Source organism: Dermacentor variabilis, chromosome 1 (genome assembly GCF_050947875.1).
Source record: "Dermacentor variabilis isolate Ectoservices chromosome 1, ASM5094787v1, whole genome shotgun sequence".
NCBI classification, from domain to species: Eukaryota; Metazoa; Arthropoda; class Arachnida; order Ixodida; family Ixodidae; genus Dermacentor; species Dermacentor variabilis.
The window spans coordinates 182,664,375-182,952,732 of record NC_134568.1 but is presented as its reverse complement, the minus strand read 5'-3'; the positions used below and the strand labels follow the sequence as shown (position 1 = coordinate 182,952,732).

Genomic DNA, 288,358 nt, shown 5'->3' with positions numbered 1-288,358 from the left:
GGAAAAAAAGGAACATAACATGTGATTTGAACTCGTGATCCTTCAATGTTGCCCGGAAAGGTAGCTCAGTCGGTTGGTTCGTCAAGCCAACGGTTACTTTCAAGCGCCAAAGCTCCTGCTCCGAGCTTCATACTTATGTGGAAAGGGCCTGATGTTGTCCGCGGCAGTCGATTTTTGCTGTTGAAGTGGTTGGAAGGCATAATTTCTTTGAAAAATGGCCGCCAGAGGAGCAGCGTGAACTCGAGCGGCTTTATACACTAGGAAAACTGCCTTAAAATATTTAGACTTGAGGGGAAGCTTCGTTAACAAACTATAACACGGCAATCAGCACTCGTATACGACGAGATAAATTATTGAGACGTGGGAAATTCCCTTGAAATAAATCTGGTTTGCGAGACAAATGCTTGTATGTATTGAATCTCTTAAAAGATGAGGGGGGAAATATGCGCTCACCGAGAGGGCATCTTCAGCACGAGACCACCGCGAGGCACCTTACTGAGATGTAGAGAGCTTCGCGGCCGGAACGAAATCTTCCCTCTCCGTCGGCCCAGGGTGGAAAACGCGCTTTCCGATCGCTCAAGGTTGCGCGGATATTGTATAGCTCTAGCGTCTAGGAAAAAGCTTAAACAGGTGCGGGGGCGCCACGCATAGCGTGGGAAGCTAGCCGCCGGAATAGCTATCTCAAGTACTGCTGCTGGCGAATAGCATCACCAGCTAATCATAAGATGACAATTGCTGTCGCCTTCTGTCGCGTTCCTTGACCGTCTAGTATTTCCGTGGCCTATTGTCTCTTACTGGCTTTGCGCATGCAAATGATAAACGTAGTGTCGTCCTTATAAGTGTTATTTTGCGCGCTTATTTTACCAAAAACGATGGTTCTCCAGTGATACCGGTCATTGTGGTTGTATATATATATATATATATATATATATATATATATATATATATATATATATATATATATATATATATATATATATATATATATATATATATATATATATATATATATATATACCCGCCGTGGTTGCTCAGTGGCTATGGTGTACGGCTGCTGAGCACGAGGTCGCGGGATCGAATCCTGGCCGCGGCGGCGCATTTCGATGGGGCGAAATGCGAAAACACCCGTGGCACTTAGATTTAGGTGCACGGTAAAGAACCCCCGGTGGTCCAAATATCCGGAGTCCTCCATTACGGCGTGGTTCATAATCAGAAAGTGGTTTTGGCACGTAAAACCCCATATATATATATATATATATATATATATATATATATATATATATATATATATATATATATATATATATATATATATATATATATATATATATATATATATATATATATATGCATGCGTGTGTGTGGACTCGCGACAATTCTTCGCTTCGTATGTGAGGTGTATTTCATTTCGAGCAGTCCACATGATTTTCGTATCAATGTTAGCACGTGATTTCATTGGCCATTTCTTTTTTAATATGTGATCGTATTGACGTCCCGCTTCATATCATAGACAGGATTGTCATACGTCGTAGGCATACGTTCGTTCACACCGTAGGCCACAGAATGAGAAAAACTGTGGGCACAGACACTACGTCGCTTCGACTTAGTGCTAAATTGAAGCGATGAGCAATATAATAGAAGGCTGAGGCTAACAACACGGAAGACGACAGCGAATTGTACAACAGCAACAAGCTTTGACAATTACAAATGCGAAAGTATTTTTTCCCTGTTTCATCTCGCATGAAGAATTATAGCCTCAGAAGTGTCAGGAACAATAATCCCCCGCAGCCGTATGAGCGACAGACAGCCACAATTAGAAAAAAAAGAAGAGAGAAAAAAAAGAAGCGTTCAAAACAAATAAATGACAAACTTGACGGCTGTCAGGGACGGACACTACACTCTAAAAGAAGTTTATACCATTTGGGGTGTATATCTGCCGTACAACGATAACCGTCATCTGCCTTGCTTGCGTTACCTTTCTTGAAAACGCCGCGCCCCCTTCTTTCCTGTCGGCAATGTTATGTCGTACCGATAACACGCATGCCGTTCGTTACTGCGAAGTACCGGGCTCGCAGCGTTAAAGAAAGGTAATGCGGACAAGACAGATGACGTTTATTGTTGTGCGGCAAGATACAACCCAAAAGGTATAATTTTGTTTTAGAGTGTAGAATGTCATGACCAGTATAATAAGTCAGGCTATCGCGCACATAAAGAAACACCGCCCATCAGACATTCAGCAGAAGTTCGCGGCACCGCATTAATGTTAGTGTCTTCTACAGGAGCGCATCCTCAATACAATTATACACTAAGACTGCTAAATGCAGTTTGAGATGAGAAATTAGAGCACGTAGTAAAAAAATATAAGCATGTGCCATCCTCGGCTATCCGAGAATGGCGCCTATCGTAGAAGTTTCTTCTTACATCGGTAGCTGCGACGACAGTTTAGGTTTTATGAATCGACATACGCTTACTATTCGCGCAAGTACTGAAGTTCGCACCTGCGTTAGAATCACATACGCGCCCTTTTTCGACTACAGCGCTTGTCTTTGCAGCGGCGGGCATCACAAGCTTGCTGATCTGAGGAACATGGTGTTTCTAGCTTAGTGAATACGCTAATTCTTCGTAATATTTTTATTACGCTAATATTTGTTCGTAGGTTCGCTTAGTGAATTCCGCCCCAGGGGCCGAATCGAGACAGCTTTTCGTTCTCCGGATCATTTCGTGATTGGCCAGCAACCATCGATAATAATGCCTTGACCGATGCAATTGGCCGGCGCCACTTTCTGCAAACTTCTCTAGCATGTGAAGCCGCTTGGTGAATTCAATAGGAACCAAACTCACAAAGCATAAGAGCGGTCACGTAGAACAATATACCATAGGTGAGCCATGTTTCTTAATAACATTCTTTGCACTCATGACTCGTCAGCGCCCGCCGTTCTTGCGCACTGCTCGAGCGCGAGAGCTGTGCTGGAAACACGGGTTGTGACACCACTTTCGCGAAGCTTTTTCCTGAATAAGGAATTGTTTGTTAGACGACCGGCTGCTTTTTCTAGCAATGTGTTAGCTATTGTGATTAGCCGACGTCTCTTCCTACGAAACGCCGTAGTTACCAACAGCTTTGTGAGTATGGTCCTCCATCTTCTTATGCGACATTTTGAAAACGCACTGCGACCTAGATTATGCAACTGCCGTCTGACCTATCATTCGTGTTGTCAGCAACAAAAGTGTACAACTTCGAGAGCAACCCAAGGAACCTGTGTGGTGGGCGCACGACACGAGGCTAAATCAGCGCGAGTGTCACGTTTGAAGTTTTTATTCTTTGCGCCGGGCGGAGCGTGCGGGGAACGATTAATCCCATCACCGAGCAAGGGTATATATTATCGGCACTTGCCCCAGGTTTCTTCCTGCGCCTGGGCCTCCCGATCCTGTGAGTGCCGGCGCAGCGCAGTCGGTGGTTGTGGTGGGCGTTTTTCGTCGATTATTTGCCGACAGCGTAGGCGGGCTCCTCAGACGTGCGCCCAGCCTCCTTCGTCGTTCGACGCGCGAGCGATGCACTTTACGGCGTCCGCCTGCGGAAGCAAGGCGCGGGCTGCCTCCAAAGAGCCTTCTGAAATTGTGCTGTTAGATGGGAAGGCTGCGACGGACATGGGAAGCGTGCGGGAATAAGGCACGTCTAACGCAAAGTGAAACCGTTAATTGATCGTAAGTAATTTTTTGTTAATATCCCCAAGCAGCATCTGGTTTATCGGAGACGTTGCTGGTAAGGCTTTGGATTGCTGTTTTTTTCAACTCTATATAGGGATCCTTACTGTTCACCTACATTACTGTTTTTGAGCCCCACTATTTTTGCGGAATGCGGCTGCCGCGGCCAGAAATCGAAACCATGCCGTCATGCTCACCTGCGTGATCACTGGGCAGCCGGAATGATGGGCTGCCGGAGCCGGTGATACACGGGAGCTACGCAAAGCGGGGCCCTCTGAGAGGTGCGAGTAAAGGCGGCGGTTCTTTTCATGCGGCAACGAAAACCCAGCGGCACGCTGTCCCGGCCAAGCCACCAGAGACACTTTCGAAAGCGTGCAACCTCTGTAGCGGTGATGATGGCGGGCGCTGTACGTATACCACCCGTTCATTTTACATGGAGGAAGGCTTCAAGCAAACAGCTAATGACCTCCACAACAAGAGAAACAGTGCTCGATCTCCTTACTCACTACTATATTCATTTAGCCATTCGTTTCCTTACTTTTATTTCATTGCCGCCAGAGTGTGCGCATTATATAAAATAGGGCGTATATTACAAATACGGCATTTAAAACACGTGTCAAATATTCAGAAAAGAAGTCATTACGGAGCAACTTTTCTAAATAGCAGACGATTGCGATTTGTCATCATGCTCAAATTATTACGAAAAGTAGCCAGCCCATGGCAAACAGTACTTGCGAACACATGAGACAAAGTGAGCGAGGAGACAGGCAACAGGTGGTACGGTATTAAAGAAAGAAAACTGTCATAAGGCCTAATTTAAGGCTCGCATGAGTTTGTACAGGTTAACAGACTAATATTTCAGGTATAGGTACATCCGCCCTGATTTTTAATAATATAGCGCGAGCGTCGACTGAACTGCTGGTGAGCGCCTTATAACGGCGATAAGCGTGCAACAAGAGCGTGCAACAAGGCGAGTGCAACAAGGCAACAAGGCTCGTGCGCGAACTCTCGCCTTGTTGCACGCTTATCGCCGTTATAAGGCGCTCACCAGCAGTTCAGTCGACGCTCGCGCTATATTATTAAAAATCAGGGCGGCTGTACGTGGGTGACACGTATAGTAGGTTGTCTGAGTCACTTGCACTGGAGAATTATCGCCCAGAAAAAATGTATGTGAATGAGGATAAGTTTTTTCCAGTTCCGTCACGTTTCTAAAGGCTGGGCGACGTGAATCACGACGATCTTACACTTAACATATTCTAAGACTCTTCAACGAAGCACAATAAACAAACTGGTTTATTGTGGGCAAACTTCTGCCCGCAAACTCAAGACTAAAACATTTTCACGCAATTGACACTTTGCAAAAAAGCTACTGCGCATGCCCGAGCGCGCCGCTTGCGATCGCCCCCTATGCGGTTAGAACGATAGCAGACGGCTCCAGGCCTTACTGATCACTCCGGCACATTCAGGCAAGCCTCGTGCCTTCGTTTCTGAACGCCATGCCAGCGCACAGCGTCGCGTACGGTTGTACTAATTATTACGGGAAAAATAACGTCTGTTTTTTTTTAGATTTCCGTCCGAGAAGCGATACCTACTGAAAAGAGCGTCGTGGGTGAACGCCGTAAAGCGGTTGAATACGGACGGCTCAGGGTGGAAGCCAAACGTGCATTCAAGGATTTGCAACGCGCACTTCATAACCCGTTTGACATGAATTTTGGCCTGTAGCGAGTCTTTTGTATTAATATTTATCCTTCTTCAATAGGCCGGCCGTCCTACTCTTCTAATGGCCCTGACCATACGCCAACTGTGTTCTCGTACACCCGAACTTCCGCACAGGCTGCTGCAGTGCAGCGGCATGGTCGCTGGATAAAGAGGCATGGAACAGCACGTAAGTGACAGCGAGGTATGATTCTGGTGTGGCATGCGCTCGACGGCATCAACTAGTGGTTTCAGAGTGCCGCTCTCGTGCTCGGATAGCTCTCTGAACGCGGGCTTGCGCTGAGGGCTTCTCGCCGGCTTCAACCATGCGCGCGGCGGCGTCGGCTAGTGGTTTCAGAGCGTGCTCTTTTGCTCGGTGTACGCTCATGCTCTCTGCACCTAGGCAAGCGCCGCCGTCGTCTGATTAGCTTGTAGTTTAAGAGGGCTCTCTTGTGTTCGGTGGACGCTCGTAGCTCCCAGCGCGCGGGCTCGCTCCGCCGGCGTCTCGCTGGCTTCAACCTTGCGCGCGTGCCAGCTAACATACGCGTTTTTATCTCTAGAGGAAATATAAATGAGGGGCCGCATTTGCTAACGATTATTTTTGAAATCATTTCATAGTCTCGCACGCCACTGCACATCCGGTTGCACATAGATTGGCTACATGATGCGACGAGTTATGACATAAATGCATTCTGTTGGAAAATATGGCGCCAAGTCCGCTATCATTCTATGTTGCCACTCGAAGTGCGAGATAAGTGAGTGATATCAAAGGATAGCAGACCGAATGCAGCCTGCTCGTACAGCTAGCAATCCGACAGGTTGTATGTGTAAGCGTCTATCCAACTCAACTTATTTCATCACTGGGCTTAATTTTAGCTTTGTTTTAATACATACACGCAACAGTTTGCCCAGCACTGAATGTACATTGTAATGCAGGTGGTTAACCTTGTAATGCACTGCAGGAAAACAGGTGCAACAGTGCCTCTGCAGACGTTAAATCCAACGGGACTGCTACATCTGATAAGGAAAAAATGGTGAGCATTTTTCACTATTACCTGCTTCAAAAATGTCAAGTTACAATGCTGCCAGTCAGGATAACAAGAAAAGTGCATACTGAGCACCACTGCTCCCCTAATACTTACTGATTCACTAGGAACTCACTCAGCTGTTGTGATTAACATAACTGGAAACGCATTATGCCACTGCAGCTGAGCGAAGTGAAGATCGCAATGGTGTATATTCAGAAACGTGTATGCCTACGTTCAAGTTTAAGTGCAATATCAGGTATTTACATAGTTTTGTGTGATAAACTTGTAATTTCAATTTCAGAAACATGCACTCTTTCTGAGGAGGCTCCCAATGACCAAGCTGTAGGTCAGAGTCTGCCACGGTTAAGGGAACCACCCAATGAATTTATTTGGCCTGAACGGAACTAAAGTTTCCCAACCGTTGCTTTCAAAACTTATTAATGCTCGGCACTTAAGCTGCTAGTAAACATACTGTATGAAACCGTTATGCTGCCGGTCAGGCTAACAAGCAGCCACAGTTACACGCATGCTGACCACCACTGCTCACCTAATAGTTGCTTGTTCGCAAGGATCTTGATCAGCTGTTGTGATTAACGTAACTGAAAACGCATTATGCCATTGCAGCTGAGCGAAGGGACGATGAAAATGGTGTATGTTCATGAACGTGTATGCCTACATTCATGTTTAAGTGCAATATCAGGTAATACATGGTTTTCTGTGATAAACATTTCTATTTCAGAAAGATTCACTGTTCCTGAGGAGGCTCCCAGTGGCCAAGCTGTAGGTTAGAGTCTGCCTCGGTTAAAGGAGCCAGCCAATGACTGCCGGGGTAAGCAATTTTCCGTGAACAGAACTAGAGTTTCCCAGTCTTTGTTTACGCTACATATTCAAATTCAGGATCCCGGCACTTAAACTTGATTCATTGAAAGTAGTTCCTTGTCCAAACTAGTTGTCTGTACCTTTCGTTACACCTGAGGTTAGTCAATTCTTTATGTTTGCAGGCTACGAGCAACACGCTAGAAGAGATTGTGCTTCCTGCGATGAGTTGAAGGAGAACCTAAAACACATGGAGGAAAAACTTGGAGTGCTGCATTATACTGTGTCACAACTGCAGAAAAGGAATGACCGTCTTGAAAGTCAGCTTGATGCATTTAAGCTGCACTTGATTACACTAGAAATGGTTCAGAAGTTGCCCACGAGCTGTACGTTTTACACTGGGCTACCGTGCAATGAAGTTTTACACCTGGGGCTGGTGAGATGTCTTACTGGAACTGGGGAAAAAAGTCAAAATGAAACTTGTGGTGGGCCAAAAGAAACTGAATTAGCCATGGAATTTTTCATGGTTCTTGTGCGGCTTAGGACTGGAATGCGTGGAAATGATCTATCGCGCAGGTTTGGGTATATCCGAAAGCCAAGTCAGCCGTATTTGCACAACATGGATAAACTTCCTAGAGAGGGAACTTCAGCACCTTAACCGTATACCCTGAAGAAAATAAATTCTGCCAGATCTTCCAAAATCTTTTCGAGATTAGAAAAACATGAGGTTTATTTTGGATGCCACGGAGGTCAGAATCCAGCGACCATCATCTCAAAGCGCACAGCGCCAGACATTTTCTTCCTACAAACACTACAATACATATAAAGTCCTTATTTGCTGCCCACCTGACGGATATATCGCGTTTATATCCCGTTTGTGGGGAGGCTCTGTATAGGATAAGAATATTTTGCAGTGCAGTGGGCTCCTGGATGACTTGGAACCTGGTGACGCTATTATGATTGACAAAGCGTTCACATTCCCCTACTTGCTTCCTGGACTGTCTGTACACAGGCCTCCATTTCGAGAACGACATGAAATACAAATGAATGCCGAAGATGCATTGGAGACAAGACCCATTGCGTCAGCAAGGGTTCATGTAGAAAGGGTGATCGCACGCGTCAAAAGCTTCCATATCCTAGACCGGCCATTTCCAATTTGTATGATAGATATTGCCAAGCACATCTTCAAAGTGTGCTGCTTTTTAAGCAATTATTGAAATGTGCTCATTAAGGACACCGACTAACGATGATGAAAATGCCTTGAGCAAAGTCACCTGCAACCTGCAGGTAGCTGTGATCCTCATTCTCAGTGCTTCCGCGTGTTACAGCTTGATTACTTGTAAGCATGTTGTGAATATTTTTGCAGTGATTCTCATTGCTTGATCCCTTCCTTGATCCAAACTTTTGCGCTGGTCAAGAATTAAGGTAGTGATATAATAGATAAGTTACATATATGCTTTCCATACTCCTTGATGGCACACTTCATATCTGCTGGTATTGTTACTGTTTAACTGAATGCCTTTTCATAGCCTACAGAAGCCGTACAGAGACAGGGGATATGTGCAGATTTCATGATTGCCTGATTGATATGAAAGTGATGTAATATTGATCTTCCTCATGCAGTCAAGTATTGTCCTGAGTCCATTAGAAATTACCTTGACTGCTTTATAAGATGCCAAAAGCAAGGTGATAGGCCTGTAATTCCATAGTTCATTGAATAACTACATTTTTGCGGTTGCCATGTTGGTATTATTATCTCGGTACACTTGAAATCAAATCAAACTTTATTTCATCTCTCAACAAAAAGAGAAAGGGAGTGGCGGGATAAATCTGCATTACTGCAACTTGACAAAGCCCGGCTTCCTGTGGTACAGTTCGATAGTGCGCAGCAGTTACATAGGTACATGACAGCTTAACATTAGTCTCCGCACTTTACAGAAAATATGAAGGAAAAGAAATGTCTAGTACAATAACATGGATGTACAGGCAATATACAGTTTCTTTTATGTAGCAGAAAGAAATGAAAAAATGGCATCAGAGAGGTACATACAAAATTATTTCAGAAGATAAGCTGTGACAATGCAGCTAAAAAAATGAAAAAATGGGTACATCAAACGCATCAAACTCAATATAAATAGACGACATACGTATATCTGCATATGTATATACATCTGTATGAAAACACACGCTCATGCGTACAGGTATGTATACAGTAATCAAGTACAAGAATCGCAAAGCGGGATTTTACGAAAGGAATTTCGTATAATTATTTGATATCATCATCAGCAGCAGCAGCCTACTTTATGTCCACTGCAGGACGAAGGCCTCTCCCTGCGATCTCCAATTACCCCTGTCCTGCGCCAGCCGATTGCAACTAGCACCCGCGAATTTTTTCATTTTACCGCACCACCAAGTATTCTGCCGTCCTCGACTGTAATACCCTTCTCTTGGTGCCCATTCTGTAAACCTAATGGTCAAACGATTATCTAACCTGCGCATTACACGACCTGCCCAGCGCCATTCTTTTCTCTTCATGTCAATTAGAAAATGCCTTGAGCAATGTCACCTGCAACCTGCAGGTAGCTGTGCTCCTTGTTCTCAGTGCTTCCGCGTGTTATAGCTTGATTGCTTCTAAGCATGCCGAAAATATTTTGTGTGAAGGGTCACAACTTTTTCAAGTACAATATCCTCGCAATATTTCATCAAACCAAATGTTGTTCCATCTGCTTGTCGTTTTTCCCCAGGAAATATCTTGCAAAGCCCTCGTAACTCTTCACTGCTAGTCACACGAAACCTTCCAGTAAAGGTTGTGCGGCTACTCTAGAAACTGTGTAGTATAGAATTTCTGTGCCGCCTTTACTATATCGTCAAAACTGCTGAAGACGTTGCCATGCCCATCTTTCACTGCATGTATAGTCTTCTTTCCTATGTCAAGTTTTCTTCTTACAGATCTAATTTTCAAAAATAAGATGATGTGCTGTCATGAAGGCAACAGTGAAATGTTTCCTTCATAAATTTAAATAGTGCTTTGTATTTTTTATATGTATGTAGCAGCTCTCGACAGCTGGCCCACAGTTCCCAGCCCCATAGTCTATAAGCCGATGAGCCATCCAAAGTAAACAAATTTTTATGTTCTATAAGTTCGTGTTTATCAGTGGCGTTGCGTGGCGTGTATGGCACACGTATTTTTCCATATATAGCACTTTTCCGGTTGCCGCCATTGGTGGCTTTGGGCACCCTGGCCTTCAGCAAACTGTATGCTTACAACACGAGTTTGTATGTGGCTTGAATAAAATTTTACTTCTATCTATTATACATATTTTAAGACTGATTTCACTCTGGCATATTTAATACCATCATAGCACTAGTGGTAATTTACCTTGTAATTGCAGCGGTATACTATGCAGTGATACCTATTTTCTTGATTTCATTGTGCTACAAGCACCAGCATTCTGGCATGCACTCGGTAACTAGTAAGATGCTTTCAAATTGTCCATAATAATAGACCTTCCATAGTGCTCTTCATTCGCTCGGGCGAAACCAAAGAGGGCTGTAAACAATTGCTACAAAGAAGAAAGTGTACAAGTGGTGTCGAGAAAGTAAACATGCAATGGCCAGTGTAGTTGTACAAAGTTCATACAGTTAATTTCAGTCTATAGTGAACATTCGACTCAAAATTCTAGGGCGAAACAAACCTTATTTGCACACATTGAAAAATTCTGTAATCTTCTTAGCTGTAATTTGCGGCTAAGCAGCTGCTGATTGGACACGCGGTTTGAACTATACTGGTCACTTTTCCAAGTTGACTTTCGCATTGTAATATGTTTCCTTCTAGCAGGATTATTGGTTACTGTCTGCATTAAGCCAAAGATGCTCGTCCAGCTAAATGGTCGCTGCCGGGCATTTCTAGAGGCTAGGGCTCCAATATGTAGCCATGGTGGCTGTGGTGTGAATGAACCAGCAAATAGGGTTTGGTCGCTTGATCTGGCTTTGACTACATCCCCAATGGCAATGCTGAGTTAACAAGCCTGTCATTTGTGTCTGTGGACACACCACATTGCAATCGTTTAGCGACATTCTTAAAATATACCTAGGGTCGTTTCCCAATAAACGGTGTTCATAGCACAGCCTTATGCAAAGTTTCCTACTTTTAATGTTCAAAGGAAACTCCAACTGCCCTTTTCAAGGAGCGCATTTATTTTCAAGGAGATGTAAGGGCTCTTTCATCTATCTTTCGAAATTCAAGGGTTTCAAGGAGGCGTACGAACCTTGTTATTTGGCACAATATTAAGAAAAGAGTTACGTGACGTATGGCAATCTCATCCCAAGTCTTGCACTGGGCACCTATGTGCACAGAAATTGTCATCTTTATATAGGGACAATGTGTTCCTCACCCTTTCCAACCATTTGTAACAGCGTACGCCAGTGATTCCTGACCAAACTATAGTACGAGTAGCAGACCTTGCTTAGCCACTTTACATGAATTAGTTACATAACTTAGTTTAGGCAGGTACATTTCGTGCGAATGAACAAAAATATTGTACAATATTGTTATGCATATGAAACTATTTGTGGTGGGATCATACACAGTAATTTGCCAATGCCCGAATCACATGTCGATGGATGAAAAGTCCTGGGCACCATAGAGACTAGCAAGGGCGTCATCAATAGAGGGCAGGGGGAAGACGTCCTTTGTGATGCGATCGAGGTGGCAGTAGTCAAAGCAGAATGTGCACATGCCATCTTTTTTTTCACTAACACGACAGGTGATGCCCAAGGACTTGACGATGACTCAGTGATGTCTTTTGTTAGCATCTTGTCCAGTTCTGCATTGATGACTTGGCGTTCTGATGCTGAAACTCTGAAGGGCGGCCGATGAATTGGCTGAGCATCTCCAGTATGAATACAGTGTTTGACAAGGGATATCTGGCCCAAGTGACGGTCATTGAGGTCCAAAATATCTATATAAACAACAGTATGTTCCAGAGAGCTTCAGCTTCGCCAGGCAAGAGGTCCGGGGCAATTATCTTTGTGATATCATCGTCGGAAAAAACTGCCAGACTTGCAAGGCTCACAGGAGTCGTCAACCGCAAAAGTCTCAACGCAGTGATCTGTTAAAGCAATTAACGTCGCCGGGATATTCCCTGTGGTAGCACTTGCTTTGTGATGCCGAAATTCACCACGTGAAGGCTTCGAGTTGGCGACACGCAATACGACCCACATTGGCGTATGAGGGCACACTTGTAACTCCATCGTAGATACCTTTACAGTTATTTCAGCTTCTTTATACGAAGCACCAAGCTGTCTTTTAGAGAAGAGACATAAAAACCGTTCTTAATTTTCTTATAGGAGACGTACACTCCAGTTGTGTACGGTTTTACCAGTCGTTTTACACGCCTTGTTAGCCCCTCTGGTACTAAAGCTCTTTGCATGAAGTTCAACAATGGGGGGGAGCATTTTATTTTCCCAGAATGATTGATCGAAAGAAATTCTTTCGACTTGAATGTGATTCATTTCATTTTCGTTTTGTGCCTCTGTCCATACCACAAAATCGCATCACTCGTGTCCGCTTGCAGACATTTGCCCTTGCACTTGGTAATAGTATGCATGATGTTTTTTTAGTTGAACCTGCCCATCTTTAAGCATGCAGCAAAATTTCCTCTCTTTGCATGCATCTTCAAACCTCGTGCCTTTTTTCGAAAAAGGGCATTTCACCTCAAGCAACCCTTGCTCTCCATCCAAGACAACAACGCGATCTGGAGATGCTGCCGAAGATGGGTACTGCTTTTGAACGTGCAATCCGGTTTCAGTTACCTCCAATTCTACATCTATACTGCGTAGAAGGGGGCAATATGCGTCAACGGCATCTTTTTCATGCATTCTTCCGTAGGCTATAGCTTCGCTCATGAATCTATTGCGTGCATAGAGCAACGTTTTTAGCAAGCCTTCGGGCTTCACGCAACGACACATTCTCTTAAACACTGAGGCATTTATCGCCCTGTCCTTGCGAGTGCCAGTTTGTGTCTTGCTTCGCATATAGTGTCTCTGCATATTTTTTCGCGTTGCACTTCATCGAGGGGCTTCATTGCTTGTAGGTGGGCAATTATGAGGCTTCGTGCTTGCTCGGACCACAAATCCTCGTCATCATTTAAAATCTGATGAACAGAATTAACTTTACTAACTGCTAGTTTGTCCTCAGGACACAAGTAGTGCAGCACTTGCAGTGAAGGGCAGCTAGAAGAAAGTCTTGCTTCGAGTTTAGAACTTTCCTCTTGAGATGGTCGTACATAGGGGCAGGGGTCATACTTGCGCTGCTTCTTAATGTAGGCAGGCTTGTTCACAACATGCCTTTGACAGGGAATGTCCTGAAGTGGCAACCTTGGGGCCTGTTTTTTCACTGCAACACAAAGAAAATAAAAACTCAGTGATGCAATACATATCTATAATTGTAATCAATGCAGTACTCCTGTTAACTTATCATGTAGTGGAGGCTGTTGCCACCTACTAATAATAGCAATATTTACCAGCCTATTCTGTTGCACACTTCTTTTCGTAAACCGTGCTTTCGAATAGTGATTCAATATAATCTGTAAAAAATAGAGCTCATTTAGTGTACTATGGTTTCTGTCTGAATTACTCGACAAGCCGTGACTGGCACAGCATTCACTACTACAAATAATTAAAAAGACATTGCAAATGCAGATATGGTACTTTACCTTCCGCCTGAACAATCCGCTTGCATGGAACATCAGTACAGGACTTCTGATCCGTGGCCATCTTGTCTGCTGTGCTCAGCAGCACTCCAGCAACATGCTGGCAGGATTGACTGAGCCTACAATCCAAAAAGTGTGTGTATACACTGTGATCTAAACAACCAAAAATTAAGATTGTATGGATTCCTATAGATAGCATGCTGTTCTAAAGCTGCAACGCCGGAACGTAGCGTAAACGTAAACCTGACGTCAAACTATGTTCATGCGACAAGACTACACACTGGAGACACAATATGTGCCTTAGGATTCCTTGAAACCTTGGCGCGGCAGTAGACAGTTGGTGTGTCCACAAGCCACCGCTTAAATGCTTTATATCACTGTGGTCAGGTGGAATCCAAATGCCTCTTGCAGGAAAAAACAAGCGGCGAACTTGCTCCTATATTTTATATGCAGTGCAAAGGTAATAGTGGCCGGGGCCTCGGTTATCCGCACCACTTGAGTTTCGTTTTCTTATAAGGCTGCCACCCCTGTCAAACGGGCAGCTTCTATGCTCACTGAAGTCCATTTGCGTTCCAAAATCAAAGTCAAGCGAGCACCGATGTGACACGTACTAATGTTTTGCCCCACAATGGCGCAGGCACGCACGAAGTCCGTTTGACAGGTAAGAAATGGTCACATAACAGCGCAGTTTGCACATAGTGTATGTACTGCATTCCACATTTTCTTTGCTGTTCGCCGGACCAAGGCACTATAGAACGACACAACCGTACTCCGTACTGTTTCCTATCGTCGTAGCATGGGAATATTAAGTACATTCGTTTTGTGCATGCTGCGTCTACTTGTTACAAAGCGAAGATGCGCGTGGTTTATAGCAACCCGACTCGCTAGCAAACGCTGCGCTCTTCTCTGATAACTGCATATTCGTTAGCCAGAAAAACATTTGTAATTTCTTACCCGGCAACACATGTGCAGGGCGCTCCAGCGATATCCCCACTCGATTTCTTATACCACGCCATCACGATGTAGGCGCCGGTCTTGATCGATGGCAAGCAAGTTGCCCGAGCAAGACCTACTTGTGAGTCACCCGTGCTCCAGATTGAGCATAACGTTCTTCACATAACCTTCTTCTTTAAACGCCCAACCACGATGGCCTTGACGAACGGTCGCGGTTGTTGAGGGCAGATAGCTGCATACCTGGACGCTGTAGATCGAGCAGCTTGAAATGTCACCAATCCATCCCGTGTCCAAAAAGGAAAACGGAATACAGTATTCCTCTATCATTTTGACACGAAGTAAGACGACTAAATAAACAACGTAAGCTGAATTTCACGCGATCAAACTCGATGGCACAGGTAGCAACAAGGAGACAACGGGTATTGTTTTCCACGCAAATTATCTCGCACCCAGCGCCCCGAACGCTTCATCAGGCCTACTGCAGGGGGAGCTCACTATTTTGCAAAGTGTCAATTTTCAAGCAGAGTTCACTGGAGCCTATTCAACACTGAAGCTCGTCTCACACTTTCACGCACCTGGATGACCAGCAGCCACGCCGTAACTCCACATTAGGCGGGCGGCGCTGGTGCGTGCGCGTGAGACACGCGCTGCCTCGCCATGTGCGAGGCGTTGCTGGCGCTCTCCTAATGGCGATGCGATGAGGCGCTTGGAAGGGTACCTCGCGAGACTGCTCGTAACCGGCATTCGGAGAGCTCTCTGCGGCTATATAGAGTGCACAGATTGGCAGCCTTTTTAAGACAAAGGGTAAGTTGGGCAGCTAAGCATGTAATAACAAAGTTACCTTAAAAGAAGACGAAAATAAACTTTATTAAAAAAAATGGTCCGGAAGTCGTGTTTCTGGTGGCCCCAGTTCCCTTAAACATGTTATTTGTTGATCTTGAAACTCTACAATAGTTGCCAGTAGTTGAGGGCTCTTCGTCGACGTTGTGAGTCCGTCAGCAAAAGTTTAATACAGCAATTTTGTGGAAGCTACTCAAACAAGCTTCCTTTCTCTCTTTCTTTTTTCTCTTTCTCTCCTTCTTTCTCTCTTTCTTTGACGGCAGGCAGTTCAGGCGTCTAGATGCTTGTGGCTACCAACTTTGAGAGCACCTTGGAGCGAAAGACGCACGCACACACGCACGCACGTGCGTATTATTGCGCTTAGTATGAGCTACAACACGAAAGCACGTGTCGAAGCTGTGGCACGTTGTAGCTCATAGTGAGCGCCATAGTGCGCATACAAACAGAGAGAGAAAGAGAGAGAGAGAGATGCGCCCGCACGCGCACACAAAATAGTGAAATGTAGAAGTTCGGTGGCGGACATGCTGGTGTGGGGTTATTCTAATTATGATAGAAGGCGAGTTTGTATTCAGTTTACTAAACAGAAGCATTTCAGCCTATATCAGCCATAATGTAATGTAATGGCACAGGGACCGAAATGACCAAGTTTCTTTTTCATAAAGGCCATTTGTTGAGTGGCCATCCCTTTGCTAATAGTATATGTACACAGATGCACAATAATATAAACGTACATGCATACTCAGAAGTGGTCTTTAGCACCGTCAGTTTTGAACTGTGAATTTGAATAATAAAAGGTGAATTGAGCTCTCGCAATCCTGTTGGCATTGCCAACTTTATGTTCATGAAGACAACCACGCGGTTGATTATGTGCGTGTGTGTGCCTTTAAGTGAATTCCCTCATTATGATATAGTTGAGAATGCAGCACTTCTAGGTTGTTTCGTGGAGTTTCATCAAGCATTCTAAGCCGAGGTCACTTCCCGCATCTTTAATAACAAAAATGACTCCGATTTTACTCTTATGTCACTCACTATACCCCATGTCTTCCCAGCCAGCACGGCACTTTGCAGAACAATGGTGCGGTATCTTGAGCACAATATCGTGCATTGCGAGTTTTCTGTGGGTAGGAGCGGGGAAGACCTTTATTCGTTTCCTCTGCCCTAGCCGAGAAAGTGCGCGTATCGAGTTCATTGTTCCTTAAAGTAGGCCATCATGCAGGCTTTCGACTGTCAAGCTTGCCTTTCACGTCCCCCCGAACTCAAGAACATGTACACGATGAACCAACAGATGTACAGAATGTTTTCACACAGCAGCTGTTATGATTAAAATGCACGAGATAGAGTGGACACGTAGAAAAGAAAGTTACTCCATGTCTGTTGGAAAACCCAGAACGCACATTTATAAGGTTTCGCAAACAAGGCACTCCTGGTAGCGTCTAAAGTAGTAGGCAGGTGGGCGCATAGACGATCGTCGTATTTCGTCAAATGTAAGCATTTAGTGTAAACAGCAAATTGAAAATTAGCCTGCCAAACTTCAAGTGTGCCCTAACTCTCTTTCGTATATGGTATTTGTTTTACATCCTCATTTTGCATGTATACTATGAACTATAACTTATTGCATTTAAGTTTACTGAGTGCCTTTTTCATGAAAAGAGAATCTGGAGGCAATGTAGTTAGCTAATTCTATTGAAGCAACCATACAAAAGCGGTAAAATATTAGATTTCAAGAAAGTGTGAGTTACGGAAACGATTGAGGCTAACTACAAGAGTATCAGAACGGCAATGTTGATGCCACATTGCAGTTATTTAACGTGAACAAAGATAATACAGAAGGTTTCGTACAAATTGAGTCAGAAACGTGGAGCCTCACAATGTGCACGTGAGGCCTTTTTCATTGTCAGTTCCAGTTGTCAACGTTCCTTGCTTTGGACGATCCAGACGCACCGCACTGTTATCCCAATCAGTAACCTTACGCAAGTCAAAATCTGACACGTGATGCATTCGGTATGGCCTTACGCACTAAGACCGCGGCAGTGCCATCGGTGCCCCTAACTAGGCCATGTCAGCAGAGTCTGCAAGCATGAGGCGGCGATCAAATGATGCGGTGAAGTTCATTAACACAGAACTGCAAAGTGTGCGCAAATTGCTACCGCAACCACGAAGCAACATCACTGCACTGCTCGAAAATAACGATGAAATGAGTATTTTTCGGAACATAATACGAAATAACCCTACGCCCAAAGAAGCTGCGACAACTCTCCGCCACCGTATGCGCCGTTCTCGTTCCACGCGCCGACGGGACGGTAGCTTGTCCCATCCGAATGAAGTCTCTTCCAGACCAGCCTTCACCCTTACCACATTTACTTCTGTCCATCCGGGAAAAAAGAAAGAAAATGAAACCCTTCACAGGTGCATGCCAATCTGACAGCTGATATTTGAAAGACATCGAAGCTGAATCGTGTTCTCCGCATTTATTATTTATTTATTTATTTATTTATTTGAAGACCCTAAAATCCCTAGTGGGAATTATATAGGGGGGACGGACGATGAAGTACACATTAGGATACACTTGAAAATACCTACGCATAATACATTCATTACACAGTGGTTTATGCAACATTAAACCAATAGGCGCTTCTTCTCAAGTATTTCGCAACTACACAAAAACAGAAAAGAGAAGGCCGTGACAACCTAAGAATAACAGACGTTTACATACAATGACACACTAAGTTATAAGGGAAAAACAAAACAAAACAAAGCCTCATTGGATGCATTATGAAAGCTGTGAAAGGCTACTTTCTTCTAAGTAGTTTTGAAGTGATTTGAGCAAAGATACTGCGTCTTTTACGAAGGCAATTCTGGATGGCAATAAGTTCAAATCCGTTACTGACAAATTTAACGGCGAGTTGTGAAATTTATTCGTGGGAGAGAATATTGGGCAAACATTGTAGCAATAATCAAGGCGTGATGAAGTGTGAAGGGCTGTTAGAATATGAGCAAGCGCGAGTGGAGATGTACTATGTAATTATGACCGAAAGAAAATATAGTCGTGAGAGCATTCTGCGTGTCGCAAAGGGGTTGATATTAAGGTATTATTTTAAAGTAGTTACGCTTTGATACGGTGACTATGATGGTAGAATGACACGGGTTGCTTTGTTATGCACTGATTCAAGCAAGGTTGCAGGATGAGCTAGATGGGGATGCCAAATAACGGAAGCAAATTTCATAGAAGACCGGATTAATTACGTATATGTATGCGTCGAGTCTCTTATCTTTATTTAGCAAGATGTAACCGAAGTGTCAGCGGTCCCAGATTCTTGGAGATATAAGAAGTGATGTGCTCTGTATGGTCTGTCCAGTTAAGATTAGAAGTAAAAATGACACCTAAGTATTTGTGAAATGTGACTAATTCTACAGTGACGTCAATAATCCTGTACATAAAAGGAGTAGTATTAGAAGCGGTGAAAAATTTTACATGTTTATTCTTTTGTTCGTTTATATCCATTTGCCATCTTCACACCATTCTGAAAGCAAAAATAGATCCATCCTTAGGGACTTTGCGTTCGAGGGGTTACTTATTGTTTTATAAACTACACATGCGTCAACAAAAAAAAATGGATTAAGTAAGTAATGTTAGCAACGATGTCATTTATGTATATTAGAAACAACAGCGGGCCCAACCCGGACCCCTGTGGTCCGCCTGATTTTACCCATGCTGAAGTGGAAATATGATTGTCTAGTTCATCTTGCTCCGTTCTAATAGATAAAAATTCTCCTATCCATCGCGCTGTGTTTAGCTCGAGATGCATGTTGCTAATTTTCAGCATTAAACGTTTGCGAGGTACCTTATCGAACGCTTTCTTGAAATCTATAAAGATGGCATCGAGCGAGAAAAGATTGGGCATGCATAGTTGAATGAAGGTATGTTACGAGCTCGTAGTTTTACCTTCGACACGATAAGTTCTTACGGAATTCTTGTTGATTATTGACTAAGAAGTTATCTTGATTTGCAAAGTTATTTTGATCATTCAGGGGTACTAGGGGTCTGTTTGCTAGCTCACAGTCTCACTCGAACGCACCAGCACCTTTGCTGCTGCGATTGTGACTCATCTGTCGTGGCTGGTTGTTCTTAGTGACGACTTTCACGCGGGCTGCGTTGCAGCACCACGGGGTCTGCTTTCAGCGCCGCAGCCGCACAACCTTCAGCCGGTATGACATTACGTGAGAAAGGAAAATTACGGATTACTGGTTAAAGAAACCGCGCATATAAGTTGCTGTCTACTCCAATGAGATATAAACAAGGTAACCTTTATTTTGCAATAATTCATCATTATGTTTCAATGCAAATTCGGGAACCCCACACACGTTGGGTTACCTTTACATTTGATGTCGATCACGCCATCGCCTAGCGCCGTACAAAAACCGTTGCGAAAATCCCCTTAAACAGCTTCGCTGGAAAATGTATACTTAAACAGGATAACTCCACATACTACGACAGCGCTAGGCGATCATTTTTCGCAACCGACGGCTTTGGACGCGAAATGGACTTCGCTGCCGTCAGACGCACGCTCACCACTCTACTCCGCACCATTTCTCTGCACATAGGGAAGTTGAGAAACCCAGGGGTGCTCTAGGTCAGAAATAGACTGAAAGTAGCGACAAAGAGAAGATTCAGAGCATGCTGAAACTTCTACTCAATTACATGCGCGTGCTTCTTTCCGATTTGAAACGCCAGCAGCTAAGACCGCTGCACAGGTGCTTTCCGCACCGGAACCACTCATTGCAGATTTTCACTAACAGAATACGAAGGTCGGATTTTATGCGCCTCTCCTACGTTCTCGAATGAGTGCCAGTCGCCGCCATTATTTCCTGAACATCGACATCCTGAAGCTCTCTATAAAGATGTTGTCTTGCGTCAGTGTTCTTAGCCAAGATTTGAAACACTCGCATTGAGCAAAATTCTGGAACATTTGAATAACATCAACTGGCTCGCGCTATTAGCAGTTCTGCACGATTGTATACAGGTGGAACCTCTATAATCTTTCCTCATAATCACTTAACACTTCTTTTCTTCCCCTTTCCCTTTTCCCCCGAGCAGAGTAGCAGGCTAGAACACACTAGCTGAAGCGGACTTCAATGTCCTTTTTGGATAGGATCTCTACAATCTACTCCACACTATATAGCTGCGAAATTGTCCACAGCAGTTTTTGACAGACCCTTTCGGTAACATTTCGGTAACAATAAAAATCCAAGGTTAAATATGTTAAAAAATAATCAATTCAAACTAATCATGCAAATTAATTTCCAAGTCAGTCCGTACTCCTCTTCAGTACAAAAAACAACACCGCAAGAATGTGACAGTTTAACAGTAAAAACGCGATATCAAGTGATTACGAAATGAGCTACTGCAATTATTATTCTTTAATTAGGAAAGTTTACAATTCATTTGTAAACATATGACCATATCAGTACAAAGCACCAGTTCCGTACATGAGGTCTAATGCTGTACGTACGGGCAAAAGTGCAACATGTAATCGAGCTTTAAGAATAACCAACACGGTGACTCATACAGATAAAAAAAAATTTGTTTATGAAGCGAGCGAGTAGTGCGCTTCAATAAAACTCAGTAGTGTATGCATGAGCATGAATTGACGGTGAAATATACGACACATACACACACAGCAGCAAATAAATAATTGAACAAGAAGCATTGCTTACCTGGGTCGCACTTATTGCTGTCTTCAGTATTCGCTACAGCAGTCACAACATAAGCGATGCTCACCACTCTCGCGTAAGCGAAGAACTTTTGCCATATTCCACGGCAATGCGGCTCCTTGCAGCGGCCGGTGCCACGCAGCGCACCGATATGTACCTGCTCCACTGCGGCAATGCTTCTTTTCAGCGACTCACAAACCTTTAGGAGCCTTTGGTAACTGTACCACGCGTCACGAGCGACGTAGACACACAACACGCTTGGTAAGCGCACACCACGAAATCGGAGAGCGTTTAAACGTGGTTAAAGCGATCAAACAAAGTGCAAAACGACCGTTACAAGAAGACTGCACCGGCGATACTCTTCCCGGCATGCTTCTTGAGAGCTACACAACGCAGAAGAGATATGACTGCGCTCGCGTTTGGCGGAAGCTGAAGCGCGTTAGATTATGGGTTCCATCTACAGAGCGCAAATAAGAACAATAATCAAGCTACAGTTCCGCCAAAGTGTCACATAACTGTATATCAAGATTCTAATATTCTATAGGGTAAAGGCGTTGCTGTTCGTTTGTATTTGTATATTTTCTCTCTTCTCATTAGGCCGGCCGCCATTGTGGCCTCATGCCGGGAGTGCCAGTTCATCTCTCTACGAGACCTTACTGGAGCGGTGTTAGGGTTGGCGTCTGGCACCATGTACAGAAAGAATATTCATCCGACCATCTTCGTCGAAATGAGGCGTGACTTCTGCGATGGTTGGCGTCCCGCACCACGTGCAGAAAGAACTTTCTCTCACGCGACCTTATTCATCGAAATGAGGCGTGACTTATCCAGCGATGGTTGGCCTCCCGCACCACGTGCAGAAAGACCTTTCTCTCACCCGACCTTCTTCCACCTGGCCTCGTCGAAAGGAAGCGTGACTTCCTAATTCGCCATGACCATTTCCAGTGTCTGCCGGTCTGGCGGAGGCCCCGCAGTGTACAGGCCTCTTTTGTGTGTGTGTGTGTGTGTGTGTGTGTCTGTGTGTGTGTGTGTGTGTGTGTATGTGTTGCGTGCGTGCGTGCGTGCGTGCGCGCGTGCGCGTGTGTGTGTGTGTGTGTGTGTGTGTGTGTGTGTGCGAGTTTAGAGAGACCCTTTCCTCGAACAAACCACAGGAGAACTTCCACAAACCCGCAACGCGTAGAAGAGACGGAGAGGCGTCTACAAATCCAGGAGGCGTGACGACCTCCTCCTTGCAGCAAGCTCGGTATAACCAGAGGAGGAGGGGCCCTCTTTCTGTGCCGGTCATGTACGTCGACGGAAGCAAGATCCCGCCCACAATTATAGAGAGCCTATTTAAGGGGCTCCGAAATGTACTTTTGATCACTTCATTCTCTTCTCTTCATATTTCATCAACCTTTGAATAAACCGTGCAAGTTTCGCACTAGAATTCGTCTCGCCCTTGCTTGGTCGCCATGGTTTACCGGATGCCTGCAGCCCGCCGACCACGCCACGCTACCCAATAGTAACGTCGGTCGAGTTTCGATACGCAGGCGCTGCTACAACTCGGCAGCAGTAAGATACGCTTCCCTGGAGTATTCAACATCGGCTGTCGTCCGCTGTCATGTGAATGTAGCGGTGTTATTATCGCGTGTTGGGGAGCGAGCAAAAGCGGTGCGTGTCTGGCGTTCTCTATAAGGGACCCGAAATTTGCTGCAGTTTAGGAACCACCTCCTATTATGCGTTAGAAAGGAAAAAAAAAAAGAAACACAGCAGAAACACAGCGGCATATTACATTCTGTTGCAGTGTACAAAACATTTTTCTCCCCTACAGAATAGTTATTGGGCCTGCTCGACGCTTTCATTCTGTCGGTGGTCAACACATGTCTTCACTGCAATGCATTAGGCACCCTTCGGCACGTCATAGGAGAGTGCAATTTTTCCATAGACCACCCCCCACCTATACCCATAACTAACCCCCCTGCTATCCCCACCCTTTACGAGCGATGGGAGATCATGCTGTCCAGCCCCGCCCTGGAAGACCAGCTCCGACTGATCCACAGGGGCCAGGCGGCCCTGGAAGCATATGGAGCCCGCGAAGAGGGAGCCACCCCATCAGACGCTTAACGCGTTTCATTTCATAACGGACCAGTAACGTTGTTTCTCTCTCTCTCTCTCGAGCTTTTATAGTGTTCCAGCGTGCGGCCGCGTGCACCCTTCTATGTGCGTCCTGCTGTCAAAGGGTGTCGTGTTTCAGGAGAAGATTACAAACGCGACTAAAGGAAGCGTCGATGCTCAAAAAAATTATTGGGTACAAATGTATATTCAGTCACCATAATGTATCTGCGTTTAGTTTAGTACCACCACAGCATAAGATGCCTACAGTGGTAGCGGTAGGCTTTCCACCACACTGAACCGTAGTTAGAATTTATGCCACAGTATCGTTCGCCGCAATATTCTCCGTTGTATGTTTATTGTTTCTGTGGCTTGCTTTTACTATATAATGGCACGTATGCACTATATAAAATTGGTGACTGAATTGCTGTTGCTTGATTTGAGCATGCGCTCATGCAAGGTTTAAGCTTTTTTTATATTTCGAAAACAAACATTCCGATTGGCGCCAATAAAATCTTAATTTAGCCCAATCTGCCTCCGTCCCACGGCCGCAAACCATATTTTACACTTTAGTCCTGGCTGAAAATATCATATCACGATCGCCAATGCGACACAATAATCAGCAAACTTCCAATTCATACAATAGGTCCCCTGAGCCACAATTTACAACTTTCTTTATATAAGTTACAATCTAAAGGTTACGAGACATTTGGCGTTGAAGTACACATTTAAAATAGCATACTTCGAAACATGTAACTTCTAGCCACGACTGAAATTGACAAAAACACAAATATCAAGTTGGTTTAGTAACCTCGTAACATTTATGTTATAGGTTACTCGCAAATAAAGGTAAACTTAAACGTTGCCGTGCTAAGAGTGCAGGGTCCAAGTGTGATAAGTGTCCAAGTGTGCGATCGTTAGCCGAGAAGGATGGTGTCTTGTTGGGCACAAGACCGCGCGCCCGATGTGAAAAAGTGTTTAAGGTAGAATATTAAGGCCAGTTCTCCGTAAATACAAAGCTGAGAAATGCAGACTAATAAATGAAGCGCTCTGTATATAAAATGAGTCTCACAAGTGCATGAGCACTCCTACTATTGCTCTGGCGAAAGAATAACTCTATTATCTCGCCAAACGCTTTCCTATTTAGCGTAATAGCGGTGTTAGTGAAATGTGCCAATTTATTGGCCTTCTCTGTACGCAGACGCTAAGATATGCCCTGTGTCACGCCATGACTTGCTGTTATTAGTTTCCAAAGGTTAATCCAGTTGGACCGGCGATCTACCTTGTTGCATTTTTTACCTCTGTGCTCTCTTTCCTTTTTTTTTTTATTGCTAGATCGTGCCTTTGCCTATACTTGAGGTCACGCAATCAAGTGCGCGCTAGGGGTGTGGGAAATGAGGGCGTGTCTTCTAACCCTGCCGTAGCTACACATGGCCTTCCGCGCGGCTAAGCGCATACGCAGTCTTCGGGCCGTATCTTGCCGCCAACCATATCTCGGAGGTTGTCTGCGGCTGGTGCAAAGATTTTTCGAACCGATATGGCTAATGGCTTCACGCGCGGTTTCTTACCGCGTCCCTAGTGTTGGAGGTCACATAGCTTTAGTTTCGGAGACGCAGTAAAGCGAGTGGCAGTACAAAGCGTTCGTTGCCGCTTCGGGCCCTCTTCACCACTCCAGCGTTATGACAACGAGGGATCGCGGTCAGCTAGTGAGATCTGTTCATGCTTGTCCGTGCACGTGTGAGACCATGTTTGTTAACTTAATAAGTAAGCAAATGTTGACTGCAATTCATGCCGCCATTAAAGTGAGAATATTCCTGTAATAATGTAATACTTTGCTATCATTATTAATGCTTCACCTTTCTGGCGAAACTGCAACTTTTTTTTAGAACACAGCTCTTAGGCGCCCGTTCCTACGGTGGGCGTCAGCGTCGGCGGCGGAGTAACCGAGCGAACGAGCACAGCGAAAAATGAAAAGGTGAACCAGGAGCGTGAGATGACAGATGGGAGCCGCGAACGGCGGAAATCAATGAGAGTGGCTCCTTCATTGGCGTTCGCGCGGAAAAGTGGTTCATGCGGACCCGCTCGACTGCTCGATGCGTACTCGTATCTGGTCTCAGCCGGACCGCTCGTTTCGTACTATCGTGTGCTCGTGTAAGCTCTCACTCGATCGCGCTTGTTTGGCTTGCTTGGTTTAGTCTCGCTCGCGGGCTTTGGCGCTATTCTCGACACGCATGGCGGCTGCACGGCCGCCATTATCCGCCATGTTGACTCTCTGACTGGCTGTGGACAGCTCACGTGCCTTGAAATTTGTGCCGGGAAACGGAACTTTTGCAAAATCCAATTTCCATTTTCATCAAGATGACGAAACGTGACGGGGAGCTGCAAATTTTATAGAATAATACATCCTTTGGGGGCTTGGCCGCTATATTGCGACGTTAGCGCTTCAAAAAGAAAGTGAGCGGTAGCGTACAAAAGCCAGTGAAATGCATCTTTAATTTCGCGAATATGCAATGGCGATCCAAGATAGGCGCCATGTCAGCTTGCTGATTGGTTGAATGAATATGCTGTGGAAAGCGTCACAGGAAGGGCCGTTTCGTAAACGTCAATTTGTCATTGCGTGACGTTGCGCTGGGCCGCCATTGCAGAGATTTTCCGCCAGAATTTGTGGTGCGACGAGCCGCGCGAATTATGCTAATGAGCAGCCATATGCAATGGCGGCTGAGAGGAATGCGTATCGCCACATTTTCCCCGTCGTTTGGCGCCATCAAAATATTTTGTTCATAACGCCTGCTCATAGTATTTGCATCGCTCTCGGGTGGTGTTGGCATTTGTGTTCTGGGCCATCATTTTTTAAAATAATGCGTTTATACGAAATAATATTGATTGAACATAGCAAACCTTCTGCAACGTTGTCCACTTTTCACTGCTGCGTTTGTATTGTAATCAAGACTAATGCCTTTTCGCACAATCAAAAGTTATGACAACGGCGTCTTTTTAACTTATAAAAAGGAATGTACGCAAGGCAGTTTGAAGTTTCCTCCTGCGGTGCGAGTAACCAGCGAACTGAACAATAGATGACAGCGCCGGCGCTTGCGTCGCCGAAGCCGATACCTCTGGCGCGCGCAACGCTATCGGTGATATTCGGTCGTTTCTCAGCCAGCCGAGTCGAGCTGAGTCACTTGCCTTTCGCGAAATAGCGATAACGTGGCCTAGAACGTGCGCTCATCACCCCTGGTAGGTCCGGTATGTTGTTTCAAGGTAGAAAACAAGCGCGTTGGCGCCAACGTACGATGACTCATTCCGTTTGCCGTGTGCACGCATCCTAGCTAATGAAGCAGACGACAGCTTGTACGCAGGCGACGACGGAAGCCAGAAGCGTTTTCGACGGAATAATCATGCGCCTTGAGCTAGCTGCTTTATTTTTACTGCGGAGGAAAACTGTTTTGCTTTACCGAGAACTTTACTTTCAGTACCTCCCTTTCGGTTTCTTAGGTAAAACGTGAAGTTGACGTCATTTTACGAAAGCAAAATGGGCCATCAGCGTCATTTTATTGGCGTCGCGTCTACGTCACGCATCGAATAAAATGGCGGAATGTCCAGAATAGCGCCCCTTGTTTCGATTGTGAAGGTTTTCGACTGTTTTGTAATCTGATTGTATGCGCGACGCGAATTGTCTAGTACTTTCTGGAAGCCACGCGGCACTATCGATTACACTGAAACCTCCGACGAGTCATGTACAAAAGCCAGCGCGCTTGACCCGCAGATCATATTTTCGACTATTATCGAATATGCTACATGCCTCTCTCAAATTATTTGCCTCTATATATTGCAAAATGAAAACACGTATAGAGCTGCACTCAAATTTCGCATTAGGAAGTATCGTAATCGTCGGTGAATATTTTATGATATAAGAAAAGCTCACTGTATGTGACACCTGTCGTAAGAAAAGCGAGCAAATAACTTCGCGCTATCAGCATGACAGAGCATTCATGACAGGAAAGTAGCGGGCGCAGTGTTTTCAAGAAAGGAAACGCAAGCAAGACAGATGGCGATTATTGTGTGGCAAGATACGACCCAAAGGGTGTACACCGGTGAGCAAAAGTATACGGACAAGGGATTTTCCGATAAAGCCAATTTTTTTCCTCTGCCTGTGAATGCACCTGGAAATTGAGGACTGCAGTCCAAACTTAGCACTGTGAACTTTCCATAGTACTCGTCAATTTTAGGTTACGCACGTTAATTACAAAGACATTTAGTTCTTCCGGCGACCCTGTGGTCCGTATACTTTTGCTCACGGGTGTACATTAGTTTAAGAATGTAGTGCAGCGTCTTATATATGTGTTTATTTATTTAAAATACCTTACAGGCCCAAAAGGCATTGAGTAAGGGGGTTTAGTCATTACAATGAAAGTACAAGCAAAGTAGTAAGGAACAGGGGTACTAAGCAAGTGAACGTCGTAGCGTAACGCAATAAAGTAAATTGTAAAGTACAAAACAAGGTTCCGACGCAAGTGAAAAAAAAAACGCAACGCAACAAAATACGTTTAAGAAAGAAGCACTGAAAGAGCGTTTGAGTTCAAGTGAAGAAGAAAATGCAACACATCACAAAATAAACAAATTATGAACTTAACGACTAATCCATGATACAGCGCTATTGCAGAAAATTCACCTCAAGCTTGTGGCGAAATGTATTCAGGTTATTATCAGAGGCGATATGATCGGGAAGATCATTCCACATGCGGATGACTTGCGGAAGTGCGGGTGTGGTAAAAGCGTTCGTGTTACCAAAGGTGCGCGGGAAGCTGACGTGATTATGTTGCCTGCGTGACGGGAAAAGTTCAAGGTTCAACGAGGCTATTTTATTGCTGTAGACGTACTTGCGAAACAGGCATAGGAAAGAAATTTGACGTGGAAAGGCCAATGGCTGAAGGGAATAATCGAGTTTAAGCTGAGTCACACTGGAATGATGGTCATAGTTCCTTGAAATGTAACGGGCGGCTTTGTTCTGAACTGCTTCAAACCTCTTAATTTGATAATGAGCGGAAGGGGAGGAAATAGATGAGGCATATTCAAGTTGTGGGCGGGCGAAAGTTAGACAGGATAATCTGCGAACATTAGAGGGACAATGACGGAGGTTGCGGCATTAATACTCTAACATTTTTTAGGCTTTCGCGCCGGCAGTGATGTGATCATACCAGGAGAGGCCTGGCGTAAGGTAAACGCCGAGATATTTATAATATGATGTCCGGGACAGCTTGTCTCCTTGTATGTGGTAGAAAAACTTATAAACGTCTCGCTTACGTCCAAAAGAAATAATTTTGCATTTATTTGTATTTAGGGCCATGGGCCAGGTGTTACACCAGTTGGAGATAATGTTAAGATCATCTTGAACGATCAGGTGGTCGTCGGGACAGTTTATTGGTCTGTATAACATGGAGTCATCGGCAAAGATTCTAATACGCGATGATATGTTATTTGGCAGGTAATTTATATAGATGAAGAAATGAAGTGGGCCTAGAACGCTGCCCTGTGGAAAGCCAGAAGAGACGTAAGGAAAGTGAGATCAGTCATATCATACAGGCCGTTTTTTCATGGGCGCCATCATATTGCTGCGCAGTGGTGCCATCTGTGGGCAGTCGGCTTGCTCGTTTGGCCGAGCGCTCCGTTTTGCATGCCAAGTATACGCTCGGCGGTAGTTTCTGGCGTTTTTTTTTTCGTGCTCGTGCGGTCTACTTAGTATGACGTGTTGTCTTCTACGTGGAACACGGTTCTGTGAGACGTACTGAAGTGGTTTAAGTCGGTATCGCCGGATTTTCTGCTGGTGTTGAAGCGGACAGAACGCGCAGCGCAATGTGTGTGCGCGTGTTTGAGCCTACAATCTGCCTCGGAAATCAATTGTGTATTTTTGAAAGTTCTATTCACTAATGTGACCTTATTGCAGCATTATCCTCTAGTTCTAAGCTGCGGTTTAGGAGCAATGAAACATACGTGATGATCGTAACAACATGGGTACCGTTCTCCTACGATAGGAGCTGTGCTGTCATACTTTGACAAGCTTTGAAACTGTTAGCTGCAGATTAGACTGCGTGAATGCTTGGTTCGGTGGGTGAGGCTTCTACCCATGAATAAAATAGTTTTAGTTAGTAATAACAGTATACCTTACAGTGGGAACTATATTTGTCCAGCAAAGCGACCGTTTACGATCTGCACGAGCATCCTAAGCAGTGGTAGGTACTGGATTACAGATATCTTTGTTCTATATAGCGCATAGTCCAAGCATGCGGCATCAACTTTTATAGATGTGTAAACGTTGTGCGGCGTGACAATGCGAGGTCGTACTGCGGCGTTAGCCCGTTTTCTCTTTCTTTTTCGAGGAAGAGGATGATAACCGAATTTTTTTTTTTTGTGTTCGTTCAGTTCTCTATGACGCACTCACACGTATTAAGGAAATTTTGTCCTCAAAAATAGCCATCGCATTCTTTTCATGCGATCCATGTCGGATATTATGTCTTTACAGGCCAAAAAGTCAATGCCGAAGCACATAGCTTATATATGTATCATGCTGGTTCACCAACCGCAGTGATCGCTGTGTTGAGCAGCGGCATCGGCTTCATGCAGGAAGGCTAGCGTAGACATATGATGATTTCAAGCCTACTAGACTTGAAATGCGTGAGTACGATGCCACCGTATCACAAAGATTTGATAGCGCCTGCCGCTTAGACGCTTCGTGGTTGCATTAGGTTGGCCGTTTACGAGCGTGCGCTCTTATGTGTTATGTTTTAGTCCCTATGCCAAGCGATCAGATAGTGAGCAGATTTACCATTTCATGCAGGTAATACAGATGCGCTGGTTCTCTTCGTTTAATTAAAACCGATATACGCAAAATAGTTCACAACACATACGCACACCGCGGCTGATAATGCGCGTCGCGTGTTTGCACTCCGAAGAAATATTTCAGCGTACTGGAGTCACCGATGCACCGAAAGGCTTCCCTGACGACATTATATGAAGGGACATTGCGTAAATTTGACAAAGTACGATCTAAAACGTTTCAAAATCCTTCCGCAGCACGCGACAACAATACTTTCAAGCAGCGCCGCGCCGGATCGCACAAGCTAGAAAGGAGGAAAGGCTCGCCGCGCGCCCTTTCCTCCTCGTCCGATGAAAAGGTCTATAAAGGGCAGAAGCCACGGTGATCCGAACGATGGGAGAACCAATTTAAAGAAACCGGGACTCCGTGGACGGAGACGTTGTTCACTTGAAATGGTATTTCGCTCTTATGCCGCTCAAGCCAATAGCTTGCAATATCTTGCTGCTGCTGTCTTGCCCACAGAGCTTTCTGTCTCATTTTATGCATGCACTGTAGATGCGTAAATCAGCTTGTCCTTAGCGGTGATGTAGAATTAAATCGTGGTCATAACATCAGTAATTCAGATGAAGGTTCGTGCTCATCTAAACCTGATAAAACCGATAATGACTCGAACAATATTTCCGGAATGCTGGCCGAACAATTGGCTGGGCAGGAACGGATGGCTCGTGACATCGCTGACATCAAGCTTTTCCAGCAAACTGTCAGCAAGCGTTTCGACGCTCTGAAATTCCATGTGGCCGCCCTCAAAAAAAAAAAAACGAAAAAGCTCTCGCTGATTCTACAGTCTCGTTTGATCATTCTGGTTCTCACGATTTTATCTAGTGTACGTCAGTTTTTCACAGAGAAATTTCAAATTGAATGCCTGCCCAACGAACGTTGATACCAAACGCGAAGGTAGATCCCGCCCAGTCATATTACGAGTATTAGACTTCAGGAATAAGAACGAAATAATGAAAATTGCCTCAAAGCTTAAAGGAACACAATTTTACATCGCTCAGTATTTCTCAGCTAATGTACGAGTCATTCGCAAAAAGCTATAGGCAGCAACCGCTTCTTTTCGTGACCATGGTTCTGTGGGGAGGTTGTGTTATGCCCAGGTTTTTATAAATAGTGTGCGCTACAAGTTGGAATGATACAGCTAACGCCCTAGTTGATGACTCAAGTCTCGCTGCAAACACCCTAATGAATTATTCCAGTCTTTCTGAAGGCTTGCCAAACACTCCCCCGGCTACGTCGTCTTCACATTTATATATCCGCGACTCTTACATGCTTACTTTCTTGAATTTGAATGCAAGAAGTGTAGTCGATAAGTTCCCACTGATTCTTTCCCTGGTAACCTCCTATTCTATCTATGAAATCCCTTCACACGGCTATGTAGCTGTCCGATCGGCCCGCAAAACTGGCAACGGAGGTGGAGTCGTCGTTTCTTTTTTTAAATCTGACTTCAAGTTTTCAGTTCTCCATCTTCCAGCCGATCTTGAGTCTGTTTAGTGTGATTTGTACCTAGGCGAAAAAACAATCATAGGGCGCTATAACGTAAAACTATTCCAAACTTTTCTATTCCAGTTCTGTAATCAGCCCTCCGCGATTGGTCAAAAACTTTTTTGGGTCACCCCCACTTCACCTGTCTGTCACGCGACGTCACGAAATCCGCGATACCTCCCCATATGATATGACGTGTACACACTGATTATGCATGATTTGACCCAAGAAAGAAAAATCATCATCATCATCAGCAGCAGCAGCAGCAGCAGCAGCCTGGTTACGCCCACTGCAGGGCAAAGGCCTCTCCCATACTTCTCCAACTACCGCGCTCATGTACTAATTGTGGCCATGTTGTCCCTGCAAACTTCTTAATCTCATCCGCCCACCTAATTTTCTGCCGCCCTCTGCTACACTTCCCTTCACTTGGAATCCATTCCATAACACTTAATGACCATCGGTTATCATCCCTCCTCATTACGTGTCCTGCCCATGCCCCCCATTTCTTTTTCTTGATTTCAACTAAGATAACATTAACTCGCGTTTGTTCCCTCACCCAATCTGATCTTTTCATATCCCTTAACGTTACACCTATCATTTTTCTTTCCATAGCTCGTTGCGTCGTCCTCAATTTAAGTAGAACCCTTTTCGTAAGCCTCCAGGTTTCTGCCCCGTACGTGAGTACTGGTAAGACACAGCTGGTTATAAGCTTTTCTCTTGAGGGATAATGGCAATTAACCTGCTGTTCATGATCTGACAATGCCTGCCAAGCGTACCCCAGCCCACAGCCCATTCTTATTCGTTTGATTATTTCGGTCTCATGATCCGGATCCGCAGTCACTATCTGTCCTAAGTAGATGTATTCCCTTACCACTTGCAGTGTCTCACTACCTATCGTAAACTGCTGTTCTCTTCCGAGACTGTTAAACATTACTTTAGTTTTCTGCAGATTAAGCTTTACAGCATGATGACCAGGAAGCCGAAAGCTTCTATCAAGACGTGGAATTAGCGATGGGTAAAGTCAAAACAAAATACACTATACTGATGGGCAACTTCAATGCCAAGGTAGGCAAGAAGCAGGCTGGAGACAAGGCAGTGAGGGAATATGGCATAGGCACTAGGAATAGCAGGGGAGAGTTATTAGTAGAGTTTGCGGAACAGAATAATATGCTGATAACGAATACCTTCTTCCGCAAGCGGGATAGCCGAAAGTGGACGTGAAGGAGCCCCAACGGCGAGACTAGAAATGAAATAGACATCATACTATGCGCTAACCCTGGCATCATACAAGATGTGGACGTGCTAAGCAAGGTGCGCTGCAGTGACCATAGGATGATCAGAACTCGAATTAGCCTACACCTGAGGAGGGAACGGAAGAAACTGGTACATAGAAAGCCGATCAATGAGTTAGCGGTAAGAGGGAAAATAGAGGAATTCCAGATCAAGCTACAGAATAGGTATTCGGCTTTAACTCAGCATGAGGACCTTAGTGTTGAAGCAATGAACGACAATCTTGAGGGCAGCATTAAAGAGTGTGCAGTAGAAGTCGGTGGTAACTCCGTTAGACAGGATACCAGTAAGCTATCGCAGGAGACGAAAGATCTGATCAAGAAACGCCAATGTATGAAAGCCTCTAACCCTACAGCTAGAATAGAACTGGCAGAACTTTCGAAGTTAATCAACAAGCGTAAGACAGCTGACATAAGGAATTATAATATGGATAGAATTGAACATGCTCTCAGGAACGGAGGAAGCATGAAAGCAGTGAAGAAGAAACTAGGAATTGGCAAGAATCAGATGTATGCGTTAAGAGACAAAGCTGTCAATATCATTACTAATATGGATGAGATAGTTCAAGTGGCTGAGGAGTTCTATAGAGATTTATACAGTACCAGTGGCACCCACGATGATAATGGAAGAGAGAGTAGTCTAGAGGAATTCGAAATCCCACAGGTAACGCCGGAAGAAGTAAAGAAAGCCTTGGGAGCTATGCAAAGGGGGAAGGCAGCTGGGGAGGATCAGGTAAGAGCAGATTTGTTGAAGGATGATGGGCAGATTGTTCTAGAGAAACTGGGCACCCTGTATACTCAATGCCTCATGACTTCGGGCGTACCGGAATCTTGGAAAAACGCTAACATTATCCTAATCCATAAGAAAGGGTACTCCAAAGACTTGAAAAATTATAGACCGATCAGCTTACTGTGCGTTGCCTACAAAGTATTTACTAAGGTAATTGCAAATAGAATCAAGAACACCTTAGACTTCCGTCAACCAAAGGACCAGGCAGGATTCCGTAAAGGCTACTCAACAATAGACCATATTCACACTATCAATCAGGTGATAGAAAAGTGTGCGGAATATAACCAACCTTTATATGTAGCTTTCATTGATTACCAGAAAGCGTTTGATTCAGTCGAAACCTCCACAGCCACCGTAGTCCTCCATAAAGAAAGCAACAAATTCCCAATAAAGAAAGGCGTCAAGCAGGGAGATACGATCTCTCCAATGCTATTCACAGCGTGTGTACAGGAGGTATTCAGAGACCTGGATTGGGAAGAATTGGGGATAAAAGTTAATGGAGAATACCTTAGTAACTTGCGATTCGCTGATGATATTGCCTTGCTTAGTAACTCAGACCAACTGCAATGCATGCTCACTGACCTGGAGAGGCAAAGCCGAAAGGTGAGTCTAAAAATTAATCTGCAGAAAGAAAATATTTATTTCTGATTCGATGCCTTTTCGCCATTAGCCCCCGACTATTGGTCAAAAGTTTTCGGGCTGCACCCACATCACCTTCCTGTTACGCGACGTCACAAAACCGCAAAAACTTAGCTCGTCAAAGTGACGTTTACGCATTAAAGATGCATTAATATGCTGAACAAAACTGAATTTTCTTCTTAATAGCCTCAGCTGCCCCGTTCCCAAAGGAATAAAAGATGGCTGCCAATGATCACTCAGGCGCTGGCTACTCGCACATGCCGGAGAGCATGGGTAGACGTGTAACGTTTTCTAGCACTTTCGGCACGTTTACGACCTCCTTGTGCCAACTCTTCTTTGCTGAGGATCCGTTTTAGCGTCATTCTTAAGCTTCCGTTGCATGCCGCCGCGATTTTCAACCAGCCACCGCAAGCTAAGTAAGGGAAAGCGGGCCAATAGCATACGGCGACATTACCTTCTCCATCCTGTAATCGACTTTCAGTGCAGTGGCTCAGCCCTATCGAATCCCTCTCCACTTGAACGTGCTCCGCGCCTCTTGTCAGTCAATTAGATAAGACAACCCGCTCAGTGCAGGCAATGTTATGCGTCTTTCAAGCAAACAAAAATGACCTCCTATGAACGAGGAGAGCGTTTGATTGGTGTGTCCAGACAACCCTGCAGGTGACCGCCCGGTGCTTACGTCGGTGGTTACACAAATTTGACGTCAGGAGATTGGAATAAAAACATATTGAAATAGTTTTACGTTATAGGGCCCATAGTCTCAGTTTTCTACCGTCCACCTGCCTCCTCACCCGATAACATTTCTGTTCTCGCTGATTATATACACGTGTACATTTTCCATGCATCTAGTTTAATTCTAATGGAAGACTTTAATACATCAGATATTTACTGGCCCTCACTATCGCATCGCAGTTCTTTAGGTGGCGAAGAAATTAGCGTTTCTTTATCTTTTGGGCTTATAGAAGTAGTTGATGGCGCAACAAGAGAGGACGCACTTCTTGACCTCGTGTTTATTAGTTCAGACCTTGTTGATAAGCTGCCCGATTGCGAAATTAGTGACGGAATTTTAGAACACTAGGCATTGTTTATATCGCTAAACTGCACAATCTGTAAACCGCATGCCGAAAGCTTTTTTCAACTTTAATTGCTCTTACGACACTTCTATTCATGAAGTTTTATCAAAAGTATTCGAATCATTTTGCACACTCAGTAAAGATTCTGACGTGAATACACTAGTGCACCAAATTTGAAAACATCACAAAGCCGTGTATCCAACGTTTTGCTCCGTAAAAAGTAAGAAAAAACTTGTGCTATCCCTTGAATGAAAAGAGAAATTTGGCAATTATCTCAGCGGGTTAGAAGACTGAGACGTTGAAAACGCCGTTTCCCCCTGATGCCATTGCTAGATTCACATCTGCCAAAGAGGAACTAAATTTGAAAATAATTATGGTCCAAGATTTCTTCTTTGATGTCGAGCTGCCAGGATTTCTAAGAAATAATCCTCGGAAGTTCTGGCGTTTTGTCATGCCTTCTACTGATTCTTCATTTTCATTTACTATCAATGATTAAAATGTAAATGATCCTGCACGCATCTCCAATGCATTCAATGAATATTTCCATTATGTGTACGCAAACGATTCTCATCTCTGCTTTTGAAAAGGATTCACATTTTTTTATTTCCAACATTACAGTTAATGGCGTCCTTAATTCGATTTTAAATTCAGAACAAATAAAATCTAGTGGCTCTTATGGTATTCCCAACTCGTTTTTACTTCTGTATTCACAATGTACCTCACGCTATCTTGAAATGATATTCAATAAGTCTTTACAAAAAGGAATCATACCTTCATCGTGGAAACTTGCAAGAGTAATACCCTTGTATAAAACAGGTTAGGTGCAAGAGTGTTGCAGCAATGCACGACAATCTCATGGGCATCATTAAGGAGTGCGCAATAGAAGTCGGTGGTAACGCCGTTATACAGGAAACCAGTAAGCTATCGCAGGAGACGAAAGATATGATCAAGAAACGCCAATGTATGAAAGCCTCTAACCCTACAGCTAAAATAGAACTGGCAGAACTTTCTAAGTTAATCAACAAGCGTAAGACAGCGGACATCAGAAACTATAATATGGATAGAATTGAACAGGCTCTCAGGAACGGAGGAAGCCTAAAAACAGTGAAGAAGAAACTAGGAATAGGCAAGAATCAGACGTATGCGTTAAAAGACAAAGCCGGCAATATCGTTACCAATATGGATGAGATAGTTCAAGTGGCTGAGGAGTTCTATAGAGATTTATACAGTACCAGTGGTACCCACGACGATAATGGAAGAGAAAATAGTCTAGAGGAATTCGAAATCCCGAAGGTAACGCCGGAAGAAGTAAAGAAAGCCTTAGGAGATATGCAAAGGGGGAAGGCAGCTGGGGAGGATCAGGTGACAGCAGATTTGTTGAAGGATGGTGGTCAGATTGTTCTAGAGAAACTGGCCACCCTGTATACGCAATGCCTCATAACCTCGAGCGTACCGGAATCTTGGAAGAACGCTAACATAATCCTAATCCATAAGAAAGGGGACGCCAAAGACTTGAAAAATTATAGACCGATCAGCTTACTGTCCGTTGCCTACAAAGTATTTACTAAGGTAATCGCAAATAGAATCAGGAACACCTTAGACTTCTGTCAACCAAAGGACCAGGCAGGATTCCGTAAAGGCTACTCAACAATAGACCATATTCACACTGTCAATCAAGTGATAGAGAAATGTGCAGAATATAACCAACCCTTATATATAGCTTTCATTGATTACGAGAAAGCGTTTGATTCAGTCGAAACCTCAGCAGTCATGGACGCATTACGGAATCAGGGTGTAGATGAGCCATATGTAAAAATACTGGAAGATATCTATAGCGGCTCCACAGCCACCGTAGTCCTCCACAAAGAAAGTAACAAAATCCCTATAAAGAAAGACGTCAGACAGGGAGATACAATATCTCCAATGCTATTCACAGCATGTTTACAGGAGGTATTCAGAGGCCTGGAGTGGGAAGAATTGGGGATAAAAGTTGATGGAGAATACCTTAGCAACTTGCGATTCGCTGATGATATTGCCTTGCTTAGTAACTCAGGAGACCAATTGCAATGCATGCTCACTGACCTGGAGAGGCAAAGCAGAAGGGTGGGTCTGAAAATTAATTTGCAGAAAACTAAAGTATTGTTTAACAGTCTCGGAAGAGAACAGCAGTTTACGATAGGTAGCGAAGCACTGGAAGTGGTAAGTGAATACATCTACTTAGGGCAGGTAGTGACCACGGATCCGGATCATGAGACTGAAATAACCAGAAGAATAAGAATGGGCTGGGGTGCGTTTGGCAGGCATTCTCAAATCATGAACAGCAGGTTGCCACTATCCCTCAAAAGGAAAGTGTATAACAGCTGTGTGTTACCAGTACTCACATATGGGGCAGAAACCTGGAGGCTTACGAAAAGGGTTCTGCTGAAATTGAGGACGACGCAACGAGCTATGGAAAGAAGAATGATGGGTGTAACGTTAAGGGATAAGAAAAGAGCAGACTGGGTGAGGCAACAAACGCGGGTAAACGACATCTTAGTTGAAATCAAGAAAAAGAAATGGGCATGGGCAGGACATGTAATGAGGAGGGAAGATAACCGATGGTCATTAAGGGTTACGGACTGGATTCCAAGGGAAGGGAAGCGTAGCAGGGGGCGGCAGAAAGTTAGGTGGGTGGATGAAATTAAGATGTTTGCAGGGACAACATGGCCACAATTAGTACATGACCGGGGTAGTTGGAGAAGTATGGGAGAGGCCTTTGCCCTGCAGTGGGCGTAACTAGGCTGATGATGATGATGATAAAACAGCTAACACGACAGACGTAACAAATTACAGACCAATTTCTTTAACTTCCCACTCGTCCAAAATACTGGAACATATTATTTACAAACACATAATAGATTTCGTTCAGTCTAACAACATTCTAACTAATGTTCAGCATGGCTTTAGACGTGGTTTCAGTACCATCACACAGTTAACCGACTTTACCCATGACATTGCTTATAAATTAAACCTCGGTAAAGAGATTAATACTATCTTCATTGATTCTTGAAGAGCTTTGGATTCATTACTTCATTCTCACCTCTTGTAAAAATTTAATGCAGTACTAAAGAAATCCTGTCTGGTCGATTGGATTGCTAGTTGCCTTTCTAACCGGTCCCAATACGTCGACTTCAGTTCTGCAAGATCATCAATTCTAGAAGTAGGCTCTGAGGTTCCTTAAGGACCAGTACTGGGTCCTTTATTGTTTTTAATTTATGTCAATGATTTCTGAAAAAAATGTTTTTTTTTCCAGCATTCGTTTTTACGCTAACGAGTGCTTCTTATACGAGGTGATTGACTCTGCGACTAGTTGTAAGCGATTGAACGATTTCTTTGTCTCTTTCGGTGCTTGGTGCGAAAATGGAAAATTAACAATAATTTCAAAAAGAACGGTTGTTGTGTCCTTCACGAAAAGAGCGGCACGTGTAATTGCGACATATTCCTTGAATGGATCATCTTTAACCAGAGTTCGCCAATATAAATACATTTACTCACAATCTCTCATGGACTATACACATTGACCAAACATGTTCAAGGGGCCTAAAAGAACTTGGATACCTACGTCGTACTATGCAGAAGGCTCCGAAAGCCACTAAACTCTTAATGTATAGAACTCTTATTCACTCCGTTATCGATTATGCCACCCCAGTGTGGTCACCCCAAAACCAAAATAACATAATCAAACTAGAAACAGTTCAGAAAAAAGCCGTTCGCTTCATTTTTCACCGGTATGATCGCTATTTTTCACCCTCGTCTGGCATCCCTACGCTGAAACTAACATTACTTTCAGTACGTCGTGATGCGGGATGATAAAAATTTTTTCACAACGTAATTAACATGTCATATCATACTTCAAACACTGCTTGTATATCTTCCAGCAAGCCTTGCACGCATAACTTCCACGAGCTTAATCTTAACCCTTTCGATTCTCGTATAAATAATTTGAAGTAGCAGCTTCTTTTCCCGCACTATAAAAATATGCAATTCCTTGCCTGGCTGTCTTCGTTTACTCCAGATGAGCGAATTCGAAAGTGCTCTCTATGAATACGAGTATATGTAACTGCTAAAATTAGGTTTGATTTAGGCTTTATGTGTATGCATTTCACTGTTTCGCTGCTTTTAGAATCGAAGAAACCAATTTTCCAGTTCTTTGACTGTCGTAGAAATATAGTTGCAAATGTTGCAAGAGTCATTGTTGATTTCTCTTTATTTTTCTTCACCGCTGTATTAACCCACTCCTGCAATAGCTCTCCTACGGGGCTGCACTATGTACAAATAAAATAAATAAAGTGAGAGAGGGTATACATAGCATAACCACTTCCGTGTTGCACTAACCTTGTATTGCAGCTCTGGAACATGAGGTATATATCCGGTGTTGAAACGGGCCGAAATTGAAAAGCATTAACTGGAAAAATCATAACGAAGAAGGTAATTTCTCCAGCCATTCAAAACAGGGCCAACAGTTTTATTCGGCTATTATATTTCTCTAAATCCAGTAACTTTCTTCTAGTCTTCTGCACCACTTATCTCGTCATTACACGCCGAATTTCTATCAATTCAGGACACGCCATGTGACGCAACATGAGTGTTGCTTCAAATAATTGGCCTTCTGATTTGGGTGAGCCTTACTGCATCACGGAAGTCGGCAAAAAAATTGCGACAGAACCTATCTCACGATGACTGTCGACGGTAATGCGTTAGCATTGAATCAATATTGCGACACAGCGTATTGCCACTGTCGAAATGAGCTATGTATGAGGCGGCGTCTGCAGCAGCTGGACTCTTCTGTCACGCTTACCTCAGGAGACTCGGCGCCATTTGGTACCGCCGCCGCGAAGCCTGCGCGTGGCCTCCGAAATGCATGGCGCGCCGGTGCGTGCGAACGTTGAGAAACGCGTCGTGCGGGAACAGGGCTCTTCTATCGCGCTTCTTTCAGGACATACTGCACCACGTAGTGACACTGTCGCGAAGCGCGGCTCGCACTTCCTGAAACTCTGACATTTGTTCCTTCGCTTGCCGCACACTCTGTGGCACATACTCAGTGACTCGAGTTGGTGGAAGGTTCATTGAAGAGCGGCTCATACCCAGTGCATTCCTGGCGCAGCTCGCGAAAGAGCTGGTGTGAAAGGTCTTTGAAAAGGGGCGCATACCTAGTGCGTTGTCGGTGGAGCCTGTTACTGTGTCGGGCTGCTGTCCTTGAGGAACCCTGGTGTTCGATTCCGCTCGGATAAACTTAAGGGGTCTTTTTAGCAATTGTAGAGCGGCACATTGCCAGTGGAACATACCTAGTACCCAAGTTGGTTGGCGTCAAAGTCTTCAGCACAGGCCGAGTGGCACATACCTATTGCTCCAAGTCGGCATCAAAGAGTTTCTGCGAGCAGCGGTACCTACACAGTTTCCACATCTTACAGGACACTACGTCGGCGTGAAAGAGGTTCGTTGAAGAGCGGCACGCGTGTACCAAGTCGGTCAGATAGTTGGTTCAGAATCCTCTTACTTCAGTACAGTAGCCCGATGCGCAACCCATTCGACCACGGACTATCCAGTGACCCAGGTAGGCGATAGATAGATAGATAGATAGATAGATAGATAGATAGATAGATAGATAGATAGATAGATAGATAGATAGATAGATAGATAGATAGATAGATAGATAGATAGATAGATAGATAGCCCCCGGAATGTGCGCGAATCACGCTAAGGCGTGATTGGAATAAGCCGTGATAAGTTCTCCATTATGCTGATTGAATTGTTGTTGTAGCAAGTGACATATGTAGTTCATATATTCTGTTTTCCATGGGCATGACTGCATGGGCTGAATGCATGTATACGTTCATTTTAGAGTTATGACCTGTATGCTTCTACCTAGGAATTCACGTATTGCTGTGTTTCTATGGATATGAGAGTGTCAGAGATTGGTAATGAGCTATTTACACTCTCCGAACCGGAGGGGATGGGGCGACAAGAAACCCACCCCGCGTGCGCTTGCTGATGGTTCGACTGCTGACCGGCGGTAAGGTCCACGCCTGATCGACCGTGAACCAGAGGCATGAGACGGAGGGCGACGTACAACATACCACACTCAATTTAATAAAATAAAATCATGTCCGAGACATAATGAAAAAAACATACAAACTACCAGTAGTGGGTCCTAGCTCGCGGAAGGCGTGCGGGTCACACAACACACGCCCTGACGCCACTCGCGTGACACTAAGCCCACCACGTGGGAACTCCTACACTCGCGAAATAAGAAAAAAAAAATACGCGACGCAAATACAAAATACACGCGACAATGAACGCGGCAGACACTACCCTAACACGACATACAAGATTCAACACGCGATGGACAATTAAATGAAATATTAAACGTGAATAAAGAAATACAGTCCGGCGGAAAGTTCTGAGAGATGCTGAACACGTGGCGTAGGCTTATCTGCGGAATGTCGAGTAGGACGTCCGAGCTGGGGAGGCGCCGGGCTGCTGGGTCCGTCGTCACCGCACGTCGCTGCCGAAGATCGGAACGGACTCGGGGTCGCGTCTACAGAGGCTCCGGCTACGGGAACTCAGGCCGCCGTCCTCACGCCTGCCTGACGTCCAATTCACATGCCGCATGCCTCGCCGGTCCAACAACTCTTCCCGCTTGTCGCAGTTCACTCCACGCTCGTTCTCTCTCTCCTCTCTCTCCCTCTCTCGCCGCGCGCCGGCTGTCACGTGAGGACCTCGTCTGGGTGCCGGCGGGATCTAGGGAGAGCGCTCCCCGCGCCGGGCACGCCGCGGCGGGAACTCTTGGCGGCGGTGGGGCGACGCCGAGGAGTACACACTCTTTGTGACAGAGAGGTTTCTATGATCATTTTCTGTATGCTTGTAATAACCCGCTCCTATCTTGGTCCTGAACAGGACTGATAGTATGTTCAATAAAAAAAGTGCTCGCGCATTAAAAATGCCTTATTCCGACAGAACACTTTGGGAATCTTTACCGGAAATACTCCGTTTAACCTGCGGCGTCGTTTTCTACCGCACGAAAAACGACTGCTACCTATATTGCTCTGTCATTTTTAGCTTACAAAGGGGACAGCTGTGCGTCGCTTATGCGAGTAAAAAGGACTACGCTCCTACGAGAAAAGAAAAGAAGAAAGAAAAGTGTTTTTACAGATGTGCTGCTCTCCCGTCGGCATGAATTTTTGTGGTTGCTTGCAGCGCATCTGCGAGCCTTGCCGGAACCCCTGCGTAAGTGCTCTTTTCCGGCGATAGTTATGCCGTAGCTCGGCCATACGCAAGAGCAATATATGACAATCAAGCATTCGGTTCGGTTCGAACAATTTTTTAGAGCGCAGCTCTTAGCCGCTCGTTCCTGTGGTGAGCGGCGGCGTCCTCGTCACCGAGCAAACGAGCACCGTGAAGGATCAAACAGCGAACGTGGAGCGCAGCGAGTCCTGAAAGACGGCGATAACGAAGAGAGTGCGAGGAGCAAAGCGGAGGAGGATGGTGAAGCGGAACCATGAGGCGGAAAGCGGATGAAGAGGGTATAGAGAAAGCGTGAGAATAAAAGCATAGTGCCACGCACGACCGGCTCTGCGGCGACGATGGCTAGAGATGGCACCAGAGTAGTGCGTGTCATCCGTTCACCGATGACGCCACCTATACCATACAGCAAAACAAAGCGCTGCATGAGCGGAGGTCTGTCTGCGGCGGCTGCTGTGAATCACCCCCACGCGTCACCCACGCGCTGCCTCTTGCAATCTCCAGATTAGCAAGGCAGTAGCGCCACAGTTCGCTCTGTTTGCAACCTTCCGCATGAGACAAATTGTCCGCGCCAGTCAATATATCGCGAAATGAAAACACGTATAAAGCTGCGCACAAATTTCGCAAATTAGGAAGTATCGTAATCGTCGGTGAGTGTTCTTTTATTCTTACAAAATCTGACTAAGAAGCTGTGTGTTGTCTTCTGTGCTCTCGTGAGAAATGACTTCGATAGTGCATGCGTTGATTTTCTAGATATTGATGTCGTGGCGCTTTAATTCTTTTCTCCCTAGACCATGGCCGTGTTGCACGTCCTTCGCGCTCATCTATATCCGCCCACACGGGTGTCGTATATACAGTTATACATGAAAATACTTGTGTGCGCTCCACTTCTCCATTGTGATGGATGACTGCCCCATATACTGGACTACGCTGCCGATGCTAATACCTGTAGTACTGACACTGTTTGCGTGCTTGTGTCTTGTGAATGATTGCCTAGTGCGTGTGGAAGTTTCTTTCTTCATTCTTTATTTTTCTATTCAGCGTTCTTGCCTAAGTAGTCTATTTGGTATTTCCGGTTAGGCGGCCCCATGAAGCCTATCTTACAATTTTTCTATGTTTAAAATAAAGCAGAGGTCCCCCTCGTCAGTGGCTGTTGCAAGAAGGTTGTAATGCACGAGAATGACTTATAAATGCCACTCATGTGTCGTATAACTGACCACTCGGCATCTTCACGGTGGCCGCCTGCAAAACATCGGAAAAAGTCTACTTGCCTCTGGAATTGGCTAAGTGCACTGTCTGCGCCAGTGGTCCTTACAAGAGATACTATGCGTCGTTCATTGAGTACACTTAGTTGCACGCATATTTTCACAAATATATAATCGAATTAGTCTTCCATATTGTTATGGGACTCAATATTTTCTACGTGACAGGTATACTAAGTGCAATAGTTTCATAAGCAATAGGTAAATAAACATTAACCAGAAGACCGCTAGATAGAGAATATTGGAGATATTTGTCCGGCCATATGGCTACTACGGAGGATACGGGTACATTCGTTGAATGAGCTGTTAATTTCACCTAAAATTTGAATAATGTAGTGACGTCGACTCTTTTACAGAGGAGTGCGTTATCGTGCACTCAGACCTCTCGTACGCGTGTCCGTTGAGGTAGACAAGAAACCGAATATCTATTGAACACTGGCACATTGTCCCCAAATGCCGTTACACTTCGCAGACGTCACTACTCTTAATTCTCGTCAAGAGGGACAGGAACTGCGCTTTTTCGTAACGGCACCATACAATTATATATTGCGACGTATTGTTTCGATGTAGTTCCAAATGCTCTCATATACGGCAATTTCTTGTCTTCTGACATGAGGCGCACGCTTTCATTGGCGAGTAGACGGCAGCACTACTGCTATCGGCAGCTATCGTGGCCACGGCGGCCGAATTTCGATGGGGGCGAAATGCGAAAACACCCGTACATTTCTTAGATTTAGGTTCACGTTAAAGAACTCCAGATGATTCAAATTATGTCTGAGTCCCCCACTACGGCGTGCCTTATATTCAGATCGTGGTTTTGGCACGTAAAACCCAAAAATTTAATTTTAACGCATCACACTCGATGACCGCGGAAACTCGCTGTCAAAACGCTGGAGTGAGGAAGCGCGGCAGCAGCAGCGAGCGAATTGAGCTTCCTGCTGCCCCTCGTTTCAAGGAGAACTAAGCGGCTAAACAACAAGGCTCATGAAGCTATGAGCCATCGGCGCGCCTTGACTCTGTTTATCGCAGATTGCTTTCCAGATAGGACCCACGCCGATGCGCCATATGCAGAAGCCGCCGCAGTAGAACGCCCCCCTCCCTCTCCTCCCCCGGTGCCTTGCGCGCGACCAGAACAGGCGCACTTCCTCCCCGCTTTTTTCCCTTGCGCGCAGAAGGTTGAACCGCCATCGTTAGCTCACCATCGCACGCTTTCACTCGCCCATGCAGCACGGCGCGCGACGCCGTTATTATTCCCCCTTGGACTTCATACGGAACATCATGACCACGGCGAGAACGATGGCAGAAATTCGCCTGAAGCGTCCACATAATTGCTATCGCAGTAAAGAAATGATTTGCAACCCAGCGATTGCTGTGCACATAAAGAAATGCGCAGTTTCGCCTGAAAGGCAAAGCATCGATTGCGATTGCAAATTCTTTGACAGCCATACGAAGTAAGGATATCAATTTTATCGGGCGTATCAGCCTGTAAACATTCGCTGGCTAACTAAATTAACAAGAATGGTGTCAGCGTGCACAGCAAACGTGATCACATCACACTCGATGACCGCGAACACTGGCTGCCGAAATGGCGGGGGCAAGCGCGGCAGCAGCAGCGAGCGAAGTGACGTTCGTGCGGTGTATCGATTCAACGCAAACTCTGCTACGAGAACACACAACACACACAAGTTACGAGCCTTCGACGCAGCTAGAATCTGCCACCAGCGCAGATTACTCTTAAGATACGGCTTCGCCACCGCGCGCAGCCGCCGCATACGCAGTATGCAGCCGGAGTAGAACGCCACCCCCCTCTATCCCCTCCTCCCGGTGTTTCGAAACGTTAGTTGATGGTTGGGTGCCTCGCACGCGACGGACGACGGCGCACTTCCTCCCCGCTCTCCTTTCTTTCGAGCGGGCGAGATTAAGCCGCGATCGTTGGCTCCCCTCGCACGCTTTCACTCGCACATAATCGTAGGGCGCGGTGATGGACAAGCACATCATAATTGGATTTCTCCGCTCTTTCTGCTCATGCGCGAGGAGCAGTGGTTGCAAGAGAGAAATGTGAGGACTTTCGGTCCTTGAGATTTCTCGTCGCCTAGGTACTACGGGGAAAAAAGTTGCTAGCTCCGTTTGTCCCATCGAGCTGGCAGACATAATGCGTGGCCGGCAAGACGAAGAAGCCGTGTACGAGGTGAGTTCGTTGCTATTTTGTGGCGACGGTAGTATATTAAATTTTTGTAGTCGCAGGGGGATACGTTTGGAAGTGAGGTGTCTTCTCGTATGACTTTAGTGGCAAAGCATTACATCGTGACGATGCATTGTTCATTAGTGTCGTTGACCAAGTTCAGCATACCGCACACTTCAGGATGAATGAATGAATGAACTTTATTTTGAGATTCGTGGAAACGGAAACAGTTTATGAATTCGACTGCGTGCCGATGCGACGTTGTCGCTACATCTTTCTTTTATTTTTTTTTTATTTTTTGCGGCGGTAGTTTAAATTCTTATGGTCGCAGGGGAATGCGTAAACTTGGACGTGAGGCGTTTTCTCGGATGACTTTAATGGCAAAGCATTACGTCGTGTCGATACATTGTTCATTAGTGTCGTGATACATTGTTCATTAGTGTCGCTGCGCATACCACACAATTCAGGGGAATCGCGGGAACGTAAACAGTTTATGAATTCAACTGCCGTGCCGATGCATTAGTTCTTAATGCTATTGAGCATACAACACACTTGGAGAAACGTGAACAGATTCGTGAACTTCTTCGGTGTCTCCGTGCTTGTACTGCGACAGGAGACGTGACGGCAAGTGCGCACCTATATCACACTATATCCTTTGACAGTGGCCGCTTTCCACTCTTAATATACTTCGCCGCAATACACTGCGCATGTTTGATTGCGCGACACCGGTGTCTTGCGGCGAAGTATACCAAGAGTGCAAAATGTGATGTACGTGCGCACCTGCCGTCACGTCTCCTGTCGCAGTACAAGCACGAAGACGCCGAACAAGTGTTCTGGCAGGCCTTCAGAGCTATTTCGCACGCGGTTGTAGCGATCTGAGCCCTTGTTTCGCCCACATAGAGCGTCCCGTATATATGAGCTAGACATCGTAAAAGCCGGGATTAGTAATACGCGCTCCTTCATTAATTACTCTTGCGCACAAGCACCTCACAATCGCTACGAATACGCACCACGTAGCCAATATCAGTGTTACTGTACAGCTTTCACAAAGGTCTACTGCTATGAAATTGCATGACGACCATTTTTCTTTAGCATACATTTGTTCCGTATTCATCAGCAGGGCGTAGTGTTTTGCCAGTGTGGCTGTACAGCTCTCAAAATGGATCTATGGCTCAGATTGCATGGCGAAGTTTTAATAATTTCACATACAGAGTACAAAATGTTCCATTCCCACTACTCTCTAAGTGTGTTGTATGCTCAGTTACATTAAGAACTAATGCATCGGCACGGCAGTTGAATTCATAAAATGCTTCCGTTCCCGCGATTCACCTGAAGTGTGGGGTACGCTCAACGACACTACAGACCAATGCCTTGGCACAACGTAATGCTTTGCCATTAAAGTCATCCGAGAAAACGCCGCACGTCTAAACGTATTCCCCTGCGACTATCAAAATTTTAAGTGCTACCGCGGCAAAAAAAAAAAAAAAAGAAGAAGAGAAGCAACAGCCTCGCATCGGCACGGCAGTCAAATTCATAAACTGTTCCCGTTCTCGCGAATCTCCTGAAGTGTGCGGTATGCTGACCTTGCTCAACGACGCTAATGAACAGTGCATCGGCACGATGTAATGCTTTGCCATAAAAGTAATCCGAGTAAACGCCTCACGTCCAAATTTACGTATTCCCCAGCGCCCATCAGAACTTAAGCTACCGCCGCAAAAAAAAAAAAAAAAAAAATGAAAAAGCAACAACGTCGCATCGGCACGCAGTCGAATTCATAAACTGTTTTGGTTCCCACGAATCTCAAAATAAAGTTCATTCATTCATTCATCCTGAAGTGCGCGGTATGCTGACCTTGCTCAAAGACACTGATGAACAATGCATCGGCACGATGTAATGCTTTGCCACTAAAGTCATCCGAGAAGACACCTCACTTCCAAACGTATCCCCCTGCGACTGCAAAAATTTAACATGCTACCGTCGCAACAAAATAGCAACAAACTCACCTCGTACACGGCTTCTTCGTCTTGCCGGCCACGCATTCTGTCGGCCAGCTCGATAGGGACAAACGGAGCTAACAACTTTTTTCCCCGTAGTACCTAGGCGAAGAGAAATCTTAAGGACAGAAAGTCCTCACATTTCTCTCTCGCAACCACTGCTCCTCGTGCATGCGCAGAAAGAGCGGAGAAATCCAATTACGATGTGCTCGTCGGTGATGGTGCTTGATGGTGCAACTATAACTACCGATCTCAGAGGCCCTGTGCGGCACCATTATGCCTACGCTTGTCAGCAATGACTTGAGGCGGCGGGGACAGGTGACGCAGCATTAGACCGGAGTTCTCCAGCACCCTAGGCCCTCAGGGCAGAAAGAGGCACGTTTTCTCCAGCGGGTGACACACTGCACTATTTCAGTACACAATAGCTCCAGCATAGGCACCCGCGGAATGCGCGCCGCGATCGAGAGCGTTTGTGGTTCCGGGATGAAAAATCAAGAAGGAACCCTCCTGGGAAGTATATCAATTCACAATTATGTGTTGCTGTTGTCGTAAAAAGTATTCGTGCGTAAATTTGTTGCCGCGGAATTCGAGAAACGTTATTGGCGGTACGCTTCGCCAATCGTACTTTTTCCCTTGGTAAAATTTTGGCAGTCTCTCCGTACAAACTAGATTCGTGTGAAGTGACCGCGTAATGAATCTTCACCACTGTTTACCCACTGGATGATGTGAGAGAACTTCAGCCATCTTATATAAAGACCGAATACACTTACCGCCCACCAACGTCTGCGCCATCACCACTTTATACTTCACGAGCGGTATCACATGGCTGTGGACATGCGTAGAAACTGTATTGAACGTTTTGTACCTGCTGCAGATATTTCTAAGAAAGCCGTTCACGCCCCTGGCAGCCTTATTTCAACCGCAAAACTTTATGAACTGTTCTTTATTCTAGTAAACAACATTTTTTACACAAGAAAGACACCGCAAACCATCTCTTTAACTGCATCTTGAAAGGCGATATTTATATCGGACACCTATAGGTTGCGTTACACGGAACTTCACTATGAACGTTCTCTTATATTTTTACATGCGCCTAAAGGAATTGTTATCGTAAAGCAAGCGATAATTGAAACATATAATGGAGCATGTTGCACACACACAGGAACCGCTGTTACTGTGTGTTAGGTTTTTATCTGTTTTTAAGCATATTCATTCAATGTAGAAGCCCAGTTTACAGAGCCCAGATTCGGCGCTCATTAAAACTGAAGTATTAGAAGTGTTAACAACGTGCTCACGCTTTTTTTTTTTTTACAGCAATGTGGTGTACCCAAACCTAAGCCATTATAATCTTCTTGTAATATAAGGCTCGTGCCCTTACAGTCTTTACACCAAGTTTTCTCGCTATATGTGAGGCGGTAAAATTGATTGAACAGAAAACCTACGAACCGTACAGATGCGTACGCAAAAGAAATGAACAAGGCGAACGCTGAACTGGCAACTCCTCCCTTCTTGAACGTCCCCAGCGCTCGTCCTGTGCACGTCTTCTCTAGATATATGCGCGTCTGTCTCATTGACTTCTCTATTAATTAAAACACAGGTGCTGCACAGTGAATACACGGTACGAACCAAAAAGAGTACGTCTTGTACAAACCAACCTCCCTTGTGTTCAAGCATAACCAGAGACCACTGCTACCGAGCAGCGAATTAAATCCCATCCACTACTTCTAACATGCGTGCGACTATAGTCCCTGCATGCCTTATATGAAAACAATACGGCATGTCGTGACAACGATAATTTTATACATAAATTTAATATTGACGCAGGCGCGCGTGCGAGTACCTTCCCAACCAAAGCGAAGGTACGCACGACGTGCCGACGGTCATGAGCAAGCAACGAGAGCTTATGTTACAATGGAAACATTAAACAATCTTTACACGGCTGGTGCAGATATATGACCTATACTCAGCTGTTGTAATGCCCTCGGAAAGCATGCCACAATCATTTTAACGCTGTTACAAAAGCACACAATAAGCACACGAGCATGGTCTGCCCTCATTAACGGCCCCTACGGCGGTTCGGGTTTCTCGCGTCTACCAAGAAGGCGGCGACTGGGTTCACTTTTGGAGAATCAGCTCCACTCGAGAAGTTTAAGTATATAACCTCCTTGATTTCCACGCAGCTGGTTACGCTGCTAAGACGTGGTACAATCATCACTCAATGAGGCAGATTTTTGTCATGCGAAAATGTCCTTTTCATTTACTTTTTGGGCTGATACAGTGGCTCAAAAAATAAAACAATTGCGTTTATCGATACTTTGCATCTCGAAGCGTTGTCAATACCATGGAGGAAGGAAAAAACTGAAAGGCTCTACTAATTCCGCGAGCTAGAAAAATAGTGTGGAGGAAGTCACGTGGTATTTTTCAGTGTATCGGCCATGTTGTCGGGGCACAATGGCAGTTTTGTTATGATGGTGTGTTCTCATGCGTGCGCTGCGATGTACCTCTGGTACCATGACAAAGGCGTTGTGTGTGCAGAATTGCGTTAGTCTCCGTGTTTGGTTCTGCCGTGTTGTCTAGACCGTTCTCTCCCGGCTGTTGCTGTGCGGGAATGGAAGAAGTATAAAAAGCGTGAAGCGAGCCCGCATGCAACGCCGCACACCACGTACCACGCACGGACGAAGGACGATTTGGAAATATATTTTCCGTTTTCAGTGGATTAATGCTAACGTGTTATCACAGACTGAAACCTCTGTCCTTCAGAATATGTACTATAAACGCCTTGCAGGTCAGTGACACATGTGCGATGTCACTGCTTTTGACAGAGGACGATGCATTTGTGGCACCTAAAATCGTCATGTGGCAGAATGGGAAAGAAGCGGACGCTGCAAATAATTAAGGGACGAACCCCCCTTACCGCAGATATCTATGTGCTCGAAGGGCACAGGCATATTAAGGTTAGTGGAGGCGGTCCAAGAGTGAACAAGGCTCGACAAAAGAACGTAACCCTGCGCGCACGTCAAACGGCTGATGGTCAGGTGTAGGCCTGCTCAACGCACTAGCCGCACGCATACGCGCTTACTGTCCATAACCACGCGGGGGCTACCACAGAACTTTGTATCCCAGAAGATTCACTTACCGTGAGCATAGTATACCTTAGGCAGCAGCCAGAGTATTTAAACGCGTAACGACGTTCTCCTCTGTTGGCCTCTTCATCGGTGCGCTGTGGCTTCTCACATCTCCGAGGTGAGCGCGGTCGCCCAAAACTTGTTCAATAAAGCAAAACGACTCCTATAAAGCCCCGACCAGCATACGTGTTTGTTCTCATAAACTGCAGACAGGCTAGCCATAGTTCTTGATGTGCGTAAAGTGTGTTGCCGATCATCGGCTGTGCATTCTTGCCGTACATGCAGTGTTAATGCACAGATTTATTTTCAGAAAGCTGGCAAAACTAGCGGGGGACCGGCCTCTCAGTATAAGTTGCGCAGTTCATTATGAACTCCTTTCAACGCTAGAGCACATACTTGGACGAAATAGACAATGGTATCGGAATGGCGTATACCGCGATTGGATCCGTTGGTTGGACCGCCACGGTGCGCGCACGTTCGCGAAGACCGGTCTGGTAGCGCGCCGAAGGCGAGAAATGTAAACAAGAGGGCAGATACTGCCCCGACAAAATGGCGGACTAACGTCAGCTTCCGGCGTCCCTGAGCTTCACAATATATCGGAATTGTGTATACCGCGATTGGATCCGTTGGTCGGACCACCACGGGGCACGCACGTTCGCGAAGTCCGGTCTGGTAGCGCGCCGAAGGCGAGAAATGTAAACAAGAGGGCAGATACTGCCCCGACAAAATGGCGGACTAACGTCAGCTTCCGGCGTCACTGAGCTTCACAATATATCGGAATTGTGTATACCGCGATTGGATCCGTTGGTCGGACCACCACGGGGCACGCACGTCCGCGAAGTCCGGTCTGGTAGCGCGCCGAAGGCGAGAAATGTAAACAAGAGGGCAGATACTGCCCCGACAAAATGGCGAGCTAACGTCAGCTTCCGGCGTCACTGAGCTTCACAAAGTATCGGAATGGTGTATACCGCGATTGGATCCGTTGGTCGGACCACCACGGCGCGCGCACTTTCAGGAAGTCCGGTCTGGTAGCGCGCCGAAGGCGAGAAATGTAAACAAAAGGGCAGATACTGCCCCCACAAAATGGCGGACTAACGTCAGCTTCCGGCGTCACTGAGCTTCACAAAGAGCGACGTCAGGGCCTATCCTTAGTTTTTCCTTCCTCCATGCTCAATACCAAAGTACGAAGTGATGCCTGTCAAAACGTCTATCAGTAGGCCAAGTCGCTAGCGCGCGTCCTTGTAGGTGCAAACCGCCATTCCTCCCGAGGCGCGGCAAACGCAGGCGCGAGCTTTTGCGCGCCGGCAAGTTTACGTGTATAGTTTGGCCTTGAGTGTTACTTGCCATTTGGAAGCCGCGTTCGTTAATAATATGTGTGACATCCCGATTGGCTGACGTTTGCTCCCATGAACAGTTTTAGCGTAAGATAATTATCGTGAATATAGGCCCAGAACTAAGGAAGAATCGAAAAAGCTTTTGATTCGTAAGTGCTGTTTGCCATTGGCCGGCTAATTTCGGTAATAGGTAAATGATTATTTGCTTGCATGTGCTCGTACTAAATATTCAATGGTATGGTATGGTATGGTATGGTAAAACTTTATTAAAGTCCTGCAGATCGTGTGTCTTCACGAAGAGGGCCACTCCCACGTGGGAACCGGGAGGCCGAGCATCTCGGCCGCATCGTGGGCCTGCTGGACAGCCCAGAGTTGGTCAGCCAAAAGAGGGCTGCGGAGAACCGCCTCTCATCTGGCCGAGCTGTTATCGATGATAGAGCGTGACCGGGCACACCACCAGAGCATGTGTTCTAACGTGGCCATTTCTCCACAACCGCGGCAAGTACCATTGGTGTAAGTATCCAGAGAGATTTTATGTAACAGCGACGGATTGGAATACGTATTCGTTTGTAGTAGACGGAGTGTTAATGCTTGAGCTTTATTGAGCCGCGGATGAGGAACGAAGTAGGTTCTACGGCTGAGATAGTAGTGTTTGGGAATCTCGTTGCAGGTGGAGGGCATGTCCCTGTTCTCTGGGGAGTCGGCTTTCGATTGGTCGAGGGTAGCGCGGTGGGCAAGTTCACGTGCAGCCCCGTTAGCCTACTCGTTGAGGTTGGGAGGAGCACCCTTTATATGACCCTGATGTGCAGGAAACCAATAAATGAAGTGGTGCGGGATTGCCTTGCCCTCAAGAAGTCTGAGGGCCTGTTTGGAAACAGTGCCTTCTTCAAATGCTCTGATTGCAGACCTTGAATCACTATAGATGACATCCCTTGAGCTATCCAGCAGGGCTAGTGCAATAGCCATTTGTTCAGCAATTTCGGAGGCCCTCGTCCGAACCGAGGCAGCATTGGTGATTCCTTGTCGACCATCGACAGTGACGATGGCGAAAGCCCGACGTCTCTTACAAGAAGCGGTATCCACAAAGCTGACCTGTCGCTGATCCCTGTGTATTTGCCTAAGGAGGTTGGCCGCTCTTGCCCTCCTTCAAGCGCGATTATGATCGTGGTGCAGGTTCCTAGGTATTGGCGCGACCGTAATGTTCTCACGAATCGACGGAAGAACGTCAGAGAACTCCTCAGCTACTATGTCGGGATGATATACGAGTTCCTTCAAGATGGACCTCCCTGCCTTCGTTGTAGTGAGGCGAGTTAGCTGTGCGCGCTCCTGGGGCTTTGCAATCTCTTCCAGAGTATTATGAATGCCAAGCTGCATTAAGCGCTCTGTACAAGTGTATACGGGTAACCCGAGAACCAGTTTAGTAATCCTCCTAAGCTGTGCATTCAATTTCTCCCACTCTGCCCGTTTCCGTCGATGCATGGCTGCCACGTATGTAAAGTGGCACAGAACGAAGGCATGCATTAGTTGAATGAGGTCATCCTCCTTGAGTCCATGATGCCGATTTGATACCCTCCCAACTAAACGAACGGCACTTTCAGTTTTAGCAATTAGCTTGCCCATCGTCTTGCCATTTGTACCCCCTGACTCAACGATCATGCCCAAGACCTTGATTGAATCGACTCTGGGTATGCGGCAACCGTTTCTTGTATATAGGTTAATGTCTCTGTCTTCTAACGCTATCCACCCCTTGGGCCTTGGACCGCGTTTCTTGGAACTATACAGTAAGTGTTCCAACTTCAAGGGGGAGAATGTGAGACCGGTGGGTTCGAGATAGGTTTCGTTAGTGTCTATGGTCTCCTGTAAGGCTCCCTCAACCTGACCATCATTGCCTCCTGTGCACCATATAGTTATATCGTCAGCATACATTGTGTGTTTGATGCCTTTAATCTCGAGAAGCATTCTGCTAAGGTCGACCATGGCTATATTGAACAAAGAGGGGGAAATTACTGACCCCTGTGGGTTTCCATTCTTGCCAAGTTCCAGCAGTAGTGATTCGAGATCGGCCAACCGGGGGGCAGCTTTCCTATCCGGGAGGAACGATCTAACATAGCTGTGAAATCTCTCACCCAGATTGAGCCGAAATATCGAGGCTAGGATATGCGAATGTAGAACGTTGTCGAAGGCCTTCTCAAGATCAAGTCCCAAAACGGCCCGAGTGTCGCTAGAGTCATTGTCTATGATTTGATGCTTAATGAGTTTTATGATATCCTGTGTGGACAGGCCTCATCTGAATCCTATCATACTGTGTGGGTAAATGTCGTTATTCTCCAAGAACCGGGAGAGTCGATTCAGGAACGCGTGCTCCGCTACCTTACTCACACAGGATGTAGACGAGATGGGCCTCAAGTTGTCAACGCTAGGTATATTGCGAGGCTTGGGGATGAGTACTGCGAGAGCAGTCTTCCAAGGCAATGGAACGGTTCCATTCCTCCAAATTTCAATAATTTCCTCTGTGAGGTATACGATCGATTTATCATCCAGATTTTGCAACGTCTTGTATGAGATGCCATCTGGTCCTGGTGCGGATCTACCATTGATTCCATATAGAGCCCTACGAATCTCCTCAACGCCAAACTCCGCATCCAGGTAGAAATTGGCCTGGCCCTGGTAATTGAGATGTACAGGACACCGCCTTGAGCCGACTGGGAGATATTTGTGAGCAAGCGTGCGGATTAACCCATCCTCAGAGGTCATACGTATGGCCTCATGTATGGTTCTACCAATGACATGCCTCTGGTTAGACTTATTATTGGTCTCGTTAAGCAGATGTGTGCTAAAACAAGTTCCAAGTTTTACCATTACGCATTTGGCGGTCTATCGAATTGCAAACCTCGTCCCACTGCTGTTTAGAGAGGGTTATACAATGCTCCTCAATGTGTTTGTTCATCGCAGATAGCTTTTGGCGTAGCCTACTATTAAGTCGTTGACACTTCCATCTGCTGAGAATGGACTATTTGGCCTCTAACAGATGGGCTAACCTGCGGTCCATTTTCTCAACAGGAAGGTCGGTGCAGACCATAGAGGTTGCACGCCGAACATCCTCTTGGACCTGACCCATCCATTGCTCTATGGTAGGTCGGGAATCTGGGGGAGGCCTCTCCTCCCGAAGCTTGCAGAATTTATCCCAGTCCGTGTACGAGAATTCCTGCTGTTTTTTACCTGTAATAGGAAACTGGGCCCCACAAATATAATGATCACTAAGTACCAAGGTTCTCAGCCAAGTTATTCCATTTGGCCTCACTCACGTTATTGACAAAGATGAGATCAGGGGTAGAGTCTCTACACGTGGATGTACCGATTGGGCTGGGAAAGTTAAGGTCAGTGATCATTGTCAGGTCCAGATCCATGGCATTCTGCCAGAGATGCTTACCCTTATCGGTATCATATTTATAACCCCAGACATTTAGCGGGGTATTAGAGTCCCCTGCCAGGGCTCCGGCCTTGTAGAGCAGAGTCTTAAATAGTTGCCTTCTATCGTTGGGACTACTGTAAATGTTAGGAACATATATGCTGCCTCTCTTGACCCGACCAGGTATGATCACTAACATGGCATACTCAAAATTACTACCAGCAATTTTGAGACCATGTGTTACATGAATGATTTTCTTACTAACGGGAGTACCTACCCCCCTCCCGCCCGACTACACCGCGACCGCAAAACCCAGCCATCGAGATGCCAGGCAAGAGGGTTTCCTGTAATAATATAACCTGGGGCTTCCTTTCATAACTGCGTAGATATTGCTGTAGGGGAGCCTTCTTCCTAGAGAAGGCCCTACAGTTCCACTGCCTAATTTGGAATTTCTCAAGGGGCGGAGCCATCTCTTACGAGCTGGACACCGATCCTAGGTGGGGCTAGAATCATGGCTACATTGCTAGCTGTTGGGTCAGAAAGACGTATCGGTGGGTTCGGTGGCGCTAACGGGCCCACAACAAACTCGAGAAAGGATTACATTTTGGCCAACGGCTGGTTTGTGTTTGCTTCTAACGTCGTCATCTTGCTTTGCACCTCAGTGATCCTATCACCTAACTGTTTCATACTTTCGCTAAGAGCGGTTGACATCTCGCGCACCTCTGATTTAGCTTTACCTGACGCATTCTCCCTCGGCCATTGGGACTTCCAGAATTTCTGCGTAGACGATAGCGGTGGGTTTCAAGTTCCTGCCGCCCTTAATCTCTGTTATCTCAGCCATTAGCCTATTAATGTTCTCTCTCATGGCCGCGTTCTCGCGCTCTAATCTCGGACCCGATCTGCCCAAGTGGGGCGGCCCCCCGTGTGGACGGATTGCAGCTGTTGCTGATGATGCCCCGTGGCTCTGCATCTGGACCTGGATCGGCTTCTTGTCTCGAAGCGAACCACGGAAGCAGATCGTCCCCTGGAGCGACTACGGGAACGGCTCCGGGATAAACTCCTGGAACGGTAGCGACCCCTAGACCGCGATCTGGAGCGATGGCGACCTCCCTCGGGGGCTGGTTGCTGGGGGCGATGCTGGTCCAGCTCCGCGAACTGGAGCTCGGCACCGCGGTAATCCGGGGTAGGGATTTTCATACGGCTCCTTTCGGCTCTGGCTCGTTCTCTTCGACGACGTAGAACGACGTATTGTATTTTAAAGCGTTGTCTGCATTCTTTCCCTGCCGTGAGATGGCTCTCGCCGCACAACTTGCATTTAGACATGCACTTATGCGGCTCGTCTGGGTTCGAGGCTCCACATCCTCTTCATACGGCTTCGCTGGGCGTCGAGCATACGTCGGCACGATGGCCCAGCCTTCCGCAAACTTAGCAGATGTCGATCTTCTTACGATATAAAGTACATCTGACCAATGCATTGTCATACCTGACGTAGTTGGGTACCCGAAATTCGTCAAAAGCAATTATGACGGTGCCGTTGTCCTTGATTCTCTTGCCTGCCAGGGCCAGGGGGTTTGTTGAATTAGCAATGTTGCGCTGCAACACCTCGGGCCCGTCAAAGCGGGCAACGCCTCGTATTACACCTTTGCGCGTAGCATGTGGTGGCGTTCGGTATGCCGTTACCTAGTGCAGATGATCCGCCACCAAAATATTCTTGATCCTGACATATTTGGTTGCATTCTCCTCCTCGGGGTTGGTGACCACGACGATATTCTGTTGATAGTTAGGACAGATCGTGGCCGCCTCACGCTTGGAATCTTCGAGCGGTGTTGACTGCATCAGCTACCACAGTCGGGCCTATCCTGTATATATTAAGGCCACCCATCACTCTTATCACAATTTTGATGTCTTCCCTGGAAAGCGGCGGCATTCTTCCACGACGAATAATGCGGCTCTTTACATCAGCTCCAGTCCTGCCACGATCGTTCTGCCCGGGCACCATGCTACGCCTAGCTCCATTGCTGGGCCTGCCTTTCGCCGATTTCGTCAAAAGGTGCCTTCGGCCGGCTAATTGCAAGCCGGAATCCTCCAGAAAATCGTTTGGGGGAATTTCCTCCCCTTGCACAGTGTTTTCCACAGGAAGAGGTCTCACCGAGTGGCCAAAAGGCCGGGAGTGGTTTCCCGCCACGAACTCTTGTGGTCCACCGGTGGTGCGGTCGAAGTGAAAAAGAGCCATAAAACATCCACTCACTGGCAATAGTCTGTTATCCAGGTGTAGCGCACAACCTCGCGGATCTCTCGGCGATGAAATTAGGCACGCACAAAAAAAATATCCGGTCAGAAACTTCCCAAAATATGGGTGCCGATGCGGACAAAGCATTGTGTGTTTTCTTCTTCGTTACCGATCACTATTTATTTATTTATTTATATATACTGCGATCTTAAACAAGATCTTAGCAGCGTGGTACACGAGTAAGCTTACAAAACAACATAAATACAAAAATGGGCAACTCCACTAAAAAAATTCTTCCAAGAAGCGCTTTACACAAGCGCAAAATACAGGCGCAAAAACAAGAGCTTCAACATTACTTCAGCAATTTTTCCAATCATACAATCAAACAGTGCTATCACTAACAACCTCAGCAAGTGCAAAAAGTAATTTTTATTATAGGTATGTCTCGAAAAGTGATAAGGAGTCCTTTGTTACAGTTTAATCGGCCACCTTATTCCAATCTACTATAGTTCTAGGAAAAATGGAATACTTGAAGCAGTTGACACGTGCTGTAAATGGAGTTACAGCTATTGAGTGTCGCTGTCTGGAGCGTAACCTGCTGTATAGGTGATAATGCGAGATGTGTAGATGTTGTAGTGACCATTTATTAGTTGGAGAAAGAATTTTAAACGACATATACGATTTCTATCACTTATAGAAGGCAAGCCGCTCTGAGATAAAAGGTTAGTAATAGAACTATGCCCATATCTATTGTAGATGAATCAAACTGATTTTTTTCAGTAAGCTTTCTAGCTTTCCAATACCGCTTTTAGTGAATGGGTCCCATATAACTGCAGCATATTATAAAACGGGGCCGACGAGTGTTTCGTATGCCAATAGATGCACTGTTGGTGTGGAGGATTTGCGGCGACAGTTCGTTTTTACTGTGTCGAGGTGCTTTCACCAGGTAAGATCTTATGTAAATAATATAACCTATAAAATGTCCTTTCTAGGTCCTGAAATTTATCAACTGCATCTTGGTATACCCGCCGCAGTTGCTTAGTGGCTATGGTGTTGCGCTGCTAAGCACGATGTCGTGGGATCGAATGCCGGCCATGGCGGCCACATTTTGTTGGGGGCGAAATGCGAAAACATCCGTGTACTTAGATTAAGGTGCACGTTAAAGAACCCCAGTAGGTCTAAATTTCCGGAGTCCCCCGCTACGGCGTGCCTCATAATGAGATAGTGATTTTGGCACGTACAACCCCATAATTCAATTTGCATCTCGGTATCTTTTACATCTTTAGCTATGCTTTGTAAACTAGGATCAGCAATATTAAAATAGAATTCCTTGATCTTACGTGCCAGAACCACGACAAATTATGAAGGACATCGTAAGGGGTGAGCACCTTACTAATTTTGACCACCTGCGGTTCTTTAACTTGCACCCAATGCACGGTACACGAGCGCTTTTGCGTTACTCCCCGATAGGGATTGCGGCCACGGCTGCCGGAATGGAACCCGCGACTTCGAGCTGAGCAGCGTCGCGGCATAGCCACTGGGATGCCGCAGCGGGCTCTAGCAAGCTATATCGTGTGTTTTGCACTTGCCTTATTCTGTAGCTGACACGCTCTAATAATTTCTGTTGTATTATCGCCAAAAAAATTACTACCCGTACACAAATTATTGTTGGACATCGCGGCTTGCGGCGAGATTATTTGCCTATATCACATATATATTTAGTGATTGTGATGGGTTATCGAAGTATTAAATCATACCCACAACAAAAACAATGAGAATGGGGAAAAAATCTAATGGCTGATCAATTCGCTGATCTGATGGAAATGCGTTAGCATTGACCCTTCGCTAGCCGGAAATAACCACTGCGCCTGAAGAACGCCACAAGAATATTTAACGACGCCTAACGCATGTGGTTTCAAGAAGCGCGCGCCTTGGCAATAGATCTGCCTGAATCTGTTTAACGCCACAAGCGTTTTCTAAGTCCGCTGTGGCGCGCGCCACACTCTTCCCTGGCGTCGTGCCAGCAGTGAGCGCCGAAGCAGGACGTCACGCTCCACCTGCATTCCTATTGGCTCCCAACGTGTGACGCCACGCCACCCTTTCTCGCCTTTGCACATTCTGTCCCCGTTCAACCTCTCCACTTGTGATGTCTCACATTTCTTTCTTCCTCTCCCAGGCCACGAGGTGGAGACGCGCGCCGCCAAGTTTTCGTTCTCAATAGCCGTTCTATTGATAAATTATGTGGTTTTAAGTGCGAAAACCACAATATGATTATGAAGCATGCCGTAGTGAAGGACTCCTGAATAATTTGGAACACCTGAGGTTCCTTAACGTGTACTGAAATCGAAGTATACGGATATTCTCGCATTTCGCCCTCATCGAAATGCTGCCGCCGTGGCCAGGATTTGATCCCGCGACCTTGTGCTTAGCAGCCCAACATTATAACCACTAAGCAATGACGGTGGATATTCTAATGATGACGCATTCAAAATGCAATAAAGTGTTTGGTCAGGAGATTTAAAAAAAAAACCTAAAAAAGGTGGCAGTTACAACGTGAGTATCCCAGACTTTAGCAATCACAGCTAGCGTCTCCTCTTTTCCGGGCCCTAGAATAAAGTTTATGTATTTATCACCATAACGTGCTCTTACTACACATATACATTTAGCTAATAACGGTATATCTAATACTAAAACACTTCGCATCATAGTAGGAGTTTTCTCAAAATGGTGCGTTATTGTTTGTGTTATCCTTCTAAGTAACCTTGTTTTTTATTCGAACACCGTAGAAAACTGCGTTTGCACAGGATCTGCTCTTTGCAGGGGAGATAATTAAGAGAAACACTCAGAAAGACCGGAATTCCTCGGCTTTTTTTTTTTGGTTAACAAGCCTAAGGGCAAGCATGAAAACGCAATGTATTCCTTCCATGGAAAATGCCGCCTTTCTTTAACGGCTCCCTGATCTCTTTTAGACTGCAGGCAATGAATGCGTGGAGTCTAAACGAGAGTAAGCTTCGAGTTGCGCAGGTTCCTGCAGTTTAAGACCAACTAACTAAAGTTTTATATCGATATAGGGGGGGGGGGGGAGGTGCGCAGAGCAAGCGGACAAAAAGCCCATATTTTCTTATTTGTCTTTCACTTTATAGCAGGCTGGATCCATTTGAAGGGGTTAGCTTGTGTCCTTTTCACGCTTATGGCTTCATCCCAAGATATAACAGTATGGAAACACAAGAAACGAAATAACACACACAATAATATGTGTAAAATGAAAGAACAAGTGTTGCGTGATGCGGTAAGCGATAAACCAACTCGGCAAAGCCTATGTGAAGAGCGTGCCCGTGTTGGCAAAATAACGGGATTTTAGCCGGAGTTTATGCCTTTAATATGTGTTCGAGTCATAAAATAGAAACGAGAACGGGGCTGACAGCGTGATGTGGTAACACGGCCAGCCGGGAAAATTCCAACTACCGGAGCTTCACAAGAATGCGTTGCTGAAAGACCAAGGCGTGCACAGTTGAAGAATGGCAAACATCACCGTGACAGCAATAGCTGAGATTGCTTAGTACGCAATATCATGAAGAATCGTGTGACTTCTGTATACGTAGCAAGTGGATTGCGCAGTTTGAACGCGTGAACCTGACTGCAGCTCTCGTAGCACGTGTGCATATCAAATTGTTTTTCCCAGGCGAAGCACGCCCATAGAGTAACATAGTAAACGACAAGAGTGGACACTCGAGCCGTTTCGCGGCCGAGCTATGGAGCGTCGCCGATTCCGCTAGGTGGCAGAGGACATCAAGAAAAATGCGGCTGCGGCTGCGGCTAGCATCTTGACAGGCGGCACGACACAACGTGTGCGAAGCCTTGTCAGACCGCTCCGCCGGGCTCTTTCTGTAAAATGCACCTGAGCATTGTTATTGGGGTCTTCTGCCAGCGTATGCTTCGTCGCCGTTTCATGGTGAGGCCACAGCAAGTTCTTTTGCGCATTGTTAACGACTTATTCTCTTCGCATTTCGTTATGTCACTGTTAGTCGCATGAACGAATGACGGCGGCCTTGCAGCCATGAACAGCTGCCTCCCATTTGCTACGCTGACTTTCGTTTCGTATTCTTTTTTTATGCGCAGCAATGAGCTGTGATGCTAGCGATAACAGCGATGCGGCAGCACCCAAGCTGCGATGCACGTTTGATACAATGAGGAAGTTATAAAATAATATGGTTCGTTAAGAAATGTGGCCTATGAACACATGCCGTTCGGGGCAGAGAGCTTTATGATACGCGCGGCGACTGCTGAAAAACTATGGCGCTCGACTTCTGCAAAAGAAATACAGTTAATTCTAAAGCGGTACACGTGCAATATTTGCAGTATGGCAATAATGCGCTCTCTCCCAACCTCTGTAGCAGGCTATGTGCGCTCGAGCGTTGTTAGCTGTTCTGCATTGGGCTGAAAATACATGTTTTCATGTTTCAATTGTGTAAGGAGTCGTTACCGTAGAAAATTCCTTGTTTCTTACCCTTTATAACAGTGCTTCCTTAACCAAAAAAAAAATACGCATTGCATGAACGAACGCAGCATCTCCATGATAAAGCTTTGCAGGCTCCAATATTGCTTATACGAAGGAACATAGCGTTTACATTCAATAGCTTTGAAGCCCCCAGTATTGTTTACCTTCTGTCTGTCATTCTACGTATTGCAGGAATTTCCACCATTTCCTCAAAATACACTGCAGAGCCAAAGAATTCACGCATACACCAGGGCGAAATTCGAAGTATCGGAAGAAGATTGCAAGGCTTCGAAGACAGCAGGTGAAGACCCCCAACACAAAGTGCCTAATTGCAGCTCTTTAATGACGGACACACTGGCTTACACATTCGAAATGAAGATGTTGGTGCGTGCTCAATTATTTTTGCAGCCGTATTATTTCGGCACGCTACCATTCACATAATTTTGCTGCCCTAATTCACCCTCCTTCACAGAAGTACAAGAAAAAAACGTCACATTTTTTTCTCTTCTAAAACAATCCAATTTTAAGCAAATTAATTGCTGTCGTGTTTTTGCAGTTTTCTTTTTCATAATCTGGATAGTTGCAAGACGTCTTCTATGTGTTTTGCTTGTGCAAAGAAAGTTATGGCCATCACGCCATTTATTTCCGACTATTCTCCATTATACCGGTGTCACACGACCACCTTCGATCGCGAACAAGTCCGATCCGGATGGAAATTCGCGACTGATATTGGCGCCATCGCGCAGCTTGCGCAGAAGAACCATTCGTGACTGAGAAATTCAAATCGGATTGGGCTTGACCGCGTTTAAAAGTGCGCCGTGTGACACCCGTATTACTTACATTTCGCTGTTTCTTCCCGTTTGCATGTATCTGCCTCTTACAATCTTGCTGCAATAAATTGTCTGCTATTTTCGTGTTCTTGACTGTGCAGCAAGTTCATTTATATTTAAGGAAGACGGCGCATTTATTTACAATACACCTTTTGGCGTGAGTTACTAGACGTACAATATCATAAGCGATAAAGTTCTACTTCCTCAACAGTTGGCATGATTGTTGCGCTAAGTTACAGCTTGAAACAGCAAATATGAATTTAAATGAAACTAACATGAGTGAAACACCTTTTCGGGCTCGTCGTGACAACATATGAGCAGTGGCACAAGCACCTGCACGAAATCACGTGATTTAAGCAAAGGTATGGGTAAAAAAAAAATGCAAGAAACTGAAATCGGAGCCTCCGAGATTCGGCAGCGTGCGCGACTATCTTGGAGGCTGGTGCGTTTCGCCGATTCCGCTAGGTGCGCTGAGAGCCAAATTCGGCCGCAGGCGCCTATGGGAGTGTCCGCTCTTTACGTTTACTATGTTACTCTATGCGTGTTGGGCCGTGCCCACTGGTCGTACCACCTGTCAAGCTGCTAGCAGCAGCCAGAGCCGCATTTTTCTCGATACGCTCTGCCACCTAGCGGAATGAGTGAAGCTCCATAGCTCGGCCGCGTAACGGCTCGAGTGTCCACTTTTGTCGTTGACTATAGAGAGCTTTAGAATAGGGGCCCCAAACGTTTTGGGGCCCCAAAGAAAAAGCGTCGAAGGCACTGCGCATGCGCGAGACTCAAACTGCGTTTGGGTTTTGCGTTGGGAACGCTATTTCACCGATTTAGCGGGAGCCCAAATAGCGGTCCCAAAAGCTTTGCGTCAACAAACATGGCGGCACCCATCGAAGCGTGAAGCACCAAACTGGGTTTGATTCGCGGTAACGCGTGAAGTTCGCAAGCTTGGAGAAGTGACTGCGGTTATCGCTTTCTCTCAACTAGATTATGTTATGAAGATTGATTCAGTAGACGCCGCTGATTCCGAATTCGAGTGCGGATTTTATGGCTCGTAGGCCTAACACGGCTAAGCTTGGCTGGTGAAGGCACGTAAAGTTGGGTTTGTTGCTGAAAACTAAGCGCAACTAATTGTTTGCTGCTTGAAGAATAACCTCTAAATTGTAGTTAAACGCGAATACACGCAAGTCAAAGTTACTATTCCTATCATAAGATGGTATATTTTATTTAATTATTTCTAATAGCTTTTCTTAGACGTCGTAGTGGCGCTGTTAGCGCCAGACGCTATCCGCAAACGCAAAGCCCTATTCTAAAACCCTTCACTCCTGCGTGCCCCAACGCTAACACCCGCAAAGCTCTTTGGGGCCACAAAATATTGGGTCCCCTGTTCTAAAACTCTCTTATGTCTATGCACGTGCCAACTAGCGCCCCAAGCGGCCGGGCACGAAGCTAGCGCGTTTTCAATGGAGCGAGCGCGTTTCTTGCGAATAACAAAAGCTGCAAGTCGATTATTGAAAAAGGCTGGTGACAAACATGTTCCGTAAGACAACCCACACGAGCCAAATGCAGTGATCACGCTTTGGCAAGCAAGAATTTTTTTCCCAGAGTGGTCAAAGATTCAGAAATGGAAGCCCATATAAGGAAACGACGAAAATTTGTACTCGATTTTAGAGACAAAAACGGTAGCTGTTATAAAACTGCGGCGTCTAACGTAATAATCGATGTAGCGTATGTAGTCCTGAGACAACTTTCGGTTGATACCTATCTCGACTCTTTACACATTCCCAAAAGCGATTTTTGAAACAGTCGTGAAAGTTCACGTGGTATATATAAAGCCGGAAGCGTAGCACTTCCGGTGACGTGCGAAGCCGTGGTTGAGTCGTTTAAACGCTCCCGCCTCTTGTTCCGCGTCATGCCGGCCGCGGTTCGATTCCGTGCTGCGTGTGCCTTTTTTTTTAGTGCCACGTAGAACCAAGTTCGACAGTCTCCCACCAGATGGTCAAATTACAAAACTCAAGATTTGGTTTCAGTTTTGGTTCTTTCAGAAGGGCTCTTAAAATATTATATTTTCATATTTTTACTTCTTAAAAGCTAGCAATTGGTTGCTTATTTGTTATGCATTGTAAGATTTTATTCCTTGGACAACATAACAAGCATGCGCATGTCTGTGTTACGTTAAAAAAAAACGTACTGTCGTGCTTTGTAGCGTGGGCATACTCAGGAATTCTGGACATTGCACTTTCACTATTTTGTGGAACTTCACCGCAATATGCACGTGCGTAACTGAAAGGGGAAAATATTAAACGATTTTAATCCTATATAATCGCCGAGTCTCAACAAGTTTCCACAGTCTGCGCCAAGAGGCTAGTCCTAGCTTTGTAACAACATATGTATTTATGGCACCTAGTCGGAACATGCCGAGGCGTTCCACAGAGCGGTGTTCTAAGCCCTATTCTTTTCAACCTCGCGCTTCTTGGGCTGGCCGAAGCCCTACAGGAAACAGTGAGTGTCTCAATCTACGCCGAAGACATCTGCATCTGGACATCAGCGGTCATTCGCCTGCAGGTTCGCGCAAGGCTACAGAAAGCACCAACACAGGTATCTGACTATCTCACACACAAGGCCTTATTATCTCAACAGAAAAATGTGCGTTAGTCGCTTTTACGCGAAAAGCGATGTCTCGTTATCCAGTATGCATCAATGGCCAGCCTACCTCGTACATGAGAAATCATGGGTTTTTGGGTGTCATTGTTGACCGGGACCTCTCTTGGAGCCCTCAGGTTGCCCACTTGAAGAAGCTCACATCTATTGTTCACGTCTTCAAGTTCATCGCCGGCAAAACATCGGCATCGTCAGTGGGCTCAATGCTACAGTTATACCGAGCACTTTTTATCGGATTCCTACGCTATAGCTCTCCCGTGCTTGTTAAAACATGCAAGTCAAATCTTCCAGAACTTCAGAGCATGCAAGCACAGGCACTACGTGTTTGCCTAGGCCTTCCGTGGAGCGCCTCAACAGCAGGAACCATTATAATGGCTCAGGACCATCCCATCGTGACTTACATAAGCACTGATACGCTCGTCATGTTTCACGGATGCAATCAAACTCTCTTGCCTGCCTGCCAGAACGACGATCACAGGCGTCCTTATCCAACGAGGTCAGCATCCATCGTGCCTTCCTACCATCGGGCTTCACACCCTCAGCACGTTCAACCTCAGCGTTGTGGTGTTTAAAACAACATCAAGTGCGTCTTACGGTTCCAGGGATAAGAAAGAAGACTGACCTGCCTATCTTGGCCTTGAAGCAAGCAGCTCTGGATTGTTTGCACACTTTCTACTTTGACCGAGTCCACATATATACGGATGGCTCTTCGACTCAGACCAGCTCCACCGGTACAGTGGTTATACCATCACGATCAATAAGCATCCAATGCAAAATTTCTCACTCGATAACATCGACCGGTTCGGAGCTTATTGCTCTCCGAGGTCACATTGATTATATTAACAACCAACCGGCTAATCAGTGGGCAATATTCTGCGATTCGAAGGCGGCCTTACGATGTCTTCAGTCATCTCATCGTCGCGGGTCCTGTGAACAACTCGTGTCGGAGATACGAGAAATGCACCGTCATATGATTGCGAAAGGACACGACGTCATGTATCAGTGGCTGCCGGGCCGTTGCGGTATCTGCGGCAACGACCTCGCTGACGAAGCTGCTAGGAAAGCACACCAAGGAGCAACCCTTGTTTCTGTACCTTTATCGCGGACTGACGCAGCCCAACACTTAAGCAAGCTATCGCACCGTATGACATTGGAGAATTGGCACGCACCTGAATTCACCCAAGATCGATTGCGTTCCCTCGACCCATCTATGCAACTGCGACTGTTACCAGGGCTTCCGCGAAATAAGGAAACAATGCTGTGCCGCTTGCGCGTGTGCGTTGCATTCACCAATGCATGTGCGTTTTTGATTGGAATGGCTGATAGCGCCGAGTCCAATGCCTGTGGTGTCGAGCGAACTATAGAACATCTACTGTTCTACTGCTCATCTTTTGAAAATGAAAGACATGTCCTCTGCACAGACTCAGTTAGTTAGATAGAAAGCCGTTAACCTTGAACAAGATCTTGGGACCATGGCCTGGCATATCGCAGCTAAAGAAAGCCACAAAAGCGCTGCTGCGATATTTGAAGGCTACCGGATTGAGTCATCGTCTGTGATCCGGACTGAGTGACCGGATGCTATCCCCACTGGACTTTCTCTTCTTCTTTTAATCTTTCCGTCCTTTTTCTCTTTCCCCAGCGTAGGGTAGCCAACCGGTGTCAGTCCTGGTTAACCTCCCTACCTTTCATTTATCATTTGCTCTCTCTCTCTAGTCGGAACATTGGTGGTGCGTTAAAGCATTGTTTTCATTGGGGATTGGTGGTTATGTCACACGACTGGAGAAAACGGTCTTGCACCCTCTCAGCGGAGGGCACATTGACTTGAAGAAGCGTGAAATTTAAAACATAAAATGATTTATTACAGCAGCTGTTTTGAACGGTAATTGCAGAGCGAGTGTCATTCAACCTGCTTGCACGCGCATGCTTTTGTGAGTCGACAGGGAAGGACGGGGAGTGTATATGGGTATGAACACCTTGAGCATGCATGCGTGTTTACTTGTATTTGCGTGTGCGCACGTGTTTGTGTCTCAGGATTTGAATATGCGTGCGCACGAGTGCGTGTTTGTGTGTGCCTGCAGTTCCGTGTGCGTGCGTGTGTACATTTTTGTGCGTGTGGGCATGCATCGGCGCGTGTAAATGTGAATGCGGGCGAGGATGTGTCGTATATCTGTGTGTGCGATTGTGTGAGTGTGCGCGAACGTGCGTGCGTGCGTGCGTGCGTGCGTGCGTGCGTGTGTGTGTGTGTGTGTGTGTGTGTGTGTGTGTGTGTGTGTGTGTGTGTGTGTGTGTGTGTGTGTGTGTGCGTGCGTGCGTGTGTGTGTGTGTGTGTGTGTGTAAGCGAGCGAGGTAGCGAGCATTTCGCCGCTTACACCTACTCTTGGGGATGAATGGGTATCGAGTTTATTTTGAAGCGATGTTTAACTCTACGAGACAAAAACAAATGATATTGCATTTATAATATTATCTCTTTCTAAAAGCGAAATCAATGCAAAAAAAAGAAAACACAGTTTCCTTCCGCTCTGTGAAGAAGTATGACCAGCGAAGCTATGTGGGCCCCTTAATGGCGAACTGCACCTCCGCCGCGGGTCGGCCCGGCGTCGCACTATCTTGGGAATCGGGCCACGTATGGGGAGTATGGGCCCAGTATTTCACTACCTTCGGGATCAACCCATGTACAGGGAGTTCTTAACGCTGCGTCACCTTCGTCGCGGGTCGGCCCGGCATTGCACTATCTTCGGGATTTTGTTCTACAGGTGGACACGATAGTGAGGAAAGTAGCCCTTAACGGCTTCTCTGTAGAAAAAAGAGAAAAAAAACCCGCCTCAGCCATCAATAGCGCCGCCCCACATTTCGTCACGATGGCACCGTCACCATCAACACCGCTCCGTGCGCAGCTACCAAGCTGTTCCCTTTCGTTATATTCCTTCCCTCGGCGGCAGCGGATTGACTAGATGCTAGCGATGCGCTAAATCTACACCATCATTGCGTTATGCATCGTTTCTACGACCAAGCAAGCTTTCGGCGGCACACGTTCACTGCTATAGTGACACTCAAACTTTAAATTGCTTGCCTTAAAAAAACAGCGTGAATAAAATTGGAGGACGCTTAAGCTTCGCCTTCAAGATTGGAACGCGACAGCGTTCCCGTCGACCCGCCAAGGGGTATAAGACAATGCGCTACGGCGCAGCGATCAGTTACGAGGCGTCCTGCATCGGACTTTGCACCTACCAATCATGCGGTGAGCGTCGAGCAACGCAGCGTTCGGCGCGGCAACGAAACGTGCGCCTGAGCAAGCGGAACGACCAAAAGAACTCGGTGTCTCGGAGGAGAAAACGATCTACGCCAGCTAAACGTCGTGATCGGAACGTGCAGAGAGATAGATAGATAGTGATCTAAAGAAAGGAAGGACGCTTGATTCTGCAACCCGTGAGGGAGCACGGCGAAGCGTCGTCAGGGGAGAGGGAGTCGGGGCCGCGACGCGCCTCGCACCGGTCCCCGCGCAGCCCCGATGGGCGCGCGGCGCGCCAGCTGTCGGGGCAGCGCCGTACATTGAGAGGAGGGGGTCTTCTTTGTTAGCCGCAAGATGGCTCTGCGTGTGCGGAAAGCGCAAAAGAAATGTAGCGGAAACGTACTTCGCTACGCGTTTAACTGCGACTTCTGTAATTTACATGCTCATAATTACCGATATACACAGCAGTATGGCTTGCTACGGCACGTTTGTAAGGCGACACCGCATTAACTAGAGGCGTTTTTGTCCGACTATGAACGGTCGAACTCATGGCTGAGTGGTAGCGTCTCCGCCTCACATTCCCGAGACCCTGGTTCGGTTCCCACGCAGCCCATCTTGCAAGTTGTTTTCATTTATGAATTGCCTGTCGGGATTTTTCGCTCACGGCCAACGCCGCCCACGCCGACAACACCGGCTTTTTCTGCGACACGAGCTCCTTAACACTGTCGCGCTAAAAAATCAAAAGCGGGCTGGCCACAAGGACATGCTCTCGGGGAGATACTATTGATGACCGCATCACGAAAGGCTAGGGGCGGTCAGGTTGGCTTTACAGGTTTGCAAGTATTGACTGAGGCGTCAGTTGGTTCACATCACCGAAAGAACCGCGCTTCAAGGTGTTAGAGCAGTGTGCGTGGTTCCTCCTTCTTGTCCGGTCTTGAAGCGCTGTTCTTTCTGTGACTTTACAGATGCTCTTTTTCTGCGTTAGTTACGCTTTCCGATAGCGTCTACCGGAAATTTTTTCCCATAGCTCTCTGACAGAAGCACGTCTAATCAAAATTTCTTCACTCGGCTAGATAATCTCGAGGACGGGCTCCAAACTGCTCATTTTCTTTAGCTACCTACGGTCAATTACTGAAAACTTAATTAATGTAGCTTTGTGAATTACGCAAACAACGCCTCAACTTACTGCGCATTAAGAGATTACCGATCTGAACACTGGTATGATAAAATGATTTCATCAATATTTGTATTGGTGTAACAGTTTTGTTTGGTGCAGTTAAAAAATTACGGACGATTACGTTACTTCCTAATGCGAAATTTGAGCGCAGCAAATAAGCTGTTTCACCTTTTGGATAGATTGAGGCAAAGAAATCGAGCAACACATGTATGCGCTATCACAGAATTTTTTTTTTATTTTTCACACGTATTCCTTTAACAAAGACTCCACTAACAGTTCTTGACAGTCATGAAGGAAGCCTTGTGGTCGGAGAAATAGACTGATATATGTTCGACTTGGTACACCAATGCTTGATTCTCAAAGACGAGATCTATACAAGTGCCTCGCGAGGTTGTCACAGCCGTGGGGGAAGCAGAGGCTAAGCGCCGCCGCCGAGAAGACCCTGCCGTTCGCGCCGCCGAAGCGGAGGCTCATTGCCGCCGTCGAGAGCAACCAGCAGTAAGCGAGGCTGAAGCAGAAGCTCATCGCCGCCGCCGAGAAGACCCTGCAGTTCGCGCCGCCGAAGCGGAGGCTCATCGCCGCCGTCGAGAGCAACCAGCAGTAAGCGGAAGCGGAGGGGGGCGGCGTGTACACCCAGCGGCAAACGATGGGGGCTGAAGCGCGCGCAGCAAGCGGACAACACGATAAAGGGAGGAGGGAAGAGATAGCAGCGACTGACTGATGCCTTTGACTGATACTCTTTCTGCATGGCGGCGACGGTGTTCTATGCAGTCACGTTATCTTGACTCTCTAGCGGCGTCAGCGGCATCCAGCGGTATCAGTCGGTCGCTGCTAGCGCTGGGGGGATGAAAGGGGGGCGGAGCTGGTTACGAGGCCGACGACGACGCCGACGACGACGCCGACGCGAAACCCAGGAACGGACGCCAAAGAGCTGCGCTCTAAAACAGCCGGTATATTGATGGTTCTGTAGGGGTTCTTATAAAGCAAGTACGAAAGCTTGGACAGGTTTCCTTGGCGCAAATCAAGTTCATGTCTATTCCACATTATATAAGAAGCACCTCAGCGCTACGGTACATGACATAAAGTGTGCGAGAACATTGTGCGCGCTCCCGATTATATTTCTGAGCATTGGTTGCACAAGGCTTAGTTTCCGGGCATCACAAGGAACAAAAACAGCTGCCCGAGGGAAAGCATTGGATACATTTTCAGTTTTTTATAACATATGAATCAGCGCGGACATGCATGTTAGACCGAAAAGTACTGAAGTATTAAGATGAGGGTTTTGCGCATTTATTTTGGCTGTCTAATGTTAAGATATAAAGAAAAAAATTCTGATTTTGCGATTAATGCTGACATACGTACAGTCCCGTGAAATATGAGCTCCGACACTAGTGCCCGCGATGGAACTGGTCCGTGGACTAGACGGCTACATTGAACCACGAAATGCTGGTTTGATAAAAACCAGTAGTTGAAACGTGTTCAGCTCTTGCATTTTTGCTATGTCGGCGCTGCTGTGCAGTATTGGGGGCCCTTTTTACGCGAAGCACAGTGTTTCAGTTAATATTAAAAGCAACTGTAGCTGTCTCTTATTTTGGGGGGGGGGGGGGTAAACTTCCTTTAGCGTCTAACCACTGTTCCAAAGTTATCGTTTAGGTAATGACGCGCCCGCATGCGTTTCTAATATCCAGTATGTTGTTGAGTTGAGTTGAGTGGTTGTAGGCTACTGGTGGGATTAGCCTTGCAGTGGCTGCCTTCAATTTCTCCACCGTAGCGACACTTAAATTAAATTAATCACATAAATCAGACACAGACCTCACAACTACAAATAGTCACTCCTAAGGTCACCATGTGGAGGCCAAATCCGTGTCCTCCAGGTAACTTAAAAGAAGGCGAGAAACCTCCTTCCTACACAACTGGTTCCCGCGCGGGAAAACAATGTCCTCAAGAGAACTGTGGGGTATTCCTGTCTTCTTGAGGTTGTCACGGATTCACTAGCGAAAGAGCATTATCTTATCACATTGCGCGCGTGAAGCGAATACTGCCTTACATTCTCCAACACATTTGCGTACCCGAGATTGCGCTGCAATGTAGGAGCATTCCAATATGATGAACCGATGCCTTGATCCGTAGATCAGATTCAGAGGAAGCACTATTTTGAGCGCAGCCATCGTTGTGCTTTGAGTGTTTTCTTTTCCAGCGCAAGCTCGCCTTCATCATCACCATCATCATCACCAGCCTGGTTACGCCCACTGCAGGGCAAAGGCCTCTCCCATACTTCTCCGACAACCCCGGTCATGTACTAATTGTGGCCATGCCGTCCTTGCAAACTTCATAATCTCATCCGCCCACCTAACTTTCTGCCGCCCCCTGCTACGCTTCCCTTCCCTTGGAATCCAGTCCGTAACCCTTAATGACCATCGGTTATCTTCCCTCCTCATTACATGTCCTGCCCATGCCCATTTCTTTTTCTTGAATTCAACTAAGATGTCATTAACTCGCGTTTGTTCCCTCACCCAATCTGCTGTTTTCTTATCCATTAACGTTACACCTATCATTCTTCTTTCCATAGCTCGTTGCGTCGTCCTCAATTTGAGTAGAACCCTTTTCGTAAGCCTCCAGGTTTCTGCCCCGTAGGTGAGTACTGGTAAGACACAGCTATTATACACTTTTCTCTTGAGGGATAATGGCAACCTGCTGTTCATGATCTGAGAATGCCGGCCAAACGCACCCCAGCCCATTCTTATTCTTCTGATTATTTCCGTCTCATGATCCGGATCCGCAGTCACTATCTGTCCTAAGTAGATGTATTCCCTTACCACTTCCAGTGCCTCACTACCTATCGTAAACTGCTGTTTTCTTCCGAGACTGTTAAACATTACTTTAGTTTTCTGTAGATTAATATTTAGACGCACTCTTCTGCTTTGCCTCTCCAGGTCAGTGAGCATGCATTGCAGTTGGTCCCCTGAGTTACTAAGCAAGGCAATATCATAAGCGAATCGCAAGTTACTGAAGTATTCTACATTAACTTTTATCCCCATTTCTTCCCAATCCAGGTCTCTGAATACCTCCTGTAAACACGCTGTGAATAGCATTAGAGAGATCGTATCTCCCTGCCTGACGCCTTTCTCTATTGGGATTTTGTTGCGCTCTTTATGGAGGACGAAGGTGGCTGTGGATCCGCTATAGATATCTTTCAGTATTTTTACATACGGCTCGTCTACACCCTGATTCCGTAATGCCTCCATGACTGCTGAGGTTTCGACAGAATCAAATGCTTTCTCGTAATCAATGAAAGCTATATATAAGGGTTGGTTATATTCCGCGCATTTCTCTATCACCTGATTGATAGTGTGAATATGACCTATTGTTGAGTAGCCTTTACGGAATCCTGCTGGTCCTTTGCTTGACAGAATTCTAAGGTGTTCCTGATTCTATTTGCGATTACCTTAGTAAATAGTTTGTAGGCAACGGACAGTAAGCTGATCGGTCCATAATTTTTCAAGTCTTTGGCGTTCCCTTTCTTATGGATTAGGATTATGTTAACGTTTTTCCAAGATTCCGGTACGCTCGACGTTATGAGGCATTGCGTATACAGGGTGGCCAGTTTCTCTAGAACAATTTGCCCACCATGCTTCAACAAATCTGCTGTTACCTGATCCTCCCCAGCTGCCTTCCCCCTTTGCATATCTCCCAAGGCTTTCTTTACTTCTTGCGGCGTTACCTGTGGGATTTCGAATTCCTCTAGACCATTTCCTCTTCCATTGTCGTCGTGGGTGCCACTGGTACTGTATAAATCTCTATAGAACTCCTCAGCCACTTGAACTATCTCATCCATATTAGTAATGATATTGCCGGCTTTGTCTCTTAACGCATACATCTGATTCTTGCCAATTCCTAGTTTCTTCTTCACTGTTTTTAGGCTTCCTCCGTTCCTGAGAGCATGTTCAATTCTATCCATATTATACTTCCTTATGTCAGCTGTCTTACGCTTGTTGATTAACTTCGAAAGTTCTGCCAGTTCTATTCTAGCTGTAGGGTTAGAGGCTTTCATACATTGGCGTTTCTTCATCAGATCTTTCGACTGCTGCGATAGTTTACTAGTATCCTGCCTAACGGAGTTACCACCGACTTCCATTGCACACTCCTTAATGATGCCCACAAGATTGTCGTTCATTGCTTCAACACTAAGGTCCTCTTCCTGAGTTAAAGCCATATACCTGTTCTGTGGCTTGATCTGGAATTCCTCTATTTTCCCTCTTACTGCTAACCCATTGATCGGTTTCTTATGTACCAGTTTCTTCCGTTCCCTTCTTAGGTCTAGGCTAATTCGAGTTCTTACCATCCTGTGGTCACTGCAGCGCACCTTGCCGAGCACGTCCACATCTTGTATGATGCCAGGGTTAGCGCAGAGTATGAAGTCTATTTCATGTCTAGTCCCGCCGTTCGTTCGGGCTCCTCCACGTCCACTTTCGGCTATGCCGCTTGCGGAAGAAGGTATTCATTATCCGCATATTATTCTGTTCCGCAAACTCTACTAATAACTCTCCCCTGATATTCCTAGTGCCTATGCCATATTCCCCCACTGCCTTGTCTCCAGCCTGCTTCTTGCCTACCTTGGCATTAAAGGCGCCCATTAGTATAGTGTATTTAGTTTTCACTCTACCCATCGGCGATTCCACGTCTTCATAGAAGCTTTCGACTTCCTGGTCATCATGACTGGATGTAAGGGCATACACCTGTACAATCTTCATTTTGTACCTCTTATTAAGTTTCACCACAAGACCTGCCACCCTCTCGTTAATGCTGCAGAATTCCTGTATGTTACCAGCTATATTCTTTTTAATCAGGAATCCGACGCCTAGTTCTCTTCTCTCCGCTAAGCCCCGGTAGCACAGGACGTGCCCGCTTTTTAGCACTGTATATGCTTCTTTTGGCCTCCTAACTTCACTGAGCCCTATTATATCCCATTTACTGCCCTCTAATTCCTCCAATAGCACTGCTAGACTCGCCTCACTAGATAACGTTCTAGCGTTAAACGTTGCCAGGTTCATATTCCAATGGCGGCCTGTCCGGAGCCAGTGATTCTTAGCACCCTCTGCTGCGTCGCAGGTCTGACCGCCGCCGTGGTCAGTTGCTTCACAGCTGCTGGGGACTGAGGGCCGGGGTTTGATTGTGTTGTTCATATCGGAGGTTGTGGCCAAGTACTGCACCAGGGTGGCCAATCCTGCTCTGGTGAGGGAGTGCGTTACCGGTTCTGGTCACCGGGATCAGGCCACACTCCAGGCCTGTTTATGCAATTTTATCACACACGGATTTTTTTTTAATCCGGTGGAAAATTGCCGGCACCGGGATTCGAACCTCTTGCACGCGAGGCGGGTGTTCTACCTCTACGCCACCGCTGCACCTTATAACGAGTTATATTCATGACTCACTATTGAAACTACGTTGTTCTTCACACCACTACATTTTCACATTATACACGTGCTACATCTTCATTGAGTGAATACTGGGAAATGGACTAGGACTTTTGTTGGCCTGTGTTTTTACACATTTAACGCAACAATTAATTTTTGATAGTTTACTTTTTAATTTAGGAGACTGGTAAAAAACAGCAGCCTCATATTAACAGGAGGTCGTAATAATACAGAAAATTTAAATGATTATTAATCGTCTTTCATCTCATGTAAGCAATTTCAACAAAGATATCCTTATGATAATAAAAAGCCTATTCACTTGACAAAGTTTCATCTCAGTTCCCCCTTTGCAAGCTGATACTGACTTGAAGGTGGTTCATATCGTGGGCGCTTGACACATGTCCAACCGTCAAACAAAGGGTTATTCCGAATGTTTCATTTCAGGAAGGCGTGTTACCCTCCTGCCCTTCACTCCGGTTCGCAAACACACATAAGACGAAAGTACTGCGTGAAGAGCGTCGCTAATCAAAACGCAAGAGCTACCGTAACTCATCTCTCCTATATCGCTGCCATTCAGGGTTAGATAAGGCATGTATATTTTAAATCGACGCATCACGAATCCGAAAAGAGCTGCCCGCCACCAGCCCAGCTAGGTTTCTTTCATTTCGTACTTCGTCCTAGCGGCTAATAGTAGCTCACAGAGCAGAGCGCTGAGTGTGGAAGTGGCAGAGATGGTGCTCTATACTGTCTCGTCACCCAACGAAAATTGCACGCCGGGCTGCTGGCCATCCCTAGAAAATTGTATATGCGACGCCCAGCCATTTGCAACACAGCAACATTGTTTTGCGATGGGACAGTCCAAGTGAGAGACAGGGTTATTATGAAGATGAAGAGACGCTATTTTCTGCAGCAATTTAGGAATGAATTAATGAATGCCTTCATTTATATAGAAAAAGGATGAGCAAACGTCGGTGGAAGCACGTCTGAGCACATGAGAAAGGAACGGGGCAAAATAAGAGGAAAATCTGGAGTCTGGGTGGCAGGCGAAGTCGCAGTTTAGGGTCTAGAGAATATAAGCGAGAGTTGGTAAAACCGGTTGAATTCTAGTGTAGATGTGTGATGTGTCGAATAAATGATTGGAGTCAGCGTCCAGCATCCGTCTTTTGCGGTGGTATAAGCACGCACCGTTCTTGGTAATAGACCCTTACTGAAAACCAATCTTGCCAATTGTTCATAGGCCATACTTCGCCGCGTATCCCTTAGTGGCAGATTCTGTGGATAACAACTACGCTGTCGCGACAAGTTGCGACCATACCGTGACGTTTGCGGTTATGGTTGCCATACTCGTGACTCCTGCTAATGCGGGGATACTATAAACATGGGTTTACTGCACAAGTTAGAGAACAGACAGTTTAGGACAGCGTTTTTCGCCTTACATATACTCAGCGCAAGCACCACTGCAGCATGTTACAGTGCGCGTCCCTTCAACACAGAGACGTGAACGCAAACATAAGAACGCATTAAAAGACAGGGTGCCGTCTTGGGCCTCGTGCCAAACATATCCAAGTCAACTATAAATTAGCAACTATGCTGTTGTTTCTATGTAAGGAGGTTATCTACTTAAACTTCTGGGTTGCCAGTCCCAGCCAACGCCTACGGGAGCGCGGGAAGCCGCGATGGTATCGTAATGGTTAACGTGCCCAGCTCCGAAATGCAGCATACTGTGAATACATGGGTTAGAATCCGGGTGGTTATTTTGTGAAGACATCTTTCTGTGCTCTCTGGTGACGGCGAAGCTCAGAATGAGGCGGCAGCCTGACGACAACGGTCGCCGTCAGCGTAACAGAATAAGCGGGCGTGCAAGGCCACACCAAAAGCCGAAGGTATGTTCAGAGGAAATAGAGTATGCTCCTGTCAACAACAAAAAAAAAGTGGTGAATAAGAAGCGGTGTTGTTGAGCGAGGCTGTAGATCGATAACGTCACCAAAGACGGGACCACGCTCCTATCCCCGTTATCAGCGGAAATGTACATCGACAGCATGTCAACTAGCGTGTAATTGATACTTCAATGAGGTTGTTGCGTGTTTGTTTTGTGTCTGGCACGAGCGAGTAGTGGAAGACATGACACTGTAGAGAAAGCGGTGAGCGAAGTCCACGAAAAGTACTTGAGCATAGCCATATTCAACGTCAACGCAATGTTGAAGAAAGTTTGCGGCTTCAGTTCCTGGGCTTCGTGACATTAGCCTGCCAGCTGTAATTATCCGTGATCTCCTGCAAAAAGCATTACAGAAACTGCAGCGCTTGCCCTTATCCTAACATGCAAGTCCTGAAGAGAGGTAGACAAAATGGTAGAGAGGGGGCAAGGAGAAGAGGCGGAGAATGGGTAGAATTAGGGTATTCGCGAACATAGAGAATAACAGCCTTGCCATTCTTTGCTCGCAGTTCCCATACAGTGGGGATGAACGGGACAGGGAAAACGCGACGTGAGAAGATAATGAAACTCTAGTACTACAGGCACGACAGCGGTTGGGGCAAACTGAAGACAGAGTACTGCACGTTTCTGCTATTTCTAAAAAAATAAACGCCATGCAAATTTGTCAAGTGGACAACGGACGCAGGGCGTGCCGACGGAAAGCCGCAATTAATTAGCGTAGGGGATAGGAGACACTACTGAAGTGGTCGCACGTCAAATCAACACTTCTGTGCACGCCGCGGTAGCTTGACGGCTGTGGCATTGCTCGAGGTCGCGGGTTCGATTCCCGCCGCGGGAGCCGGATTTCGACGGGACCGAAATACAAAAAAAAGGTCGTGCACTTTGATTTAGAAGCACGTTAAAGAACACCAGGGTATCAAAGTTAATCCGGAGTAGGCCACTACGGCGTGCCACATGATCCAATATTGGTTTGACACGTAGAGCGTCATAATTATGCGAACACGTCTGCATCAACGCGATGTGCCATGTGAAGCAATGACAATGCTCAACCCTCTTACAGGTTACAAACAATGGCGCACAACAACGCCTCAAGCAAACAAGGCTCGCTGTATCTTGTGTACTATGCAGACAAAGAGCAGTAGTGCGCGCCAGGTAACATTTGCCATCAACTCACTACTCTCGTATTGCACTATGCGCTGAAGAAATCAATACATTCGCAGTCAGCATTACCGCTAATTAACGTCAATCAAAGGAAACAACACAGAAAGCTTCGCTTACATTGATTGGCATAGTGCGTGGGATCGGCGCTATTTTTTAGACTGTGAATTTAGATGCTTATGAATGGCGCTCATTGATGCAATATTTTCATTTGCAGTAAGCAAAACCGACTTGAATTGATTTAAACGGCTTCAATCCCATGGCATCAATTCATTGCCGAATTCCGTGGAATCGTAGTCATCAAAATGGGATACTAGTGACAGGAAAATCAGGAGGTTGATGAACTGCAAGAAGACAGAAGCTTGGACAAAACCTTAGGAAAACTAAATCACTTTTTGAGCAACGTGGTCAGGGGGTCAGCCGTGCTATGGTTTGAACGTCTATTAAATGTCCCCCGAAATATGAACAGAGGCCGACAAAAATGCGGGCATTTATAGAAAGGTGAAGCCGCTGCAGCGTCAGCTTAAATATAAAAGAGGACCTAAAAATAGAAAAAAACCGTAACATTGGCAGGGTGGCCAAGTTCTGGCGCAAGTAAATTGGCTGTTGAAGCAGTTCAGCTGAAGACCGATGGTGCAAAATCAGGCGAGAATGCCGGCAAGTGTTGAAAAGTGGTCAATTACGTAGGTCCTGTGGCCGACGCCCGCGCCTGGCAGCTGTCAGGCAACTGCAAGTATAAGCGAGATGCCTGGTCGTCAGTCGTTACAGGGTGATTCTAGTCTGAAATATTGAACGCGGACTCCATCGCATTAAATACAGTGTACTCTACGGCGTCATTCTTCGACGGTTGGTACCGCTTCTCGGACAATGACGATGGGAACAAACTATCTCATGTGCCGACTGTCACCTTCCTCGAACTGCCAACATTCCTTAAACGCCATAGTTGTTTAGTGGCTATGGTGTTCGCCTTGTAAACACGAGGTGGCGGGATCGAAACCCAGCCACGGTAGCCGTATTTCGATGGGTGTGAAATGCGAAAACACCCGTGTACTTAGGGTTAGGCGCACGTTAAAGAACCCCAAGTGGTCCAAATTTTACCGGAACCCCCACTACGGCGTGCCTCATAATGAGATCGCGTTTTGAAACATAAAACCGCATAATTTATTATGTGACATTCGTTAAGGATGTCTTTGACAGGCACGCAACTCTTGAATACGAGTAAGTGTCAGCAGTTGTGCGCGAGGTCTTTGAGTATGTGGGTAGCGTTTACGGCGTTCGATACTTGCTAGTCTACATTGCGGCTACATTATAATGGCGGAACGACAACGTGGTAGACAATATGGAGAACAGACAAATCCCGCATATATTACTGCACAATAATTTTAAATAGTGCGGTCTTCCTTCACGCACATGGATTGCCTTGACAAAAGAACTAACTGCAAGTAATGCTATGTCATATACAAAAACGTACATGGCCCGGTGGCCAGTAAATGTGACATATTATTGCGGCGAGCAGTTTCGGCCATAGCATGATAACGGACTACGCCGCCGAGACAGTTTGCTCAATTCTTGTGTCGTGCCTTTTGCCTCAAGGTGCAAAACCAACTTATCCACGTATCCATCTAAATAGTATGCACATATCGATTTGCAGCTGCTGCGGTAAGCCATGAGAGCGGATAGCAAAGTTGCTAGGCAAATAATCGAAAGCACCTTAACAAAATCGATAGGTCAAAATCAAAAGCCGTCTATGACGCCATCTCTCTCTCGTAGACGCTGTGCTATGTTCGGACGTTAGGAATGTGTGCCGACTGAAGAAATGGCTGCCACGGAGTGCTTCTGACGGTTTCCCTAGCTTGTTTACTCCGTAGCATTAAAAAGAAAAAAAAAGGATAAGACAAAAAATAAAGAAGAACCGTATCAAAAGCGCAGAATCAATCAGCGCTCGTCACGACTAAACGCTCTTATGCAGATAAGTCATTTTCAGGCGACGAGCGGGTACGGTTTATCGAGGACAGTGATAACGCCGGCGGGACAACATTGTGGCGAAGTTGGATGCCCAGGGATAGCTTTTAATTATTTTATTTTTGTTTTGTTCACGTCATCACTGCGTCACCGCGGGAAGTTTGAAAAATTTAAGGCCAGTACGCCACGTGGTTGCACTCACGCGAACTAAACCCTCTTGTCCAGAAAAGCTGGATACGTTCGCTATATTTAGAAGAGAGTCCCAACGTCAGAATTGCAGTGAGCCAACCGTGATAAACACTCGACAATTTCCTAAATGTATTTGCACGCACACTTGTTACGACGTGTGAATGCCCTTCCACCAGGCGGTTTTTTCACCAGATCACATCGCCCTTTCCTCGAATGCATTCTTTTGTCCTTGGCATACGTATATTCGCAGCGTTCACATCACTTTCTCTGCGGGCGGTGGTGCCCTTTTGCGCAAGTCCGCATCCGTAGTCGCATGCGAGTTTCGTGCACGCCGACTTGATCTCGGAGCCCCGTGACTGAGGAAGCGCGCGTAATAGCCGCTAGCGACAGAGGCCAGGTGTGCCGCTCCCACAAGGCGCGTAACGAAGGGGGCAAGCACTGGAGAGCACGGTGTAGCCTAGCCAGGCCATCAGGCCTCGCTGGCGGCCTTGTTGGACCTCCGCGAGAGGGAGCGCACGAACTTTGGCGTGATGCGCTGCAGCAGCGCGGCATTGCTGTAAGTCGGGCTGATGGGCAGGTACGAGAAAGCGGCGTTCGCCAGGCGAGCCCGCAGGAACGGCAAGTCGTAGCAGTCCTTGGTCGAGTCCGCGGCACCGCCAGCGCTCCCGACGTTGCCGTGGTGGCCTCCGGAGGCCAGGCCCCGCTCTTCGGGTGTGCCTGCAAACGAGTAACCCGACCCTCGCGGTTAAGACCGCGTGTACAGGAACAACCCTGTTAGGTAACGACCCAGCGCGTGTACAGCTGTGAGGGGCTTAGAAAGCGAGAGAGGGATATAAAATTGCATATTTATGATTTGAAGGATACAGTGGACGAGGACGAAGAAGGACTTAACGGACACACGTGCTTGTCCACGTTCCGCGTATGCCTGAGCTCGTGAATATAAACACTAATTCATCTTGCGTTGCAGTCGAATCATTTGAAACAGCTGACATTGCCGCTATAGACGGCGACGGAGAATGTCCTCTACAAAACATATATACGCTACAAACGTCCGCTCAAGACGTCAACGTTAACGTACCGAGCGAATTAGCGAACTGCTAAGATATGACGGGGATGTGTAGGGTGATGGTGATGTGCGGGCAAAGTTGGAGGTGTGTGGAGCAATTATGCGCGCTGTGGCAAATAATTTTTTAATAAACTAAAATAAAATAAAATTCTGGCGATTTACGTGCCAGAACTACGATCAGATGTTGAATCGCACCTTATAGTGGGGGACTCTGGCATAATTTTGGCATCCTGCACCTATATAAATCTAAGTACCACGGGCGTTTTTGCATTTCGCCGCCCATCGAAATGCGGCCGCCGTGGCCGGTTGCAAGCCCGGGACATCAAGTTCACCAGCGCCACGCCTTATACCCACTAAGCTGCCGTGGCACGTGTTAATTTTTTTCTTCTAATAATTGCCGTTTGGAGGTTTATATGGCATTCAGCTGTGAGTGGTTTGGGAACTGTCGAGTGTATCAAGATGAAATTTAGCAGGAACAACGCGTGTTTTAAGAGGAAGAAATTGCTGTTTAGTGTACGTTGCATGGGGCTAACCTTCGGAAGCCATGCTTTCAGGGCGACAAAAATATTGCCGTTTGCGAACTGCTTGCCACATTAAAATGAAACGTCGCAAGAAATAAATGCGCAGTGGCACAAATCACTTACAAAATCTTAAACTTGGAGGCATATTAGAGACGGCGTAGGAAATCGCGAAAATGCCCCTTGGAGTCTTTAAAATGCTCATTTGAGAAGTGAATTAAATTTTAGGATTGTTGCTGTAAACAAACCAGTCAATGTTTCTGCTTTAGACGAATACTGATGAATCGACTGACGAATAAAAAAAAGTAATAACCGGATAGAAAAAAAACTTGAAAAAATAAAGAAAGCAATCGAGGACTCACTAAGCGGTGTTCTCGGGAGCAAACATATAGTGAAAGCAGACACCATCAGTTTATTAATGAACTCGTTAGGCCGTAGCAGAGTCCTCTGGCCGTAGCTAAGCATGCATCCGATGCACTCGCGTCACTGGATAGTTCGGCTTTTACAGCGACTGCTCCCGGTGATGCGATGGTTCCGTGCTCAATCTCTGGACCAGAATAGCAGCGAAAATGTTTGCTGCATCTCGGAGCTATTATTTCGGGAAACCCTTTTGCAGCAGTTTTGTGATGTATTCCGGGGCAGAGGGCGAGGTAAATTTTTTATCCATCTAAAAATACGTCGGACGAATGCCGTCAATTAGTCGAGAAGGACGAGGAACATACCATGTGATTTGCGAAACGATATGCCGCATGCAACCGGTCCAGCACTTGAAACGGAAATAGTGCCATTCACCTGACAGGAGCACCAATTTACAAAGAAACGCCGTACAGTTTTCTTGAAAAGAAAGCTTCATTGCTAAAGAAAAATGAAAGATCGTAGGGGTTCGAGGATCAAACCCGAGCTTCTCCGGGGTGGTCGCTATACCATCTGAGATAACCAGGAGGGCAACAGATGGACATCTGAGTTAATCAACTAATCGAAAGTACTGGTTTTGTTCTGAGAAACCAGAATTGATTTCCGTTCCTTTGTAGCTTCGTGCTACTGGCAAGTGGATCTTTTTTCTTTTCTTGAAACTGCCTATACCTAGCGGATTTCCGCAGAAATGATTTGATGTATTCGGTGTCCAGGACACGAAGCTACGAAACACGGCGTCGAATGTGCGTCCAGGTTGCGGAAGCGCATTTGAGGGGGTCCTGACATCCACATTCCCTTCCTCGAAAGTAACTGAACAACCAAGTGAGACACTCGTGTCACGGACGTCTTTGCAGGCACCCGCCGTGGTTGCTCAGTGGCTATGGTGTTGGGCTGCTGAGCACGAGGTCGCGGGATCGAATCCCGGCCACGGCGGCCGCATTTCGATGGGGGCGAAATGCGAAAACACCCGTGTGCTTAGATTTAGGTGCATGTTAAAGAACCCCAGGTGGTCGAAAATTCCGGAGTCCTCCACTACGGCGTGCCTCATAATCAGAAAGTGGTTTTGGCACGTAAAACCCCAAATATTATTATTATTAGTCTTTGCAGGTATGTTAGCAAGGGCAGCTGACACACCCGCTGTGATTTGCGGATCAGCAACTATAAGGTGGAAGTTTTTGCGCAATAAAATGTTGAATTGATGCGCGTTTAATGCAGAAGTTTAGGAAGGTGCGCCGTTTCGAAGGGGCTAATTTCGCTGCGAAACCACCGCAAATGCACTATTTTACAATTCGTGTGGCCCATTACAGGACTTTCGTGAAACTTCGTTATTCGTTGGAAATGTTGATTCGTTGGAAATGTTGAAGACTGCGTGTTATGTAACGATTGCTTTCATTTGCTATTGCTTCTGCCTATTCTCGATGGCTCGCGCAATGCCTCGACGCCGCCGTCACCGCCGAGATCGGCAACTCGGCGGCACGGATAACACGAAGCGGATACAATCAGTCGTAAAGAACCTTTAGATGACGAGACCCCAGCTTTGGTCTTTCCTGCAGTACGTAAATAATTAAATACTGATTCCTTGAAAGCTTGCTTGAATCGATTTTTCTGATAAAAGGAAAAGACTGTGCTATAGAACGTACGAGCTGCGAGAAAAAGGCTCCCTCTGGAGCACATTGAAAATTGAACCCGTATAGGAATGAATGCGTGCTTCTTCTAACACGTTCTTTGAGGCAAACTGAAGGTCAGGAAGAAAAATGTCCGGTGGTGCCACGTGGGTGTGTACGAATAGCTGTCGTATGGTGTATACGGGCGAGCTTTTCGACAGCCTTGCTCAAAACACCAGCCTTTTCGGGAGCGAGATTTTAGTCCTATCGCCCCCGCGCACATTTTTGTTGACCGAGATTGACGGCGAGGGGACAGAACATTTCCTTACGCATACCTTGGTGCTGGAATATATTTGCGCGCCGCTTAAATCATGAGCTTCTTTTCGAATAGGGGATTGACGTCAAAGCAGGAAACGCCCGTTTGCATTTGCAGTTGAATGCTTTGTTTAGCTTCCTATCCGTTTTTTGAAATAAAGGCCGGGAGTGATGTTTACGGTAAAGCAACCATAGGGCAGCAGAGCAAGAATTTCCTATGGCTTAAGAGCTGTTTATCCTGGGAAAGGCGCTACAACAAGCGTATTATTACGATATCGTCGAGCGATGCTCAAGAAGCGAGCCGCCACGAGAACGACGATGAAGTTGGTCGGTGCGCTTGGCGCGAGCGAGTGTCGGCCTGGCTGCCTGGCTCCAGTGTAAATAGCCTGTAAATGGCGTCTTCTGTCTGTGTCTCCCCACACGCAACATTCTGGTGGAGGTCAGCGATCCCCGTCCTCACCACGGAACTCAAAAGTGGTCGGCACACCGAGCTTGTCACCATGCCTCCCGGTGACGCGCCCACCTCTGCAACGGATTCGGCTTGTCCCACTACTCCAATCGTCACGGTCGCCCCACATCGCGACCCAGGTATGTTCTCTGGCCTGGAGGGACAGGATATTGACGACTGGATCAAACTCTATGAACACGCCAGTGCTAATAACAGGTGGGACCCAACGATTATGCTCGCCAATGTCATCTTTTATCTCGGCGGCACCCCACGCGTGTGGCACCAAACGCATGACGACGAGATAAGCAGTTGGGACAATTTCAAAGAGAAGCTACGGGAACTGTTCGGCGACACCATTGGGCGCAAGGCTGCCGCGAGAAAGGCTCTTGCGTCTCGTGTTCAGTCGTCTACGGAGCCGTACGTTTCCTACATCCTCGACGTCGTGGCTCTTTGCTGCAAAGCTGACGATGCTATGTCCGAAGCCGATAAAGTGTCACATGTTCTAAAAGGCATCGCCGACGACGCTTTCAATTTGCTTGTTTTCGGCAACGTCTCGACTATCGACGCCATCATCAAAGAATGCCGTCGTCTTGAACAAGCTAAGAGCCGCCGTATCACACACCACATCACGAGCCTACCCAACACTGCTGCTACGTCGACATGTGAGGGTCGACCACGTCAGAGCACCACCTGTGACGACGTCACCCGTATTCTTCGCCGCGAACTCGAGGCCACCTGTTCGCCAGCTTTCTTTACGACGCCTCCCTATCCGCCAGCAACCACCATTGCGATGATCCAGGCCGTCGTCCGACAGGAATTTCAGAACATGGGTCTGAACTCCGTGTGTTCCACGTCTCAACCCAGCGTTCCTCAGTTCTCTAGCGGCCCTCCTCGTCCTCGACAGTCCTTTTCCGCCACATCTCGCCGCAACCCGTCCGATTGGCGTACCCCTGATGACCGGCCGATCTGCTTCCACTGCTCTCGCATCGGCCACGTTGCTCGTCACTGTCCCAACCGATGGCCACCACCTCCTCGAACATACACCGCCGCTTATTCCCGCACCTTTGGACCTTCCGTTAACTATACCACCCGCCATGAATCCACTGCCGCTGATGCTCCTACTCCGAACCTTCGGTACAGCCGCTGGCCCTCACCTCAACGCCATCAGTCTCTTCGCCCCAACCCCGTCGCTTCTCTTCGCCGCCTATCGCCTCCCGGATCCAGCCGGAAAACTAGGCACTGCAGCTTCTGGAGGTGAAGCTGCGTTGTCGACCCTGCCATCAAATCCTCTGCTCATGTTACCCACGAACCGAAACCTTCTTGACGTTGACGTTGACGGCTATCCTGTCACGGCACTCATCGATACAGGAGCACATCTTTCAATTATTAGTGCTGCCTTCCGACGACGACTGAACAAGCTCCTCAGCCCAGCGTCGGCACGCGTCGTCCGCGTTGCGGATGGCGGTACTGTGCCTATCATCGGCATGTGTACGGCACGCGTCAGCATCGCCGGCCGCCACACTCTTGTCCTCTCCACCGTAATTGCTCATTGCCCCCACGACCTCATTCTCGGCCTCGATTTTCTCTCCGCACATTCTGCTCTTATCAACTGCTCTTCCAGTACCCTTAGCCTTGAGTTGCCGATGCTCGCAGAATCTTCTGACGCACCCCACTGCCATTTACGTCCCACCGGCTTTCTTCGCCTGCAGCCAAAGTCAATAGCCTACAATGAACACTTGTCTTTCCCACCAGTTCCTGATGGCGAGTACCTCGTCACTTTTCTGCCCGACATTCCAATAAGGTATGACGTTACAGTGCCTCACAATATACTTAATATTACTGGGAACCGCATTCGCATACCTGTCTGTAACTTTGGATTGACAAAGCGAATTCTACCGCAAGGTATTTGCCTTGCCACCGTTGATTGTCTCGGCGACCAATACGTGGCACCATTATCGACCGATGGTTCTCGCGAGCTTAGCAGGCCCCTCGCGCCAGCCTCGGGTGCCGATCCCAATATAAAGAAAATGGTTGTGACGGACCTGTCCTCGGCGCAGGCTGAAGAGCTTCGCCAAGTATTATCGTCCTACCGGGATATTTTCGACATCGACGATCGCCCTTTAGGCCAGAGGCTCGCGGTCAAGCATCGGATTCTTACTGGCGATGCCACGTCTATTCACCGACGACCGTATCGAGTTTCTGCGGCGGAACGCCGAGTAATTCAAAACGAACTGAACAAAATGCTCGATAAAAACATCATTGAGCCTTCTTCGAGTCCCTGGGCATCACCTGTGGTTAAGAAGAAGGACGACACGTGGCGCTTCTGTGTAGACTACCGTCATCTGAACAACATTACTAAGAAGGACGTCTACCCGCTCCCACGTATAGACGACGCCTTTGATTGCCTGCACGGTTCCAACTATTTCTCGTCTATTGATCTTCGTTCGGGAGACTGGCAGATTACTGTTGACGATATGGACAGAAAAACCGCGTTCGTCACACCTAATGGCCGATACCAATATAAAGTAATGCTGTTTGGATTATGCAACGCCCCTGCCACCTTCGAGCGTATGATGGACTCCTTGCTCCAAGGTTTCAAATGGTCCACATGCCTCTGCTACCTCGACGACGTCATCGTCTTCTCGCCAACGTTCGACACTCACCTTGAACATCTCACAACTATACTTGATGTATTTCGAAAGCCGAAGCTGCAACTTAACTCGTCAAAATGTCGTTTTGGCCACCGGCAAATTACTCTTCTGGGCCATCTCGTTGACGCTTCCGGAGTACAGCCTGATCCCGACAAAACTCGCGCTGTCAGAGAGTTTCCGGTTCCGAAGACAGCCGCAGACGCTCGAAGTTTTATAGGGCTATGCTCGTACTTTCGTCGTTTTGTTCCAGATTTGGCGACAATTGCTAGACCTCTAACTAGCCTTTTGAAGAAAGGCGTACAATTCTCGTGGGGCACTGGAGAGGCCGCCGCCTTCTCTCGTCTCGTCACTCTTCTAACCTCACCACCCATTCTCGCCCACTTCGACCTTGATGCCCCTACAGAATTCCGTACAGTTGCCAGCGGTCATGGCGTAGGTGCCGTCTTAGCCCAGCGTCAGCGTGGCCAGGATCGCGTTATTGCTTATGCAAGCCGCCTCGTAGCGCAATCGGAGCGCAACTATTCCATTACGGAAGGAGAATGCCTTGCTGTTGTCTGGGCGGTTGCGAAGTTCCGTCCTCACCTTTACGGTCGCCCTTTCTTTGTAGTCACTTACTATCATGCTCTCTGCTGGCTCTCTTAGCTAAAAGATCCTACAGGACGGCTTGGTCGATGGGCTTTGAGGCTACAAGAATTTTCATATTCCGTGGTGTACAAGTCTGGCCGCCTGCACCAAGACGCTGACAGCTTGTCACGTTACCCTGTTGACGACTCTGACTCCTCTAGTGTTGCCAGTGCTTCTTGCGTATTCTCTGTATCACAGCTGCTTCTGTTTGCCGACGAGCAACGCCGTGACGCCTACATCAGAGCACACATCGACCGTTTTGAGCACTCTCCGGCCGATGCTACTCTACGCCTCTTCGTCCTCCGCGACGGTACTCTGTGCCGTCGTAACCTTCATCTGAGTTCCTACTGCTCTGAGTTCCTACTTGTAATACCTAACCACCTCCGCTCCGCCGTTCTAGAAGAGCTCCACGACGCACCAACGGCAGGACATCTCGGCGTATCTCGAACCTATGACCGTGTACGGCGCCGCTTGTGAAGTTTTCCAACGACGCAAGAAGCCTTCCCAGCTCACCGCTGGTTACCTGCAGCCGCTCGACATCCCTGCCGAGCCCTTTCATCGTGTCGGCTTAGACCTTCTCGGCCCATTTCCGGAATCTACATCAGGGAACAAGTGGGTTGCAGTCGCGGCGGACTATGCGACACGCTACGCCGTAACCCGTGCTCTTCCGACCAGTTGCGCAACTGATGTTGCGGACTTCCTCCTACATGATGTTATTTTGATGCATGGTGCTCCGCGTCAATTGCTAACAGACCATGGCCGTACGTTTTTGGCCAAAGTCATCGACGACATCATGCGTGCCTGCTCAGTACGGCGTAAATTTACCACCTCCTACCATCCCCAAACGAACGGCCTCACTGAGCGCTTGAACCGCACCCTTACAGACATGCTATCCAAATACGTTTCCGACGACCCCCGTGACTGGCATCCGGCTCTACCTTACATTACCTTCGCATACCACTCTTCCCGTCTCGAAACTGCTGGCTTTTCCCCGTTTTACCTCTTGTATGGCCGCGAACTAACGCTACCACTGGACACTGTGATGCCGTCCGCCACAGTTTCAACTAGCGATTATGCCCGTGATGCAATCGCCCATGCTGACCATGCTCGCCAACTTGCGCGCGCTCGTCTACAAGTGTCTCAAGACAAGCAGAAGCAACGCGACGACCTCCGTCACCGTGATGTCCATTTTGTGTCCGGCAGCCTCGTGTTGCTTTGGTCACCGTCGCGTAAAATTGGCCTATGTGAAAAACTCCTTTCTTGTTACACAGGCCCATATCGCGTGCTCCGCAAAGTGGCCGATGTCACCTATGAAATCGTTCTAGCCACGCCCACTACGTCCGCCGCTGTGACAACCAGTGACATTGTCCACGTCGCCTGACTCAAGCCCTACAACTCTCCACGCACCTTGGATATTTAACAGCACCGTGATGGTGCTTTTGCCGCCGGGGGGTAGTATTACGATATGATCGAGCGATGCTCAAGAAACGAGCCGCCACGAGAACGACGATGAAGTTGGTCGGTATTGGGGGCGTTTATTTTTATTTATTTATTTACTTTACAATACCGTACAGAGCACTCATTGGGCATTGTCTTCAGGAGAGATACAGAGAGAAAGCCAGAAAAATAAAGAAAGAAAGGTGTGAGTGTTGGACAGGCTAGAGCAGGCACGAGTCCCGTTGACTATACTGCACATGGATAAATGGTAATGCAATGACAGAGTTCAGAGTAGCGACAGTAGGCGCGCACACAGGGGCGTGCAGAATAGGCTAAGACATATTTAACCGTTCCACCGAAATCATTTCGATTGATTGATTAATTGTAAATATTATTGTTCTACCGAGCTGGGGTGCCCGCCTCTTAACCTACACGTAGGTAGGGGGGAGGACGAAGCAGTCCCCGCGCGTAGAGGACGGTGAGTCTTCACGGCCTCAACGGCCAGGCGGATTGCTCGACGCTGGTCGTCTTCAGCCTCGCTCTGGAGCAAGGCCTCCCAGGCTTCTCTACTGTCAATGTTTTCCTTGGCCCCTGGGGAGCCAGCACACTCCCATATTATATGGTCTAGCGTACCTTTTTGCTTACAAATTTTGCAGAGGGCGTCGTTATAGTCCCTCGTCTGCGTTAAGTAGATCCAATGTGGCGATGTATAATTGTTTCCCTGGAGGCGTCGCCAAATGCGAGCGTCCTCCAGAGAGAGACCGATGCGGAGGCGGAAACATTCTTCTTTCGGCTTTGTAGTGATCGACAATTTCCCTGTACGTGATCATGCTATCTTTTATCGCTGGAACTGGCTGCTCTAGAGCTGCCCGGTGGTAGAGTGCTCGGGCGAGCTCGTGAGCGGCTTCGCTGCCTGGGACTTCTTCATGGGCCGGTACCCAAATAAAAGTTATGTCCCTCCTGGGAGGGTTTTTGAGTAGAATGTGGAGGGCTTCTTCCGAGATTCTCGCTTAGTTAAAACTTCGGATAGCTAATTTGTTATCGCATAATATCACTCCCGCTTTTGTACACACACAAGCGAGCGCTACTGCAACCTCCTCGGCTGTACAGGCGTCCCTCGTGCACGTGGAGCACGCTATCTTAACGCACCCGTCGCCATCAACCACCGTCGATACCGCAGCCCCGTCTCTGCCGCAAGCGGCGTCCACGTACGCTACGTTCTGCGCCGGTGTGTTTTTAAGTATATTTACTAGAGCCTTAGCCCTGTGAGCTCTCCTCTCTTTGTTGTAGATAGGATGCATATTTTTAGGTAGGGGGGTGATTCGGAAGCGTTTACGCACGTCCAACGGAATGTCTTCCTTGTCAGTCGGGGCACCCTTGTCGCATTGAATTCCCACCCATTCCATGATTTTTCTCCCTGTTTTAGACTGGCCTAATCTTTCCAACTGAGACACTCGTACTGCCTCAGTGTGTTCAACTAGCGTGTTGTGAACCCCCATTTTGAGGAGGAGGTCTGTCGAGGTCAAGTCTGGGAGCCCTAGGGCTCTCTTAACGCTCTTCCTAATGATCGCGTCTATTTGATCCCTTTCTTCTCGTTTAAACACAAGATACGGTGTGGCATACGCTATACGGCTGGTAATGAAGGCTTGCATGAGTCTGAGGAGGCTGTTCTCTTTGAGGCCCCTGCCTTTGAGTGAAATTCTCGTAAAGATCCCCGTGACCTGCGCCGCGTATCCTTCTAGCTTTCTGATCGTCGTGAGGTTGCATCCATTTCTCTGGATATACATGCCCAGAATTCTTATTTCCTCCACCTTGGGAACCTCATTTCCGTTTACGAAAACAGTGATGGGTCTGGTGCTTCCAGCGTGTCCCCTTTGATGTTTTGGCTCAATGATTAACAGCTCCGATTTCTGTGGCGAGCACGCCAAGCCTCTGCTGGCCGCATACTCTTCCACCATATTCGCCACTATCTGTAGTTTAAGTTCGATGGCTGCGTCACTCCCACTGTTAACTAAGGTGTTGATATCATCCGCGTACATGCTAAATTTAATCGATTTAATCTTATTGAGTTCCGCCGGGAGACCCCTCATTGCTATATTGAATACGAAGGGTGAGAGCACCGACCCTTGCGGGGTTCCCTTGCTCCCAAGTGTGATGGGAGGGGATTTTACATCCAGAAATTTTATATTCGCCTCCCTCTGTGACAGAAAGTCTTTGACGTATGCATATACCCTGTATCCCACACCCACCTCTTCGAGGCCTACCAAGATAGCCTTATGGCTAACGTTGTCAAATGCCTTGGTGAGGTCGATACCTAGGATCGCCCTGGTGTCAGTTGAGTCGTATCGGTCTAGGATATCATGCTTAAGTCTGAGCATGACAACTTGTGTACTGAGCCCTGGCCGGAATCCAACCATTTCATGCGACCAGAGATCATTCTCCTCCATGTACCTGGTCCGTCTCATTTGAACAACATGCTCCATCAATTTCCCTACACACGAGGTGAGCGAGATTGGTCGCATGTTGTTCAAGCCGGGTACATTGCCTGGCTTGGGAATAAAGACTACGTCCGCCTGTTTCCATGTTTTTGGGAGTTCTCCTTTCTCCCACACCTGGTCCATGAATTTGGTTAATGCAATGATGGACTCATCGTCTAGATTCCTAAGAGCTGTGTTTGTTATCCCGTCCGGACCTGGGGCCGATCTCTTTCTGAGGTTATTAATCTCTGCTCTAACCTCTGTCGTGATGATGGGAGCATCGAGATCTGGATTGGGAGGTCCATCGTAGTCCCTAAACACCTCGCTTTCTGCTTTTCCAGGATATGTCTCTTGGAGCTCGCTAATGAGCTCGTCATCTGTGCCAACAAAGCCATGCCTCGCTCTCACCTGGTTTGTACTAGCTTGCATTTTTGATTTACTAGGGTCGATTAGATGTCTGAGAAGGCTCCATGTTTTGGAGATACTCATATTGGCTTCCATCTCATCGCACTTGCTGTACCAATTCTGCTCGTTGAGCTTAATCGTATATGTTTCTATTTCTTTGTTGAGTCTGGCTAGTTCGCACCGGATATTCCTGTTCCATCTTTGTGCCTTGAGTCTTTTCTCCAGGTTACTCTTTCTGCTCCACATTTCGAATAATTTCGAAACCAAGGCAGGGCTCCAGGTTACTCTTTCTGCTCCACATTTCGAATCATTTCGAAACCGAGGCAGGCCTGTGTGTGACGTACAGGACGACGACATGCTAATGGCATGATGGGATTTCGTACTGCGATGCACCGGAGCAGCAGTTCGACGCTTTTGCTATTGGCCTGGTCCAGGAGAGAGACCATTTTCTCTGGGCACTCCTATTGTTTCGCCCCTGCGGGAAAGCCTACCCTGCTTTCACGGAGGCGCCGAATCGATTCGCCGCTGATATCGCTCGGCGAAGGGAAGCGCCTTGTCCGGCTGGCTCACATTACGTTTTGCCCGACAGCCGCGAAGGAAAAGAAAACGCAATCGGTTTTGCACATTTTCATACGAAAACGCAGCCGTAGTTTTAGCATTTCGCCGCATTACGTTGCTTTCTGGCAGAGCTTAGGTACAATTTAAGACCTGCGAAACTTATGATAATTGCGAGGTTCCCAAAAAGATTCCGAGAAGCTTGTGCTCCGGGCTAAAGTATGTTGGTCGTTCCTGAAAAGGTAACAACTTTAAGCTATGCATTATTATATCTAATTTACGGCATGATGGCTGGGCGGGGTAAATGAGCAGCAAGAAGGCTATTTGCTTGTTGTTTCCTGCCTGTTTAAGGATAAGTAAAGAAAAACCGTACCCTGGTGTTGTGTTTTAACATTTGATTTGTTACAAACCCAGCTCGCAAGGACAACTACCAGCTTGAATACTAGTTTTCCTGGTGTGAATGGCTCACGCTTTCAGGATATAGCAGGCTAATTTACTAAAAATAAGATGAAAAAGAAAAGCACGAACAAAATTATAGGCGGCCCTGATCTTTGGCAGGTGTCTCGTAATGGTGCTCGCTGTTCTTAATGTTAACTTTAGGCGAACGCAACGCACGAACCGAACACGCAGGTAACTGTTTTCCAATAATTAGCCGGTTAAATATGAAGCCACCTTCTAGCGTGTGACGAAATTAGTGACATTACAACTTTCTCTTCCTACTTCCCTGTTTTCAGGAATTTCGCCAAAGTCGTGCTCAAGTGGTAGGTCTCTAAAGTCTACGATTCTGTGCTTTGGTGCGCGCTAATCACTGATTTCTATCTAATTCTAATTATTCCAGAGAATGCAGTAACTCAACTTGTAATTAAACTTATGCTCTTATATCATACCTATAATGAAACCCATGAATTCTGTACTGTACTCTTTTCTTTCTATTTTTCTAATTTATTTTGAATTTCGTCCCCTGTCGCCTCAGTGATCTCTAATTAATCCTAATTTTTCCCGACACTTCAGTAACTCCGCTTGTAACTTAGCTTATGCTCTGATATAATATCTGTAATGAGACCCATGCATTTTGTACCGTACTATATTTTTGCTATTTTTTTCTGGTTTATTTGGAACTTCCTTCCCGGTTGTATCAGGGGGCGAACCGCAAGTGCTGCGCGAGAACCAAGAGTGTCCCTCGATGCTCGTGAGACGAAAATATACGAAGGTGCTACAAAAATTATGTTTGCATGGGTGCACACCACAGAACACTCCTGGCACTTGAAAACAAGCTGAAATGGTTTAGCAGACTTTCCACGATGTTTCTTTAGGGAGTAAAATCTCTAACTTGCTGTTTTCGTGTCGTATTACTTAAGCTATATCGTACGAAGAAGCATAGTGTGTGTTTCAGGTATCACTTTGAAGAAGGGTTACGTTAGGAACGGCGCATATGTGTTCGTTGGTTTGGGCTAATGTTGAATAATGGTAGCAACAAAGGAAAAAATAGTGTCCTCACCCGGTATTGTGTTGTCGAGAAATATTCCCAAGAAGCCACCAACAAACATGCTTGTACTGAGGAGAATCACGATTGTCTGGTCCAGAACGTCATAGCCTGCAACGAGGACCAACAAACATTTGAGTTGACACATGAAGAGCAATTTTTTCAGGCATACAAATAAAATTATTGAGATGGCGACAAGTGAACCATTCATATTTTCTATAGTAATTTTGTAAGGACTTGAAAATAAGCTTCTTAGTTTGTTCTTTCAGAAGGTTTTTCAAACGCAGTTATCAGGGTATGTGATCATAGACCATCTATGTGACTATGCATTATTACCTTCCCATCCCGCCCCCAATATTTTTTTTTCGTTTTCGTTTTTATTGGTTGCATAGCTGTGGCGATTTTCTTAAGGATGCTTTCTCTTCCTTTTGTGACGCCTCTCGCTGGTCACATAACTTTTCTTAAGTAAAGAGTTCAAAAGTCATGCGTATAGTGGATGATTAGAACTCGCAGTAGTACGGGACCCAATTATTTTTTCTTTCTCTATTTGATGTCAAAGTCGAACGTAGTAACAGCAACGGATGCTGAAGGGACACTAAAGATAAACACTTAATATGCTTGGACCGTTAAATCGTCTTGTGAAACTGCATTGTCGCCAACTTTGCGGTAATTGGGTTGTTCACTAGAATAGCAAAGGAAGGCTGAAATGTCGTTTCTCAACATTCGCGCCGAAACCTGAGAGCCAGTACGTGGGTGTGACATAGCGAATGGCAAAGTATTTTCTCGTATTTGGGATGTTGTGGCGCTTTAAGAGCTGTCGAAATCTGCCGTGTTCACTCTTTGGCTCCTTTATGTATACAGCATTGTCCGCATGTGCGATAAAAAATTCGCTATATATATATATTATGATTTCGTGACGTGTTCGTGCCGAAGCTTATATAAGGCTTTCATTGTCACGTCTTTTGTCACGTCAGTGTATTTTTTTAGAACTGTTGAAGAGTAGTTTACTAATACAGGTCAACTCCGTAGTATCACTTTAAGTGGTACCTAACATCTTGCAGAGTGACTTGAAATTTCTGGAGCATTCATGACGACCACGTGTGGTGCATCATCCTGGATGGTAGATTGAAACGCAGCGCACTTGTCTTGAGGAATGTAGCCATGAGATGGCGTGATGGTTAAGCTCCAGATGGCTTGTTTTGTCTCCTCATAGATGGCGTCATCACTACTACAGGGCGATACCTCTTCTAATGCAAAAAGGGGTGAGGCGTGCAGATAGGACACAAGAGTAGAGAAGTGGACGACACGAACGCCGACTATCAACTGAAGGGAGCACTGAGGCGAAAAAAGAAAGAAGACACAAAACTAATTTGCGCAAACTGTGGAATGGTATCACCACATGTCAGTCGGGTACATGTGCCGGTCTACGTGAGAGATAACTGTTAAGGCACTTAATCTCTTTCTTATGTAAAGTAATCGAAGGCTGACTCACGCACGCACTTCCACCATTATAGATATGCCACGCCTCTACCATAAGACGCGTATCTTCATTCTTATGCCTGTACAATATCGCGCATTCATCTAACTCGGGCGTGCAGTTACAATCTTGGCAATGTAAAGAAAGATTAGAAGGCGATCCACCGGTTAACGACCTTTTATGATCCATTAGCCTCTGACTGATACACCGCCCCGTTTGCCCTACGTAGAACTGGCCACAGGTAAGGGGAGTTTTATAAACCACACCCACACGACAGTCAATAAAACTGTTGTTCGTATTGTGCTTTACTGGACAAACATCTGTTCTTTTTCGCCTTTTTCCTCTGCACGTCAGCGCATATCTTACCTAGCTCATTGGGAGCAGTGAGAGCAACATTAACATCATATCTACTTGCAACTTTTTAAGCCTGTGCGACACTGAATGAATCTACGCAATAGCCCCTACTTTTTTTTTGCTATTACTGCTCTCTGTTCTCACGTCCGTTCCCCTCGAAACCGACTTCTTTAGGCGTTCAGCCACAGTGGCCACTGCTACACTAGGATAACCTGCTTCTAATAGGCGCCGGACCTGCGCATTAAAACTGGCGCTCATTTTGTGCATGCAGGATCGGGTGAGAGAAGACTTAAGGCACGGCATGGCAATTCCACTTTTTAATACTTTGAAATGCTTGGAATGAAAGTTTAACAACGGCTTCGAAGATCTTGGGGAGTACTGCCAATAAACGTGTTTTTGTTCGAAGACCAAGGAAATGTCTAGAAAATGAATTACGCGTCGCTGAGGAAATTTCTTGGTAAACTTTAATCCTCCTCCATAAAGGTTAAATTGCTCACTTACTGAGGTAGCAGCGAAATCGAATTCTTCCCTATTGCAGAAAATTAGGTAATCATCAACGTAAAGAAATATCTTGACGAGGCAATCACCTAACACTTTCTCTAAGCTGCTGTCAACCTTACTCAGGTAAATATTGATAAGAATAGGGGCAACCTTTGAGCCAATTCTTCTTTCTTTTTTCGCCTCAGTGCTCCCTTCAGTTGATAGTCGGCGTCCGTGTTGTCCACTTCTCTACTTTTGTGTCCTGATTGCACGCCTCGCCCCTTTTTGCATAATGAATCCTTATCAAGTAGCTCAGCTTTCTGTCGTTCTAGCCTCTCCTAAATTGCGCTGCGGTGTTCAGGAGTAAGGTTGTATATCGAGAAAACAATATAGAAATCGCAATTTGCAGATATCGCTGCGGTCGCCCTGCACACTGCAAATAAATCTGGTGAGTTTTATATATACTGAGCCAGTTTAAACCCACAAAGAGATTAAGATGAAAGGCAGTGAGATAAAGAGAAAAGCCATAAATTAGACGGGTTTCCTGTTCAAATTGCACTCGCTAAAATTCCATCCTGAGCACTTTTGCGTTGAATTAGAGAGCACTCTTGCTCGAATAAAAAATAGCTATTAAATCGAAGCGAGAAGACGCACGTTCCCGCCAGGTATAGCGCTGCTTCGCGCGGCATTTGATGATACTGACACGTTTACTTAACTTTATCGGGCGACCACGTTTCGCCGCCTAACAAATGTTATCGCACAGCGCAGGAAGCGCCTGCATGTAAGAGAAGTTTCTGGAATGTTATCGATGGTTCCGTCCACTCTCTTTCACCGCAACTTGTGTAATCTTATTGCATCTATGCGCGACGCGAATAGTGTAGGACTTTGTGGAAGACACGCGGGTCCCAGCGGTTAATAAAAGCCGACGCGCTTGAGCCGCTGATCAGATTTTCGACGATCGCCTACCGTGTTCGCCGCTATCGTTGTGCTATATGTGTAGCCTGTTTTGTGGGCACAGGTTCGCCCAATAAAAGTTAGTTTTGTCGTTCACAGTATTGCTACTGTTTTCTTCAACGTCACCACCACGTGACAATACTGTTAATACTCTTTTCTGCTGCCTTCCAGAAATTTACCTTAATAGATTGTATCTTTGGGCGAGTCGATATGTCTTCTTGCGTTGCCCTGTTTTTCTCCAGCGCTGATATTTTGTTACCTTTATAAATTATTTTGTTGAAGTTGTTATGTTGGGATGCTCGAATCAAGATGCATAATCAATAGATTCCGCTCTGTGGTAGCAGAGAGTAGCGAATAATCGGCAGTTCTAGACAACGCCAATTCTTTTTTGCAATGCAATCTGCAAATAGTTTATAGGCTCCACTAGGCGCAGAATTCGACTGGCAACAAACGCGGAAAAAAGAAAAAAATTTGCGTGCCATTCAAAGGAACTCGCAGCGAGCTCAACATCTGCAGCTGTAATATTACGTCGCCCTTTGCAGCTGTCAAAAAAAAACTCTCTTATCTTGAGGACGGTTAAAAAAAAGTAAATCCGAATTACTTGCCAATCAAGTAACGCAGGATATTGCGCGCCCGTATTCACAAAACTTATCTTACTCAAATGCGCCTGGGATAGCCATCGCAAATGTAATAGCCACGTTTTCACGCCGGTTCCTATATTGAGTGACGGGCACCCGAACGCTGCCAATGGGAAAAATACTCTCACGTAAGAGTTTTATGTGTACGCGGCCTGATAGGAAGGTACTGCGTTTTCGAATTTATTATGAAATCACAGAAACAGCTGAACTTGATAGATCTTAAGGTTTAGGTTATTACTTCGTTTAATACAAGAACAAGACGCGATAAACTTCACGGGCTTCCGTGTGATGCTGCGTGTGACCTCTAGAGTCGATGGCGACGCGGAGTTTATGATGTCACTCCGGATGGGGTTATCGTCAGTGCTGCGTAAGGTTTCCTTTCGTATAGGAATGTCTGTTGGGTACCAAAGGCTCTGCAAGCATAGGCTCAGATTTTGTGGCTGCAAAATTGGTACAGCAGCTGTGCTTTTTATTAAAAGCTGAATACATTTTGTTCTGATGTGGGGATGATGGCTCTCATTTTTCTCTGCTTTGCAAGAACAGAAAGAGAACACTCGCGAGATACGTGCTCTACCTGTACTTGTCATGGTGCGACTCGGAATATTCGTTACTAAATAGTCCAATTTGTCATCCTAAGGTCCTGCTTACATTATAGCAAAAATAAACGAGAAAGTTGAGAAAAAATAAGAACAACACATAGTGCACGCACATCACACTACTACGTAAAAGTCAGTTGACGTCGTAAATGTATCATATAATATACCTGTTTTAACTGCATCCGGATTTTGACTCGTCCAGTGCGACACCATGAGGCCGAAGAATAGCGATGATCCTAGCACGAACAGGTTCCTGGAGGAGTTGAGGTCTACACACTGTGCACTTGACAGACCGACTGCGGCAATCATGGCGAACATGATGCAGAACACGCCGCCAATTATTGGGTCCGGAATGGTTGCGAACAGGGCGCCCATCTTGCCCACAACACCGAAGCCGATCATGAAGACAGCTGCCCACTGGACTACAGATCGACAGGCCACCTGCAACGTCACAGGCGAAAAAAAGTTTCCTAAAGCAGCCCTCAACTCCAGCAGTGTGCGAACAATATATTTTTTTTTCAGGCTGAATTGAATACAAATCGAAAAGCAGCAGAAGCGAATCGAATCGAATAACGAATACTTTTCAAATAGCTTTTGTGAATACTGTACAGACTTTTCACCATCAATACCAAACTATTTTCACATCCTGCCATTCACAACATTAGAAACTTTCTGCCGTTACACTGCACATTATAAAGCATTCTTCATTAAAGGTCCAAAAGCAGCCTTAGGAACAACTAAGCAATTTGTTCGCACCTCAGGGCTCCTCGGACCATACACGATTTTAATTCAACATTTATAAAGGTAGCCGCTCTGGGCCAATATAAGGTACGTGCATACCTTCGCAAGCAAACCAGAAATGCACGTCGTCTGCGGCGATGGCAGGGCAAAAGAAAGAAAAGAAATCACTTTTTCTCTAATTGGAATGGTCACGGCAGATGGTGCCCCTGTTGTATCGAGTATGTTACAATGAAACGTTTTCAGATTTAACCCACCGAGACGACACAAGCGCTGCATCTACAAGTAGTACCAAATAATACCTACTGCTGAATGACATTTCCAAACAACATTTTATTGTTGGTGATCATGCTTATCCGGAAACGGCTGGCTGTCTGAGCGGCGCAGCTTGCTCTGGCACGTTATGTCCCCCAGTGAATGGCATGAGTGTTATCGCATTTTTTGTTTCAATTCCATATCCGATCGTGCGCAGCCGACAGCGTCAAGTATTCAGAAACAATTCCATAAATACTAATATTTATGAATGGTGAGTACTAGATTCGAGGAAGATATCGAACAGTGACTATTCCATTCGAGGGCGAATACAAATAGGAGAGTATTCGATTCATTATTATATAGGTTCGAATATTCACACATCTACTCCATGCGTTCTACACATGATCACGTGAGCACGGGTAAAGCTCAGTCGTAATTGCTGCACTCGCTTAAATTTGAGGATGACTGTTATTCTGTACTTTGGCGTGAAACGTCCTTAAAATTTAAATTATGGGGTTTTACGTGCCAAAATCACTTTCTGATCATGAGGCACGCCGTAGTGGAGGACTCCGGAAATTTCGACCAGCCGGGGTTCTTTAACGTGCACCTAAATCTAAGTACACGGGTGTTTTCGCATTTCGCCCCCATCGAAATGCGGCCGCCGTGGCCGGGATGTCCTTAAAATCGTTCACAGGGAGTCACTGCATGGAATGAAAAAAATTACCGACGATTACGTTACTTCCTAATGCGAAATTTGAGCGCAGCAAATAAGCTGTTTCACCTTTTGGATAGATTGAGGCAAAGAAATCGAGCAACACATGTATGCGCTATCACATAATTTTTTTTTATTTTTCACACGTATTCCTTTAACAAAGACTCCACTAACAGTTCTTGACAGTCATGAAGGAAGCTTTGTGGTCGGAGAAATAGACTGATATATGTTCGACTTGGTACACCAATGCTTGATTCTCAAAGACGAGATCTATACAAGTGCCTCGCGAGGTTGTCACAGCCGTGGGGGAAGCAGAGGCTAAGCGCCGCCGCCGAGAAGACCCTGCCGTTCGCGCCGCCGAAGCGGAGGCTCATCGCCGCCGTCGAGAGCAACCAGCAGTAAGCGAGGCTGAAGCAGAAGCTCATCGCCGCCGCCGAGAAGACCCTGCAGTTCGCGCCGCCGAAGCGGAGGCTCATCGCCGCCGTCGAGAGCAACCAGCAGTAAGCGGAAGCGGAGGGGGGCGGCGTGTACACCCAGCGGCAAACGATGGGGGCAGAAGCGCGCGCAGCAAGCGGACAACACGATAAAGGGAGGAGGGAAGAGATAGCAGCGACTGACTGATGCCGCTGACGGCGATAGTGAGTCAACCCCAGCTATCCGCCACACAAGAACAGGGCGGGGGGGGACCCTTTCCTCCTCTTTCTGCATGGCGGCGACGGTGTTCTATGCAGTCACGTTATCTTGACTCTCTAGCGGCGTCAGCGGCATCCAGCGGTATCAGTCGGTCGCTGCTAGCGCTGGGGGGATGAAAGGGGGGCGGAGCTGGTTACGAGGCCGACGACGACGCCGACGACGACGACGACGCGAAACCCAGGAACGGACGCCAAAGAGCTGCGCTCTAAAAGAAGGGTATTGTATTATCACTTACATCTTTGCAACCGCACTACCAACGCGTCTTACTTGAGTATCATTGTGTAGAGGAAGGATGCCATTGCTCGATCATTCATGTGTCGCGTACACAGACGGCGCCGTTGTCGCACCACGGATGCAGCTTATCGCTCGGCGTTTAGAGTCGACCCGACCGAAAGTGGTCGCATTTGAGCGAGCTCACTCAGCCATAGTAGGAATAAGGCGCCAAACTGAAACCTGTGCTCATCGGGAATTATAAGGCCTACAAGTGCGCAATATTTTGCAGAAGTTTCACGCTTGCTCGGATATGGCGCCCCCGCGTTCGACACGCAGGATTCAGAAATATCGTCATGGGACTCGGGCAGCAAGACAGAGGGACATTTAATCACTTAGACCACGGCGCAACGTGTTCGTCTCCATATATAGAGCGCAATCGCCGGAAATTGAGGCCAATACAGGAGACCCAACACTCTGCACGAGCGCGGTGGCTCGAGTGGCGCAGGGCAGCCTCGGGCCCTACAAGTCATTTCTGTACGCTAGTGGCCACACCCCGAATGTAACACGTATAAGAGGTTTCGCGCACTGTGGCTGCGTCCCTGATACAGCCTCTGCCCGATATTTCTTTTTCTTGTTAAAGTGCAATGCACGCTCAAGTGGTGAATACAACAGTGACATCGTTTGGTTGTATAAGTTTCTTTCGCATCATGGCAACAACATAAGAACTAGCAGAGGAGAAAAAAAGTTTCACAAATATTGCAGAAGGAGAGGAGTCAGGAATTGTGAGGCTCATGTCATCGATGGCTTCATTAGACATCGAAAAATCATGTCCTGGCTCTCCTTGTAGTATGCTTTAATAACGTTGGGTTGGCTAACCATCGCATGCTTAGGACTTTTTCATGTCCAATGAAAAGGTATGTCGCTGACAGGGCGCGTAAGACCCGCGGAGCCCACCTTCGTAACGGCAATGATGCTGATGTTTGTGGAGTATGATGTGAGTCCGCATCCACCACCCCAGATGCCGGCCGCGATGCAGCCAAGGCCTTCCATCCAGATGCCGCGGTTGATGGCGTGCGTAGGCGGTACAGGCACTTGGGAGAGCCTTGCGCATGCGTAGTAGTCGCCCACGGATTCCACCACCGAGGAGAGGATGGCTGACAGCATGCCGAGAACCACGCCCACCGACACCCGGGGCATGCCGAATTGTCCTGCAGTGTAAAATGTTAATTTCTCAGCTTTCTTTAAGTGCACAAGGCTGAGGTATACCCGTCATTTGCGTACTTTTCTGGCGCCACTTTACGGTTCTCTGACCATCCGAACACGTCAACGCTCACACGCAATCCGGTCAGAGATGCCTAGGCGCTGTCTCTCCCATGTCCAGAGCTTTTGGAAACCCTAACGACTTCTTAAAATTGTGCAACTGTATTACGGTCTTCTGCTGGAACGCATCCCGGCCGTGCGAGATGCCACTTCCAGCGCGAATGGTGATGACAGTTAAAGTGTGGAAGGGAATTCCGGGGTTTTACGTGCTAAAACCACGATTTGACTATGAGGCTGGCCCTAGCGGGGAACTCCGGAATAATTTTGATCCCGAGGGGATCTTTAACCTGCCAGCAATGCACGAAACACGGGCGTTTTTGCATTTCGTCCCCATCTAAATGCGGCCGCCACGGCCGGGATTAGATCTCGCGACCTCGTGTTTAGCAGCACAACACCGCCGCCGCTAAGCCACCCCGGCGGGTAATTAAAGCGTCCATAGAAAGTTTATTGTCTAGCGTATGAAGAGAATTAGTGAAAAAATAAATGCCACACGCAGGAAGGAGGGAGGAACAAAAGCGCTACTTACAACAGTTTAGTAGCAGGAAGGGTTTTACACACTGTTGTGCCCGATGGCCCTACTGGACAAGAATGTTTCACCGCCAAACCGGCAGCTTTGAAATGCTGTTATGACCTCACCCTTACGCTCCGATCAGCGGCGTCCGGCGCCGTACCTCTCTCTCTCTCTCAGCGACCGAGAAAGACCTCTAGAGCGTGTTTTCTAGAGGGTGTTAGAAAGACCCGGTTGCGGATACAATAGCGCACCGCGCACTGGCGCTCTCCACGCTTCGACTCCGATCACGTTCCGAGAACTGGATTTCAACGAACTGCCAAATTCCTAGAAGGGTTGCCAGAGATGTCGCCGGTTGTCAGCACTCAACCTTGACATTTCTGCGACGTCGACTGGACCTCTACCTTTGAGAGGAGAAAATGTTCTCAGTTGAAGTGCGTGCTCGTGATTTATAATGTTCCCGGATTGGTGCGATCCTGGCCTCCGCATGGAGAAAGGAAAAAGGGGGATGGACCAATCGGGTTAGTTAAGCCTGCACACAGAAGAGCGCCAGAGTCTGTTCACTGAGTTCCTTCAAACATGTCAATACGTGTAGTTTTTCTTCCGTCCCTGAACATTTCCTGATGACTGCCCCGGCACAACACCAGCTCGACATCACATCGGCGACGAAACCCCAGTCCCAACAAAAGACACACACACACACACGCATATTTATTCAACTGTAGAATTATTCATCACCAACGATTAAACTAACAACGACATTCGTACACTAATTCATAAAGGAAAATGACTAGCCGCCAATGGTAGCCCAGTTCACAATTTCCACATGACGCTTGCAGTTCTCTACTCATTGAGGATGCGAAAGGCTTTCCTTTCGTAGAATTTATTTCACATTTCATCCTCTCAAAAAATTAGTTTCGGTGACGGAGACTGTGACAGCTGTCACCATAGCATCGCGCATGGGGCAGCATTAAAGCTAAGAAAGTGATTTTGAGCCTCCCACACCATTCACACACAAACCATTAGTGCTAACCAGGCACACAAAAGCATACACACATGCACATATACGGTCAGGGTGTCTACAAAGTTGACATTTCCAAATTCCCTGAGTTTCTTTGCAAAATTCCCTGAGTGATGAAGAACTATGTTTTGTGTCAAGACAGGATGAAACCATATCGCCCGATGCTGTCACTCTCTAGTAAGCATATGAAAAAAATTAAATAAAACGATCTAATCCAATTTGAATACTAAGGAGTAGTGTTTATGTTATTCAAGAAGAGAATAGAAGGGGGGGGGTAGTAAAATGCACAGCAAATAAAATGTCTTCGAAAAAAATTGCAAATGGAGTCGGACATTCTCAAATACGAATAAAAAGGAGATGCATACAGAAGCAAATATTTTCGAATCTGAACTATTTCTATCAACTGATAGCAAGCTCAGTGGTATGAGGCCCGAACTTTGTCACAATTGAGATTCTCTCTCAACAGCTCGTAAGGCATCCTCAACTGTCCTGACATATATGTCAGGACAGTTGATGTATACTCTCAGCCCACGCACACCACCTGAGTATTGTGTTTCACTGCTTTAAAGAACTTATTTTGGTTTGGATGAGGGACACCTGCATCTCGGCATCAGCCAACACTTTGTTTTTTGAGCTCAAGCTCCTTCAAAACGGCAGCAGCACGCTTCCTTTCCCGTTAATTCATGAATGCGTCGGTCCTTTCTGTTCTTGTCCTCCTTCCGCCACTCCTTCGCCCCATTGACCACTTAAATCATCTTCTTGGTTAGTTGCACAGCCCATGGCCAATTTTTCGAACTGCCTAGGGGCCGCGAGAACGTTCGAAAAATCGGCCAGTTGGAAAAAATAAATGCATGTCATTTACTGCCCTTAGGGGCTCAAACCGCTACAGGCACATTCGAAAACGCTTGAAGGCCTGTCGGTACACGTATTAGGCATATCGGTGCTTGTATTGTGACAGCCAATATCGGGTGAATGCGTGTATAATGAAGGAATACATACTGTGACCCGTGGCAATAGCCCCTTCCCATGCGTGTTATGCTTCACTGCAATACTTTTGCGTGTGGTTCACCAAGTTACATTTCTGTAGAAAGGCGAAGCTGACTTTCGGGAACCGCCATTATGCCACGCACCGTGCTTTCCAAGCTTCTCAGTCAATCGCGAGGACCACATAGGCGGAGTCCATGCCATTGCTGAGAGCAGCGAATTCTTTCAATAAAAAAACACAGCACCCAACGGCAAGGAGCTTCATAGCGAACGCCGAAGGAGCCGGGCCTTGCGTTGCCAAAGTGGTGGCTACGGCTGCCAGCGGATCTGCGTGCTAGAGCGCCGGTTCGAGGCGGCGAGGTGATCAAAATGGCAGCGGTGGCGGCTTGATTATTGTCGTTTCGGACCTGCGGTCACGGCAAAACGTCCGGAAAATTGGACAGCGAAGAGTTTTTGCGTCCGAAATTTCAGACGTTCTGATAGATTGACTCTATGGGGTGCGTGGTGGTGCTGCGAAGCCGTCCAAATTATCGGGAATCCGGGAAGTTGGCCATTGACTCTACACTGACAACTCCTCCATCCGACGACAGGGCGTCAAAGACGATTCATTACGATTCCTGTCTGTTACTCGAGCCAGCATTACCGCGACTTTCGACTCTTTCAATAAAATTACGGCTAATTTTCCCTGATAGAGGCACACGTTCCCTGAGTTTTCCCTGAGTTTTTCCAGACTACTGAATATCCCTGAGAATTCCCGGTTTTCCCGGTTTTCTCGGTTGGTAGACACCCTGATACGTATATATAGTCGAATGACTTCTGGTTAAAGCGACACTAAAAGGAAATATTAAATCGAAGTGGGCTGTTTAAATACCGTTCCACAAACGTCGGAACACTTGTTTCGTGCCAAGAAAATACTTAATTTACGGGAAAACTGCGTTTGAAGGGTTTGAAAAAGGTATTCTGAAGGGTCAGAATACCTTTTTCGAAATTTGATCTCTCGCCACCCAACTGGGGGAGTGGTTACGTTGCATACATCATCTCCACTCTTTGCTGCCGCGGGTAAGTAAAACGGCGCGCTAGAGACGGCGGTACCGAGCCAAGACAGAGCAGTGGATTCGCCGCTGTGGCTACTTTTTACCCCCTGGTGTTAACAGCGCAAAACGTAGAGGAGACACGAGACGAGAAGACGACACCACAAGTGCTGTTTTTCAACAACGTTAATCCGAAAGAAACACGGCTTCTTAAACCATTGCCCACACGTGCCTCAGACACGTGATCGCACATCATGATGCTTTTTAGTCAAGTAGTGTAGACCGTTCGGGCATCCCTCAATATCACATGGAAGTTGAATTCTCTGCTGCTTCCACTTTGTGCGAGTTTCATGAGCCAGCAAAATCAGCGCAGCACTACGCGATAACGAATCTACTGAAACGCAAAAGCGTGGGTGGCGCATAGTCGACCGAAAACGAAACCTTTCGACCACCCGCGTCGTTCTCAAGGATAATTTAAATGACTTATTTTTTCTAAAAATGAAATAGAACTGGAAAAGTAGCATTTTACCTCGTCTTGTAATACAATACAGACATGTTTTTTGCAACGAGCGGTTGAGTACTAGTGACAAAGTTTAACTGAGGAGTTCTTTCGCCATCAGGGAAGTACATGAATGTCCCAGGGGAGTCTCTAATTACGTCATGCATTTACCTCAATTTCTCGATTATTAAGGCTCTGTTCGCTATAATATTGACACCTTAGATATTCTCAAGCACTAATATATCACTTTAGCTTGACTTAATATTTGCCTTTAGTTTCCCTTTAGGGCCTCTGCAACAGCCTGCTAAATTTGGTGGATGAAAATGACAACGCAAGTTAAAATAGCCTATAAATATACCGGGTGTTTCTATGAAGACAAACTGATACTTAAATACAGCCCCTTTGAAATAAAAGGACGGTTCCTTCGGCGGTCGCGCTCTCATCCACGAGGCTGACTCTCAACTGAGCCACGATCCTCACCCGAGAGCCCGAGGTGGCAGAGTAAGTAGCCATCGCCCTGGCCGTGCTAGACGGCAAATGGGAAGTGATCTACAGCGACTCCAGAGCATCCATCAGAGCTTTCGAACATGGCGTTACGCAGCCTCCGTAGTGCGTAGCCGAGCACACTCAAGCTCCACACTGTCATCTGGTTCCCCGCCCATCTCGGTCGGGTGCCGGGTTGGGTGCCCAAGCGCAACGAGATCGCCCACGACGTAGCGTGCGCGCTTACCGACCGCGTCATCCCCGGGCAACCCCGCCTCGTCGAGCTAGAGGACAACCGGGACGCGCTCATTACGTACGGCGAAATCACAAAACACTTCTGCCTGGGGCGCCGCATCTTTCGGCCACCACACCCCAAACTTAACAGGCCGCAGGCGCTAACTATATACGCTTACTACAGGCGCACATGTACCCAAATCCTGCCAAATTATACACGTTTCCTATCCCGACGCGTATCCCAGCGACACGTGCCCCTCATGCGACACTCGTACACGTGCTCTGGGAGTGTAGAAATGCTCTTCCCGACTCTACCTCGGACAAGAGGGAAAAGTCCCTCAGAAGCTCACGACTCGCCGACCAGCAGCCCCGCGAAGCGGCCGCCAGGTACTCCCTGTCGGTCCCTACGTGGGAGGTGCCCACTACGCGCTAAGCGTGTCCTGCAGGACCACAATAAAGTTTTGCAGTACTTCGGCGACATGCCGTTAGTGGTGGCGATCATGATGGGACGGGTGATACACGGCGATACAGCGCTTGTGTGTAACCTTTGCATTGTGCCTCTTGTGCGCACTGCGGTTGCATAGTGATACATTGTAATTCGTCACTAATTATTAGAGATGCATTCATTAACTTTTAAGCTTGTAGTTTCAGCAGGCTCATCGTAACTTGGAAATTGATGTGAGCTCTTTTATAAGCCATATCAACTTTCGGATATTGAAAAATGCGATTAATCGTGCAATTTTGGAACGAGGAAATTAGGCTATCAGAGCACGCGAACCCCGAAACTTGGAGGCTGCTGCAAGCGCAGAGCCGCGCCCCTCGAGGCGACGTTCTGCTTCCCAGCAGCGGGCAGCCAGCGCGCTGCCCGATACCCCGTCACCTCATGGACCACTGACGGCCTGTCTCCGAAGGAACTGTCCCTTTATTTCAAAGCAGCAATTTTTAATGATTACTCAATATCTTGGTAGAAACACCTTCTACAGAACTGTCCAGCTGGCACTATCATGACCACAGGGCTAGAATGTCCGAAAAATGAATTTTACTGCTAGTACAATTATAACGCTACATACATGAGCTCGACGCGTGGGGCACGTTCTATATATTTGAACGCATCAACATATGCCTGTAGTAAATTACGGGACAAAATACTTACTTTTCTTTGGATAACTTGGCTGTTAAAAATGCATAATCAGAAGTTTCGTGAGGTCGTGAACGGACTGCTGCCACAGCTGGGATAAAAGTGTCTATACAGCAATATCACATAATGACACATGCATGCATCAAAGGCGGGTGCTCAGTAGTTCATATTCTGAGGTGTGCAGTACAATTGATGGCTTACTTATACAGCAGTCCTTGTTCTTTTGTATAATACAGGCTTCCAGTGCTGGTCTTGAAGGGGTGCTATCGCTCCTGCTCAGAATGGTTGTCCCCGAGAAGCGAGCCTCACGAGCACAGGCTCGTGAGGCTCGCTCAGTAACGTAGGCTACTTGTCCTCTTTCTTCCTAGATACCGTAAGCGTATAGTTCATGCAACGTTCGGTTTCGCCGACATACGTTGTACTGCGAGACAAGGGCATGGCATAGCTCACACCTCTTTGAACACTTGACGAAACGAATATGCCTTAATTGTACGGAAACCTCGTTTGCTCTCACTGAAAATGCGAGGGCAAGTTTAGAATAAACATTTCGTCTTCTTCTTCTTCTTCTTCTTCTTCTTCTTATTATTATTATTATTATTATTATTATTATTATTATTGACCCTTTAACCAGCATGTTGAGAAAGGCACGACCTAGCACGTTTTTATTGCTTTATTTCTTCATGATCTTGTTCAAATACCTATCAAAAGAAATATGAAAGGGCTTCTCTGAAAACCAAGTGAGATACAGCGGGTCGAAAATATTGCGGAATAACTGGTTAGAGAGAAATGTGTGGTCCAAAACTTGTGTTTGGTACTTGCTTTGACAAGGTAAATGTGTGTTCTTGAGATGCACCTAAATGGAGCAAAAATTATTAGCTTTCTTAAACGAATAAAAAAAAATTCGCATTCGCGATAATATGACCACCACGTCCGCGAAGACTGTACCGACGATGTCTTCGAGTTTTGCCACCAAAGCATCTGCTGCTGCTCACAGCCGACATTTTTGTGACTACGACTGTTGAGCAGGTACATATATTAAGGTAAATTGAAAGGCACGGACTAACATTTGATTTTATATAGCGCTTGCAGGTACTTTTGTGAGGTCAACAATATTGCTGAGCGACCAGTTAAAGGGCTATTATAGATATTTACCTGTAAGAATAAATTGTTTAAATGGCAAAAGGGAACTACATCTGCTGCTGCCATCTATAACCATGCTTTCAGTTCAAATGTTTGAAGAAAAGAGTACAGTTATCCTAGCGATGTTCTTGTAACCACAGATTGTTTATAGGGACGTCTTAAACTGCTGCTGGGAACGCACATTGAACGCAATGAAAATTTCCTTCTGCTTGTCTAGTGTTCATAACAAATGACCAAGAAGCCCGAATCGCCCCTCTGTCATCATCATCATCATCATCATCATCATCAGCAGCAGCAGCAGCAGCAGCAGCAGCAGCAGCAGCAGCAGCAGCAGCAGCAGCCTAATTTATGTCCACTGCAGGACGAAGGCCTCTCCCTGCGATCTCCAATTGCCCCTGTCCTGCGCCAAGCGATTCCAGCTAGCGCCCGCGAATTTCCTAATTTCATCGCCCCACCTAGTCTTCTGCCACCCTCGACTGCGCTTCCCTTCTCATGGTTCCCTGTAAGTAATTGACCTAAACGTACTCCTTCCCAGACTCTAGAGGCTGACTCGCCATCCTGAACACTTGTTCCCTTGCCCGGCTATTCATGATTATCTTCGTCTTCTGCATATTAATAATGAACCCCAATCTTACACTCTATCTGTTAAGGCTCTCAAGCATTTATTGCAACTCGTCTCCAGTGTTGCTGAACAGAACAATGTCATCTGCAAACCGAAGGTTGCTGAGGTATTCGCCGTCGATCCTTACTCCTATAAGCCTTCCCAGTTTAAAAGCGTGAATACTTATTCCAAGCACGCAGTGAATAGCATTGAAGAGATTGTGCCTCTCTGTCTGACCCCCTTCTTTATAGGTATATTCCTGCTTTTCTTGTGTAGAATTAAGGTGGCTGCGGAAGCTGTAGATATTTTCTAAAATATTTCCGTAAGCGGCCCGTACTCCTTGATTACGTAGTTCCTCTATGACTGCTGCTACTTCTATTGAATCAAATGCCTTTTCGTAATCTATGAAAGCCATATATAGAGGCTGATTGTACTCTGCGGATTTCTTGATTACCTGATTGACGACATGGATGTGATCCATTGTAGAGCATCCCTTCCTGAAGCCAGCCTGTTCCCTTGGTTGACTGAAGTCCAGTATTGCCATTATTCTATTGGAGATTATCTTGCTGAATATTTTATATAATACTGGGAGTAAGCTAACAGGTCTATAGTTTTTCAATTCTTTAACGTCTCATTTTTGTGGATTAGTATAATATTTGCATCCTTCCAGTTTTCTGGCACCCTTGACGCCGATAGACACTTCGTATAGAGAGCCGCCAGTTTTTCAAGCATTAGGTCCCCTCCACTTTTCATTAAATTGACTGCTATTCTATCTTCTCCTACCGCTTTTCGCCGTTTCATGTCTTGCAAGGCCCTTCTGTCCTCATCGCTAGTTATAGAAGGGGTCTCTGCAACCTGTTCATTACGGCTTCGAATGGAGGTATCGTGACTCCTCTAGGTATGGTACAGGTTAGTATAGGATTCTTCCGCTGCTTTTACTATACCTTCGAAATTGCTGATATTACCCTGCTTATCTTTCAGTGCACACATCTTGGTTTGTCCTACGTCAAGTTTTCTTCGCACTGATTTCATGCTCGGTCCATTTTTTACGGCTTCCTCAGTCTTTCTCACGTTATAATTTCAAATATTCCTTATTTTCGCCTTGTTGATCAATTTTGACAGTTCCGCGAATTCTATTTATCTCTTGAGTTGTCGTTTCTATATTGGGTCTCCTGTTACTTGGGATAGCTTGCCTACTGGTTGTCTTGGTGCCTTATCTTGTACTTATATTGCTGCCTCTGAAGCCATCCCGGTTAAGGTTTCGTTCATTATCTCTATGTCATCTTCAGCTCTCTGTTCTACGGCTGAATATTTGTTTGCAAGTACCAGCCTGAATTTTTCTCCTTTTACTTTTACTGCATCTAGGTTAGACTGTTTCTTCTTGCCCAGTTTTACTCTTTCTCTATTCAAATTGAGGTGAATCCTAGCTCTCACTAACCTATGATCGCTGCACTTTACTCTACCTAACACTTCAACATACTTAACTATGCTGGTGTCAGCAGAAAGTATGAAATCAATTTCACTTCTTGTTTCACCGTTAGGGTTTTTTCATTAGGGCTTTTCCTTATCTAGCGTTCCTAGAATCGACGCCTTCGTTGCCAATTACTTGTTCACCAGCCTCCTTTTCCCCCACTTGTGCATTGAAGTCGCCCATTAGTACAGTATGCTGAGTAGGCACTTTTCTCATCGCTAATTCAACATGTTCATCAGTATGACCTAGTTCATGATCATCGTGACTGGAAGTTGGAGCGTAGGCTTGTACTACCTTTAATCTATACCTCTTATTAAGTTTGATTAGGACTACAGCTACCCACTGATTAATGCTGTAGAATTCGTCAATGTTGCCCGCTATGTCCTTATGGATTAGGAATCCTACCCCGTATTGCTTCTTATCTGGGAGACCTCTATTGCAGAGGACATGGTCATTAGTCAGCACTGCATAAGCCTCAGCAGTTCTAACCTCCCTTAGGCCAATTATATCCCGAACAATATCTGATAATTCCTCAAAGAGTCCTGCTAAGCTAGCCTTACTCGTCACAGTTCGGGTGTTAAAGGTTGTCAGGGTAAGTTTCCATTGGCGGCCTGTCCGGATCCAGCGATTCTTAGCACCCTCTGCGGCGTTATAGGTGTGACCGCCGTATTGGTCAGGTGCTCCGCGGCTGCTGGAAACTGAGGGCCGTGGGTTAATTGTAAGAATTATCAGGGAGGTAGTGGCCGAATACTGTACCAGGGAGGCCAATTCCTGTTTTGGTGAGGGAGTGTCTTTTTTGAAGCTTAGTATAGGCCTTCCTAATTTGGTTGTACCAGGACTTGTACAGCCCCACTAGCTCTCGGCATCTTTTGCCGGTGTCAGACGCCACTCCAAGCCTGGAGTGGCGTCTTTAACACGAAATAGTTTTATGCCGGGGTCGACCATCAACTTCCTGTAACAGATGTGACGTCGGCGCTAATGCGTAAATTATGCTCTCTCTTAATAGGGATGACGCTTCCATCTAGGAGCGGTGACGTGAAGTACTGTATCATGACACTAACGAGCGCTGACAGTGAGCGCTTCGGTAGTCTCAGCATAGCGGAGGCTCCAATGCGGCGTAGCCTGGTGTAGGTGGTGTAGGCCTATTGCCGAGGTGACGATGCAGTTTGCGGACGTGATTTGTCCTTCGGGTCTGATTAGCCTGTGACGCCTTGTCGGTTACGGACTGCAGATTGAACATGTTTCATCATGTTGGCACCGTTTATTTACAAGCCACCTAATGCTTCGCTTGCGATGGCAGCAACTAAGGGAACTGCTGCGTCAAGTGGCGCAGAAAGGCAACGATGTCAACGGGAGAATTTCGCATTGGTCCGGCGAGAGACACGCTAGCATGGAGCAGAACACCTTCGTGCGTTCGCGGTGCACGCGGCCAACTCTGCCACTCCCATTCCTGAGGCTGACTGCGTCGCAACTGGCTGCTCAAGACATTACAGAGCCGGACCAAGATGCTCGTACCTTCACCGAAGCGGCTCTGCAGCAGGACGCCGCTCGCCACCAGGACGGCGCGTGACAAGCAAACCTGCAGCACGGTTGCCCGCCCGCAAATCGTGCGCCTTTTGCTGCAGCGGACCTTGAGTCTACATTCTTTTTTAAAAAGATTACTTGTTAACACGCAAGAACTATAGCAATTGTAGCCATGGAAGCCTGACAAAGACGTTACGGTAAGAGCCATCATAGGAATGTGTTCAGTCAACGCTGCTTAAACTCGCTGCCATTACCAGACTACCCTATTCACTCGAACCTTTTTTCTTTTTATCTGTTTCGAAGAGTCGTGTCCGGAATAAGGGAAACGTGAGGGCTGTCTAAAACAAAGGAGTTGCAGGCGAGGAACAACAAGAACCGGCAATTGTTGGCCATATACATAAATGTGCTCTTGTGAATAAATAGAAATGTGCTAACGCCTATTTCCGGTACAGGCTGACCGACTCCAGTTGTTCAGCGGCTGTGGTGATCTGCTCCTGAACAAAATGCCGCATTCCGATTTAAGGCCGTATTTAAGATCGACTACCTACGTACCGATAATTGAATGCCTGTTCATGAAAATCATGCTGTCAAAATTAACACGAAGGCCCGCTCCAAATGACGTATTTTGTAGCTCCTAGGCTGTTTCGGGACGTAAAGCACAATCACATAGTGAACCTGCTGAGGGCTTCAAACGACTACGACCACTTTATTTGCTGTTGTTACAGTAAATATTTTGAACCAACATTTCAATACTAATACAGGTAAAACAGGGGGAAGGCACGAGATGGAAATTCAAGATGATGAGCAAAACAAGAACAGACACAATTAGCATTTATGCGGTCTCCGAGCAAAGCACAAGAAAAGCCGGCAGATCCCATGCTCAGTGGGAATCGATGTTATCCGAAGCAGTGTACCAGGAGCCTACCAAGTTAACGAAACGACCATGAGAACACTACGACGTAGGCGCCTGTTTTATGACCTACATGACAGGCATGTGATGACATTCGTATCACGACCTATCATTTATGTTCGTCATACACTTTCGGCATACTATGCCAATTGTGGTACATACCAATTTAACAAAACGATCATGAGAGCACCAAGACGTAGACGGCTGTTTCATGACTTACATGACACTCATGTCATGATATTCATGTCATAACCTGTCATTTATGTTCGTCATAAAGACTTGTCATATTATGTCAATTCTGGCTCCTACCAAGGTGTAGGGCGCTGTTTCATGACCTACATTACTCTCAGATCATGACACTCATGTCATGACTGATTATTTATGTTCGTCACAAACTATTGTCATACTATGCCAGTTTTGGTGCATACCAAGTTAACGAAACGGCCATGACACAGCACCAAACGGCACCAAAACGCTGGCGGCTGTTTCATGACCTACGTGACAGACATGTCATGATATTCATGTCACGACCTGTCATTTATGTTCGCCATACACTTTTGTCATATTATGCCAATTTTGGCACCTACCAAGTTGACGAAACCACCATGAGAGCACCAAGATGTGGGCGGCTAGATAGACAAATAGATAGATTTGTTTATGTCCTATTTTCTTTCCCATTTCTTTTTTTTTCTCTTCTCCCCTTTTCATTCCCTCCTCTCGAAAGAGTAGACAGGCGTTGTGACCCTCTCGGTGGCAGTTGTGAGCTTGCTGTCTCCCTGTTTCGTTTGTGTGCTCGTATGTTTGAATAATAATAATACTACTACTAATAATAATAATAATAATAATAATAATAATAATAATAATAATAATAGACAGACAGACAGATAGATAGACAGATAGATAGATAGATAGATAGATAGATAGATAGATAGATAGATAGATAGATAGATAGATAGATAGATAGATAGATAGATAGATAGATAGATAGATACTGTCAAAGTGGCGAGTGTTCGCCAAGAAATGCTTCGAATTTAAAAATCTGCAAGATCGCGGTGTCTCCCGCTTAAAATTCAGTCCATGAAGACAACGGAGCGAGCAGTCGGCTTAGCTAATAAAACGTCGAGGGTGAAATTCACGAAAATTTCCAATCACTGCATTATGCACTGAAATCTTGAACCGACTGGCCGGCATCCTTCAAATGGTCAGGCTGGTTGGGCAATTGTTTGGTGCAACACGATTGAATAAAGCGCGCCAGTACAAATCATGGATACGCAGCTGTAAATGCCTTATCAGCTGCGTGATCCTGCGCGTCCTGTAAGATTATGGGAAATAGCAGCAGTCCTATTGCAAATGTTGGTGCTCAGAAATACGCTGTAAAAGCGTATAACAAGTTCCATTTGGCACGTGTTGCATGTAGCTTCATAGAACGTTCATTATTTTGTAGGCTTGCTGAAAGACAGCGTACACCGCCCGAAACTAGTGAAGGAGCAGGTTTTGTGTCTTCTTTTGCGCGGAGTGCGCAGTGTGCTGTCTGGACGGACTCGGAGCAGTTGCATGGGCCTATTCGCACTTACGATCCAATGTGCGAGTAGCACATTCCACGTGGCCTTATCAGCCACATGGAATGCGTGTGGAAAAGAACTTGGGCATATCTGCACCGCATTCGGCTTAATGTCGCAAATACAAAATAATTCCTATATAAAACTGAACGCATGAGACCGCCACTGTGGCTTGCGTGCTACGCACGAGAAGGCATAGGGAATTTAATCTGCACTTGAAGGCTGTGTACACTTGACAAATCAGCCCTTATGTCCGCACTGAACATTCATTAAAGACTGTCATCCTTTAGCTGCAACACGTAATTGAATCACAGACTAACTTTGCCTGTTCATCTCGCGCAGCGAAAGCACTTTTAGTCTTCCTCAGAGACAATGGTATCAACGAGCTTGTTGAATACCTGTTGTACTGTTTTGTGCATGTTTTGCAGCTGTGACGTACACTGTGCCTATCATTTCATCTTTTCTCATACCCATTTGGAGTAGCGCGGTAGGCATGCGGCTAGGAAAACGTCTCCAACATTCATTAAGGAGCCTCCCTCCCCACACTCTCTCTCGCAGCTGCGCACGTCACAGTCGTAGCAGACGCCACCGAAGAGAAAGGGATCAAGCTGCAGTTGAAGGTGGTTTACTGCATCGCACAGACGAGGCCTCACGCACGGTACAGCGGCGGTCAAGCTTAACCCGAACAGTGAGGGCAGATCTACAGCTACCTAACTTTTAACGAATACAGGCTGTATGGTGCAAACATCGAACGCCTTGAAAGGAAGACGCATTAGCTAGCGTATTCAAGGCACACCACACATAAATCTGCAGTATGCATCCGCAGGAGAAGGAAGTAGATGCTAAGGCGTGTTTGTGCTAAGTGTGAGGGTCACTGTACACAGTGGCAAGCAAATTCAGTACTTGTACAGCAAACTAAAACACAGTAGAGGATACCCAGTGTCCCCATTGCACATACCCAGTGGTCCCAGTGCACATACCTTGTGCGGATACCCAGCCACGCCTGTGGCAGATCATTTTAGACTGCGAGATCACCGGGATCGGCCCACGAAAAGGGCGAAGTACCCCACCCACCCTTTTACTGAAAAAAAAAACATGACTGCGGTCGTAGAAGAATGCTTCACATTAAATGTACCAAAAACCGCATTCCTCACCTGGGTATGGTACTCGTATCCAGGGGCTCTTTTCGATGATACTGGAGCGGATGTCAGTTCGAGCTGGATCACCGGGACGCAGGTACTCCGTTTCGGTCATAAGGTAGCAGGCTCCCCAGGAGATGACGATCGCCAGCAGAATCTGGGAGAAAACATTACGTTCAGGTACCGCGGCTATGCTGCGTTCAACTGCACATTGTTGCGACTCGAGGTGGCGTTTTGGCCAGGAATCCACCAAGGCCATTGACGACTACTACCGGTAGTAGGAATGAAGGAAGAAGTGTTTATTTTACATTATTTACCCTGGCTGCAGATACAGAAGCCCACTCCATGTAGGAACATATTAAACGTCTGAGTTAACATCAGCACATGTCAGCACCACCTCACCCCACCAAAGGCCTCCGCTTTTAATACAATTTATCTGCTTAAAACAAAGGCGACATATCGAGAAAATAAAGGTTCCAAATTTTATGCGCACGCAAACCATCTCTTTCAGAATATTGATGAGCTTCTAAAATAAAAATCTAAACAAAGTTCAAAACTGGTTTATCGCAACGATCCCGTACTGAGACGCAACAGCATGCATTTGCGTTTTTCTGACCTCTGATTATATAAAAAAAATAGGCAGGACGATCTCACGATAACTGTCGACAGAAAGCGTTTAGCAATGAAATAATATATTGATACAACGTATCGCCACCGTCTAAACAAGTGATGAGGCGTGTACTGTAACGGGACTCATGTCACACGCTTCCGATGGATGGATGATATGAGCGTCCCCTTCTGAGTGGGGCGATGGCTTGCGCCCCCAAGCACTTGTTAATAAATTGCCAATTGTCCTACCTATGTCTAAAGAAAGAAAAGAAAGAGAAGAAAAAAAAACACGCGAAGAATTACCGTCACTAAACTTTCTGAGCCCCTGTTAGGAACTTTGATACGCCTCTGTTGTTTGTCGTTTCCCTACTTTTTTACCACCAAGCTTCCAATCGCCTCTTACTAATCTCTGTTGCTGAAATGTTTACGTTTCCCCTGCTGTCACTGAATCCAAAGGCTTCAAGGAGGTGAAAGGTGTCTAAATCGACCGCTGGGCAGAGATCTTCACATTCTAATAAAAGATACTCCATTGTTTCCCTTGCTATACCGCAGCAAACACATGCTTCGTCTTCCTTGCTGCATCTCGCTTTTTAAGTGCTTGTTGTAAGTCATCCTGACGTCGCTTCGAAAAGTAAAGAGCTTCCCTTTGAGTTATAAATTGTTTCTCTCCTGATTTCTTGATTTCTTTCCTATGAACACTCGGCGCCATCCAGCGGTGCCACCACGAAGCCTGCGCCTGGCCTCCGAAACGAGAAACGCACAATGTGCCAACCGGGCTCCTCTCGCGCGCCTCTTTCTGGACACGCTCAGTGACCCAAGTAACGCATATTCAGTGATTCAAGTTGGCGAGCGGTTCATGGAAGAGCGGCACATTTCCAGTGCATTCATGGCGCAGCTCGCTATAGCATTGGCGTGAAAGACATTCATTGGAAAGCGGCATCTAGTGCATTTGTGGCGCAGCCTGCTAAACCGTCGTGGTGCAGGCTGCGACCTTAAGGAACCCTTGTGTCGTGGGTTCGATTCCGCCCAGTATCGGATTAATTTAAAAGATGTTTGTAATTTTTGTCATCGTAGAGCTGCACATTACCAGTGGCACATTCCCCGTGGCCCACATCTATTTACCCAAGTTGGCGTCAGAGACGTTCATTGAAGAACGGCACACACCTACTCGCACATACCCAGTGCTCCAAGTCGGCGTGGAAGAGTTTCATTGAACAGTGGTATGTACCCAGTGCCGCATCGACAGGGACCCGTGTCGGCGTGAAAGAGATACGTTAAAGAGCGGCACATTGTACACATTGCCAAATATTCAGTGACCCAAGTTGGTCCAACGGTTGGTTTCGAACCATGTTCCCTCAGCATGGCAGGCCGATGGGCTTACCCATTCGAGCACGGACTACCCGCTGACCCAGAAATGTGGAAAGATAGAGACAAGTCAGTTGTTCGGAATCCCGCAAGGTGGAGAAGTATTCATGAAAAATAATATTGTCATCCACCCGAGTGTAGCATGAAGCTACGTGCTACACTCGGGTGGATGACAAGTTTACCTTTCATGAATACTTCCCCTACCTTGCAGGATTCCGCAGAACTGATTTCGCATATTCTGTGTCCCTGTGCTTCAAGTCGTCGATTAATTCGCTCTCGCGCTGCGATCTAACAGCGTCCTGGTTAGCTCAGATGATATAGCGACCGCCCTGGAAAAGCGTTTGTCGTGGGTTTGAATCCCGGATCAGGACGAATTTCTACTCATCCGTGAAGCGTTATTTCCGAGAAACCCGTATGGTTTTCCTTTGTATCTTCGTTATATAATCGGGTGGATGAGAATTTTACCTTTCCTAAATACATAGATAGTTAACCCCCCAAAAGTGCGTGAAGTACTCAAAAAATGCGAACGAATTAAAAACCTCTACGTACACCGATGCGCATATGTACACCTTTCCGCTTTTCAATAATGGATATCAACTACGGTGTTGGGCCATGAGTAGATATACTGCAATATATTAAGGCTAGCGTGTCTTTCAAAGACAATGCGGTGTAGAATGGCTACAATTATTCATGTCCAAGATGGTATGAATCACGTGCTCCATTTATCTAATGTGCAGCTGAACTGAAGGCACCTATGACCGCACAGCCGATTGAGATCTTTCTTAGACGCTACGGCCATCCACAAGAGAAATGAGATGGCAGAGGTTAACCGGATGAGAAGCTTCTGATTCGCTAACCTACAGTGGATGAAGGGTAATGTAGAAAGAAAGGCGGAAAGAACAGCGGAGAAATAAAGTAAACGCCCGAAAAGAATAAATAGAGGCCGCGGCGAACATCTGCGATAATTATAGTTCCTGTAATAGTCCACTCGAACGTAAAAATTTCAATAGCGCCTTGACCGACTTCTGGTGTGACGACTGTATAGACCATATAGTTCGATACAATAATTTTTAGACAGAAATCGGGCGCTAGTGTCTACGTGAGCTGCAATGGGGTCGGGTAAGCCAGAATGGGAAACATGGTAAGTACATGGATTTTGCTAAACTTCACCCTTCTGGCTTCAAACGGCTTCGTGGCTTTGTAAACTCGTCCTTTTCCATGAAGCACTGTGTAATAAGTGGCTGAATAAACATTATGAAAATTGTCCGATAGCAGGACAGCAGGAACATAGGACCTCTAGCCCATAAGCCCTATATTGAAACCATTATGCCACGGAGGCATGCATTGACAAGCGACATATGAATTTACCGCGGGTAAGTCAGAGACTTGATGCGCTTTGCTCGTTTTGATTTGGCCACCTCGACAAGTTTAGTTGTGGCATTTAGTAGTGATTGGGCGGGTTCGTTACGTATTCTGCACTTCGAAAAGTATGGATTGCTCTGAAATTTACGAGAATTAAGGCATATAAAGCGTAATAAACAAAGCCACAAAAACGTCTGAATCCACAAGCGCGAAGGTAAGACAAATCCATGCACTACCCACCGTTCCCATAGTGGCTGAATGATTGCAGTGCCAGAGTTCCCTCTAGTAATTATTGTAGGAAACTCTATGGTATTGACCGCATTCTAGGATTGTCCGCTCGGAAAGCGGCCAGTCGTTAAGACGCGCCAATTTGGTCACCAACTTGCCTGTGCGAGCTGTAGCGAGGACAATGGCTGAGAACATGTTAGAATATTCCATCGCTGCCACAGTGGCCACAAGCAACATGTCCGATGCAGAAAGCAAAGGATTTTCTGAAAGCTACACCAAGCCCACACACAGTCAGCAAAGTACTGTTGCCTCCGGTAGGGATCGTCCAGATAGAGGACAATGTCGAACAGTGGGGTCCAGTCAATGCAGTCGTGTGTGCTGGAAATTTGGTGTGTTCTAGAAGGACTGTGGCAACATTCTCAAGCAGTCGAAGTTTCGCTGCTGCATCTGTTCTTGACAGTGGGATGGGTTTCTACACGCCGTCTTCATAAGCAGATCTTTGTCTCGGAATCGGGTGTGACACGTACTCAGGCGCGTCCAAGGCTCGAGGAAGTTGCGACTTTAATATCGGCGTTCCTTATCAAACAAGCCTTGAGATCCTACCGAAAAAATGCGCGTTGGTCTTTTTAGCCGGAAATGAAGGACTTCGTACGCCATATCTATTGACGGACATAATATATCTTATGTTACGACGCGCAGATTCTTAGGGGCAACCATCGGGAATGACCTCTGCTGCAGTCTCCTTGTGGCCTACATAAAAAAAAGAACGACTGACGGTCATTTCTCACTTGTTCAAGTTTCTTCGAGGTAAAGCCTGGGGCACGTGAGCGCACGCGATGATGGGACTGTACAGGAAGCTATTTCTGGCGTATCTGCGACACAGCTTGACGTTGCTTACCAATACCTACAGAATTAACATCGTGACAACAGCAGGAACCATTGCAATTGCGTACAACTACGAATCCACAACTCACATTGTAATGGAAGCGCTTAGAGCACCCGTCAGACCCCCCCCCCCCCTAGCTCGTGTTCCTTCCCATCATCTCTTCTCACTCCCAGATAAGTGATCACGTTCATCTTTTGACGCAGGCTATGGCCTTATCTTGTATTCCTTCGATGAGATTACACAGCTGCAGCGAGAGTTTTGTTTCCCCATGGCGCTTGGATCAGCCATAAATTGACCCGACAGCACCAGGAATACGAACAAAGGCACAACTCTCATCACCAGCTCTCTAGCAACTTTCTCTGCTCTTGCTGTACGAGGCATACAACTATCATGAACATATGTGCACTGATGGTTCAAGCGCCGTGGACGGGTCTGCGGTATCAGAATGTTTTCTAGTGAAAATCACCTCCCATAGTTTAAGACATCCCGCCATACGACATCGATAGCCGCGGAACTTGCTGTTCTTCGCAACGCACGTGGCGTAATTCCTTAGGAATTACCCTTTAAATGGAATGTTTTCAATGACTAAGGTAGCTCTACAATGTATGCTTTCCGCCTTACACTGTGGTCAAAGGCGGAAACAACTAGCTTACAAACTAGAGAGCTCCTTTATCACATCATCGAGCATGGACATGACGCCACTCATTAGTGGTCATGGAGTACGACAATGAAGCAGGTCCATGGAGTTTTGTATTCTGCATACAAGGCGTATGTTTGGCGCTGTATTGTCCACGCGCACTGCCACGTCAAAATTGGTGGAATGGCGGAGAATGGCGCCGCATGACCTCAAGGCATGTCAAGACTGGATCTCCGCGCTCGCTCGCAGAGAGCTTAGTCCGAACGTGCCCCGAGGCCATGTCGGTGAAAAAGATAAGCGGGCTGATGGGCGAAGGATGGCGGACATTGTACTGCGTGTGCGCGGGACAAAGCTTTGAGTGCTGTAGGAACGACGAAAACGAGAGGAAGACCGCTGGGATATGGCAGCGGCCGCATTTAATTGTCGATATCACCACTTAGAGGAAGCGCAGTTGAAAAGATTTTTGGTTGGAAAAGATTTCCTATGAGAGGCCCTTTAATACAAAAGGCATTCTGCATTTTTCACAAAAGGTGTTGTAGAGGCCTTTTAAGGGAACAGAGCGGAAAGCACGCTCCGATAAATTTGTCATGTTCATGTCAGCAAAGATGTATATAAAAGTGGCGTACACAAATGCAACTTCATGCCACATTTTATTCGCAAGTTCTCGAACATAGCTTGTTGCTTCTGGAATATCGAAGGGATGTACAGATTTTCAAGTTGAGATCTCGACTGCTGACTGATTGATGCTTCCATTCACTAAATCCAAGGGCTTCTGGAAGGTGTGCGTTACCTACGGGTCTCACTGAGTGAATCCCTTCGCAATCCTGTAGGATGTGATGAGCATGCACAGCATGCACATGCCTCATCTTGTCGCAAATATTTGTTCCGGTATGTTATTGCACTTAGGCAACAAGCTCCAACCTCAATATAGCAAGGCACTGCCCTTTGTGTTATCATACAGAGTTTCTCTCCTAATTTCTTTCTTGTCATTCTTGCAAATCTCCATGATCCTTTTTGTTTCCATTCTTGACATCTAATTTACTGTCTCTGTATACCTCACTTACTTTTTGATGACTTATGTCCTTTTTTTGAGGACTAAACATATTAGCAAGTCTGTAAATCTCTTTCATTGTCTCTTAATAGCACTATGTCCTCCGCATACATCAGTCTGGGGCCCTTCTGATGCACCATTTGTGGATTATGCATGTATGATAAATCAAACGCTAATTCATAGTTTTCCAGTCATCCTTCTGTGTCTTTAACATAAAGCGTGAACAACAATGGAGACAGGGGACATTCTTGCTTCAGTCCTTCGTGAATTTCCACCGCTGCAACATGACATCTGGCACCACAGTTACAAATTGTTGGCCTTTCGTAAACTTTGCTTCGATTTAGGTAAACTTTACAACCTACATTATAGTTTTATTTAGGGCAGATGACCATTATTTAGTGTATAGAGTGCCCGTTCCCTATCAAAATACCCCGATGAAGGTTGCCGTATTTAGAGTGGCGATGATTGTGCCTTGCTGGGACGCATGGGAAACGCTCGCTCTCCAAGATGTGCTTCGCTCCGGCGGTGTGCATGGGGACACACGCCATAGTGGTAGCGCACCGTCGGAGTGCCGGAGCTCTCTGCCATCAATATTAGGAGATCGTGGTCAGCAATACGGCTGATAAGGAGACCGCTCATCACCAAATATGTCTACGCGTTGCTCAGGGAGCCGTACTTAGCCGGACGCTGTTTAATGCAACCCTAATTGGGCTTCCAGAAGAATTTCCGGAAGCTGTCAGCACCGTAATATGTACGCAGATGGCCCTTGTGTTTCGGCTTCTGGAGTCTCACAGAGCCCACAACTAAGCACGAGACTACAACGTGCTACTTCTGCTCTTTCCAAGTACTTAAGCCTTCGCGGTTTGCAAGTGGCAAGTGCGAAATGTGCTTTCCCCCACAAGGCAATGAGCCGGTATCCGACTACCGCCGATGGTGCCGTGATAGATCAACCGCTACACATTCCTTGGTGTAATCATCGATCGCGTCCTTTCTTGGCCTAAGCACGTGAAGATGCTCATAGCAAACTTGCGCATGTTCCAAGATATGTAGAAGGAATGAAACGGGGCCCGCCTGGACAATTTATGCTCCAGTTGTACCATGTACTATTCTTAGGTTACCTGCGATATAGCTCCGCAGTGCTTACGTGCGTTCAACCTTCCTGTCTACGCACCTAAGAAAGTCAGCAAAACGTGCATACCTAGGTCTTCCACGTTGCATGCCGACTAAAGACAATTGCGGAAGCAAGGCATCTGTCCTATGGATGTACAGCCGTCATCTTTATGAACCGGTCAATAAACCCACACATGCTACCTGAAGGCATCAATGTTGGTGTGGTAATGAAACATGTGTGGGTCTATTGACCGGTTGCCTTCACTCAAAAATATCACGTTCTCGTGACGCCTGCGGCAGAACGGATGTTCCACATCCGCCGCCAAGGTCTGTGAGTGGTGGCGCTGGCTAACACACCCAGGGTTTTACTAGGAAACATAAATATCCAAGAAAGTGGATGCGGAAACGGCGCCCTGGTAGCTCAATTGGTAGAGCATCGCACGCGAAAGGCGAAGGCTGTGGGATCGTTCTCCACCTGCGGCAAGTTGTTTATTCATCCACTTTCATTTACGTTAATTCATCGTTTCTTTGTTTCATTTATTAAGTACAAGTAAAATCCCCTATGCTGTCCTTGGTGTACGTGTTTGTTGGCTTCTTATGATATGACCAATGAAAATCGGGCCCCTCGGTTAACCCCCTTTCTTCTCGTTCACTATGGTTGCGAGAAAGACAATCAATGGAGGGGTCTTCGGCGCGAATTGACAACAGGCCGCTTTCTGAAAACCTTCTTTTAGGTCTATGGCCAAAATACTCCGCTAGAGAGGCTGCACCAAATAATGACACGGATTAGACCTGCGGACCCGGACGTCTGACTCGTTCGTCATATGGCAGCAACTGCGCGAGCAGCGCCCGGCGCGCCTTCTTCTTCTTTATTTGCAACACACTCCCGCAGCCGACAAAATTCTAAAGGCTGCCGGCTTCACGAAAGTGAACTTTATAGCACGGGACATCTTATCTGGGAGGCGGACGCCAACTTCAGGCAGCGCGCTCGGGGGACGCCGTCGTGACAAGAAAGCAGTTCCGTCAGCCGGGCCAGCTCCCACAGGATAGGCGACAAATCGTCGTCGTGCACCAGGACGACGTCTCCAGCTTTAAGTCATGGTGGCAGCTTCGGTGTCGCCTCATGTGGAGAGTGGAGAACAGCAAGCACTACTCCTTGAACCAGCGCTTCCAGAGATGGTCTGTTGAAGCTTGTCGATGTATGTTTAATTAAAGTTGATTTGAGTAGCGTGGCGCCCAACTCTTCAGGCAGAGATGTTGCTTGTTTGCCAAAAAATGTGAAGGCGTCAAGTGGCCTTCCATCGCAGGCGCCCTCATGGCTCGACGTAGCATTCGCGCGGTACGTGTGTCTCCGCTTGTGTTGAGCTTTGATTAAGCGTTGACCGTTGTGCGCCAGCGTTCAATCTGGAAGGACGGCGTTTGTACGCCTGCGTCTTGACATAGTTGCATATTGTCATGATTGTACTTCTTGTTGAATTACAGTCCGGAGTGCATGAACCCATTGTTGGTAATGGCCTTGAGCCTCGTCTTTTACACTTGGACGCCCTTGTATGAAGTCAAAAATTCTTGCCTTTGGGAGACTTGGTGACGCGGCTATTGGACTTAGGTTGCTTATGCGTGTCTGTGGCGGCTGCTTTAGGCGGCCTTCCATGATCGGCAACCTTGTCACTGTCGTGCCTCTTGAAGGCTCCTGTGTTCTTTGCCTTTCCCTTGTTTTCCTTGTCCTTGCTACCTTTTTTGCCGTCCTTCTGAGGCATGGTAACGGCTTGTTCTCTGGACAGGATCACTCTTGCATGGAAGCTTGGTAAACGATGAACAAGCTGCGGCACTGTACCGGTACCTTCCATGACGAGGAAAGCTTTGTACTTGTATTAGTTACCTTCCTCAGTAATGTCTCGTATGCCAATTGTATTCAGGTGCAACTTCAAAGAACTGACTACTTTCAATGACGCATCGTCTCTGGGAGGCTCTCCAATAACAAAGGTCAGAGATGCGCTTTGTACAGTTGTACCTTGGGAGAAGTCGTCAAGGGTTCCCTTGATCGTCCATCCAAAACGGATTTCCACTGCAGTAACTTCCGGCGATAATCGAGATATCTGGCCAGTTACAACGTTCCAGTAGATATCAGGTCCAATGAGAATGCTGACCCCGTTTTCTCGGAAAGTAGCTGCTTCAGGGCTTGCATCAGCGTGAACACGACCGAGGTTTGTGATCGCGTCATCCGCTGGTGGACTAGTTACCGCAGAGATTTCCTGTACTTCAAGGGAATCTATAGTGATCTCGTTGGTACTATGCTGACTCCGGAGTGTGACGGACGGTACTGTACTGACGGCGTGTTACATGTAAGGGTCACCGGGTGATGCGCTTTCCCGAAAATGAATAGGCTGAGGCGCTCCACACCTTGAACAAGACAATTAAGTGCTCGAGCAACGTCCTGCCGAATGAAAGTGCGATGACTGTGTGTATCTAGAAGGAACCGCCGCAAAACTGCCCTTGCTGGTGCGACAGCCCAAGCTCAGCCCATGTGTAGAAACATGGGCATGAGCCCAGTATTACTCGTAAACAGGGATGTTGCTCGAGGTGGTGTGCTGATGCATTCCATCCCGCTTACACGTTGCAGGAGCGGCGCAGACGCGTTGTCTAGACTGATCGGTTTTGGCTTGGAGTACATACGTTGCACAGCGATGTCAAGTGTTGTTGATCACAGTGGGCGCATTGCAAAGTTCTGGCGCTTCGGCACGCACTTCAGCGACGTGGTTGCGCATGGCGCAGCCGAAGCAACGTCTGCGCGCCGGAAGTTAGCCTCGTTGTTCTTCTCAATTGAGCGGCGTGAAGCATTCCTGAACTGTATGGTCCGACGCGCTGCACAGGAGGCAGCGAGGCGTGCACGGCTATTTTACTTCATTTGACTGAGCGGCAGCAGTGGGTGGGCTTACCTCCCGATATGGCAATTCACGGTGATGATGCCGCTGGCTTGCATATGAGCTGGCTTGGTCGAGACGGCCTTCCACTCTCGCCTCGACTTGAATTCGTAGGAAGGTCATAAGATGTTTCACTTGCTGGGACTTGTCTTCTGTAACCGCTGAGGTTTCAGCGTGCTTCGACGAAGAAGCCGCCTTCTGCAATTGCCGTCTTAGCTGACCCGGACACGTACGTCAGCAGACATTTAAATGTGTCTATCTTGGATAGGGAGTCATTGCTGTGAATGCTTGCGTGGTACTGGTCCCAAAACCCTTACCAGTCGCGCCGCTCTCCAAAATATATCGGGATGTGCAGCTTTGTGATGGCACCGCGAGAGAACGACGCCGCGGGCGACACACCACGCGACACGGAAGGGGCCGCTGGATGCGTTGGCGAGGCACGTTGCGCTGTAGGACTCACTGTGGATTCGATGGAGATGGGCAGGACAGGCGGCCGCGGTTCGGTAGTGAGACGCACGCTTGTCTTGTCAAAGCTGACTTTTTGTTCATACTCGAAAGCTGTCGTAAGGTTCGCTTCCAAATCGGCATCAGTAAGCGTATCTTAGATGGCCGCGGTCAAACTCGATGAGCTCTGCCTGCTATGCTAAAACAAGCTCGAGGTGCTGGTGCAGCAGCCGCGCATAGGGCTGGCATCATCCGTCGGCAGGGCGTCGATTGTAGCAATGGCCTCGGTGATGGGCCCTCTGGACGAAGCCGCGCTTGGTGCGGAGTTGCTCTATTGCCGGAACTCGAGGGCCAGACGACAGGATGCGTTTCGGCACCACTTCAGATGTAGCAAACAATGACAGGGATTAGACCCTGACCCGGACGTCTGACTCCTTCGTCCTCGTGTCAGCAACTGCGCGAGCAGTGCCCGTGGCCACCGCTCGTGCGCGGCGCACCTTCTTTATTTGCAACAGATGCCTTGAAGGTCGTTGTATGATTTTTGACAGATAGTGGACAGGACATACGGCCGTAATGAGTGTTCCCGGTAAACGTCTTTTTTATTTTTTTACTCATGCCTCTTCTATTTATCATCATCATAGTCACTTCCTCCGTCTCCTTTTGTTCCCCTTCCCCACGCTGAGTAGCAGGTCGGCACAGTAGTTCAGGCCGACCTCTAAGGTTTTCTGTCATAGTAAATCTCCCTAGTTTGCGCGAAGATGTAACCTATGTAGACGGTAACCACAAAGCAGATAGCTATAACATAAGACGGCTTCGCCTGGTGCTGCTACCGCAAGAACTACTCCAATGGTTAATGTGTTGGGCTGCTCAGCACGATGTCGCCGTGAATGGCGGCCACGGCGGCCACATTTCGATGGGGCTGAAATGCGAAAACACCCGTGTACTTAGATTTAGGTGCACGTTAAAGTACCCCAGGTGGTCCACATTTCCGGAGTCCCCCACTACGGCGTGCCTCATAATCAGATCGTGGTTATGACACGTAAAACCGCATAATTTTTTAAACTACTCGAACATATTAAATTTTCGAAACGAGTTTTTGGTTTCAGCCTTACTAGGATACAAAACTGCCGCATAGGATATGACACAATTTGACGTTTTTTCCCTTTGTCTTTGAATTTGACTTGATCATTTATTCTTTTCTTTTATTTTTAATGCGGAAATTATTAGGTCCGCGTCTTTTTCTCTGGCGCTGTAGTTTTACACCATTTTGCTCATCTTAATATTTTCCAAAGTAGGTCGGATTAGCAATAACACTCTTAGGGTGGCTTCCAAAAGCTGATAATTACGTACGTTTAGCATCAAATTAAATTGTTCTTACACTGCTCTTACTTAGTTGCAGGCTTTTGTATACACGAACGTCAGCTCTCGTATTAATGCAGAAACGCCTTTCGTTACTTCATGGTCACCCAGCTTACGACAGCTTAAAGCGAAGGAAAATATTTTAATAATAATAATAATATTTGGGGTTTTACGTGCCAAAACCACTTTCTGATTATGAGGCACGCCGTAGTGGAGGACTCCGGAAATTTTGACCACCTGGGGTTCTTTAACGTGCACCTAAATCTAAGCACACGGGTGTTTTCGCATTTCGCCCCCATCGAAATGCGGCCGCCGTGGCCGGGATTCGATCCCGCGACCTCGTGCTCAGCAGCCCAACACCATAGCCACTGAGCAGGAAAATATTTTCCGAAAGGCACGTGCGATGCATGCACGGGGCGGGGTGTAACGCCAGATAATCTCCATTCCATGAAGTCTTCAAGCAGTAGCAAGGCATGTAGCATGCAGATTTATTGGGCTTACTGGCACTACCTAAGCTTTTTCTTTTCTTGTGCCTTTGAAGTATATTCAAATTTTTGGGGACCTGTAAATTGCGCGTTATAGTTACTCTTCTTTCCGATAACAGAATAATAAATAAAGATCACCGCCCCTTCCAGTCCGTGAAGGTGGTCGAACTGCGAAGCTGTGTTACTTACACCTAGTGTTACACCATGCAAGTCAAACTTCGCAAGCAGTCTATATTGTAAATCTTTTTTTTTTCACCACTCCATCACCTCATTTTCGCTTTTACGTGCTTCGCGTGGTGAGCATGCTTTAGGAGTGCTTTTCTTGCGGTTCTCTCAGCATTCTTTTCTTTTTATTTCGCGTGAGGTTTTTGTCGGTATTTCGCCGTGCTTTCTTTCGCATGCAAGTTGCTCCGCCTGTTTTTTCGCGTGGAAGTGGCCGCCCCTCGCTGACGCTCTCGGTAGGCAGCTTCTTCCTCGGGAGTACGCACTACTCGTGGTCTTCCATAATTGTAGCTGGGATGAAATGTGCGGAAACACTAATCCATAGCTCCTTGTATTGGGCACAAGGCCCACCACTGGAAATGCAGGCGCTGCAATCGTTTTCACGATTGGTTGGATTGGTTTGACAATTGACGCGGCTGGCCGCTGGCGCGAGTAGTGCCGCCAGCGACGCGCTCCTGGTGTCGCGTTTCAATCGCTGGGCACTGTTCGTTGGACCGCAATCTGCTAGGATAACGTTTGTTTCTGTCGCGGCAAGGCGGAATCGATCGTCGATAAATTCGATGCCGATCTGGCTCGATCGCCGAAAATGCACCGTGTGACACCCATATAGAATTCGCGTATAAGATAGCATTCTCACAGGGGGAAAGGGGTCAGAAGACCCCTTTCCCCCTGTTCAGCTCTTCTTTCTCTCTCCCACTAGGTAACGTGTCACCTTTTTAGCGAAGTCCGACAACGACGGCACAAGGTCCGCATAAACAGCTTCGCTGTAGAAGAAACACAATACGCAAACACACTTAAGGCCTGTTGCAGTAGCGCATATATTATCCGGGGGATTGACCAAGAATGCGTACGTACCGGCAAAGACCCAGTGTCCCAAAATTTTTATAGGCCAAGCATTAGAAATTTAGGAAATTCAAAGAAGCCGTTCAATATCATGCGCTACTCCAGTACGATGTATCTGTGTTTAAGAAATACGTACGAGCCTAAATACAGGTTTTATGTCGTGATTTGTTGTTTATTTACGCAGAACACAGGTGTGTCCACTGGCGCTGCTTCGTCGGTCAGAATTCAGGGTGATAAATAGTCCATATATTTCGCCAGAAACTTTCGTACTTACACCGTCTTTCTACCGCGGCATCGACTACTGGAAAAGGGTTAAATCGATGAAACCATAACGACAAAGGACAAGCAAGTTCAGCAGGCTTCGCAGCTTTCATTCTTGCCATTTTCTGTCTACGTCCGGCCGCGATATTGTTCTTCACGACATCTGCCATTCACAATATTTCTTCTCCGTGTCGCAAAATTCCGGGAATTCCTGATACAACCATGTTCAGTTTTCTTGGCGCTTGGTACACATTTTGTTCAATGCGTATATTTTCTCTCTTTCTTTTGTCCTTAATTTTTTTCAGGAGAGCGTTAGATGAGTGACACACGACTGTACGAAGAACACGAACAGGCTTATGAATGCCACTCCACCGCTGTCATTTCAGGCGTGGATGGCTCGTTCAGAAGTGACGCAGCAATCGTCCTGCTGGTCCCGCCAAGCTTTAAAGGCTCTATCTCGATGTGGCAAAATACATTTTCCAACTTCCAGGGAGCAGGAATTAAAAGACAAAAAACAAAAGAAGTTGACAATGATAACTTAAAACATGAAGAAGGAAGCAAGAGAGAGAGAGAGAAACGAGATGCGAAGAGGGAGACCTGGTTCAATTCAGTATACATACAAAATTTGGGATGTTATTGTTGTTGTTTCTACTTTCGGCGTTTTGTGCTTTCCAAAGAGCCGAACAGACCTGGCTCACCCGCTCAAGAAAGTGCTTCACTTCAGTCGGGAAGGCAGGAAAAATGGAAACAAAAGAGGAAAATGGGAGGAATTGCCTCTCACACGCGTCAGAGTCTCAAACATTTGCGTCGTCATTCCCGGACGAAAACCACTTGCAAGGAAATTGTTCCGGTCCCACTGGACTTGCTGTTAGCTGAGAGTCCTACATTTCTCCGAACAAAGGAAAAACAGCAAGAACAAAGGAACGGATCGAAATGCCTCTGGGGTGCGGTGAGCGTTCGCGGATAGCCATGCCGGTTTTTAATATCGCCTCCACAAACACGACGTTTCCTTACTAGTCGAGTTCCTCGCGTCATTCCTGGCATAAATCAACCTTTATAACTTTGAAACGCCCGATTCGGCTCTCGCAACTCGTACGTAGCTGAAAGAAGTGTTCGCGTATATATGGACCTGCTGGTCGGGTTCGCAGTCTCTGCTGCCGTTTTAACGTCTTGCGCGTTTCTTGCTTTTCTTGCTTGGGTCTCGCTGTGATTTCCTTTTCCTCTTCTATGTGGGGTTGAGAACACTGGTGCCAGAATTCATAGATATATTATCGGGTTACAGCCTACTGTTTTATGTATGTTGTTCTTCTCTTCTTTTTATTCTCGTTCTTTACGCGCCAGAATGGGTGTACACGTGGAGCGCTTTTTAGTCGGAAATAACACACTACGCACGTGATAATCAACTTTTATTAGAAATATTGCAACTATGTGGTCATAGCGTTCTGGGTTCTCCGACGTAAACTTCCGAAGAACTAATAAATGCTTCCAATGCTTCCAAGATGCCTTACCTCGTTGAAGTGGCATCATTTGTGTTTAGAAAGGTTAGGTATCACGTCGTGGAGTTTTATTCTCGTGCAATTCGAATGTCTTTGCAGCACTATGAAGATATCGTTGCCCTCACTCATCACGCTTGAAGTCGCCCCCCCACCCTCCCATCGCTTTTCTCATCACCAATACATAAACAAACATTAATTTTCCCGCGCCGAAAGGAAGAAAAGCACACAAGTAGGCAACGACACCGATACTGAAACCACACCACCTTACTTTGTTTCCTTCACCTCCATTCCTATATCACTTTCTTTCGTTTGTTTTTATTTATTTAGTCATCTTTTTTGTTTCTTTCTTCTCAGTCACTCTTTCTGTGTTTCTTTCCCAATTGCTTACCACCATTTTTTTTATCTTTCCTTCCTTACTTCTTCCTCCACCTTCTCTCTTCTATATTCTTCTTCGTTGACATTTATTTTTTATGATTTACTTTTCTTTGTATTTCATCATTTCTTTCATTTTATTTTTATTTTTCATTTACTTCTACCTTCCGGGCCTTGTGTCATTCTTTTATTTTCATTCCTTTCTTTTTCTTCATTCTCTTCCTTCCTGCTGCCGTTCTTATCCTTCGCCTATCTTTACTTTCTTCTTTCTGCTGTCCATTACTTTTGTTCTACCTTTTCTGTGCAAAGAAAGATTGTAAGTTTAATCAGAGCATCAGATTATCAGAGGTCATATCAATGCTATAGTGTCGAGGTCACGCGTGTGGGACCGCATTCATTTTCGTGATGTAATTCGTAGCCCAAACACCCTGGAAGCTTGAGTTACGAAACAATGGGAGGGCATATTACGGTGAGGGCATATCTTTACATTGATGGCGTTCGGAAAAATAAATGGACAATAAATAACAGCTACTGGTGTTTTGAAACTTCCGAAAAAAGAAATCTCGAGACTTCCTTCAACAGAATTAGTGCGAAGAGCAATTGTAAGCCTCCCGCTTCTCAATAAACAGAGACGGACGGACAAGGAGAGCGTCCTTGTCTCTCCTGATCTTAGCCTGTCTTCTTTCTCCTTCTGTTTATAGTTTCGTCTATTTTGACCCCTCTTCTATAGTCGGATGTTTCTTAGCAACGGAAGCTACAATACCACAACGCGTCCTTTTCCTACGCACCACGACATAGCTCCTCAGTCTCACCTATAATTTTAATGTTTGCTAAGCCTAATGCATTCCTCTTGTTGAAGTTCATGATTTTAAAACCACTCCCATGAACGCTCATGAATAAAAACAAAGCTTTATATTGCTTTCTTTTCCTCCGTCCGCTCCAGGTTTTGAAAGTACGATTGCCCTCAGCAACAAACATGGCGTCCACCTTGTGCACCAGCACGTGGGCTAACGAGGTTTCGCCATTTCGTTCCCCGATGAGGATTTATGCAAATATCGGGAAATAATGGCTGTCAAAGCAGACAAATCAGTTGTACGCCGGTGTACGATGCAGTCTGCGCGGCTTATCCACAGTTGGTGCGTACCGCGCAGTCAGCGAGGTCACCGGCGTGATTGAACGGACTGTCGCCAGGATGCAGCTCTGCGCGGACATTCGAAAAATAAAAAGTGCATGACTGAAATTCACGGGTGAACAATATCACCAGAACAATGGAAGAACGAGGTTACAGGTCTGCGACATGCTCACAACAGCAGCTCTGTGACGTCAAGCGCATGACTACTTCACGCGCAACAGGGCACCAACAGCGGGAAAGATCCGTAACAATGTCGGGAATGTGGAATGTAATTATCGGCACTATACGAATGGTCGTTGAGGACATTGAGTTCGCACTTGAAAAAAAGAAAGCGCAATTCCGCCCGGCTCGAAAGAGACGATATGCTTACATGGCGACGGAAGTACCTCCAAATCATGCGCGAATTGAGGAGGCTGCAAGGACGTTTTCATTTTGAAAGATGCAATTATTCTTTCATGATTGTATTGCACTTAACTAGTGTTACACGGACGAACATAAGGAACAAGACGTACGCCCGCGTCTTGTTCCTCATGTTTGTCAGTGTAACGCTAAGCGCAACACAATCATGAACATCCACCAACTAGCCCCGTTCATTCCTTTACTAAAAGTGGTTATCAGCTTAGTGGCTGTTGCCATATGTCATATTGATGGAATAATATAGGCCGTGTACCGCATGTCCCAGCTAACTTCAGCCAAGCTGTTAAAAGAAAATAAAAAAAATACACGATGCAAAATACAATTATACAACCTACAGTGTTCGTTCACAAGTCTGACGACCGAAAACCGTAGGCCTTATGACCGTACCTTGCACCGCGTTTATTTCTTAAATTTTTTTATGTAACAGCTTGGCTAACATAAGTAAGGATGCCCTATGCAGCAATAAAGTGTTTTTCTATGTGTTTAAATAGAGTGCAAAACTGAATTAAATTTGTCGATATTCTTTTCGACGTCGTTTCATCGTTTTGTTAGTGGCATTCCAGCGTTGACTCTTGCCATGTCTTACAAGTGCGCACCAACGTATCTTTCTCACATCCAGCTATTATCTAACGTATGCTCCGAGCGTCATGCTGCACATAAAATCATAGACGCTTAAACAACGACTCACTGCTCTAAATGCTATGCGATGGGAACAATTCAAGAAAGGAAGACGATTTTATGTGTTTTTTGGTAAGCGAATCCCAAAGCCATGGTCTGTAGCTGTGATTGGCAAATATGTGTTCCGGACGTAGCCGTTCGAAGTGCCTTCAAGACCGGGTATGAAATAATTCGCTGCGTCTAAATAAATAAATAAATAAATAAATAAATAAATAAATAAATAAAACCGGCTGATACTTTATCTCGACGAGACATAGGTGAACGCTGGCCACAAGGAAAGAGCGTGGACGTACACAGCGGGGCAGTTACGACAAGTTGCGTTTCAGCAAGGTCTCTCCAGCCGGGGCTTCTGCGTACCAAATGGAAAAGGATCGTCATCCATGCTGGCAGCGCTGTTCACGAGGCCTGTCTCGGTTTCCATACCAAAAGAAAAGTGTGCTGCAGAGTATCATGCAGAGATAGACGGTGTGCGGTTTGAATCATGGTTTATTGAGCAGCTTCTATCCAAGCATCAAGTTTCGCAATGTGACTGTTATGCACAATGCATCGTCTCGGAACACTCAACCAGAAAAGGTGCCAACATTTTTAACCCAAAATTCAGGCATTACATCTTGGCTGAGGGAGAAAAGCATCTCTTTCCGACGACCAACTGAAAAGCAAATTTCGTGAGCTGAAATATGCGCCGCTTTTCAGCATATCGGATTGATACGCAGGCCAAAGCTGTTGGAGGCGATGTCGTTCGGTTCCTTCCTTATCAACACGAGATCAATACGACTTAGTTCGTGTGGAGCAAGGTTTTGTTGCTGCTAACACGGATTGATGCTGTGGAAAAGCTGCTCCACCACGGAATCAACCCGCGTAAGAAAAAAGAACTGGTCCAGGAGCTGCGCTCACTTGCAACGGCTGGAAGAATGCAACGTGCAGTGGATGAAGAGCGTAGGAGCTTGGTAGACAGCCACTTCAGATTAACTGATAATTTCTTCGAGCTTGGACTCGATTACTTATAATCCATCCAGCAGCAGCGGCATGAGCGTAATTGACGTACGAACGCGAATGCCTATGGAACTATTTTACGTTTGCCTAGTTGAAGCAGCAAGCGAGTGGCTGGACGTGTGAAGGTGAAATATTTGCATGCTAATTTAATCACTCACAGGAATTCCCCTGTGCTAGATAAATTATTTTGTTTTTAGGTCAGGCGACATCACTTACCACTGGAACATAATAAAAGAAGTACGAGCTGTTGTTATGCAGTATAACTGTTAACATTTAAAGAATATTGGTGTTATGAATAGCTTTCAAATAGCTTGCCAACGCGTGTACCAGTAGCGGCTGCAAGGCTGCGCACGTGTTAAGTTGCCGAAGGTTAAACATTCGGAGGCGAAAACTAAACTCCTAACTGACAAGTAGATTATACTTGCGGACTGATACGTGTGCGCAAGCTGCTCCACCGTAAATTTGGCTTCATAGGAAAGAAAAGTTGTCTTCGCGCATAATACTGTGTTGCATGAAATACTTCAGCTAAAGATACTCCTCGTTACGGTTAGTGAATCCCATGTGACGATCAGAAGGCGTTTGGGTACTCTTAAAAATTTTTACCGAACTCGGCTGCCACCGCAAAAACTACAGGAAATTTTTCGATAACAATAAGTGTCTACCTTGTAATTTAAAGAAGCATGCGCAGCTGATGCGCGATGTCCGAAGCTCTACTCATTTGCAAGCAGGACATGTAAAATACGCCCGGTCAGCGATATACTAATGGCATATTCGAGTCACCGTTTCAGAGCGCTTCAGAGCACCAGGAAAGTAATGTAACACAGCCGCTAGCCTTTATTACTAGCGTATAGGTGGGTTTGATGGCGATAGTGACGCTACAGGTTATCGCCTACTTGAACCGCTGAGCCACGTAGTAAAGCTTTGAAAGCAGCATTTCGCAACTTTCTTACCACAGCCAAAATGCTCTGAAACAATTAGCGGTATCATCATCATAATCATCATCATTATCATCATCATGATTTATGTCTACTGCAGGACGAAGGCTCCTCACTGCGATCTCAATTACCCCTGTTCTGCGCCAACCGATTCCAACTATAGCGCCTGCGAATATCCTAATTTCATCGCTCCACCTTGTCTTCTGCCGTCCTCGACTGCGTTTCCCTTCTCCCGGTACCCATTCTGTAACCCTGATTGTCCAATGATTATCTAACCGGCGCATTGCACGACCTGCCCAGCTCCATTTTTTCTCTTAATGTCAATTAGAATATCGGCTATACCCGTTTGCTCTCTGATCCAAACCGCTCTATTTCTGTCTCTTAACATTATGCCTAGCAATCTTCGTTCCATCACTCTTTGCGCGCTCCTTAACTTGTTCTCAAGCTTCTTTGTCAGTCGCCAAGTCTCTGCCCCATATGTCATCACTAGTAAAATGCACTGATTGTACACCTTCCTTTTCAATGATAATGGTAAGCTTCCAGTCAGGAGCTGACAATGTCTGCCGTATGTGATCCAGCCCATTTTTATTCTTTTATGAATTTACTTCTCATGATCATGGTTCCCTGTGAGTGACCTAGGTAACCTAGACTTCTTCACAGACTGTAGAGGCTGACTGGCGATCTTGAACTCTTGTTCCCTTGCCCGGCTATTCATCATTATCTTTGCCTTCTGCATATTAATCTTCAACCCCACTCTCACACTCTCTCTGTTAAGGTACTCAATCATCTGCTGTAATTCGTCTGCATTGTTGCTCAATAGAACAATGTCATCGGCGAACCGAAGGTTGCTGAGATATTCGCCGTGGATCCTTACTCCTAAGCCTTCCCAGTTTAATAGCTTGAATACTTCTTACAAGCACGCAGTGAATAGCATTGGAGAGATTGTCTCTCCCTGTCTGACCCCTTTCTTTATAGGTATCTGTCTGCTTTTCTTGTGTAGAATTAAAGCAGCTGTGGAACCTCTGTAGATATTTTCCAATGTATTTACGTAAGCGGTCTGTACTCCTTGATTACGTAATGTCTCTATGGCTGCTGGTATCTTTGCTGAATGAAATACATTTTCGTATTCTCTGAAAACCATATGCAGAGGTTTATTGTACTCTTCGGATTTCTCGATAACCTGATTAATGATATGGATGTGATCCATTGTAGAGTATCCCTTCCTGAAGCCAGCCTGTTCCCTTGGTTGACTAAAGTGCAGTGTTGCACTTATTCTATTGGAGATTATTTTCGTAAATATTTTATATAATACGGGGAGTAAGCTAATGGTCCTATAATTTTTCAATTCTTTAACGTCTCACTTTTTGTGGATTAGTATAATATTTGCATTCTTACTGTTTTCTGGGACCCTTGACGCCGATAGACACTTCGTATAGAGAGCCGCCAGTTCTTCAAGCATTATGTCCCCTCCACCTTTCATTAAATTGACTGCTATTCTATCTTTTCCTACCGCTTTTCGCCGTTTCATGTGTTGGAAGGCCCTTCTGACCTCATCGCTAGTTATAGGAGGAGTTTCTGTATCCTGTTCATTACTGTTTCTAATTGAGGTATCCTGACTCCTTTGGGTACTGCACAGGTCAGTATAGAATTCTTACGCTGCTTTTACTATATCTTCGAGATTGCTGATGACATTACCCTGCTTATCTTTCAGTGACTACATCTTGGTTTGTCCTATGCCAAGTTTCCTTCTGACTGATTTCAGGCTGCGTCCATTTTTTACGGCTTCTTCAGTTTTGCTCACGTTATAGTCTCGAATATAACTTATTATCGCCTTGTTGATCAGTTTTGAGAGTTCCGCGAAATGTATCTTATCTATTGAGTTAGACACTTTCATTCTTTGTCATTCCATAAGAAATTAGTTGCATCAGAGTTCGGATCTTCTTACCGCGAGTTTTAGTGTTCAAAATTTCCGCCGTGACGTAAGCAGTGGCAAAGAACACTATGTAGAACAGTTATCGTAAGTCCAATTTGCTAGCATTTCGCGGACTAGTTCGTTCCAGCGATGCAAGCTTGGCACCCTCTGCACGGCGCTTGTTCGTTTGAAAAAGTGGAGAATAAGGCCCATTTTCTAAACTATCTGTGCCGCTGGGATTGTCAGCGCAGCGACGAAGCAGCAGTTAATTTCTTCGGCGTCATGGCAGCACATGGCTCTACAAGAAAAATTACCGTGCGGCTGAATGGAAGAAATTGCGCCTTGAATCGGGAACTACTGCACCCATGTACAGGAGAGAAGCCAGTATTTCTAGGTAGCCCTCGAACGTTTCTCGAGACAAGCGGAAAAGGCGCTTGAACTCGAATTTAAATAATCTGTTAGCACCGCTTCACTGTGTCGAGATATCTAATTTTTTTCATCTCTGCCCATCAGAGCCACTGCCCATCATTTTTGTTATGGCGCGATGGCCGCGAACACACACACACACACACACACGCACACACACACACACACACACACACACACACACACACACACACACACACACACACACACACACACACACACACACGCAAACACACGCACGCACACACGCAAACACACGCACGCACACACACGCACGCACGCACACACACAGGCGCCCTGTGGGTGTGTCGTCCACCGTCGTTTTAGAGCCTACACTTCAGATCTTCAGTGGCGCTGCACGAGCTTAAAACTGCGCGGTGAACTTATAAAAAGAAAGTGCAGGCAAATCGCATGGACCGTAAGTGAACTGGGCCATGTTACGGCGAAAAACAATACGTGGCGCATGCCTTTATCAGCGACTTTGATTGCCCCTCGTAACCGCTCGGCCACACGCTTGAACGAACACCCCACCCCGTCTCCAGCATTTAAGTTCACGTTTCGTTCAGGCGTTTCGAAATGTACCGTTTCGAGATTAAAGAGCGAGCTCTAACCGGAATGTTCGAACTTTTTTCACATCTGTGTAGCATAGCAATTGACGCCGTACTTTCCTTAAGAATTTTTTTTTCCTTGCGCGAAAATTCCCAATGTTTGGGAAGCCATTATTCACTCGCCTATCTAAAATTTCGAATGCGTGCTGAACAAGTTTTCGGCTTCGCAAACAGTACCGATGAAGTGATAGGCGGGGATGAGGGTGTAGAATTCTCCAGTCGTTTTGCAATAATGGTCTCTATGATGAGTTATTCGCGAACAGCAGCGCTTTTCCATACAAACAGCTCCTGTTTCCAGCTCATGGCCGTTAAGGGGGCTGCCCTGCAATTGGGCAAGTCAATAAGCGATTGGCGTTGTTCTGGTTGGGTCTCTTTCCTTCAGCACAACATGCGGGCGAAAATGCACGAAAGCTGTAGTGCGAGAGCGAGGAAGGGGGCAAAGTACGCTGAAATCACTCTTTAATTGAAACGGGACTATATCTTACTAACTACTCCATAAAGAGGTGACCGACGAGTTAAACCGTGAGAGAAACCACTTACGGTTTCATTTCTTCCTCCACAACTGTAAAAGCGATTGTGAGAGGCTTTGTGGAATCGCTTTGCTACCATATTGTTGCTCTCCAGGACCACTCGCAGCTGTAAGAAATTCTCCAACCCAATTCTTCCTTTGTCTGAGCCCGTTCTTTCGGCTGCAATGTTTTACGCGAATAGCTCTCTTTGGGGGCTACCGTGAGCGTCGTGCGCTGGCCGCTCATGTTTCACCGAGAGAAAGGACAGCGCGTGAGCTATCTAACCGAGTCTCGGGCCGCGCTCGGCGACAAACGCGAACTTGTTCTGGGAGACGCACGCACTGTCGCGCGAGAGCTTTCTGGGCCCGTATTCTGAAACGTTCCCCTTCCGCGAAACTATCGCCTTCGCCACGCCTCAACGGCGCGCGCTGGTTCGCAGTTTTAGCAAAACCGGAAAATAAACAGCGCCATCTAGTAGTTCCACCCAACGTCATTTTAACATATTAGAGGTTCGATTGCGCAACATGTGGACGACACACAAGAGAAATGCACCACCAGAGAACGCTACTTGCAACGATCGTTTTATTCCCTTGTCAATGGAATAAATACAGGAAGATACTCGGGGGGGGGGGGGGTGTAAGGACAAAAACAAAAAAAAAAACAAATTTTTTTTTATTACAAACCGGAAAAATTGCTGACCATGTGTGCAAAGGTAAACCCAGCTGCCACGCAGAAACGAGGCTGTGAAACACAACACAGAAAGAAGTTCGTCGACTGCACTAAGGGAATGGTATATTCTAGTCCACTTCAGTGTGGGAAAAAGTACATTGGACAGACTGGACGATGTTTGAATGAAAGATTAAAGGAGCATGATTATAACGTTTCAAAAGCAGTCGCTGGACACCTTGGGATACATTGTAGCGAATGCGGATGTCGGCCATTCTTTAAGAAATGCAAGATTGTGAGCAAAGATGGCAACCAAATGACGCGAGAGATAATCGAAGCCCCTGAGATTGCGCATTTGGGAAGTATGTGCGTCAACATGCCATCAGTAGCCCTTAGTGCAAAGGAAATAGATTTCCCCACGCGCTAATCTGAAATTTTGTATCCTGGTTCGTTTTTTGCGATGTCAAGTGCAGCAAATATGATCACATGACAAAGCCGGCTTGGCATTGGTGCATGACCGTGTTTGAAAAAAAAAAATTTGTCGTTACCTTCCTCCCCCCCCCCCCGAATATCTTCCTGTATTTATTCCATTGACAAGGGAGTAAAACGATAGTTGGAAGTAGCGCTCTGTGGTGGTGTGTCTCTCTTCTGTGTATGTCGTCCAAATGTTGTGCAATAACACCTCTAATATGCTATACCAACACGCCCAGTGTTCAACCTTGTCATTTTAACGTCATGCTGTCGACGGGTGCTCTCGACATACATTGAATAAACGAACATGTCTTTGGCGTCTTTTGGCGTTCGGTTGGTGGTGGAGTGTAGTAGAGATAAGATAGGTGATAGTTTATAGTAGCCTTTTTGGTGGCGTCTTACACGCGTTGTTTCACGGTGATATTTGTTGATTCATGTAAAATAATACACTTCACACTTCTTTATTCAATTTATTTTACCTAATGAGGCCGTAACCGACCGTAGTCAGTGCGCAGAACCCGTACTGCGGCCACTACACTCGAAAACAACACACCCGAGCCGCTCTGCACTCGCACGGTGCGCCCTCTCATGCGACGTGAAGCGTTCGACAGCACGTGTTGGTAGTGCACGCTGACGTCACAGGCAAGCAGTCGCTTGATTTATTGAACGTGACTATCGCGGCGGCTAAACTATCGTGGAAGGCGAACGTTTCAGAATACGGCCCCTGGGTGTCGCTCTGTCGCGTTTCTCCTAGGGTGCCTCGATCCGCGAGGTGGCGCTGACTTCGAGGCACCCTAGTTTTTCCAACACCTGCTCTGACTGTTGCAGGGCGCGTTCATCACCGTAGTCCGCTGCGCGCTTATTGTGAAGATACGCCGTTTCATCTTGTTGGTTCGCCTCACTTTTGCAGCATTCCTTCGGCCCACACTTTCGGCATCCGCACAGTCCCAACTTTGGATGTAGACTCAAGATAAATATGGACGCTGCGTATGTATGGGCAGTAATTGCTCCACAAAATTTATTTTGCGGGCTACCCTAGCTGTGCTTGCCGCGACGAGACAGATGCCACCCGTGGACTGTTTGCTGCCGCACGAGTGAGCGGGTCGTTCTGCGAAACCAACTTCCCACACTTGTGAGAACACCTCTCGCTTTGCCCCGCACGTAAAAAAGAAAGAAAAAAAATTCAAGCGCTCATCGTGATCAAAGCAAGGCTTGGTTTATTCTCAAAATCATTCTTTCTCATAATAATTCAAAATATCCACTACTAGCTAACGTGCTAGAGACTGACAATTTACACATAATGCTCCGGTTGGTTGCGCGGGCAGCTATACCTCAAATAAACAGAAATAACAAATGAAAGTGACTTCCCACGAAGCCTGCTCCCATATATAGTCTCGAATTCAATGTTATCGTTTGCAACAGTACGTGCAGAAGTGACCGCTATGACATTTCACTCGTCTAAGTGCTGCAGCGCGCCCTAACAAAGAAGAACTTGAGCACGTTCGCAGAACGCACTGACCGTATAAGCTTCTGACGCTGACATTATACAGTACTTGATGCATTCATCGTCTACTATCGGAGTGAGAAGGTTGCGGGGCCCAGAATCTGCAAGCATATGAATATTTGAGCAGTCAGCCGACAAAGCATGGAATTCTGGGCTTTAACTTTTCGGTATCCTCACGCTATAGCTGTCCATAAGGAAAGACGCCTTCTAATCGTAATTTCAGACATATGGTTCCAGAAGGTGACCGTCCAATAGTAAGCAGCACTTAAGAATCAAGAAGCTTTGTGAATTTGTCCCTAGGTTTGCATCCAGCACTATTATGTGTTGCGATGTTTTGCTGGCAGTATGGCACAAACGCCGCGGTATTTCAGCTTTATCCCGGAATCCGCGCTTGATGAACGTTTGACACCGATAGTATACGGCACACGTATGGATGATAGCACACCGAGGACATAATACACGCATTGTTTGAGGTACTCTAACAGGCTGTAATTAGCTTATCGAGGTGCTTTCATCATCGTCCGTATTTGTACAGATGGTGCGACAAGATTGAGCACAATGTAAAAAAGGGAATAAATGAGTGCTGGTAACACGGAGAGGTACCCTGTGCTCTAGAAATGTACAATAATAGGGTCGATTGCTGGAATTCTTGGTACGGATGCATTGGCGCAAACTACCCGACAAGACGAGACACAAGGTACGGGACATGGGACGCTCGTGTGCTACTTTTATCAGCTTGTGTTCCGTCTTGTCGCGCAGTTTGTGCCAGTGCATCCGTACCAACTAGTCCGGCTATCGACCATAATAACGTTCCTTATGTGTCTATGCTCCCTCGTGTTTCACTTTCCAGCTTTCTTTTATAAAATTGACTGGCTGATTACATTTCACACAGCCGGCTTCCTGTAGAGACAACCTCTCCAAAATATTCTATAGCTCCTCCTAAGTCAGTATCTCGTTTCCTACCCATCTGTGTGGTGACATAACAACTACGGCTTGACCTTCCTGCATTTTCATCTCCCTTAGTGCTCTCTCAACTTTTTCTTGTCCTGCACACATACTTAACGTATGTACACGCATCTAATAGGCTAACCATGCGCCTCCTTGGGTTTTTAGTGCATTGGAAAGCCTGCAGATAGTGCGAACGCACGTGCCCTATCCAATATCCTCCTCCGTCCTTCGTTTCTCTCCTTGCTCCGCTTACATCTTGAACCAATACCAACTTGCACAGCATACAACTTCTATTTGCAGACGGTAGCTTGCATAGGAGGAACTCATTTATAGCAGTCTTTGCAAGAGAGACTGCATTGTGTGTTTGGACGATCACTGTTTCATCCTACATAACTTTAATTTCAAGCACTGAGAAAGAGGAGCAATGGGGCCCGACATTGTTATAGAACAATAGAATCGCGCACGCATATTTCGAGTGTAAGCTCTGTAGTGAAAAAACAAAAACAAAAATGCAGCGGTGGAAGTGAATATTTCAAGAATGTTTGCAGTTCGTCCGTCAGCTAATATAACAGGCCGTATTGGCACGATCAAGCCAAGGAATGGAGATTTTGAAGGAGGATGTAATATCATTTTCCAGTGTTTACTGATTTAAAAAAAAGAAAAAGGAAAGAACCTTTCAAAGGCATCAGTGCTAGACGCCGAGATTCTTTAATGGGAAGAGCAGCTCAAGTGATCTATCGAGTCTTAAGAGGAAGCTTTAGCTCGGGTGCTCCTATCTAAATACATGTAAAAGGAGAATTCGTTTTTCTCGGCAACCACTGCACCAAATGTGACAGGGTTTGCTGCATTTAAAAGAAAAACTTAAAATCTAGTGACTGTTGGTTTCGAATTTTAGATTTATGTCGTCAATTTCTTATAAAAACTTGGCAAAAATCGCAAATTTTCAGAAAACAAAACTATCAAGTTTACAACTCCGTAACTCAACAAGAAAAAATGATATCGCAATTCTGTGAATTGTGCCTGATAACACATCTAAGGCGGACAAAATTGATATGTCACACATGAACCTCAAAAAATGGGGTAATGTGTAATTACAACTTTTGAAGAACCCTCGTAAACAACGTAACAAATTCACGTAAGATGTAAACTGACATATCAAATTTGTTCGCTTTGAATGGTCTAATGGATACCGTTTACAGAATCGCGATATCTGTTTTTGATGCAGCGCTATTAGTTTGTAAACTTCGTGCTTTTCTTTTTTTCGAACGCCTGAATTTTTGAAAATCCTTTTAACAAAATTCAAGCCCTAAATCAAAATTCCGCTTCCAACAGTCACTAGAATTTAACTTTCTCTCTCAAGTGCAACAAATTTTATTAGAATCGGTCCAGGTGTTATCTCAGAAAAACGTTTTTGCGTTTTTACATGTATTTGAATAGGCCGCGTCGGAGTTGGGCCCGAGCTAAAGCTTCCTCTTAAAGGGACACTAAAGGTTACTATGAAGTCAACGTAGACTGTTGAAATACCAACACAGAAACCTCGAAACGCTTGTTTCGTGCCAAGGAGAGACTTATTTTAAGAGAAAATGCGTTCTGAAGCGTCCGCGTACCTCTAGCGCAGTTCAAATCGCCCGCCCTCCGATCGAGGAGTACTGACATCATGGTCTCATAGTGACGTTGCGCCATCGGTGAGTAGAACGGCGTCCGCAGACGGCGCTACGGCTTTTCTGCGCAAAACGCGAACGCGCGGCCAGAAACAGAGCCAAGACAGAGCCGACAGTAGAGCGAAAGCGGGAGTATGGTGGCTAGCGGAAGGAGAAACGAATTACGTCCCATATTACGTCCCACGGCACACGGAGAGTGCGTTTTCGTTAAACTATAGGCTGCGGCGAGATCGCAGCGTGGTCGTTGTGGTCTATGAGAAGCGACGAGCCTTTTCGCAATCGCAACAGGGCATAAAAATGTGCGAATCGACGCAAAACTCGGCCTAGAAACGTGCTTCGCCACAGCCAGGGCTCAATACGACTCAAGCTGGCACGACCCAGATGTCGTTTCCCGCACCGCCACCAGGCGCCGCTACTATACCTCAAACTCCAGCGCAAGACGCCCATAAGCTGGTACTTCATTCTATGACGCTAACTTCGACGCTCGTCGCAATGGACCCTGACACCGACAGATTGGCTCGCGATGGTGGGCTCAACTTCAGCGATTTGAGCACCGACGAGCGCGACCTGCTGCTGAGGGCTCGCACTGCCGGCGTCGTTGCGTACTACGACGGCGGCCTCGACACCGGCTCTCCGGAGCGGGAAAGCGACGAGGGCTTCCCACGACATCACATGGACGTGGCATTCTCGCTGCTTGTTCCAAATGAAAGTTTCGCGAGCCAGCAGAACCCTCACAGCACGACACGATAACGAAACTACTGAAACTCCAAACGTGCGCGGCGCAGAGTCGAGCGCGCAGAGTCGAGCGAAAACGAAACCTTTCGAACACCCATATTACTGAAGGGTAACGTCAAAATGTTATTTTTTCTTAGAATCGAATAGACGAAGACAAGTAGCATTTTTTTCCGTCTTACAATCGAATGAAATGATATTTTTAATACGAGTAGTTGAGTATTAGTAACACAAATTATGAGGAGTCCTTTCGTGGGCTAGTACCGGAATGTCGCTGGGGGGTCTCAAATCGTGTCATGCATTTACCTCAATTTCTCGGTTACTAAAGCTCTGTTCGCGATTATATTGACGCCTTAGACGTTCTAGAACATTGCTCTACCACTTTAACTTGAGTTTCTGGTAACCTTTAGTGTCCCTTTAAGAAGGCCATTTGAACAGAAGATTGCTAGCAATGCAGGTCGGTTTGGACTGAAAGTAGAGAAAGCAACGACTTGCCGGTACGGCTGATTCCTATAGTGGACGATCCGCAAGTTCCCTCTGCCTGTCGAGCGAACACCTCCTGCGAGCTATCTTCTGCCTTATTGGCCTCTTAAACGCGCGATAACATGTGTTTCTGAGAATTAACGCGGACTAATACTAGTTGTGGAGAGGGTCATTTCAGGCTGATGGAAACGATAATTTGTTTATCACTAATTGGCTACAACGACACGCTACTAAAATAGATTTCATGCAGACAAAGAGACAGGCTGCAGCGTCGCGGGCTGTGTCCGGCGCACCGAAGCAGCTCTGATGTAGCCCTCAGTGGAAAAAGCCCAGAGCTCAATGCTTCCTTGTAGAAACGTGCAATGAAACGCACATTGACGTCTCATTCACAGCCGCGAAGAAACAGTAAAGTTGTTTCTTCGATTATTTCATTTACTGCGACGCAGAGAGCTCATTGCGAAAGCTATTATTTCCATGTTTTTTTCTTCCTTACCCTTCTGTCAGTGCCGGGTAGTAAACCAGAAGCGTGTCTTGCGTTTAACCTCCTTGCCTTTCCCGCTTCTTTTCTCTCTCTCTCCCTCTTTCAATTGTGAAAAGAAAAATTTAGCGTTAGGGCACGTTATGGAAGGCAGAATTCAAGTAACCTGCACTATGTTAGAGTTCGTCGTTACCCGGTATACGCGAGACTAGAAGCGTGGCGAAGACCGGACTAAAAGAGTTGCTGGCGAGCTGATATCCGTTGCGCGTGGTGCAACCGGCAATAACGATTCGAGTGCATTGTCTAAGTGGGAGAGGCTGGGGATTGGGGGGAGAGGGGCGGTGGACGGCCGTTTCTTATTCGCGAAGAAGCGAAATAAGCTCATCGACCAGTTCCGGTAGCATCGCCGCATGCTATTTATGGCGTTATTTATTCCAATAAGACTGTCTAGATGCTAGATACGCGTAGGAAGGACATTCTAGTTATTCGGGCGAAAACTGCAGCGGCTCGTTTAGGGCGCTAATTTACGGCCTTTCACAGAATAACGACGTGGGAGGCGGTCCGCAGCGAGTGCTTTCTTTCCAGGCACCGCAAGGGTTTGCTGTCTGAGTCCAAACCCACCATTCTGGTGGCCTCGTTATTCTATCTCTGCCCGCTGCAAAGTTATGATGACCACTGTGGGGGGAGATAGGGCACAATATAGGCAATGAGGCACGTGTCTTCTTATCAGCGTTCTGTCTGCTGAGGTTCGCCAGTCGCGCGGGGGAATTCATGAAAACGGAGACCCGATGTAACCACAGCTGCGCGAGTAACACGGGTAGTGCTGACTCTCCTGTCTGGCATGCCGAAGGAAAGCTGCTCAGCGGTCGGTTTGCCTGTGTTCGCATGTTGTGCGGCTTTCTACAATATCCATCCACATTCACCAATTTCGCGCGTTGTCCTCCAACGTTCTCTCTCAATCGGCTCAATACGTCCAAGTATAATTTAAGAATAACAGTGTGTCCAGGAAGAAGAAACCTCCGCAGCACAATTCCACAAACACCGAAGAAAAAAAAGGGAGTGGCAGGGGGGGGGGGGGAGGGGTGACGATGACCATCGTTTTCACACAAGCCCACTCGTAGCTTTTTCTTTCTTGCTTGCTTCCTTTTTTTTCTTTTTTTTTGTAATGAAGACGTCTTCAATTTACGCAAAACTTTTTGGTGTTGCGGTCATTTCCATAGCACCAGGTCTCGTCGCCCTTGATGATCTTCCAAAAAAAGGTTTGGCTCACATTGGACGTGAATTTTTTTCTAATATTCGCGATCGGAAAAGTGTTCTCTATGAGCAATGGGCAATAAATTTGCTACCGACGGGTATGATGACCAAATGCAACTCTCAAAATCCGCTCACAGGAGCCACAACTCGTGCCAGCAGCTTCTGAAACCTTGTCAGTTAGGTAGCGACGACATTCGTTGTTGTTGTTTTTTTTTCTTTTGTTTTTACGTTTTCAACAATCTCGTTCAAGGTCGGCCGACACGAGGGTGGTTTTTGACGCTCATTTTTCTTCTTGGAATCACCAAAACCATTCAAAAACTCGTGTGCGGCTGAGTGACTCCTCCATAAACGTCACTTGAAGCATTTGAAGTTTTTCTATTGTTTTTTTGTTCGTAGAACGATAAAAATCACAAGAAGATTCGCTCTCTGCTACCAGCAGACGTCATGACTTGGCAAAAGTACACCGGGAGAACAGTGGGAATGAATGCCACAACAAACCCGTAAGACATTCTGTTGTGGCATCGGCCTGACTACTGGCTTGTAATGTGTCGAACTACACCCACCTAGCGTGAGAACGTAGCAACAGAATTGCAAACAGCTCCATAAAGCCAACGGGTTTTTTTAAGGGGTTGGGGCGTTCCCCTCGTACTACAGACGGCTTAGACACGCAGCAGAACTCGCGCTCTTCTGTAAATATGTTTTCGCAGTACACCCAAGGCCCGTACATAAAGTATCACCTAAAACCTACTAAAAGCTATCTCCATTGAGCGCCTATCGCCACTGTAACTCAGTCAGTGGCTGGCTCTGGTACTGTTTCACCTACAGGCAGGCGCTATAGGAAAATGCCTGTAGGTCCCATGCCAGCTATAGGCACCTTGCGCTGAAACTTTTCGCAGTTGACAGCTGCGTCAGAACACGCGGCGTATGACGAGCGACGGAAGCAAAATGGGAGGGAGGCGATAAACATTCGCTGTGACATCTTTGATCGCTTATCACCAGTCAATGGTGTCCGAGATCTGAGAATGTCCAAGTGCGCATGCGCAGCGTGGCTCGGCGTCCTTGCGATAGAAGTGCGAGCATTCTCGAGCTTATGCTGGGCAAATCTCGGTGCGTAACATCCACACGAATGAAGCGCGAGTTTTTGTGAATATCTTGTCGCGAGCACCAACGCCGCAACGCGGGCACGCTATGGTCGGGGTTCTCGACGCCAGCTGCAAAAGAAGAGAAAAATAAAGATGGGCAGCGCGTGTTCGAGGCGCAAGCGCGGCGCTAGGAGTTCGGTTCTAGAACCCTGCTGCGCTGATCCTCTTGTTCTGGCGCTCCGCTGCGATCCCCCCCCCCCTCGTTTCCCTACAATGTCGTTTTCTTTGCGTCCCTAGCAACTGGTGTCGGCGACGCTCAGGTGCTGAATGAGGCGTTCTTGCACCTTCTGGCCGGTCCAAGCTGCCTATAAAGTGTTGCTAATTCAGTCGCTCTATTTTTAGCGCGTTGCAAACAGAAATGTTGTGAGAGGCGCATAAACGCAGTGGAAATTACAGAGTTCCAAAGGGGTGCGCAAGCAAACAACATTAGAATTAGCGGAAACAGCGTGTCCAAGTGAGAATTTTTCTTCTCTAGCGTGGCGTGACAAAACTAAGAGCATTACACGATCAATATCCTCATCATCCGCGCTTTGTTTATTGTACTGTGTTCAAGCACCGATGCGGCAGCACAGGATAATCTGTACGGAAGTAAAGAAAGGCTTGGGACTTGGCATGCAGTAACAACGAATAAGTTGCCGTAAGCTGCTCTTCTGCCACTCTTATCGCTTCCGTTCAAACCTTGAATCATCGCAGTTTTATTGTTATTATTTGCTTCTTCTTGCATAGGCTTTCTTATTTCGCTTTAAAGGCGTTTTTAGTTTTGTTTTCTAAAGAGCTCAATACTACAGGGTACCACACACTCATAGAAGTAATTTTACTGTCTAAAATAAAGTACGAAAAATGAAAAACGCTTAAAAATATTCTTATCTCTTTCGCGTCGCCTGAAATCACTCGGTGGCGCTAGTTTTGCGCTAGTCATGTTTGGCAGTACGTCCGAAGATTACCGCCGTTTTACGCTTCCTGACTAAGCTTTGTGTGCCTGAGTACAATCTTACACGTAAACCTCTTACTTACGATCAAATACAGGATGCAGATCTTGCTTTTGCCAAGTGACGCCTCTTAACTATCAAATATAGCTCCAAAGAAGCGTACAAAGCCGAAAGCTTTACCAGTGATAGCGTCTTCTTCACGTACTGCACGCGATTTCGATTCAGTGGACGACAACAGCTGCAAGTACATTGCAAAAACGTGAAGCAAACTATAGTTATCCATGCTTTAATGCTTCAATCATTTCATCAAAAGTGCTTAAAGCGTCAGCCTCGTAGTGCTGTCCTGGCTTCACCCAGTATCAGAGCCGAACATTTATTCTTTGGTGCTTTCAATGCTCACACCATCAGGAAGATACTTAGCATTGCGATTGTTATATCGGATATTCTCAGTTTTGATTTCCCCTTTTCTTTATTTAGTCCTACAAATCATATCGCGTTGCTTCTTTGCACCTATAGTCAATGCCGCATATCTAGAATGCGAATTTTAATTTTCTTGATATTTCTGTTCTTGTTTCATTTTTTTTTTGCATTCCACTTGAGACTAATAAATGTTTTAACATAGGCTTGACAACAATGGAGGCTTTTACATTTAATTTTTATCACTCATATCAATCAGCCAGTCGTAGCAGCATAATGCATGAAATTCGCATTTACTCGACACATATTAGCGTAAAGTACACATATATCAGACACTGCAGCATGATCTGATAAACTGGTTTTCTCAGTTGCATTCGTATGATTTCATTTATTCGCATAAATAGCTTTCGCAAATTCGCGAAATAGCTCTGCGCATGGCCTAAGAATGCCGGCTTCGAGACTTGAATGAGCTCAATTCCCGAACATTCCAAACCGAGCGGAAGCAAAAGTGACAAACAAACAACAAACAAACAAGAACAAACAAACAAAGACAGACGGACAGACAGACAAACGAACAAACAAATAGAAAAACAAACAAAAACCGACAGACTAACGAACGAACGAACGAACGAACGAACAAGCAAGCAAGAAAGCAAGAAAGCAAGTATGCAGGCTAGCCAGCCATCAAGCAAGCAAGCAATGAAACAAACAAACAAACAAACAAAAAACAATGGACAGACGGGTGGTTGGGCGTTATCTTCCATTTTTGTGGCAACACATACTTTTACTTTTCTCTTCATTATGTCCTCAAATGAACAGTCAGGAACCAAATGATGCCACTATCGATGCTGTCCAGCGACAGTTGCTGCTCACTGGAACACACGACTATCTGGCCACGCGTATATTGGTAAGAGCATAGCGAAATAAGAGCCAGGGATGTCTTTCTTTCAAAGCGTACATTCACTTTTTATCGTTCTTAAAAACCGAAATAAGGAGTTTCAACTTACCGGGAAAAGTTTAAAGATGGCGAAATGCCTCACAAAGAAGCCTTTTCCGCGCTCCCAGCCAGGAACAGGAATTGTGACGTTTTGAAAATATTGCGAAAAGATCGTCATGAGTATGATGCTCCTGTTAAAGAAGAAGAAAAATAATCGTAGTTTGGTACAGGAGAACTTATACTTTAAACAATTGTTATTTGTGCATACAAGCAGTTAAAGCCTAACTTTTCCTATTAACTTGTTCAGCTTTGAAATATGTCCCAATACTCCGGCCTGCGATCATTTTAGGGCACCAGTAAAATGAAACGAAAATAAATAGTGAGGCCGGGGAGTGTCAGTGATAAAACAGTCTGGTCATTTCTTTCCCTTAAATGCTATTTTTGGGATCGGCTTTATAGTGGCGACTTTAAGTGTTTTAAATTAGAACACTAGTCAGGAAATAACCACTTCTTGAGCTCACCAAGTCTAGATCAGCGCAAAGCGTCTGGTTGTGCACGGTCGGGCACGGTGGCACTCTGCTCGTGATGAGGCTTGACAGAAAATCGTCGGTTTTTGGCAGCGACCATTCTAAATTTATATTTGCTTGAGCAAATGGGCCGTATGGCATTTTCGGTCAAGCAAATATATATTTAGAATGGTCGCTGCTGAAAGCCGACGATTTTGTGTGGAGCAGTACACAATGCTTCGCTCGAAGACGCAAGGATATTGTTTCAAAGCGAGGTCTTTAATACGTTCCACGGGCCCTATAACGTAAAACTATTCCAATCTGTTTTTATTCGCATCTCTTGATGTCAAATTTACGTAACCTCCGACTCATGCATAGGGCGGTGGCCCGAAGTGCTTTCTGAGCAGCCCAATCAAACTCTCTCCTTTTAGAGGATGTCACATTTGTTTGCTTTCAATACGAATAAAATTGCATACATTGAGCGGTTTTGGTTATCTAACTGGCTGAAGAGAGGCGAGGAGCTCGCTTAACTGGAGAGGGTGTCGAAGGGGCCGAGCCAGCGCAGTGAAAATAGATAACCGCATGAGCAGAGTGGTGCCGGCGTCTGCGATTGGTCCGCTTCCCCTTAGCTTGCGATGGCTGGTCGAAAATCGCGACGGCGTGTAATGGAGGGTAAAGCAGGAGACACACAGTCCTATTCGATGTCAGAGACGGCGTCCGGCGCGCCGGAACAGCAGCCGGAATCAAGGTGCTTTGCCGTGCGGAAGCACTCGATCGGACGCCCGGTGTGCGGGGCAGGTTTTCATAACCGCACCATCGCTTTGCCGCAGCCAATGACAGCGTGGCTGGCATGTGACGTTCTCTGACGTTCCCTCCATAGAGGCGGTACCGGCTGGCCGGTTTCTCGCCGCTTTTCTTTTCTTCTTGCCGGCTAAAATTCGTTTCCGACGTGAAATAATTAACTACTCAGTAAAATGATCTGGAATGTGTTGCTCTTCTGCAAAACAGTGCCCACTACACTGGCACTAAGCTACTGGCGATATATGGAGCCGTGATACGCGGGCATTTCGCACGTAGACAGCACACACCGATCGTCTGAGCGAGGCTGCTCGCTTGGCTTGCAGTGCCTTGCACGTTTGCCCTTCGCATCGATGGCGTCGAGTAAACCAAGTGTATTTAATTACGGGTCACCTAAGAGTACAGTGGTAATCGTGTTGGCAAAAATAAGCGCTCTTCGACAAGCTCGGGCTGGATCGCAAGCGCCGGCGGCAGCGGCGCCGCCGAGCTAGGCCTACCGGCTCGATCGCTGGGTCTCAGTGCATCCGTCAGAGGACAATGCGCCGTTGTGAGGTGTTTTGTCACTCACAGAGGAATAACTTTATTAACAGTGTTCGCGTAAAGCGAAGCAGCGTTGTGCAAAGTTGTTTATATTGTATTTCTCGACGTGGATATGAAGTCTTCCGAGCGTACAAGCTGGGGCCCTGGATTTGGGCGGAGCTTGCGCGTTGCTCGCTCGTTCGAATACCGGTACCTTGTGCCCCGAATCGCCGTATGCGGCATGCCGGAGCAAGCAGCCCCGCGAGTCGCATCGGAGACCGAATCCTTCCGTGCGCCTCCTGTACAAGAATGCCGCCAGAACGGATCCTCAGCAAGGAATAGTTAGCAGAGCGATGTCGTATACGTGCCGAAAGGGCTCGGTCACATTACATTGCCCCGCAAAAGATTTGCTCTGAGGCAGGTGCGAATAGCCAGTGCTGGAGCGATCGGCGGGTAGCCATCGTCTATTCCTTTCGGAACGGGGAAGTCTCGGGACATTCAGAAAAAAAATCAGTTTTGTTCGGCATAATAAGGCATCTTTAATGCGTACACACCACTTTGACGCGGTGAGTTTTCGCAGTTTCGGACGTCGCGTGACATACACGCGATGTGAGCCCAGCCCGAAAACTTTTGACCAGTAGCAGAGGGCTAATGGCCAAAACGCGCCGAATCAGAAATAATTTTTTTTGGTTTTGTACGGTCGATTCATGCATGCATAATCAGCAGTTTGTATACACGTCATGTCGCATGGCAAGCTATCGCGGTTTCAGCGACTTCGCGCGGCAAACAGGTGAAATAGGGGGGGGGGTGGCAGGGTTGGCCCGAACATATTTGACCAGTCGTGGTAGCCTGATTGCGCAATTGAAATATAATAGTTTGGAATAGCTTTATGTTATAGCGCCCCATTTTTGCAATCAGTCCTTCACAATCGTCAAAAAATTTTCGTGCTACCCCTATTTGGCCTGTCTGTCACGTGACTTCACGAAAATAGTGAAAACTTCCCATTTGCTATAACGTGTCACGTTGATTATGCATGACTAGACGGAACAAAAGCAAAATAATTATTTCCGATTCTGTGTTTTTTTCGCCGTTAGTCCCGCTATTGTTCGAAAGGTTAGGGCTACGTCCACTTTACCTGTCTGTCACGCGACGTCACAAAACCGCAAAAACGCACTACGTCCGAGTGACATGAAGGTATTAGGGGGCAATAATATGACGAAGAAAACTGAGTTATTTTTTTTCGTTATAGCTGGAGATTGCCCCGTTTCGAAAGGACCTCTAGTATGCTATACCAACAGGCCCAGCTTGGCAATAGACTATTGGGGCAACAGGGGCAACAGGGGCAACAGGGTCAGGGGCGCCCTGACAATTGGCAATAGAGTATTGCTGTCCGCCGATCACTCAGGCAATGACTACTCGGAGTTGCCGGAGAGAATGTATTTGCGTAGGATAAAAATTTGTGCATGGCAGTATAACGTTGTAGAGCGCTTTCCACTCGTATATGACATCGCTCTATACACTTTTCTTCGCTGAGGACCCGTTTTAGACGGAATTTTTATCCTTCTGTTGCTCACCACCGAGATTTTTGACAAGCCACCGCATCCTAAATAAAGGGAAGAAGGTAAATCGCAGACGCCGGTACCACCCTCTTTATCCAGTTACCTACTTTCACTGCGCAAGCTTGGCCCCACCGAAAACCTCCCCACTTACGCGTATTCTTCGCCTTTTGTCAGCCAATTAGATAAGAAGACCCAGTCAAAGTAAGCAATGCTATTCGCTTTGAAAGCAAACAAAAGTTACCTCCTATAAACGAGGAGAGCGTTTGACTGGTCTGTGCGAACAACGCTACAGGTCACCGCCCGATGTTTACATCGGCGGTCACGTAAACTTGAGGTCAGAAGATTGGAATAATAACATGTTGGGATAGTTTTACGTTATAGGGCCCCAGGTTTTTTTTTTGTACGTGTGTGTGTGTGAACCTCGCATGTGCCTGTACGTGCGCTCGCGAGGTGGTGTAGTGGATGGACACTGCGGTCGACCAGTCGCAGCAGAATGCACGTTCGTTATTGACAGCGGCAGAAGGACAAGTTGGCACTCAACATGAACGAGGCGCCCCAGTTGCCGGAGCTCAGCCGAGCGGCTTCCTCGAAGAGCGACAGGCCGACCAGCGCAATGCAGGGCGCGATGCCCAGCGGGGTCACCCATCGGAGCAGAAATCCCACGATGCCCGTGAAGCCCAGCAGCACCTCGAAGGCGGCTGACGCGATGATGGCGCCGGAGATCTGCACAAGAACGACGTAGCACCTGAGCATCCACGTCAATGGACGTTTAACGTTCGCGTCCGCTCAGCAATATTATTAATCCAAACGCGAAACGCTTAACGAAAGAAAGAAAGAAAGAAAGAAAGAAAGAAAGAAAGAAAGAAAGAAAGAAAGAAAGAAAGAAAGAAAGAAAGAAAGAAGGAAAGAAAGAAAAATGCAGGCCGCATGCTGCTGTTTACACGTTACGCAGAACAAGGCACCCCTGGACGAACTCGACAAACGTAATAGAAGAAAGATCGTGAAAACGGATTTATTTACAGGGATGACCACGAGGCCTATGAACAGAAGGGTGCAAATTATCGCATGTCTCATATCAGGGAGTGTAAATTGAGTTCCTGTGCCCTGCAGAAGAAATGACGATTCCCTGGGACCTTCATTTATGAGTACTATTCGATGATAAGAATTACGGTGCAACAGGAAGGTTCACAGTAATGTGCGTTGTTGGGCGAGTTGATACATATTTTTAGAATAGGAACAAGCACAAAATTTAACGTGGACGAAGGAATGCACAGAAGGAAGGTTCAGCCTGCAGGGGCTGCCCATTTCATCCTCACCATTCTACGACCTCCTCACAGTCTATTTTTCTACGTCTCTGTGAACATTACCAAGGTTGTCCTCCATGTCGTTTTTCATGCGTAAAAAGTCGGATTCAGTGACCCGAGACAGGTGACGCAGATCGCGGCTGCTCCTCAGTGCAATGAACGATGGAGACACAGCAAACCGCCTCACAACAAAAGCATCACACAAAGTGGATGAATAATCGGGCGCATAAATACATAGGTATATACTAGCAAAGTGACACGAATCCATATTTTAGGTCATTTACCTCAATCTGTTTAATTTTTTAAAGGGAAAGTGGGCGGAGTAAATGGGGACCCGTTTAGTCGCGCTTTTCTTGCCCGAGGAAAAACAAACAAGAAACAAACAGTTTAATTGAATTCACTTTTTCGGACCTCACGTACTTCTAACTGCATGGCGGAACCGCACATGGCAAGGTGTGCAGAGAAAGGGAAATTTAAAAACACACTACTGCTCTTCGCTGATGTGAACGCTTCCCGCAGTTTTGGGAACATTCAGTTAGCTACGCAACGCAGCAATAGAAATTTAACTAATGCACAGAAAGGAAAAGCGGCACAGAAGAAAAACGCACTGGTACACCGAAGGAAGGCATCTAAAGCCTGACAAAATACACTTTGCAGTAACACTCTAAAAAAAAAGGCAGAAAAATTACCCAAATAATCTTAGCAGCTCCTCGTAAATACAGTACGTATTTACCGCTTTCCGAGCAACAGGTGGTATAGTAACAATATGATTAGTTATTGTCACTAGCTCCTTATTGTCACGCCTTGATCACCTGGCTAGTGAAATTCAAACGGCGGCAGTGTTTTTATTCGTGTACAATTGAGGCGCGCTACAGCTGCAATGCATTTGTTATGCGTTTTGAAAAGACTCATCGAAACTAAGCGAGCGCTTTGTTATATACAGTTACTAGGGAAAGACCCGTTGGTGAATCCGAGAAAGGTAATCGTCACTAAAAGAAAGAAGACAAAAGCCGCGGCGCGTACACGAAGATGTGCAGGTCATCTCTAGAAATGGTCACTGTGGCCAGTCAACCCTGGAAATTAAAGTAATGCGTGCGTAAATTTTCACGTGGGTGGCGAATAAGGCTATGGCTTAAGAACTTTGTCACTGAATACGGCCTCATGCCCAGCCGGTTTACTAGGCGCATCAAGCTTCAGTTGGGGTAGTATGGCTGGTAAACTGAGCCCCAAAAGAACGTTGTTTCGTAGGTTTCTAGATCTGTCAATGGCTGCAGGTGTCGATGGCATGCACAGCGCTTTGGTGAAATTTTGTTGAAAGTATTCAAGCAGGCTCTAGGGTTTGTCCTAGAATATCACTATGTGTGGGGTCGACTGCACAAACTATAGCAATGGCTCATGACTGCACTGTCACTACTCACGCTGTATACATTGAAAGCAATCAGAGCACACGTCAGGCAGGCACTTTGCTCATGCCCCCTCTAATTACCTCGCTTTCATGCCACAAAACCGGCCACGCGTGCTTCTCTCATTCAAGCGATATCGCCTCGTTCTGTTTTCCTTTTTGTCACTTTACATAGCTCCTGCGACACTACCGATTCACCACTGGTGCCAAGTGAACGACAAGTTTGACCATAAGTACAAAGCACCTGGACCAAGGTAGGATTGACGGTGCCAGCTCTGCTGCTTCTATATCTACTTCTTATGCAGGAGACGAACAAATACCGTAAATAGATTTACACTGATCGATTGCTCACTGTGGGTGGATCTGCTGGATATGTGACCTTCCTCAAGACATCCTTCCGGAGAACATTGACAGCTGTAGAGCTTGCTGTTCTTCCTAGCGCGGTTCTTTCGATTCCTGAGCAACAAACTCTAAAATGGAGTGCGTTGAGTGACCCCAAAACATCTGCACAGTGTTTGGTATCCGCCTTGTAGAGTGTACCATACGACCAAATAGAAACACGAGAAGGCATTTATCGCATCGCCGAACAACAGCACTACCTCACGTTTCAGTGGTTTCCAGGCCACTGTAGAATAGTGGGCAACGAACGTGCCGATGATGCGGCTCGGTTTGCTCTTCAAGGGGGCGAACAGGATCCCGTTATGCTTCCAAGAACACGTGCAGCACCAACAAAATTTACCATGCTCGCGCATGAAGCCACACAGTTCGCGTGAAGCTCGCGAAGTTTTCAGCACACCTGTATGCATCGTCTGGACCCCTGGGACCTATAACGTAAAACTATTCCAATATGTTTTAATTCCAATCTCCTGACGTCAAATTTGCGTAACCGCCGACGCAAGAATCAGGCGGTCATCCACAGGGCTGTCTGAACAGACCAATCAAACACCCTCCTCGTTCGTAGGTGACTTTTGTTTGCTTGAAAAACGAATAAGATTGCCTACACTGAGTGGCTTGTCTTATCTAATTGGCTGACAAGAGGAGAGGAGCACGCTCAAGTAGAGAGGGATTCGATGGGGCAGAGCCACAGCACTGAACATCGATAACCGGGTGAAGAGGGTGATGCCCGCGCCTGCGATTGGTCAGCTTTCCCTTACTTATATTGCGGTGTGTGGTCGAAAATTGCGGCGGCCTGCAACGGAATGTTAAGAATGCAACTAAAAAGGATCCTCAGCAAAGAAAAGCTTGCTGAGCGAGGTCGTAAGCGTGCCGAAAGCGCTCGAAAACGTTACACAGCCACGCAAAAAGTTTTATAAGCAAATAAACCTATGCTCTCCGGCAGGTGCGAGTAGCCAGTGCCTGAGCGATCGGAGGCAGCCATCTTTTATTCCTTTCGGAACGGGGCAGCCTGCGGCTATTCAGAAGAAAGTTCCGTTTTGTGGGGGATATTAATGCACCTTTAACGCGTACACGTGACTTTGATGCAGTGAGTTTTTGCGGTTTTGTGACGTCGCATGACAGGCAGATAAAGTGGGTGGAGCCCGAAAACTTTTTACCATTAGTCGAGGACGAATGGCGAAAAGGTGTCGAACCAGAAATAACTGCTTTTCTTTTGTTCGGTCACATCTGAATAATCAGCGTGCACACGTCATATCAGATGGGGAGCTACAGCGGTTTTCCTGACGTCGCGTGACATACTGGTGAAGTCGAGGTGGTCCAAAAAAGGTTTTGACCAATTGTGGAAGGCTGATTGCAGAAATGGAATAGAAAAGTTTGGAATAGTTTTACGTTATAGCGCCCCTGTCTCCGAGTCCGTCTTCTATCTGGACAACTTTAAACTGACATAACTATTCTTTGTCAACTGTGGCTTGGTGTAACCTTTACAAAACCCTTGCTTTTTCGCAACCGAACTTCCAACAGAGCTGCTTGCGACCACTGAGCCAGCGACGACCTTATGAGGAAGCCAAGTGAGGAAACGGCAGCGGGGAAGAACCTCGAAGATAAACTGAGGAATGAGAGAATTCGCGGGTGCGTTGTATGCTATTTTGTGCACGAGATGTCCGTACATATACATCAGCGAAAGCAGCAACTTCGAGAGGCCGCTAAAGCAGCATCAAAACGACGTCAAGAAGCAACACATGTCATCGAGCGCGCTTGCTGAACGTTGTGTTTCGTCAAGCCATGTTATTAATTGGGATCACGCACGTATGCGTGCGAAATATAGGAATCGAACCGTGCGGCTTTATCAGAGTCGCTTCATGTCCGAACTATGGTGGACACTTTTCGCCGAAACGATTGTAATTCATTACCTGTGTGCGATAGGTGTCGGTTGCATTATGCGACATACTTAAGCGACTCTTTTATCGCCTTTAGTTTCATTATGAACAACGTGTAGAAGCCGACACATTAACATTATTACGTATTTTGTTTTGTGTGTTTGCATTCATCATGTTCCCTCCAGATCCAACGGGATTCTGTCATGCTCTCAATTTAGAGGAAGCTATCGAACACGGTCTTTGCTGCTGTCCTCGCTACAGTGCACCGAGGCAGTTGCTCATGACCGAGCACGTCTCAACCACGGACTGTTTCGGTGATAACGAACCCGCGGTGCCGCCCTTTACGCTCGTGACACCAGGAGGCGATGAAGGGTGCTACATAATTTTCTACGCTCAAGCAACCTATAAGATCGACTTTGAAACTCACATGTTGTTTTGTGTTTTTTTTCTTGTGCATGTGTTTTGTTTCCACGTTTCTGCTTTCGCGCTTTCTCCCCTCACCAGACCTCCAGTGTTGGGTAGCAAACCGGATGTGGCTACTTCGGCTAACATCAGTGTTTTTCTCACATCATTTATGCCCTTCTCTCCAATGAAATCGCGAAGGCGTTTCGCTATGTGACTGGTTTGAATTGTAAGGAAGATCATGGGGATGTCGTACAGAAGGCTATAGTCCCTGACGAGAAAACATGTTACAGCATCCAGAACTTTACAAGGTAATAAAACTTACATGCCGAGTTACTTCTGGCTGGCCAGCAGCGCCGTCTTATATACAAGGAAGGAGGGTGGGGACATATATTCATTTGAATATACGGAATCGAAATGTACTCCGCCATCAGTGACAATAAGTGAAATTTATTCGCGCTAGTTCTGTATGTTATGGGGGACCCCAGAGCCAGGAAACAAAGACACATGACCATTCCTGCGATAAATTGGGCTGAAGCAACCAGCGCACTTTGTAAACTTAGGAAAGTTGCATGTGTGCCCTGCGCAAGGAAGCATAACAATGCCAAAAACATGGCTATCGACGCGCTCAGTTTCCTACCTAGTCAAAGGAACCCCCACCCCTCCTACCAACTCCCTCGTCCCCTTTAAGAAAAAAAAAAGCAGCTTTTCTACTTTGATGGCTTGCACCAATGCTGTCTGACGATAGCGGAACGCTCTACTTTGGCTTTACTTTTCTTTCATATGCGAAATTGAAGCGGCAATTTAATGCATGGCTGAATTTTCTCTTTCTACCATTTATGAGCTTTTATGACCGCATCCATACAAATTTAGGGCGCCCTGAGGCCCAGAACCCCAGTATATTTATAACTTACTCAGGCCAACATATAGGCATGCCTTCCTTCCTTGCAGCCTTTGTCTTCATTCGAAAGTTTATTTTTATTTTCCATTTTACAGCTGAACGTACGAGAATGCTTCCAGTTTCCCACTTGTGCTCTGAAGCCGTGAACAAAAAAACAACAACAATAACAAGAGCGATCAAAAATGTGGATAGTGAGTGCACCAATGTTCCCCCACCCCCTTCTTTCATTTTTTTCGTTTTTACGTGCTCCTTCACTGCTGTGGAGTTCAATAACATCAATAATTCACAAACAAATGAAGGTCCATAACAAATATTCCTAAGGCCTCCTTGCATATAAGAAAAGGGGGTATAAAGTCATGGCATGGTAGACAAATGAATAGGCAGAAGTAAATGAGGCATGAAACGCGAAAAACCTATCTCCAGCATGCTATATTTCATGAAGTGACTATCGGGAAGAAAACGTACAAAAAGAAAACATATGACATTGAAGCGCTTATGATTCTCCAATGGATAAAATTGAAAGAAAAAAAAAGAAAGGGAGAGGAGGCAGGAAAGGCGGTGGTGGAGTCGGTAAGCAATACGGAGGACATTAGAGAGTTTATATGAGCTCCTTTGTTGCATGAAAAAACAATACATCAGAGGAAAAAAAGTGTACACGGAGCATGACGTCACGGATACTTAAGGAAGTGCAGAGGAGAGATAAGTCATGCACAATGTACGTATGAATAGTGCCTATATAAATGACACCTTTTCCCAAAGATTCTTGCAGCAAACCGTTTCTTACAAGCAAGCGTTCGTAAAATGCGCGAAACGGAAATCATGGCGGTAGGACGTGAGGGGGTATTTTGGGCCAGTTTTGGCAAGAAAACATGCAGAAGCTAGGATAAGCTGTCATTCTTCCTGTTTCATACTTGTCGCATTATGCGCTGTGCTCCTCTGAAGGCTGATTCAAGGGCACGGGCATTTATTACTCCTAGTAAAGGTTTCCTTTGAGCAGACCAGCGACAAACCCTTATATTTGTCTTTATTTCACCGAAGTCTGTTGTGGTTAATATATGGTCAAAAAGCTCCAGAGTTCGTTGAAAAAACGATAATGTTTCTTTCATTGTCTTCAGCACTATTACAAAGGACACAATGACACGAGACAAATTAAGATATATGAGCCTTTGCTTCCGAAACTGGTTTAGCGTTTAAGCATTGCACTCTACTCGTGGGGCACTTCCAGGCTGCCGGGTCCTTCCGCGTGGCACCATTGACTCACCGTCGGCTCGAATCTGCGGCTCACTTATAGCACGAGTAAACGGTGAAACGCGATTCCATTTCGCTAAATTGTCTTGAAAACGGTGAGAGAGCAACGAAACGTTCTTTTTTTCTTTTTTCTCGAAAGACTTTCTTTAGGCGATGGCTTAAGCCTAATGGGATGTCTTTTCGGGAAATATTAACGCCCCTACAGCCGGGACGCTCAAACAAAATTGTGTTTCTCTATAACGGCAAGAAACTAGTCATTCTAAAGCGATGAATATTTTTTGCTCGTTATTACATATAATGTTATATGTACGTTCTGTCCTCTTCTATAGCATTGTAGTGTAGATTGAACAGATCAGCGTCGAGATGTTTCCGGAAGCCATGGGAAGACGACAAGCGGGGCGTCAGCCGACAGTGACGTGTGGTTGAACAGACTCCAGTATAGGTCTTCGCGTGTCTACTTGGCCGAGACTGCTTGCAGCTTCCCTAGCGCTGAACGCAATTACTGAGGAGCGGGTGGAAATAAAGGGCGAAGGCAGGGATGTTAACAAGAAATGCGTCTGGTTGGCTACCCTGAACGCGCTGGGGGATATAGGACAGGGGATGTGGAAAATGAGAGAGAGAGAGAGAGAGAGAGAGAGAGAGAGAGAGGACGCCATGATTTCGCTTGCGTGCGCGGAGGGTGCCACAAAGTCTAACGCGTTCACTGCGGCCTGTCTCCTTCAAGAAACGCAAAAGTGCCTTCACAGCCTTGTGGGTCGACGATCGATGTCTTCGAGTAGCGCATGTGCGGACGACGGCTACTGCAATCTATAATAAACGTCCTACAGATGCACATATATGTACGTCGACTCAATAACGCCTGCGCCCTTGCATGTTTCATTTGCTTGCAGGTTGCTTCGCGGCAACGAGGAAAAACGACATCTATTTTTAGACAAGTGGGACACTTCATCGAAAACATTTCTCCCCTTACAAAAACATGCTGATTCCATCAACAGAACGTAGCAGCAATTAAATAGATTTGCAATGTGGCATATCTTTTACTAGTGCAACCGCAGTGTTTCATCTGTGGCTGAACATACACTAAAACTGACTTTGGAAATTCGCTGTCATCTTTGTATAGCTACACGTTATTTCCATCACTAAACAATTTCCATGCATTGTATAAATTCTGGATACTTCATTGGGATGAAATGTAAGCTTGTACTGAAACACAGCTTATTCCCCCAAGAATTCCTTAAAATCAGCCGATTTCTATGCACTTAATGCATATAGAAACTGAGGAGGGGAATAATGATTCCTCGAAGCAAAAGCTATCTTAGGTGTAACGCCTCTGACAGTTCTCTGACAGAGAAAAATAAGCCTTGTCCTCGCAACGAAAGAATGTTTTTTCGCAACGCCTCTTATTGCGCATAGTTTAGTTTCTCGCGGCAAAGTTCAGACAACGTTACAGCTGCTTGAAAACGCTTTTCGGTGAATTTTTTCGCGAGAATACTTTCTTTTTATTCTGAAAGGCGAAAAAAAATTTCCAAAGCAAATCGCAAATGGTTGAGCGCCAAGTTTGCGACAGTCGCCACAGAATTCTTCACATTCGTTTTGCTTAAAATGTTTTATTATCGGGAACCTTGCACTTGCTAAGCGAAAATTTTTTATGTCCGCAGGTGGTGACGCTTTTCCTGGAGGGAAGTTGTCTTCGCAGGCATTATTGTGGTAGTTCAAAGCAATAGAGAACGTTCAGGCACGTACAGGTGGAGGGAAGGCTTTGTGCCAAATTCAGAGGGCTGGAGCAACAACACAAGGTTCCGCAAAAATTCGCAATGCCAAACACGGTACCGCGCAAATAGGTAAACTTTCCTTCCTGCCAAACGTTGATTACAATAGCATGCACAAAACAGAGGTATCTTGTACATCGCGCGCCTATTCCTAATGAAAGCGCATGTAAAAAAATGACAAAAAAAGAAACAAAAGAAAAACGTTGCATAATTGTGTTTGCGCCGCCCCCTCGTATGAAACAGTCAGACTTTCTTCTGACTTTGCCTAGCACTAGTTCTCTTTGCAGTCGACCATTTGTCATTAGCCGGAAGTATTTCCGGGACTGATTCTAATTCATTTTTCCGTTTTCATCGAATGGCGCAGCAAAATGCAGCGTATATCTTTTTCTATTTACTTAAAAACGTCATTCCAAATAGAAAGATAAAAGAAAGTAAAGTACCGTACATAAACTGTACGAAACGTAGCACACATGATAGTAGTCCTTTTGGAATTTTTTTTTATGCGAAAACATCAGATGGCAGAATGAGAGAAAACGCGGGCGTCTGTAGCAGCGAAACGGCACCTAAATTCTCATTGGCTGCCACGCCACGTCACGTGCGCCCCTCGACGGAGCAGTGCGGGCGAGAGGGAACACATGCTGCCGCGCCAGATGTTGCGTGAGGGCATCGACGCCACAGCCACGTCACTGTCGCTGTCGGAAGCCTACGCTGTCCGCGCGTTCCTTGTACGCGCAAGTCTCTCGCTTGCATTCTAACTTCGTCTCGCTTATCGCTCTAAAGAAATTTGAGTACAAAAAGCAGAATAAATTCGAAAGGAAAAACGTTGGAGGTAGTGAGTTTGGACCCTGCGACCCCACTCGCAGGAGCCGAGTGTCTTGCCCACTGGGCTAAACAAGCGCCTTACCACATAGCAGGCAACTGAACTCTGCTTTGGGGCATCATCCTACTCGTTCAAAAATTAGCATTGCCGAGCCAGGCGTGACGAAAGCGGTGACGTCAAAATCACCGCGGCTTACTCGGGAGCGTCTCCATAAGATTCTATGGCAGTCGGACAAGGTAGCATGACGTCACGGATCGAAGTGTACCGGCCTTGTGCTATCGCTGAGGCATTGGCCAAGCGTCTCAATGCGCTCGCTTGCTTGCGAGAAGTTCATAACTTGAAGGACCGCTCAGCGGCTTTTAATTGGACACTAATGATTTCGCATTCACAGCTCATAAAAGGGCTCAGGTGTCCTCGGATTTCATTTAATTGTCTTTGTGCAAACAAAGCTCGATTCTGTGTATTTACGTGGTAGGCCCGCAGTGGGGAGTAACACAGTGTCGCTTGATTTTGCCTAAGAGCGCTGCAGTAGCGACGGACTCCTCTAAAGCTGAATAAGCAGTTGTTGAAATAATTTCTTCATCTGTAATTCGGTCGATCTCCCTCTTAACCCCAGGCTAAACATTCGAATCTATCTTCCGCAACTTTTAGCGGTAATTCTTGGCTTGCGTAAATTAAACTCTCACCTCCGAGCAGTTGGAGTAGCCACCGAGTCATTATCGATAAGCTCGTCGTTTACTGCGCGCAATGGCTCGCTCATGTTAATGGCCTTGTACTCATTGCTTCCGCGTCATTAGGGCCTCCTTCCATGCCTGCGGCCATATATGAGGTTTGTTATTCATGGAACAAGGCTTTCCTTACAAAGCCAACTGCTTCCGTCCTTCTAATTTAAATCTCTACATGATTAGCTTCCGAAGATTTGCACCTATGAATGACGTTTTTTTTTTACTCTGGAAGGGCCTCTTCTACCCGGTTATCAGCGTTTATTGTTCGCCTGGAGCACCATAGTCTGTGGAACGCAGAGGCCATATTGTGAGACTGCGCTGTGTTTCTTTAATTTAAATATTTACTTGCATCACATGCGGATCAAATGCGAATATTCTATTTACGTTTGCTACACAGTAAACCCGAAAGATGAGATTGTTTTTGCGGGTTGGCAGCCCATTAGTTTTGTGTGTATGTGTGCGTGTGTGTGTCATAAAGGAGAGCGACTGTACAATTCTCGGATGCGTCATAATTGTCTCAGCATGCATGTTTCTTTACTGCATAATTTTTCAGCCTCCGTGTTCTGGAACATTCGTAAGTGTTTGTATCGCCTTTTTTTGTTATCAATTTATTCCTTCAGCGTTGCTATTTTTTCTTTTAGTATTTTTTTTCATTAATCCTGGTTTTGACGTTTCTCTGCTGTATTTTTTTATCCTGCACGCATTACCTCATCTATAAAGCCCCTCAAATTATTATTGCTCATGCGGCACAAGTGTTGGCCAACTCTCCGCAGTACTGTGCATCTGCCACTGTTAATCAGTAATGATAACGTTGTTGATTATTATGAGCCCGAAACAAAAAGAAAAGAACAGAGTGGTTGAGGAAAAGAATATATTAAAGGCAGGAATGCAACAAAAATCTAGAACACTGGAGAATCTACAAGGATTGACTAAGGAGACCAAGTGAACAGACAAGTGGATTCAAAAGAAAAAGAAGGTAGTAAAAGAACAAGAACAGCTGCAGCAATAACAATAACGACGGCGATATAGAAACGACAAAACGTTTGGCTGTTTAGGACTGAATTTTTTTTCCATTCCTGACACTCTTTCTCTGGACGCCCTTTTTCTTAGTCACTAACATTAGCATGCATGCTCAAAAGTTGATTAATTTTCATTTCTTTCAAGACGATTATGCGTATTTTTATGTATCTACGCTCATGTTTAAATCATATCGATTTGCCGTCTGCTGTAAGAACAATTTTTATTTTCATGTTTGCAACTATAAACAGGAGGTCTCGGCCTTACAGTATTTGATTATGAGACCTCCTTTGGTATATATCTTATGCAATAAAAATCGATTCTGATTCTGACTTTTTCACAACATTTTTAGTTCACTATGATATTTTAATTTGTTCCCCAAGAAGGGACTAAATTCCTGTTATATTTCCAGCGGCAATTTCTTGGTGACTCTCCATTGTGAAAATTAGCCATAGGTCGGGGAAAGCCAATGCAAACGAAATCGAACATGGCTCGATTCAGTAAAGAGGCCTTCATGTCGATATCGGGATGGCTCGAAGCAACGTGTTTCGCTGACGCAAGCGCCAAAATGCGCGCGCTCCAAACAGTCGTCTAACAGCTTATAACTAGAAGCGCTCTCGGGAACTGCACGCAAAACTTTCTTCCTCTTCTCGTTCTTCCTGATCTAGTTCAGAAATGTCATCGCGAGCTCAGCCAGCTGGCGCCAGTCGCACAGTCGCTTCGGGTTCGGCTGTTGTGGCCGTTGTGTAGGAATTGCAAACGGCGGATTACGTTCGGGCGCTTCGCGTGCGTCATATGTGGGACAGCTGCGCACTACACCTTATTAGTATGTAAACAGTCGCCATGGATTACATTCGCTGGATGTGTGCCGTGACGCATCAGATCCGCGCATACATTTTATTTAAGGGTATTGAAGGAAGGCGCCGAGCGGCGGGACGAACAAGAGCAGGAAATGCGCAAGTTCGTTTCAACACTAATTAAGCGCACGCTGCGACTCTTGCAATAAGCTTAACTCTAAGCGTGTAACGCGGATTGTCGCGCGCGATTTTTATCCCCGCCCACCCTCCCCCTTCTTCCTCTATCGCGAAGAGTACCTGACTTAACGAGGACATGTGATGTCGTCCTTGGTTTGGTTTCTGGCTTAGTGTAAAGCTTCGAGTTAACCGAAGCAAATTATGTTTCAAATAAAGTTATAGTTGCAAATATGCCACTTTTATTTTTTGTAAACTGCGCGCGCTGGGAAGGTGCAGTTGCAGTTGCTAAGTGCAGTTGTGCAAGTAAGTGAACCCCAAAACCTACGTGGACAATTCTCACCTCGTAGACATCGTACGCATACACATACGTTTTGTGGGTGTAGCAATTCGCTGGCACAATTTTTTTTTCTGTGCCAGTTTCCTCTTTATGGCATTGATAATAAGTCGTCACGCTTCCGTGTATTGCCCCTTGACGCGCGCTACGCGTCGTGCGAAGTCACGTTGCTGGCTGGAAAAGCGTCTTTTCGTGGTGTTTCTTTGCGGCACATTATGTTTTGCAATGCGCAGATAACATTTCTTATCAGTAAAACATCCTTGGTATGTGGCGTACTTCGTAAAATACAGTTTGGCCAGCCTGAAGGTGTTAAACTTCATTTACAATACGTTGCTTCATCGCACATAAATTATTTCCGTTCACTTTGAGGTGCCACGACAATCTATGATGTAAGCTGATTTTATGAAGTGGGAAGAAAGGTTGTTCATTTTATTGCAAACCTCCCACACGACCAGTGCCTAAAGCTGCTCTTTCAAGAAACGAATTCGCTTCGGCTCCCAGGCTTCCATAAAACCGCATTAAGTAGGTACTACAAAGTAGGCACGCAAAACGATAACTTCTTAAGCAAAATGCATACTCTAATTTTACGAACAAAACGCGTGACCTTCCTCTCAATTGTGGAGAAATCTGGGTAAAACACATCATACCAGTCAGACTAAAACAGCATCACAAAAGAACCTTCAGAGGATCATACACTCTTTCCCGGGAGATAATGATGCCCTTTTTGAAGCTCTAAAAAACCGCTACTTTAATACAAGCACCGATATTCCTCTACCCGTAGCTTATACCGGAAAGGAAAACAGGGAACTAGACAGCGACATTATGGAATCTGAAGTACGTGCTGTCCTAAACAACATCAAAACAACAGCGGCGGCTGGCGAGGACCGCATCACCAATAAAATGCTACGGAACCAAGACGATCAGTCGGTTACTGAAATCACCAATCTTTTCAACAACCACTGGAAAGAGGGAACTATACCCACCAGCTGGAAACATGCAAACGTAATTTTCATACCCAAACCAGGCAAGAAGCTGGAGCTAGAGAATCTCCGCCCTATCTCCTTAACCTCTTGCCTGGGGGAGGTAATGGAACACGTCATTCTTAACAGGCTAAACGAGTACACTGAAAGCAATGGGCTGCTGCCCCATACGTTGATAGGCTTCAGATCAAATCTGTCCACTCAAGACATTATGTGGCAAATACAGCACGATATCCTACAACCGGGCCCTATAAGAGCCACCCGTACAATTCTAGCGCTGGACGTGAGTAAAGCGTTCGACAATGTGTCACATGCTTCAATACTCACAAATCTAGCCCAAATGAATGTCGGGAAGCGCACTTATAGCTATATTACAAGCTTTCTCAAGGCTCGCACTGCAGAAATACATTTTGGGGACATTAAAAGCGGACAATTTCAATTAGGTACAAGGGGCACCCCTCAAGGTGCGGTCCTCTCCCCCTTCCTTTTCAATGTGACCATGCGAAACCTGCCTCCATTACTGGAAAGGATCCCGCATATCAAACACTCCATCTATGCCGATGATATCACCATCTGGACCAATAGCGGTTCCGATGGAGAAATCACGGAAGCATTACAAGCGGCCGCGGATACCGTACAAAATTTTGTGCGACAGAATGGTCTAGCGTGCTCGCCGACAAAATCGGAGCTTCTCGTCATCCGTGATAAATCAACCAAACACGCCACCGAAAGGGACGCCACCTTCCCTATACGAGTCAGTATGGAAGACGGCCCAGTTCCGCCCGTACTGACTATAAGAGTCCTGGGCATGTTAATTCAACATAACACCCATAATTCTGAGGCGATTGTCCGATTACGGACGACAGCCCGCCAAATATGTGGCCTAATCAGACGAGTAGCCACACGACACCGCGGTATGAAGGAGGCTGATATTTGCCATTTGACGCAGGCTTTCCTGATCAGTCGCGTCGTGTATTCCTTCCCTTACTACCACCTACGCCTTTCTGACAAGGAAAAGGTTAACAGCGTCATTCGCACAGCTCATAAAGCTGCCCTTGGTCTCCCGAGGTATGCGAACACTGAACGATTACTTGAGCTAGGTATATACAATACCCTAGACGAACTCGTGGAGGCCCATAAAACAGCCCAACGTGAACGACTCTCCCGCACCGCAACTGGCAGAGTTATTCTAAGTAAACTCGGGCTGAATCCCGTTATGAATTCAGCAGGAAGAACAACATTACTCGGTGCGGTCAAAAGCCGTTTGGTTATAAAACCATTACCCAAGAACATGCTCTCTGGGAGACACGACAAGAGGCGGTCTGCCAGAGCCAAGGCCCTTCAGGAAAGGTACCAAAGCAACCAGCACACCGCTTATGTCGATGCAGCAAAGCAAAATCACCAAACTTACGTAGTGAGCGTCGTGACCGGAGAGGGAAGTATCCTCAACGCCGCGACCATAAAAACAGCGTCCACCGTGGAAGCGGAAGAGACTGCCATTGCTTTGGCCATCATGAATCCCTCCGTGCAAACTATCATAAGCGACTCCAAAAGGGCAATAGTCAACTTTTCGAGAGGCAGCATAGGCGTCTGTGCAGCGCGAGTCCTACGGGACTTTAATAATGAAAACACTGTTGAACTCGTATGGGTCCCTGCCCATTCGGGGAATCAAGGGAATGAGGAGGCGCACTGGGTAGCCCGAGGTCTAATCAACCGGGACATGTGCCCCTCAGACTCGGATCCCATGGATGAGGCACCGACGACATACCAGGAAATAACAAACTATTACAAGCAAAAAAGGCGAATTTACCCGCCTCCAAATGCAAGCCTCACGCGAGCGCAAGCCTCGATCCTGCGTCGAATCCAAACTAAATCGTTCCCCAACCCACATTGGCTAGCCATAATTACCAACGGGCAATGGAACCCAATATGTCAAAATTGCACAAATCAAACATTGGCTACCCAAAATCACATTCTTTGGGGGTGCGAGGGCTTACCCCCTCCCAGGTCGCTCCTGCCAGCTCCCTCACAACAGACGTGGGAAGAGCTGCTCAGAACGCCGGAAGAAAAAGTACAAAAAGCCCTCGTTGCCTGGGCCGAAAGGGTCGCTCCTCGTGAGGGGCCATTCTAGGACTCGGGCCTGCCAGGTCATAACTGAGCAGAGTGTCAATAAAGTTGTTACCACCACCACCACCACCACCTACGGTGTTGCGTATTTACCTTTACTATGTCATCATCTGAAGCAAAATATACTGACGTAAATGACTTTTTCGCCGTCCTTACATCCATTTTTAATATCTCTAATAAGCACCGCCTTATTACAACTCGCACTTGAATGTCAATTAGCTCATTTCACTTCAAGTTTATTTGCCTGTTGAAAGACGCGTTGATGCATGCCTTTTTCTCTGCTGTGAATTACGATGAGTGTAATATAGTTACAAACTCCAACAGCAACACCAACTTCTTATCTCTTTATTTTGTTCTAGAGCTGTTACCAGATCTCTCGCTTCACCTTTCTTCCGTATTGTCGAAACGCACAAGTATTGATATGTGCCCTTGGATTTTGTATGGATGCTGCCATTTGCCATGTATGTTCGCGGACACTGTGAAGCACAAAAAGAAGGGTGGCTTCTTTTTCGCGACCTCGGAGCCATTGCATACTTGGAAGTTAAAAGAAAACTGAATTCAATTGATTTTGTTGCCGTGCGGCGATCGTGGCACTTTTTGTGTCAGCCATGAACTCAAATGTTATCAAAAATAATTATCACATGCACGTTTACTCGGTGCCCCGGGTAGAAAGCTGAGCATGAAAAATAGTCGCGTCAAAACCTCGACGTAATTTCGTTCCACAGATTTCACTTTTATAGAGCAGTAAAGTGCGTTATGTTCTGGGCCCGAATTCGCAAAGCTCTTCGTTTGTAAGTGTGCACAATGTTCTGGGGCCGAATTCCCAAATCTTTTTGTTTGTAAGTGTCCGCAATACTCTGGGGCCGAATTGGCAAAACTTTTCGTTTGTAAGTGCTCTTTGCCATTAGCCAGCTGCCTTCGCTAATAGCATATCCCTCATAAGAATTCGCTAGAATTATCAGCGGCGAACGATTCTAGCGCAATATCTCTTTGCCAGTACGGGCCCTACGGTACTACATCGTAGCTCGTGTTTCCCAGTTGCACGAGACAGGAACTCTTTATCCATAATCAAACGATAGCTCTTGTGGTTATGGCCTGATAAGTGAGCATTAACAATTTCAACGACGCTCGGTCATCGCCACTACAGAAGCAGGTAGCATGCTCCGGCACATCCCATCGGTCCCACCGCCTCGCACAAAGCCCATCGCTGCTTCGTGCGGCGCCTCCGCGGGTGGACGCCAGCGGAGGACTGCGCCCATTAGGTGCGCACCCACGGCGGAAACAGCCGGCGTCCGTGCGGCCGTCACAGAGGCACCGCCGGTGTGGTCACCCACGGCGGCTGCACGGCGGGTTGCGGTCAGGGCGCAGATGCTGCGCTTATATGTACCTCGCTCATTCGTGCCTGCCAGACGGCCGTCCACTCCTGGTCAGTGGCGGGGCCCGTGATGCCAGAGTCCGGATCACGCGCTGCGATGAGCTCATCCTCGGTCGGGCAGCGCCACTCTGGCAGGGCCATGGTGGCAAGAATGGGCACGAGGAACGTCACACTGCAACCCTGGATGATGGGAAGCCTGCGGTGCACGTTCATCAGCCACGTTCATGAGTCGGCTATGACACGAGAAAGTAATTGCAGCAACAAGCGATCACTCCGTGTTTACGCTCCAGTACTAACACAGACACACACAAAAAAAGTTCCCATGTTATAATTTTTTGCAAGAACAGACGTAATGTTGGACATATTATTAGCGAAGACGGCTGTCTAATTGGAAGCATCACTTGCGAGCAAAAAGCTTGTTGAATTCTGCCCCTAATGTCAGAGAACGGACAGCTGCTATGTGTGATAGCTGCGCGGAAGCGGCTGACATGCCTTCAGAAGCTTTCCGTGTTCACAGGAACAAGTTCATAAAAGCTTGAGCTTTGACAATATCAACGTTCCATCGCATGCTCGTGCGTCCACTGCCTTAAGACGACTCGGATCGTCGTTCTCGTGCTGGCATTTCGTTTCACCAGGGAGGCCATTTTCGCCTTTCATTCCCGCTCCCGTTCCATAAGCCCGCAGCACTGCAGTAGCCACAACGACCGGGATAACAGATGGCGAGTCCTGCTTCTGATCCCTGGCCTGTTTATGGCCAGTTTGATGTCTCCGCCTTGCATTACTAATGTGCATTAACTCATCGCGACGACTACGTTAATGGACAAAGAGCGCCATCCTTTATAGCGGTAATAATAGGCAAAACATGAATACTAGAGGTAGCAAGTAAAATACACTGCGCGTCACCTTCTCAGTGCGATAAAGTCATAAGGTTTGCCTGCACTGACTTGTAAAAACAGGAACATGAACTTGTTCACATGCCTTCATTAAGACATTTTCAATTCAATTCAATTTTTATTTTTCCAGAAATAATAGGTCCTGGAAAGGGTCAAGAGCTAAAAGCTGTCTCGACAGCTTGACTAGACCCATGACCCCTCTACAAAGCAGTATTGCTGTACAGCAACAGGTAGTGTCCATGACATCAAGAAATGCAAAGAACAATGAATTATACAGTAGCATAAGGGCCATTAATTAATAAATATACAGCATATGATTTCAAATTGTGTGTAATAACTTTATCTATAGTTGTGAACACATGACAATACAAACAAAAGAAGTTTAAAACACCAGAATATAAAGAAAAATAGAATACATACATGTTCATGTGAAACAGTACTTGCAAAACAAAAGGCAAACATACATAGCCATTCATTCTTCGGATACAAAATACATTCTCAGTCCTTTTACGCCGTAACGGATAACACATTTATGCTCATTTAGAATAAATGACAGATTATGCTGTAATGACTGAACTTTATAATTATTTCGAAATTTCGGTTGAAGCCAAACATCCTCGTTACGTGTGGATAGTGTAATATGTCTTTTTCTTAGAGATGCTAGATTCATTAGAAAATCTTGGGAAGCTACAGTGGAAAAGTAAAAGGGGCGGAGCAAGCGATACAGATACGTATATTCCGCCCTAATTATACTGTAGCTTATAAAAGCACTTCGCGTGGGAGACTGTTATCAAGGTTTGCAATATGTCGCATGATCCTCTTTTGAAGTACACCTATCTTTGCAACGTTTCTTTTTGTCGTTGTAGCACATACTAGACCACAGTAGTTAATATATGAAGCAAACAGTGCATGATAAATTTGGATTTTAGCCTGTGTTGGAAGATGTCGGCAACGAGATAAGATTCCCGTCACTGCGGCTAGTTTTCTACAAACATCTTCTATGTGTTTATCCCAACTTAAGTTTGAAGAAAACGTAACCCCGAGAATTTTGTGTTCATTCACGACAAAGAATTCTTCAATATTGTAACTTGCTTCATAAGTATGTTACTCGCAATTCTGACGGACGTAGCTAGGTCGTAGTTACAGATATGAAAATGAGTTCACGGAAGCGTCTTTCTTGGAGAAAAATTTGAACTTTAATCTAATTCACCCCGAAACTGAATTGACTTAGCAGATGAAAGCTACTGGACTGATTGTAAATATTGGTGCAGATTCTTTTGCAGCCTCGCAGTGCTGCATTAGGATAGAAAACTGAGCGAGTTGGTACGCGTTCACGACGTAGTTTGTGCAGCGCTCGTGGGAGGACGAAGGATGAAGAAAATACACTAAGGACATGCAATGCAGCCTTGTGAAATACAACTCGTACGGAGAGACAACGGACTCTTACGGAGAACTGCTGCGGATCTAGGCACAGAGCTTGTTCTGTGTTCCTTCCTTGCCCGTTTTTATTTTTCGCGCTGTTTTATGGCCGCTGGATTCATACCAACTAGGTCGTATTCATGCCGTTTCTATGCATATTGACATGCGTTTCATATTCCATGGATAACATTGCATTCGAGGATATCTTTATGAGGAAATAATCTGTCTTAAGTTAAGAAATATTTAACGTAAACCGAGTCTGGAGGATGTGCTGGAATGCGGGAAGGCACACTTTTACGCGACTGCGTTTTTTTTCCGAACACTCTGGGAAATAAAAAAGCGGTACCGAAAGCGCGAATGTCTTTTTTTTCGTTCATCTCAAAGCAACCAAAATTTGATTCTAGAGCCAAACGCTTATTGTTTAGAGTGAACTTATTTTTTTACCTACGGTCAGGGACGAATGAACGAACTGAGAGAGACACAAATGGAGTTTTTTTTCTGTTCGCAATGTTTCGCCTTTCCTACCAGTTAAATATATCGCACACGGTGGCACAAACTCACCCCGTGCGCGGTTTTGTGAAATTTAATTCCAGCGGAAAGAACAAAAATATAAAATAAATAAATCGGAAACATTAACCTTCTCCAGAATCATTCGATCGACCTTCGGACCGCAGAGAAGGTAGTGCAGTTAGCTGCGTGGTGCCCTCACGAAAATTTGAGGAAGAAGCGATTAGTCTCTCGAGTGGAATGGAGCAGCCGAGCTTCTGCGCGTCTCACTAAATCGATGCAGCCTTGTGGAACCTACAGCTAGTGTTTGTTGATCGGTCTCGCGCACCAGTGGTTCTCAGTCGGCTGGCAAGAACGGCTCTCAATCTACCGGTAAGAGCAGTTCAGGACTGACTGGCAGGTATACGGTACAACATTAGTTGGCAAGAATGGTTTTCGACGAGCTGGCAAAAAAAGTTCTTAGTTCTCAACTGCAAACGTCTGTTATCATTCCCTGCCCCTTGTTTTCGGCGTCGGTGCCTACGCTGGCTAACATGGAATGCCCGAACCGTTCTGAAATGCGAGCAGTATTGTGAATTCGGCGCGAGATACGTTAACGGCGGCTTGCAGGCTCCGCAGCGGTGCACAGTTTTATTAGGACAGTGAAACGGACACTTTCTTTCTTTCTTTCGCAGTGTGAAGGAGTTTTTAAGGCTTCATCGAGGTCGTCCATATGCCGGGGCACAGAATTGTCGGCAAGCGTAAGCGGAGAAGAGAAGAGTAATCAAGAAGAAGAGCACGACGTACGTTCAATAAGCACAGTATATTTGACTGACGTTTCGGCTGGTGGACCAGCCTTTGTCAAAGTAACATGTACATGCATTTGGGCTTCCTTATAAACCCGGGATACATCAGATAAAGTTGTGCGCAATAATGCCAACAAGAAAAAACAACATAAATATAGGGATACCGCTGGCGATAGCGATACCACACACGTGGCACACAGTGCAGAAATGAATCGTTCGTTTACTCAATATTACAATGCAAACCAATTGAAATCAACATTAAATAGAAAAATTAATACAATAAAAAGAAACATGGAGATAATAAGGCACCGCGCGATAGTACATTCAGGGTGCGGGTGAAGTGCACTGCTCATGAGCAGTAGTCGTCATAGCGAGCAGGATGAATGACCAGGGCTTTTATTGGCATGCGTACGGTGAAATACAGTGTCGTGTGCAGACTATGGACATTATGTGACACAGAATTGACGCAACAGCGAAAAAAATTACAATAATAATAGAACCCACAGTGATTGCTCAGTGGCTACGGTGTTGGGCTGCTGAGCACGAGGTCGCGGGATCGAATCCCGGCCGCGGCGGCCGCATTTCGATGGGGGTGAAATGCGAAAACACCCGCGTACTTCGATTTAGGTGCACATTAAAGAACCCCAGGTGGTCGAAATTTCCGGAGTCTTCCACTACGACGTGCCTCATAATCAGAAAGTGGTTTTGGCACGTTAAACCCCATAATTTAATAAATAATAATAGAGGGTTCTCGAAAGAAAGCTGCGTCTCATGGCATACATAAGGCGTGACGGCTAATGTCAAGGATGCTTAGTAGGCACGCTGGTTAGTGTGCCTGTGCTTTCATTAATGCCAGATGACACGGTGTTAAACTTATAGATTAGGTAAGACTCGCGGACTTGCGATCGTGATGGGAATGAAAGCCTGATTCAAGTACAGTGGCCCTGAGTTTTTTGAAAAAATGGCCTTGTAAGCCTTGATAATGGTAGGTTAGGAAGTGTATTAGCATGTGATCTGTGGTTATTATTATTATTATTATATAACAAAGAGAGAAAATTGAAAAGTTGAGGTGAAAGTCAAGCACAGAAATTAATTTAAAGAGTGAATCTTACCTCCACAAATATTAAGTAGCCAACTCGTCGAGCCACGCTAAGGATAAAAATACGTGAGAGTGCTTCCGAAATCTACACGTATCGATCTGTACGAGGAGGAGCAAAGGAGAGTCAAAGGCTTCAGCTATGCGACATGACTCTGCAGGCGTAACGCCGTCTCCGGTCGGAGCAGGCACCGGCGCGCGAAAACTTCGCGTGGCTTTTGCGCCAGCGTGCGGCAGCCCTCGACAGGAACGGGTTTCACGCCCGAGATCTTCCGAAGCAGCCGGCACGTGGTGTCACGAGGCTACGGAGCTCAGTTTCCCAGTGTCGATCATTCTGTACTGCAAGTCTTTTCCAAAGCAATACATGCGCTTGATGTCGAACAGAGATAGACTTTCTGTTCTTTTACGCAGCACACAATTGATGCGCATTACGCGATGTAAATTTCGAAATTGTCGCTGTATTTTGGTCCTAATATATATTTTTCTGTACGCAAGCCCTGTGTAAACAACCTTTGTCAGTTCTTGAACTGTCCCTTCACCCTTGAAACTAAGATGATTTTGTTTGCCTCAGTTAACAGGAGAACACAGACGACTGTTTCCTTTTTTGAAAATTTTTAGGGGGTGGGGAGGTGACCTCAATCGAGATCTGTTTGGGTTCCTTGATTGCATTGTTGGCCATGTTAACATCTATATTTTAATTTCCTCTTCGCGCATTCATGAGAGGAAGGAGAAATTCATAAAGCCGTTTTATAGAAGTTGATCTTAGGCGAAGCGGCAACTCACATTGAAGAAAGCAATATAGTGCGAATAACTGGACCTTTTATTATATCTTTCTGCAAGCTGTTGGGCTTGCCGGACGGCGGAAGCTGTTTATCGCTGTCGTTGTAGTGAATTTATTGAAGCGAAAGTGAGCGAAAAACCAGTGTCTGTACTCTTTATCAGCGAAAAGGCATCTTAACTCGCATTGCCATTGGTTGCGAGGCCATGTCGCGAGCTGCCCTTCGATGGTGCAGAGTGGGCGAAAGAGAACACCTGCTCCTCGATAGCGCTGCAGGTGTTGGGTGAGGGGAGAGGACACCGCCGCGACGCCACGTCACCATCGCTCTCGCTCTCTCAGGAGCGCTCTTCGACGGAGCAGAGTGGCAGAGCGGGCAAAAGGGAACACCTGTTGCGATGCTAGCGCGGCAGGAGATGCGTGAGGGGAGAGGGCATTCCTGCGACGCATAACTCGATGGGCATCGCCACGTCGGTGGCATGTGACGTTGACACCGAAGGCTACTGCTGCTGCTTGGTGGCTTGAGCAGCGCGTACCGCTATGGTACATTACTCGCAGCACCGAAATCGAAGGACCGCTCAAGGCTGTTCCATGAGACATTAATGCTTTCGCCTTTACAGCGCATAACAATTGTTTAGGTGTCCCCGGATTTTTCTGATTGCCCGCTCTCGCTGTAGCTGTTGCGAGTAGTTTCTAACATGGCAGTCTCTTTGTGGCGGTGTCTATTTCTTAGGCTTATCATGGCCCGAATACAAAAGAACGGTTTCGTTGCACATTTAACATAAAACACGTGTTTTGAAGCTAACTCGTGCCGCTTTATTTATTTTTAAACTAAGGGTAAAACTGAAAGGCTGAAGAAACAAACACATGGCAATGTGTCTCTGCAAGAATTTCACCTGTGGTTCTTTGACGCACCGAACTGGTTCATTTAATGCCTTCTTGCCGAGTTTAGCCGGCTTCCTTATGCCATCTCAATGGCTGTTCTCGCGAAGGAGCTATACTCGCGGGCAACTTTCTCTGGCTATTGAGGGAAAGCTACGGGCACATGGCTGTTGCACATGTGTTACCACGCCAAGTAGTCCGGCAGCGTTTGAGAGTGCTTTTGGTTGGTCGGAACAGACGCTGAATCGACGCAGCTTTTACGTGCGGCGATTTCCCGTTTCCCCAGACGCGGAACGGAAGGCCGCAAAATAAGAACACCTTTGCACTCAATGGTGTGTTCTGTCTTATTTAACTGTTGCTAATAAGGTGTTTATATTTTCTCTAACCCGGCCTAAACTAGCGTGGATTAAAACACGGGTCTCTTTCAGAGACGCTCTCACTTGTGCGCGCTTTGCCTCCCTTGCTTTCATAGCCGCAGAAAGTTGTCCACGAGCATAATTATCAAATGCCTAGATAGTGCTCGTAGTGCCGGTGAAACAGTGGATAATGAATTATCGCTTGCCACATCTCCTGTCGGATTCCCGGAAAAGCGCGCCGGTGTGCTTCCACAAGTGGCGATTGTTGACGCTGATGTTTAGGTCAGCACTGGGCGTATAGCAATCTAGCAATCGAACGGTGTAGCTGAAGTGTCCAGCGCAAGAGTGGACACGGGACACTAAAAAGGCGACAGTCGAATGCCAACTAGCCCGGTCTCACACCCGGCTAACGATCAATTCGGGTGGTTGATACTGTGCTCTGAGTCGGATTGCAAGACAATCTATATCCGAATCATAGAAAGCACACGACACCTGAGCGGATGGACACTTTCTGGAGCAGTACGAGGAAAGGAAGCAAGGCCGAGGGGAACTTTCGGTGACGCCCGATTGGATGCCGCCACATCGCATAGTATAACATCACGACGAGCGAAGGCGTGGTCTAGAGAAAAATGGTGGACTACAAGAACGACAACTGCATTGGCATTCGTTTGCAAGGCAGTCCCATACGCCGACACAGCAAGTTTTCAGCACTATGATAAAGATGCTTTCGTTGATTGCCTCTCGACTGAAAAGAATAACTGAAGGTGACGCTAACAAATTCAATCGTTGCCACTTCATCACCATCGACGTGAGGCGTGCAAAGCACGACAGCACCCATACGAAACTGCCTAAAGGGCCGAGCCTATACCGGAAAAAGCGCGCTGACGTCCGTAAGCTGCATGGCCCTCACGTGACCGCAAACCGCCCACATCTCGCAAATGCTCCAACGTCGTTGGTGAAAGTATGTCTGGGCGCTCCAAATCAGGTTTCAGAAATCTGAAAGAACTAAGCGAATATAGCCGGAGTGTACTTTTTCAACCACCCGAACAAAATGATTGCCTCTGGAGCGCTCCAAAACAACCACCCGATGATGCCATAAGTTACGATTGGCGCTATAGATGCAGTAGGCGCGTGTAAGTGACGTTAGGACTCAGAGGCTCGCCCCTTCCCGCTTTAGTGCACCTTCTGAGATGCGTAGTCTCCACGTCGCCCTACAGGACCATTTCCCACCAAAATGTTTGGAAAGGCCGTCGCGGCGTTATGCACGCCCACGTGCTCTACACATGTCAACAAGGTACCTGCACTTCAAGATCCGCATCGGGCTCGCCCGCACCTTCAAAAATTTTAACAAAATGTGCATAATCCTCTCTAACACTTCCATTTCCATCGGTGTATCGTTATTAAATAGAAGAAACACAGACGGACGGACGGACGGACGGACGGACGGACGGCCGTCCGTCCGTCCGTCCGTCCGTTTACATTTCAGCCCGATGGTGTTAGCTGGTGTTAAAAGCGGTGGCATTTTTCTGGATGAAGGCGTCATTAATAAACAACTCTTTCGCCAGGCAACATGCTGCCTTAGTTGGGCGGTGTTTACTTACTACATTGCCAACGAACGACTTGAGCACGTATGAAAAGCGCCAAACCACTTGAAGAATTACGCAAGTCCGGAAATCAAAAGAAAGGCTAGAAGCCTGTTTTATACCAAATGATCTATCATTTCCTGCAAGCGATGGAACCTACTAAAAAACCGTGCAGTAGAAAGAACGCTCCTGCATTACGCAGCGGAAGGAGACGTAACCAAAATATTCCACGATTCTTGTCCACGAACAGCGAAATAAAGTTCATGACAGGCATGTCTTTCGTACACGAGTGAAGTACAATATATAAATTCTCGTGGGATTCTTGCGCAATGTTAAGGAACAGGCCACAAGCTACAACTTTGTAGAAAATTGCGAAGTATACGGGTTAGAATCAGGACTCAGATTCACAATATACTCTTACGTTTGAATTGTTCGCATGCAAGCGAAAGTTCCAACCAAGGCCAGGGGCCCTATGACGTAAAACTATTCCGAAATGCTTTTATTCCAACCTCCTGACGTCAAACTTGCGTAGCCACCGATGGAAGCACCGGGCGGTCACCCGCAGGGTTGTCTGAACAGACCAATCAAACGCCCTCCACGTTCATAGGAGGTCACTTTTGTTTGCTTGAAAAACGAATCACATTGGCTACACTGAGCGGCTTGTCGTATCTAATTGGCTGACAAAAGGCGAGGAGAACGCTCAAGTGGAGAGGGATACGATGGGACAGAACCAATGCACTGAAAATCGAAAACCGGATGAAGAGAGTGGAGCCGCAGCGTCTGCGATTGGTCTGCTTCCCCTGACTTAGCTTGTGGTGGCTGGTGGAAAATCGCGGCGGCATGTAACGGAAGCTTAAGAATGACGCTAAAACGGATCTTCAGCAAAGAAGAGTTGGCCGAATGAGGTCGTAAACGTGCCGAAAGTGCTCGAAAACGTTACACGGCCACGGAAGAAGCTTTAGTATACGCAAATAAATCCATGCTCTCCGGCAGGTGCGAGTAGCCAGCGCCTGAGCGATCGGCGGCAGCCATCCTTTATTCCTTTCGGAACGGGGCAGGCTGCGGCTATTCAGAAGATAATTCAGTTTTGTTGGGCATATTAATGCATCTTTAATGCGTGCACGTCACTTTGACGCGTTGAGTTTTCGCGGTTTTGTGACGTCGCGTGACAGGCAGGTGAAGTGGGTGCAGCCCGGAAAGTTTTGATCAATCGCCGGGGGCTAATGGCGAGAAGGCATCGAATCAGAAATAACTGTTTTTCTTTTTTCGGTAAAATCATGCATAATCATTGCGTACACATATATCAGATGGGGAGGTATCGCGGTTTTCGAGACGTCGCGTGACAGATAGGTGAAGTGGGGGTGGTTCAAAAAAGTTTTTCACCAATCACAGAGGGCTGATAGCAGAAATGGAATAGAAAAAAATGGAATAGTTTTACATTATAGCACCCCTGATGGTTCGTGGGACATTGCGTAAGCGGGCGAACAATCGCAAAGAGCACTTACAAACAAAAAGCTTTGTGAATTCGGCCCTATACTATGTTTCCGGCGAACACATTGGAAGTGCGAGAGTAAAGGTGAAGGAAATGAAATTCAGCTCCTTGAAAGTCGTCAATTTGTGGAAGGCGGCTGGGACAGTGGCTTGCACGGCGATGGGTAGGCAACGCATAGTTACACTCTAAGAAAAGTTTGCACCCTTTGAGTAGTATCTTGCCGCAAAACGATAAGCGTCATCTGTCTTGTCCGCATTTCCTTTCTTTAACGCTGCGAGCCTGGTACTTCCCAGTAACGAACGGCATGCGCGTTATCAGCATGACCTAGCATTGCCGACAGGAAAGTAGCGGGCGCGACGTTTTCAAGAAAGGAAACGCAAGCACGGCAGATGACGGTTATTGTTATGTGGCAGATATACACCCCAAACGGTGTAAACTTTATTTAGAGTGCAGGACTCCCGAGGAGCAGCGTTAATACGACGAGCAGCAAAGGGGGGAAAATTGGAGGACGCTTAAGCTTCGCCTTTAAGAGTGGAACGCGACAGCCTTTAAATATCCCCGACAGCTTCTCACGCTACCCGGCAACTGCAGCGTATGTAACCGTAATGTTTACCGGGAAGCGCTCGCGGCGAACGCTATGCACGAAGGCGGGCTTTATGGTAGAAACGCGGCCTCTTGCTTGGACCGCGATGCGGCGGAGGCGAGCACCATCTGATGTTTCAAGGAAGCGGGCGCACCGCTCTGTGGACTCCGAGATATTGACCCGCGGGCGCGCGCAAATGGTGGACGCCGTCACCGGTCTATAAATGGTAGAAACGCTGGAAAATGGATATCTTGAGTTTTCGCGTAACAGAATTATGCTTTCTCGTACATTCAAATTACAATTCGAGAGCTATCATGTCTGTAGGTTGTGTGTAGGTCGTGCTTTACAACTTGTCTACGTATTCTAGCTTGACTTCCTTAAGTAACTTCCTCAAGGATTTACTGCGACACGGGGCCCTTAACGCTATCGCGCAAGAAACAGCAATACGACCAGCGGCGGCGTGCTGCCGTGGAATTCCAGCCCAGGGGAAGTCCGCACGTCCACATTCTTCTGTGACTGAACAATGCGCCTGAGGAGGAATTGAGCAATAAAGCATTGCCTACCTCCTCTCAGCAGTTCAAATGGCTGTTTTGAACAGCTTGGCTGTACATCCCCTTTGTCAGGGCCAGGATGGAAAGTCACTTTTTTTTTCAATCATTTCGGGATATGTCACGCGAATGTACTTACGTATTTTCCAAAATAAGGTGCGTCTTTTGCGGTAATTTTCACCAGACCTCATACGTGTTTTCAACCAGCGCAAAGAGTTACTGTCTCTACAGGAGCTGCCGTGTAACGAGCTTGAGCGTATACTACAACGGGTCGGCATTATCTAGAGCGACAGCAGCGCAATAAACTGGGTGAGTCCCGTTAGTTATCATTTGCAAGAACGGCGGAAGCTGACATTGTTCTTAGATGCAAGAAAGAATGACAGCCCAAAGAGGAAACGTTCTCAAATATCAAGACGCGAAGACGTCGTGGCAGAACTAAAAGGCGCCAATTTCTGCCATCGACATCGGAGAAAATATCCGCTTTCGCCAAGTATCATTGGAGGAGAGTTCATCTCGGTTATGCCCGTTTTCGACTCCTTGTGAATGTTATCACTGCTAGAGGCTTCCTTTCATTATTACATTCAAATTGAATTGGATATTCAATGGCGTACTAGGTGGGAATTTTTATGTTGACGATGCTTGGATTTCCCGTGCGATAAGCGAGGGGCAAGACCATGACTAAACGCTTTGAAAAAAGCAGCACGGATCAACTGTCAAGCAATAAAGCGTCAGTTTAGTCAAGTTAGTGGCTGACATCTTCTCTAAGGAAGTCGTAAAATACACTTTTTGCGTGGCCAATGGCAGTGTCTTTCGTTTCAAAAACCTATTATGGCCATCGTTTACTTTGCCCAGCATGGTGCCGCTCGCTTTAAGAACAGAACATTATAAATTAAGTTAAACAACAACAACAACAACAACAACATGCTATCAGCTAAATCATGATGTGCATTTTTCGTGATGCACACAACCTCTTTTGTGTACGATTTGCGTTCAGCATTAAACTATCTGACATATCACATTAGTCTGTATGATATAGCTTCCAGAGAGGAAAAGTTATTTTAAGATCCCAGCTGGAATTGTCGATCTCAGAAGCTACTTCTACAATGGATGTCACGCGAGAACTGGTGGAAAGACACCTATACAATATTTGCACGAAAACATTTTTTTTTCTTATACATTTGTAGTGTTGGTATAACGAGGCTGCAGGGAATCATGTGATATAATATGCAATAAATTTATGGCACTGTCGTTTCGAGTTGAGTTGAGTTGAGTGGTTGTAGGCTATTGGTGGGATTAGCCTTGCAGTTGCTGCCGGCAATTGCTCCACCGTAGCGACGTTTAAATGACATAAATCATATAAATCAGACACAGACCTCACAACTACACATAGTCACTGCTAAGGTCAGCATGTGGAGGCCAAATCCGTGTCCTGCAGGTAATTTAAAAGAAGGCGAGTAACCTCCTTCCTACACAACTGGTTCCCGCGCGGGAAAACAATGTCCTGAAGAGAACTGTGAGGAATTCCTGTCTTCTTGAGGGACCCGAATAACACACTCCTTTCCGCGTCATACGCCATTGTCGGCAGTGAGTACCTGCTTTCCGCAGCCGCTATATTGTTGGTGCATCCTTCATTCGGTGTCTGTGTTATGTTTGAAGCTTATCACCATTGTCTTGACGCTTCATTTGTGCCACCGACGCTGTTTTCATGACCATGATGAACAAGATTTTAACTTTTTAACAATGGTTTCGGGGAGCACATCACCATTGCAGAATTGAAGCAAGCAAATTCTCAAAGCATCACCTCATTGCTAGAAATATTTGTGCTTGGCACTACTTTCGAGAAATACGGACTCTAATTGCTCCGTGAAGTGCACTCTCAGAAAACATTGTGCCCTCTGGGGCTTATCTTGTTCCACCAAGAAAAATATTCATGATTCTTGCCTACACTTCCTTTACTTAGCCCACTACGCTCGCTACGCGTTTCTGTAAGCAATGGCACGTCTCGCTCATATGCTTGTGCAGTTTGCGACATGAAAGTAGCGTCAGCGCAGTATTAAAGAGAGAAAATACATGCAAGATAAATGAAAATTATATTTTCTCATAGGGAATACTTTCACAGAGAATGTTTGCTGTTTCATTTAGCAGTTTTCTACGCACATTGCTTTAAATTCTGGAAGGTTATTGACGGGAACAGTAATGCGTTCCGCTCTACTTTTAGTTATTCATTCATTGCTAAAGTTCATTCTCCCAAGGGTTGCTTGAAGTGATACGGGCATAATAAGATGATCTGTTGCCTGGTCTGATTAGTACGCCGAATACGCTGACGCCGCCGAACCATGGCATTTCTCAGCAGTCGTACGTGCCGTTTACGGAAGCGCTCATCCTCATGCTGTTAGGAGGCAAAAGCGCTTCGACCTTGTGGGAGGCTTCCAGTTGTGTTAGAGGAAGTCGCATTATGACATGCCGTTGACAAGTGTCATAGCCCAATATCCGAGAGTTAGCACAACCATTTCCTATGAAGGTACTATTCAAAACCTTTAATCTTTGCGACGAGACGTGAAAGCACTCATGGCTTGCCTATACTTGTCCTTTGGCTGGTCATGGTGTTTCCGACTAAGCATACCGTGCATTCGATTATAGTCCCTAACTGGCGAGCGTTTTATTACGATGGCAATTATATGGACACTCCAGGCGAATTTCTGCCGTCGTTGTCGCCTTGACGTTCCGTTCCTTGACCATAACACATATTTACGTTCTAGCTTTGTCCAACCACTACCATACATTTCATCTCGCATAGACTACCGCCAAAATGTAACCATTCCGCACTGCAACACCGTCGGCTTTTCATATTCATTTCTCCCCCAAACGAGCAAAGATTGGAATAACTTACCCGCAATACTTACAAGCATAATTGACACCAATAACTTTAAAAGCACACTTCAAAGCTTCATGTTATAAATTATTGTTGCGTTTGCTTGTTCTGTATAATAACTGCTTTTATGCCATTGTTTTACATTATGGTTTGTATTTTTATATCGTATGTTCTTTCCGTTCTTTATTTTGTTACGCCATGTATTTTTGCCACGCTTACAAGTTTCTATTTACCATTCTTATTTTGTATACGATGTTTTTTGCCATGTTGTTTGCCTTCCTTCCTTATTTTGTGATTTGCCTCTGTATTTACTTACTTTGCGCCTCCCCTCTGCAATATACAACCGTACCTTGAGGGTATGATAAATAAATAAATAAATAAATAAATAAATAAATAAATAAAAAAGTGCAAGGACGATAACATCGTCGCCGCACGCCGTAAACGTATGAGCGACAGAAAGCGTGCGAGCGTGAGCCGACTATGGTGGCTCAATATCGCGCACGCAAGGGAGGAATGCGGGAAGGAAGGGCGCCGTCTTCGGTCTTACGCAAGGCACCGGGGTGAAGGGAGGGAGCGCTCCAATGCAGTGGCCCTGCCTTGACAGTGATCTGCGATGGGGGCAGAGTACGCCGAGTGCTGATAGCTTCGTGTGCGCTTTCTAGCCGTTTAGTTCGCGTTGAAGCGACAGGCAGCATGAAGGTCAATTAGCTCGCTGCTGCGGCCGCAATTTCTAACTCCAGCGTTCTGACAGTGAGAGTGATCGTCGAGCGAGACGTGTTCATGCTTGCTTGCGCGCGCATGTCACCATCCTTATTAATTTAATTAGTAGCAGTACCAGTGCCAGTACTACGAAATGCTTGAAGTACAAATCCATGGTTCATGCTCAGTTCGGTAGTAACATCTTGAATGTTCACACCATGGCTTTCTAATGTCGCGCGAGCCATTTAAACTCTGACATTGAGTCAAGTTTCGTCGAAGCGTCAGCTTTAGAGGAACGGGAGGCGGTAGCGAAACTTGTCTTCCCGCTTAAACATGTTGTCTCATTCGTGTGTTAAGTCATTATGGAGGAAACTCCCATATATGTTGCTGTCACACGTTCCGATGCATAATCGGGAGATTATCTTTAAATATATTCACTGTATGGAGCGGTGTCCATCGCTGTTGCACGCCTTTGAACTGAAGGCCGTACTGAGAGCTCACGCGACATATCATCCATGTACACATTAGGCCAGTGTACATAGGTTCACGTATTATAGTTGTAAATATGGCGGTACGTGAAATATTTACATGCAAATTGAGGTTACTCTCTTACAGTGTCTCGAAGTACGTTGAATGCAGTACATGATTATAACGTGCATAAGCGTCTCCAATACCAGTATATTAGCCAGTGCGCGCATAGTCGCACACTTATCCATGTATGCAGTTTCTGAAACCGGGGCTTGGTATCCTAATAGATGCGCTTCGCACCTGCTTGGCCATACTATCAGGTAGCATTTTTTTTATAAACTAACTTCTCTCCAGTGTCTAGGTTCTCTCTCCTTTAAAACCGGCTTGTGGAAAGGAAGCTTTGAGCCCATTATTGTGTTGCAGAGGACATGCGGCTTTTGTGACAAGCTATGAGACCAATTTCACACTGTTTCACTCTCGTTTCTGCAAGCATTCTTTTTTTTCTACTTTTTCTCGCCTGTCTTCTAACGAGGGCTCATTCTGGTTGACACGTCTGTCACTCCCTCTGTTTATTCTCTCGATTTGCCGTTCCCTTCTGAAAGCATCACCTGCTTTATTTGCATTTTGTCTTTGTGCCTTTATTTTTGTTACTTTAAGATTTGTCTATCTTTCTTTGCCTGTCTGCCACTTCCGCTAGCCTTGTGCTGCGCTCACAAGAAATGAAAGCCACCGCGGGCATCCTCTTTGTCACATTTTCTCATTTGTCGTGTGAAACTAGTATATACGCGTAAAACCTGTGCCAAGTGAGAGCGAGCAGGGCACTGACATAAGCAATCTTGGGGAGACCTAGAAAAGGCCATCAATAAATCTGCATAGCCTTTGAATTGCACCTTGAAATTGATTTGCTTTGTTACAATGCGAAGCAAAAAAAAATCGGAGATGTTGCTCAAAGGTTTGATTTACCGCCCAGCGAAACAAGTAGGAAACTACCGTCCTATCTTCTTAACCTGTTCTTCCTATAAACTCATCGAACGCATAATTGCAAATGATATATTTCAGATTCTAAATACAAGTTCCGCGCTCAGTCCATGTCAGCATGGTTTCAGAAAAGGAATTTTCAACCGTTACACAATTAACAAAAGCTGTTCACACCCTTAGGGCCGTATTAGATAATTCAGGACAAGTTGACGTATTTTGTCTCGATTTCAGTGAGGCATTCGACAAGATTCCTCACGATAAACGACTTCTGAAGCTTAAACTAATACCCCAGTCACACTGGCACTTTCAAAGTCCTTTGAACCAAAGATCTTTTACTTCAAGGGAAAATGCACACTGTCACACAGGCAGAGCAAAGGAGCCCTACTCGGAGGGAGCTTTGAGTCAAAGGAGTGCGCGTTCGTCTTATGAAACCTTAAGGGAATACTCTCGAGCCTGGAGGGCGTCGGACAGCAGAAAAAATAATCTCTAAAAATATGGAAGTTCAATTTTCACCTCTTAAGAACAAGCTTATAAGTACTGAATACTATTACTAAAGTATTAAACACTTTCGGGACACCCGCAATCTCCATCATGAAAGCGCCGGTACAGCAGCGTTGGCACGGCCTGCCGTCAGCAGCAACATCTACACAACACGGTTGCCATGTGCGATTTCGTTCTTTGGTTAGCGGCTTCTAAGCATCCGTATCCTCGGTTTTTTTCTGTGCGTCTTCTTCCCTCGTCACTTTTGTTTTGTAGTTCTTTGTTTTAGCGCGTTTACGCGTACCTACTGCTGCCTAGCCACAAGGAATGAAACAAAGTAGCTGAAGCAAGGGCGACAACGAACCAACATGCGGTGTACGAAGCGTTACACATGGTGGCCATCATTACAATAAGTACATCTGTATTTGGTAATTCCTTTACTGCGCGTGCATTTTGTTCTGGTGTTTCTATGTATTAGTAAAAATAAATATTCCTAAAAAATGTGACAAACTTATTATAAGACGTATTTGGGCCATATTTTTGTATTACTTTTGAGGCGATGGCAGCGCTAACGATACGTTGCGGTTTCGGTTAAAAGCGTCAACCGAGACTACCTGGCGATCGTGTAGCACCGACACATATCCCTTGAACTAATGTGCCTGCGAAAGCTCAATGCTCCTTAACTTCAAAGGACCTTTGGCATACTCGCGTGACTGGGTTATAATTGGAGTACCGGCACCACTCATAAAATAGATTGCTGCTTACTCAAGGCGGAGAAATAAACATGCGGAAATTGGCGGTTTTTGTTCGCCTCCACTTGAGGTCACATCAGGTGTTCTGCGGGGGAGTGTGCTGGGACCGCTATTGTTTTTGGCCGATACAAATTATTTGGCCTCCTTTATTGATGAAAGCGTCAAAATTAACCTATTTGCCGATGATTACATTTTGTTTAAAGAAATACGTTCTGTTTTAGATCAAAGCCTGCTGAATACTGCTTTGAATTATGTTTTCCCTTGGTGAACAATTGAGGGATGTCAGTGAACTTTGAAAAAACAGTGTTTATGTGCATCACCAGTAAAAAGACGCCCATTACGTTTAACTACACCCTCAACACTACATCTGTGAGTCAGGTCACAAAATTCAAATATTTAGGCGTAATCAATAACAACCAGCTTACTTGTAGTGATTACATTTGCTTTATAATCTGATCTGCTACGAAAAAACTCGGGTTTTTAAGACACAAGGGCAGCACCTGCCAGTGGGAAGAAATTAGCTTATGAATCTATTGTTAGGCCAAAAAGTGAGTATGCCGCCGTGGTGTGAGATCCTCACATAAGAAAAAGACATTGCACAGATTAAGAAGGTTCAAAGGCATGCCGTGTGATTCATCTACAACAAATACAGGAATTCTGACTCTCCATCTCTCCTCATGAAAACTAATCAAATAAAATTTCCCTGTATTAGAAGAAAAATAGCGAGGATAGAATTTTTGCGCTCCTTGTTACATGGAAAGCTCGGCATCCCCGCCACACCATCTGTCACGCCGGCTCTAACCCGCAAAACATGACACACACACACACTATAGCTTAACTCCTCATTTCGCAAAAACAAGTTCCCACAAGTTATCATTTTTCCCGAAAACAATAACTGACTGGAATTCCCTAGCTGATGAGCTGTTCACGTTTGGAAACTTTAAAAAGGCCATTAACGATATTTTTTTTAAAATTTCTAATAGAGAGCCTTTTGCCACTTGCATTGTGATAATTTTGGAGGTGCCACATGTATATGTATTGGGAAGTGTTTTATATCTACATGCATGCATCTTAGCATATATGTACATTGCTGTTTGTACAATGCATTGTATTCCTGCTTTGCATTTGCCCTTTCTGTTTTGACCAAAAAACGTCTGCAGTATCATGTAAATAAAAATTAAAAAGTAGCAAACCCAAAATGAGACGCTTCAGACTCCTCCGCCATCGGGTATTCGGAAGCGGTCGTTCAGTGTGCGTGCTATATATTTGTTTTCAATCCGTTTATTCCCATAACTGCTATTCCTCAAACCTCTCCTACAGCAGTAACCAATAACCAATGGCGCCTTAGATTTGTTCGATATCATGAGAAAAAAACATCTGATTTCGCGCCCCGCGGGGTAAACTGAATTTCTGTCTCTAGAACAACTGTATCGCAATGTCAAAAGAGCTCATATAAGCGACCTTGCCCAAGAATCTAAGCTCTCTCTTGTTCGTTTGTTCAGCTTACTTTTGGATAGTGCAAGGTTGTAGCCTTCAGAATGGTTATATAGAAACAACTGCACATATAGCAGCCGTGCTCGTTCCCTATTTTACTGTACCTTCAACAGCGTCGTATACGTGGGCTTCAAAGGGGTGTTACATCATTTGCACTCAAAAAGCTGCGCTCGTACAGTATCTGCAGACTGTGAAATGGTCTCTTCGCAGGAAGCAGGTCTTTTGTACGCTTCCCTAAAGTAATATTATGGTTATCGCAATAGCTCGAAGTCCTAAGCATATAAAGGGGTGCCTATAACGTAAAACTATTCCAAACTTTTCTATTCCAATTCTGCAATCAGCATTCCGCGATTGGTCTCAAACATTTTTGGAGCAACACTACCCCCTTCACCTGCCCGTCACTCGACGTCACGAAAACCGCGATAGCTCCCCATCTGCTATGACGTGTACGCAATAATTATGCATGATTTGACCGAACGAAAGAAAAAAATAATTATTTTTGATTCGACGCCTTTTCGCCGTTAGCCCTCGGCTATTGGTCAAACGTTTTCGGGCTGCACCCACTTCACCTGCCTGTCACGCGACGTCACAAAACCGCAAAAACTCACCGCGTGAAAATGACGTGTGCGCGTTAAAGATGCATTAATATGCCGAACAAAAAACTAAATTTTCTTCTGAATAGCCGCAGGCTGCCCCATTCCGAAAGGAATACAAGATGGCCGCCGCCAATCGCTCAGCGGCTGGCTATAGCCAGTGCCTGAGTGATCGCTGGCCACGATCTTCTATTCCTTTCGGAACGGGGCAGCCTACGGCTATTCAAAAGAAAATTCACTCGTAGCTGCCGGCGAGCATGGGTCATTTGCGTATAATAAAACTTTCTACTTGGCCGTGTAACGTTTCTGAGCACTTTCGGCACGTTTACGACCGCGTTCTGACAACACTTCTTTGCTGAGGATCCGTTTAGCGTCATTCTTAAGCTTCCGTTGCATGCCGCCGCGATTTTCGACGAGCCACCGCAAGCTAAGTAAGGGAAAGCAAACCAATCGCAGACGCCGGCACCACCAACTTCACCTGGTCATCGATTTTCATTGCAGCGGCTCGGCCCCATCGAATCCCTCTCCACTTGAGCGTGCTCCTCGCCTCTTGTCATTCAATTAGATAAGACAAGCTGCTCAGTGTAAGCAATGCTATTCGTTTTTCGAGCAAACAAATGTGACCTCCCATGAACGAGGAGAGCGTTTGATTGGTCTTTACAGACAACCCTGCGGGTGACCGCCCGTGGGTTGCGTCGGCAGTTGCGGAAATTTGACGTCAGGAGATTGGAATAAAAACATATTGGAATAGTTTTACGTTATGGAGCCCAAGGACTGCAATTCGTGCAAGTGCACATAAGTTTGAGGCAGGCAAATTGACAGCAAATAATACAGTGATATCAAAATAGAACGATGTCATTTAACTGACAGTCTATGTGTGCGAAACACCGTCGGCCCTTCAATTATCTGCACGTGGACGAAACCATCGCAGAAGAGCAAGAGATCGTTGTAGGGCTCCGAATGCTATTTTTCAATTTGCCAAGCAGAGAATGTGACTGCGGAGAGCAAATTACTCATTCTTTTCCCCACACACATGCACCTGTAATATAAACGAGAGAGTTAAAAATTATGGCATCATAGTCGATGTGAGAGCGCGCGAAATCCCCATGGTGATTCGCCGAGGTCTGAGGGGTTTGCAGAAATGCGGAGCGTTGCCTCTTTAAGTGAAAAATCGAAGCATAAAGATAGCAGCCATTGCATTCTGGTAAAGGCATAAGGCAAAGAAAAACAAAATAGAGCGCTCCTTCGCCTTATTAACCGCAAGTTAAGGATAATTAGATGGACAAAAGCAATACTGAAGCCCCAGTTACGGCGTCCTTTCTTACCAACAGGGCGCCTTGGAATGCAAAACCCCTAGTATAATTGTGATTAAAGGGGCACTGAACGGCAACATTATTTTAAGCTGCATAATCAACTACGCTTGTGGAACAGCAAAACGGCCGCCGTCCTGAAACGATGAGAAGACGAAAGACGCGTTTCGTTAGCGCCCTGAAGCTTCCGCATACCAGCGCGCCGTCATGGATTTGACATCATCATGGATTTTGACAGCGTCATCAGCGGTACAATTATTCTGAGAAATCCAGGTTGGAGAAATTGCCACCAAATGGCTTTATTGTATTCCAAAAGAACAAAGCTTTTTTCATACCACAATTCCACACGTAATAAATACGAGGAACGTTCCAAAATTAAGTTTCGTCATTTTTTTGATAGAGAAGATGGTACACCAGGTGAAACAAACAATGGCCATTAGAATCCACGCTCGTTGCTGGTTCAACGATGGAAGGAGCGTCAGTGGAGGAATGACGTATGCGCAGAGCGCCGAAGAAAAGAGAGAGCAGCAGCAGACCGGCGTGCCCGAGGTTATTCGAGTACAAATCAGAATAGCAGACTGACGTGTGCTGACAACGTGGTGTCCAATGGAAGTATGCGCTGTTATCCGCTATGAATTGGCACCTGTTCTTTCCACTGAAAGCGGCACTCTCGGGACGTCACTTCCAAAACAATGCTGCGGCGTAGCCGGCTGTGCGACGCTTCCTTGCAACGCAGGGCACCGAGTTTTACCAGAGTGGTTTCTTCAAAGTGATTGCGCGCTACGACAAATGCCTTAATGTCGGTGGCGACTATGTGGAAAAATAGTGCAAGGTGTATGTATAATTCATGATGTCATGATGTATATTTTGTTTTGGGGGGGGGCAATAAAGTTTTCGGGCGAAAATAAATGACGAAACTTACTTTCGGAACGTCCCTCGTATAATTCGAAATACGTGACGTCCACAAATGTGAATTCTATTTTACCCAGTAAAAGTAAATACACACTTTTCCGCCAAACGAATAGAGTTAAAGCACCGAGTTTTCAAAGAATACTTTGCCCGTCTAATCTGCCAGTCTAATCTAACCTATCTCTGAGTGACAAAGACAATAAAGGGAAAAAAAGGCGCTCGTGCGCAGTACGCGCACCTGATGCCAAGCGTTGTCTGGATGATCGTGCCTATGCCCGATATGAAGAAGATCGTTGAGATCAGGTATCCGCGCGCCGGGTCTTCTTCGCGCATGCAGAGAGCCGGAGCCAAGGCGAAGGGATAACTCAGCGCTCCCGATGTCACGATCAGGTAGTGCTGCACAAAGGCCATAACGAGACGCAGCTGCACTCCAGCCAAAGCCAAAAGGTCAGGTGGAAAAAAAAAAGAAACAAAGACGGAACGAAAACGATGCTTCTAACAATCAGACGAAACGCCTATAAAGACGCGTCTCACTGTGGAAGTTTAGTGCGTTTAGCATGCGTCTTGAGATCGTCTTCAGATGAGTGTAGATCAACACCGATACCCCATTACCGTGCATCAGCTATATTATATGTCAGCCAGGTATCCAAGTAGCGGTAAGACAGTTAGTGAGGCAAAAATAAATATGGGGAGGTGCCAAACGCCGTAAAAACTATGCCATGTGCCCAGGCTGGCTCACCGACACTCGTTATACCTTTATCGAGAGTCGACGCTGCAAGATAGCTTCGCAGTCTCGCTCGTACTACCACGTTAAATTACTGGCATACACCACAGAACTCTAAGTGTCGTTTATACAGCCTCGACCCATCACTGAAACTTAAATTACCAGCGAACCTTCCACGACGTGACGCAACACTGCTGTGTCGGCTCTGGGTAGGAGTAGCATTCACCAACTCCTACAGCTATCGTATTGGAATGGCGGATTCACCAATGTGCGCTAAGTGCAAGTGTGAAGAGACCATCAGTCACCTTCTGTGCCACTGTTCTCGCTTCGATAATCAACGTGAGGCTCTCCAGTGTGCCTTGAATAGACTGGATGACAGGCCATTTACGGAAGTGAAGCTCTTGGGAGCCTGGCCTCACAGTTCATTAGCGCAGAAAGCAGTTCGAGCAGTTTTTCACTACCTGAAGGCAACAGACTTGAGTGCCCGACTATAGACATCCTACACCTAAGTTCTCTCTCTCTCTCTTTCAGTCCCCATTCCCCTCCCCACGTGTAGGGTAGCAAACTGGACTCAGTCTGATTAACCTCCCTGCCTTTACTTCTTCCCTTCTCTCTCTCTCTCTCTGATGCCATGTTCACCAATCACAGCATGCTATTGCATGTCCAATCTGTCGTCAGGCTGCTGCTCATTGCATTTACCTGAAGGCTAGCCATTTAATATCCGTCCAGAGTCTAAGATAGAAGACCTGTTGTTGTGAATGCTATGACGACTATAGGTAGCGCTCACCCCTACGTCACTCCTCAACCTTACCACAGCAAACCTTGACAGCCCTTGCTGGCTTTCACTGTTTGCGAACATGGACCCTGGGTACTTCTGGTTCTGCCACTCATGTGGCGCGCGAAATTTATGGGGCAAGGAATGAAACGGCGAGTAGCAGAAGTGCGAATTAAAACTAAAGGACACGTTTCCCCTGTGCATAACCACAATATTTAAAGTCAAATTTGCCGTAAGATATACGAAAAATTAGGGGTATTAGTCTTCAATTGTGGGCATTTCTTTTGTCTGAAAAAGTAAAGAGAGATTTTAAGTACACTCATACAACTATAATACGCTTTTTGTTCCGGCGTAGTAGACTTGTAAGGCACGTGACCACAAGCTCCTTTGGGACGCACAGTTGCTCCTGTTATCGAACCCATGAAACCGTCTACAGCTGATCCATTGATATAATTTTAAGATTCTGAGGCATTAGTGATTTACCTGCAGGCCAAGTACAGCACTGAAGTACCAAGCCGGGCTGTCATCGACACCGTAGAACATGGCCTTGTCCGACGACTTCTGTGAGGTGAGCCTCTTGACTTCCTGCAACATTGGCATAATCTGTCGGTTATGATAGGTAAAGGCTATTGTCCACGTTCGGCTTCTAATAATGAAAATACCTTCAACACCAAATTATACTGAAGTATATATTTTTGAGGTTATAAACGGGCTTAAATCCATATTCTGTAGGGTACTGGTGTTTGTTATTGTTTTAAGGATGCTATCTAGTAATGCAAGCTTAACACTTCAGGGTCCGAATTCGCAGAACATTTCTTACGTATGTACTTTCTGCGATTGATCATCGGCTCTGCTATATATTGACTCATTATAACGTCCTTCGTTATATGGCGGGTGTCCAAACGCCAGCCAAGGGGGAAGTGCTCTCGTCTAAGATAATCTTTGCGAATTGCTTTGGATTTGGTTTGATTCTTGTGTATTTTTCGGTATCGCATACAAAAACTCAAGTGAGGAAGAACAATGCTGCTTGCAGAAAATTTTAAAATGTGGGTCCTCTGTTGAAATAGAAATACGTATTTAAACAAGTGCATTTGTCCCCTACTGAGACACTTAGACAACAAGATATTAAAGAGAAGGTGGACTGCTGACAATATTGGCATTTGTACCCTGGCATTAGCAATGTTGGTATTAATTATGTGTTATAGTTTGCCTATTATTGAACATTGTGCCCACCAAAGCACATAAACAGTTTGCGCAAGCAGCACTTGCGTAGCTAGATTGCATAGCCTTTTTCCCCTTAAAAGTGCGATAGTTTAACTTCAAGGTACCTGTATATAAGACCTTCGAAGTAAACAATTTTCGCAGACAAAAAAGGGTCCATTACTTCATACGTAGACAGTGTTGTTATTAACTTATTCATTTCCCGATTACGGTACTCATCTATATTCGGCACGTGACGACAACGGTGTTCAAGGTTAATTTCATTTCGTTGGACACTTCCACAGCGGTTGTGTTTGACGATATTCAACATTAAATTGCAGACTCAGTACAGAAATTTTGCATTCAGATGCGGGAGTCTAGACACAAAGACGTCCGCCCACTCCCCCTTCCCCTCCCTTCGGCTCTCGTGAAGACGTAGCTGATTTAGCGGTGTTGATAAATGCTTTGCTCCAGCTGTCAGGTAGCGAATACAAGACGGGATTCATTCTCAGCTGCGCCCCATTCAAGTTATGTCTTTTCGTCGAGATTCCCGCCTCTAAAAATGAAATTAGTGTACTGAGTGCCAAATTTGACTATAATATTCTCGGAAAACAAACGCTCTAGAAGTATCCAACATAATGGAGAGCTTAATACTAGTCTCTTCATGTACCTAACATAGACGTATACCGCAATCCCTACATAAAAAAAGTTATGTAACAGGTCATTGCTAATCATGTATTTACTCGCGTTGTGTACGGCAAAGAGCGTAATTAAGCCAGCCATGTGCGAAGCAAAATTTGCGTAACTACAACAGCCTTTTTATTAAATGACTTATAGTATAACTGTAAAGGTCTTGTATGTATAATGTCTGTAAATAGTGGTCCGTTTCTTTTCTAAATACTCGTATAGCCCGGCCGTAGTCTGAGTTCTATGGGCTTTTTTTCTTTTTTTTTTTTTGCTTACGACGGCTGACTTTGTCCTGCGTCAATACGCATTATAGAATAACATCCCTCGCGTCAGGAACGCCCCCTGTCAGCGGTGGGCAGCAGTCCTTATCACCGCGAGAATCTGGCGAAAGAGTGGAAACGTGTAGGCTGGTCGCTGCAGCTGTCCACGCGACCGTCAGCAACTCCCGCCGCTCTTATAGGCCCGCGTTTCCATAGCGATTGTGACGGCCTGCTCGCAAAGTTGCATGAACAAATAATTTCACTGAAAGCCTTCTTATTGCGTTAGGAGCGAGACGCCCGACTCCGCTGCGGATGACAGTCGGTCCACAGTCGTCACGTGATACATGAGAGTAGTATTTACTTAATTTTTCTGTTAGTCTTCGAATATTTATATGTTGCAGGAGCATGTGCTGGGGCTCTCAAAGGAAACATGTCACGGATGCGGCCACCTGACTAGAACCTTGACAAAGCCAACTGATACATTGAACAGTTCCTACTTCAACCCTCTTGCTGAGCGAAGAAAAGCGTATAATTTTAAAATATCTTCAGTTTTTACGCTGCAAGCTCCAGTTGGAGACAGCATGAATTCAGTGGCTACAATGCCATGCTGAAGCACTTCTCCTTAAAGCGCTCCTCGCCAGGTCTGGATATTGCAAACAGACAAGCGCTGTGTGTAGATCTCATATTGACCATAGTGCCTGCAAAGTATCAAACCACTGCCCTGCGCCAAAAAAGCTGAAATTTCAAACTAAAACACGTGCGGCCTTCCTCTTGAGGGAGCCCCGCTCCCTGAAGGAGAATCAAGGTCGCACGCATAGACGCCTGTACGTCAAACGCACTGCCGGCAACGTCACCCATTATGGCACGTGTCTTCAATAAATCGGCAATTGCAGAAAACTCCTAACGGCCATTGGTTGCGGTGTTCAGCAAAAAAAAAAAATAATACTGGTCGGAAAGAAATTGGAAGCGGGGCTCGTGATGCGAATGTGACGCGATCGCTATGCTCCAATATGGGAGAATTCTCAGAATGACACCGGTTTCGATATATGCGCCGTCAAACTTGCGGTAAAGATGGAGTGTTGTAAGACTTACTTTTCAATAAAACGCTGTCTTGCGCACTGAAGCACTAAAGTAAGTGGAAAGCGAATGCATTTCGTAGGCCACTTTTAAAATTAATAGCTCGAAACTGGCGTAGTCCTGAGAATTCATTTCAAGTAGATACGCTTTGCGAACTCACCATATGTGCCTTAAATTTAGTAATTAATTAAAAAATCGCAGTTTCTCTCAAAAGGTGAAGCATCGATTGCGATAGCAAATTAGTAGACAGCTATAGGAAGTAAAGATGGTAGTTTTATCGGCCGTATAAACATGTAAACATTCACTTACTAAATAAATTAACAAGCATAGTGTCACGCGCGCACAAGCAAAAATGAACAAATCTCACCTGATGACCACGTACACACTGTCAGCAGTATGCTGGAGTGAAGAAGCGTGGCAGTAGCAGTGAGCGAATAGCCCTTCATGTTCCCTCTGGCTTTAACGCGAACTAAGCGGTGAGAACGCAGCGCACACGAAGCTATCAGCCAACACCTTCTAGAGAACTTAAGGCCTTCTGGCTGTACCCTCTCCCCTTGAGCTACGTCACGCAAAAGAGGCCCACATAGAAGTTCCGTGCAGCGTGCTACGAAGCTACGAGCGGCGCACCTGTGTTGAAAATGAGACGCGGGAGACCGAGTGGGCGACGACGGCGATAACAATTCGATTAGTTCCGGGAACCCTGCCACTCCTTGGATAGCTTCGGGGTTAGAAACGTCCTGGCATGCGGCGACATGCTTCCAAGCGCACTTTTTTCTGGACGTGACCCGTGCATGTAGTCTCTGCACTTGTGCTGCGATTGCGGTTGTGTGTCCGGCAAGCCTTCATTGCCTCGGAATGTGGATTACGTTCATGCCAGGATATGCCTAATAAGTGCTGCGTGCCCAATTGCTGGACCAATTACAAATCGGGGCCGAAAAATCATGCGTTCATGTTTTCGCAAGATCAATGACAGAATATTGGGTGCCAATGCTAAAGCAAAGAAGAAAAAAGCTGGAATTCTGCGGAATAAGGCAACTGTTTCTTTGTAAATAGTTGCACGAATGTTTTGTATCTCCATTGCTAAACTTATTTGAGGTGTTGTAAATATGTGGAATGCGCTACTGTATGCAATGATGCCTCGAAAGCGAAATTATTCGTTTAGAGCCTGATCTAGACTGGAATAAATACATGTGTCCCGAATGTGAAGAAGGGCACACCGGTGAAGTTGTGATGAGATACGTGTTATGGTGCAGCGCTAACACTTTGTTGAAGAACTTTTGTGGTCGCATGAACGGCAAACTCTTTGCGGCCGACGATAAATCAAGGCAATGAAGCTACTCTGAAGAAGAAGGCAGCACTGTGACTTTTGAATAGAAGCCATGCTTCCTGTCATCATTTACCCGAAATTCGTTCTCATTCCTAAGGTTGAACCATCTCATTTTTTATGGACGGGCGTTTTAATAACGCAGCGCGAAATAGTTTTGCATAAATAGAATTATCTTGGAACACCCTCTGTTCTCTGCGGGCCGTCTGCTCAACTATGCCTAAAAAAACAATAACTGCGCTCTGGTTAACGTTGCTCATAAGGGCGCGATCCCTGCATTCAACCTGCATCCATGAGCACGCCGCCGGCCTCTTCTCCGTGACGTCACTCGCCGAGCGCTCAGGCCTGCTCTTGTATAGGGGGTGCTGTATCAGCACTCGGCGCACTCTCTCCCCATCGCAGATCGCTTTCAAGATAGCGCTCGAGCGGTCGTTCACAGTCGCGCCATACGCAACCGCCGCTGGAGTAGAACACCCCACCCCCCTCCCACGGTGCGCGATGGAAGACGGCGCGATACATCCCGCTTTGAAGGTGAGCGACCATCGTCGGTTCACCCTCACACGCTTCCACTCGCACATACAGCTTACGGCGCGCGGCGACGATGTTATCACACTTGGACTTTGTACGGAGCGTCACGGCGGCGTCGACGGCAGACATGCGCCTGGAGTGTCATATAATTGCAATCGCAATAAAATTTAATTAGCGCAGTAATCTTAATTATTGAATTAGGGATTTTGATTTCTCGTAGAAGCAATGCATCATCTCACGGAGTAATTTAGCTCAAGGGTTAGAATTGTTGCATCTGGTACGGATAATGTTTAAAAATTTGGCGCAGGTAAATGAAAGTATGGTAGAGATATCTACGGAGCAGTAATAATGCGCCATTAGCGAAGAAAGGCCGCAATTAAACATATATGCACTCGTTCAAACTGCACGCACCTGAAACCGGAAGTGTGGCATACTCAACGATTAATATAGGCCGATGCCGGAGATCATTTGGAGGTGGTCATGCTGCAAATGACTATCAGTGGCAGATAGTCATTTGGCAGAGGCGGCAGCATCTGCAAACACGTCTAATCCTTGCACTCTGCTGTTGCAGTTGCTGCATCGAAGCCGAGCTGTTTTGACCCAACTGGAGCATCCCTGGATCAACTGCTTTTCTTGCGGCCGTTCGTATCATCAGTGTTTCTGCGAGGAAATACGACGGCTCCGCTCTGCTCTGTTTCTGGGTTGGCGACCATGCGGACACTCTCTGCACAAGCGCCGTTCGACGCATCGCAGTCTAATACAGTGGGGCGTTTCCCGGTCGGCGGTCATTTAATTGGCAGTGGCGGCAGCATCTGCAAACACGTCTAATCCTTGCACTCTGCTGTTGCAGTTGCTGCATCGAAGCCGAGCTGTTTTGACCCAACTGGAGCATCCCTGGATCAACTGCTTTTCTTGCGGCCGTTCGTATCATCAGTGTTTCTGCGAGGAAATACGACGGCTCGGCTCTGCTCTGCTTCTGGGTTGGCGACCGTGCGGACACTCTCTGCACAAGCGCCGTTCGACGCATCGCAGTCTAATACAGTGGGGCGTTTCCCAGTCGGCGGTCATTTGGCAGTGGTGGCAGCATCTGGAAACACGTTTAAGCTTCATACTCTGCTGTTGTAGTTTAGTAATTTCCAGCTTTCTTTTGATATCCTGTGGTTTTCATTTATGGTGTCGCTGCTGCCACAGCTGCCACTGTTGTACAGTCGTACAGTTGTGCTAGCCAATGACTGGTTTAACGAAACTCCTGGTTGCTGGTTTATCTTTGCTTTCATTTATTTTTGCCTTCTTTTTTTGCGCAATGTCTGACATTTCCTTAACGTGCCAGGTTGCTTTACAGGACGAAGGGTCTGTGAAATGTAGTGAGTCTTTGTACATGTATCATTTCGGGAAGGGTGCTGGTTTGCAAGAAAAGTCCTACAAATCAAAATCTGAGGCGGCAAAAAAGGCCTGGAAATGCGCGACATGCAAGAGCGCTGGCTTGCGGGCTAGTCGCAGTGAGGATGACGTTGCCATAAGCCTGGCACTTGCTTCAGTCAACGAGAAGCTTGAGGGCCTGCCGACTCTCGTAGAAAAAGTAAACAGCATGAAACAGGCAGTTCAGTTTCTGTCACAAAAATTTGATGAATTTCAGGAAAAGATCTCTAAGCAGGGCAACGAAATCAAAGATCTAAGAAAAGAAGTTACAGAAATGGAAGAAAGAGAAAAGGTGCATGCGTCTGTAGAATCCAGCCTTCAACAGCAGGTGAATGACCTTGAATTTCGGAATAGGCGACTGAACTTAGAAGTCCATGGACTCCCTGTTAAGGAGAATGAAATCTTGATGTCCCCTCCCAATAAGGTTGCTGATATGCTCCAGATACCTCAGCTTGTAAAGGCTGACGTTGCATGCGTGCACCTGCTGCCCGCGAGGAGAGACTACGTGCCAGGAATTATTGTTCGTTTCACACAGCAGGAGACCAGAGATGCATGGCTTAAGAAAAAGAACGACCTTCGGGATGAAAAACTGCGAATATTTTTTTCAAGAAAACTTGACTCGGCAAAACAGGGAGCTTCTACGATCCGCAAAAGAAGCGGCAAAAGAGAAAGGGTATAAGTTTGCTTGGGACGTTAACGGCAAGGTGCTTGTTCGAAAGACCGACGGAGCTCATGCCTTTCACATTAAGGATATGGGCGAACTGGAAGAGCTATCATGAATAGTTTTTTTTTGTGGGTGATAAAGGAAGGATGCATGAGGAGGTGAAGTTTCACTTGCCTAATGATGTAGATGAAGTTGTAGCAGCATTTTCCGCACACTGCATCAAATGTATCCACCTGAATACACGATCTGTGAGAAATAAGGTGTCATGTTTGGAGGAGCTGTTTACCAGATTTTCTTTTGAATTTTCGGTTATCATGCTAACCGAGACATGGAGTACTAATGACTGCGATGTTTTTAGGTTGCCTGATTATAATACCTAATATTTAAACAGGTCACACTCGAGAGGGGTTGGAGTAGCGCTGCTCATTATGGGGGATGCTGAATGCGGAATCATTGAGTCTTACACCGTAATGTCTCCAGACGATGAACTGTTGTCGTTGTGCACAGATAAGCGTGCATTTTCAGTGTGTTATCGGCCACCGTCCAGTGATATATCAACGTTTCTAGAGTTTTGTGACCAATTACGAGCATTTGTGTCTCAAAATTATAATTCTAAGACAATAATAACCAGTGAAGATTTTAACATTGACATGAGTACAAACAGATATTCATCAAACGCTTTCAACATGGTTATATTATCAAATGGTTTTGCCAACTAGGGTTACACCGGAGGGCGAGTCAACCCTTGATTTGTTTATCACTAATTCCATGCAGTCAAACGTTAAATTTGGACCATTATCGTGTTCAATCAGTGATCACCTGCCGGCGTTTCTGTGTGTAGAATTAAGCGAGTCACAAGGAAAAAAGTTGCCACGGGTATTGTACCAGCTAATTACAGATAAAACACTGAAGTATTTTCGCGACGCCCTGATGTCAACAAAATGGGACACTATCACTAACCTCACAGATGCCAATGAGGTTTACGACAAGTTCTTCGATATACTGACCCAACTATACCACAATAGCTTCCCTTTCAGAATACGTAGAAAAAGTAAGAAAACGCCGACACCATGGATTACTCCTGAATTACTCAATGAAATGAAAATTAGGGACAAGTTATATCAACATTTCCTTCAGACACGATCAACCGATGACCTTGTCGCATTCAAAAAGTATCGCAATAAGCTAACAAAATAGTTGCGACATGCACGCACAGTATAATATTCATCTTTGCTGGAAATTGAGTGTCGTCAACATAGTTTGCTATGGTCGAGGTTGAACACTCTCCTAAATCGAAGTCATTCACATAGGCCATTTAACGAAATTACAAATTAATGGCAAAGATTTATCCGGCGTTAAACTCGTTGACGCAGTTAATGATTTTTTCACAAGTATCGGTACGACTCGGTCTCCATCCTCTCAGGCTAGTAACTACGTATGCGCTCATAATGACAACCCAATGTACCTTCATCCTGTAACACTTAATGAAGTTGCGTCCGTTATAAAAGCCTTGAACAACAGCACCAGTTGTGACATAGACGGTCTTCAAGTTGGCCCTATTAAACACGTGGTTGACACTATTGCCCCAGTACTCGCTCATATTTTGAACACGTGCTTGAAATCAGCAATTCTTCCGGCGAAAATGCAGTGTGCAAAAGTTACTGTTAAATATAAAAAAAAAGAGATCGCAATGATCTGAGCAATTACAGGCCGGTATCCATTCTACCCGTGTTTTCAAAAGTATTTGAAAAAATTTTGTGTTCAAAGGTGACAAACTTTATTGAAAAACATAACTTTTTAACACCACATCAATACGGTTTTCGTAATAATAAATCAGTCGAATTAGCGTTACTAGAACAGAAAGAATATATTAACAGAGTTGTAGAACAAAGCAATAGTTGTTGGTATTTTCGTAGACTTTTCTAAAGCATTTGATTTAGTTCACAATAATATTTTGCTGGAGAAATTACAATATTATGGGATACGAGGACAGTCACTATCTCTTTTAATATCCTACCTTTCCAACAGAGCCCAAGTTGTTAAAATAGATACTTTTGCTTCGAAAGCCAGGACTGTCCATTGCGGAGTACCCCAGGGAAGCATTTTAGGCCCGATACTTTTTAATATTTATATTAATCATATCGTCAACATTAACCCTGAGACAAGATTTATTATCTATGCAGATGACACCAGTATTTTTTTTCTCCGGTTATGATATCCATACTCATATTGAACAATGTAACATTACAATGAAATCCTTAGAGGAATGGCCGAAACTTAATCTAATGAAAGTAAATGAGAGCAAAACGAAAGCAGTTATATTTAGGCCGAAAAACAAACGTATAACTCCGCATCAAGATATTAAATTAAACTCGCGGAGTATTGAAATAGTCGAGAATTTCGAATGTCTGGGTGTCATCTTTTCCGCGAACCTGCCTTGGGATAATCATGTCAAATATGTTGTAATTAAATTGGGCCAAATAACAGGTGTAATACGCTGCTTAACGTATATTCTTTCTATGCGCATCAAACTCTTGCTGTATAATTCCCTTTTTTCTTCACACTTGAACTGCTGTGAGTTAGTGCGGGGAAACACGACATCCAGCAATCTAGGGCATATTCACTTACTACAGAAAAAATATCTCCGACATAGATATAATGCTCCCTACACTGCATCGACAATAACTTTCTTCATGAACACCGATGTAATTTCAGCGTATAATCTGTACAAATATCGATTATGTCACGTCTATGAGGCGGAAGTCTATAAGAATATTTTTAATCTGCATAAACTCGCCCAATTGCAAACTAGAGCACCAAATTATATCACAAGACACTTCGAAGACTGGACAGTACCGACACCACGGTCAAACTATGGGAAACAGTGCCTGAGATATATATTACCCACACTCCTAAATTATTAGAATTCGTTCGTTTCAATCTTTTCTCTTCGTCTCTCAATGAGCTCCGGCTGATGTATGTGATTGCTTTGTAACACTTGTGTGAACATTCTATGTGTATTTTTCCATTGATGCTCTTCGTGACTTTTGAGTAATGTATATGATGTGCAATATTATGTATGTACGGCATACATGTGTATATTTTGAATGAATCATAGAATGGTGATGCTGCCTCTGCCAAAATGAGGGATGGTGGACTTGTCAAGCTGTCCAATGGACAGCTTTTTTTTCCACCCGCCACTGTAACTTACAAGATCTGTACCTTACAAGATGGAAATAAGCTTTCACTTCATTTCATTCCAAGATAGTGCAGCCTAAATATGCGGACCGATCCCCGATGTCGTGCACTCTAAACTACAAACCACATGGTGCAATGCGCTCAAGACGATCTTGCCTTTCTTCGATGTCAACCACTGTTGACTCACCTTCTCTATTTTGGCCTTCATTTTATTGGTCCTAATGGGGCACAGGTGAAATAAACGAATAAGTAAAGAAATAAATAAATAGATAAATAAATAAATAAATGTGCAAACCGAAAAAATGAGCCTTTTCGACACAGTGGAGGTCCGAAAGTGCGCGCGACCTTGGCAGCAAATCCAATGCTAGAGCATATTGACGCGTGTACTTGTCTTTATTGGGGGACACGTTTCGCCGCCTAACAAATGTTATCGCACAGCGCGGGACGCGCCTGCATGTATCCGAAGTTTCTGGAAAGTTATCGATGCTTCTATCCGCTGTTTGTTGTCGCAGAACCTTATGTTATCTGATTTCATCGCGTGACGCGAATGGTGTAGAACTTTGTGGAAGACTCGCGGGTCCAAGCGATTATTTTGGAACATTCGACGACTGCTGTATAAAAGCCGACGCGCTCGACCCGCTGATCAGATTTTCGACGAGCGCCGACTGTGTTCGCCGCTCTCGTTGTGCTTTAAGTGTAGCCTGTTTTGTGGGCACAGGTTCGCCCAATAAAAGCTAGTTTTGCCTTTCACAGTATTGCTACTGTGTTCTTTGACGTCATGACCACGTGAAAATATTCACGTTGTCCCTTACTTTTTGTATTTTTTACATTCAAAACCTTAAGCACTTACCACCACTGTCCTCAAATCCAACGACCGTACATTTTTGTATATTGTGCGATGGCACTAGACGTTGTCGACTGCATGTTTGATCCTGCTGCGCGATGCGGCTGCATAGCTTTTCGGAAAAGGTTGCAGCTATCGTTAAGAAAGGCGCAAGAATCTATTGCCAGTCAGCGCAAGCACGCGAGAATGATCGAACCCGACTCGCTCATGGTCTGATTGGCGCACCGGAGCGTAGCGTCGTCTCCCGGGTGTTCCCGAAGATAGATCGATTCAAGGGTCTGCTGGCTCGCAAGACGTTCGAGAAGTACGAAACTAATGCTGGCATATTTTTTGGCGGGCCTTCGTGTTGACTTCGATTTATCTCCGTCACTGAGTCCCTGGAACGGGGAAAACGAAGCGATTCGCCGAGCGCCAACCCTGACGCACCCCCGCCGTGAAGCGGCGACACGGCTGCTCCGCTGTCTCCTGGTCGCATTGGGGCTCTCCTCTGCCCCATGAGGAGGCCTTTGGCTTTTGCGAGCGCATTGGCTCGTACCGATTGCTTCTCAGGTGACGGCGATCGTGCCCGACCAAACAGGATCTTTGGACGCAGAAAATACTGTATTGTTATTTTTTTTGTAGCTGTACCAAATGTTTGAAATTAAAGCAACGTAAATGAAGGCGACGTTATGTTCATCATTCGAGCTGCACATTGGTAACCTCTAGATAAGGAGTAATTTGCGCGATTACGTGCGTAATAAAGGTAGGGTGCGTGAATTAACTTTTTGAAGATTCATCTTAGGTGCCTTAAACATTCGGGTAGCTTGAAGTCCATCTTCGACGTTGTGCCGAGGAAAACAATGAAAATTTCAATAAAAAAGCTTGTGTGAGAGCTATGCTAATGCGTATTTCGCCCTTCTTAGGCTCGCTGAAATAAAAACTCACTCAGGAATACAGTACCTATATGAAGTACGCATCACCGCTCGTGCAATTCGTCATGCTGCCCAGTCACAACTGGCCTGATCCTGTGTTCGACTGACTGTATTCGCTATATGAAACAGCCATTACATGTTCACCTTGATGTTTATAGGGCTTTGTAACAGTCCAGCCACAATTGTATTTAACCTCATATCTCTCTACCTCCCAGGCGCATTTGAACACAAGATATTGTAGTATACGGAGCCGGCAGCATTAAGATCACGTTATAGTACCAGTTTGGAACCGTCGACGTAGCAGGCTCTTAAGTAACACGTCTCTGTTGTCTTACGCGAGCCTGTATCGGAGTATACTGAAATATAAAACAGTGTGAGTTTCCGTTCCGTAGAGGCTTTCTTGTCGCTCCTCAACTCCGAGCACAATACGCACTCGACAGATACATAGAGCTGCTCTTCAAGGAATAAAACGGAATACCTGCGTTGTTTCCTGGAACGCATCGTTATCTTTTTACCTCTTGTTTGTGCCAGCATTTCCAAGGTTTGGACGAACAGCCGATATGCCTTTCTACCACGGTGTTCAAATCAACAGCAAGTGCAAATTCACCAGCAATAGCACTAAAGTCCCCGACCACGTTTTCACAAAAGTTCCGCGTCCATCTGGACTGGGAGATGATGGCTTCAGTTGTCAAACTCCCTCTCCGTTTCCATAAACAATATTTGCACTGCTTTCTCAACTATACATTGGTCGGTTCATCCGCAGCCTCGCCAGAATTGCATCTTCTCTACACAGGCTCCTGTTCGTGGTCACTTCCGCACTGTCTGAGGACTGCACATCTGCTTTTTCAAGGCCTTAAGCAACACTTCACTTCAGAGCCAGTTTTCCTTAACTTCAATAAGAGCTCCCACAACACTCGACACTGACGCCTGTGCCACTGGCATATCCAGATGGGCGAGCCTTGCAGCCCCCCTCCTTATATATATATATATATATATATATATATATATATATATATATAGTTATGGGCTGAGGAAATTACGCTGGCCCCGGTAGTAACATAAAGAAAAAGGGTACGACGTACGTTGAATAAGCACAGTACACTTGACTGACGTTTCGGCTGGTGGACCAGCCTTTGTCAAAGTAACATGTACATGCATTTTGGATTCCTTAAAAACCCGCGATGCATCAGATAAATTTGTGCGCAATAATAACAAGAAAAGACAACATAAATATAGCGATACCGCTAGCGATAGCGATACCACACACGTGGCGCACAGTGCAGAACTGAATCGTTCGTTTACTCAATATTACAATGTAAACCACTTGAAATCAACAATAAAAAGAAACATGCAGATAATAAGGCACCGCGCAATAGTACATTCAAGGTGCAGGTGAAGTGCACTGTTCAGTAGTCGTCATAACGAGCAGGATGAATTACCAGGGCTTTTATTGGCATGCGGACGGTGGAATACAGTGTCGTGTGCAGACAATGGACATTATGTGACACAGAATTGACGCAAAAGCGAAAAAAAGGCAATAATAATACAGGGTTCTCGAAAGAAAGCTGCGTCTCATGGCATACATAAGGCGTGACGGCTAATGTCAAGGATGCTTAGTAGGCACGCTGGTTAGTGTGCCCGTGCTTTCGGTAATGCCAGATGACACGGTGTTAAACTTATAGATTAGGTGAGACTCGCGGACTTCGCGATATGATGGGAATGAAAGCCTGATTCAAGTACAGTGGCCCTGAGTTTTTTGAAAGAATGCCCTGGTAAGCGAATATGTCTTGATGATGGAAGGCTACGAAGAGTATTGGCATGCGATCTGTGGTTATTAAAGCGTATTCGAAACGAGGTTTCTGTTTGGCCAATATACTGCTTCCTGCAAACTTGCAAACTGTGCACTCGAGCATGTATACAACATTCGAGGTATCGCAATTAAAAGATCCGCGAAGTTTTACGGTAAAGTCTGAGGACGTACTAATCATTCTCTCTGCTGTTTGCATCTGCATACACACCTTGCCACGTGCTTTGTTGCATGGGACGCATCCAGACGTCTTGTTGTGCTCATTTAATTTTGAGGATGTGAACATATCGCGGAGGTTCTACTTTGACAAAGGCTGGTTCACCAGCCGAAACGTCAGTCAAATATACTGCGCTTATTCCCCCCCCCCCCAACGTACGTCGTAATCTTTTTCTTCACATATATATATATATATATATATATATATATATATATATATATATATATATAGATAAAGATTGCCTATGTCAGATGGCACAATTCTAATCCTTGATCTCAAGTACTCGATGAGGCAGCCTTTACTTATACGAGAACTGAAAATGCGCAATTGTAGCATTTGCGTAATTACGCTAATGAAATTTTTAATTAATGACTTTACGCCACACGTTTTAATCTACGAATTATAGCCGCTGAGTTCGCACGGCGTATCCACTTGGAACAAATTTTCTGGAGAGCCCTAGTTTTGATATATTAACTTTCAAAGCACTTGATGATGACTTCTCCTTGGGCGAGTTGGTGCTTACTTAACATGACGCTTTCTAGCGCAAAAACTCTAAAAAAAGGAAAACAGTGAGACGCAAAAGAAAAAAAAGACGAGCGCTCGTCTTTCCTTTCCTTTTGCGTCTCTCTGTTTTCTTTTTTTAGAGTTTTTGCGATAGAAAGCGTCATGTTAAACTTTCAAAATGTCCGTCGAAATGCATTGGTATTCCAGTTACTTTTGTGATTTATTGCATGAAACAGGGGTTTCATTAAAAAGTCTGGGCTCAGGAGCAAACAAGTCTAACAAGGACAAATCACGCTATATTTCAGCTTTTCCGTCGTTGTTTTTAAATAACCTATTTTTTCATGTCCACAGTGTCAGCACAAGAAGCGATGAGCACCGACATAAGGCGTTATAACCATACGTATATGTGCTGTCGCCAAAGGCTGACAGCCACGCTAGCATACGCTTATCTGATGGTAATATGTGACTACACAGGCATGTCCTGTCGATTGAAACGCATCGCTGAACTAAGAAAATGTTGCATAGCCCTAGCGCCAAGAACAAGAAACGGTTATCAAAATCGACAGTAACAGCCCACACAGCGACCCGGGTCAGCGGTTCATTTAGGATTTTTTCGAAGTTAAAATACCCATCGCAAAACAAAATCAGTGTCGTGGAACTTCCAGGCACACTACTGAATACGGACAAATTTTTCTTTCTGATACTGACGCAGGCGTAAATTTTAGTTTCGGGGCGATAGCGAATCTACGATGTCTGTGCGAGACATGGAGGAAAGAAAACGTTCTTTCCCTTCCTCCACGGGGCGAGACAGGTCTGTGCGATACTGAAACGTCGCCAGAATCTTGATATGGCAAATTATTCACAAGTTATGTGCTGGAATGGCGTAATGGTAAAGTACCGGGTTTGGGATCTGACAGAGGACCGAACCCTGGTGGCGATGCTCTGCGTTGCTTTCTATATTCAAATTATATATATATATATATATATATATATATATATATATATATATATATATATATATAGCACCTAGCGCCCCAGCATGCAGGGAGCGAAACTGGGCTCATGATCCGGCATGGCACTGGACATTGGATACTAGGTTTGCAGTGCCTTTAATTTTAAGGTCACGTTCAAGGTGCCTGCAGTTATTGTATCGGGGGGAGAACATACGTTTATTACGGGGGAATGATGTTGGCTGATTTTGCGTGCAATAACATGTCTTTAAGTTTCTGCTACGGCGATAGGTAACCCTTGGTACCCCCGGGAACGCTTTCCTCAGACGTCGCTCCACTAACCCGTTTAAACTAACCGAGGACGACGAGGCCGTCTTTGACGAAGTTAGGTCCTCCCCTCCAAATCTTGGCCAGCCTTTCTGAGGGAACTTACCCTGTTTATGACCTTTATACCACGTACGCTACTCCATCTATCAGCTCCCTTTTTAACATAGGTGCAACACAGGGTAGGCAGCCGGTCTGAGAACTGGCTAACCTCTCTGTCTTTCCCTCTATGTCTCGCTAGTTAGTTATTTTTCATTGGGTTGCTTAGTTCTTTCTTTCTTTCTTTTTTTCGCTTCCTTTTTGTTATTAGGTTGTCAGTACTATTCCAACCTTCTCATCTCCCCTTATTTCATTTTTTATTTTGATATCGATTCATTTTTTCCAGGAGCACCAGTTTCTGCCCCTACTTTCATTCTTTCTTTTACAGAGATGATTGTTCGCTGACCTCCAGCAGAGCACATAGTCAGATAGGCGTGCGAAAACATTGTTTGGAATAGGGGCTCAGAAAGTTCGGTTATGAGAATTCATCACTCGTTTTTATTTCCTTTCCTTCTTTTTCTTTTTTAGCATAGCTAGGGCACTAGGCAGTATAATAGCAAGAGCATGGTGACGCAACCCACCACCCCGTTCGAAAGGGGACACTCATAGCATCCATCCATCCATCCATCCATCCATCTATCCATCCATCCATCCATCCATCCATCCATCCATCCATCCCTCCATCCATCCTTCCATCCATCCGTTCGTCCGTCCATCCGTCCATCCATCCATCCATCCATCCATCCATCCATCCATCCATCCATCCATCCATCCATCCATCCATCCATCCATCCATCCATCCATCCATCCATCCATCCATCCAGAAGTGTAGTTCCGAGTGTAGCACCATTCTGTTATATGGGGTCTAATGTTTGGAAAATCGGTTGAACCTACCGGCTCTTTCTCGAAGGTGAGGTGGGTTTCCCCGTTCCCAGGACGCTGGGTTTCCATTGGTGCTTTGCTGAAGTCGAAAACGTCTTCTCCAGTTGGCAATTCCTGTCCGACACATGCATGAAACAGAACATTGTGTTATACTAACACAAACATGTCGAAGCATTAAATTGACAAAGAACTGGGTAGTGGATTTTGCATAATCTATAGAAACAGTCGTCGAGGAGTTCCCCTGGATGGTAAGTACAAGGATAGCTCATTTTTTATGGTAGCTTATATAGCAGCTCAGATAATAATATGACAAAATTATTTGCCCTGGTTTAACATGCCGGATGTGGCATGCGTTATAAAAGTGTTAATAACAATAGCTAATATGCATCAACCACCCACATATGCGGGAACAAAAAGAATGCGTGCTCTTTGTAGTGATACTGATTGTTTACGAACGGTTGCTGAATTCTGTTTGCATGCCGTTGCAATGTTTCCAGCGTTCTTGTGCACACGACTTGCATGCCATTTTGAAGCTTTGTTTGGTATACTGAGAGCAAACAAATCAAGAAAGGTGCCAAGATTCGTGCAGTTCCCTTAGGAATTCCTACACGGTGTGCTCTTTATGGCGTTTTGTTTTGTTACTGAATCTGGTGGAGCTGATTAGGGGTGCGGGGGAGGGAGGGTGCTCTTTGGGATCAGTAAGCCTGGTAGTCTGGGCCAGAGGAGGCTCTGCCCGAACATGTTTTTACAGGACGCTAAGACGTATTGTCACCACGTGTACAAGAATTGTGTTTCTGGCTGCAATTGGAAGCAAAAACTGAACAGTTGCGTTTGCACTGTCAGCGGTGGTTTGGTGAATAATAGTCATTGTACAAATGCGCAACGAAATACCTCCGTTCTCAAAGTTCTTCGCAAGTTGTGAAACACCGCCTTGCCCTGAACGCTGAAGAACCGGCAGGATTGGACGAAATACTCTCTATTAGCTACTTCGCTGCACTCTGTGAGCAAAGGAGAAAGAACGCAGACTATGTTCAACCCCCCGCAGAGATGCAGAACGACCACTTGAAGATAAGCGGCTTCTGTTCACTTAAGCTTCTCCATTTGAACCAGCCCTCCTAAAGTGGTGGCAAAAGTGCCTGAAAGTTGCAGCGAATCGCCTCGTTGTGGAACTGAATCCTGATCTGTAATGAATCTTGATATATAATTCTAAGGTATGTGACTGCGTGAATTATTTGACTGAGATTAAAGCCGTAAATATTTACAGACGACAATAAGATCTAGTAACCTGGGATGTTCTCCAATAATTGAATTCTGTTAGTGCCTAACGGTAATACATGTCATCCTCCTGCCATAAGTAAAGACGAAATGTTATACGAGCGATTGTTTGCATCTGTACGTTGCAAGGTAAGATCGAGGCAATGCTCTGCGCATAGTATCGTTCTAAGAATGTTTTATCTGCCCTCTCCATGTGTCGAAAATGTCGAAGCCTTAGGTAACGAAAAATGCCTGATCGAACTACGCTTGCGAAACAAAAATTAAGAAAGAAAGAGAAAGAAACGAAAATCCATATATTCAAGGTATGGAGTACGTGATGTTGCCCATACGATCGAGGTTAAGGAGGGCACGGACAGTAAGCGCGTGCATGCCTGTCGGAAGGGGTGGAGGAAGAGATCGAACGGGTGTGTGACATCTCGTGTCGAGAAAGATGACCCTAAGGCGTTATGATGCGCTGCCCCCAGTACCGGTTGTATCCTTCATTTCCCCTCACCTTGTGGGCAAACAGCGGCTCTTTCTCGGACAGCTCGGTGCCGTCATCGGGAACCTCCTCAGGGACTCTGGTCGTCGGCTGGCCGTTGTGGTGAGCGTGACTCTCGTTCCGGGCACTTCCATCGTGGTTGGGAGACGGATCCTCCTGGGCCCCGGCGTTGGATCCCCTCTCTGGATCCATTATGGCGTGCCGACAGTGGCGGCCTGCTGTGAACCTGAAAGGAGAATACGACCCAAAGGAATCAAAAGGAGGAGCTTTGAAAGAAAAAATTGACTTTCAGTCGCTTTAGTATTTCTCTTTATGCTTCCTTTTCCTTTTTTTTTTGCTTGCTTGCTTTTGGTTACAAAATTGTGAATGTAGGGTGTTGCTGCGCCGGTCGTTTACAAGAAAACGCGATCTCTTGCAGACAGATTCAAACAAAACGTGGACATTAGCGAGAGTAAGAACCACTCAACCGTGAGGTGTTCGAGGTTCTCGAAACGCGGTAAGAACTGACCCAGATGTGTCGGGCTTCTTCGTGTTGCCGTCCTGTTGTCTGCATTGTCTCTTCGGTAGATTTTCCTGCTTCTGTTAGTTTATCCGCTGTTTGCCAATTTAAAGCAACAAAGTATATGTGTCGCAAATGGTTCACTGTCTCCTCCTCACGGCTCTACTGAAAACATGAGGTGGCTGCTTCTAAAATCTTACGATTAAAACACATGAGAATGCTATGGTATGGTGAAATCAATGAATATAGAATCGACGACGGAGGAACGATCCAAAGCTGCAAAAAGGTCATTAGTAAAAGCGATAGAACATGGCTTGCTTTATAATAAATCAAAATAATTGATCTGTAATTATCTGTGGCTATAAGAAAATGTACACAGGATCAGCCTACTGCCATCTCTTACTTTTAATGAAATCTGCAGGACCTAGGACTGAAATTATGCATCTTTCACGCAATTATCCACAGTTCATCATAAATGACTGAGCAGGATAAATATCTTACCATTTGGCTGAAAAAAAAAACAGTGGATCACGGTATGAAAAGAAGTTGAGCGAAATATTGAGCAAATCTAATGGAAAATTTTCCAATAGCGCCGTGGATGACGTCATTGTTTCCCACAGGGGAAAGCAGAATCATGATGGGAATTTCGATTAATAACTCCAGAGACAAAGCGACACCAGACTTAAGTTATCATTAAGCAAAGTCAGTTTCGTTTCCTTTTTGTAAGCAGGTAGTATTCCCTGGAAGAGTCTTTGATGAGGGAATTGATAGCTCAAACGAAGTGGCCCTTCAGTCCTCAAAGAAAAAAAGAAAAACGGTTGATAAAATCGTTCGAAGTCGGTGATAAAGCCTTTATTTGAGTGTTTTTGAGACTGGCGGCCCATTTCTGTGCATAGTAAGGGACTATGCAAGGAAGACGAAACGCCGTACTATGTTGGCTCAAGAGGGTGTGCCATTTACGAAGCCTTAAGAATGAGATGATCACTACACCGTGTCTACCTGCGTCGTCTAGACGCTGACGTCGTCCGGCGAACTTGTCTGTATCGAAAGTTCCATTTGAGTTTCGCACCAATGCATTTAATATACAGCAAGCCGCCACAGTGGCCGTATTTAGATGGCGTTGAAACGCAAGAATACTCGTGTACTTAGATTTAGGTGTAGGCAGATATAAAGTGAACACTCGTGCACTTATATTTTAAAAAAACCCAGGCAGTCAAAATTAAACCGAAGTACCCTACTATGGCATGATTCATAATCAGATCGTCTTTCAGTTACGTAAAACCCGAGATTTCTTTATATAGAGGACGCGCTGTCCCTTATTACCGAGATGTTACCGAACCCCCCGGGAAAAAAAAGAAGAGGTCACAGGTTACTTCCGCTTTCTACAATTCCTGGTGTTCGAGAAGGATATGCTTTACGTATGCGTATAGCTAGACACGGCAGGATTATCTGACAACAGAGAAATAAGCAGTGGTGGTGGTGATGGCCTTGAGGCATCGCAAAAGTTACCAGGAAGGTATATACAATCTGTGATCTTCTGTAACACTGTTCTCCCTTCTATAACCAATGTCAGACTCTCCAGTGTGCCTTGAATGGACTGGACGATAGGTCATTTACAGAAGCAAAGGTCTTGGGAGCCTGGCCTCACAGCTCATTAGTCCAGAAAGCCATTCGAGCGCTTCTTCTATACCTGAAGGCAACAGACTTGAGGGCCCGACTACAAACATGCTGCAGCTAGCTTTGTGCACGTAAAAGTCCGATATAGAGTTATGTCTTCTCTCTCTGTCTTTGATTCCCCCGTCCCCCAGTTCACGTGTAGGGTAGCAAACTGGACCCAGTCTGGTTAACCTCCCTGCCTTTCCTTAGTTCTTTCTCTATCTCTTACCAGGAAGGCAATCCTTTTGTAGTGCTAACAAACAACTTGGCGTTGATTTACATATTAGAGCTTTCGCAGCCCAACGGCATAATGACTCGACGAACTAGGGACATGCAGCAATTCAGCTTTGAATTGAATTCTGCGGTTTTACATGCCAAAACCAGGATTTGATTATGAGGCACGCCGTAGTGGGGGATGCCGTATTAATTTTGACCACCTGGGGATCTTTAACGTGCACCCAACGTATAGGATACGGGCGTTTTTGCATTTAGCCTCCATTGAAATCCGGCCGCCGTGGCCTGGATTAGATCCCGCGACCTCGTGCTTAGCACCCAACACCATAGCCGCTACGCCACCGCTGCGGTTGATTCAGCTTTGTTATTAAACGCCGTGAAACATCTGCTTTGGTTAAAAGACATAAGATGTGGAGGTGAGGAATCGAAAAGTGTATGTTCCGAAAACAAATGCGACGACCTTCGTTTTAGCGAAAAACGTGGAACAGTGTGGGAAAACATTCGCCGAGAGTTTTACCGCACCGTTGCAAAGTCCGAAGTACAAAGATGATTTTTGGAGACATACCATAATCTAACCCAGCGTTTTACTCGAATGCACGTAAAGGACTACACCATTCATTAAATTAGGAATTGTCATCAATGCCCCCTTGTTTAAACTGAATATAAGCTTCAAAGGGAGAGGCCGGGTTTTTAGGAGTACTGCAATATCCATTCTCATGTTGTTAACGTTGTTTTTGCGTAGATCGAAATAAGTCCTGTGATGAGTCAGGAGGACTCAAGAGTTCCTCACTTCTTCGAACAAGTGCATGCGTTTGGTCGCCGCGAATGTGAAAAGAGAGAGCGTGCGAGCTGTATGATATTTTGGCTGGAATGAGAAGTCCTTGAAAATTTTATAATATAATGGAGGCGAGGGGCTGCAACTATGCTTTGTAGTATGAACCATCATGTTTCGCTTCTCGGAACCTTATCATACAGAAGCCGGAAGGGAATTCCCTTGCAGAGCGAATTAGGAGGAATTCGCAATGCTGTTCGTCCGATGATACTTTGAGTTGAAAGGCATCTTAAATGCAGCTTTGAAGCAGCTATCTTGTGCCGTAACAGATCCTATATTCAGCAGGCTTCGGGTGTAGTACACATTTTGCAGCGTTTTGACACTTCACTGCTGCAAGCGGAACGCCCTATTGGGCCACGTAAATTGAACAGATGTAAAGAAACGCCTCGTGGCTCTTCAGCAAGGTCAGAAATATAAAACAACAATGAAGCCTCCGGCAGCACAAATATGCCTGATATCGACTAAGGTTCATTGTTACTGATCCGAAAGAGGCTTGATTCGCGAATGTTCTTCACAGGACTGTACTTTTGGCTCAAGACAGTCAAAGAGCAAGTACTGCTGAAGGAGATCTATCACTAAGGACTGCATTCTCCTCAATACTGTACGACAGTGCTTTTCTGTGGGAGAATATTGAAAACATTGAAGGGCTTGTAGTTTTACAAACAAGAGCTATACGCATAGGTAAGGTATCATCCTTCTCGAGCACCAGGAATTGTTGAAAGACATATAGCAGTCTCCATCAGTTCTTTACACTCCTATAAACTAAACAAATTGAGACATAGCTCGTCGAAGACAGCTTTCGGCTAGTAGTTACTTTTTGCCGCTCTGGCAATGATTTATTTGTGGCGGGGGTGGGTGAATTTCTGTCTTCCTTAGCTATATACTCAGGGAGAGGCTAAAGTCGAGCAGTTGGTGGGGCCGTTCTGAAAGTGATCAGGCACGCTTGAAGAAATTTCTGTGCACGCCTAGCCAAGACAGCTGTCTTCTGTAAATGTTGCCACTAAGGCAAAGTGCATAGTCGTCATAGGTCATCAGCCATATTAAGCCGACACGCAAAACAAGCCAGACATAGGAAGAAAAGTGAAATAAGCACTGTCAAGCAACTAAACATACACGTATATTTAATGCACCGCTGCAATAAGGAGCAAACATCACAAAACTCATGCAAAATATGCTTAATTTTTAGAAAATACTCACATACGTTTAAAATTAATGTAATATTGAAGAGAGATGGTCAGATGAGCGCACATGAAACCTTCGAAGGCATTGCTATCTATAAGGAAGGTGGGAACTTCGCAAGAGCTTCATGTTTCGGTTTTAGAAAAAAATGACAGCCTTGTCCTGGACAAAATTTATCAAAGGGAAGCTGAAGTATGCAGGAGCACGCACCCCAAGGACCACTTCATATGAATAGGTAGGTTGTTCTCCTGAGTAGGAGAGCGTTTGTTCATAGCAGTAAGTGTCGCCGCCAGAACACGTGGGTGCCTGCTCGTTGGACGTAATATGCAGTGAGTCTCTGCACGAAATCTGATGGCAATGAAGGCAGGTGACCGCAGGTCTCCTGTGCAAGAGTTAACACGCCGCTGGGACAAACTTCACAGCTTAGTGAAAGACCGTGCTTCTTTAGGTGAAAAGGCGGAAAGGTAGCGCAGCCTCATGCTACGAGTGTGTTAATGCTGCACACCAATTTACGCTTGTTTAAAAATGCGTCTGAAAAGATCTCTTACAAATATTTGTAAAAGGTCTGTTCGACGATTTTGTCACCTTCGGATGGCATAACGATAAGCCTCGTCAGAGCTTTCGCTCTTTTTCTGTGCTGGATTGTGAAAATATACAGAACCAAAGCGACAGGCTAGATACGTGCACCACATTACGCACTGTGGTTTTTCTATGAACCGAAAGAATACCCTTACGTGTCTGAATTGTACAGGCTTACCTCCGCAGTTAGGACCTGGCCGAGCGCGACGAGGTAGTTTCTAAGCTCCTGATGTGCAAGTGTTTCTTCCGAGGTCGGGAGTGTGAAAGAATGGGACACTTGCTATCACCGCCGTCAGTCCACAGGTGGGGGCGGGAGAAGCAGGGGGTGTAATTCAGCAACTACCGTGAGCCTCCGCCGCTAATTGGCGGCTGCCACCCCACCACAGGGGCTGTGAACGAAACTCAGAGCAGCAGATAGTGGAGGATGCTTTCGACCGGCAGCAGCATGTCTCTACGAAAACGTTGACACAGAATTGGTGCTCTTAACGTTTATGGTTATGATCACTGTCTGGCGACGCTCGAAAAGGTGCTGAGATATGTCGCCCAACCCCACGTCCACGTCTTCGCCCCGTGGTATCCACATTGCCCGATAGCTGCTCGCGTCATTGCCGCTTGTTGGGGTCTTTTCCAGAGCCACTTGACTTTCTCCCGCTGGCCTTCGTAACCTGGATGGGGGGCAGATGGGGCTAGTTGGTATTCGAGTGTTCTTATTGCAAGGCGTATACCCCGACGCAATAGACGTATGGCGTGAGCAGTAAGGACTACGAAGAGCCACATTTAATCTCTGTAAGTTAGCAGCGCTATCAGAACAGTGAAAATTGTGAAGTGCGAGAGAAGCCCACGCTATTCTTCGACAAAATAAAAAGTTGAGAGTCCTTGTTTGAGGAGCAGCTTGGAGAAAGCCCGATGAATTTATATATATATATATATATATATAAAGGGTCGGCTTTCGTTAAACGGCAAATCAAGGAACCAAGAAAATACGTTCCATTTATCAGAAGTTCTCCTGATCGCGAGCGTGCGATCAGGAGACCAGACAACATTCTGTTTTCATGAAAGGTGCAAATACTTTGCAGCATATCTGAGTACTAGGCTTCTGCTTCCAAAGTTTCTACATGCACGCAGCCCTGGAACTAGCAGCACAAAACAAAACCACAAAAAGAAGAAAAACCATAAGTCGGTAGAAAGCGATTGCCGGTTTAGTGATGCTACCACTCAAGGAGTCATCGATGAAGTTGATCTTCAACTGTGATCCCGGATAAAGAGACGAAAATCACATCTTACAGCTGCGCAAATGTAATGCAATAATTATTAATTCCGGCCTACCGTTGACTGCATTGCCTCCAAGTCCAGCCCTGGAAAAAGAAACTCTTTAAAAAAATATTGTGTGGTAGCCTAATAAGATATGGAACCATGACCACAGAATTATCTCGCAAAGTATATGCGCACATCGTAGCGAAGCGTCTATATAGAAGCTCGTACCGTCAAAACATGCCCATCTATGCGGATGCGTGACAATTCCGGTGGAACAAGAATTTTGTGTGATGTAATATCCAGAGCGCAGAAAATAACGACTCATGGTAGCGATACGAGCATACACTGCATCCCACATCTGCATGCACACAAACCCGTGCACTGCAGTAAGCTCCATTACTACTTTAGGAACTTTAAAAGAACACAGATTCCTCAGAGCTCCTTTGCATTTTAAAATTAGTGATTAATTTGATTTTTTTTTGTTCGAATTGTACGGTAAAACACCTGAAATCGTAATGACGCTGTTTCATGAAAACTCTGAGCTCCCGACAGGCTGCAAAATCTGAGCACGCCTCTGCAGCATCTGGCTTCTATAATTGCAATATATCCTTGCGTAAAACGGAGTTCTTTTCTTTTATTTCCCGATAACGTACGCAAGCAAAGATGAGAAACGTCTTATGAAACTGTGCGCACCACAATAATGAGGTGGTTGCGTAGTATGATTTAAAACAAAACGGCAATCAACGCAGGATTTCTTGGTATTCCCTACATTTGCCTTAACATAATAGTTAAAAAAAGTTATAAACTGTACGATCTGACGAATAGTATTTTCTCTTCAAACTATTTATTAGTCCTTTTCTAGTATGAACCGTTCCCTTCAATCAATTCGTCTGTTCGAGTTTTGTCATACTCTAAGCATCATTCAGATAAGTTCATCTTATCTTTTTTGCTGCATGAACAATTGCATATTAAAATACTATATTGCTGTGTATTTTACTCCAGGAAAATGAACTGCAATGAACCCCTAATATTAATTAAAAATACTGCTATACATTGGATGACAATCCTGACATCAATGCGTTAGAAGACCGTTAATAAATTAATACTTTTCATCGGTACGCAACTAAATTACTTTCAAGACTATGTTCCCCTTATACGGTTATTACTTATTCAGTAACTAGGACGGTACATTTATTTATTTATAAATATTGCGATCTTTTACAAGATCTTAGCAGGGTGGGAACCTACAAGTAAGTTCATACAAATATACAGTTCAAGCAATCATGCCGACGCTTGAATTCAACATGGCAAAAGGACAGAATGCATGAAAAAAGGAGCAAATAAACTATGTGTGGTTGAGTCATGAATGCAGGTGCGCCTGAAAACGGGATAAAGAATTTTGTTTAACGACTTCATCAGGGAGTTTATTCCAATCAACTATTGTTCTTGGAAAATAAGAGTATTTGAAGCAGTTGTTATGCGGTTTTAACGGGGTTACAGCTAGGGAGGGTTTACGACGAGTAGCATAACGAGTTAAAGGTGTTAAAATGTTAAAATTGTATACGACAGTAAGAGCAACTGACTCATAATCGCACAATACGACGGCGGACAATAAACCAGCAAGAAACCTCCCAGACTCAGCAGCTCCTAGTGAATTACATTGTGAAGCAGCTGGAGTGCCACGCACCCCTTCGCAGGACCTACTAACGCGAGTCATACGATCAAACGAATTTTACAGAAGCATTGCTCAAAATTGTTTCTCACCATGGTGCACTGCACAGAAACTGTTGCCGCTTGAGCCGCGGCAATCGTACTAATTCCTCCGTTAAGTGACATTTTGGGTTCCGATGACGCGGTAAACTTTTTATTTCTTCAACGAGTCAGACACACTAGTCGGGAACAGCTCTTCCAAAGACGTACACCGTGAGAGCGCAACATCTTGCAGGGATACCCATGCCTCAGCTCTTTGCCATGGGGATTTGGGCTTGAAAGGACGCGCACTCAGTGCGTGCGGTTCGGCTGCGCGAAAGGTAAGAGGCTCGAGCATCGAGACACACAAAAGCGCATTGTCGTAAGTCTCAAAGGCCATGTAATTGGCTTCCGTGAGAGTGATTCAGATAAACCTCACCATTGTCTGGCTTACGCCTCATTGACGTGAGTGTGTGGCGCGCCTTTCTACATCTGGCCCGCTGGCATGGCATTCCCGCGAGCTAGGGCCAGCGCTGAGTGTGTGTGAGAAGACGAAGAGTTGCAGCATTTCTTGCTCAGCGAGTCTATGCGTGCTTTTGGGGCAAAATTCTAATAGCGATACATATGGTCGCATGGGATTTCAAGCGTTCGAATGCTACCTTTAGTTGAAAACTACGAGACTAAAATAATATGTCGCGTTGTTATTCCTTTTAGGGGGAGGAGGGGGAAGGGGGGGGGTACACCACGCTGCGCAGTTTTTCATGCTGCTTTGATTATGGGTACGTTCGCAAGTTAACTTCTATCATCAAAGAAACGATTCCATATTTTCTGATGCTACGTTTAATATGACCCGTTAGCATCACTTTAGAGTAGAAAAATTAGGTTATATCAAAACCTTTTTTCGAGATAAGTGCAGTGCATCTGAAAGTAGTAGTACAGCTCAAGCATTAAAAAAAAGTATGGGGTTTTACGTGCCAAAAGCACTTTCTGATTATGAGGCACGCCGTAGTGGAGGACTCCGGAAATTTCGACCACCTGGGGTTCTTTAACGTGCACCTAAATCTAAGTACACGGGTGTTTCCGCATTTCACTCCCATCGAAATGCGGCCGCCGTGGCCGGGATTCGATCCCGCGACCTCGTGCTCAGCGGCTCAAGTATGGCCGTTGCGGAGTTTTTGGTTCGAACCCACGTAATAAGGATAGCGTTTTTTAAAATCAGATAGCCCGGTTGATAGCTCCTAACTTCGTATAGCATTCTAAACAAAATTCACGCAGAAACTCCTCTGGCAGTTGTCTAAGTATGCGTAAGCATTGTGCCACTTGCTCACCTCCACGCAGCCTGGTGTCATCGTCATCATCATCAGCAGCAGCAGCATCCTGTTTTTGTACACTGCAGGACGAAGGCATCTCCCTGTGATCTCCAATTAACCCTGTCCTGCGAACAACCGATTCCAACTAGCACCGGTGAAGTTTATAATTTCATCGCTCCACCTAGTCTTCTGCCGTCCTCGACTGCGTTTCCCTTCTCTTGGTACCCATTCTGTAACTATAACGGTCCAACAGTTATCTAACCGGCGCATTACATGGCCTGCCCAGCTCCATTTCTTTCACTTGATGTCAATTAGAATATCGTCTGTGGGACCTCTGTAGATATTTTCCAATGTATTTACGTAAGCGGTCTGTACTCCGTGCATATTCAGGCTGCTCGAAATTTGATGCATTATGCTCCAAAGTGCGGGTGGCATGTTGCATAGGCTGAAGCGTACACACAAGCCTTCAGGTGGAACAAATGCAGCTGGATCCATATGCTACGTCCAATGCCTGGATAAGTTGCGGTAGGAAAATAACTGCTCATGGTTCCAGGCAGTAACGAGCTTCGTCAGTTTGTGGCGCATCGCAAATATCCTGTCTGTGTATCAGGTATAGACGTCGGCAGTGAGCGCATAAGTGCATGAAGCATTTCTTTTTTTCCCTTCAGAACAATTGAAAACGCTCAATAACTATTGGACGACTGAACGATGCCACAACTGATGTCCTCGAATTGGTCGCCAACAATGCCGCGTTCTGTCGATGATACGCGGTACATTGTACGTCGCAGTGCGATGTATGCGCATCGATCGAATGACAGACAGTCGATGTTCGGCCCAATGTTCTGCTCAGTGAGCAAGAGGAATCCGTTGTCCTGCAGTTGAGTGCGCGATGAAAAACGTCTCGGGACGGTGGTGCAGGTAGGACGTCGCTCTCTGATGAACCATCCGGAACAGCAAGAGCGCTAAAGTGTCAAAGGGCCCCTCGTGGACGAGCCATCCACCGCGACAGAAAGTAAGGGGCACTCAAATAGGCCAGTGCCACCAATTTGATGAGAAACATGGCGGTTGGGAAAGATTACTAGTGGTGATGAAAAAATACGTAGGTCTGCGTGCAGAAGAGTTATGGTGTCGTAAGTGAGGGCCGACTTGACAGAGGGAAGTGGAATTTTGTTGGATATCGCGTCACAAGGTGAACATAATTTTTGCATGAAAGCAGTTCATGACGGCCTGATTATGGCAGAGGTCTACACCTAAAACGATGACATTGGAATAACAGCAGGAGGGCACGAAGAAGTAGACTGTACCTACGTCACTCCTTTAATTGGAAGCCGGGCGGTGCGTGGAATTGCCGTCAATGCTGTGTGGTGGTGGAGCGGCCTAAGCTGACGTGGTGATGCGGTGATTGAGGCAATGTGTACTACCTATAAAGCAAAATGTGAACCTCGGTCATACGTGATCGTAATGCATATCTGCAGTAAATTACGCGAATACTTGTATACCTAACTCCTCCTTACTCTTACTTCTTTCTTTTCTTTTTCCTTCTTGCCGGATTTATTATGTTGCTTGCTGCTTCATTCTCTGCGTCAACAGGTGACGATTCAAGTCACCTTATCGGTTCAGTTACATAATGCATGTCAGACAGCGATGGTATAATTCATCGCGGTATCAGCGCGACTATCATAGCTCTGCTATCAAGGCTGTCATTTTCTGATTTAAGTGGTTCTTCTGCTTCTATGGCTTTCCGAAAAAAAATCCAGTCCCATTCCACTCTGTGAAGGTGGCTGACCAGCGAAGCTGTGTTCGTGGGCCCCTTAATGGCGAACTGTCAATTACCGTGCGTCAAACGCCGTATACACATAAATGGAAGGCATGGCGTGACTAGTCGCTCCTCCATGATGTTGAGCCTCGGAAAAGGATTAGCCACCGAGGGGTATATACCCATTCATTGTTGTAAAAAGCGGCACGACGGTTTTTACTAACGAATACCGGCACGTAGAACAGAAGCGCACCTCACCGCACTCCGAGGGCACACACTGCTTCACCGTAGCCAAGGCGATTGTGCGTTGGTCGACGTCCCGCAGTGCGGTAACGGTTGTGAGGTCACTCGAAAGCCACGAGCAGTCACACACAACACAGGCCACACAAAATAGGTTCCCCACGAACTCCCCCCGAAACCTGGCCGTTGCTCCGGTGAAACGTTCGAAGTTTGCGGGATCCGGGCCACACGGCCGGTTCGCATTTCTTTCAGCCTCGCGGTCCTGGCGGGCAGCCTGCTTACGGGACCACCACAACGGGAGAGCGGAAGGAAAGGAAAGGATATACGCAAGCGCTTGGAACGCCGACAAAGAGAGGGTGGTGCGAACGTAGGCATGGCCGACACGGGTCAAAGTGTAGTATCTCTCCTTATCAGCTTAATATTTGATACGGGTTGTATTTGGACCTAAGATATTAAACTTATTTTTGCACATTGGCGGGGTGCTTAAAGCCTGCTTCACCTACGCCGCGGGTCGGCCCGGTATTGCACTATCTTCGGGATCGGCCCACGTATGGGGAGAAATTCTCGATCTACACGGCTCTTGCCCACGGACCCATTTTTCATCAGAACCTAGCCATATAGAGCTTCGCTGTAGCAAAGCTCTAATTTACCAACGCGGGCAGCAGCATATTGGGCAAGCGGAGGATGTAAGCCTGGTTCTGGCGGATGCTATGAAGTGAAGTAACCTTCCACTTCTAGTAGCAACTAGATGAAGCGCCTTTCGCAGGTACACGTTGTCAATGCTTTTACGTGTTTATCAAACGAAATTCAGTGGTTGGACAAATTAGCTACAGTTGCCTATAAACGCAGCACTTCCATGAAATTAATGCAGTCGGCTGATGGCAATTACTTGCCCGCTGCTTATGTTATTCCTAAATGTAGAATCGAAAATTGTTGATATTATTAGTGAATAGATGGACTCATGCTGGAAAGGGAAATTGCTTACATCTGGAAATTTTGCCCTTGTTGAGTTCCTTCTACTCCTGCCATATTTACTGACAAAACGTACTTAACGTAAAATAAAAATGAAAAAAACGAATCCCGTATGTTGAATACATGTATTCTCAATATGAAACTGTACTTTCAGAGCTTCCAGTGCGTTCACCGTACTCTGTTGCACCAACTTCTCTATGCGCTCACACAGCTTTTATGCGGTTACTTCTTTAAGCATTGCTCATGGTTTTAAGCACCAATAGTCATTTCATAATGTTTGAGCTGTACTATAGAGTACACTGTACTGAGAGCAACTTTTGCTGTGTTTGCGCACATGTTTTTAGGGATGCACATGCTGCAAGTCGCTCATTATTTGGATACATGTAAAATGTTCTTAAGTGGTATGTACCTGCCCTAGGAGATTGGGGAACAGTGGGGTGTGGCAAGAAATGAAAATTCACGCCAGGGACTGATTTGTGCTAGTGAATTGATTATTCTTTGTCTTAGGATGAGTATAGTCAAGCGAATACGATCGTGACCAAGTTCATTGTGCGAGGACCCGCCGTGGTTGCTCAGTGGCTATGGTGTTGGGCTGCTGAGCACGAGGTCGCGGGATCGAATCCCGGCCACGGCGGCCGCATTTCGATGGGGGCGAAATGCGAAAACACCCGTGTGCTTAGATTTAGGTGCACGTTAAAGAACCCCAGGTGGTCAAAATTTCCGGAGTCCTCCACTACGGCGTGCCTCATAATCAGAAAGTGGTTTTGGCACGTAAAACCCCAAATATTATTATTATTCATTGTGCGAGAGTATATATTACAGGAATAAAACAGGGCTCCTGATGTATCCTTCCTGGCTTCGACAAACAAAAAGCGGTGTTGAGAGGAGGTAATACAGTTATCTTGAATATAAGTGATAACGAACCATACAGTTATTCTCGTTTGTATTGAATAAACAATCAAGTTAAAGATAATAATGAAAGAAGCAAAACTCCTACCAGGTAATGTCGAGCCAAAAGACAAAATGCTCACATCTTGCTGAACAGGGTCGCGCCGGTGCGCGAGAAACCGTGGCAGGATAAGACAGCAATAAATTAAGAATATTCCTTAAAAATTCAAACTGTTAAAAGTGATAGTGAGAAGAATACAGACGACCGCTGCTGGCTCTTGCCTCTTGTCTATCTAGATGATGTTTACGTACGGCGACCTCGGAGCAGGCACTAAGCAAAGCGGTGATGCGATATCTCAGCTTGCACATCAACAAAGTCATTCTCAAGGCGACATTTGAATTTCTTCCTCTAACCTGAGGTGCCGCTCATCAATTTCAGCTTTAAAGGGAAGCTTTTCTTCCCTAACCTCCCACGGTTTCGCGTCTGTCTGTATCTCGCAGGATGCATATATATACGCACTGGCTCATAGTGTTCCAGCTAATTTTAGCCAACGCTTAAAAATATGCCGAAGTACTCTAGAAGGACATCCACACATTCATGTTGTTGACTACTGTATGGAGCAAGTCGTAGTATGTTTGCATTCCACTTAATTGCATAAATACGCAAGAATAATGAAACAACTGAGTTAGTATTAAATTGAGCGCAGTATTTTCGATGAGAAAATTCTAAAGCATTCTAGGAAACATCTACTTTCGCAACTTCTGACTTCCTACTTGTCACGTGATAATTTTTTCTGCGTCCTAAAAAAATCCCTCGAAATATAACAAAAAAAAGAGAAAGAAAACACGTATCATGCCCGCTTGCAGTAAGCGATGGCAGTTTCTGACTGACCCGCAATTTTCTGCCTGAATGAGCCTGGCCGAGTATAATTTTGGTGAGTGCGAGTGATCCAGGCTGAGTAGAATTTTCGTAAGCTTGAGTCCGAGTTAGCCTTAAGCTAAAAAAGCAATTTTGTGAGCGAGTATGAGTGAGTTGTGATTATATTGCACACCAATGGTGAATTTAAAACCGACTGATCGCTAAAATAGTGGTGACGTCGGCAACATAAAACGTTCAGCGCGCACCAGACGTCGGACGACTGCACAAAGAGGAAAAAAAAAGAAACGATCCAGCAGGGAACCACGCAGCCGCCGCGTTATCGCCCCACAACAGCACAACACTTGGATCTACACTGCAGCCTCAAGGTCCCCCGCACTTACCTTCGCAATCACACCTGCACCCGCATATGCGCTTTTCGTACGCGCATGTAGCGTTAGGCCGGAGCCGGTGCAGTGCCGGTGACGCTCAGTCTGAACGTACGGCAGCTGCCTGCCCCACGCTCCCTACCCGCTGCACCTCCTTTTGCTCTTAGAACTGTGACCACTTTTCGCACCTCCGCGGCAAGATAGAGGGAGTTCGGAAAGGAAATGTGGGAGGCCTCGCCGGCAAGTGCGAATCAGTGGTGCTATGTGAGCGTAGCTTTCGCCTTCGCTTTCAGCTTTGTGAGCCAGTTCAGACTAGGCCAGACTCTGCGGTTCCAGCGGTGTCGTTACTCGCGACGCCGCCGGAGCGATTTTTTTTTTATGGTCAGTACTATATGTCACTTTTCTCCAAGATTTGCCGCTCGTCATCCCTGTGCATGTGCTCCATATCAGACCTAATGTTTTCTTTTTTAATTTAATTTCTGCGTATATTCAGAACATTTAAATTTTTCTAATATTATATTGCTAAATTACAATGTACTATATATAATAAAAAAATCCTTATCGGTCTGTTATGACCGTCAGATTTTCCCTGTGCAAATGTCTAAATCAGCGTGCTTATGCGTGTAAGAGAGCTACTTTGGGTATAGCTAATAAGAAATGCCGTTTTGTAACGTTTGCACGTAATCCGTACGGATGACGACGAAAGCAAACACTGGAAATTGGGAGCGCTGGAATGGACGCGTGGAACCTGCGAATCGTAGGTTCCACGAGATGTTACGATTTATGATGACAATGGAGCAGCGATGCGTCTTAAGAAAGAACACAGTTTGGCCACTTATGCAACGACATAGGCTCAGACGTGAGGACAATGAGCGTGCCCTGTTTTTGGTAGACGTACTTAGGCCTTGCTCCCGGAGATAAGACGCCGTCACTGTTGCCGCCCGCTAAAACCTTGCCTGCACCTGGGGGCGAGTCGCCGCAAAGACCCAGAGGCAAATATCGTCAGCGTTTATTTGAGAGATCAACTATACGCGGTATATATTCAGCAAGACCTATTAAGGTGAGGATTAATATAGGGCTTAACATCAGACTCCTCCAGATTCCACGGCAGATGTAGTGCTACTAGTGCGGGCCGTCCTCGGTCTGCAAGAAGTACCTCGAGGCGAAAAAATCCTCTATCCATTGACACATGCGACCAACACATGTGAGCTTAGGAAGTATTCCTGTGCGGCATTCTAGTATGCACCTGTATGCACTTAGTATGAAAGGCGAAGACGTTGAAAGCCCGTCGTAGCGTCGGGATAGATGTTGAAGCGCTCGAAGGAACATTATTGTGAGAAAAAACAATAATTTCTACCACTTTGCCGACGCAACTGGAAAGTACAATCGCGCGATAGGATGACAATTCGAGTGAAGACTCCTCATATTTCAGAAAGGGTAGTAGGGCGAATACCCTAGGAGAAACCGGTGCCCCTGATGGATCGCGAATACGGGGGAGGTATATCAGGTGACCTATATTTGTGACTTAATCTTGGGCGACGTGCGAGAGCTGCGTATGAGAGCTGGCGTGCAGTAATATACCTTAGCGTGTAGCTCGTTAATTACGGCGGGATTTGATAGCGAAAACTGGGACTACTATAAATATGTGAGTGAGTGAAATAACTTTATTGGGTCCAGAGAAGACGCAGAGGAGACCCTGCGCCACCCGGCTAGACCGACGTAGGGACTATAAATATGTGCTATTGAAGCCGCTTTCCGCAGAAAGTGTTATTAATGTTTGATGGGAATTCTTGCAGCAGTTGACATAAAGTATTTACTATTCTAGCCTGTTTATCTCAGAACATTATGCTTTTCTACTGCGTATTAAACCAGAACGCGACTGGCTGTCCGCGTGCTTGCCCTTTCATCACACCGCTCAGAGATTTGCCGAGTGGGATTGCGAGTGGACATGTGGGCGCTGGTGTGGTCGTGCTCACACCCCTCGCGCTCCGGTTCAGCGGTGGCAGACGAGGAAAAAGGTCAAGCTTAAGCAGCCCATTGCAGAACAAATGTTAGCCACATGCTCCCACTTCCACATGCAGCCACTGAAAGTGGTGTTCTTGAGGGAAAACGTTCTTTTTCCTACGTGTCGCTGTTGCTTTTATCACAAAAGCGAACGGTCTGCGGGTTTCTCAGATATAAAGACAACAGGGTAGAAACTTGTTTCACTTTCATGCATCTAGCCGGAAAACTGCAATAGGACCACGGAAACCACAGTAGTTTTCGCAGTGATGGTGAAATTGAATCTGCTTGCGGCGTAGCCTGGAGGGAAGATGCATTGCGCAGAACTGCAAGCACGAACAGATAAAACACTCCTCTCATCTCGGCTGCCTCTTTTTGCTGCGAAAAAAATCGTCCTTTTTTTATACATATGTTTCGAAATCCGGACTTACTGTAAAAGGCAGCCTAGATCATTTCCTTGTAATTTGAAGTGCGTGTAATCCGCAAGTAACAATTCTATGAATATTTCGGTTTTTATACAGTAATATTCTCCCTTAACAGCACCCTCAGCCACACACAAATGTATGATCGAGGGAACCGTAGACATATTTTTAAACAAGCTTGGGTTAGTCTTGCTGTTGTGTGCAGGCACAGCCATGGACGAATGAACTGCTAACGCGAAAATGCAAAAAATAAAGATGAAAAAGAAATCTTATCTCATTATATACGAAAGGAATTGCCCCCGGTTTGCTATATACGGTATATTTGGTTACACGAATAGTTTCAAATGTATTTCTTTTAAGAGAAATCTCCCTTTCTTTCCCCGATGTGAATCTTTTGTTTAGGTTTCGGTATCTGTCCGTGACTGTACAGCCACCGTGAGACTTGAACCGACCATTGAAACCCCAAATATGCACCGACTTATCTTTATTAAACGTGGGCTCTGAGGAGCTAACACTGAATAATTTAGAAGAAAGACGCAGTAAGCTAGCACCATTCAACATACCCCAACCAAACATCTCCAGCACCCAGTGCAATAGAACCAAATGTAATTTAAGGCATGTTCTGTTTAAGTATGATGCCGACTGTACTTGCAAAAGGGAGTAGATCGTTCTTATGCAGACAACCTTCTTTTCTAAGTTATTTAATAAGGACGTAATATATAAAATGAATTCTCAGTCATTTGATAACCGCCACGTTTCTGTGGACTTGACCCTCATGAATTACACAGAAATAAAGTAAGTAAAGTGCTATTTAGGAGATTTAAAGGGGAAAAAGTGAAGAAACTGCAATCTGCCAATACTGCGCCAGAGGTTGAACACAATTGCACTAGGTGGCCAGCATAAGGCAAAAGTTAATTGACGCCAGACAATTACTTATCCTTGAAATACTCTACCCAAAATACTATCATAAGCCAACAAACAAAGACACCAAGGACAACATAGGGGAAAGTACTTGTACTTACTAAATAAATCAAAGAAATGGTAAATTATTGGCAATGAAAGTAGATGAAAAAACAACTTGGCGCAGGTGGGGAACAATCCCACGTCTTCGCACTACGCCTTGGTGTTTTTGTTATTTGGCTTCTTGTGAGATGATTAATAAAAAATCGGGGCCCTCACTTAACCCCTTTCTTTTTACGCAGAATACTGTATTTAATTATTCTGAGTATTTCGATACTTTATTAACACTTCTGCAAAGCACTATTTAGTACTGTAAGTGAAATACTTTTTGGCACAGTCTTCCATACTGTCTCAAGATACTTTTCAAAATACTTCAACCCCTGTTGTCCGATTGCATAGCATTGTTGCCTCATGCACAGCCTTGTCCAGTACTTTAGTCGCGACTGCTACCGAAATTAACCAACAATCTGCATGAGCCAACGTGCTTTCGCATGTCACAATATCGGAACACAAAAAGCAGGCACGCCGTCATCTATATTTAAGATGGATGACGGCGGCCGCGTTGACACGACCGCGCAGGGCGAGACGGCGAGCTCTGCACGGAAAGGCGCAACGAGGTCCGGCACAAGACGGCGGCTTCTCGTTCCGCCGCTCGCCGGCAGCCAACAGCGAGAGTGCCGCTGCGAAGGACGAGTTATCGAACCTGCCTCGAGTAAGACAGTAGCGACCGCTATATCTGGAATGAAGTACCCTAGCCTTTCAGAATTTTCTCTCAAGCACAAGGTTGCTGTGTCGTTGAGCACATCTGTCACGCTTCGTTTCAGAGACAGCGTCTCCAGAGAGAGAGAGAGTGAGATAGAACGAAGGGAAAAATGAAATGCAGGGAGATCAACCAGAAGCTCGTCCGATTTGCTGCGCTACACGGGAACCAGGGAGGTTAAGAGATGAAAACAGGGAAATAAGAAGCGAGAGAACACTGCGGGTTCTGATTCATTGCGGAGGTGCACATCGAGTCTAGGGTTGGTCTCTGACGTGTGCAGGAAGTGTACCAACTGGAAATTTTCTTTTGGTAGCGTTCACACCACATTGCAGATATTGCCACGCCTCTGCATGCGTCTACAGCGGTTCGGGCGAGTTGGTGCGTCTTCACTTCAGATACGTAGCGCCTGATAAACAAGGACAAAATAGACTTAGAGTATCTTTTTCTTTTGTGGCGTTTTAGTGTGCGCTACATGTTTGGATTGTGCATGACGTTGCTCTTTGAAACGGAGATTATGGCGACGCGTTTTCTTTTTTTTTTTTGCGCGCAAGTAGCATGAATATGCGGTTACCTCGCTTCAAATACAAGAGTGATCAACGCTGAACCAGAGAATCTTATGCATATTCTGAGGCGTTGCAGTTATGTTGGTCAGTCGACGTTCACTAGACGCTTCTGTAGCGCATATCGTCATCAAATTCCCACAATTTGGGCAATATTGGTAGACACTTCGTAGTCGTCTTGACTTCTTAGACAAGTGTCCATTGTCGTTGAAGGAACTGCTCAGACGTTGGTTGAGGTCGTTTCTATAAACGGATATCAGCTGTAACAACTTTACATGATTTCTCGGGAACGGTGACCTTATTAGTTATTTGTGAATGGCGCTATTCCAGAGCCGTAATTTTTTGCGTAGAACGAGAGAAAGCTGAGCTAGTTGGTAAGGATTTATTATGCAAGAAAAGGTGAGGCGTGCAGAAAGGACACAAGAGAAGAGAAGAGCACAACACGTGTTTGTGTTGTCCACTCCTCTTGTGTCCTGCCTCACCTTTTCTTGCATAATTCTTTTGCGGTAGCAATTACATAGAGACTCCACACCAATTTTTCCCGAGGCCTTCGGCATCGCCGTGATGTTCCGTGTAAAGCCCACGGGCGATAGCACCATCGCCGTGCGTCGTATGCTGTATGTGCGAGTGAAGCACGCAAGGGAAACGGGCAATCGCGGCTCAATCTGGCGCGCGCGAAGGAGTACAGCAGAGAGCAAGCCTTCCATTGCGCGAAAGGCCGTGGGAAGACGGGAGGGAGGGTGGGAGGTGGGGGACGGCGTTGTACTCTGGCAGCAACTGCGCATTTAGCGACGGGGCGTAAGGGGATCTGACGATCGCGGCTCAATCTCGCGCCATATATGGAGGAAAGCGGCAAGGCAGTGTGGGAGGGAGGTGGGGGAGGCTTCAACTCCCCCAACAAGCGCGTACTTTGCACGGTTGCGCGCGCTTATCTTGAAGGGGATCTGCAGATGGCTCACGCTTCTGCGTGTGCGGTGCTCTCGCCGCTCTTGCGTTGAAGCAATACACCGCACAAAGGTCACTTCGCTCGCTACTGCTGCCGCGCTTGCTCCAAGCAGCATTGTGACAGCGAGTATCCGTGCTCATCGAATGTGATGTGTTCATGTTTACTTGTGCGCGCTGACACCATGCATGTTAATGCAGTAGTAAACGAATGTTTCGAACCTTACACGGCCGATAAAACTACATCCTTACGTCGTATAGCAGTCCACTGTTTTGCTATCGCAATAGATGCATCGCCTTTCGGGGGAAACTGCGACTTTAGTATTAGATGATAACATCGTGTCGACTTTCTCGTCATTGACACTTGATCTGCTTTAGGCCGACACAGGTTATCCAACTGAAATGTTTGATAATTTTTCCGCGTTATTGACCTTTTGTGTGTTTATGCTGTGCATTGAACTATTTCAGCGTGAGTAGATAACGCTCATCCTTACCATAGGTCCTGAGTCGGCATTGTGCTTGATACACATTATATTTGTAACTTTATGTGGAGCTATAAGATTTTCTTTCTTTGCTCTTTACTGCGGCCACACTGGATCAAGCATGCGGTATTCTATACATAGTAAATGCAATAGAAGCATATGTCATACAAGTTGCAATGGAACTCAGAAGTACGCATCGTATGTAACAAAAGTATTGTAACTACGTTGAAGCAAAACAGCGAAAGTCGACAAGAATTTCTAAACAAGTATCTTAGTGGAGATGAACTACCTTTGTCAGTTTAAAAAGAAAATGAAGTACCCACAAATACGATTAAGATGTAATGAATACAGAATAAAAAATTATGGGGTTTTAAGTGCCAAAACTACTTAATGATTACGAGGCACGCCGTAGTGGAGGACTCCGGAAATTTCGACCACCTGAGATTCTTTAACGTGCACCTAAATCTAAGTACACGGGTGTTCTCGCATTTCGCCCCCATCGATATACGGTCGCCGGGGCCGGGATTTGATCCCGCGACCTCGTGCTCAGCAGCCTAACACCATAGCCACTGAGCGACCACGGCGGGTTATACTCAATCATATATGCGCTAGTACAAAATGAAACTACGTGCTGTAGCAGCCATGCTATCAAATTTACGCTGAAACTACATACACATACAGTATTAGTTTCTTTTATTCAACGCAAATGTGAAAATTTTTGAGCATTTGTTTTTTTTCTCTCTATATCGTTCTCCGGTTAAGTGCTTCTTTAGCCAGCACTTTGGTATAGCCAACTCTTTATTAGCAAAACGTTATTTTCTGCGCAGTTAATAATAATAAAAAAAGCTCAAGCTCCATTAGACTATCCGGCTACAATTCCGTCAACTCTTCGTCGGCGGCTATATATACAAAAAGAAGAGGGGCAGGCTGTCTAACGCAGGTTTTGAAAGGCAGCTCTTTCTGAAAGCGAACAAAAGTTTTTATCAATTCGGCCTTTTGTATTTGTGTGACAATATGAAGCACTTCGACGATCCAAACATTTGTGTTGTTTTCATATGTCTACAGTACTTTGAAAACATTTTGAATCCAACGAAATAAATTTTCAGAATCTCGTACTCTAGTCTGATACTTTAGAAATTTCTATATTTAGTACTCTATTGAGTGAACTTTTTGCATTTATGTAGCATGTCCTATTATAGTCTCTGTTTGACTATCTTGTCTGATTTTCGCTGGGAGCCAAAAGCAACGATCGACTAAGTGAATCATGGCGAGAAAAATTTGTGCCCTTAACCATCGTAAAGCCCCATTCTCGCAACTGATAACTTTGTATTATCTGCTTTTGTTTCGGCCCCAATGCTCTAGTTTGTTTTTCAACTTGCGTCAGTACAGTTAAGCAAGCGCCATGTCGGGTCCTATCTCGTCTGGGTCCTAAATGCGCTTTTATTTCTCGTTCGCCTTCGGAAGCTTTCATGGCTAGCAGACGAATTTACATGTACCATATACCTCACTTAACTTATACCAAAATTAATATATACGCAAGTGCCACGTAGCTGTATAGAAACAAGGTACCTCAAGCCATTGCTTGAAGTAAGTCAGACTATTTTTATATTTTGCCTAATTACATAATTCATTAGTATGAATTATTCGACATCAATAAATATTATACGAGGTGTGCCACAAAAAAAACGAGACTGGTCCAATAACTTATTGTACTTACTGAATCAGTTCTCTGTGACATTATCACCTTCAAAGTAGTCCCATTCAGCATTCACGCACTTCTGCATTCGGTGCTGCCATTGCTGGTAACAGTTCTGAAACGAGGTTTTTGGAAGTCCCTTCAGGAGATTCTCCGTTTTTGTCTGAACCTCTTCAAATGAGCTAAAATGGGTTCCCTTTAAGCAATTTTTAACTTTAGGAAGTAAAACAAAGTCGCATGGAGCCAAATCAGGTGAATAAGGAGGATGCCCCATCACAGTAATGTTTTTGCTGGCCAGAAACTGCTTGACAGATAGGGCCATGTGAGCGGGTGCGTTGTCCTGGTGGAACAGCCATCCATCACTCCACAACTGTGACCTTCTTTTCGTAATTTTTTTCACGAAGTCTTTTTAGTACTTCAATGAAGCAGTGTTGATTAACAGTCTCACCACTGGGAACCCACTCAATCATTAAAATTCCATTAATGTCGAGGAAGACAATTAACATTGCCTTGAATTTTGATTTTGACATGCGTGCTTTTTTTTGGGTCTTGGGGATCCTGGATACTTCCACTGCATTGGCTGGCGCTCACTTTCTGGGTCATAGGTAAAAAATACATGCCTTCTCACATGTTACAACAGATTCCAACAAATTTGGCTTGTTTGCAATGCGTTCTAACATGTCCACACACACGTCATTACGGCATTGTTTTTTGGTCAACGGACAGAACTTCTGGAACATCATCATCATCATCATCATCATCCTGGTTACGCCCACTGCAGGGCAAAGGCCTCTCCCATATTTCTCCAACAGCCCCGGTCATGTACTAATTGTGGCCATGCCGTCCCTGCAAACTTATTAATCTCATGTGACAATATGACACTTCGCAACCTTCGCACAACCTTCGCACAAATCTTCCTCATGTGTAATTCGTCCGTTAAAAATGCGTCGAACAGCTTCCCTATCCAAGTGAACCAACTCCGCCACTGCACGAACACTTAATCTTCGGTCACCACTGATCACATCACGAACTTTGGCAATGTTTTGGTCTGTAATCGCTCACCTTCGGCGCCCAGCACGTTCATCATTTTCCACACTGTCCCTTCCCCCTGAACACCACTTATGCCATTCAAACGCACGTGCACGAGACGAAGTTACATCTCCATAAGCATCGGTTAATATTTTAGATGTTTCCGTCGCTGATTTCTTAAGTGTCACCAGAAACTTGATGTTGATTCGCTGTTCGCTTTTTACATCAGACGTTTTTCCGGCAGAATGCAGTTGCACATGTTCACTCAATGACGCAGCACTCCCAACTGGCGTGATCGGTTCCGTCGAAACTGGATGCAGGAATAGAGGAGGTGTGTGGGATTACGTCAGCAAAACAGTTGTTGCCAACTCCACTCTTTTTTCAAGCTACACACTTAGTCTCGTTTCTTTTGTGTCACACCTCGTAATCAGAGCAAAAGTGTAAATGACAAAACTGTACGTCATCCTTAAAAATCCCCGATCAAGCTTCCAGTTGCTCAATACCGGCTACATTAAAGTGTTTCGCAAGCCAGAAAGAAGCCCGCGAAAGCCCGCAAAAAAGGGCCACGCGACTAGTCACGTGGCACTTTGTCGCGTTTCGCGGGCTTTCTTGAAGAATTAGATGTTATCAAAAAGATTAGGGCGTCATAGAGGCTGTCCCCCATTGTTGTTGTCAAAAAGAAAGCTGGCGTATTTCGACTCTGCGTCGCTCTTCGTGAATGAAACAAAGCAATTGGCGCGGATGCCTTTCATCTTCCTCACACAAAGGCACTGCTGCATAGTCACCCGGGAGCCACGCACTTCTTAAAGTGTGACCTCGCGTCGGCATACCCTCGGTTGCTGCTGTATCCGGAAAGGCGTGACTTGACTTCCTTCATCACTCACGAAGGGCTCTATCGGTTCGAATGAATGGGCTTTGGATTGGTACGAGCGCCTGAAGCTTTTCAACAGATGATGTCCAAGATTCTTAAGGGCTCTTCCGGAGAGTTATGTTATATAGAGGGCATCATCGTGTTTAGCAAAAGCAAAGAAGAGCATCTCGCGAACTTTGCCTGTGTTGACTTGTGTGAAATCAAAGCTGCTGGCATCAAGCTCAACGATGAATGTGAATCTTGCCTGCAAGAACTATCCTTGTTGAGCCAAAAGGTAACAGCTGAAGGTATCTCGCCACTTGCAGAAAAGCTAGGTGCTATCATGAACACTCCTGCACCTACCGACACTGCAAGCCTGTGTTCATTTCTTGGATTGGCGAAGTATTATGCTCAATTTGTGCCAAATCTTGCTAGCGTAGTGGAACCAATGTGAGTCCTGCTTCGGAACGGCCAGCCTTTCATTTGGAGTGGCAATGCCACACTAGCTTCTGCAAGGTCAGCTTTCCTACATCCAATTGCTTCATATGTTCGACCCTGCTCTTCCTGTTGTTGCCTCCACACACGCTTCTAACTGTGGCCTTGGTGCTGTTTTCGTACACATCGATGGACATAATGTATGCCTCATAGCCTTCACTTCTCGCACCTTATCTCCAGCGGAAAGAGCGGAATTCCACTCGTCGTCTGCTTCCGAACCGCCTCTTTGCATCGCCTGCGCACTGCGTGCGGCCGTTTGGCTGGGCAATCGCACGTCTTGAGCCGCAGTCACGATGAACGCAATTTAACGGCGAAAGGTTGTGCTTGACTTGCTAGTCATCTAATAACATGGAAATTACTGAACTTTCAGAACATTCTTGGTGGCATTGAACCCTGTTTTTCAGGTGGAAACGTCGCGTTTGGATGTTATCACACCGCAGACCGAAACATTTTCATTACGCAGACGGAGCGGGGCGTAAGACTCAACAAAATAAGCACGAGTCACACAACAGCTTGTTGTGTTTCATGTTGTGTTTCGGCATGTGTCAGTGAGTTGTGGCTACGTCGACCTCAGTCTGTCGAGTTGCTGGAAGATATTGACACAGTGTAAAGGTACTATTGCAACTCTAATATATATATATATATATATATATATATATATATATATATATATATATATATATATATATATATATATATATATATATATATATATATATAAGCAGCCAACGAGCACTGACACCAAGGACAACATAGGGGAAGTTACTTGTGCTTAATAAATGAAATAAAGAAACGATAAATTAATGGAAATTAAAGTGGATGAAAAAACAACTTGCCGCAGGTGGGAACCGAACCCACAACCTTCGCATTTCGCGAAATGCAGAAGAAATGCAGAAGAAGAGATTACAAATGCATTCCTGGCTTTGATGGCCGCGTTCAGACGGGAACAAATTGCAAATATCTTTGTCTTTCAGATTTCACTGCTGCTGAACTAGAGGCCGTCAAGATTAATCAAGAGCCTGGCTTGCGGGTGTCTTTCATAGCCAGAGTGTCTTATTAAGGTGTAAAATCGCATAGGTAATGTCTTTTTTCTTCAATTCACTCCCCCCTTCGGCTCTAACTTCTGAGCAATTGATCTGCGGCATTTACTTTTAGCTGGAACAAAGTCCAAGCGGCCGACCATGAGGAAATACGAATCCTACAGTTGGCCGAAGACGACGTTCATACCACAGCTATGATCGTCAATTCCTATGGTTACTCCATTCAAAGTAACAACATTCGCACAGAAAGCCTGAAACAATGAAAGGAGATTTCATTGCAAATCTTACAGATCTCATATATAAGATTACAATGAGGTTCAGTTAACTTCGAACAATCGTATTTCTATTTTAATTTTTGACCGTTACAATGAAAGTAAGTTGTTATTAAGATCCTCGACAGTTGTCAAAATGGCTGGACCTATATATACAAATGATGCTATTTCGGAGAACAATCTTCTCAATAGGGTCTAAGAAATGCTTACTCGAAAAACTTTCCCTAACCTTGCATCATTTTTCATTTTAATTGCTTCAGTCGCTCGTTTCCTTCCAGAAAGCCGCACTCGATGGTGTGCTGTCTAATCTATACGACTGCCCAATTTCTGTCGTAGGTTCCTCTTCTCCTTACTTTTCATCATCGATTGCCCCAAAGCGTGGTCATACTGTTCTTTCTTCTGAGGCAGACACTCACGTGGCCTCTTAATCTGACGTCGTAACTTGAATTTCGCACTTTTTGCGCAATTGTACTGTGCTAGGCGTAACCCTAATGAACGCGTCAGATGCAGGAAACACACACACACAAAATGGTCAGGAGGAACGTCGCTGAAACGAGTACCATTACTGGCCCCTCCTATTCCCTCATTCATATCACTCCTTTGGCTGCTTCTTTTCTCTCTATTCTCTTCCATTGCCCTGAGAGCAGTTCGTTCAAGCACAAATGATTGCTGTCTTGGCACGGAGAGCAGAAGAAGGCGCAACTGGGAAAAGAAAGGAGGTGAACCACCTCGCGAACTGTGTGCCTGCCACAACAGGAGCTGCAGAACGGCACACAGAAAACGGAGCGGCCCACAGAACGGCCCGAGTAATCTAATCAGGCGATTAGAGGATAAACGCCTCGGGCTTAATGTATTCGCCCCGAGCAAGCCGATATGAAGATGGCGAAGGGGAGGGCAGCCGAGCGGTTCCGCTATCTCGCGTCGCTCGTATAAGCCGCCCACCGGCTGAATAATGACTGCAGAGGGCGGATGCGACGAAAAAGGGAAGACAAACGACTTCATTGCCATGTGTCGAAAGACGGGAGACGTAAAGGAGTTCCGAGGCTCGTTTATAGTCCTGCCCGGACGCCTCTATAGTCGCCGAGGTGCACGCGGCAGTCGGCCCTCTCGTTACTGCTGCGCAGGCACGACTCGTGAAGGAGGGCGCGGCGCCGCAGTTGTTCGATCAGTTCGGAAACGCGCGCTCGAGCATGCTCACACCCGATGTCCGTCTTCGATCGGCGTTCAGCGACATCGACGGAAGGACAGCGCGACGCTAGATGCTTCAATGTGCGCTCACGAAGCTCTCTCCTAAACCACAACCTCGTAACCCGAAGTCCACGAAAACAAAAAGGAGATATATGGCCTGGTATCTGAGAGGCCAGTGTCCACACCGCGCATTTTAAACCTCCTATCGCATTTTTAGTCGCACGAGCATCGAGTGACACTCTTGTTTCTCGCGTAGCGCTTCCGGTTCACCTCCTGAGACGACAGGGGAGGCAATTCAAAATAAACCCGAGAGAATAGCAAGAAAAGTACAGTACAAAATTCATAGGTTACATTATAGATATGATATCCGAGCATAAGTTTAGTTACAGGTTCACTTACTGGAGTGTCTGGAATAATCACAATTACTTATAACTCTCTGAAACTACCGGGAACGAAATCCAAACTAAATTAGAAAAAATATAAAAAATAGTACAGTACAAAATTCATAGGTTCCATTATATGTATGATATCACAGCATAAGTTTATTTACAAGTTTAGTTACTGAAGTGTCTGGAATAATTAGAATTAATTAGACATCTATGATTACCACACACCAAAGCACAGAATCGTAGGCTTTAAAGATCCGCCACGCGAGCACGACTTTGGCGAAATTCATGGAAAAACCGGAAGTAGAAAGCGGAAGTAATGGCGTCACTAATGATGTCACACACAAGAAGGTGGCATTATATGTAACCGGCTAATTAATAGAAAACAGTTGCCTTTGAGATCGGTTCGTGCGTTGCGTTCTCCTAAAATTAACCAAAGGCTCACTCACACCGGCGACTTCGGGAGGTCGCGCGACCATTTGCGACTGGCGACGAAAAAGCGACTGAAAGTGACAGAGGCTCGCACCAGCAAGTACGGCTGAGCGCTACCTGCAGGTGGCAATTCCGGTGATTATCGTTCTCAGCGGCAACTGCACGGATCTACGCAGTTTGCGCGCACTTCGCTGATTTCGCGTTCAGGCAACAGCCATGGATTTAGATTCGAGCGTTCGAGCGAAGAGGAAGACGTCGTAACTGTGCTGATGCGCTGTGCCGTGCGTGGTGTGAGCTGCGGCAGCGCGGAAGCCTTTTAAGAAAAAAGGGGCGCGAGTGCGGCCGCCGTTGTTGCCGTTCGCGATAAGTGGCCGGCCACGCAAGCCGCCTCCTTCTCGCACTCCGCGCGTGTGACGAGGAGTATAATATCGAGAGTAAGTTGTAATTTCTCGTTCGCGTTGCGCGGGAATCGATGCCGAATTTGCGGGCTTTCTTTTGTTTCTGTTCCGCTTCCTGCGAATGCTACCGCGTACATTCGGCGCATTGCTGGAACTGCTGCATCCCAGCATCACGAGGCGAGACACAAATCACATTCCTGTATAGTCTGCCATGGTGGCGTGAACTTTATATCTACTGCGACGCAGGAGAACGCCCGTAGAAAACGCATGCTAACATAACTTTCGGTGGACCGCTGATTGGTTTGGAAGTTTTGCGACCATGGTTGCGCGACTGAAGAAAGTCGCTTTTCCACAAAAGCGACCATTTGCGACCATGTGCGACTGATCGCTTTGCGACCAACTTGGTCGCGCGACCACTGTCAGTCGTCGATGTGAATCAGCCTTAAGGAACACCAGCGCCGAGGTGCGAGTGCCACTAAGAGACACCTAAGTCAAAGATTAAAGCCGCCTACCAATTTTCTTGAAGTCCCACTTTCGCGATTATAAAGCACTGTAGCTCTGTGCGTGTTTTTGCATGGGTAAATTTACGATCATTAGACGACACGTGTATATTTCCAGAGTACCTCCTGGTAGATATGACATTTAAATTATTTAAGCCGTGTCAAACTTTATACGTACCATTATGCATCCGTACATGCACTAATAAGTACACAAGGATGAAGAGGTGACAACGTTGTTGGTGAATCTAATTGCGCTGACCAAGCAAAAACCGCAGTCATTTATCTTCAATCTGTCTTTGAATAAATCAATTTTTCCCGTATAGGCTGTTGGGTCCAGCGGAAAAGGACCTTATAGTTGACATTTTGAGGGTAATACTCGTATTTATTAAGCTTATTTTGCCTATTGATGGACTAATCTGGAAGGAAATTACCGCATTGCAATGTCCCTTCCAGGCGTATGCATGGCGTGCTTGCAACACGAGCTGCAAAACCTGCGCCGAGAGCGATAGCGAAAACATTAAGAACATTTTGGAGCGACAGTCAACGTAGCGTGTTTAGCTTCAAATAAAGGGGTTTATTTATAGAAAAAAAATTTTCCAGATAATCTGGACCATTCTTGGATTGCATTTATAATGCTTCCTGACAAATAATAACGTGCTCATAATTTCAAAAGAACAAAGCAAAAGCAAAAATCTTGTTGAAAAACCTCGATGATCAGCTGTGTTCATACGACCAGTTTGGATACAGTTTGGATTATGAACCTGCTCCACAGATGCGTTAAGACAATTTGAATAGGGAGAATATTACACTTCGTTTCGTGAGCATCCTCCATCGCGGTACAGCCTAGCACTGAACTCTGTCTGAACTCGTTGACCTATAAATCAAGTCAGAAAGGAAACGCTTGGAGATATGCTTCGTTTTGCAACTGGGCATAGTCGTAGAGCCAGTTTGGATGTGAAACGGTATAGCTTTTTTTCTTTATTTTTAAACAGAGCTGGGGGCCCTGAAAAACTCAGAGGCCCGGTTTTGTTCACCCGTTCTTGTACGTCCCGTAATAACACAGCTCATCGGTGTACTGTCGTAATATCTGCGCAGTTAAAACGTCGAAGTTCTCTGAGCTGAATTTCTTCCTCACAGGCATGAACTGCATGACCAAAGAAGCTGCTGAATGGAAAATCTGATTAAAGAACTTGGCAATGTTCTATTTTAGGGCACTTCTATACGACGTTTCCACTGAACTTCAGTACTTCCAACGGGCTCACTTTCTTTTTCTAGAGGTCTATATCCCTATATTAAGGCACGCAACCAAATCCGATTAGTGCGCAGCAGCGTCACAGTGCACTTCTTGAACCGCCGATTACAAACTGGTCCAGGGGGTCAAGCTCGCGCTGCAGATGCATCAAATTGCTTTGAAATGTGAAAGCCTTGTAGAGCCAAACTCGTAATTGCGTTGGGTAAATAAATGAAAGAATGCTTGTGCACATAAAGCTTCTTAATTGACGCTCCTATGAATATCCACCAAACAAAAGAAGATGTATCTAAGCATAGCGCGTACATCGATGCACTGCATGTTCAAAAATAGACAACAATAAACTTTAAAAGTGTGTCATCAAACAGTTTTTTCAATTCTCGCCCTATTATGAAAGTGCTCGAGCACAATGCATTGATCAGCAAAGCACGTAGGTAGGCAACAGTGTCCCTAGTTGATTCTCGAGAATTTCTTCTGAAAAGAATGAACTGCGTCTTAGGGGCTATCTCTTTGAGCGGGAATTGTTACCACTGCCACGGCGTTCTTTTAACCCGTTTTAAATATAGCAACCTATCCGTGGTCGAGGAGCAGTCGTGTAATACAGCTCTACTCTCTCGTATATATTATCATACACCCAAAATGACGAAAAAGCCCTTTGTGTCTAAGAAAACTCTCTTTTCGTGAAGCTAGTTGTAGCTGGGATGAATAATATGATACGTTTCAATGGCTAAGCTATGCAGGCCGAGCTACCTGTAATGAAAGAATTGTGCCACAAAGAGTGGCCATGTTCTCTTTTTACTGAAGAGAAGCATGTTCAGCGTCGCATCATATTCTTAGCGCAATAACAAAAAGTCGTTTCTTTCTTACATTATTTCTATTTGTCCTCCAATAAACATATTGTTACGCATGAAGAAAACGAAGACCAGTGAACGTGCTTGTGGTCCCGAGTAGAGGAAGGAAGAAGAGAACGACGCTGAGTTGATTAACCAGCTGGCCGCTCTTGCGCTCACCTTCGATCGCGACCTAAAGTAAACGGTCCCCTTCATCCGTACGGGTTAAAAACGGTCTCCTTCGCATGTAACAAAGTGGTGGAGGTGCGGGGTACCGCTGACAACAACGGAACCGTCACTGCCACAGCTTCGTCGAAGCCATCGACTTGCCGGCCTCCCGGCATCAGCCGTGACCGTCTTCGACATGCCAGAAGAAGGAGCCGCTCCTAGGGCAGCGCCTAGCAGTCTACTGCCGTACTACCGAGTTCCACCCACCTTCGGAGGCAAAGCGGGGGAAGATGCCGACGAGTGGCTCGTCCACTACAAACGAGTGAGCAAGTCCAACGGGTGAGATGCAACCGCTCAGCTCACCAATGTGGTGTTCTCCCTGACCGATACCGCCCTCGTGTGGTACGAGAACCACGAGGACGCGCTTACGACGTGGGAACATTTTGTTGACGAGCTAAAGGCGTGTTTTTGGGACTCAGTCGCCAAAAAGAAGCGTGCGGAGCAGACACTGTCTCAACGGGCGCAGCTACCAGGTGAGACATGCACAACATATATCGAAGAAGTATTAAAGCTGTGCAAGGTGGTCAGTGCTCGCATGTCGGAAGAAGATATAGTTGGACATTTGCTGAAAGGAGTGGCTGAGGATGTGTACAATTTTCTAATTGGAAAGGAGAGCCTCAGTTCTGTGTCTGACGTCATTCGGCACTGCAGAACTTTTGAAACGCTCAAGATGCGTCGGATTGCGCCAAAGTTTGGTCGATTGGCAAACGTTACGACGGTTGCCAGTGTGGACACGAGTCCTTGCCTCGACCTTCCTTCCACCATCCGATAGATTGCCCGCGAGGAACTTTCCCGCCGCGAGGAGTTGCATTCAACTTCTGACCACCATGGCGTGTACACGTCACGTGAGGCTATGACGACGCCACATTCGGCCCCTTGGCAACCGATGGTTACCGCAGCGGCCGTAGAGTACAGCGCAGCCCCACAGTCGAGGATGACAACACGCCCTCCGACTCCGCGCTATGACCAACGCGCTCAACGCACGCCTACTCGACGCCCGATGTATCGTCGTGACACACGCCACGAACCAACCCACTACACGCGGGAAAATGATAATATCCGCTTCATTGACGAACAACCAAGGTTTCGACCTCTCCCGGTGTGTTATTCCTGCGGTGTCCCGGGTCATATATCGCGGTTTTGCAACCAGCGTATGACCACGTGGTATGGCCAGCCCTCAGAGTTTTCTCGGCCCTCCGAACGGTCACACGGTCCCCCGTGGCCAACACACGTATCATCTGGCGACGAGTATTGGCTCAGCAGCTCCGGGAATCGCTCCCCGGCATCTGACAGGAGTTTGACACCCCCACCGCAACGTCGTGCTCCCCGTTCTCCCTCACCGCGGCATCGTACCACGTCCCCTTCGTCACCGGAAAACTAGCTAGCGCGGCCGATGGAGGTGAGGTCGCTGGAGACATGCTACTGACAGAAATACCTCCTGTGTTGATGCTGAAAAACAAAGTGCGCGTTCTTGTAGATAATGTCCGTGTGATGGCTCTGGTGGACACAGGCGCAACAATTTCTGTTAGGAGTGTCTCTTTTAAACACGTGTTAGGGCGAAAGGTTTTGTTTAAATGGGACGAAGGTTCAAAGTTCTGTGGAGTGAGTGGCGAGCCGTTGCGACCTATTGGAGTGTGTAGTGCTGACGTGTTTTTGGGAGGCCATGTTATTACGACAGAGTTTGTAATTATTCCTCAGTCGACCCATGATGTTATTCTCGGCATGGACTTCTTGCGAGAGTGTGGTGCTACTGTCGACTGCCGCACAGGGAAAGTATTCATAAGTGGTGCGATTCCATCAGGACTCCTGGAGAACCCTGTAGATCGCGAAACTACACTGTGTGTTTGTGGTGATACGGTCATACCTGCGTCATCTACCGTTTGCGTTCCCGTTGTCTGTTGCGGCGCCGATTCCGACAGCTTCGAAGCTACCGTAGAACCGATGCACTTTAACTGTGTGAAGAAGAATGTGTTGGTGCCACATTTTGTGGTGTCAATCAAAGGCGGACGCACTGGCTTATGGACAGTAAACTACTCTAAGGAGCCCGTTATACTACCAGATGGCATGAAATTAGCCTTCGCCAGGGAACACGCGTCCTTGTCAGTGGCTGAACTTACAGATGTGCCGGAAGAACCTGATGGCCACAGTTCGGAAACAGCCCTTATGTCGATGGTAAATGAATCGCTCAGCACCAGTGAACGCCGAAAGTTAGTGCGTGTGCTTTCGAAGCACGTTTCAGTATTCGACTTTGTGCAGAAAGACAAAATGCCTGCGATCCCTGCGTCTCGAATGCGCCATACCATCAACACGGGTTCGGCCAATCCGATTAGACAAAAGCCATATCGTGTTTCACCATCAGAGCGCCAGATTAGCAACGAACAAGTGCACGAAATGATGAAAAAGGGAGTCGTACAAGAGTCAGCGAGTCCGTGGGCAGCTCCAGTGATTCTTGTTAAAAAAAAAAAAGATGGATCTTGGAGATTTTGCGTCGACTATCGCCGTTTGAATGCTATAACAAAAAAGGACGTGTACCCACTCCCACGTATTGATGACGCAATAGACTGCCTTCATTCCGCCTCTTACTTTTCCTCAGTAGATTTACGATCAGGCTATTGGCAAATTCCGATGCATCCTGACGACAAGGAGAAGACTGCCTTTGTAACCCCTGACGGCCTCTTCGAATTTAATGTGATGCCATTTGGATTGTGCAACGCTCCGGCAACTTTCGAGAGATTTATGGACACTGTTCTGCGCGGCTTGAAGTGGAACATATGCATGTGCTACCTCGACGACGTCGTCATCTTTGGCCGCACCTTCAGTGAACACAACTCGCGCCTGGATATTGTCCTGAACTGCATCAGAAACGCTGGTCTAGTTTTAAACTCTAAGAAATGCCACTTCGGTGAACGCGAAACCCTTGTGCTTGGGCACCTTGTCGACAAGGATGGCATCCGCCCTGATCCCCAGAAAACAGCAGCCGTTGAAGCGTTCAGTGCACCGCGCTCTGTCAAGGAGCTCCGTAGTTTTCTGGGGCTTTGTTCCTATTTCCGCCGATTTATTCCTAAATTCGCCGACGTCGCGTATCCGCTGACATGCCTGCTACGAAAGGACACACCCTTTGAGTGCACTCCGGAGTGCGACTCTTCTTTTCGTCAGTTGAAGTTTCTGCTGACGTCACGACCGGTTCTTCAACATTTCAGTCCTTCAGCTCCGACGGAACTCCATACGGATGCCAGTGGCATAGGTATTGGTGCCGTCCTAGTTCAACGCTACGGTGACCGCGAACACGTGATCGCATATGCAAGCCGCTCATTAAGTAGGCCCGAGCAGAATTACACTGTCACGGAACAAGAATGCCTCGCGGTAATATTTGCGGTTCAGCGTTTTCGTTCTTACCTGTATGGACGCCCCTTTACAGTGGTCACCGACCACCACTCATTGTGTTGGCTTGTGAATCTTCGTGACCCTTGCGGCCGTCTTGCGCGCTGGGCGCTCCGACTGCAAGAATACAGCTTCACCGTATCTTATAAGAGCGGTCGACGACACGCTGACGCGGACTGCCTCTCGCGTATGCCACTTAGCATCACGGACTGTGACGCCGACGACTTCGATCACCTCGTGGCTTCTGTGTCGCCGCGTTTTCCAGACTTCGACTGCTTCAAAGCCGAACAGCGCAAAGACGATAAATTAACACCGTTCTTCGCCTCCACGACAGCAAACCATTTCTGTGTACGTTATGGACTCCTGTATAAGAAGAACTTTTCCAGCACTGGCGCACGTTTCCTCCTAGTGGTACCGGAGAGCCTTCGCACAGCGATTCTGAGTGCTATGCACGATGACCCTACGTCTGGCCATTCGGCGAGGACGCTCTACCGGATTCAGGAGCGCTTTTATTGGCCTGGAATGCACCAGTCTGTTGAGACGTATGTGGCCAGTTGCTTGCAGTGTCAGCGCCACAAACGGCCATCTACTGCTCCAGCTGGTCTCCTGCAGCCGATCCCGCCTCCAAGCACGCCTTTCCAACAAGTGGGCATTGACTTCGTAGGTCCATTTCTAAAATCAGCTAATGGAAATCGTTGGATAGTTGTTTGCGTCGACTACCTCACGCGCTACTGCGAGACGGCGGCCGTGCCCTCCGCAACTGCCACTGACGTTTCAACATTCCTGCTGCAGTATGTGATCCTGCGACATGGTCCGCCTCGCGTGATCATCAGCGACCGTGGACGACAATTCACAGCGGACGTCGTAGAGGAGCTGCTTCGTTTGTGTGGATCCCACTTGCGTCACTCGACACCATACCATCCACAAACGAATGGGCTTACGGAGCGCACCAACCGAACAATTGTAAACATGCTATCCATGTATGTTTCATCCGACCACAAGAACTGGGATGACGTACTGCCTTTTATCACGTACGCGTTCAACACCGCCAAGCACGAGACTACCGGCTATAGCCCTTTCTTCCTGCTGTACGCACGGCCACCCCGGTACACAATCGACACTGTTTTCCCTTTCTGTAGTCATGAAAATCCCACTGTCGCCGAGACTCTCTGCCTTGCCGAAGAAGCTCGTCGTATTGCTCGTTTGCGCACTTTGGCATCGCAGGACAGATCAAAAGAACGCTACGACATTCGCCACCGTCCCGTAACCTATCGCCCTGGTGATTTAGTCTGGATGTGGACTCCAGTACGGAAACACGGGTTATGCCAAAAGCTGTTGGCCACCTACGATGGACCATTTGTTATTCTTAACCGACTCACGGAAGTAACGTATAACATAGCTCGCCTCACGGCGAGTGGTAGAAGAGCTGCCAAGACACAAGTGGTCCATGTCGCCCGCTTGAAATTGTTCACGTCCAGGCAAATGGATTAACTCACCCGGCGGGCTTCGTCTGTGACGAGGGCAATGTTACGCATGAAGAAAACGAAGACCAGTGAACGTGCTTGTGGTCCCGAGTAGAGGAAGGAAGAAGAGAACGACGCTGAGTTGATTAACCAGCTGGCCGCTCTTGCGCTCACCTTCGATCGCGACCTAAAGTAAACGGTCCCCTTCATCCGTAAGGGTTAAAAACGGTCTCCTTCGCATGTAACAATATATATAATAAGGGCATTTACATTTCGGTCGTTCTGTTTCTCTGGGCGACATAAAGATATTTTTATGTAAGTTCCACTCCACAGCTTCATTCTGGCGTGACGATAGGCCCCTTGTCGCCCTTATTCAAGATAATAGCATCGGCAAAGAACAGTGAATTATTCTTCCATTGTCCCCTCTGGCCTCCGTGGTCCAGCTTCCATTTTTGATGTCTCAAGCGCACAATGTGCTTCGTAGCTGCTGGCGACCACTTGGGTGCTTCTATATTTGCGACTGTAGTTTAGTTCTTCCAGGCCAACCTAGTGAGCTTCATCGGATATGCTAAGCAGTTGCCGCGAGGAGGAGATTAGGGGGAGAGAGCGCCCTGGAGGACGGAGGCAACGCATGAGACTACATGGCTTGCCCTTGTGCACAGTCTAACGCCATCACCATTGCGGCGCCGGCAGTTCCTCGCAGCATATAGCGTGGGTGAAAAAGCAGGCTGCGCATTCACAAGAGCAGATAACTTTCCTCTAAACATGCTTTGCAGTGAACACAGTGCTTCTTTCTTTTCCTTATTGAAATGACAGTAAAGGAGGAAGGTTTAGTCACCTTACAGCTATAATGGCTACTAATGTTCACGATGCAAGGAGGAGAAACAATAATGTATGATAGAAAAACATAATAAGCATCGCCACTTTAGTAAACCAAGCGGTAAGAGAGCTAAACAGAGCACTTGTGGTCCCATATAGGCCAGAATATACGACCTGCACGGAGAGGGAACAAATGTCACGAATGCAGCTGAAACGGCATAACAATACTGAAAATACCGGAACATACCGACACCGCGTCACAGATAGCCAACTATACATACATAGCGCTCGAGCAGCGTCACAGAGCCATTTCCCGAACTGTACGTTGACGTGTCTAACGTATATCAGTACACGATGAGCAAAACGAGAACAAGGTAATAGCAGGAACTCGGCTCCCACTTTTACCTTGTTCTCGTTTTGCTCACCGTCCTGAATTTTCATCTCCCGCCTTCCCCGTGTTTTCCCTCCATACTAGCAGAGGTCTGCGAATATGCGAAAACTTCGAATAACGAATCGGATAGTCAGTATTCGTAAAATGCGAATATTTTTCGAGTACTTTTTGAATATTTCAGAACGTCAACTGCGCCCGAGCAAACATAAAATGCGAGCAAAAGTAAGGTCAATTTTCCACCACGCGGGATTACTATGGACATAAAGCATGATAACTTGCGTAGTCGAACAGGCTACGTCACTTAGGCAGTGATACATTTCAGGCTGTAACGCGATAATTCGCGCTCTCTGAAGAGCCCTGTACATGTAGAAAAACTACCTGTTTGCTTCTAATGCTCCATTTGTGCACATAATAAACAATGCTTTATACGTACTATGTAGTGACAGAAACTTGATCGCTTTAAGAACACTCGGATGTGAGCATCGTTTTCTATTAATTGTGATAACGGCTATTCGTTATTCGAAAGTTACAAAAGTATACATATAAGTATTAGATATGCGATTTGATTCGCTTCTGGCAGTATTCCATTCGTATTCGATTCGGTCTCAAAAATCTATGTTCGCACGCCCCTACACATTAGTGTGGCACCTATAGTACATGCTGGGTATGACATCAAACGCCTGTGCCTATTCGAGAAAGCTGTTCACAATAGCTTAATTGTAAACTCGCCTTGCTTAGAGTGAGTGACACACCGCAAAATAAGTATAGAAGGGTATAGCCAAATTTTGTACTATCTGGTCAAATTTTGCTCGAATTTGCTCAAATAGGTAGGTGGAGCTCAATGGGTTTAAACTGAAGAAGTTGAAAGCAATGCTTCTCCGACTAGTTCATTTCACTTCTATGCAAAAAAATATATATTAATTAGGTTGCTTTAAAATCAATAAATAAAAGTGATAATGGCGCACTTTAGCACGCACAAACACTCAAACATACTAGAGTTAAAAAGAAAAACCGGCGGAACATAACCACGAAGGAGAGTCACTGCACGCAACCTTCCCCAGTAAGTAGTTGTTCGAGCACACGTTCGTGCATTTAAAAGGTCATTCACTGCACTGAAAGTTGCTTTTTTCAAGGGATACTGAATAATAATGCAAGAATATTGTGAAAGCTCCACAACTGTATTCCTAAGGCACGATTGCTCTTGTATATAGTCATTATTCGGGTTATTTTTGAGTGGACGGCTCTATCTTTAACGCTCTGTGAGTGGCCATCGGGTCACACGCAACGCGCTCCTAACAACAAGCCGGCGGACCTGACGTCACATCTACCTCCAGCAGCGACGGTGCGAACTGACCGGCTGTTTTGTTTTCCCCGCGTTGAGCCGTGCACAATGCTAAGTTCTAGTGAAAGTGATGGCATGGGGCGGAGATTATTACTCCGACTTCGACTAGCAGCCTACTGAACCACCGGCAACGACCGGTACGAACGGCATTCCGGTGAATCAGAGGTAGCAACTGGTACAGAAGGTGTTTGTTCTGATTCCTCCCTACTTTCACCAAGAAGTTGATCAATCTAAACACAGAGGAACAAAGTTTCTATGCACAGCCTGCAGGACTGGCAGCTACAAGGAACCCAAGTGGCAAGCAGGTAACAGATGCCTCAGCTCAGCACATTCCTTCTGCGCTAGCTAACGCGCCCGCTCCACATTTGTGTCGTCGCAGCAGGGCACTCCTTCCCTTGGCGGCGGCGAGATGACACCACCAGCATCATACAGGCGATATCTTTCCTTTTTTTCGTTCGTCGTCGCTGCATACGATGCGAATTTTGATTCATTCTGGCAGAATTGGCCAAATATCTGGCTTGGAACGTCGTATAAACAACAAATTACTCCCAACGGCGTTTTTGTCCGGTGGCCGCTAGGGTGCCTCGATGTCCTCCGCGCCCACCGCGCCGTATAGAGTGGAGACAACCGCGGCGTCTACTACAGCGTTGACCACGCGAATCGCGGATGCCGTAGTAGATGCCTTTGGTGGACACCGTAGGGACGCGTTGCCGGCGCTCCTGTGCCTTGTGTGCTGTTTGGCACTACTTTACTGGCCTTCCCCCAGCACCGCTGGTCTCTGGTGTTTGCGATAGCAGAGACACTCATATTTGCCTTCTCTTTTCAAACGCGCCTCTGACGTCTTGTTGCTTGCGCTTCCTCGACAAAACAGACGGCGCAGCGTCAGGCTTGAGGCGCTGCCTTTTCAATGACACCCCGAGGCTTTGCGATCGTTCGCAATGGGCGGGAAGCAGTGAGGCAGTGACGCCATATTCGGTTTTGCCGGAGCCTTTAGAGGGCACCTCTTGGTGCGGCGATTTGAGAAATATTCATTAAAATAATTACTTTTCCATCATTTCTACTCAGAAAGTGTGTTTTGGTCACTCTCGGTGCGATAGCTGTCATTGGAGCCAGAATTTCGGCGACAAACTTTTTATTCTGTATCCCTTTCAAGGCAATTAACTGGCCATGGTCACATTATTGTCCGAAGGGGCAATGGATGATGACGGAGGTTCAAAGTGGGAAGCGAAGGTGCTGTCTTTGCTGGGCGTGTAGGAAGCAGTTCGGCAGCACTTGGCCTATGTCCTCACCCGCCATTCCACACGAACGCAATGCGGAGCTCACACAACTTTATAGTCAGATTTCACGCAAACAAGAACCATTTCAGACGGTACTATGAATTGCAAGTTAACAGTGCCAATATGAGTAGATCGTTTAGGAGCTCTGCTTTTATGTACGTCAAGCAGTGCTTCAGCAAAGTGTGCAATGGAAGTAAGCGAAATTGTGAAATATAACGTATGCGCATAAATAGATCGACGGGCCCGCGCCAAAGCTAGTTCAGTCCTCAGTCACCAAGCAGTTTCAATTGCGGAATGAACTTGTGATGTCTTTGAAAACTAAAGGTTTTAATGAGACTTTATGAACAGTTTGAGTGTATGTGCCGTTTCGGTGCATGTCTAATCATTCTAAAAATCATATTTCTCACCTTGGAGTAGCATGGAACATCTAGAGTAGCATGCAATGTCATTAGTCAATCAAACAGCTTCAACTTTCCATTAAAGACCACATTTCTCTCTCTCGGCGGCCGCAGATCAAGTTTCTTGCTATGCAAGATGATCACGAGTTCGTTTGTGTGGTAGCTGGTACCGACGCGTTTTGTTGCCGTGTCATCACGTAGTTTCTGCTACGTTTCTCCATAATTTACGGGACGGAATTTAGAATTTGCACTATTAGCCCAGTGGTAGAGAAAGACGCTGTGGAAAGTGCTGTGGAAGGAGACGCTGAAACAAATGTCCAGACTTTCTAGCTGTGGCGACACGTACTTGGCCTCCCAGGGATTTGGCATCCTTGTAAACGTCATGAGGATTCCAGCAGAGAGGCGACGGCGTCCAGTCGACCGAATGTTTATCATACACTCTCGTTTGACAAGCTGGACTGCTTTGCTTATCAGATTTAAAACTGCTTTCGTTGAAGTATTCCTGAATATCCGTTGCGTTCTCCAGTACAGCTTTTGCTGGCTTCTCATTGGATGTTTTCGTGCTATGGATTCCACATGAGCCCCCCGTAATGATTCGTAGGAGCATGTCATGGTTCAAGATTTCTTCTATGGGCACCTGTAAAAACATAGTGCGCTTATTGCTGTTGTTATAAAAACTTGTTTTTTACACTTCCAAAGACATTAGGGCAACAAAAACAATTTATTTATTTGCACTAGTTCACTACGAAGGACATCTTGTAGTATAAGTATACGGCTCGACAAAATATTCGCTTTATTTAAAAGCAACCTCTGGTTGGATGGTAGCTCCCATTTCATGTGATTAGGGTGCCTGGCTGCCAACTTCATTGCACTTCAGTTCAATTATAAAAAAACTCTTACTGTTGTATCTTCGTTTATTAGTCCCCAGCGTTTGGGCCGACCGTCAGAGCAGGGCATGGACTCTCAGCACGATCGGCGTTACCCGAGAAAAGGGCTGGAGAGGATGGCCCACTGTAACGTTCCTCTTCTTTGCTACAGTTACCTCCGGTAACGAAAAGGGAGCCGTACGGTGACCTAGCAGTTCCTCACTATGAGTCGGCTTGAAGCGCTCGACGTTGACAATGTCTCGTCCACGACGGCGCATGTCCCAAGACGGTTCAACTGGTTTGATCCCGTAGTTGATGGGGGATGCGCGTTTGACGACACGGTAGGGCCTTTCATACTTGGGTAGTTGTTTTGAAGAGATACCAGATGCAGTGGAAGGAACGGAGAGTCACACAAGCGTTCTAGGAAGGAAGGTAGGCGCTGAAGTGGTGTCACCGCGAGTGCTCCTCTGCAGCTCTTGGTCGTTGGAGGCAAAGGCACGTGGGAGATCACGGCACTCTTCAGCATGTCTTGCCATGGCAGAAATGGGTGCACGTTCAGAAGCATCCGGCCGGTATGGTAGAATTGTACCGATGGTGTGCAATGGGTGCTGAGCGGACAGTTAAAAAAAAGAGAGGGTGAAAAGCCGCTGGCGCTCTGAGTAGCGGTGTGGTACACGTAGGTTACGAAGGGCAGAATGACGTCCAAATTTGTGTTGTAGGAGGCGACGTACATGGCAAACATGTCGCCGAGCGTGCGGTTGAAGCGTTCTGTAAGGCCATTGGTTTGAGGATGGTACGCCGTAGTTGTGCGATGAACAACGTGGTACTCTTTACGAATGGCTTCAACTGCGGACAGGTAGACACGTCCGCGATCACTGAGCAGTTCCTGAGGTGGCCCATGACGCAGAATGAATCGACGAAGCGGGAAAGAGGCAACATCGCGCGCTGTAGCTGCCGGGAGGGCGGCAGTTTCGGCGTATCGCGTTAAGTGATTGACTGCCACAATTGCCCAGTGGTGTCCAGCCAACGCCAGAGGAAGAGGCCCATACAAATCGATTCCGGCGCGCGCAAACGGCCGGGTAGGGTGCAGTAAAGGTTGCAGAACGGCTGGCTAGAGGCGGGGTGAGGCTTTCCAGCGCTGACAATCGGGCCAAGAGTGAACGAACTTCCGAACGTAGCTGTACATTCCTCGGCAGTACAGTACCGATGTCGTAGGCGTTGATAAGTTTTGAAAACTGTGCACACTGTGGATCGGCGTAGAAAGCTGCGCATATTTCGGAACGCCGACTGCGAGGTACTATTAGCAATCACTGGAGCCCGTCGAGGTTATAATTGCGTCAGTGAAGGAGGTTGTCGCGAATGGCGAAATCGTGACTTTGACGAGCCAACGTGTGAGTGGCTGACTTTGCTGATCAACCAGAAAGCTAGTCTATAAGGGAGGAAATTTACCTTGCACTTATGGTATGAAGAAGTCGAATAAAAAATATTACAGCGTTACAAAATTGGGCTTTCTTGTTACTGGCGAGTGAAAATACCAATGGCTCAATAAATTACGCAAGCGAGTAGCATTGAAAGCCATTGCCTAGCCTTTAAAACATGGCGCATCCTGTCATGAAGAGCCAATTGCACGAATGGAAAACAAGTGTACTCCAACTTAGGACATGTTATAAAATATGTAGTTAATATGTGGCAAAAAATACACTTACATACTGAGGAACACCGTTGAGGTCACGCCGAGGTGTAAGCAACGACAGAGAACTCTCGCTGCAGCGTTACTTTTTTTTTATAGCCTCGTCTTCCGTAAGCCACGGAAAAGTTATACGCCGCACACGTGCCCCTTCTTCTCAAAGCCATGGCAAAAGAAACAATCCAGAAATAATTAAATCAGCAACAAAACACGGCCGTTGCCAACGAGCCTTAGACACATGCGCGATCTGAGGTCAGCACATTCTTCATCTGGAGCCGCGTTTCGCGCGTTGCTGATGAACTTCCCCAGCAAGGATTCCGCGTGAAAAAAAGCTACGGCTTTATCTCGTCCACACGCGCTTCAACCCCGTGTATACACCCCGTGTATTGTTTATTACACCGTGAACCTTTAGCGAAACGGGGCGCTCTAGGCGCCTAAATTGTAGCGTCATTAATTCCAATAGTTCCGTAACGCTTGTCTGCCCTGGTTTGCGGAAATGAGGCCTCTGTATTGACCCCGTATGTTTTTTACCCGTGATGTATGACGTCAAGTCAATCTGCAACGTATGCTTCCTTTCGTAATATGCCAACGAGGACAACAAAATGTTACGCATATCTTCTGATTTTGGGCAAACGTGTTCTAAGCGTCGTTAGCCTTAATACGCATGTGTAACAGAAACAGAGACTCACCGGCAATCTAAGATTTTGGTGGTAATTTATTTTATCTGTGTGCCTGCTATCTACCTATCTTCTTCGACGTACAGTGATGATTCATTGATACACCCAATACGTCAAGAATCTCCACTGTTACTGCTTCACATTTCTCGCAAAGACAGACCAAAAAGATAACACGCAGAATTTTTGCCACAACAGCCTGTATTTTACTTGAATATCAGCTCATTGAAATCTCATAACCAGAGATACTATCGCACTGAAGTTAGCTCGCAACATCTGCCCTGTTCGGCTATAAATCAGTTGCTGTGGTGAGATTTAGAGAAAAAGTAGCTCATCTACTCCGTTTTTCTCTGTTCTGCAGCAAAAGATACGGAATTTCAGAGTTAAATTTTGTGTATTCAACTTCTTTATTTAGCACTACGTGCGTGCTTCTAAACGTCGTCGCGAACTTTGATAGTGTATAAATTTAAAGTGCCTTCCCAGAGAAATAGTAGCTACGTTCAAAGAAGGCTTGCAACTTCAGTACTGTAAGTAAGTAGCCATAGGAGACGACTACGCGGGGGCTCCGGGGCCGGAGCCCACTCCAAAATATTCTGGGGGGAGGGGAGGGGGAGCAGAGTCCTCCCTCCCCGGCGATGCCGGAGCCCCTCCCCCCCTAAAAGTGTTATTACCATAGTTTTGTTACCCACATCCTTTGAGGTTTCTATTGAGTTGTCCTTGCCAATTCGACCGTGTGCGCGAGATGTTCTGAGCAGCACAGTGCAGATGCTTGCCGTGCGACTCACTTCAAATGTTCCAATTGCTCCGGTCCCCATGAAGCATCGTCGAAAGACTGCCCGAGACACAAGACAGAGCGGAAAGTCCTCAAACAAATGGTGAGAGACAACTCAACTCACAGAGCGGCCGCCGCCAAAGTACGACGGCGTAGTGTCCGCCGTCACCGTAGACGATCCTCGGCTACAAGAAATGCTGATACCGTCGCGAGACAGCCGATACTTCCTGAGGCTGGTGCTCCCAAGGCGCTCACCCACACTAACAACACGGTGTCTGATTACGCAGTGAATACCTCTACTGCAAACGACTGGCCTGCACTTCCGACATTAAGTCCTCCAGCCCAACAAAGGTCGACGGTGGACTACCGACGAACCAATGAGGGCACAGATCACGTGCGAGGTCAAGACAAGCAAGTAATCGCCATAATAAGATCTCTAATTAATGTCATTCGCGTGTTGTTAAACGACATGCAGACGCCATCTGCTCGAGGTGCACTACAAGTGCTGGACGGCCTGGATCCGGTTCTTGCGAGCCTCGAGTAGCAAGCACAATGGCTCTACCGCGTCAGCCGTTCTTCAGACAAGTCAAGGAAGCATCTATTATGCAATGGAATGCCCGTGGCCTGAAATCCCGCAGTGATTTTCGCCATTACGTTTTCACCAATCGATTCCCCATTGTTGTCGTCTGTGAACCGAAGCTACAGACACCCGTCCGGATCTCAGGCTATGAACCTCATGTGTCATCGACTTGTACTGACATTAGCAAAGTGACCATCTACATACGGTGTGACTTGACTTATGTTGTTCATCCAGTGCGGCCACATGACATTAATCAGTATGTGTGTTTGACCGTGAAACAACAAAACCTTGCGTTTACTTTAGTGGGCGCTTACCTTTCTCCATCAAGTCGTTTTGATAGGCAGAGACTGAGTGACATTATAGATGCGACACCTGGTCCATGGATTGTTGTTGGGGACTTCAACGCGCATCATTCACTTTGGGGAAGCAACAAGATAAATTCGAAAGGAAGAAACCTCGTGTCCTTTGCTTGCGACCACGAACTTTGCTGTCTAAATGATGGCAGTCCCACGTTTCTGCGCGGCCGGACATACAGTAGTTGTTTAGACTTAGCATTTGTTTCGCACAGAGCCTCCGTGCAATCCGCCGGCGAGCGGAGCGACGGTACCGACGGACTAAATCACTCTACGACCTTAGAGAGGCCAGACGCATTCAAAAGAAAATTCAGCGTCGCCTTGCTGTACTCCACAATCAACGCTGGAAGTCGTTTTGTGAGTCTCTCGACCCACGTAAACCTCTGTCGGTTGTCTGGAGAACAATCCGTGGTCTTCGAACAGCTCCTCAACAGCGTCGTCCATTTAAGTCTCTAGCCCTACATCAAGGACGCCGAGAAGTCGAGGTAGCCGAAGATTACTGCGCAAGGATCGCGGGTCCGGCGCTCACGTATTCACCTTGCGCACCTATTCCCATTGTGCCCCCTTGCTCCCGGGACGCTCGACGAGACGCTCGCACACATTATCCGTGTCTGCCCGCGATACAGTGCTGAGAGACAAGTGATGTGCAGGGTACTGGACCAGCTGGACAATCGTCCACTATCAGAACTAAAAGCTTTAGGCCAATGCTCCGAAAGCACATCCGCGTTGAAGGCCTTATTCGCGCTATTAACGTTCTTGCGGTCTACGGGGCTTCACGACAGACTCTAAGAATGCCGCCCCCTACCGTTCTGTAGTGTACGCGCTTTGTTCGTGCTTGTCTCCCTTTCTTTCTATCTCCCCCTTCCACTCTGTTTCTCTTTTTATCCCTCTTAACCCTTCCCCCTGCGCAGGGTAGCCAACCGGAACTACCTCTGGTTAACCTCCCTGCCTTTCTCTGCATTATTTTCTCTCTCTCTCTATTGAGTTGTCGCTACTTTTTCATTTAGAATGTTGTTATTGCTAAAAGCCTACTGCATCAGTGTCGGTGCGGAAGTGCACAGCTTTTAATTCATACTTTCGCTTTATTTCTGTATTTTCTAACTTAACATTTTTTTAAATTTCCACTGAGAAGACCATGCACAAACGGAATATATTTAAACAAGGACACAGGACAAAATTTACATCTTTTTTTCAAAAGAAGGAGGTAGCCAACTAACAATTATTTTTAATGATATGGATCGCCTATGCATAGAGAATCAATATGTTGCAGTATTTTCACCTGGCTTCAAATTGCTTTTCATGCTTTTTTCACCCTGAAAACGAAAAACTTGCAGACATTACTGATCCCTTCACCAGAGCTTATCAACGGCGTGCGAAATGCATGTGAATGATATGTGCCTCAGTATTGCTTCTCTTAATTTCCAGTCCGTAATGCTAACGACTCACAAAAAACACCTCTTCTAATAATTTATAACATCGCCGTTGCACCTGGAATCTATTTCGGCACCTCCTAAACGAAACTAAGACCAAGTCACACCAGCGCGACCGCCTGGCCCGCCTGATGCGCACCGCCACAGAACAACAGGGAAAAGACACAGTTATTAAGAGCCTGGAAGCCAAGCATCTGCCGGACACACCAAAGGAAATCCACCCGCCGTAGGGGGGCTACCCAACACGTGGCTCGAGCGAGACATTACCATGTCAGAGGTACGGGTAGCGATGCACGAGCTCAAAACCAGCTCAGCAGCTGGCCCCGATCTCGTTACGAACAAGATGCTACGCAACCTCGACGATGCATCGATCGAGGTCCTAACCCGTTACTTTAAGGAATGCTGGCATTCAGGCAAGCTCCCCCGACAGTGAAAACGGCAAGAACGATCCTGATCCCGAAACCGGGCAAATCACCGGACATCGGCAACCTGCGTCCCACCTCGCTCACGTTCTGCATGGGCAAGGTGCTGGAGCACGTGGTAGCCAAACAGTGACAGGAATACCTAGGAAAAGAAGGCCTCTATCCGGACACGATGATCGGCTTCCGGCACAGACTCAGCACACAAGATGCCATGGTACAACTCAAACAGGAAATCATCGACAAGACACAAGGCAGCAAAGTAATTCTGGGGTTCGATTTACAAAGCGCATTCGACAAAGTCAAACACTCAGCCATAAGCACAAGTATCAAGACTCAACAGGGGGGTAACGAGCTACAATTACATCCAAGACTTTTTGACCAACCGCACGGTGGAAATGCACGCCGGAGACCTCAAGCTCCCCAAATGCACGGGTACACCGCAGGGTTCGGTTATCTCGCCGTTGCTCCTCAACCTCGTCGTGATCGGGGTAGCGAGGGCAGTAACGGCAACCGGCATCTGGCATACGATCTACGCCGATGACATTACCCTGTGCGTGGCCGGCGGCACTGACGCCAGCATCAAGCAACAGCTGCAAGCGGCGGTTACCGCCATCGAGCAGCTCCTTGACGGCACCTGCCTAATGTGCTCGCCCGCCAAATCCCAACTGTTCGTCCTCACACCGCTAGGACCGGGACGGGAACGCGCTTTCTCTCGGGAGTGCGATCTCATCAAGATCGTGAATGCATCGGGGCAACGCATCCCTGAAGTTTCCAAGATCAGGGTCCTGGGCCTGCTGCTAAACAAGAGCGGCCGCAACGACGAGACCATCAGCAAGCTTACCACCAAGTCAATGGACGCCATCCGGCTCATACACCGAATCTCGACACAACAGGTGGGCATGCGGGAAGACAGTCTTTTGCGCCATGTCCAGTCGTTTGTGATGAGTCATATCACTTACGTTGCGGCCTAACTCAACTGGTAGGCCACTGACAGGACACAGATCAACACCCTGATCAGACGGGCTTACAAGATGGCTCTAGACTTAACGGAGACCACGAGTACGGCTCGGCTACTGCAGCTTGGCGTCTATAACACCCTAAAAGAAATAGCCGAGGCGCAGCTCACCGCGCAAATGGAGCGCCTCTCTACCACCAAGACGGGCCGCAATTTACTGACGTCCCTGGGTTACAACCCCCAACCTCCCAGCCGGCAACCGTGCGAGATCAGCGAGGAGGCGCGCGCCCACATCCACGTGGACGCCATACCGAACAACGTGCACCCCGAGTGCAATCAAGAACGGCTGCGGGCGCGGGCCAAGGCCCTCACCGAACAACACACTCAAGACCCGCACGTTCGGTACGTGGGCGCAGCGGAATACAAGCGGGAAGACTTCACGGCAGAGGTCGTTGCGGCGGCTACCGGCACCACGACAACGGCAGTGAGCGTGTGGTGCACGGAGGCCACAGGTTGCTATCACTCTGGCGATCTCTGACGCCGAGTGTCACACCGTGCTCAGAGACTCGAGGAACGTCGTGCGCAACTTTGCCAAGAGGCGAGTATGCGCGCCGGCGGCCGCCATCATCGGCAAACTCCAGCACCAAGACTGCGGCAGCACCATCCGTATCAAGTGGTTCCCGGCGCACGCCGGCGAGTGTGCATCCTCACCGAACCACAACGAGACGGCCCATTCGGCGGCGCGAGCGCTTACCCTCCGCGTCCCCGAGAGAGACCGTTCCCTGTGGTGGTTCGAAACCGAGGACCGAGTGACCAGTTATGGCGAAGTCATTAAGTGTTGCCGCTTAGCTCGACGTACAATGCCGCCTCCCTACCCGGCACTCAGTCGGGAGGACGCCGTCATCCTAAGACAGATACAGACCAGATCACTCCTCGCCCCGGCAGTACAACACGTGCTTCACCCAGAACTCTATCCAAGTGGTGTGTGTGGTGTCTGTGCAGTCGGTCTGGCGGATCGACCAATGGCACATCATGTGGGACTGTGCCAGGTTCCCGACCGAAGCTAATTCCAGGACATACCCACCCGGAACTTCAAACGACAGTGCAGTCTATAGACAAGGACACTCGACCCACCATAAACTGGCCGAACTGGGGTAGTGCAGAGTAGGGCATAGCCCCGGGTCGACGCTTGGCCAGCGTCACGACGTGTTAAACCGTCGGTTGCCCGCATTTAAAAAAAAAGTTTTTCCTATCCTATCCTATCCTATCCTGTAACATTTATTAGGGATGCAAACATCTCCACTTGTATGCAGAGGTTATAAATATATATAGTCACGAGGTCAAAAAAACAGGACGCTGGACCAGGATGCTAGAAACAAAACCAGCTCTGTATTTAGAGACCGCAAGAGCCGACGCGCCAACTTCGTCTTCTTTCACAAGGAGCGTGGTCGCTGCTCGTGTCCCTCAATTCGTTTTCTTCTGGTGCTAGCCTTTAGTCGCGACAATATATATATATATATATATATATGTGTGTGTGTGTGTGTGTGTGTGTGTGTCTGTATGTATATAGCCGAAATGACGCCAAGCGGTATTCACTCGATTGGAGTGGACAAACTTTTCTAATAAAGGTCCAACAGGACGCAGGTCAGGGCGCAGTGGGCGTCTCCCACGGAGGGACCGACAGGGAGTACCTGGCGGCCGCTGCGCAAGCGTGCTGTACGGCCCATTGCTGGTCTTGTAGGGGCGGGCTTCGTAGGGCCTTCTCCCACTTGTCCGAGGTAGAGTCGAGCAGAGCGTTTCTACACTCGCAGAGCACGAGTGCGAGTGTCGCCATGACCCCGCACGAGGGGCACGCATCGTCGGGGTAGACGTCCTGGTAATTGATGGTGTGTAACGTGACGGGTTGGGATAGGTATGTGTTTGTAACAAGCGTAGCGTTAGCTCGTGCGGCCTGTTTAGTTTGGGGTTCGGGGACGGAAAGAGACGTCGTCTCAAGTAAAGGTGTTTAGTGATTTCGTTGTACGTTACTGGGGCGTCCCTGTTCGCCCCCAACTCATCGAGACGCGATTGCCCGAGGGTGACGGCGCGGTCGGTAAGCGCGGGCGCAGCGTCGTGGACTTTCTCGTTGAGGTTGGGCGGGGTGCCGGGGATCCAACCCAGGTGGGCGGGAAACCAGATGACGGTGTGGTGCATGAGTGTGCTCAGATCAGCGCCGCGGAGGACACGTAATGCCTCGTCGGAGACGACTCCTCTCTCGCACGCTGTGATGGCCGGTCTCGAGTCGCTCAATATTATCTTTTGCTTGTCGTCGAGCATTGCCAGGGGGTTGCACGTGAGTACCGTGGCGGCGTTTAGGGTCCACTGCGAGGACGAGACCGCTGCTACGGCGAAGGCTCGGTTGCATCGGTATGGCGGCGTCCACGAATGCGACGTCGTCCGCTTTCTGGTCTATGCGTTTGAGGAATGCGGTCGCCCGGACTAGGCGCCTCCCTCGTTTGTGTTACATATGTGCGTTTCGCGGGATGGGTGCGATCGTGATCAGGTCGCGGAGCTCGCGGGGAACCGGCGTAAACTCCGGTGGACCCTGGGTATTCGGTGCGAAGTAGCCGAGCTCGCGCAAGATGCGTCAGTCGTATTATCTGCGCTCTCTCCTGAGCCTCAGAGATCTCTTCGAGTGTATTCTGCACCCCGAGCTAGAGGAGTCGATACGTCGGTGTGGTGATCGGGAGCCCGAGGGCCCGCTTCACTACCTTTAGTAATAGTGTATTGAGCTTGTCACACTCCGATTGTTTCCGCTTGTGCATTGCTGCGACGTAGGTTAAGCGACACTTCAAATCAGATACAATAGCTGTCACGCGCAGCAGCGCTTATACTCGGACTCACACTAAAAAGAAGTAAAAGGAGAGAGAGATAGGCTGCAGATTTGCCGGAAAGACAAAGCAGTATAAGTGATAGCGGAGTTACTACGCGAAGGAAAATTTTCGCCGTAAAAATCCGTGTGGGCGCTGCACCCATGTAAGGGCCACACCCCCAACTTGACAGCCAATATATTTTTAAAAATCCAACTGAGAAGCAATGGCGTTCAGTGCGCTGATTCCGATGGCGCTCAACAGTGAATTTTCGCACGCAACGTACTTTCGCGTGTCCCTACTAGATGGCGAGATGAGGCAATCGTGGTGCCTTACGGCGGATTTCATACACGTAGTTAGAAAACTTAGGTCAAGCGGCCCGGTTTATTGTAAGCCTCGTCAAAATCTCGACAAAACAGTGCCGCCTTTACGCGAGTCTATATGTTGTATCGGCTATGTAAATTGTAGTAAACCTTCACTTACTAATTAAAATAACAAGCACAGCGCAATGCGCGAACCATGTAGACCTCTAGATATCTCATTGCATGATCACAAGCACTCGCTGTCACAACGCTCGCATTATGAAGAACGCCGGCAGCGGGGGCGAATGGTTCCTACAAACGCACGATTCAACGCAACTTCGCAAATTAGCTCATCATCATCGTCCGCCTATTTTTATGTGCACTACAAGATGGTCTCTGTCACCGTTATCTCCAATTGCCACTCTCTCTTAGGCTTCGCGATCTGGAACACTATAGACGCGGAAAGACAGCCCCGGAAGGAAGACTGCGCTCTTGAAGTTAGCAGCCATCCCTGCTCGCCCTTTATCATCGCACCCACCAATGATTACCAACAATTAGATATGGCCGACGGCTCGCGTAAACGTCAGCCGCGCACAGCCATTTGCAGCTATACGGCAGGGATAGAGGAAAAGACGCACGCTGCCCTTTCCAAGCGCGCGTTTGGTCGCGTGACCTCCGCCTAACCCGAATATTGAGCGCGTGGGAAGATAACTTCCATCAAGCCTCCATCCATTTCGGCTCACTGTGACGCCTTTTCCTTTCTCGCATCCACGATGTATAGGTCGCTTATTCGTAGGGATTTTGGACACGGAACATAATGGCAACCACGAGAAATAAAACGATAAATAGAAAACATGCGTCGAGTTCGTTCCTACCGCGGCTGCGGACGTCGCAGTATGCACCGGCTACAAACACTGCATGAGCACCAAAGAAAAAGTCAGCAGCGGGCACGTAGCTTTTCGGTACTTCGAAGAACCCGTCTGACGCTGAGAAGGAAGCGTATTTTCCACCATGTAAGCACCAGCGCTAGACGCGCGGGGAAGCAGCTTACGCGGAGGGACCAGCCATCTCGAATTTCAAGCTTGAACCCGGCGCAGATTACTTCCAAAATAAAGCGCGCGATCCGCGTATGTAGTTGTCTTCAGGTGCACGGACAGCCAAGCGCAGTCTCTACAAACTAGAAGAAAACATTCGCTTAACTGACTGATTCGGCGTGACTGGCCGAATCTGATTTGACGTAACTGACTGACTGATAAAATTGACTGAGGGGTGCGCCTTCGTGAACGCTGAATGACGGTAAAGCTTGATAAAAGAAAGAAGTTGGGAGCTAATGCATAGCTCTGACGCGTTCTGTGTACCAGGCCGCCAGTTTACAAAGTGTTCCTTTTACAGTAAGGTGTTCATCAGGTATACTTTTGGCAAAAATTATCAGGCGCTAATGCGAGGGGAGGAGCCAGCGAGTGAAGCTTAAGGGAAGTGGGGCAAGCTTCAAGCAAAACATCTGGCTTAGAAAACATCGCAAAAAGTTATAAAAAGGGACGAAAATGGGATACATAACCGCGCGAACCGAGTGAGGCCTTTTGGGTACAGAAATACGCTTGGTTGAGGTATTTGTAAAAATGCATAGTCTACGCTGTGCAGTTTTCCTTATTAATTTTTATTCGTCATATGTTTATGAGCAGCTCAATAACGTAATCCAGGCTGCTCCTACTTGCTCTCGTGTACTTTTGAGAGACCACTGTGCCTGAGTATTTATTTATTTATTTGTTAATATGGTTGTTTATTCGTGCGCCTGATACTTAATTACTCAATAATCCTTTATTCCGCCCCCGCAAAATAAATGAAACCAACGGCATAAGGCATGCTTTGACAAGTAATTCAACTATTGCGCTATGGAGTGACCTTGCTTTATGCGAATAATTATAGTCATAAGTCATGTTTAAAATATGTTATATATTGTGCAATTTTTATACATGTTGTGTCTTATCGTCTGAAATGACCTTTCGTCAGGAAAATGTTTCTTGATTGTATCTATAGCTATTAAAACTTCCAGACGACGTTACATGGCTTTTTTTCATTGATGTGTATTTGTGCGACCGAATACGCACAAAACACATGTATGTCCATAACGCGTATAACTGAATCCGCTTGTTGTATGGCTCATCCGAGAGGCGCCAGTCTCTTGGTGGTGCGAGGGGACTCAGGCTGCGAAAGTGTGAGACATGTGCTCGGTATGCGCACCTGTTGTGCACACACCAAGCGAGCGCGACATCGATTTTTGTAAGGCAGGGCGGTTGTTTAGAGTACTGCGCTTGCCTGTATTTATAGCAAATTTTTTTCTTCTTGATATGGATTATCTGGAGCTTGCTTTTCCCCAGTGCGTTGGTTCGCGTCACCGAGCAAGTGAGTAAGTTTTGCACAATAATACAAGATCACTTAACCACAAGGAATATGATGTCGCAATTCTTCTTGAGTAATTTCAATTAACCTTTAGTGCTATCATATTGACGGAAACTTGGGGAAGAAATGACGATCAGGCATTCATTTTGGACGCTTTTAATTTATTTTCCCTAAATCGTCCAAAGAAACGAGGCGGGTGTGTGGCCCTGCTCCTTACAAAAAAAAAAAAGAATTGCCATATTGTCCCTCACTTTACTGTAGTAAGTGATGATTATGAAATACTAACAATTCAATGTAAGCTTGAGCTGTTTTCTGTACTGTATCGACCGCCAGGTGGAAGTATTACCAGTTTCTTGTGGTTTTTTGAAACTTTTTGGGAGTATGTTTGCAATAACAGCTTACACCTGGTTTCTTCAGGAGATTTCAATATTAATATGATGGAAGAAAGCAATGACACCCGCGAACAAAACACCCTGTCAAATTCCACTGGATCTCCTAACTTAATTACGACGCCCACTCGTATTACATGCTCCACAGCATCGGTTTTAGATCTTATCGTGACAAATATTGACACTATTGTCTACAGTGGAAGTACTATCATATCTGATATTAGTGACCACTCTCCTGTCTTGGTAAATTACCATAACGAACCACTAGATAGAAATTTACGACAGGAGCAGCTCATTATTCAACAAATAACAACTCAGAGTATTGAATTATTCAAAAACGACATAATGAATCGAAGCTGGTCCTCTGTGAAGGAGAAGAAAACTGCAAATGGACGCTTACGATGACCTCATTAAACTTTTATTCGTATCTACGCGAAACATTTTCCTTTCAGAACTTTCAAACTTGTAAAGAAGTCTAAAAAACCTTGGGTCACCCGTGAGCATCTGAAAATGATAAAAAGTAAAAATATCTGTTATCATTCATTCTTGCTCACACGCTCTATGGAAGTGTTGAAAGAATTTAAGAAACTTCGAAATCGACTAAATGCAGAACTTAGACGTGCCAAAGAAGCCTATTATCGTGGTATTTTTGAAAATGCTAGTCGACCACGATGTAACGCCACTTGGAAGCTCATCAATAATATACTTGGGCGCGAAAATAAACTTGCTCTGCCTGAATCCTTAAAACTTGACGGTCGCGATTTAACTGGCACATAACTCGCAAATTACTTCAACAACCACTTCTTAAACGCAGTAACTCTTTGTAAGGAAGATATGGAATTGGTTACAGGACGCGGTAATACGAAGCAGAGCACCTGTCTTGATCCAACAAATAAAAATGAAGTGTGTCCCACTTTTATGTGCTTAAATAATACTAAATCACTCGAGGCCGATAATTTGCAGACCTCTCCAATAAAACATGTTATATATTTCATCACAGGAGTTCTTGCACATATCTTTCACTTAATTATCGAATCTGGAGCTTTTCCAGCAGCTATGAAAAGAGCCAGAGTATCGGTCATTTTCAAGGGAAGAGATCGTACCATCGAAAGTAATTACAGACCTATTCCTGCCCTTCCTGTCTTCTCGAAGTGCCTATAAAATTATCTTTGTTCGAATTACGCGGTTCTTCAATAAATTTAATGTTCTAAGAGATGCACAGTTTGGCTTTCGAAGCGACAGGTCTACTGAAACTGCACTGCTGACATTGAAAGAAGCTATAGTTCATCGCATGGTAAAAAACGAATACACACTCGGTATTTTTTTTTTAGATTTCAGCAAGGCCTTTCATTCCCTCGACCACAGTATTCTTTTGCATGAAGTAGAATCAAATGGCATTCGTGGTAATTGCTTGTCTCTACTAGAATCTTATCTTCAAAATAGATTCCAGTGTGTACACATCAAGAAATGTAGCTCGCTGTTCTTACCTATCACTTGCGGGAGTATTCTGAGTCCCCTGATGTTCAATGTTTGCATCAACGATACAGTTAAGTGCGTAATATACGCAGATGATTCAACGATACTTATCTCTGACATTAACGTGCTCCATTTAATATCCAAAGCTAACGACGTGCTTTCGGAGATTTCCTCGTGGTCAGCAATGAATAGCCTTAAGATCAATCCAAATAAAACTAAAGCTGTTATAGTTCGTGCTAAAAATAATATAGTGCCTACTCACCAGCCGTTACTTCTTGATTCACAGCGAATAGATGTTGATACGCGTAAAATACTTGGGGTTTACTTTTCATCGAACTTAAGTTGGGATGCTCCGTTAACTACCTATGTAGGAAAATCTCGTCTGTAACAGGAGTCGTGTCTCGCTGCCGTATTCTGCTGCCACTCAAGGCCAAACTTCAAATATATCGTGCGTTGTTTAGCTCACAAGTAAATTGTTGTACGTTGATTTGGGGCACAGCAACAAAAAAGCATAAATAAAATCCTTGTTCTACAAAAAAGGGTAATTCGCTACATTGAAAACATTGAACGTCTGGAAACCCCTTGGAAATCGTTTGAAAGGTTCAGTATAGTTCGGGTTGACAACATTTAGTCATGCCATTTGTTGAACACACTCTACTTTTCAAACAAAGAACTCTCGGACTTTATTATAGCCTTATAATGTCTAGAGCGTCGTGTTATTACAGTACCTACAAGAAACACCCATATATGGTCGATACCTCGATTTCGTACAACTTATAAGTATCAAACTTTGGCATGCAACGACCCAACAACACTAAACACATATGAAAACACAACCAGATACAGTAAATAACAGTTACGTTCTTTCTTTTGTTCTATTGTTTGCTAGTAAAAGATTCAGTATCTATAAATATCTACTATATATACATACAAACTGCTTGTAAATCAGTCATTAAAAGCATTATATTTTTTGCAGCATTTTCAGTGTATTTGGGTTAGTGATAAATATGTTGTACCATTAGTTGTACTTTGCATATGCATTTTCATGTGCATCGTATTTCAAGTGTATTTGTGTGATTTATGAATATGTTATATTATGAATTGTAATCTGCATGTTTCTCGTTTTTGCCTTTGTCACAGCGTATCTTAGTCGTCTACCTATGCACCTTTGCACCTTAGTCCTCTACCTATGCACCTAAAAGTCGTTTTCACGGCTTTTAGCCCAGCGAACCTTCCAGCATATTGTCTGGTAAATAAACTTGAATTTGAATACAAAGCATCGTCATCATTGACGGCACAACAATGAACGAGAAGAAAGGGGGTTAACCGAGGGGCCCGATTTGTATTAATCATATCATGAGAAGCCAACAAACAAAGATACTAAAGACAACATAGAGGAAATTACTTGTGATTGCTAATTTAATTAGGGAAATGATAAATTAACGGCAATGAAGATGGATGAAAAAACAACTTGACCCAGATGGGGAAGGACCCCAAGTCTTCGCATTACGCGTGCGAGCTTCATTTCCATTAATTTATTATTTCTTTAATTAAATTAGCAAGCACAAGTAACTTACCCTATGTTGTCCTTGGTATATTTGTTTGTTGGCTTCTTATGATAAGGAACAACAATGTAGCATAAAAAAAATTATTCACACAGCGCCAACGAGACTGATATTAAACGGCACCCAGAACTGTGTACAAAAAATACTTTATTGTCTTTTACGAGTCCGGCGATAACGGTCGATATATATACTTGCGTTTCGGGCACGGCAGTGTATATACCTCGCTTTTGTTTTGACGAGCACATTAATGCGTTATTCTTATCTTTGAATACTGCTCTCAGTCAATGTTCACGGATGTTAGCTTACGAAAGCTAGGAAAGAAGCCTGTCGCCCGTTTATCGTGCGTACCTCTCTGCTTCTCGAAAATTCAGAGGTAGGCATTAAGATAGCACAATACGCGCCGTGCGCTGCTCGGCACTTAAGCATCCGGTCGAAGGGTTGCTCCAGGGCCCGTACGAAGTGTGAGGACGAAGAGCGGGAGATGTAGGCCGGAGCAACGGAAAGACTGGCGCCGTAGTAGCCGGACACATTGGTGTCGTTGGTGTCAAGAGAGCACCTGTCGGCTCTGCGAGCCGGTCAGGCACTGCTCGTCGCCGTGTGAGTCGCAGGCCAGTTGTCCCAGGGAGCCGGCTTCCGGCTCCTTGCCGACATCCTCCGAGGCGCCTCTCCGACCCACCGCCGCTGAAAGCACGCAGAGTGTGCTGGTATCTCGGCGCCACCGACGAATGGGCTCCGTGAAGTACCTAGGCAAATTGCATTCATAGTCGAAGGATCGCCGATACTGCAGCCGCGTAGAACTGCCACATCTGCCTCCGCCTTCTATTTTACTATGCCAGGGAACACAAAATATAGTGCCCCTGATTAAAATATAAGCCGAAAAACATGCGAATATCGCCATAATTTCTGAACACGACACTGAGAATGCAAGCGTAAGGTCAAACTAAGTCAAACAGAAGAGGTTTTTTTTTTTTAATCCTGATGGAAATGTCTGAGGGAAGAGTGCCTGAATGTTATAGTTCGCTCCCAGAGGCTTAGACGCAGCACCGATGAGCGTTTCAAAGGGTTTCTTCCATGTGTGTGTGTGTGCAGGTGGAAGATGAGAACGGCACGCTTTCTGCGAGCCGACGAGAAACGAACGTAGGGAAGCTTCAGTTTGGCGAGTTTCGAGGATGCGTATAGCAAAATTGTTTGCTGCGTTGATTATACGCTCATTCGTTTTACAGCATTTGGTATAGTATGTCTTTAAGAGAAATGAATAATGAGCTAAGAGTCGTATGCACGCAGCTTTAGATAGGTTTGCGCAGCCAACCATATTCATTTGATGTTATGATGAGTTTCTTGAAAGACTGCAATACCGACGCCCATCCATCGAACGTTGTACATTGGCGTTTCAGGATATTATTTGCGTTTAGCGTTGAAACAGTAACTTCCCACAAAATACAAATAAGCTAGCAATGTTGGATGTTTGCACGGGAAAATATGAATAAATAGGTGATATTTTGTCAAAATAAGTAAGAAAAGAAAACTCAGTAAGTATAAAGGAGCACAACCTCGAGCACGCAGAAGAGGACGGGGCAATGCTCGATCCGTCCTCTTTCTTCGCCCGCGTTCTACGTTGCGCTCATCTATTTTTGCTATAAATATGCGCCAACCAGCCTAGCTGCTACTACTGCAAAGAAACGACAGGATTTTCTTCAGGCTAGTGTATTCCACTTATATATTTTTCTTAGCGACAGAAAAAACAGCTGTTTTTCTGTCAACATACAGAAAACATATGTTTTTCTTCGGCGATCAATATTCAGCAACGACCACGGGGTTCGCCTTGTGTTCATTGTTAGTTATAGTACAGTCCTGCTTAATAATAGCTTGAATAGAAAGCGATGATAACACTTGGAAACCAGCAATGGGACCATGGAGAAAAAACGCAGTGCCCTTTCACCCTGTGCAGAAGGATGACCAGCGAAGCTGTGCATGTGGGCCCCTTAACGGCGAACGGCACCTCCGCCGCGGGTCGGCCAGGCGTTGCGCTATCTTCTGTAGGCATTGCGCTATCTACCACGTATGGTAAAAAAATACGGGGTCTTACGTGCGAAAACCACGATCTGACTATGAGGCACGGGTCGTGGGGTACTCCGGACTAATTTCGACCATCTGGGGTTCTTTAACGTGCCCCTAGTTCTAAGTACACTGGTGTTTTCGCAGTTCGCCCCCATCGAAATGTGGCCGCCGTGGCCGGAATTAGATTACGCGACCTCGTGCTTAGTAGACCAACACCACAGCCACTAAGCAACTACGGCGGCTCACCTATGGCGAGTGCTTAACGCCTGCGTTACGCGAACAAAACGATAAGGTCGCGCTTTCAGCCGCAATTTACATGACAGAAGTACATGAAAGAACCGAAATAAGTTCGTGTATCCGTTCTTATTGTTGACTGGTACAGCGGCAAAAAAATATTAAAGGCTTATGATTCTGCGGCGGTAGTTACTGAAAGCCCATCGACTTTCTCAAACAGAAATTTGGAACAGATAATAAGTTCATTGAAATGGATATGCGGCAGCTAACAAATTTGTGAGGAGTAAAGCAATGCAGGGACATTATTATTATTATTATTATTATTATTATTATTATTATTATTATTATTATTATTATTATTATTATTATTAAGACGAAGGCAGTCGGCGGCGATTCAACAACCGGACATTAACACACATATGTTACAGGCTCGCACGTGCTATCATCCGAGAGAGAGAGAGAGAGATAAAACTTTGTTATGTCCTTGATGGGGTTCAGGGGTGGCGGGGGTCGGGAGACTAACCCCCAATCCCCCCTTCCTCAGACGGCGGCCAGTCCTTGCTTTCTGGCGGCGTCTTCGGCCATCCGGACGGCCCAGAGCTGCTCCTCTGGGTCCAAGCTGAGCAGCAATGTCTCCCACTGCTCGGCCGTAGTAGATTATACTGCTGGATTGGGCCTTCATCTGGTTTTCAAGCCATCACCACTTCAGAAACGTCATCGCAGAAGGCTTTTGGGAAATCACACCAGCCTCTGGAAACCATGGCAGGAACGCCTATTTAAACAGCCTGCAGCGCAGGACGCTCTGCAGTCGGCGGCGATTCAACAACCGGACATTAATACACATATTTTACAGGTACTGTACTTACCTTGTGAATCTAACTAAGGGAGTTGGCCGCCGACTGCAGAGTGTTATTATGGACAATTGTATTGTTTGTAACAAACTGCTACCCGATGATGGTCGTTTCATTACTTGTTCGGAGTGCGGGAACCCTTATCATTTGGGTCAACAATGCTCAGGTCTAGCTCAAAATACTTTCGCAGCGAAGAGTCAAAGTAAACGTGAATCATGGGTGTGCAAAACGTGTCGCGCGGTAAAGCAACGAAAGGGGGGGGGGGGCTCACAGTCTACGAGCACGACTCCACCAGAAGAAGACACTTCAGAAGCCACAATAATGTCAGAGCTGGCAGGTATCAAGCAAACTTTGACCTCTTTGCTGACTTTACATGGAAAAGTAGATTCTCTGCTCCTCCTGAAAGCAGAATTCACAAACTTGAGCATAGCAATGAAAGACCTAGAAGAAACAGTCTCCTTTATGTCTAAACAATACGACATGGTGTTAGCACAGCTTTCCGCCAGTAAAGAACGGGAATCTGCGCGTGAAGCACAAATTGCTGACATGAAAACGAAACTGGAAACGCAGGCGGAACAGCTGCAGCAGCTGCAACAGGATCTAAATGAAAGCGAACAGTATGGCAGAAAAGTGAATATGGAAATTGAAGGGCTACCTGTCAAACACGAGGAAAACCTAAAAGAAGTCTTATCGAACATACCCAGTAAACTGGAGCTATCAGATTTCTGTAGCTCTGATATCGAGGGGCTGCATCGCTTACCAAACAAACATAAGACGAACCCAACAGTACTAGTACGTTTTTCTTCCGTGACCACAAGGAATGTGTGGTTTGATGCGCGGGGGAAGCTGAGACGCTTGCATTAAATTGGACAGCTGCCGAGGCTTTTCATCAATGATAATCTGACAAGAATGAACCGAAATCTGTTCTGGCGAGCTAGATCTACAGCAAAAGAAAAGAACTACAAATTTGCATGGGTCAAGGGCGGAAATATTTTCGTCAAGAAAAATGAAGAGGCACCCCTGATACGAATTAAGAATCTAGCCGATATTCTTAAAATTACATTAGCAACATGGCAACTGATTTTTCCTCTGTCTCAAATTTCAATGAGTTCAAAGATATATTTGCTACCAGCCGCGAACACGGTTTCACAGTAATTAGTATTAATATCAGAAGTCTACGAAAATATTGGGAGGAATTTAGAGAGGTTTCGAAATCAGTCGCAGATGTAGTAGATGCATTTATAATAGTGGAAATAAATGTACCAGAGGACTGCACTAACATTTACAAATTAAAGGGTTACAAAGCCCATTTTATGTCATGACAGAAACGACGAGGAGGCGGTTTAGCGTTGTTTGTTAAGATAAGATATGACACTGTGGTTACGGACATTTCTTTAAACCACGCCGAAAGTTTGACAGTAAAAATTACGCCTACTAATACAGAATTATTGTTGATAGCTGTTTATCGTCCGCCTAATAACAGTGTCACGCGGTTCTTGCGTGAATTTGAAGAAATTTTAGAAGGCCACAAAGCAGCAGATCAGATTTGTTTGGCGGGTGACCTAAACATTAATATATTGAACATCAGTTCGACTACTGTGTCGGATCACCTCTCCATCTTATCAACCTATGGCTTACAAGTGACTATAAATCAACCTACAAGAGAAGAACTCTTACAAAATGGACTAGTATCCTCCTGTGTAAACCACATAGCAATACGAGCACCGAATTATTCTTTAGCGGCATGCATCATAAGGCAAAAGATAGCGGATCACTATTTTGTCGCATGTCGCCTTAAGGCACTTTTACCCCTGCCCGAAAAGGACAAATCAGAAGAAAAACATGATGGTAATCAACTAGAAGTGCAGATTTTTAATGGGCAAAACATTTGATCATTTGATTGCACAGTTTGACTGGGCGGGAATGATTAAGGTTTCTAATTATGCTAACGTTTATGAAAAATTTTGTGAGCAGCTGAAAAAGTTTGAGCTTTCTAGTATGTACGCAATAACGAAAAAAACAAAGGAAAAGTTACCCCCTGGTTCACAGCCGACATAATGAGAGCTATTTTCTACAGAGACTGGTTGTGGAAAAGGAGCAGGCGTGCGCCGAAAAATCAAGAGCTGAAAACGGAATATAAGGTTGCGAGGAATAGGGCCGTTGCCCTCTTGAGATCAACAAAACGGCGGTATTTCTTAGGCAGATTTAATTAGGCACACAAAAATTCTGCAAAAACTTGGAATTTAATAAATACGCTCCGAGGCAGTACTGCGCTACCGGAGAATTTCTTAGAATCTTTTTCACACAAGCCAGATGAAGCGGTAGATAATTTCAATAATTTTTTCACGCGTTTTTCTAACACTGCGCAGTTGCAGAGACACACTTGCTCACTCAAGCAAACTGTTCAAGCACCTGCTTTTTTGCCCACGTTGTCGAAGGAAGATCTGAGGAGAATAATTTTCAGTTTCCGACCTAATAAACAACCTGGTATAGATGGGTTGGCTGTGGCCACACTAAGAAGAAATTTTGAAACATTAGCAGACTTACTGCTTTTTATGATTAATGGTTTTATAAGCTCCACATCAATTCCGGAGACATTAAAGACGGCGATTGTTAAGCCACTGTATAAAGCAGGACAAAAAGATGAAGTTTAAAACTATAGACCTATAGTTTTACTATAGGTCTACTACTACAATACTCTCTCAAATACTGGAAAAGTTTCTGTTTGATTGTATGACTTCCTTCTTAAAGAAATTTTCAATCCTAACACCAAGACAGTTTGGATTTGTTGCTGAGCGAGGTAATATTACACTGTTAGAAGAGTTCACCGATGAATTATATTCTGCTCTAGATAAGAACTTGTATATTGTGCTTTGTTTTTTGGATTTAGCAAAAGCGTTCGAAACTGTAAATCACGATATTTTATTGGAAAAGTTGTTTCGTTTGGGTTTCAGGGGACCTTTTCTTGATCTTATTTGCAATTATTTACATCATAGATCACAGGTGGTCATGGGCAGTAAAGAAATTGTTAGCGCTAGAAAATATATTACAGCTGGGGTTCCACAGGGATCCGTGTTGTCCCCTCTCTTATTCAATTTATTTATGAACGACTTTCCCACGATAATTACAAAAGCCACTGTGTATCAATATGCAGATGATACACTTCTACTCACTCGTCATATGCATTATGAGGAAGCTATTAGCGCCCTACAAAATGCAGTTCCTAAGGCTATGTACTGGTTTGAAGAAAATTGTGTATATATCTATGCTAAGAAAAGCAACATCATGTGCTTTCGCAGTCCATTAAAAACTCAAAAAACAAACTTTCCAATATTTCTACATAAGGAACATTGTATTTCATGTAAATGTGCTGCTATAGAATATGTGTAGACATTCAAATACCTGGGTGTAACGTTCAACAGTGGCATGTCTTGGCAGCATCTCATGGCGTTTTTATGTGGCAAAGTACGGAGTGTTGCATATTTACTTTTCAACATAAAGTACCTCTACCAGTCAAGAAAAAGATAGTGCATGCACTAGCATACAGTGTGCTGAGGTAGGGTATAACGATCTTCGCCTTTTTTACGGAGCGTTGGAAAAATCGAATTGATAAACTACTAAAAAATATATTAAAATATGTGGCTTATGGTACTACATTGAACGACAATAATATTTTTCAGGAATTAGGACTTTGCACATTGGAGGAGTTATATACTAGAACTGTTATTATGCGGCATAATTGGAGCAACGAATTCAAAGAGGCATACGATGCACCTCGATTGTTAAGAAATAAAAGACGTTTTAAGGCACCCTATTTTACTACTAAGTATGGTGAAGCGAGAAGTGTATAGATCCGAAAAATATTTAACGATTTGGCCGATAAATTTTTTTGGCAACTTCGAAAAAACGGTTGAAGAAATTATTTATGAAATGTTGAAATTTAGTCCTGATATTTACTTAAGTTGCTTATGTGTTTCTCTTTATTTACTCTGTCATTGTCTGTTAACGGGTAATACTACCAACCATTCTTATAAAGTTGAAAAAAAAACGTGTTATTATGTAAATGTCTACCTTTTCGCCTTTTATGTAATTATGTAACCACATCGATGTACCGACTCTGCCGGGCCTAGTCGCACAAGTCCTCGTGAACTTAAGACAGGCCCGTTTCATTGTTTTTCTTTTGGATGTGCGTCAATAATAATAATAATAATAATAATAATAATAATAATAATAATAATTTATTATTATTATTATTATTATTATTATTATTATTATTATTATTATTATTATTATTATTATTATTATTATTATTATTATTATTATTATTATTATTATTATTATTATTATTATTGACATCCCTTTTCAGATGGGGCGGCACCAAATTGGCACCAAGTCTGCTTGACTCAATCATGTTTTACTACATTTATCGCAGACTAGCATTTTGCCTGTGTCTTCTTGATCTTTTCTTTCTTCATTAAACCATTCATCAGGATATTGTACAGTTAGCTACACTTGTAACGACTGCAGTCCTGTCGACTTCTTCCCTGCTATTTTTATACCAGTACTCTAAACGTCTATTGCTTATCTAGATTGCATATCAGTTGGTGCTTCCGTTCACTTTAAAACGAAGCGCTCCTGGAAGGAGCTCTTCGATTTAACCATTGTCACATTGCCACATTGCTACATTGCCATTGCTACATTGCCTACGTGCCTCACTGGGTGAATACCTTCGCATTCCATTAGGATGGGCTGAGTGGTCTCCGCTGTTCTGCTGCAGCCCACACATGCCTCGTCTGGTCGCGAATATTTGCTTCCGTGTGTTTATGTGCTCAGGCAGCCAGCCAGCTTAGGCCTCAAATAACAAGGAACTGCTTTTTGTGTTATCATACAAATTTTTCTTCCTCCCGACTTCATTCTTATCGTATTTGTAAACCTCCATGGCCTTTTTTACTTCCATCCTCTGCGTCCAATTTACCGTCTTTGTTTTTTTTATCTTTCTTATGACTCATTCTCTATTCACTCATTTAATTACCCTGTGCTTGGTTGCCAACATTCTTGACCTACTCCACCATAAAGTGTTCATGCTTTTGAGGTACAGATATTTGTTAAATGTAGCCGCCCATTTCTTTCAATCTATGTTACTGAAGTCTTTTTCAAAGCTAAGCTTGTTCTGTGCTTCTCCGACTTCAAAAGAAGCCCAATTATCCATGGCACCCTTCCCTGCATCATTTGTGGTTTCATGGTGGGCTTCCAATGCCGACTGGCCCACCGAGGTTTGGCGTACTTCAATCCCTGACAATGTCTCTGATCTAAAGTGCAGAATTTCATCTGCGAACGTTAGCGCTGGCACCATTACTCCTTTCAAATTTCCTCGCACCACCTCGTATTTATTGTAGGCCCCAAGTGCTCTATGTTTCATTATTGCTGCATCCCGCTTCTCCTTCCTCATCAGATTATCTTGGTGGACGTTTGAGTAGGTCTTTTCTTCGTTTATGTATACACACAGGTAGCTATGTTGCATCGCTATGGGTGTGACAGGCGCTTGAATTGATATGTTAGTAGTCGTCTCTTCCCTAAGGATCATGATTTCTAATTTCTTTGTGCTAAAAGTAAGGCTTCATTGACACGTCCCCTTATTTCCACAGACATTACAAACTCTCTCTAAATCTCTTGCAGTCGCACTATAACGGCCGCATACATCAGCCCAAAGATCATCTGTAGCGCCCTTTGCTCATAACTGATGTAAGTAAAATGAAAACCTAATTTACCCGCCGTAGTTGTTTAGTGCCTATGATGTTGGGCTGCCAAGCACGAGGTCGTGGATAAAATCCCGGTTAGAGCGGCCGCATTTCGATGGGGGCGAAATGCGAAAACCCCCGTGTACTTAGAGTTAGGTGCACGTTAAAAAATCCTAGGTGGTCAAAATTTTCGGAGTCCCCCACTAGGGCGTGCCTCATAATCAGATCGCTGTTTTGGCACATAAAACCCTATAATTTAATTTTTTTGATAACGTTATTCGCAGTTTTTGAGCTGCCTTCCTATGACGTTAACATAAATCGTGAAAATCAATGAACACAGATGACATCGAGAAAGCGCGCTTGATCACGTGACCTTCGACATCGGGTGCGAGGGTAGACAACGCGCATCAAGTCACTACCATTTCCGGCTCACCCTCGCATGATTTCCTTCACGCACGCAGCATTCGGCTCGCGGGGTGCAATTGGATATTACTTCCCTTAGCTTTTGTACCTAACGTCACGGTGACGGCGACGACGAAAATTTGCCTAGAGTGTTCCCATCACTGCCATCGCAATAACTGATTACGAAGTGTATAAAACCGGTGGCTCGGATGTTAGTGACCGCAGAAAGAATATTGCTAGTGTCATACGCGCGAAGATGAAACGTACGTACACTAGACCGGGCAAAAAGGGCCAGTCTTCAAAGAAAAACACTTCTGGGACATATCGAAGCAAGACGCTGAACATTCCAGGAGCCAGTTCTTTAATTAGAAGTGGGAAGAAGCTCATGCGAAGGAAGAGCCGGCGCTCAAGGAGCTGGTTTTTTGAGTAAGTGTAGCAGGGCCACCATTTTGTAGCGATTCCATCCGCTTGATTCTGTGCCACCCTTATCGCATCGTTAAAATTAAATTAATTATGGGGTTTTACGGGCCAAAACCCCGATCTGATTATCAGGCACGCCGTGGTGGAGGACTCCGGAAATTTCGACAACCTGGGATTCTTTCACGTGCACCTAAATTTAAGTACACGGGTGTTTTCGCATTTCGCCTCCATCGAAATGCGGCCGCCGTGGCCGGGACTCGATCCCGCGACCTCGTGCTCCGCAGCTCAACACCATAGCCACTGAGCAACCACGGCGGGTTTATCATCGCTTCATTCCCGACCGGCTGATCCCATTGATAACAGGGCCGAGCATCGCTCCTTCCGTTGATGAAGCACGAAACGTGTGAAAAGAAATAGCGTCGGTGGCTAGAGACTTGTTTGTGTCGGAAAATTGTCTACATTACGTTAAAGTCAGAAGAGCAGGTGGCTCCACAAAAGCAGCGTTACCCGCCGTGGTTGCTCAGTGGCTATGGTGTTAGGCTGCTGAGCACGAGGTCGCGGGATCGAATCCCAGCCACGGCGGCCGCATTTCGATGGGGGCGAAAACACCCGTGTACTTAGATTTAGGTGCACGTTAAAGAACCCCAGGTGGTCGAAATTTCCGGAGTCCCACACTACTGCGTGCCTCATAATCAGAAAGTGGTTTTGGCACGTAAAACCCCATAATTAATTTTTTTTTAAAAGCAGCGTTAAAAGGTTGAAGCACCTAGGGCAACATCGTTGAATGACATGTCTTCGAGTGCCAGGAACCATATATTGAGTGCAAGAAGGAACAACGCTCACAAAACAGTCAGGACTACCGACAAACCGCGCTCCTGTTTCTTCTTGAAGAATGAAGGATTAGACCAACGACCAATTCTACGGATTTATTCCCTTAAAGTCTGCTTCTCCAAAAGAGCATAAAGAATGTTTCGCAAGCCGAAAGGTGCTGTAATTTAGTAACAAAGCTAAGAAGACGAAGAAAGAAGGGCGAGATTCAATTCTCGCGACGAAAGAACAATATAAGAAAAAGCACGCTATTCATGTTCGCACCCGTAAGCAGACGCCTCTCCTCGTTCACTCGACAAACGCATTTGCTGCCTAGGAAGTTTGAAACGGCAGGTGATATGGCGGGACAGACACACCTCGTTTAACACAAACTAGGCTATACCCATTGCGCAAGAATTAACTGTGACATACTAGGACAGCAGACAATAGGGTTCCCCCCCCCCCATTGTGTTCACACACCCAAAAAAAGAAAGAAAACGACCCCTGGCAATAGAATGTTCGTTTTACAATGTACGCAGAAGCCTGACACTAGCTAACAGTGCTCGATACAAAGCGTGTCTATACAAGCAGAGATACATATCACTTTTGCGTTGTTCAGAGGTTGTAACTTAGCGCATCTTCACACTCGCGAGCACTGAGTTTTTTTCTTTCTTTCCGGATAAAGACTGTAAGTGACGTGTTCAGTTGCTATTACTTCGTTGGCGCACCAGTGGAACACGCTATAGAGACGACGTCATCTGTTGCTGCTGCCCGAAGCACCGAGTGTCATGCGCGAATAACTGCACTGCCATGGGTAGAGTTGGTAGCTGCTCACATCACCTTGAAAAGAAATTATAACGCCAACAACTTCAACGATGTAGCTTATAACATAAAGGTCTTATCATTTACGCATGATGCGTTTCTTTAAAAACCATTCCCCTTACTCCAACATACTATCTCCATCGATGCCATATTGTGTTTAGGATTTGCAAATTCTAGACATAAGCTATATCCCATGAAAAAGTTTATAAAAACATCTTGCAACACACGACAGCTAAACTTGTTGAAATGTCTTTCTTTCCCGATGGTGCTGGTTTATTTATTGTTATTACCAGTACGTACAAGCGTATTTAGAAATGCGAGTTACGCACGCAAGGATATCAAGCTCTTTGTTAAAGGCTAAAAGTCAACCCTAAGCACCTGCCACCCTAAACAGTGCTGGTGGCCTTGGAAGTATAAAGGCGCTGAGCACAGCCACACCTGTTGAAATCGGCGAAATCATAAAGGTAAACTGCCTAGGAGACCTATGCGATTTTGCAGAACCACTGATCAACGATAAGCGAAGGTGTCGCACTTTCCCGCACAGGAGGATCCTGCCACATAGACGTACTGCGCACATTGCACACTGCACTCTGTTCCCATATGGATATATGGAAACAACTTTAATTTAAATCCGGCAAAGTTCAACGACCCGTGCTCACGTCTCCTATGAGGAGACTTCGAGGCCTTGCCTCGCTGCCGCCTCTCGGGCTTGCTGGGCATGCCCACTTTGTTCACATATAACGTGTGCATCGAATGTGGCCTCTTTTTCTCCACCCCTGAGTGCGTCCCACTCTGATCAGCGTACTGAGTTAAATGTTTCCAATTTTCTAAAACAATGTTCAATGCCGGTGCCAATGTTGTCTTGCGAAGGGATTATATGATACCGGTAGAAAGTACCAGCTCCCCCTAGTTATTCCAAAACTCATAGTGATAGTTGTCTTTTGCTTAATTACGAGTGCTTGATATACGCTATAGTGTGTTCATAATGCTTTTTCTTTCTTTCCTTGTTTTATGTTTCTTGCGCCTCTCGTACTTGACCAACAAGCTTGAAAATTTCCCAATTGATGCTGTGCAATGTCCCTCGTATTTGAGAAAAGCGTCAGCTTGACGCAATTTTGAGTGGTCTTGCACCCGATGCAGACCGGCTTTTTTCTCACGCTTTTCTATGCACGCTTGTTTTTTACACGAGGAATAATTCTACAGCATTAACAGTTTAGGGTTAAAACATCTTCCGGAAACCAAAGGCCAAGTTCTGATGCGTCCAAGAGCAAGCGTAGGGCACATGTGGGGCATAGTTGCAGATATACTTGTTTTGTAAGATGGTTTCCAAGAAGCTTGGTGAGAGTGCACTCAGAAGTTATCGTGTGCTTGAGACGACAACACGAAAGCTATTTCTTATGTGCAGAGACTAAAAATTACGCTAAATCTCTGACCCCGCAACTTTCTACATTCCCATATTTTAGGACCACTGCAACTTTTCTGCTAGCGAGCTTTGCTTGCGGGCAACGCATAGGACAGACGCGAGCTGGACAGACGCATAACGCTCACTCCAGTGATTAGCTCAGTACTCATAAAACTTTAATGACGGCGTAATGACGCTAGCAGCCGCTTTATTTCTCCGCGCCAGACCTTAGACGGGTGTTTCCTCTCCTCCCTTTATCCGTTACGCGGCTTTAAGCGTAGTCTTCCCTACCTCGAGGCACTGCCTCCCATTTTTCGAGGGGTAAATGCGAGAGATCCGACAATGCAGCTGAGGGACTATGAATGGAAATCTTGGGATCAGGCTGGCATGGTAAGAAATCCACAAAACTGCGTAATCTAATTTGTATATGTGTCCGGAAACTACAATGTGCATTCGAACGCGAGCTGCTGTTGTCGAAGTTCTGCACTTATTTGACGTTACGAGGAGGAAAGCGTGAATTTCTGACTCGCAGAGTTGGTATTTTCTGCATTAGTGTAATGTAATCGCGATTACATGGCACGAAATATTCTTCAGTATTTGCTTTAATAATTTTTAGTGCTCTCGACCTTGCTGAAGCATTTTCGTGAAAACTGCACCCTATTGTACATTTCGGCTACATGCGATCCTAATGAAGTTTTCAACAGAAACCTCAGCAGTATTTATGCTACTGCTTAACAACGATCGACCAAGTTACTGTTCAGCATACAGGCAACACGCGAATGAAGTCCATCGCGGTAGCTACAGCGGGCGAGCGCATCCTTATATTTCCTATGTACTGAGCCTCGAAGAAGGCAGCCGCTTCCTAAATCACACAAGAATTGAAGAAGATTATATAGCTGCTGCGCCCTCGTGCCTGGTTCAATGGATTTCTTATCTGTTCCAAGTGTCCGCTCAGACAAAGAGTCTGAAGAGGTCCTTTCATTCGTTCCAATCTCTTGAACGTATAAAGGTAATCGAGAGTTGCCAGTGAATGAAAAACAACGACGGCCTGAAAGATGACATCAAAGGAAATAAAGCCGACCATGAGACCATAGCAACAACGTTGTTACGTGTAATAAAACTCAGTAATGCCACACAGGATGGTGAAAGCATAATCTTATATGAAAAGTGAATTCACACAGAAAAGAGGTTCATCTTTTTCTCCTTACTTCGATGTTTATTGTGGTTCCACGTATTCGGCGTCTTTCTAGCTGAAAAGGGAGCACCTTCAGAAGTGTATACACCCTATCTAAGAAACATAAAAGCCTGCGAGGTCGTTGCCGGACACGGTCGGCTGGCTTTCTAATGCGAGAGCGTTACTTGACTTATTGCGCAACCCCGCCGTCATCAGAAAGCCGTGGAAGAAAAACGGCACACAAACTACGTCATCTTGCCACGGTGAGCATTTGATCCTCTGTCCCACCGCCGCTACTCAGTAGCAGAGCGCGCTAACCACTGCGTCACCGTTCCATTGGACGAGCGGTTCAATAGGCAACAGTGATGAATAGTATTAAGGGGAAAATGAGACATCCACCCAATCGTAGCAATTGCTACAAAAGAAACCCACACGGGTTCCTCTAAAGGAAAGCCTCGCAGTTGAAGAAAAATTCGTCCTGGTCCGGGACTCAAACCTGGGACCACCGCCCTTCTGGGGACAGCCGCTCTACCATCTGAGCTAACCAGGCGGCTAACAGATGGCAGGGCGAAGTCGAATTTGTCAACAACTCGAAGCAAAGGCAAGAGTTTGACGTAATAGTCCTGCGGAAACCCGCTAGGTGGAGAGAAGTCATTTCTCTCCCCCTTGCGCGTTTCCGCAGGACTATTATGTCCGTGATGAATATGTTCGACCCTATGCACGTGGTTTGGCTCTGCCTGGCGGGCGATTCAGTGGATGGCAGAGCGAGCCGCCGCGGAGCGAGCGCGGTAAGCTGCAGCCGCTTGCTCTGCCTTTCGTGTTGTCGGGGGCCCGCCGGAGGCCGTGGGCGGCGGTGACGAATAAGTCTCAACGCGCTTCAGGTACCCGTCGGACGACGACTACGAAGTATCCCCAGAGTATGAGGTGGAGTTCGCCTATAAACCAGATGAAAAAATGCAGTATAAACACCATGGTGCCGCTTGAAAAAGTACTGTCATCGCTTGGCAAAGTGGTGTCTTCGACAAAGAACCCTCAGCGCAATGTGCGTGAAACCATGCTTTAACGAGAATTCCACAAATAAAACTAAGCTGACAGATCGCAATATGGACGGCTTGCCGTCTTGCGTTGTTCCGGCCTCATAAGCAGCAACATTACACTACAAAACATAACGCAGCAGCACTAAACTCAGCGCATAGCTCAGTGACACTCAGCACACATAAGACTTGCTTAGGTGCGCACCCAGTTCTTGCTTTTTTATGCGGTCCTGAAATCAAGGAAGAAGTCCTCATTTCATGGCTTTTCGCGCTTGTGCTGGAGTTTGTGAGAACTGTGCATAGCAGACAAGCGTGACTTTCCGCACCATTAACTTCGTAAATACTGCACAAAACAATTCATTCGCCATGTGTATGCTTTCCCAGAGCTAAAAGACAAATCTTCGGACCGAGATATGATTGCGTGTGAATTGGATGCAATACATGGCAGTAGAGTTGCGGAGTGGCAACTTCAGAGTTGGAATGATTCCGGAATCATTCCACATTTTCGGTCAATCGGAACGGAATGGGAACGGAATGATGGCACTATCCTGGCAGATGGAATGGGAATGACAAGAAAGCCCGAGACTTTGTAAAGGAGTTGGAATGCTATGGGCGCATGGTCGCAGAGCGCTGAATGTTGATTTAAAGCACACCACAAAACCGGTAAACTTGCTGATCAGACTAAACTATACTTAGCCAATGAAATCAAATTTCTCAATTTGGCTCTTTCAATATTGACACGTCTACACTGTTTGATTTCCGATGACCGCTTTTGAGTGCCTAACCGCTTTTACGAAGTTATCCTTCTGCGCAAGACGTGGCTTCATGTATCGGAACTGTCTCGAGCGCTGTCGCCAATTCTATCGTGAAAT

At 46.0% G+C, this 288,358-nt stretch overlaps 1 protein-coding gene and 2 pseudogenes across 2 annotated transcripts; 2 read left to right on the top strand and 1 right to left on the bottom strand.

The window, feature by feature from the left end:
* The first annotated feature begins 7,761 nt into the window (after window positions 1-7,761).
* Window positions 7,762-8,458, top strand: LOC142572513 (uncharacterized; annotated as a pseudogene).
* A 73,197-nt stretch (window positions 8,459-81,655) lies between these two features.
* Window positions 81,656-221,016, bottom strand: LOC142588605 (solute carrier family 23 member 1-like). 2 transcript variants are annotated; one of them, XM_075700440.1, is made up of 13 exons: window positions 220,858-221,011; window positions 215,713-215,926; window positions 213,957-214,058; window positions 197,593-197,694; window positions 195,849-196,006; window positions 174,149-174,332; window positions 157,027-157,208; window positions 153,174-153,294; window positions 118,236-118,377; window positions 103,613-103,866; window positions 100,215-100,488; window positions 95,564-95,659; window positions 81,656-82,268 (listed from the first exon to the last, which is right to left on the bottom strand). In XM_075700440.1, exons 2-13 carry the CDS (start codon window positions 215,890-215,892, stop codon window positions 82,021-82,023), a joined length of 2,043 nt encoding a protein of 680 aa, XP_075556555.1. In that variant the 5' UTR covers window positions 215,893-215,926; window positions 220,858-221,011; the 3' UTR covers window positions 81,656-82,020. The 2 variants fall into 2 exon arrangements, with proteins under 2 accessions (XP_075556555.1, XP_075556561.1); XM_075700446.1 differs by lacking the exon at window positions 195,849-196,006 and having other exon boundaries at window positions 220,858-221,016.
* A 6,285-nt stretch (window positions 221,017-227,301) lies between these two features.
* On the top strand, window positions 227,302-227,481 carry LOC142568340 (U2 spliceosomal RNA; annotated as a pseudogene).
* Window positions 227,482-288,358: the final 60,877 nt, after the last annotated feature.

What these genes read in the sequence shown, in the direction of transcription:
- LOC142588605 (XM_075700440.1), bottom strand. Translation starts at nt 215,892, where the DNA reads ATGGATCCAGAGAGGGGATCCAACGCCGGGGCCCAGGAGGATCCGTCT. An exon ending in GATACGAGTACCATACCCAG is followed by an intron (nt 103,867 to 118,235) that starts GTGAGGAATGCG and finishes TTTACACTGCAG; the next exon opens with GACAATTCGGCATGCCCCGG. An exon ending in TCCGGATGCAGTTAAAACAG is followed by an intron (nt 95,660 to 100,214) that starts GTATATTATATG and finishes TCCTCGTTGCAG; the next exon opens with GCTATGACGTTCTGGACCAG.